Source organism: Phyllobates terribilis, unplaced genomic scaffold, assembly GCF_046119375.1.
Source record: "Phyllobates terribilis strain yellow unplaced genomic scaffold, ASM4611937v1 Scaffold_5__5_contigs__length_657084704, whole genome shotgun sequence".
In the NCBI taxonomy this organism is placed as follows: Eukaryota; Metazoa; Chordata; class Amphibia; order Anura; family Dendrobatidae; genus Phyllobates; species Phyllobates terribilis.
This window is the reverse complement of record NW_027362765.1, coordinates 367,050,732-367,339,089: the sequence shown is the minus strand read 5'-3', so window position 1 is coordinate 367,339,089 and position 288,358 is coordinate 367,050,732.

The following is a 288,358-nucleotide window of genomic DNA, read 5'->3' as shown; positions in this document are numbered from 1 at the left end:
ACTTCTACGAGGAGGTTAGCTCTCGAGTAGATCAGGGGGAACCAGTGGATGTCGTGTATCTCGACTTCTCAAAAGCGTTCGATAGCGTGCCACATAATAGGTTGGTATACAAAATGAGAATGATGGGTCTGGGGGAAAATGTTTGCAAGTGGGTAGCTAACTGGCTAAGGGATAGAAGGCAGAGGGTGGTTATAAATGGAATATACTCAGATTGGGTAAGCGTCACTAGTGGGGTACCACAGGGGTCTGTACTAGGCCCAATGTTATTTAATATCTTTATTAACGACATAGTCAACGGGATAAATAGTAAAATATCAATATTTGCAGATGACACAAAGTTATGTAAAACAATTAATACAAAAGAGGACAGTGCAGACCTACAGAGGGATTTGGATAAGCTGGGTAGGTGGAGCATTAAATGGCAAATGAGGTTTAACGAGGAGAAATGTAAGGTCATATATATGGGAAGGAAAAATGGAAGTCACCAGTACTCACTGAATGGGAAATCATTGGGGAATTCAGAGATGGAGAAGAACTTGGGCATCTTGATTGATAGCAAACTAAATTGGAGTGCCCAAAGTCAGGCCGCTGCTGTAAGGGCAAACAGGGTAATGGGATGTATCAGAAGAGGTATAGCTGCAAAGGATGAGAACATTGTTCTTCCACTGTACAAAGCACTGGTCAGACCACACTTGGAATACTGTGCTCAGTTATGGGCCCCAATATATAGAAAGGATATAAATGAGCTTGAAAAGGTACAAAGGAGGGCAACAAAATTAATAAAGGGAATGGAGGGACTGCAATACCCAGAGAGGTTGGCAAAACTAGGACTATTCAGCCTGGAAAAGAGAAGGTTGAGGGGGGACATAATAAATGTGTACAAATATGTTAGGGGACAGTATAGAGACCTTGCCCGGGATTTGTTCAAAAGGAGGAATATTACGGTAACAAGAGGGCACTCACTAAGACTGGAAGAGAAAAGGTTCCAGCATAGGAAGGGGTTCTTTACGGTAAGAGCAGTGAGAATATGGAATTCACTGAGTGAGGAGACGGTAATGTCGGATTCACTACACCAGTTCAAGCGGGGACTGGATGCATTTCAAGATACCAGGCAGATTTCAGCATATACTTAAAAATAAAATAAAATAGTAGGTTGATACAGGGATTTATTCTGACTGCTGGTTTCAGAGTCGGGAGGGAATTTTTCCTCAGGTGAAGATTGGCCAAATCATTTGGGGTTTTTGCCCTCCTCTGGATCAACTTTAGCAATTACAGAACTAACAGGTCGAACTTGATGGACGCAAGTCTTTATTCGGCTTTACAAACTATGTTACCTTTTCACACTCACACATGGGTATGCACTTCCTGATTTTGGCTATTTGCTCTTGTCCTCCTCCTTCTCCTCATCCTCCACCACCATATCACCAGGGTGACCGTGGTCCGTGATGCAACACCCACATAATTTTTTTAAAGGGTGTTTATGATGCCCGTAAAAAAAAAATTTTTTATACAGTATGTTCATGTATACCCCCCAGGGGTAAATGTTTGTCAGCCCATACACTTAGTGCATGGCATTACAAGTATAGGAGGCCCGCTCCTTTCTAATGGGAACATTTTTTTATGAGGCCCTCCTCCACATCTCTTCCAAGGGGCATTGGAGTGCCTACCAATTTTTGGCAGCCCTTGCATTCACTGCATAGGCCAACACTATGGGAGACCCACTTCCTAATAATGGGAACATTTTTTCATGATGCCCTCTGACCTCCACGTCTCTTCCAAGGGGCATTGGTGTGCCTCCAAATTTTTGGCAGCCCTTGCATTCATGCATAGGCAAACACCATGGGAGATCCACTTCCTAATAATGGGAACATTGTTTTCAGGAGGTCCTCTTCTAAGTCTCTTCAAAGGGGTATTGGGGTGCGTCCAAATTTTGGGCAGCCCTGCCACTCACTGCATATGTAATATCAGTATAGGAAACCCACTCTTTAGTAATGGGAACAACAAAACATAGCCGGCTGATGGCTCTCAAAGAATAGTGAGGGCCGACTGCTGGCCCTTTAAGAATAGTAAAGGCCGCCTGATGGCCCTATAAAAATAGGCTTTGTGACTTTCAGAGTTTCTCCTTCATAGATGAAACAGGATGTGTCTGATTATGCCTTACACACCACATTGCCAGATAAGGTTGTAAAATGTTAAAATGACATCTCCCAGTGACTGCATTTGTCACGGTTGAAAGCAATGCAAAAGTGCAAAAACGCATCAAAAACGCTACGTGTGAGCATAGCCCAAGGTGTGGAGGAATATTTTTGTTTTTGGTTATTTATTTTGCCTTATATACAAGTCATTACCCTGGAAAGGATGTTCCTTAACATATTTCACAGGAGAATACATTTTGGTTTTGTTTTTGTATGTTTTATTGTGAGTCCGTGAAAGTGGCGTAATACCTCTGACAACTTTGCTGACAGCAGTGATCTGGGAGTCAGAAATGCTTCCAGGGGTCTTCCCCATGCCGTTCCCATGCCATTTGAGCACTGTTCCCATCGATTTGGGCAATTTTTAGGCCCTCTGCAGACTGCCGGGGTAAGCACCCTGAAAAATGCTCGCGTTTCCCATAGACTTACATTGGGCTCGTTGCTCTGGTCGAGAACTCGAGCATTCCAATTTGCTCAACCCGAGCAGCGAGTACCCGAGCATTTTAGTGCTCGCCCATCACTAGTGATTACTTGCTGATTGCATTCCCTCTTTTTCTTACACTGAACTTCATACGTAGTAATAGTGTTTAATAATAATCCTTGCCTTGCTGCAGATACCACTAGAGGATGAATTAGAGATTACTGCATACTAAGTTATTATTGAGTTCAATGTACAACTTGTATGCAATAAGCTCATGAGCTGCCCCTAGTGGAGGCTGCTGGAAGCAAAAAAAAAATATTTAAATCTATGTATGTCAAAGTCATCCTGTATTACAAAGATCATAAAGCAGCTAAACAAGAAGTTCTATTGGACATTTTCTTTAATATCCACAGAAAAGCAGAATAATGATTTATGATAACAATAAAGAAAGTTTAGTCAAAATGATTCATCCTGGGTGAGGCTTAAAGTCTCAGATATTGGAAATAAATTGCAGAAATCCATTCCTGCTGGTCATCTGTATCTCTCCAGTCTCCTCTTCTCTTCATTGTTGTGTATTGTTTCGTTTTTTACCTGGACTTCACTGTCGGCTTCAGGATTTTTCATTTGACAAAGCCTTTCCCTGTCACAGCAGCATCTCCAGGTGGAAGTGACAGCTGGATGGCGAGAATATAACTGGCCTTGGGGTCTATCATGTTATTAGGTTGCTAATGATCTGTTGGACATAGCAAGAATTTCAGCAGGTTGAAAACTGAGATGTACAAAATAAAAGTTAAAAAGCAGCTACTAAATATGAAGAAAAACAAAATTAAGGAAAAAACAGTATTATACTAGTTAAATTCTTGTACATAGGGGGCAGAATTATAGTAGTTACCGTATTTTTCGGACTATAAGAAGCACCGGACGATAAGACGCACCTAGGTTTTAGAGGTGGAAAATATAAAAAAAAATGTAAGCAAAAAATTTGTTCATGATGCACTTTTAAGGGGAAGGGGGTCTTCTGCTGACACTGGTGTAGGGGTAATATCCCCCAATTCTGACAATATCCCCTATCCTGGTATATATGCCCCCCCCCTTCCTTTATACATGGTCCCTATGCCCATCCTGGTATGCCTGACAACCCTCCATCCTGGTATGCATGGAACCCCTCCATCCTGGTATGCATGGCACCCCTCATCCCTATCCTGGTATGCATGGCACCCCTCATCCCTGTCCTGGTATGCATGGCACCCCTCATCCCTATCCTGGTATGCATGGCACCCCTCATCACTGTCCTGGTATGCATGGCACCCCTCATCCTTATACTGGTATGCATGGCACCCCTTATCCCTATCCTTTTATGCATGGCAACCATCATCCCTGTCCTGGTATGCATGGCACCCCTCATCCCTATCCTGGTATGTATGGCACCCCTCATCCCTATCCTGGTATGCATGGCACAGCAATCCCCATCCTGGTATGCATGGCACCCCTCATCCCCATCCTGGTATGCATGGCACCTCTCATCCCTATCCTGATATGCATGGCACCCCTCATCCCTGTCCTGGTATGCATGGCCCCCTCATCCCTATCCTGGTATGCATGGCACCCCTCATCCCCATCCTGGTATGCATGGCACCCCTCATCTTTATCCTGGTATGTATGGCCCCCTCATCTTTATCGTGTTATATATGCCCCCTCAGAGTTATCCTGGTATGTATGGCCCCCTCATCTTTATCTTGTAATCTATGGCTCCCTCATCTTTATCCTGTTATGTATGGTGCCCTCATCCTTACCCTGGTATGTATGGCCCCCTCATCCTTACCCTGGTATGTATTGCCCCTTCATCCTTATCCTAGTATGCATAATCCCCCTAATCCCCATCAGGCTGCACATAAAAAAAAATAAACACTCATACTCACCTTTCTTCTCTCCTCCAGCGCTGCGTCCTGTCTGCCTGCACTGATCTCTCCATGTGAGTCGCGCATGGCGTCACTGCCATGTGCAGCTCACATGGAGAGATCAGCTGCCGGAAGTCACTGCTCCACACGCCGGGACTGTGTGCGAGGGGAGCAGTGACTTCATGCTGCATAATAGCCGACACACTGTGTAGCTGCGCTGCTGTTAGAACTCTCCTGTTAGGTTTTTTTTAGTTTGCTGGTCACATGACCATTTTTGCCTATTTAATACGGCTCCGCCCTCCTGGTCTTGCTGGACTTCATTGTATTTACTACTCTTGAGCTAGCTTGGTGCTCTGTTGCCGTTCTCTGTTAGTTTTGCTAGGTCTTCTGACCTCTATGCTTTTTTTTTTAAACTAGAGACGGGGGGGGGGACCAAGGAAATAGGTGGGATGTGAGGCAAGCAAGGGGGAAGGGGAGAAGTGAATATAATGAGGGTGGAGAGGGGGGTGAGGATAGTACAGTTAGATCGTTAGAGAAGAATAGGATGCTAAATAACCCCAAAGTTTTATCTTGCATGCTGACCAACGCAAGAAGCCTGACCAATAAGGCGGATGAGCTGCAGGCGCTTATATCGGAGGAGAGGTATGACATCGTAGGTATAACAGAGACTTGGCTAGACGATAGCTACGACTGGGCGGTAAATTTATTAGATTATAGTTTATTTAGAAGGGACCGGAAACAGGGGAAAGGCGGAGGAGTCTGCTTATATGTAAAGTTATGTCTAAAACCCAGACTAAGGGAAGATATAGGAGAGGGAGAAGAGGGGGTCGAGTCCATGTGGGTAGAGATAGATGGAACTAAAAATAATAATAAAATATTACTGGGGGTCTGCTATAAGCCACCCAATATAACAGAGGAGAATGAGAATCTGCTATTAGGACAAATAGACAAAGTACCAAAACATAATGAAGTGATTGTAATGGGGGATTTCAACTACCCGGATATTGACTGGGAAACAGAAACCTGTAGATCTCAGAAAGGAAAAAGGTTCTTGACAAATATTAAGGATAATTATCTCTCCCAACTAGTGCAGAAACCAACGACTTAATATTGACTAATAGGCCTGATAGAATAACTGAGGTACAGATAGGGGGGCACCTAGGTAATAACGACCATAATATTATCGACTTCAAAATGCCCTTCAGTAGGGTTATCAATAAGGGAACAACAAAAACATTAAACTTTAGGAGGGCGAAGTTTGATCAGCTGAAAGAAAGCCTTCAACTTATTGACTGGGACAAAGTTCTTAATCAAAGGAATACGAATAGTAAATGGGAAACCTTCAAAAGAATTCTGAATACTCAGTGCGAGAGGTATATACCGTATGGGAATAAAAGGACCAGAAATAAGAGGAAACCAATATGGTTGAACAAGAACGTAAAAGGGACGTTAAATAGCAAAAAAGAGGCATTCAAGAGATTAAAACAGGAAAACAGTAAGGAGGCACTAATGTGTTACAAGGAAAAAACGAGAACCTGTAAAAAACAAATAAAAATAGCGAAGGAGGAAACAGAGAGACGTATTGCTAGGGAAAGTAGATCAAATCCCAAACTGTTCTTTACATATATAAATAGTAAAAGGATTAAATTGGATAATATTGGACCGATAAAAAGTGAAGAAGGCAAAATCATAGAGAAAGATGAGGATAAAGCTAATCTATTAAATAATTTTTTTTCGACAACTTTCACAAAGGAAATAGAACTAACAGGAGAAATGAGAAGTGACAAGCTTAATCCTCCACTAAGTATGACAAATCTAACCCAAGCTGAGGTACAGAAACGCCTCAGTAACATTAAAATAAACAAATCACCAGGACCTGATGGCATACACCCACGGGTACTAAGGGAACTAAGTAATGTGATAGACAGACCGTTATATCTTATATTTAAGGACTCTGTTGAGACTGGGTCTGTACCACTTGATTGGCGACAGGCGAATGTAGTAATATTCAAAAAGGGAGCGAAAAGTGACGCCGGAAACTATCGGCCGGTGAGTCTGACGTCCGTTGTGGGCAAAATTTTTGAAAGCTTCATTAAAGAGGCAATTACGGAGCATCTTGATGCTAATAATCTTTTAATCCCGAACCAACATGGATTCATGAGGAATCGCTCCTGCCAAACAAACCTGATTGACTTCTACGAGGAGGTTAGCTCTCGAGTAGATCAGGGGGAACCAGTGGATGTCGTGTATCTCGACTTCTCAAAAGCGTTCGATAGCGTGCCACATAATAGGTTGGTATACAAAATGAGAATGATGGGGCTGGGGGAAAATGTCTGCAAGTGGGTAGCTAACTGGCTAAAGGATAGAAGGCAGAGGGTGGTTATAAATGGAATATACTCAGATTGGGTAAGCGTCACTAGTGGGGTACCACAGGGGTCTGTACTAGGCCCAATGTTATTTAATATCTTTATTAACGACATAGTCAACGGGATAAATAGTAAAATATCAATATTTGCAGATGACACAAAGTTATGTAAAACAATTAATACAAAAGAGGACAGTGCAGACCTACAGAGGGATTTGGATAATCTGGGTAGGTGGAGCATTAAATGGCAAATGAGGTTTAACGAGGAGAAATGTAAGGTCATACATATGGGAAGGAAAAATGGAAGTCACCAGTACTCACTGAATGGGAAATCATTGGGGAATTCAGAGATGGAGAAGGACTTGGGCATCTTGATTGATAGCAAACTAAATTGGAGTGCCCAAAGTCAGGCCGCTGCTGTAAGGGCAAACAGGGTAATGGGATGTATCAGAAGAGGTATAGCTGCAAAGGATGAGAACATTGTTCTTCCACTGTACAGAGCACTGGTCAGACCACACTTGGAATACTGTGCTCAGTTATGGGCCCCAATATATAGAAAGGATATAAATGAGCTTGAAAAGGTACAAAGGAGGGCAACAAAATTAATAAAGGGAATGGAGGGACTGCAATACCCAGAGAGGTTGGCAAAACTAGGGCTATTCAGCCTGGAAAAGAGAAGGTTGAGGGCGGACATAATAAATGTGTACAAATATGTTAGGGGACAGTATAGAGATCTTGCCCGGGATTTGTTCAAAAGGAGGGATATTACGGTAACAAGAGGGCACTCACTAAGACTGGAAGAGAAAAGGTTTCAGCACCAGCATAGGAAGGGATTCTTTACGGTAAGAGCAGTGAGAATATGGAATTCACTGAGTGAGGAGACGGTAATGTCAGATTCACTACACCAGTTCAAGCGGGGACTGGATGCATTTCTAGATACCAGGTAGATTTCAGCATATACTTAAAAATAAAATAAAATAGTAGGTTGATACAGGGACTTATTCTGACTGCTGGTTTCAGAGTCGGGAGGGAATTTTTCCTCAGGTGAAGATTGGCTAAATCATTTGGGGTTTTTGCCCTCCTCTGGATCAACTTTAGTAATTACAGAACTAACAGGTCGAACTTGATGGACGCAAGTCTTTATTCAGCTTTACAAACTATGTTACTATGTTACTATGTTGTGTGTTTGTCTTTGACTGCTACTATTTCTGCTAGGAGGTGTCCAACTTATCCCAGTCCCTAGTTCTTGTAGGGATCCCTCCCTCACATCTATAGGTCTTCGTTCAGACTAGCCGAGGACTTTAGCGGGTCTGATCGCAGGATCAGGTTCCCCGTTACATCGTAGGGATCTAGTTTAGTTCTATTGTAGGGACAGTTCTCCTGTCTTTCCTTAGTCCCTGTAGCAGATCATAACAGTAAGTCCAGCCCTAAAAGAAAAAAAAAATTTTTCTCTAAGGAAAGACCTCCAGTTTTCCATCATGGTCTCGGTTCAAGATTTGGCTCAACGCTTGCAGGGACTCTCTCTGGAGGTGGCCAAGCTCCAACAACACGTGAGTAGCTGTTCTGGAGCACATTTTGTGGAACCAAAGGTACGTCTGCCTGATTTATTTTTTGGCGAACAACAAGATTTTTTTTCTTTTAAAAATGCTTGTTTATTGTATTTTCGTTTGAGACCCGGATCCTCTGGTGATGAATCACAGCGCATAGGGTTCATAATGTCACTTTTGCGCAAAGATCCTCAGGGATGGGCCTTCTCTCTCCAACCTAGTGATCCGTGCTTTAGATCAGTGGATAGTTTTTTTTCTGCTTTGGGTTTGTTGTATGATGATCCTGATCGTGTCTCATCTGCTGAGTCTGAATTGAGACGTTTGAGGCAGGGATCAGGTAATGTGGAAAAATATTGTTCTCACTTCCGTCGGTGGTCTGCCCAGGTGGGGTGGAACGATTCAGCTTTGAAAAGCTTGTTTCTTGCAGGGCTAGGTGAAAGGGTTAAGGATTTACTGATTGCTTATCCCACACCTGGAAACTTGCAGGAGGCTATGCAATTAGCTATACGGATGGACAGGAGACTGCGTGCAAGGGTTAATGAGAGCAAATCCTCTGCTATGGCAGCTCCGAGTTTTGAGAGGGTCTGTGCTGACAATGGAGAGCCGATGGAGATTGGGGCGATGGCACCCCGCTCTCAGGAAAAAGATCGCAGGCTTTCTGAAGGCTTGTGCTTCTATTGCGGAAATTCTGGTCATTTTATTAAGAACTGTGTGCTTCGTTTGAAGAAAGAAAAAAAAATGGTCAGTTATGCCCGTATTGCCTGTTTAAATTCTAAGGTAGTATTCCTATCTGCCACTACTGCTGCTCAGGATGAATTAATTGAATTTCGGGTATTTGTGGATTGTGGTTCTACTCTGAATGTGATTGATGGGGGATTCTTGGAAAAACTTAGATTAGAACCTAAAACTTTGTCATCCCCTATTGCTGTGGTTTCTGTTGATGGCTCTCCCTTGAAGAGTGTTACTCATAAGGTCTGTGAATTTCCCCTCACTATTAATGGTATTCACCAAGAAAATTTGGATTTGGTGGTATTGGATAATTTGCCTTCTCCAGTAATATTGGGGTTACCCTGGTTAAAATTGCACAATCCTGTACTGGATTGGTCTACCAATGAAATTAAGTCCTGGAGCCCTAAGTGTTATGACAAGTGTTGTAACGGACGTATTGCTGCTGTGGATAAAGGGGAATTGCCTGTACCTATTCAGGATTTTTGGAGAGTTTTTTCTGAGGAGGAGTCACAAATTTTGCCTCCCCATAGAGATTATGATTGTACCATTGAAATTGTCCCTGGAGCGACTCTTCCTAAAAGTCGTTTATTTAATCTTACTATTCCTGAGAGAAAGGCTTTGGAGGAATACATACAGACAAGCTTGGCCGCCGGTCACATTAGGCCTTCCAAGTCTCCTGTGGCTGTTGGATTTTTTTTTGTAAAAAAAAAAGATGTTGGTTTACGTCCTTGTCTGGACTTTCGTGAGATTAATAAAATTACTGTACGCAATCCTTACCCACTGCCATTGATTCCTGATTTATTTAACCAGTTAGTGGGGGCCAAGTGGTTCTCTAAAATTGATCTCCGGGGGGCATACAATTTGTTGCACATGAAGGAGGGTGATGAATGGAAGACTGCTTTTAACACTCCTGTGGGTCATTTTGAGAATCTGGTTATGCCTTTTGGTCTTACTATTGCTCCAGCATTTTTTCAGAATCTTATTAACCGGTTCAGGACCGCCCACTGTACATAAACGTCGGCGCTGCCCGGGCTCTGTGCAGCGCCGACGTTTAAAAACGGTGGGTGGTCCCGCAGCGCTCAGGACCCCCAGGGTCCTGCTAGCGCTGCGGTACCGGTTCAGAGCGATAGCTCTGACATGTGGCATCATGGGGACCTGAATGGATCAGGTCCCCATGATGTTAACCTGTTCCTATCTTCTAGATGCCGCGATCCATAGCGATCGCGGCATTTAAAAGATAGTGACAGCTGGTGGTCGGCGATCGGGACCCCCCACATACCTCAGGAGCGGCGGGGATCCCAGTGCTGTGACCTCTGACATCATCGAGACCTGATTGGCTCAGGTCTCGATGATGTCAGCGTCACACCAGCCAATCAGAGAGATCACCAGGGAAGTTTGTTTTAGCAACAAACTTTCCCGGGCGATCTGCCTGATAAATACACTGTTTCTCCTCCGATCTCAGTGAGAGAGCAGAGGTGAAACAGTGTGACAAGAGCTGTGTCAGCCTTGCCACTGTGAAAGTAAAAAAAATAAATAAAAAAGAAAGTAAGAGTTAGGGTTAGTCAGTCCTGTCAGATCTATCAGTCAGTCAGTCCTGTCAGATCTATCAGTCAGTCAGTCCTGTCAGATCAGTCAGTCAGTCCTGTCAGATCAGTCAGTCAGTCAGTCCTGTCAGATCAGTCAGTCAGTCAGTCTTGTCAGATCTGTCAGTCAGTCAGTCCTGTCAGTCAGTCAGTCCTGTCAGATCTGTCAGTCAGTCAGTCCTGTCAGATCAGTCAGTCCTGTCAGATCAGTCCAGTCAGTCAGTCCTGTCAGATCTGTCAGTCAGTCAGTCCTGTCAGATCAGTCAGTCCTGTCAGATCAGTCCTGTCAGATCTGTCAGTCAGTCAGTCCTGTCAGATCAGTCAGTCAGTCCTGTCAGATCAGTCAGTCCTGTCAGGTCAGTCAGTCCTGTCAGATCTGTCAGTCAGTCAGTCCTGTCAGATCTGTCAGTCAGTCAGTCCTGTCAGTCAGTCAGTCCTGTCAGATCTGTCAGTCAGTCAGTCCTGTCAGATCAGTCAGTCCTGTCAGATCAGTCCAGTCAGTCAATCCTGTCAGATCTGTCAGTCAGTCAGTCCTGTCAGATCTGTCAGTCAGTCAGTCCTGTCAGATCAGTCCTGTCAGATCTGTCAGTCAGTCAGTCCTGTCAGATCAGTCAGTCAGTCCTGTCAGATCAGTCAGTCAGTCCTGTCAGATCAGTCAGATCAGTCAGTCCTGTCAGATCAGTCAGTCCTGTCAGATCAGTCCTGTCAGATCTGTCAGTCAGTCAGTCCTGTCAGATCAGTCAGTCAGTCCTGTCAGATCAGTCAGTCCTGTCAGGTCAGTCAGTCCTGTCAGATCTGTCAGTCAGTCAGTCCTGTCAGATCTGTCAGTCAGTCAGTCCTGTCAGTCAGTCAGTCCTGTCAGATCTGTCAGTCAGTCAGTCCTGTCAGATCAGTCAGTCCTGTCAGATCAGTCCAGTCAGTCAATCCTGTCAGATCTGTCAGTCAGTCAGTCCTGTCAGATCTGTCAGTCAGTCAGTCCTGTCAGATCAGTCCTGTCAGATCTGTCAGTCAGTCAGTCCTGTCAGATCAGTCAGTCAGTCCTGTCAGATCAGTCAGTCAGTCCTGTCAGATCAGTCAGATCAGTCAGTCCTGTCAGGTCAGTCAGTCCTGTCAGATCAGTCCGGTCAGTCCAGTCCGGTCAGTCCAGTCCGGTCAGTCCCGTCCGTTCAGTCCGGTCCGTTCAGTCCAGTCAAAAAATATAAAAATAAAATGGCCCGTCAGACTTATACCGCAGAGGAAGTGTATGCCCTGCTGTGTTCTGACACTGATGACAGCGCAATCTCAGATGGAGATGTGGATTTTGAGGGCTTTAGTAGCGGTGACACTGAGAGCTCAGAAATGAGCAGTGATTCTGTTCCATCCTCAAGCCCAAGGACCAGTACAGCAATAGGGGCAAATAGCGCTACTGGAGAAACGTCTCCAAATCAGGGAACACTGCCCAGTACAAGCGCTGTCCCTGCTACTAGTGAATTGGCGCACGCCAGTGTACAAGGGGCTTTGCCACATGATCTAGCATTTCCCAGATGGGAGGCTTCGGATTCGACTGCTCCATTCAGCCCTGATTTCAACGCCACTCCTGGTATAAATGTGGAGGTGGAAGATTTTGGACCAATTCATTTTTTTAATTTGTTTTTTACAGACAGCTTGCTAGAGCATATTGTCGTGCAAACAAATTTATATGCATCCCAATTCATAAGCCAGAATCCCTGATCTTACTATGCTAGGGCAAATTTATGGACACCAACTAATGTCCCGGAAATAAAAAAAATTTTAGGACTTACATTTGCCATGGGGCTTGTTAAAAAACCGAGCATTCGATCCTACTGGTCCAACCACCCTGTTCAAGCCACCCCTATGTTTTCAGTCATTCTGCCTAGGACCCGTTATGAAATGCTCATGCGGTTTTGGCATTTTAACGACAATAGTCAATGCCTGCCCAGAAATGCCCCAGAACATGAAAGGTTATATAAAATTAGACCCATCATTGAAAATTTGTCAGAAAAATTCTTAAGCCTCTACACCCCAACACAAAATATTTCTATAGACGAGTCCCTCGTAAAATTCAAAGGAAGACTGCACCTCAAGCAATTTATCCCATCTAAAAGGGCAAGGTTGGAATAAAGCTCTATAAAATGTGCGAAAGTTCAACCGGATACACATCCGCTTTTCGCATATATGAGGGGAAAGATAGCCAACTAAACCCACCAGGATACTTATCTGGGGACATCTGGAAAAATTGTTTGGGAGCTGATAAGTCCATTTTTTCAAAAAGGCTACAATCTATATGTGGACAATTATTACACCAGCATACCCCTATTTAAAAGTCTGGTTGAACACAACATCGGGGCTTGTGGGACCATCCGTAAAAACCGTCAGGGGTTTCCACAACCATTGGTCAACCAAAAGTTTCAAAAGGGGCAGTCAGGGGCTGTACGCAACGGAGAGCTGCTTGCCCTGAAATATAGGGATAAGAGGGATATTTTTGTCCTCAGCTCGATCCACACAGATGCCACAAGGGCCACTGTAGAACTAGGATCCACCACTCCGAAGCAAAAACCTGTGTCAGTCATTGACTACAACAAACACATGGGGGGTGTGGACCTTGCAGACCAGGTTCTACAGCCATACCAGGTATCAAGAAAGTCCTATACCTGGTATAAAAAGTTGGTTATTTATTTGTTTCAGGTGGCCACATACAATTCTTTTGTGTTGTACAAAAAAGCAGGAAATTCAGATCCTTTTCTTGATTATCAAGAAAAGGTAATTGAAAATCTTGTCTTTCAAAGTGTTAGCCCCGCTCATCCATTAGAATCTGAGGATGTGAAAAGACTCACTGAGCGACATTTTATTGCACTTATTCGAGCAACGGAAACAAGAAGGAACCCCCAGAAAAGATGTCGTGCATGTACTAAGAGAGGAATGAGGCGTGATACCCGCTACTATTGCCCACAATGCCCATCATTGCCAGCCTTATGCGTCACTGACTGCTTTAAAATCTTCCACACAGAACCACGTTTTTAAACTGTAAAAATGTATCCCAATTTGTCATTCAAACATTTGGTTCATTTAGTGAATGACATATTCGAGTAGAGCTCACTTAATTTCCAGGGGGGGTTCTCCAGAATCTAAACCTTCCATTGCATGCTTGTTTCTGGAAATCATCCATCGAGTTAAAATGGTCACTAAACCCATAGATGAATTTCCAGAGGGGTGTCATTTCCAAAATGGGGTCACTTCAGGGGGGATTCTTTAGCTCTGGTACTCTGAAAAGTGCCAGAACAGCATAATCCCCCCTGAAGTGACCCCATTATGGAAATGACACCTCTGTGGGAATTCATCTAAGGGTTTAGTGACCATTTACCTATCTACTTATTTTCCCACCACTAGATTAATTTATAAAGAGGAGTAGATTGTAAAATTCGGTCACTTGTTGGGGGTTTCCTCTGTTTAGGCACCTCAGGGGCTCTCCAAATGCAACATGGCGTCCGCTATCCATTCCAGTCAAATTTCCATTCCAAAAGTCAAATGGCGCTCCTTACCTTCCGAGCCATGCCGTGCGCCCAAACAGTGGCTTTGCACCACATATGGGGTATCAGCGTGCTCAGGAGAAATTGCACAACACATTTTGGGGTCCATTTTTTCTGGCAGCCCTTGTGAAAATTAAAAATTTGAGGCTAAAGTAGCAGTTTTGTGTTAAAAATGTGTTTTTTTATTTTCACCCTTCAACATTATAAAATTCTGTGAAGCCCCTGGGGGGTTCAAGGTGCTCACCACACATCTAGATAAGTTCCTTGAGGGGTCTAGTTTCCAAAATGGGGTGACTTGTTGGGGGTTTCCTCTGTTTAGGCACCTCAGGGGCTCTCCAAATGCAACATGGCGTCCGCTATCGATTCCAGTCAAATTTCCATTCCAAAAGTCAAATGGCGCTCCTTACCTTCCGAGCCATGCCGTGCGCCCAAACAGTGGCTTTGCACCACATATGGGGTATCAGCGTGCTCAGGAGAAATTGCACAACACATTTTGGGGTCCATTTTTTCTGGCTGCCCTTGTGAAAATTAAAAATTTGAGGCTAAAGTAGCAGTTTTGTGTTAAAAATGTGTTTTTTTATTTTCACCCTTCAACATTATAAAATTCTGTGAAGCCCCTGGGGGTTCAAGGTGCTCACCACACATCTAGATAAGTTCCTTGAGGGGTCTAGTTTCCAAAATGGGGTGACTTGTTGGGGGTTTCCTCTGTTTAGGCACCTCAGGGGCTCTCCAAATGCAACATGGCGTCCACTATCGATTCCAGTCAAATTTCCATTCCAAAAGTCAAATGGCGCTCCTTACCTTCCGAGCCATGCCGTGCGCCCAAACAGTGGCTTTGCACCACATATGGGGTATCAGCGTGCTCAGGAGAAATTGCACAACACATTTTGGGGTCCATTTTTTCTGGCTGCCCTTGTGAAAATTAAAAATTTGAGGCTAAAGTAGCAGTTTTGTGTTAAAAATGTGTTTTTTTATTTTCACCCTTCAACATTATAAAATTCTGTGAAGCCCCTGGGGGTTCAAGGTGCTCACCACACATCTAGATAAGTTCCTTGAGGGGTCTAGTTTCCAAAACGGGGTGACTTGTTGGGGGTTTCCTCTGTTTAGGCACCTCAGGGGCTCTCCAAATGCAACATGGCGTCCGCTATCCATTCCAGTCAAATTTCCATTCCAAAAGTCAAATGGCGCTCCTTACCTTCCGAGCCATGCCGTGCGCCCAAACAGTGGCTTTGCACCACATATGGGGTATCAGCATGCTCAGGAGAAATTGCACAACACATTTTGGGGTCCATTTTTTCTGGCTGCCCTTGTAAAAAATAAAAATTTGAGGCTAAAGTAGCAGTTTTGTGAAAAAAAGTTAAATGTTCATTGTTTTCTTCCACATTCCAAAAATTCCTGTGAAGCACCTGAAGGGTTAATAAACTTCTTGAATGTGGTTTTGAGCACCTTGAGGGGTGCAGTTTTTAGAATGGTATCACTTTTGGGTATTTTCTGTCATAAAGGCTCCTCAAAGTCACTTCAAATAAGATGTGGTCCCTAAAAAAATGTTTTTGTAAATTTTGTTGTAAAAATGAGAAATCGCTAATCAACTTTTAACCCTTATAGCTTCCTAACAGAAAAAAATTTTGGTTCCAAAATTGTGCTGATGTGATGTAGACATGTGGGAAATGTTATTCATTAACTATTTTGTGTGACATATCTCTCTGATTAAAGGGCATGAAAATTCAAAGTTTGAAAATTGCAAAATTTTAAAAATTTTTGCCAAATTTCCAATTTTTTCACAAATAAACGCAAGTGATATCGAAGAAATTTTACCACTATCATGAAGTACAATATGTCACAAAAAAACAATCTCAGAATCAGGGGGATCCGTTGAAGCGTTCCAGAGTAATTACCTCATAAAGTGACAGTGGTCAGAATTGAAAAAATTGGCCCGGTCACGAAGGCAAAAACAGGCTCTGGCGCGAAGTGGTTAATGACATCCTTAGACCTTTAATCGGCAAAAATGTGGTTGTGTATTTGGATGACATTCTGATTTATTCGCCTGATCTGAAGTCTCATTGGCGGAGCGTACGTGAGGTATTACAGTTATTAATGGACAATTCGCTTTTTGCTAAGCTGGAGAAATGTGAGTTCGCTGTACAGAGAATTAGTTTTTTGGGCTACATTATCTCCAGTGAAGGTTTTGAGATGGATCCGGTTAAGGTTCAGGCTGTGCAGGAATGGCCTAGGCCTATTGGTTTGAAATCGATACAGAAGTTTTTGGGTTTCGCCAATTATTACAGAAAATTCATAAAAAAATTTTCTATTATTGTCAAACCGCTGACCGATCTCACCAGGAAAGGTGCTGATGCGGTTCAGTGGACTTCTGAGGCCATTGAAGCTTTTGTGTTTCTAAAGGAGAGGTTCACCTCTGCTCCCATCCTTATGCAGCCTGATGTGACTAAGCCGTTTTTGGTTGAGGTTGATGCTTCTTCGGTGGGGGTCGGTGCGGTGTTGTCTCAGGAAAACAAGGATGGAGTACATCCCTGTGCCTTTTTTTCAAAAAAAATTTCTGAGACTGAACATAATTACGATATTGGTAATCGGGAATTGCTGGCGATTAAACTCGCATTTGAACACTGGCGTCACCTCTTGGAAGGTGCTGAATTTCCCATTCAGGTTTTCACTGATCATAAAAATCTGATCTATCTTGATGCTACCAAGCGCTTGAATGCCCGTCAGGCTAGGTGGGCACTTTTTTTCTCGCGGTTTAATTTTTCCGTTACTTACATCCCGGGTACCAAGAATGTTAAAGCGGATGCTTTGTCTCGCAGCTTTTCTCCCATGGTCGGTGTTGAGGAGGAAGAGGAGAGCATTTTACAAGAAGGTGTTGTGATTGCTGCTTTGGACTCCGTTTTGGAGGATGAGATTCTTAAAGCTCAGGAGAATGCCCCATCTAACACTCCCCATGGGAGGTTGTTTGTGCCTAGGACCTTTAGGAGAGATTTGTTTGTTGAGTGTCATGAGTCTCGGTTGGCAGGTCATCCAGGAATTTCTGAGACCAAGAGACTTGTGGGTCGCAGTTTTTGGTGGCCTGGATGGCAGAAGGAGGTCATTAAGTGGGTGCGCCAATGTACTGTGTGTGCTAGATCCAAGTCTTCGCATGCTCCTGCTGCGGGGTTGCTTTGCCCTCTGGAGGTTCCTAGTGCACCTTGGACACATCTGGCTATGGACTTTATTACTGACCTTCCCCCCTCTGAAGGTTTCACGGTCATCTGGGTGGTCGTGCACCGTTTTAGCAAGATGTGTCACTTGGTTCCCTTCATCAAACTGCCTTGGACTAAGACACTCGCTAAGGCCTTTGTCAAGGAAATTGTCAGACTACATGGTGTTCCTACTGACATTGTTTCTGATAGGGGACCTCAGTTCGTGGCTCGTTTTTGGCGTGCCTTTTGTGACAGGTTGGGAGTTCATTTGTCGTTTTCATCTGGATATCATCCTGAGTCTAATGGCCAGACAGAAAGGAAGAACCAGGATGTTGAGCAGTTCTTGCGTTGTTTTGTGGCAGACAATCAAGAGGGGTGGTCTGAGTTTCTGCCACTTGCTGAATTTGCTCTTAACAACCATACATCCTCTTCTGCTGGGTGTTCGCCTTTTTTTTGTTGTTCTGGGAGACATCCGTCTTTTGGGTCATTCTCCAAATTGGTTTCGGCTGTGCCTGAGGAGGAGAGTTTTTCCGGTGATTTGGAGAGAGTTTGGACGGATGTGCGTGGTAATCTTCAGGAGGCTAACAAAAAATCTAAGAGGTACTTTGATAGGAAACGGCAAGAGGTTTTGTTTGCTGTTGGTGACATGGTTTGGTTGTCTTCTAAGAATCTGCGATTGAGGATTCCTTCTAAAAAATTGGGTCCCAAGTTCGTAGGGCCCTTTAAGGTGCTTCAGATAGTTAACCAATCTGCTGTTAGGTTGGAGGTTCCTACGTCCTGGAAGATTAACCCGGTGTTTCATGTTTCTCTGTTGAAAAAAGCTGATGTGTCTGATGGTGACGCCTCTGCCACTGTTCCTCCGGTGGTGGAGGACGGGGAATATGAAATTTCCCGCATCCTAAATTCTAGACGGTATAGAGGGAGTTTGCAGTATCTCGTCGCTTGGAAGGGTTTCGGACCTGAGGATAACTCATGGGTGAGGGCGGATGATGTTTCTGCTTCCAGACTTGTCAGAGCGTTTCACAGGAGGTTTCCTGGTAAGCCTGGGCCTAGGGGATCCGGAGGATCCTCTAAGAAGAGGGGGTACTGTTAGAACTCTCCTATTAGGTTTTTTTTAGTTTGCTGGTCACATGACCATTTTTGCCTATTTAATCCGGCTCTGCCCTCCTGGTCTTGCTGGACTTCATTGTATTTACTACTCTTGAGCTAGCTTGGTGCTCTGTTGCCGTTCTCTGTTAGTTTTGCTAGGTCTTCTGACCTCTATGCTTTTTGTTGTGTGTTTGTCTTTGACTGCTACTATTTCTGCTAGGAGGTGTCCAACTTATCCCAGTCCCTAGTTCTTGTAGGGATCCCTCCCTCACATCTATAGGTCTTCGTTCAGACTAGCCGAGGACTTTAGCGGGTCTGATCGCAGGATCAGGTTCCCTGTTACATCGTAGGGATCTAGTTTAGTTCTATTGTAGGGACAGTTCTCCTGTCTTTCCTTAGTCCCTGTAGCAGATCATAACAGCTGCGGCTCCTGCTGCTGCCAGGCTATCGCGTGTGCCCGCTTATTAAAGGACATGAATATTCACCCCTCTCCACTCCCATGGGCGTAGAGAGAGGTTGAATATTCATGCCCTTTAACAGCGGGCACAGGCTATTCCGGTAGCAGCAGGAGCCGCGCTGCGGCTACACTGTGTGCTGCCATTTAGAAGCATGAATATTCACTGCTCCCAACGCCCATGGTGCAGTGAATATTCATTTTCTTTAGCAGCGGGGACAGTGTAGGCTGCAGCGGGTGGCTGCTGCCTCCTGTGCCCCGCTCCTCCACCGCTACCGCTCCCCCCACACCCCACATATATTATCACCCCCCAACATTTGGACTATAAGACGCACACCCCATTTTCCTCCAAAATTTTGGAGGAAAAAAGTGTGTCTTATAGTCCGAAAAATACGGCATATTCTTGTACATAGGAGCAGTTTCATAATAGTTATATTCCTGTACATAGGGGGCAGTATTATAGTAGTTATATTCTTGTACATAGGGGGCAGTATTATAGTAGTTATATTCTTGTACATAGGAGCAGTATTATAGTAATTATATTCTTGTACATAGGGGGCAGTATTATAGTAGTTATATTCTTGTACATAGGGGCAGTATTATAGTAGTTATATTCTTGAACATAGGGAGCAGTATTATAGTAGTTATATTCTTGCACATACGGGGCAGTATTATAGTAGTTATATTCTTGTACATAGGAGCAGTATTATAGTAGTTATATTCTTGTACATAGGAGCAGTATTATAGTAGTTATATTCTTGTACTTAGGAGCAGTATTATAGTAGTTATATTCTTGTACATAGGAGCAGTATTATAGTAGTTATATTCTTGTACATAGGGGCAGTATTATAGTAGTTATATTCTTGTACATAGGGGGCAGTATTATAGTAATTATATTCTTGTACATAGGGAGCAGTATTATAGTAGTTATATTCTTGTACATAGGGAGCAGTATTATAGTAGTTATATTCTTATACATAGGAGCAGTATTATAGTAGTTATATTCTTGTACATAGGGGGCAGTATTATAGTAATTATATTCTTGTACATAGGGGGCAGTATTATAGTAGTTATATTCTTGTGCATAGGGGCAGTATTATAGTAGTTATATTCTTGTACATAGGAGCAGTATTATAGTAGTTATATTCTTGTACATAGGAGCAGTATTATAGTAGTTATATTCTTGTACATAGGGGCAGTATTATAGTAGTTATATTCTTGTACATAGGGGGCAGTATTATAGTAGTTATATTCTTGTACATAGGGAGCAGTATTATAGTAGTTATATTCTTGTACATAGGAGCAGTATTATAGTGGTTATATTCTTGTACATAGGGGGCAGTATTATAGTAGTTATATTCTTGTACATAGGGGGCAGTATTATAGTAGTTATATTCTTGTACATAGGGGCAGTATTATAGTAGTTATATTCTTGTACATAGGAGCAGTATTATAGTAGTTATATTCTTGTACATAGGAGCAGTATTATAGTAGTTATATTCTTGTACATAGGAGCAGTATTATAGTAGTTATATTCTTGTACATAGGGGTCAGTATTATAGTAGTTATATTCTTGTACATAGGGGGCAGTATTATAGTAGTTATATTCTTGTACATAGGGGGCAGTATTATAGTAGTTATATTCTTGTACATAGGGGGCAGTATTATAGTAGTTATATTCTTGTACATAGGAGCAGTGCTATAGTAGTTATATTCTTGTACATAGGAGCAGTATTATAGTAGTTATATTCTTGTACATAGGAGCAGCATTATAGTAGTTATATTCTTGTACATAGGAGCAGTATTATAGTAGTTATATTCTTGTACATAGGAGCAGTATTATAGTAGTTATATTCTTGTACATAGGAGCAGTATTATAGTAGTTATATTCTTGTACATAGGAGCAGTATTATAGTAGTTATATTCTTGTACATAGGAGCAGTATTATAGTAGTTATATTCTTGTACATAGGGGCAGCATTATAGTAGTTATATTCTTGTACATAGGGGGCAGTATTATAGTAGTTATATTCTTGTACATAGGGGGCAGTATTATAGTAGTTACAGTGTATTTTTTAGATATGGTGTCACTGTTATTATCATTATGTGACACTGTTTTCTCCGAATTCCAGAAGAAACTACATTTACGTAGCAGCGAGTAACATTAAGCTTATAATAAGTTATTGTCAGGATCATGTTTTTCTTTTTCTCAAACAAGAAGACAAATTTTCAAATAATTATAACCCGTATTTAGCTAACTCTGTAACTTTTGGCAGTTACATTGTATATGACATTATTGATGTTTATATAGTATATTTGCTGAGAATGATGGAGCTTTGTAAATTTCCTTTTTACTAAACTGTGATAGAAAATCTGTGAATTGTGTATCCGGAGCACATACTAAATAATATCCTATCACTGCAGTAGAGAGTAAAAATGAGCTACAATCTTCTACTTGACAATCCGTATAGTCTCCATTTCACATTGTGTTTTATAAGAGTTCTAGAAGAATGATGGATGCTCCAAAAGAAATGAGCACAAATATAGATACAGCAATGTAGAAAATATATTTTGAGATTCAACTGCCTCAGATATCCCACATATTCTGTTGGAATTGGGGTTTTATATTTGTGTTTGGAAATTGGTTTTGTTCAGTTACTTTGTTTAGTAAAATTCTGCAGTATTTGAACACAACTTTTAAAATTGGTCATAGACTGAAATGGAAAATATTGTGACTGATCTAATGAGAATTAGAAATTATTCAAACTCAGCTTGTAACAGGGACATATTATTAATTTTCTAATTTTAGGGGAGGGGGTTATAGCATGAAAAATCTTTTTCCTTATTACGCCCATATCAATCCATGATGGATGATTACGTGAACTTGGAATTTTATTTATTTTAATGTTTAATTTGTGAACCGCTTAAGAAAAAAAAAAATGCTTTTCATTTACATTTCCATCTTATTAGTTTCAGAAAGTTTTAGCAAAGAAATTGTGAAAATATGAATAAACAATGTTTGCAATATTTTTATCCCTTTGCAGTGGAAAATAGTAAATATCAGAAAAAAAAATCAAAACAGGAGTAAATCATTTTGATCACATTTTGTTTTTTGTTTTTTTGTCATTTTCCACTTCACTAGAAACTGCTTAAGGAGAGAGGCATTTTTTCATTGTCTACATTTTCATTTTTTTTCTTCTTTCTTCGAAGAGCCTAACTTTTTATTTTCCATCGTCACAGCCATATGAGGGCTTTTTTTTTTGTCTGATAAGCTGTAGTTTTGAATGAAACTGCAGCTTATTAATGGAAAAATATTTAATTTGATGGGTAGGGACAAAATAAACTCTCTGCAAAAGTTTCCAAGAAGTATCCATGAGGGAGACCTGATTGCTTTTCCTAGATAGAGCGTCGCCACAATATTTCCACTTAGAGAAAAAGTCTTCCCACCATCTGCTTCCCTCTTTTCCAACTAATTTAACATCACTTTGGTACATGAGGAATTGACTAGTGAGTACATATAACTCTATGTATGTTTTCTTATTTTGTTAAGGTAAAGAATATTTATACCGTGTTAGCCAGTAGATAGAACAATATTGGAATCTGAGAGTCATAGAATCATAGAATCATAGAATCATAGAATCATAGAATGGTAGAGTTGGAAGGGACCTCCTGGGTCATCTGGTCCATCCCCCTGCTCAAAGCAGGATTCACTAAATCATCTCAGACAGATGTCTGTCCAGCCTCTGTTTGAAGACGTCCATTGAAGGGGAACTCACCACCTCTCGTGGCAGCCTGTTCCACTCATTAATCACCCTAACTGTCAAAAAGTTTTTTCTAATATCTAATCTGTGTCTCCTCCCATTTAGTTTCATCCCATTGCTTCTAGTCTTTCCTTGTGCAAATGAGAATAAAGATGATGCTTCTACAATGTGACAGCCCTTGACATATTTGTAGACAGCTATTAAGTCTCCTCTCAGTCTTCTTTTTTGCAAGCTAAACATTCCCAAATCCTGCAACCGTTCCTCATAGGACATGGTTTGCAGACCAGTCACCATTCTGGTCGCTCTTCTCTGAACTTGCTCCAGTTTGTCTATGTCTTTTTTAAAATTTGGTGCCCAAAACTGTACACAGTATTCCAGATGAGGTCTGACCAAAGAGGAGTAAAGACCGATAATGACTTCACGTGATCTAGACTGTATGCTTCTGTTAATACATCCCAGAATTGTATTTGCCTTTTTTGCTGCTGCATCACACTGTTGACTCATGTTCAGTCTATGATCTATTAGTATACCTAAGTCTTTTTCACATGTACTGTTGCTTAGCTCTATTCCTCCCATTCTGTATATGCTTTTTTTCATTTTTATTGCCCAGATGTAGTACTTTGCATTTTTCCCTGTTAAAAACCATTCTGTTGGTTGCTGCCCACTGCTCCAGTTTATTTAGGTCTTTTTGAATCCTCTCTCTCTCTTCTCTAGTATTAGCTATCCCTCCTAGCTTTGTGTCATCAGCAAATTTAATCAGTTTACCCTCAATTCCTTCATCTAAATCATTGATAAAGATGTTGAACAATACAGGTCCCAGGACGGAGCCCTGTGGTACCCCACTTGAGACATTCATCCAGCTGGATGTGAAGCCATTTACAATCACCCTTTGAGTCCGATCACTAAGCCAGTTATGAATCCACCTAACAGTTGCCTGGTCCATTGCATACTTGGTCATTTTTTCAATAAGGATGGTGTGAGATACTTTGTCAAATGCTTTGCTGAAGTCAAGATATACTATATCTACAGCATTTCCCTGATCCACCCAGTCAGTGATTCTGTCATAGAAGGAAATTAAGTTAGTCTGACATGACTTGTTAGTTATAAACCCATGCTGACTCTGGTTAATCACTTCATTCTTATCCAGGTACTTACATACATGTTGTTTAATAATTTGTTCAAAGATCTTTCCTGGTATAGAAGTCAGACTCACCGGCCTATAGTTCCCTGGGTCCACCTTCTTCCCCTTTTTGAAGATAGGAACAACATTTGCTCTTCTCCAGTCTTCTGGGACTTCTCCTGTTCTCCAAGAATTTTCAAAGATTATGGAGAGTGGTTCTAAAATTTCTTCTACGATCTCCTTCAGTACTCTGGGGTGTAATTCATCTGGACCTGGAGACTTGAACTCATTTATGTTAGCTAAATATTCCCTCACAATCTTTCTGTTTACAGATAACTTGGATTCTTCTATTCCTTTAAAAGGACAGTGAAGATCAGTTGATGTTACATTTTCTTTCTGAGAGAAAACAGATGCAAAATAGGAATTAAAAAGTTTGGCCTTCTCAACATCCTCTCTTACCATTTCTCCATTTTCATCCTGTAAAAATCCTATAGCATCTTTGACTTTTCTTTTACTTTTGACATACCCCCAAAATCCTTTTTTATTGCTTTTGACATCTCTTGCAAGCCTTAATTCATTGTCAGCTTTAGCTAACCTGATACATGCCCTGCAGGATCTGCAGACTGCATTATAATCTTCTTTAGATATGCCTCCCTCTTTCCATTTAATAAACATTTCTTTCTTTCTTTTTAGCATGTGTTTAAGTTCTGTGTTCATCCATCCTGGTTTCCTTAAATGCTTCCCATTCTTCCTACTTTTCGGGATTGTTAACGATTGTGCTTTGAGAATCTCATTTTTAAAAATTTCCCATCCTTCCTGGACATTTTTGTCCTTAAGGACATCCAGCCATTGGATCCCTCCTATTCTCTTTCTGAGTCTCTTAAAATCTGCCTTTCTAAAATCTAACCTTGAAGTTTGAGTCTTCACATGTCTTCCTCCTCTAGTTATCCAAAATTCTATAATAGCATGATCGCTGCCTCCTAGGGTCCCAGCCACTTTTACCTCCTCAACCATTTCCTCCTTGTTTATAAGGATTAGATCCAAAGTAGCAGATCCCCTTGTTTTCTCCCCTACCTTTTGGAAGATAAAGTTGTCAGCAAGAGAGGATAAGAATTTGCTTGACCTGTTAGTTTTACTTGAGAGAGATTCCCAACAAATGTCTGGATAGTTGAAATCTCCCATGACCACTACGTCATATTTTTTTGAGAACTTGGTCATTTGATACATAAAGAGTTCATCCATATCTTCAGCTTGCCCAGGTGGCCTGTAGTAAATGCCTACAATGGTGTCCTTTCCGTTGTTCTCTCCTTGTATTCTTACCCAAACAGTTTCCACAGAACTCTCAGTCTCTGAAGCTTCAATCTCTGTGCAGATATACGCTTTTCTAACATACAATGCGACACCTCCTCCTCGTTTATCAAGTCTGTTTCTTGCAAATAAGTTGTATCCTTTTAGCCTTTTATTCCAATCATGTGTATCGTCCCACCAAGTTTCAGTGATTCCAATGACATCATATTTCTTTTCCTGCGTTAGTAGTTCTAATTCTCCTTGTTTGTTGCCCATGCTTTGTGCATTTGTATAAAAACATTTTAGTTTGTGATTGGTTTCTCTTCCTCCCATATTTTTATTATTTAAATTGTTTTGTCTTTGTTCTTCCTTTCCACTTCCAGTAGCAGAGATCTCAATAGTATTTATCAGCTGTATGGCTTTTTCTGGCCTTTTGCTTCCCTTCCCACATTGTTCTAGTTTAAAGCTCTTCTGATGAGTGTAGCAAGGCGACTTCCAAATACATGTTTTCCAGTCTTCGTAAGGTGCACCCCATCTCTAGCAAGTAGTCCATCGTATAGGTAATTCATTCCGTGATCCAGAAATCCAAATCCTTGTTGACGGCACCATCGACGTAGCCAGTTGTTCACCTGTAGAATCTTATTCCACCTCATTGTTCCATGGCCATCCACTGGGAGGATGGATGAGAAGACCACCTGCGCTCCCAATTCTTTCACTTTCTTGCCCAAGTCTTCAAAGTCACTGCAGATGGTTTCCAGGTCCTTTCTTGCGGTGTCATTTGTCCCCACATGTATTAGCAGGAATGGGTAGTGATCTGTAGGTCTGAAGAGTCTTGATATCCTGTCAGACACATCTTTAATTTTTGCTCCTGGAAGACAGCACATTTCTCTTGAGGTTATGTCTGGTCTGCAGATAGCGGCCTCTGTTCCTCTTAACAGGGAATCCCCCATGACCACCACTCTCCGTTTTTTCTTCACAACATTCTTCTTTCTCCATCCAGGAGGATTCTGAGGGCTTACAAGGTTATTCATTGCTGGCAAAGTCTTATTTTGCTGTATTTCTTCATGGTTCTCCTGCGAGAGAGCCTGGTACTGGTTCCTGAGCAGTATGGGTGCTGACTGCCTCTCGAGCCTCCTGCTTCTCTGGGTCACATGCTTCCATTCCTCTGTTTCCTCAGGTGCAGTTCGAATTTCTTCTCTTTCTGAATCATGAAGAGATAATTCTGCTCTGTCTAAGAACTCTTCACCTTCCTTAATGATTTTCAAGGTAGTTAACCTCTCTTCTAGATTTCGCAACTTTTCCTCCAACAGGGACACAAGCTTGCATTTCTGGCATGTAAAGTTTGGCTTTTCCACTGGCAAGTCTGTGAACATGTAGCAGGATATGCAGCTCACCAAATGGCTCCTGGACTCTTCCATGTTCTTACTGTTAATGTTCTGAAAACAGTGAAAAAAGCTTCAAAAAAAAGCTTCAAAATGCCGGCGCGCGGTTTACCGATGTCCTATTTTCAGCTCCAACAGCCAAAATCCAGTGTTCTTTGAGCTCACGGAGACTCTTCACTTACCCCAAAATGCAGTGGGAATATGCAAATTATCTCCTCAGGACTCCTCCCCTGGTTTACCGATGTCCTCTTTTCAGCTCCAACAGCCAAAATCCAGTGTTCTTTGAGCTCACGGAGACTCTTCACTTACCCCAAAATGCAGTGGGAATATGCAAATTATCTCCTCAGGACTCCTCCCCTGGTTTACTGATGTCCTCTTTTCAGCTCCAACAGCCAAAATCCAGTGTTCTTTGAGCTCACGGAGACTCTTCACTTACCCCAAAATGCGCCACAAAATAAGAACAATATTGGAATCTGAGAATCCTCAGTGGTTGATACATTTTAATGGCTAACTGAAAAGATGGTAAACATAGCAAGCTTTCGAGACAACTCAGGTCTCTTCTTCATCATTATTAGCCTGAAGAAGAGACCTGAGTTGTCTCGAAAGCTTGCTATGTTTACCATCTTTTCAGTTAGCCATTAAAAGGTATCAACCACTGAGGATTCTCAGATTCCAATATTGTTCTTATTTTGTGGCGCTTACAATGGAAGGATTTGTCGGCAAGAGTTGAGTCAGTGGAAGACTTGACGTAAGTGAAGCCGATCACTTATTGGTAGATTGTATCATCATCTTGTTTCATTTCTGGTTCAGTAAGTAGGATATCCCCTCTTTTAAGGTTTCATAGTTCTATTATACCTTTTTTGTAAGCCGCAGGAAAAACCCATTGTATCCAAGCATGGGAGGAACATTGGGTTAGATAATAAAGTTAGGAGAGTGGGAGTGGGAGTGATTAAACCAAAAGAAATCTCTTCTCAATACTTGTAAAGAATGGGGGTCTACAGACATCTCTTTGTAGATTCTCTGGTAATGACCCTGTAGCCCACATGAGACTTTGATGTCATAAGGCTGAATCCTGATAATACTGAGGGAAAGGTCAGGCGAGCTAGAATTATATTTGCGCTGGAATAAATTGGAGCTTGAGTGAGTAAGACCGGCCCTAACAAAGCAAAAACATTCTGGAAGTATTGGTGAAAATATTAACAATTCTAGGATATGTGTCGTAACTCGGAGAGGAGTAGATGTTACTCAGTGTTGAACTGTTGGATTCTCCCCAAAAGTTTATTCACACCTGATGAAACTAGATTGTGCTGATAGCACTTACAAAAATATACAAATTAGCGAATAAAGTCTATTTCCTATCTTGCTTTGTTCTTCAGAACTTTTCTTACCCCTATTGCTTACTGTTAATAAAGAATAATGGCTACTAATGTAATCCAGCAATACTGGCCATTCTTGCACAATGCCACCGTTTAACAGATTCTTTCAAATCTGGACAAAATAAGTAAAATGATGCAAATCGAATGCGCAATGATTGCCGTTAAAAACGCCATCTGTTACAATTATGTTTGAGACCACAAAGTAAAATAAAGGGGTAAAAACAATAGAGTGGTCTTTCCTTGCCTGTCACTGTAGCTGTCCCCTCGTCCTTCGCTCACTCCCTAATGTGTCCACTCCAGTTTTGGCCTTCTCTTCCCTCTTTGCCAGCGCTTTCAAAGCCGACCAAAATCGTGATGCATGTTACGACGTTTTGATATACGTCACCCCACATGGTCACGTTGTCTCAAGTGACCATGCGTTTCAATTCACATTATGAGATCATGATGGCATAATGTTCGTCAAGTCTTCGTTGGGCTCTGAAGCCCTGGCAAAGAGTGAAGGCTGAAGGTGGAGCAAATGCCGGTTGCTCGTAATGGAATAAGTGGAGGATCTCTGGGGAATGGAGGCGACAGGAGCAAATGAGGGGCAAGGTGAGTATGATAATGATATTTTATTACTTTTTACCCACTTTCTGGCTTATATGAATTTAAGCAAATTGGCTGCTGCCACTTTATGGAGTTGTACAAAATGAATCCCCCAAAATTCAGATTTGCTAGATTCCGTAAACTTTGGGAAACTCTAAGCTAATTTGATTTGTTAAGCATCGATTCGCTCATCCATAGTTGCAGGGCCGCAGCAATGTTCATCATCATTGTAGATTTTTAGGTTATTGCGCTGTTTTCCGATCAGTTACACGGGGAGGAAAGGTTGATAAAATGACAGCCAATTTTTATTATCTAATCACATAATGTTAAAAAGTTTAGTCTTTTATTCTGAAGGTTAAATCTTTTTTAATTACTCAAGTGTATTGATAAAAACGGTTAAATACTTCATTAGCGACTGAAATACCGCATACATTCTGATTTCCTAATTAACCCAAGATACAATTATCTGCCTGGCATTTTCAATAATTTAATTTTTACATTCATTTTCTATGGTTTTCTTTTTTATTTTAACTGTAGAAAACTTACTTGAGAAGTTGTCCGAAAATTCTTTTGAAAAAAAAAAAAATGAAATAAAAAAAAAGTCTGGAGTTAATTACATTTCCTCCCATAATCTCTTTGATTCTGATTCTGTTTATAAATATTAATTTACTCTAAATATGGAATCTCATTACGGAGTGAGCTACCTCAGATCATTAAGTGATAGCGAGCAGTCAACAGGAGTATTGAGAGATGTTAATTAACATAATATGCGGGTCACTTAGCTTGATTCCATCAGCCATGTAATCAGATGGAAACCACCGAGGCTTCTATCAGGCCGAGAGGGTTTCCATATTTATAGTCAATTTCTAATTTGTAATTAAGTGCTTAACGGGATAAAAAGTCCAAAATATAACTGTATCTACTGCAATTAAAAATAAAGTCCAAATAGGGTCCAAAGGGAAGTTTGTCTGGTTAGACTATAAATTTGAGTCATCAAAAACTAGACGAACCGCTTATGGAATGGTGGAAAGAGTCTAAAAAAATATTCAAAATATCAATGATATCTAACCATTTCCGGGGTCAGAATTCCTCAAAGAAGATCAGGCAAGTTTACACAAGGAGACACAAGAGATGAAAGAATTGATCTGATGCCATCCAGATTTATGTGGAATTTTTAAAAATTTGCTCAATCGGGTGAATTAAAACAATTTGCTTCTCTATTTTACGCATTGTATTAGATTACATCAGCCAGGGAAGGCTCATCTGACATTGCCGCTCATGCATAATGCCTTGCAGCTAACACATCACATGGTATAAAAACTTCCAAACAGGAGGGACTATTATAGCCTGTATAAAAGCAGAGGCAGGGAATGCAGCAGTATGGTGAATTTGCAGTAGACCATTTTTTTTTTTTTAAATCTGATAATGATGGCTTGACTATTTTTCTATAAAGTCTGGAGGGAGAAATATCTGATCAGGGTTTTGCCTTGGACAATCGTGATCTCCAATCTTCACTGTTTTCGCCAAAGTTCACATAGTTCAGTAACAAAAATCTAGAATTGCCCCCCCATGATTATGATCTTTATGAAAAGTCTTTATGCAAAGAAATTGTCCAAACAAATTGTCAGTGTCATCCACAAGAGACAATCAGATTCTATTAGTTCTCACTTTTAATCCTCCACTCTTCCCTCATCCTTGGCCATAAGCCAAAGTAGCCAAGTGCTATAGTTCCTTAAACATACACTCCAGGCAGGTCTGATACAATGTATCATTCCTCGTGCTGAGGGTGGATGGAGCGGTGCATGACCCCACGAGGGCTAAAGAGAGAACCCCTTTGTCATACTCCTTCCCTGGCCCTGCAGAAGTCCTCACACTGTGTCACTTTTGCCTGGAGCCTTCCTTTAAGCTTTTTACGGATCAAACATAAATGTTTTAACAGGCCAAGCTCTGGCTCTTTAATTTCACCCGAGTCCTTGTTCACATTAAATAAAGATTTCTTAGCCTTCCCTGATGAAATAGCGGTGAAGTTTCCAGCATTGCTTACAATGCAATTTCCCCCCCCCCCCGGTTCTCGCTGAAAACCAGAGTTGTATTTACACAATTAATTTCCTCTCCATTCCTTCTCTTGCTCAATCTATTTAACTCTACTGCAACAACACATTAATAATGGGAAAACTGGATGAAGAGTTCCAGGCAAGGAAACATATTAGGAAAAAAACAGTTACATTTATCAAAACATTGGCAACCTGATCCGGTAATGAGAAAGCGGCTCCCGACTTGCATCTTAATGGAGAGTTCCCTCTAAACCCAAACTTCAAGACAATTTTTATACCCAGAGCGAAGAATAATTATTTTTACGCTGACTCCATTAAACCAGGGGGAAATATGTCATCAAAGTGTAAAAAAATCAGATTTGTCATTGTTAACTTTTGTGAAAACAACTAATTTGGTTTCACGTAGAGAAACCCAGTGATGTGGCTGAGGAGGGGACAACATGGACACGTAGTGAGATGCTAGGGTCAAGGGTACAAGCAATGCACTTCTATTTGTTAGGTTATTTAAATTGATTTTCTTCTTTTTAGATCTCTGTATAAAATCAGAGACATATGGATAAATCGTATGGATCTACAACGTATGTGCATCTGCTATATGGCAGGGTACATGAGGTCTCAGTATTTATACACTATAGTATGGAGGGCCCTATCGTTCGTCCATATCTCAAATTCTTATACAAATCCAACAGTAAAAATAAGGCCATGGTCCATTGAAAGCAGAATTATGGATTATGCAGCATTCCTCATACGCTGCAGACTAGGGACACTATATGGCGGTATGCAGCCTTCAATGTTTTACAGACCCATATGCCCATCAGAATGCCTCTGTGCACACCATTGCTGTCATCCAGTGACAGATCTTTTTTAGCTTTTTCTTTACATACATCACGACCTGCTGCTTTTCCTCCAAAGTGACAGCGCCACTCAATATATTTAGTACTACGATAGATTGCTGAAATACCATCACCTTACAGTGCTGAAAACCCCCCGCCATACCTTGCTGTAATAAGTTAACAAAAAAGTGATAAATATAATACCATCATACAGTGCTGATATAATACCACGATATAGGTGATAGGATACCACCAAACTGTTCAGATACTACCACTAGAGTTGAGAGGGTCGAACCGCTGAGGATCAACTTTGAGTCAAATTTGAACATTCTGCAATTCAATTCATGGTGATCGCAATAAAAATTGCCAACACCTTTTCACAGACTGTTGAGAACTCAGAGCGCTGGCTAATGATGTCAGGCGTGGCCATGCGAGCTTCCAGATAATGCCCTGCAGCTATCACATCACATGATCTATCGCAGCCAATAAGTTGCTAAAGCACAATGAAAATGGAAGTGGTAGTTTCAGTCTGTGAAAAATAATTCAAAGATTCAATTTATATATAGGGAGGTTCTGTATCTGTATAGTCACTCAGTGTGATATATAAGGAGGTGCTGTAGCTGTATAGTCACTCAGTGTTATACACAGGGAGGTGTTGTAGCTGTATAGTCACTCAATGTGATATATAGGGAGGTGCTGTAGCTGTATAGTCACTTATTGTGATGCATAGAGAGCTTCTGCAGCTGTATAGTAACTCAGTGCAATACATGGGGAGGTGCTGCGGCTTCATAGTTACTCAGTGTGATACACAGGGAGGTTCTGTAGCTGCATAGTCACTTAGTGTGATATATAGGGAGGTGCTATAGCTGTATACTCACTTATTGTGATAATATAGAGAGATTCTGTAGCTATATAGTAAGTCAGTGCAATACATGGGGATGTGCTGTAGCTGCATAGTCATTCAGTGTGATATATAGGGAGATGCTGTAGCTGTATAGTCACTCAGTGTGATACATAGGGAGGTGTTGTAGCTGCATAGTCACTCAGTGTGATATATAGGGAGGTGCTGTAGCTGTGTAGTCACTCAATGTGATCCATAGGGAGGTGCTGTAGCTGTATAGTCACTCAGTGTGATACATAGGGAGGTGCTGTAGATGTATAATCACTCATTGTGATATATAGGGAGGTACTGTAGCTGTATAGTCACTCAGTGTGATATCTCTATAGTCACTTAGTCTAATATATAAGGAGGTGTTGGGCTTACAAAGTTAGTGTGACTGTGAATTGATTGAGCTATAATGTATTGCAGTAACGATACCTTAATAACAGCATTTTTTTCACACACTGCAAAGAAGAACTGACATTTTATACCCCTATGATTCTTTAGAAAAATCCTGAATCAGTGGAGACCGTGAATTCCAAACGATCCACTTATATCTAATTATCACTATGCAGTGCATAAATAATAACAACGTACAGTGCTGAAATAATACTGCTACATGGTATTGATATAATAGCTCAAATAACTATAAGTATTTCATATCTATAATATAACGCTACAAGCGTCCCTGTCTGAAGCCTCAATAGCCTGCGTAAGCGTGACACGCCTGTGCACTCTGGCTCCAGAAAGAAGAACGCATGGAGCCGTTACAGGTAAGAGGAGTGTATGGCGCTGGAGATCACGGTATGCGTAGACATTTGCAGTGTGTCTTCAGCAAAATGGAGATGGACAGAGCAGTATGGGCAAGCGCGTATTCCGGTGCCCCACTCCTCCCCCGGCCTCCGGCAGAACAAGACACAGCAGCGCTGGAGCACAGGGAAGAAAGGTGAGTATAAGTGGGTTTTTTTGTATGTGTGCAGCGTGAAAAGAATGAGGGGTACCATGCATGCCAAGATTGGGAGGTGAGGGGGCCACACATAACAGGATTGGGATGAGGGCCATACATACCAGGACTGGAGAATGAGGGGGCCACACATATCAGGATTGGGGGATGAGGGGTACCATGCATACCAGGATTGAAGGGTGAGGGGTACCATGCATACCAGGATTGAGGGGTGAGGGGTACCATGCATACCAGGATTGGGGGGTAAGGGGAACCATGCATACCAGGATTGGGGGATGAGGGGACCATGCATACCAGGATTGGGGGTGAAGGGACCATGCATACCAGGATTGAGGGATGAGGGGGCCACACATACCAGGATTGGGGGATTAGGGGGCCACACATACCAGGATTGGGGGATGAGGGGTACCATACATACCAGGATTGGGGGGTGAGGGGTGCCATGCATACCAGGATTGGGGGATGAGGGGACCATGCATACCAGGATTGAGGGGGGTTACACATGCCAGGATTGGGGGTGAGGGGACCACACATACCAGGATTGGGGAATGAGGGGTACCACGCATACCAGGATTGGGGATGGGGGAGTGCCATGCATACCAGGATTGAGGGGTGAGGGGTACCATGCATACCAGGATAGGGATCTGGGGGGGCATGCATACCAGGATGAGGGATGAGGTGCCATGCATACCAGGATTGGGGGTGAAGGGACCATGCATACCAGGATTGAGGGATGAGGGGGCCACACATACCAGGATTGGGGGATTAGGGGGCCACACATACCAGGATTGGGGGATGAGGGGTACCATACATACCAGGATTGGGGGGTGAGGGGTGCCATGCATACCAGGATTGGGGGATAAGGGGACCATGCATACCAGGATTGAAGGGGGGGTCACACATACCAGAAGTGGGGGTGAGGGGACCACACATACCAGGAATTGGGGGATGAGGGGTACCATGCATTCCAGGATTGGGGGATGAGGGGTACCATGCATACCAGGATTGGGGGATGAGGAGTGCCATGCATACCAGGATAGGGATGAGGGGGCCATACATACCAGGATTGGGGGATGAGAAAGCCATGCATACCAGGATGAGGGATTGGGTACCATGCATACCAAGATTGGGGGATGGGGGGTGCCATACATACGAGGATTGCGATGAGGGGTGCCATGTATATCAAATTTGGGATGAAGGGTGCCATGCATACCAGGGTGAGAGATGGGGTGCCATGCATACCTGGATTGGGATGAGGGGTGCCATGTATACCAGATTTGAAATGAGGGGTGCCATGCGTACCAGGATTGGGGATGGGGGGGTGCCATGCATACCAGGTTTGAGGGGTACCATGCATACCAGGATAGGGATCTGGGGGGGCATGCATACCAGGAAGAGGGATGGGGTGCCATGCATACCAGGATTGAGGGGTGAGGGGTACCATGCATACCAGGATAGGGATCTGGGGGGGCTTGCATACCAGGATGAGGGATGGGGTGCCATGCATACCAGGATAGTGATGCATTCCAGGATGAGGGGTACCATACATACCAGGATAGGGATGAGGGATGGGGCACCATGCATACCAGGATTGGGTATGAGTGAGCCATGCATACCAGGATGAGGGGCACCATGCATGACAGGATTGGGATGAGGGGTGCCATGCATACCAGGATTGAGAATGAGGGATGTCATACATATCAGGATTGGGGGTGAGGGGTGCCATGCATATCAGGATTGGGGGTGAGGGGTGCCATGCCTACAGGATTGGGGGTGAGGGGTGCCATGCATACCAGGATTGGGGATGAGGGGTGTAAAGATCTGAGGTTGTGGGTTGTAAGTAATCACCTAGGCAGGTGATGCAACAATATTTTATTGATCACAGCCATGGTAATAAAGCAATTCCAGGTAAATGGCCAAAATACAGTTCTCTCAGTCCTCAAGTTCCCAATCTGGGTTCAGTAGTTCCATAGGCCATACTCACTGTCTCCCAACTTTTGGTTGGCCCACAGATTTCGTATCTCCAGCCAGTATAGTCTGTAGCCACAGTCCATGATCCTCTAGAAGGCAGATAAAACTATGAAAACACAGGTATCCAGTAGCAGCAGTCCTTTTAAGAAAGTGTAAATCCAAACGATATAATCCATAAGGGTAACATGTTTATCCATTCATCCTTCCAAGTCCACGGTCTCCATCCTCTTCATTCAATCCTTCCACACAACTCTTTCTAAAACATGTCTCTCCTTTCTACCACTGGGATCAGTCCCCTCCCAGGTCAGAAGTGATCACACCCTCCCCCTTAAAAATTCACTGTTCACTAAAACAATGAAGAATATTCTAGAAGCCTTCATCTGAGACTGCATGTAAGACCCCCTGTGGTGACGGCTCCACTGTGTCTACAATCTACACACACATAATGAGATTATTGGCTGTTGGAACAATGGACTCCAGAGATAAAGATGAGATTAGTGAAATGCTGGACATTTTACAAGTGAATCTTAAGGCCCCGTCACACTTAGCGACGCTGCAATGATCCCGACAACGATACGACCTGTCAGGGATCGTTGCTGCGTCGCTATGTGGTCGCTGGTGAGCTGTCAAACAGGCAGGCTCACCAGCGATCAGGGGAGCAGCGACATCGTGGAAAGAATCTTTCCACGATGTCCTGCTCCTGGTTACCAGCCTGCTGAAGCAGGAGCAGGCTGGTAACTATGGTAAACATCGGGTTACTAGGGGCACACGCGCACCTAGTAACCCGCTGTTTATCATGGTTACCACTCTGCTACGGTGAGCGGGAGGTTACCGCTCACTTTAGCAGGCTCGTAACCATGATAAACAACGGGTTACTAAGTGCGCGTGTGCCCCTAGTAACCCGATGTTTACCATAGTTACCAGCCTGATCGCTGCTCCCGCTGGTCACACACAGCGATGTGTGCTGACCAGCGGGAGGGCAATGACCAAAAAATGGTCCAGGACACTTTGCAGCGATCAGCGACCTCACAGCAGGGGCCTGATCGTTGCAAAGTGTCACACATAGTGTCATCGCTGGTGAGGTCGCTGTTGCGTCACCAAAACCGTGACACAGCAGCCATCTCGCTAGCGATCTCGCTATGTGAGACGGGGGCTTTACATACTGTCAAGTAAGCAGAACGATATAAAACATAACAAGTAAATCACTAATAATACACAATAATAATATTGACAAAAATGGTGGTCCGTTGCTGGAAAAGTATCATAGTCTTTAGTAAGTGGGCAGCTCCTCACAAGGGGCGCCATGCATATAAGGATAGGGATCTGGGGGGGCCATGCATGCCAGGATTCGGATGAGGGGCCATGCATACCAGTATAGGGATGAGGGGAACCATGCATACCAGGATGAGGGATGGGGTGCCATGCATACCAGGATTGGGAGGTGAGGGGGCCACACATACCAGGATTGGGGGATTAGGGGTACCATGCATACTAGGATTGGGGGGTGAGTGGTGCCATGCATACCAGGATTGGGGGATTAGGGGACCATGCATACCAGGATTGGGAAATGAGGGGTACCATGCATTCCAGGATTGGGGGATGAGGGGTACCATGCATACCAAGATTGGGGGATGAGGGGTGCCATACATACCAGAATTGGGATGAGGGTTCCATTTATATCAAATTTGGGATGAGGGGTGCCATGCATACCAGGATGAGAGATGGGGAGCCATGCATACCAGGATTGGGATGAGGGGTGCCATGTATACCAGGATTGGGAAATGAGGGGTACCATGCATTCCAGGATTGGGGGATGAGGGGTACCATGCATTCCAGGATTGGGGGATGAGGGGTACCATGCATACCAAGATTGGGGGATGAGGGGTGCCATATATACCAGGATTGGGATGAGGGGTGCCATTTATATCAAATTTGGGATGAGGGGTGCCATGCATACCAGGATGAGAGATGGGGTGCCATGCATACCAGGATTCGGATGAGGGGCCATGCATACCTGTATAGGGATGAGGGGAACCATGCATACCAGGATGAGGGATGAGGTGCCATGCATACCAGAATAGGGATGAGAGGTACCATGCATACCAGGATGAGGGGTACCATACATACCAGGATAGGGATGAGGGGTGCCACACATACCAGGAATGGGGGATGAGGGGTACCATACATACCAGGATTGGGGGATGAGGGGTGCCATATATACCAGGATTGGGATGAGGGGTGCCATTTATATCAAATTTGGGATGAGGGGTGCCATGCATATCAGGATGAGAGATGGGGTGCCATGCATACCAGGATTCGGATGAGGGGCCATGCATACCTGTATAGGGATGAGGGGAACCATGCATACCAGGATGAGGGATGAGGTGCCATGCATACCAGAATAGGGATGAGAGGTACCATGCATACCAGGATGAGGGGTACCATACATACCAGGATAGGGATGAGGGGTGCCACACATACCAGGATTGGGGGATGAGGGGTACCATACATACCAGGATTGGAGGTGAGGGGTGACATGCATACCAGGGTTGGGAGGTGAGGGGGCAACACATACCAGGATTGGGGGATTAGGGGGCCACACATGCCAGGATTGGGGGATGAGGGGTACCATACATACCAGAATTGAGGTCTGAGGGGTACCATGCATATCAGGATTGGGGGGTGAGGGGTGCCATGCATGCCAGGATTGGGGGATGAGGGAACCATGCATACCAGGATTGGGGGTGAGGAGACCATGCATACCAGGATTGGGGGTGAGGGGATCACACATACCAGAATTGGGGAATGAGGGGTACCAAGCATACCAGGATTGGGGGATGAGGGGTACCATGCATTCCAGGATTGGGAAATGAGGGGTACCATGCATTCCAGGATTGGGGGATGAGGGGTACCATGCATAGCAAGATTGGGGGATGAGGGGTGTCATACATACCAGGATTGGGATGAGGGGTGTCATACATACCAGGATTGGGATGAGGGATGCCATTTATATCAAATTTGGGATGAGGGATGCCATGCATATCAGGATGAGAGATGGGATGCCATGCATACCAGGATTGGGATGATGGGTGCATGTATACCAAATTTGAAATGAGGGGTGCCATGCATACCAGGATTGGGGATAGGGGGTGTCATGCATACCAGGGTGGGGGTTGCCATGCATACCAGGATTGAGGGGTGAGGGTACCATGCACACCAGGATAGGGATCTGGGGGGGCCATACATACCAGGATTCGGATGAGGGGCCATGCATACCAGGATTGGGGATGACGGGTACCATACATACCAGGATTGGGGGTGAGGGGTGCCATGCATACCAGGATTGGGAAGTGAGGGGTCACACATACCAGGATTGGGGGATTAGGGGGCCACACATACCAGGATTGAGGGCTGAGGGGTACCATGCATACCAGGATTGGGGGGTGAGGGGTGCCATGCATACCAGGATTGGGGGATTAGGGGACCATGCATACCAGGATTCCGGGTGAGGGGACCATGCATACCAGGATTGGGGGTGAGGGGACCATGCATACCAGGATTGGGGGTGAGGGGACCACACATACCAGGATTGGGGAATGAGGGTTTCCATGCATACCAGGATTGGGGAATGAGAGTTTCCATGCATACCAGGATTGGGAAATGAGGGGTACCATGCATTCCAGGATTGGGGGATGAGGTGTACCATGCATTCCAGGATTGGGGAATGAGGGTTACCATGCATACCAGGATTGGGAAATGAGGGGTACCATGCATTTCAGGATTGGGGGATGAGGGGTACCATGCATTCCAGGATTGGGGGATGAGGTGTACCATGCATTCCAGGATTGGGAGATGAGGGGTACCATGCATACCAGGATAGGGATGAGTGGGCCATACATACCAGGATTGGGGATAAGAAAGCCATGCATACCAGGATGAGGAATTGGGTACCATACATACCAGGATTGGGAGATGGGGGGTGCCATACATACCAGGATTGGGATGAGGGGTGCCATGTATATCAAATTTGGGATGAGGGGTGCCATGCATACCAGGATGAGAGATGGGATGCCATGCATACCATGATTGGGATAAGGGGTGCCATATATACCAGATTTGAAATGAGGGGTGCCATGCATACCAGGATTGGGGATGGGGGGTGCCATGCATACCAGGATTGAGGATGGGGGGTGCCATGTATACCAGGATTGAGAGGTGAGGGGTACCATGCATACCAGGATAGGGATCTGGGGGGGCCATGCATACCAGGATTTGGATGAGGGGCCATGCATACCAGGATAGGGATGAGGGGTACCATGTATACCAGGATAGGGATGAGGGGTACCATGCATACCAGGATGAGGGGTGCCATACATACCAGAATAGGGATGAGGGATGGGGTACCATGCATACCAGAATTGGGTATCAGGGAGCCATGTATACAAGGATGAGGGGTGCCATGCATGCCAGGATTGGGATGAGGGGTGCCATGCATACCGGGATTGAGAATGAGGGGTGCCATACATATCAGGATTGAGGGTGAGGGGTGCTATGCATATCAGGATTGGGGGTAATGGCTGCCATACACACAGGATTGGGGGTGAGAGGTGCCATGCATACCTGGATTGGGATGAGGCGTGCCATGCATACCAGGATAGGGATGAGGGATGCCATGCATACCAGGATAAGGATCTGGGGGGGTCATGGATACCTGGATTCGGATGAGGGGCCATGCATACCTAGATTCAGATGAGGGGCCATGCATACCAGGATAGGGATGAGGAGTACCATGCATACCAGGATGAGGGATGGGGTGCCATGCATACCAGAATAGGGATGAGGGGTAACATGCTTACCAGGATGAGGGGTACCATACATACCAGGATAGGGATGAGGGGTGCCATGCATACCAAGATTATTGGTGAGAGGTGCCATACATACCAGGATTAGGAATGAGGGGTGCCATGCATATCAGGATTGGGGGTGAGGGGTGCCATGCATACCACGATTGAGGGTGATGGGTGCAATGCTTACCAGGATTGGGGGTGAGGTGTGCCATGCATACCAGGATAGGGATTTGGCCAGCATAATAGGATGGGGGAACAGGATTGGGGCAGCACAAATACCTGGATGGGAGACCATATACCATTAAAAATGCTCGCCACCCGGGCGTAGAACAGGCTCAATAGCTAGTCTAATATATACAGGTTTTTCATATTTATGTTATCCTCTACCAGAATGCAGTTGTTGCACAGCGGATTACCTAGCGTTTCACAAGCATTTACGCTGCGGAAATTCCGCAGCATAGACGCTTGTAAAACGCTACGTGGGCACATACCCTAAGACTTCTGGAACAATGTCTATTGGACAGATAAGACCAAAATGGGGATGTTTGGTCATAATGGTACTGTACAATGTATATTGGTAAAAACAAACTCTGCGTATCAGCACAAAGACTCCATACCAACTGTCCAGCATGGTGGTGGAGGGGAGATGATTTTTTTCCTGTTTTGAATTGCATGACTCAGAGACCTTGCAGTCATTGAATCGACAATGATCTTCTCTGTATACCAAAGATTTCTACAGTCAAACATGAGGCCATCTATCCAAATCTAAAGGTTGTCCAAAACTGTGTCTTGCACCAGGATAATGATCCCAAGCAGAATGGCAGAAAAAGAAAAGAATTGTGGTGCTGCAATGGCCCAAAGTCCAGATTTCAGCCTGATTGAAATGCTTTGGAAGAACCTTAAGAGACTGGTTGTTAAATAATCAAATATTAATTTCTAATTTCAGTTCTGTACTGGGTACATTGCTAACCCTCATGGAAGGTTTAGCTGACATTACATGTGTTATTTCTGTACACTTAGAGCAGGGTAGATGGTAGTGTCATATATAGAAACAGGTGCTATGTGAGATATATATATAAACCACGTGACACACAGGGTGGACTCATTTTCTCTCACTTCATTCAGTAGCAGGGTCTACGTGCAACAGCGAACACGTGCTCCTTTTGGTATTGACACAGACAGACACAAGCTACCATTCAGGATCCTGGGAAGGATGGGGAACAAACTTTAATCTAATGAGCTAATTATGGACAAATAAACAATCTCTTTGTAACTACTTTTTCTATTTTATGTTTTGCTGCAATGATTCTTTTTGATGGACAATTCAATAAACCACTACATTTTTTATGAGAATTATCGTGACATTTTCTTTCGAGTATCGCATCTGGTAAGAAGTCCTGAATAAATAAATCTACAAAATAAGTATATTTAACACTGGTGCAGAAACCAAAGCCACAAACCTCAATGAACCAAGGCAATGTTGTAATAAAGCTTGGACAAAATATGAGAAGCTAATAAAGTCACACAGGAAACCATTACTTCACGATTTTGCTGCTAAAAATGGTTCTACAATTGATTCATTGGGTGTACTTCATTTTTCACGCACTGCTTCTGCATGATGGCCTAGATTTCGGTAAATAAATAATGACACGCTGTAATTTGTCATGTGTTGTTCTTCATCTGAGGCTGAAGTTATTTAAGACCTCGTATGGATTCAGTGAGGGTGTACTTAGTTTTTGTCATGACAATATAAGTTCATTGCTGGTCAGGGCATTAACTGCTAAGTGGACAAATATACACGCAGCATTAGGGCTGAAGAACAGAAAGAGCCGACGCCATATTCCTGTATGTGGAGTATCCCGCAGCTGATTCCCCGCTCCGCGCTCCTCCGTCAGCTTCACATCCCGTGACAGCAGCAGCGAGAATGGATCATTGTGCAAAGTTCCCAGCTCTCACTTTGATTTATTGCACGGCCATTTGGATACCTTCTGGTGCCAAATCATTTTTTATAAAAGTGATCTTCTCTCTGGCATGTGGATCGATAGTTTATTTTAAAAACTAAAACATTGGCTCGGGGTGAATACTTTGTAAACAGCAGCGGTGACAAAGTGGGAAACAAACTCCCAGGGTGACAATGGTGGATGTGAGATGAGGATCGGATGCCCTGTGAAGGTCACGCTGATGCTGATGTATGGCAGCTTGATCCGCACATTAGTAATGGGCTGGCACTGATACTAAATTAAACGGAGACTGGATTAAGATATATTTAGATTTTTTTTTTTCTTATAAGAAAAGCCACAAGAAAAGAAACATTCACATGACAGATAATAAATGTCAATGTAGCGTCCGGCAGAGACTGGTGACGAGACGGCGGCCGCTGACAAGCGCTCTGCATGTGAACTCATATTCTTATTGTGTCCATGGCTTTCCCCGTTACCAGAAACTCTGAGTGTGGGAAAATCTTTCTTAAATGGAATTTCTGAAAACATTTTAGCAATATTTTTTTGATATTTTTCATATCATGATCTTCATTAGAAAACAAAGTGAATGACCTTTGCACACACTCAGATACTTCATGGAAAAGGATAGGGGCAGAGTGTGTTCATTGCGGCTAATGTACTGTACATGTATTGTTTCCTTAAACAGCAGAAAGTTATAGTCTAAAATATCCCCAGTGGCCGGTGTGAGAATTACAAGATTTCTACTTTTTATTTTTAAAGGGGTTTTCCGGTCCAAATCGATAAGTCTGTGTGACCACAGTCTTACGAATCCCCCCCAGCGCAGGCAGTCTGCTCTGTGCGCTGTGAGTATTCGCCGGCTTCTGATGGTGTGTATACTTTATACATACTCCTGGTCAGAGCCCGACTAGTGGGCGCGGCCTCGCTTCATATACGTCCTATAGTCAGTCACGCCCACTGGACGGCCGTGTCACCAGTCGGGGCGCCGCCTCGCTCAGTACAATTTGGACCGGACAACCCGTTTTAATAAACATTGTAATATGGGGGGAAAATTTTTTTCAAAAATGCTTCATCTGTATGCGAGTGATACGCCATTACTTTCTGAAATGACAATGCCCCTTTAAGAAGGACCTGTCACTTCTTTCATCATGTCTACTTTAATAAACATATATATATTTCCCAGGCCTGTTCATCATAGGGCTAAAGTTACAAATTTTTGGACTGATCCGAACATGATATTTTTGTTATTTGATTCACTTTAACCATAGCGAGCATTTATAATTAGAAAAACCAGAATCAGCGCCCCCCCCCATGCACAGGTTGTGAGTGGTATTACAGCTTAGCCTGATGGACTTCAACAATGCTGTTCTGCAATCGCAGACACCAGCCTTATCCGTGGGATGCAGCAGCCATGTTTGCGTCCCCTTTAAGGCGCTGTTATGTTTTCACATTATTGCGCTCCGTCTTCGGCTTTTATTTGTCGCATTTCTTTAATCCCCCTGAAGATGATTATATATTTCTTCCTCGGTCTAGAAAGGTTGTTTTAATTTTCGATCAAAGTGCCATTACAGCCGTCTTGGAGGGTCTGGATCCTGTGAAATGATTCTGCGGCCGCTTGTTTCTCCGCCCGGACGACTTTTATTACGCGATTGATGAGAATCTTTGAGCTAAAAGGAGTCCTGTACGTCCGGACGGCGAGAACGAGGCATCTGGGCTTCATTTTCTTGCGGCTTTCTTCCTTCACAACAAAAAGAGAAAAAAAAAAATACAATTTTATAGGGAAAGCTCCGAGACGCCGGGGTAGTTATCTGTTTATCGCCCACAGTGGAAATCGCTGAGCACAACCCGCGTCTCCAGCTACAAATAAAACGTATCGCACTTTTTTGTACATACTCATGTAATGCTCACAATCTCCAAGTCCGCGGTGTGAGATGAGAATGTTTTATGGGGTATTTGCTGCCATAAATCAATCATTTATAGTCACAATCCGCAGTCCATGGAGATACGGCCCCTTAACAATCCCGAGCTGCTGCGTATGAAGACACCTTCTGTTTCGCTTCAAGGCGATGTAGCAGAGCTGAGTGTGTCTTATCACACTATAAAGACTCACACTTTTAATAATCGCACTTTAATATGTTGATTTCTTCCAGAAACAGCGCCCCCATCTGTCTACAGGTTGCGTGTGGTACTGCAGGTCAGCCTCATTAATTGGCTGTGGGATACAATGAAGACGTCAGCTCCTCCGAGACATTGAGATGGGATTATACAGAGTTCTTGAACGCTGGCAGTAAGATAACTAGTCTTCTAACGATAATCTCCTGATGATAAAACTGTGATTTTAGCAAAACTGCAGGAAGCAGGACAGTTAGTGACACATCGCTAGTATCAGCGTCTCTCCCCCTACATTATGCTGCTCTGAGATTAATGGCAAAACCCTGGCGACGGATTCCCTGAAATGTCACCTGCAGAGGAATTGGTGGGAAATTAATCACTTATTGCCAGATCTCCCCATAGATTAGAGATTTATGCTTGGATTTTTTTTGTTAGTTAATTTCTAACAAGGATAAATTGAAACACCTTTGTACAATGACTAGATTTTAATATTAGAGTTAGGACTGTCCCATAAGGGTTGCCTTGACGTGGCGGGATGGCTTTTACATTATTTTGATCAAAATTATGTTAACTAAATACCCTTTATTATTTATTATTATTTTTGCACTGTGCGATCTATCCATTTACTTCCAGTTATTTGGGTATTTTGCTTGTTTTTGGTTTTTCTCTGTCTAGTGGCCTTGTGTGAACATGCATTTACATTTTGCATGCACATCAATTTACGTTTCAGTTCAGACTTCCAGGTTTTTTCAATGAGTAGATTGAGTAGATTTTTTTTTTTTTTTTTAATCATTTGGCTTTCAAAAAAAATAATAAATGCTAAATTCTACATTTTAATGTAGAGAGAAAAATTTTGCAAAAAAAATAATAAAAAAATAAATACAACTCACTCTGATAGAAAAGATCAAAACTAGAAATTATTCTGATACAAAAAAAAAAAAAAGCAAGAGCAGAAAATAAAAAGTTATGGTTTCCGTAGTGCAAAGAGCTAAAAACGGAAAACTACTTTGCTTCCTAAAGGTTAAAGTGATCTGCGCCCTAAGGAGTTAATGTCTGTATGATTAGCTATTTCTGTAAAAGATGCCGGAAGGAGCCACTTCCAATTGTAAATGACTTTTCCATGTCGCAGGCAATGAGAAGGATAATTTTAGAGCGAGTGTCCGTCACGCGGTCACGTGATTTCTCCCGCTGATGGAGACGGCCGCTGTACTTACAGTAATGGTTAAGTGAATTATTTAGTCTCTTCCCAGCTGGATGGCTTTAGTGCTTTCAGAGCAGCGCTCGGGATGGATTCTGGTCTCGGAGGAGCAGCGTTGCGGTCGTATAGATCTTCGGAACACTGGTTTATTATTTCACAAATATCGATGATGTGTAGTCTGATGTAAAGACTTTATTATTTACAAGCTGTTTCCCAAACTTTGGACAGAACGGATCCATACAAAGCTGCTCGCACATCCATCATTCTCTACGTTCTCAGAAACATCGAAATCCCAGAGGGGTCTCCAAGACCCTTAACTACCTGTAGGAAATGTAAGAAGTCGAAGAATGTCGCTTGTGTACGACTCGCGGAGGATGTGCGGACTCGTAACTATTCCTACTAATAACCTTCTGGCGGAGTCTTTTACTATCTCTGTATCATAAAAGATACATGTGTAGCACCCCGAGGACTCGGCTGCTACAGGGGTATTACACCTCAAACCAGAGGTGTGGTATTCCACTCCCGGGTAAGGATGGAGTGTGGGACTGGGCTCAGATAGCTGCATGCACTACACTCATCCCATTTCCGGGGGACAGAACAACGGTACTCCCACCAAGTAGATGTGCAGGTACGACAGCGTCTGTCCCTGGCTGGAGTGGGAGGGGGGGAGGAACATCCCAGTAGTGTAGGGGCAGATAGGGGAGGGGCTCTGGGCATAGAGGTAGGAGCCCATTGGGTGCTAGTCACCTGGGCTCACACATAGAGGGAGTATATAAGGTGGGCACCATCTAGGAACAGGGTGAGTTCAGGGAGTGAGTTCAGAGAGGAGCTCAGCCAGGAGGGCTGACAGGGAGCTGTGGCTCCGGCTGGGCCCAGCTCCAGGGCCAGGCCTGTAGTGGAGAGGAGGAGGAAGAAAGGCCCAGAGACGCAGGACAAGAGGGAACCCTGAGATCCCACAAGTGGACGGGTGAAGGGTTGGCAGAAAAGGGTACCGGATCCCAAGCTGGCAGAGGCAAGATATCCTTAACCAGGAACCGGAGGTCGTGGTCAAGATTTGGCACGACCCTCACCACACTCACCAGGAAGGCATACCAAGAATAGGGTCAGGAAAGCCAGAGAAGGTTTTACCACCAAGAGGCCCGAGGGAGCCGGACAAAGGTGGGTCCCTGGTGGGAACGGCCGGTAGGAAGGAAGAGAGGGGAGCTCAGGACCACGCTCTGGACTTGCCTGGGGGTTGGCCGAGTCCCACACCTGGTGGACGCAGCACGACTCGGGTGGTCACTCAAGGCCGGAGTGACCGGGGCGACACCTGTGAGTAAAAACCCTGAAACTGCATCACATGTCTCTGAGCTTTCTTGCTGCACCATCGCTACCACCATCATCTACACTTGCTGCCCTGAGGCCGTACCCCTCCCGTTGGGGGTTATACCATCTACGCTGCACAACCATATCACCGGCCTCAGCGGACTGTCCTGCAGCAGCAGCCCTAAAGCTGCATTCAACGGGTGGCGTAGTCGTACAACATCCTACTATTCAAGACACTGCCGCTCAGCTTGACTCCCTGGGCACGGACCGGGTCACCGCCACGAGACTACTACCCCCATCTGATCCGGATCCGGGTAAGCTTCCCCGTGCGCGCGATGCCGCGCGATGCAGCAGGCCCAGGGGCGCGTCACATGCGTCACGTATGTCTTATATCACGTCCGTTTCCATTGGGTTGTGCAAGAATCATGAAAAGATAATAATTTTTTCCTCAGAATTGAGTGATTCCATAATTTTTTTCCCTCTGCCTGGTCTGAAAAAAATTGCCACATTTTTAATCTTGATTTCTTTTAGTGCTTCTTAAAGCCCTAAAGTTGCCATTTGAAATGACTTTAGTTTTGTGCCATGTCTGTGATCGGCTTTTTTTCAACAACATTAAACAACTGAATGAACATCCTCCGAGTCCGGTGATTCCATAATTTTTGCCAGGGGTTGTATTAGGACTAATGTACACTCTAGTATTTAAGAAATTATTCTTATTAATTTGTAAGAAAGGGCCAGAGAAGGATTATATCTTGGGTAAAAGGATCCTCCAGTATTGTGCGTCCTCCACCAACCATCCTAACTTCAAACATCATCGCTAAACTCCCTTTGATACAATTAATTTTAGTTATTAACCTTTAATGAGTGTTCAAAGTGACCAAGGGGCTGTGGGTCCACTCTGCACATGGTTTCCCTGGCATTGTCCAAATGGATAGTCCTTTAGTGATTTACCCCAGAGAGTTTATCATACTTCCCAACCTTCCTGCACAGACATTTGGGATGACATTATATTCAGAACACTGTAGCTTGTACATTACCAGCGCTGCTGCAGACCTCCGGGGGGTGATAAGATGGCAGCTGGGATGTTTCCGCTCCCCACAGGCAGAGCGAGCCCCCGGGGCAGTGTCGATAGAAGGGATGCAGGACGTTGTAGTGTAGGAGGGATGATGGCGCAGCAGCAATTACCGACAGAGACAGTGGAGTGCAGTCGTCCGATTTTACTCACAGTTCTTTTCAGATTCCTTAGGTACACTGTACAGGTTACCGCTTCCCGCATCGCGCTGCGTTCACCAAGCAGGGGTTCAGAAGTCCCTCCGGCAATTCAAGAGTACTTATTGGGACCCCCTTTCTATATGTTCCTTTCCTCAGCCGACTTTCCGCACTGGGTCTCTCCCTCCAGCCCTGCGCCTCACAAACTGAGTCCCAAGATGGCGTCCTCGGATCCTTCAGGGTCACCTGGAATTCCCTGACTACCTTTCTTGGCTAATCGAATGCAAGTATGGCAACTACACCCTAAAAGTCAGAAGCCTCCAGTTTCCTAGCCGACACTTGAAGTGACTTGACTAGCCCAGGGACCGGTTCCCTTCTTGCGGCCTGGTCCCTCTGACACTTGGCAGATTAGAGCGTACGGGTGGCTTCCTGCTCCTTACGCACCCCTGGGACCCCTTCAGTTACCGGAGCCTTCCTCCTTTGCTCCCCTCTTCTTCTCTCCTCTGTTGGGCCTCATTCACTAGGCCCACTCTGGAGCAGAGCTCCTGCAGAGCCTCTGCTACCCTCACTCGAGACACAGACACCTCTCTCAGACTCACTAACTCCCTACTGATTAAGATGGATCCCCTATTTATACTCCTAACAAATGCTCCCCTAAACTCCTTCCTCCACCCACACCCACTACTTGGTTCCCCCTCACTCTGGTTCCCCCCACTCCAGCCAGGGACAGGGCTCAGCAGAACACAGTGCATCTTGCCCTTCCAGCCGGCCTGGAACAGTGTAGTGTTGGATGCAGGTGTTGGGGTCCCGGGCTATACCCTTTCCCTACCAGAGAGTGGGGCACCACGGATGCAGTACCTCTGTGGCGACTGAACCCAAAGGGGCGCCACACTCCCCCTTGGCAAAACACAACTCGTCCGCGGGCTGGAACAGAGCAGAAACAGGGCATCTTACACATACAAAAATTTTTGAATGCATTCACATAGTAGATTATAAAACAAATTCGTCCCTTTATGGGAGGCACATTTTCTTAAACGTTACTGGTCACTTTTATCAAACATTATAAAACTAAAACATTTCTTGTATAAAACATTTTCAGCCGGCTACAGCGCGATCTGTAACCAGCTGTCCATTCTTTTTCAACAAGGTGCAATATCAGCAGCATGAGGGACCCGTCTGAAAACCCTCAACGTAGGCCCTGGGCGTGGCTGCAGGGCATAGACGATCCAGGTCCTGGACCACGTCTTCGGCCACGCCAAACGGGTTTTTGTTCTGAGGTCTCTGGTTGTATATATAAAACCGATAAAGAGCACTTTAAGAAGCGCAAACTATTTACAGGTGTAAGTCTTTGGCTGCTCACAGTCCTCAGCCTGTTAGTCTTTGTACCCTGACGGGTAACTGGGTAGCAAGCATTAAGTCAACTGCACCCTTCCGGGCAACTATATACAATTCAAGTTCTGTTCAGTTCCATCTACTGCGCTCAGTAGTGGTGCTCCCTCCGGGGAAGTTCCTGTCCACCATAGGCTGGCCCAGCCAGTCGTCAGCGCTGTAGAGTGAGGGATTGCTTTGCTTCTCCACCCTGTGGACACTTAGGGCATACCAGCCCCTCACTCATCGATGCCTGGTGTAGGATACGTAGTCACCAGGGTATAGGTCTCGATCCGGGTGTCCTTCTTTTAGGTGAGACTCCCATTCTCTCCTATTGACAAACAGGTCTGTCTCGGCCTGGGAACCCCGGATGAGCCCCCATCCTGCATCCAGGTTGAATTTTACCACGGTACCTTCAACTCTGGGACCATGGGTCTGTCTGTCCTTGCGGGCCCGGGCCTTCTCCTCCATGTTCCCCACCGAGTGTGGTCTGTCTAGACTGGTTAAGACCACACCCTGTCTCCACTGTTTATCTCCTCCTCCTCTCCCCTTTCTGGGGCGGTCCCATGTCTGCTTGCTGTCAGTCACACCTGGGGGCGTCTTCCTCAGCTTGATGGACACATCTATGTGTATGACTACAGTTGCAGGAGCGGGTTACGCTTTTAGCGCCACTCTGGGACCTGGCCCACGATGGGAGGCTCTGTATTATTGTCCTTGATCACGCCCATAATGGCGCCCGTTCTTCTGGGGCGGGCGCCGCATTCAATATTAAACACAGTTCAATTACGGCACACAGTATCCGGTGGCAACGGGCACGAAATCCTGCTCGTGGTGCCAGGAAGAGTGTGACTCGCCCAGGGGGATATATATGGGGAGACTCGGTACATGGGCCTTTACCTTCTTTGTAGCATATCACGGCAGTCGGCTCCCAGGCCCGTCCTCTGTGGTCACTCTTTAAAAGGGGTTTTGTTAACAGTTTGTCTCGTGACGCCACTTGTGGTTTTTGGTAATGGTTACCAGTGCTGCTGCAGACCTCCGGGGGGTGATGGGATGGCAGCTGGGATGTTTCCGCTCCCCACAGGCGGAGTGAGCCCCCAGGGCAGTGTCGATAGAAGGGATGCAGGGCGTTGTAGTGTAGGAGGGATGATGGCACAGCGGAAATATCCGACAGAGACAGTGGAGTGCAGTCATCCGAGTTTACTCACAGTTCTTTTTAGGTTCCTCGGGTACACTGTACAGGTTACCGCTTCCCGCGTTGCACTGCGTTCACCAAGCAGGGGTTCAGAAGTCCCTCCGGCAATTCGAGAGTACTTATCGGGACCCCCTTTCTATATGTTCCTTTCCTCAGCCGACTTTCCGCACTGGGTCTCTCCCTCCAGCCCTGCGCCTCACAAATTGAGTCCCAAGAGGGCGTCCTCGGATCCTTCAGGGTCACCTGTAATTCCCTTATCCTACACGGCTACCTTTCTTGGCTACTCGGATGCGAGTATGGCAACTGCACCATAAAAATCAGAAGCCTCCGGTTTCCTAGCCGAGACTTGAAGTGACACGACTAGCCCAGGGACTGGTTCCCTTCTTGCGGCCTGGTCCCTCTGACACTTGGCAGATTAGAGCGTACGGGTGGCTTCCTGCTCCTTACGTACCCCTGGGACCCCTTCAGTTACGGGAGCCTTCCTCCCTTGCTCCCCTCTTCTTCTCTCCTCTGTTGGGCCTCATTCACTAGGCCCACTCTGGAGCAGAGCTCCTGCAGAGCCTCTGCTCCCCTCACTCGAGACACAGACACCTCTCTCTCAGACTCACTAACTCCCTACTGATTAAGATGGATCCCCTATTTATACTCCTAACAAAAGCTCCCCTAAACTCCTTCGTCCACCCACACCCACTACTTGGTTCCCCCTCACTCTGGTTCCCCCCACTCCAGCCAGGGACAGGGCTCAGCAGAACACAGTGCATGTTGCCCTTCCAGCCGGGCTGGAGCAGTGTAGTGTTGGATGCAGGTGTTGGGGAACCGGGCTGCACCCTTTCCTTACCAAAGAGTGGGGCACAACGGATGCAGTACCTCCGTGGTGACTGAACCCGCAGGGGCGCCACATTTACCTCCATGACCAGGTCCCTTTTCTGGCTGTGCCCCTGCCCAGCTCTTCCATGCCCCCACCACAGAAGAAACCTATCATGACTAGTACCAGTAGTAAATACACCTATGTAGACCAAAGAATTATAAGCACTCCCATAATGAACGAAACCTAAACAAAATGTTGGAGCTAAAGGCCAAAGTAGTGCTAAAAATCAACTTAAATTATAAAGTAGTTAAAATGAAATAACATAAAATTTAAAAGGAGAAATTCAGACTAGGGCTAGCCACTAGTTGGTATATAGTCCATATATTTAAAGAAGAATGGCAGAGGATCCCCAAATCCAGGTGTGAAAAATTTGTTGCATAATTCCCAAGAAGACACATGGCTGTACTAGCTCAAAAGGGGGCTTCTACTCAATACTGAGCAAAGGGTCTGAATACTGATGACCATGTGATATTTCAGTTTTCCTTTAATAAATTTGCAAAAATTTCTACATTTCTGGGGTTTTTTTCAGTCAAGATGGGGTGCAGAGTGGACTTTAATGAGAAAAAAAATTAACTTTTTGGAATTTACCTAATGGTTGCAATGAAACAAAGAGTGAAAAATGTAAAGGGGTCTGAATACTTTCCGTACCCACTGTATATGACAATAAAAATAAACAACCGTGCAAGGGAAAATCCCATAATCTGTGAGTTATTTTTAGACCAAATCCAATGTACGTGTTCAACAGAGAAAAATAAATCCAATTGTGGACAAATCCTACAAAAATTGTTCCCTAAGGTCCAGTATATAAATATTCCAAAGTAATGGAAAAAGAATGAGAGCACAAAGGGATGGTCAGATACCATGAATAATCATATACCGCTATGGCAAATCACACATGTGAAAAGGTAATCAGTAGTGATGAGTGAGCATGCTCGCCACTGCTCGAGATGTTCGGCGCTCGCCGAGTATTTCCGGGTTGCTCGGGCGGGAGCGCGGGTCCTCTCTCGGCATGTTTGGCGCTCTTTACAGAGCCAATGAACATGCAGGGATTGCCTGCCACTCAATGTAATGCCGCAGCCATGTTGGTTGTGGTATTACAGTGATTGGCTGGCCGCACAGCGTCATCAGGTCTATATCTGACCTGGCGCCGCCATGCTCGTCACAGTCACTCCGGATCAGACAGTGTAGGGAGAGCTGCTGCTGCATTAGGGAGAGATTTGATCGTGCATTAGGTAGTGTAGTGAGAAAAACCGCACATTACACATATCCATCTCAACAAACAGTCCTTCTGAGGACTAATCCATCTGCAGAGATATCAGGCAGGCAGTGTATATAGGCAGGCAGTGTATATAGCAGACTGCAGTGCACATAGCACAAGAGGCTCCATTCCAATTCTGCCGTCTGCTGCTGTTAGATATTTCTATACAAAGGCCCAGGTCTCAGGGGCGAGGAATACTTTTTTTTTGGATCTTAATCCTCATTATTTGCTTATAAAGCAATCCAGAGAACACCGTTTTTCTGCGCCATTTGCTTGTTGGCACTGCAGAATACAGCGAAGTGCTTTCCATATTACAGCGCTAGAAATCCAGCAATTTAAAACTGTGTTTTCTCCGTCACACGGATCACATATACATTGTCAGAAAATACTGCCATTTCTGGCCTCCATTTTTTCAGTGTGTCAGTGAAGCAATTCACACCAGTTTGCTGTTCACGCTACTTACCTACAGGCCAGGTATTTAAAACTCTGTTTTCTCCGTCACACGGATCACATATAAGTTTGCTCCAAACGCAGTCATTTGTAGTGTGCGTGGAAGATAATGTCCTCCATTTAAAATGGGCAAGGCACGTGGCAAAGGACGGGGAACTGGACGTGATGGTGATGGTGCATGCAGAGGCCGAGGACAAGGCAGTGGGCAAGCCGAAATTGTGCCACAACAAACACCCACATCTTCTCACCTGACCTTCCTGCCCCAATTCCTAGCACACCACTATTGAACCCAGAGCAGTGTCAAAAGGTTGCTGATTGGATAGCGGATAATGCTTCCAGTCACTTAGCCACCACCACCACCCTGTCTTCCACACGGTCAAGTCTCAGTAGCCGTGAGTCTGGACCGCATATTCCTCACCCTGATCCTCCTTCCTCCCACCATGCCGAGTGCCTGGAGACAACTGATCCCACACTTGGACACTCTGAAGAGCTGTTCACTTTTCCATTTATAGATTCAGACCTCTCGCCCGGTCCACTTGAAGCAGGGCGAGAGGAGATCGCATGTAGCGATGCCCAAATATTTGAGCAGCCACGGTCACACGAAGGCGACGGTGGAAAAGTGTCACAAGAGGTGGACGATGATGAGACACAATTGCCAGAAAGTCAGGAGGAGGACCAGGGTGTGGAAGTGGAAGACGAGGTGGTGGATGATATAATAACTGACCCAACTTGGCAGGAGGACATGCAGAGCGAGGACAGCAGCACATAGGGGGAGGGAGGCAGAGCACCCCAACAGGCAGGAAGAAGCAGTGTGGTGGCCGCAGACAGAAGGCAGGCAACAGTTCCCCGTAACACCAACACGAAAGAAGTTTCCAGTACAACTGTTAGGTCTTCCCGAGTCTGGTTGTTTTTTAAAGACTCTGCCGATAACCCCAAAAAGGCCATTTGCACCACCTGCCAGGCCAGCATCAGCAGGGGTGGCAAAACAACCAGCCTGACCACCACCAGCATGATTAGGCACATGGCAGCAAAGCACCCAACTTTGTGGGCCGAACCCCAGGGTCCAGGAACAGTGTCTGCAGGTGGCACCATTGCATCTTCCACTGTTGTGCATGCAAGACAATCTCCTGTCCATGGTGCATGCGAAGATGCCTCCTGTCCTGCACCTGTCGTTGAGCATTCTCAACTAGCAGCATCAGGAAGCACGTCCATGTCCTTGTGCCAGCACAGCGTTCAGTTGTCCATACCCCAGTCCTTGGGTATATGCAGCCAACGCCCCACAGGCCACACATTTCACGACTGCTTGCGCTCGAAATGTTGCCTTTTAGGCTTGTCGAGATGGTAGCATTCCGCAACCTGATGGCGGCGGCCATCCCTCGGTACTCGGTCCCCAGCTACCACTATTTCTCCCGGTGTGTAGTTCCCGCATTACACAAGCACGTGTTCCAAAACATTAGCCATGCCCTCAACAACGCAGTTACCGGGAAAGTCCACCAAACCACAGACACATGGACAAGTGCTTGTGAGCAGGGATGGTAAATCTCGCTGAGGGCACACTAGGTTAAGCCGGGACCCAGTTGGACCTTGGGACGGAACACGTCCTCCCGACGCCAAGGATTGCGGGCCCTAGGTAAATCCGGGTTGCCCCCACGGTCTACAGCTACTGCACCTCATCCTCCTCAGCCTCCTCCTCCTCTTCAGCCTCCATCTCCGAAATGACCACATCCATCACAAGCTGGAAGCACTGCAGCACTGCCTCGGCCAAGCGGCAACAGGCTGTGCTGAAGCTAATATGCTTAAGTGACATACCTCACAATGCTGAAGCGTTGTGGATAGCTCTGAAAGAGCAGGCAGATCTGTGGCTCACACCGCTGAACCTACAGCCAGGCATGGTCGTGTGTGACAATGGCCAGAACCTGGTGGCAGCTCTGAGGCGAGGCGAGCTCACACACGTACCATGCCTGGCCCATGTGCTTAACCTCGTGGTTCAGCGGTTTCTCAAATCCTACCTGGAGCTGCCGGATCTGCTTGTTAAAGTACACCGCCTGTGAGCCCATTTTAGAAGGTCAGCTACAGCTTTCGCCGCCCTTGCCTTGTTTCAGCAGCGTTTGCAGCTTCCAGCTCACAGACTGGTATGTGATGCCCCCACGCATTGGAACTCTACACTGCAGAAGTTGGGAAGGATTTGTGAGCAGAAGAGGGCAGTTGTTGAGTACCAGCATCAACAAAGCCGTCGGTATTCAGTTCAGACTCCACACATAAGACCTCAGGAGTGGACATGGATGTCAGACACATGTACCATCCTCCAAAACTTAGAGGACTCCACCAAGATGGTGAGCGGCGATGACGCCATATTTAGTGTCACCATCCCGCTTGTCTGTCTTCTGAAATGCTCTCTACTCACAATCAAAGAAGATGCAAGCGGAGCACGATGAGATGGAGCAAGGAACCATACAGGGTGATTACACACAGCCAAGCCTTATCTCATCCCAACGTGGATTGGGGGACAATGAGGAAGAGGAGGAGGAAGGACAGGAGCTAGTTTCATGCACTATAGACGGTACTCCCTGCACAGCTGTCATACCGTCTGTTCAGCGTGGATGGCCAGAGGACAAAGAGGAGGAGGAGAGTATGGTCAGTCATCCTCTTGGTGAGGACACGGAAGTCTTGCCTGTTAGTAGTCTTGAACGCATGGCTGAGTTTATGTTTCTCTACCTTTCCCATGACCCTCGCGTTCTCAAAATTTTGGGTGACAGTCATTACTGGTTGGTGAAACTTCTAGACCCACGCTACAAGGAGAACTTTATATCTCTTATTCCTGAGGTGGACAGGTCTACAAAAATGAGGCTGTACCAGAAGGCCCTTGTTGCGGAAGTATTAAAAAATTCCCATCTGAAAACGCTGGCGGCAGAGGGCACACTTCGTTGGACAACCAAGTAGTACTCCCAAACATGGGTATACGCTTCTTGATTTTGGCTATTTGCTCTTGTCCTCCTCCTTCTTCTCATCCTCCACCACCATATCACCAGAGTGACCATGGTCCGTGATGCAACGTCCACATAATTTTTTTAAAGGGTGTTTATGATGCCCGTAAAAAAAAATTTTTATACAGTATGTTCATGTATACCCCCCAGGGGTAAATGTTTGTCAGCCCATACACTTGTGCATGGGCATTACAAGTTTAGGAGGCCCGCTCCTTTCTAATGGGAACATTTTTTTATGAGGCCCTCCTCTGCAGGGCATTGAAGTGCCTCCAAATTTTTGGCAGCCCTTGCATTCACTGCATAGGCCAACACTATCGGAGACTCTCTCCTTTCTAATGGGAATTTGTCATTACTGTGGCGCTGCTCTATGTGTCTTTAAATTCTTAGTGGGGTTTTTCCTAAAATTGGTTAGCCGTTGGACTCACTACATACCCTATAACTGTATAGCAGACTCTCTCCTTTCTAATGGGAATTTGTCATTACTGTGGCCCTGCTCTATGTCTATGTGCCTTTAAATTCTTAGTGGGGTTTTTCCTAAAATTGGTTAGCCGTTGGACTCACTACATACCCTATAACTGTATAGCAAACTCTCTCCTTTCTAATGGGAATTTGTCGTACCTTGTTACTGTGGCCCTGCTCTGTGTGTCTTTAAATTCTTAGTGGGGTTTTTCCCAAATTTTGGCAGCCCTTGCAGTCACAACATGGGCATTACCACTATAGGAGATAGCTCTCTAACAATAGTGAGGGCCGACTGCTGGCCCTTTAAGAATAGTAAAGGCTGTCTTATGGCCCTATAAAAATAGGCTTTATGACTTTCAGAGTCCCTCCATCATAAATAAAACAGGATATGTCTGATGATGTGTCACACACCACTACATTGCCAGATAAGGTTGTAAAATGTTAAAATTACATTTCCCGGTGAATGCATTTGTCTTAAAAAATTACTTAAAAAACAAAACAATAGGATCTTTCTTTAGTATAAAATATAGCGTCACCAATTTAACCTCAATGTAATCACATTGTTCAGCTCCTGCACCTCCTCCTCCATCTCCGAAATAACCACATCAGTCACAAGCTGACAGCACTGCAGCACTGCCTCGGCCAAGCGGCAACAGGCTGTGCTAAAGAAGACATGCTTAATGTTTAATTGACAAACTGCCCAGCACTGCAGAGTTGTTGAAAACAGTAACACAGCAGCCTGATCTGTGGCTGTCACCGCTGAACATACAGCCAGGCATGGTCGTGTGTGACAATGGGTGGAACCTGGTGATGGAGAAATGGCACCCAGAGTAGATACAGTTTCCCTCTATGCGAGTCCTTTCACCGAGCTAAATACAACTCTCAGCAAAAAAAGCTGTGGACTGGCTCCGTACTGTCCTTGGCCACATTCACATGTCCACGTGTTTGTGGGTAGGCGGTCCTTCCCAGTAAGTGCACTGGGGAGGGCATGGGTAATGTTGTGAGACCCGTGCTTGTGGAAAGTGGAGACGATTGCGGGAAAAATAATGGTGGCTGGGCACAGAGTATGGATACCCGGTCATTGCCACCATAAGATTGTGGACAGCTTCCGCCTCCATGAGCCTAAAAGGCCACATTTCAAGTGCAAGCAGCTGCCCAGAAATCTGTCAGTTTAGTGTTGCGGCCTCTGGGTGGGTGGCTGGCTGCATACTTGCGCTTGCATTCCAAGTAACAGAAAACTAAGCAGATGGTGGCCTCTATCATCATCATGACCTCACCTCGGCACTATGAACTCTCCTGAAGGAGAAGCCAGGGCCCGCCGGAGGAGTCTCCGGTTCTCTGGTGGGCCCGTCCAACCCTGCCGAGAAGCAGCCCTGGCTAAGAAAAGTGTGGGGGAAGGTTCCCGGACACTCTATGGCTTCTTTTTTTATGTGGATCGGCCATGCTTATTCATGTTATTTCTTAAACCGCATTGCAGATCAGGTCATTGTCCAACTCTGTATTCATGAAATTAAGTGCGCAAAGAAAGATGTGTGTGTGTCAAAGCACCACCGACAAGGGCGAGTTGATGTTGGATGGGCTGCCATTGCTTCTGCAACAAGCTCATTAGAGGACTTCCTGGGAGAAATGACATGCAGGGTAGATACGGTTTCCCTCTATGCCAGTCCTTTCACCGAGCTAAATGCAACTCTCAGCAAAAAAGTCTGTGGACTGGCTCCGTACTGTCCCTGGCCACATTCACCTGTCCACGTGTTTGTGGTTAGCCGGTCCTTCCCAGTAAGTGCACTGGGGAGGGCACGGGTAATGTTGTGGGATCCGTGCTTGTGGAAGGCGGAGACGACACCGGAAGAAACAGTGGCGGCTGGGGACCTAGTATGGACACCCGGCCGCCGCCGGCATAAGATTATGTAAAGCTTCCACCTCCACGAGCCTAAAAGGCCACATTTCAAGTGCAAGGAGCTGTCAAAAATTTGGCAGTATAGTATTGCAGCTTGTGAATGGATGGGTGGCTGCATACTTGCGCTTGCATTCCAAGGAATGGGGTAGGGACAACTGAACGCTGCAGTGGGACAAGGACGTGGACGGTAATTGTTGCAAGTCTGCAACGACAGGTGCATGGCAGGAGGCATCTTCGCATGCACCAAGGATCACTTATGATGGGCACACTTTTAGGCAGTGACCTGGAAGTCAGAGATGCTTCAAGAGGTCTTCCCCATGCTGTTCCCATGTCTTTTCTGCACTGTATGCATGAGTCTGATGATGTTTCACATACAACATGGCCAAATAAGGTTGTAAAATGTTAAAATTACATTTCCTGGTGAATGCATTTGTCTTGGTTGAAAGCAATGCAAAAGTGCAAAAACGCATCAAAAACGCTACGTGTGAACATAGCCCAAGGTGTGGAGGAGTATTTTTGGTTTTGGTTATTTATTTTGCCTTATATACAAGTCATTACCCTGGAAAGGATGTTCCTTAACATATTTCCCAGGAAAATCTATTTTGGTTTTGCTTTTGTATGTTTTATTGTGAGACCTTAAAAGTGGTGTAATACTCTGACAACGTTGTTGACAGCAGTGACTTGGGAGTCAGAGATGCTTCCAGGGGTCTTCCCCATGCTGTTCCCATGTCATTTGAGCACTGTTCCCATCGATTTGGGAAATTTTTAGGCCCTCTGCAGACCGCCGGGGGAGCCACCTGAAAAATGCTCGGGTCTCCCATAGACTTACATTGGGCTCGTTGCTCGGGTCGAGCTCCCGAGTATTCCAATGTGCCCGAACCGAGCAACGATTACCCGAGCATTTTAGTGCTCGCTCATCACTAGTAATCAGTTTAAGAAAATAGATGGAAAATAGTAGTATGTAAAGCAACTCCAGCCCATCAGGTTATGTATTTTCTTTGCATACTATCATTTTCCATCTATTTTCTTGTTTTGTTTCACTGATTACCTTTTCACGTGTGTCACTTGCCATAAGGGTATATGATTATCCATTAGGGAACAATTTTTGTAGGATTTTTCCACAATTGAATTTATTTTTCTCTGTTGATCTCAACTAGTACATTAGATTTGGTCTAAAAATAACTCACAGATTATGGGATTTTCCCTTGCATGGTTGTGTAGTTTTTTTTATTGTCATATATATGGACTATATACCAACTAGTAAATAATACTTGTGTGGCTAGTCGTAGTCTGAATTTTTCCTTTTAAATTTTATGTTATTTCATTTTAACTATTATATAAATAAAGTTGATTTTTAGCACTACTTTAGCCTTTAGCCTTTTGCTCCAATATTTTGTATAGGTCTAGTACCAGTAGTATTTGTTGTGCGCCCCAGAGATTTGTCTCCTCCAGGAGTCTCAGAGTTCACCTACTGTATTTCCAAGAGTCTTTGGGATGTGGGGTAGTGGAGGAATCGTGTTTCTCTAACAGAGTTATACATTTTTCCCCTTTTGCTGAATAATGATTTATCTCATACAGTAACACATTAGTTGTGTGCATCATCAGCCCTCAGTGGGGGTATTCGTGGGATACTAGGATATTCTGGATATTTTTGGATTTGATCCTTTGCATATTAGAGAAAAGATGAAGAAGCCATTGTATATTCTGGTCATCACAATCTAAGTTGCAAGGTTCCCCCTATAGAATTCTATGTGCGTTCCGTGTGACTTGTTTTCTTTTTTCTCTAGTCACATTGTTGCTCTTTTCCAGGCAAATTCATTACATGTACAGTACAGACCAAAAGTTTGGACACACCTTCTAATTTAAAGATTTTTCTGTATTTTCATGACTATGAAAATTGTACATTCACACTGAAGGCATCAAAACTATGAATTAACACATGTGGAATTATGTACTTAACAAAAAATTGTGAAGCAACTGAAAATATGTCTTATATTCTAGGTTCTTCAAAGTAGCCACCTTTTGCTTTGATGACTGCTTTGCACACTCTTGGCATTCTCTTGATGAGCTTCAAGAGGTAGTCACCGGAAATGGTCTTCCAACAATCTTGAAGGAGTTCCCAGAGATGCTTAGCACTTGTTGGCCCTTTTGCCTTCACTCTGCGGTCCAGCTCACCCAAAACCAACTCGATTGGGTTCAGGTCTGGTGACTGTGGAGGCCAGGTCATCTGGCGTAGCACTCCATCACTCTCCCTCTTGGTCAAATAGCCCTTACACAGCCTGGAGGTGAGTTTGGGGTCATTGACCTGTTGAAAAATAAATGATGCTGCTGCAAGATGCTGTGGTAGCCATGCTGGTTCAGTATGCCTTCAATTTTGAATAAATCCCCAACAGTGTCACCAGCAAAGCACCCCCACACCATCACACCTCCTCCTCCATGCTTCATGGTGGGAACCAGGCATGTAGAGTCCATCCGTTCACCTTTTCTGCGTCGCACAAAGACACGGTGGTTGGAACCAAAGAACTCAAATTTGGACTCATCAGACCAAAGCACAGATTTCCACTGGTCTAATGTCCATTCCTTGTGTTCTTTAGCCCAAACAAGTCTCTTCTGCTTGTTGCCTGTCCTTAGCAGTGGTTTCCTAGCAGCTATTATACCATGAGGGCCTGCTGTACAAAGTCTCCTCTTAACAGTTGTTGTAGAGATGTGTCTGCTGCTAGAACTCTGTGTGGTATTGACCTGGTCTCTAATCTGAGCTGCTGTTAACCTGCGATTTCTGAGGCTGGTGACTCGGATAAACTTATCCTCAGAAGCAGAGGTGACTCTTGGTCTTCCTTTCCTGGGACGGTCCTCATGTGAGCCAGCTTCTTTGTAGCGCTTGATGGTTTTTGCAACTACACTTGGGGACACTTTCAAAGTTTTCCCAATTTTTCAGACTGACTGACCTTCATTTCTTAAAGTAATGATGGCCACTCATTTTTCTTTACTTAGCTGTTTTTTTTCTTGCCATAATACAAATTCTAACAGTCTATTCAGTAGGACTATCAGCTGTGTATCCACCAGACTTCTGCACAACACAACTAATAGTCCCAACCCCATTTATAAGGCAAGAAATCCCACTTATTAAACCTGACAGGGCACACCTGTGAAGTGAAGACCATTTCCGGTGACTACCTCTTGAAGCTCATCAAGAGAATGCCAAGAGTGTGCAAAGCAGTCATCAAAGCAAAAGGTGGCTACTTTGAAGAACCTAGAATATAAGACATATTTTCAGTTGTTTCACACTTTTTTGTTAAGTATATAATTCTACATGTGTTAATTGGGGACATCATGTAACCACTGCAGCCAATCAGTGACATTGGTCACCATTATGGCCACAGATTGGGGACATCATGTAACCATTGCAGCCAATCAGCGACATTGGTTACCACTATGGCCACAGATTGGGGACATCATGTAACCACTGCAGCCAATCAGTGACATTGGTCACCATTATGACCACTGATTGGCTGAAGTGGTTACATTAGAAGAGACTGTCTCAGGACCCGGGGAGCAGTGCAGAGGGGAATCAGCAGGTATGTTTTTTCATTTATTTTTTTCCTCCCTGGGTAAATGTTACAAAAGCAAAGTACCAGACAACCCCTTTAACACTCACTACCTCCCCTTTAAGAATCTCTGCCCTCCTGTACCACAAGGTCTTATATTCTAAGCAGTCAGGATTAATGAGGTTGTCATGCTGCTATCAATATGAGCCGAACACGTTCATGTTGTCCAAAGTGTAATGTATATGTTATCAGATAACGTATCAATAACGTATATCGAGCGACATAATGTCATTTTACGCTATGGTTAATGACCGCTCCGCAATGTTTCCATTTATCACTGACTTGTGCAGATAATTAAGATGTAAGACTTTTCCTTGGGATGAATGCACCATAAACAAAGCTGCGGCAGGAGGAATATAGTGATGACTAGATCTATATACATATATACACGTAGCCAACACTTGACTTATACAAAATTCTCACATAAACAAAACTAAGGCTGGCCAAACAAGTCGGACAAATTTACCAATTTTTGTTTAATCTGACAAAGGAGAAAAAGTGATTGGGCAGATTGAATTCAACATGCCCGATCCCTTATTTCCACAGGTTTGGTTTATTCCATTCTACTCATTGAAATAACATGCATGACCTGAGCGTGCATGCTCCTCTGGAAAAGGGAGGAATTTCTTTTGGCTGCAAGAGCGGACATCTGATAATTATTTATAGTTCTTGTCCTGGAATAATTTTTACATAATTATTCTATCGACATCCTATCTTTAAGTTAGGACATAAATTACACAGAACAGTGGGATTTTTCCTTTTCTGATCCCCACAAAATTGGCCTAAATTGGCCCTGGTGCTGGAGCTCGTTGTAGTACCAGACTCAACCACTACTCATGGGTCGGCGCTGTGTCTGAAAAACAATGAAGGGGATGCAGCCCTCATTAAAGCAAGATTGTGTGCATGCTCCACTTCTAGTGCGGCTGAGGTCCTCCACTCGTTTCTGTACTTCTTTTTCTAGCAGAAATAGGCATGTGACCACTGCAGCCAATCACTGACTGCAATGCTGACACTGCAGTCACATGCTCTTCCCTGTTGCTCTTCATCTGTCCGGTAGACATTCAGATGGAGCCACAGCGCACATGCGCCACCACCACTTAGTTTATCAGGAGATCACAGGACCGGAAGTAACGAGCAACAATATAAATGTGGGAAAATCCCTTTATAATTTTGAATAAGAAAACTGCATTATGCCATTAACATATGTATTAACAGTGCACCGTGTGGTCAGATATGGTATTACATTAAAAAAAAAGTCTATGATTTTAATGTGTAAAATGAAGGAGAGAATATCCTGCCGAAAGTTTTGTAAACCTGGATACTCTCAAAAGACGGCAAGAAACTTCTGCAGGCAGTAACTGGCCAGAAAAGATACTCATTACACTCATATGGGCAAGTGAACGCTGCCGCCGATTAGTGGCCAAGCTTGTCAAATGCCATTCTCCACCAGCAAAGAAAGCAGAGAGACCATCAAGGGACCCGGGTGACCATCAAGGGACCCGGGCGACCATCAAGGGACCCGGGCGACCATCAAGGGACCCAGGCGACCATCAAGGGACCCGGGTGACCATCAAGGGACCTGGGCGACCATCAAGGGACCCGGGCGGCCATCAAGGGACCCGGGCGGCCATCAAGGGACCCGGGCGACCATCAAGGGACCCAGGCGACCATCAAGGGACACGGGCGACCATCAAGGGACCCGGGCGACCATCAAGGGACCCGGGCGGCCATCAAGGGACCCGGGCGACCATCAAGGGACACGGGCGACCATCAAGGGACCCGGGTGACCATCAATGGACCTGGGCGACCATCAAGGGACCCGGGCGGCCATCAAGGGACCCGGGTGACCATCAAGGGACCTGGGCGACCATCAAGTGACCCGGGCGGCCATCAAGGGACCCGGGCGGCCATCAAGGGACCCGGGCGACCATCAAGGGACCCGGGCAGCAAAACGACAGGAGTAGGGAAAAACATAACATTTGCTATTTTTAGACAATTCTGCACCTTTCTGATTATCCCAGCAGTGACCCCTGCCCTTCAAGCCGTACGATTGGTGTTCTCATCCTCTCTATCAAAAGTCACAGTTATTCTACCAAGAATAATCATTGTATTAACATTCTACTACTCTGAGCTGGTAAGGCTGATTCTGAAAAATAAGCTTATTTCTCCAGCAGAATAGTGAGTGCAGCTCTGGAGTATAATACAGGATGTAACTCAGGATCAGTAATGTAATGTATGTACACAGTGACTGCACCAGCAGAATAGTGAGTGCAGCTCTGGAGTATAATACAGGAGGTAACTCAGGATCAGTAATGTAATGTATGTACACAGTGACTGCACCAGTAGAATAGCGAGTGCAGCTCTGGAGTATAATACAGGATGTAACTCAGGATCAGTAATGTAATGTATGTACACAGTGACTGCACCAGCAGTATAGTGAGTGCAGCTCTGGAGTATAATACAGGAGGTAACTTAGGATCAGTAATGTAATGTATGTACACAGTGACTGCACCAGCAGAATAGTGAGTACAGCTCTGGAGTATAATACAGGATGTAACTCAGGATCAGTAATGTAATGTATGTACACAGTGACTGCACCAGCAGAATAGTGAGTGCAGCTCTGGAGTATAATACAGGAGGTAACTCAGGATCAGTAATGTAATGTATGTACACAGTGACTGCACCAGCAGAATAGTGAGTACAGCTCTGGAGTATAATACAGGATGTAACTCAGGATCAGTACAGGATCAGTAATGTAATGTGTGTACACAGTGACTGCACCAGCAGAATAGTGAGTGCAGCTCTGGAGTGTAATACAGGATGTAACTCAGGATCAGTAATATAATGTATGTACACAGTGACTGCGCCAGCAGAATAGTGAGTGCAGCTCTGTAGTATAATACAGGATGTTACTCAGGATCAGTAATGTAATGTATGTACACAGTGACTGCACCAGCAGAATAGTGAGTGCAGCTCTGGAGTATAATACAGGAGGTAACTCAGGATCAGTAATGTAATGTATGTACACAGTGATTGCACCAGCAGAATAGTGAGTGCAGCTCTGGGGTATAATACAGGATGTAACTCAGGGTCAGTAATGTAATATATGTACACAGTGACTGCACCAGCAGAATAGTGAGTGCAGCTCTGGAGTATAATACAGGATGTAACTCAGGATCAGTAATGTAATGTATGTACACAGTGACTGCACCAGCAGAATAGTGAGTGCAGCTCTGGAGTATAATACAGGATGTAACTCAGGATCAGTAATGTAATGTATGTACACAGTGACTGTACCAGCAGAATAGTGAGTGCAGCTCTGGAGTATAATACAGGAGGTAACTCAGGATCAGTAATGTAATGTATGTACACAGTGACTGCACCAGCAGAATAGTGAGTACAGCTCTGGAGTATAATACAGGATGTAACTCAGGATCAGTACAGGATCAGTAATGTAACGTGTGTACACAGTGACTGCACCAGCAGAATAGTGAGCGCAGCTCTGGAGTATAATACAGGATGTAACTCAGGATCAGTGATGTAATGGATGTACACAGTGACTGCACCAGTAGAATAGTGAGTGCAGCTCTGGAGTATAATACAGGATGTAACTCAGGATCAGTACAGGATCAGTAATGTAATGTATGTACACAGTGACTGCACCAGTAGAATAGTGAGTGCAGCTCTGGAGTATAATACAGGATGTGACTCAGGATCAGTACAGGATCAGTAATGTAATGGATGTACACAGTGACTGCACCAGTAGAATAGTGAGTGCAGCTCTGGAGTATAATACAGGATGTAACTCAGGATCAGTACAGGATCAGTAATGTAATGTATGTACATAGTGACTGCGCCAGCAGAATAGTGAGTGCAGCTCTGGAGTATAATACAGGATGTAACTCAGGATCAGTACAGGATCAGTAATGTAATGTATGTACATAGTGACTGCACCAGCAGAATAGTGAGTGCAGCTCTGGAGTATAATACAGGATGTAACTCAGGATCAGTAATGTAATGTATGTACACAGTGACTGCTGCACCAGCAGAATAGTGAGTGCTGCTCTGGAGTATAATACAGGAGGTAACGCAGGATCAGTAATGTAATGTAAGTACACAGTGACTGCACCAGCAGAATAGTGAGTGTAGCTCTGGAGTCTAATACAGGAGGTAACTCAGGATCAGTAATGTAATGTATGTACACAGTGACTGCACCAGCAGAATAGTGAGCGCAGCTCTGGGGTATAATACAGGATGTAACTCAGGATCAGTAATGTAATGTATGTGCACAGTGACTGCACCAGCAGAATAGTGAGTGCAGCTCTGGAGTATAATACAGGATGTAACTCAGGATCAGTAATGTAATGTATGTACACAGTGACTGCACCAGCAGAATAGTGAGTGCAGCTCTGGAGTATAATACAGGAGGTAACTCAGGATCAGTAATGTAATGTATGTACACAGTGACTGCACCAGCAGAATAGTGAGCGCAGCTCTGGGGTATAATACAGGATGTAACTCAGGATCAGTAATGTAATGTATGTGCACAGTGACTGCACCAGCAGAATAGTGAGTGCAGCTCTGGAGTATAATACAGGATGTAACTCAGGATCAGTAATGTAATGTATGTACACAGTGACTGCACCAGCAGCATACTGGGTGCAGCTCTGATCAGCTGCTAGTCAGTGTGCTGATTACGGGTGTGGTGGCTGCAGATCCTGCTGTGAGCTCCTGATCTCTGAGAAACCAACACCTCTCCACCTGGGGACCTGCTCTCTCTCTTTCCCAGGGAGGGAGCGGGTTTCTGGGATGAGTGATGGAGCCAAGTCCCAGGCTTCTGCTTCCCGAACCAGGCCGGCGGGGGGCAGAAGAAACCAGCAACCGGCCTGCACATCAGAGGACTCGGGGGTGAGACGCTGCACCAGGAGTCGCAGCAATGTGGCTCCTACTCCCCCTGGGATTGTGGAGACCCCCAGAAGCCGCAAGGCTTCCAGCATGGAGGAAAAGCCTGACAGCGGCGTGCAAGATGGCGCTCCTTCCGGAGGAAAGCTGAGTGCTCACGGAGGTGAGGTCGACCTCCCTGAGGGGGGTTGGGCGCTGCAGGGACCCCGGGAGTCTGTGTCCACCTATGCCTCCCGGGTCATGATCCACCTCCGTGAGTATGAAGATGCCAGTAAGCTCATCAGGAGGCTCTGGGAGGAGCTGCGCTGCACAAGCGCAAAAGCTGCAGGGGCCTCCAAACCAAGGAAGGCCAAGCTCCAGGCTGAAGTAAAGAGGCTGATCAGTGAGATTCACCTGCTGGAAATAAGGAAAGCCACCATCAGGGAGCAGAGTGGTCCATTCAAAGAAAAACTAATAAATGAAGACCGCTACAGAGAAATGGCTGATACCAGAGAGCAAAGGCAGATGGGGCTGCAGCCTGAGAGCCAGGTGGATGATGAGAGTGATGATGACCAGCAGGAAGCCCCACCTGGCAGCCTGCAAAGTCACCCGCAGGCCACGTGCAGCGAGCTCCCTGCAGGACAGGCGACAGTGACATCCGGTCGCAGTTCTGCCGGCTCTGGGGAGGACAGTGACAGCAGCGGCCAGGGAGGGGCGCTAATGGCGGAGATTAAGCTCCTGGAGTCCCCAGTGTGCCTCCAAAACTTCCATCTTCGTGACGATCTACCAGAAGAGGCACCTGGGGGCCACAAAAAGGCAAAGAAGACCAAGCCAAAGCTGCAGGAAGCGGTAAGCTATGTCTATGCCCCCCTCACTGTACCCCCTGAGTCGGCGGCAGGCTCAGCTCGCTGTATAAGCCCCGTTGCCCAGCCCAGCCCGGGTTCTGCTGTGGATCTGGTGCAAAGGCGCGGGGAGATTACAGAGCGCGGTAGTGAGGCGCAGAGCTCCGTCTCTGCTTGTAGTAGTGGGGACGCAGCAGGAGGTGCATCAGCCGAGAGGCTGGACAGTGAGGGCGGCCCGGCGGCGGGCGTTCCATCAGGCCACGATGCTGTGGTGCACTCCTCAGTGGGAGGGGGGAGCAGCCTGGTGTCGGGGGCAGCTCCGGTAGCCTCGGCGCCTCTGAATGCTGTTGCCGCTGATCACTTAGTTGAGAAGCGACGGCAGTGTGAGGGGGCTGTCAGGGCTGAGCGTTCCGGTCCTCCCACGAAAGTGCTATTTTGTGTTGTCGTCGCTGGTCCGGAAGATCCTGATGCTAAAGATCAGCGGCGCCTAACTGCAGCTAGAGATCAGCGGCACATTATACCAAATGCCAAACAGCGGAAATTACCGACCGATGATGTGGAGGGCACACATAAGACCGGGGGTGAGGTCGCCTCCAGTTCTATGGAGGTGACTGAGCCCCTTGTGCCTGATGCGGAGGTCAAAAGGTCATCCACCATTGTTACTGGTCCAGCAGGAATGAATGTGGTGGTGGAGGTGAATGAGGATAATTCATTGTCTAGTGGTGTGGTTGCTGGTTTGGTGGAGGGTGAGATGGAGGTGGGTAATGGTGATACTGTTGGGGCTGATGTGGTCACTGGTCCGGTTGCCCCCCCGGGGGTGGCAACACCTGTCCAGAGTTATGCCAGTGTCACCTCCGGGGCAAATAGGGCATCCTCCTCGTCTCCGGGCTTTGGGGACAGCATGTTCCAACGGCGCCTTCTGGAGGCTCTAAAGAAGGGGGAGAGATCACTAATGATAGAGGGTCCAGAGGTTGATCTATCCTTCTCGATAGAGAGGCATGGCCTCGGGGCCTTCCGAGAGCAAAAAGGGGGAGATACAGTGTGGTCCCCCCCAACAGCCGGGCCAGGCAGTGTGCGTAGGAATGTGGTCCGTCTTCGGTGGAGGGGCAGTGATGCATGTCCGCCAAGGTCTAAAGTTGTGGAGCTCCTGCTGAGGATGGGCTTCAAGGCGATTGACATCTACGCCTTGATACATCCCTATTCCACGCCTGAGTTTGATGTCAGCTTTGTTCGGCCGGAGGGGCTTGAGCTCTTCTGGGCGAATTATGAGTTGGCAAAAAATGAGCCCGGCTGGCGATACTTTGCCGTTCAGGCAGTGTCTCGCCAAAACCAGATCAAGAAAGTGACCGTGATGACTCGTAACGAGTCGCTTTCTTGCTATGACATCATGACGTGGCTTGGTCGGTATGGAGAGGTGGTGGAGATGCCAAAGAAAAACCGCGACGAGTTTGGTATCTGGTCAGGGGCCTGGACGTTTATGGTAAAACTTAAGCGTTCAGGTGGTACGGTTGCCCACATTCCATCGTCTGCCTTCCTGGGTAGGGATCGTATCCTGGTCTTCTACCAGGGGCAACCGAAGCTCTGTCACAGGTGCGGCGACCCCACACACTTCAGTGCAAACTGCACCGTGCAGAAATGCACGTTGTGTGTTGGTGTCGGCCATCTTGCCGCCTCTTGTGTGGAGATTAGGTGCCACCTGTGTGGTGAGTTAGGCCACCCATTCAGCCGTTGTCCTCGCTCCTTTGCTAATGCAGTCGAGACCCCGGTGGGAGTAAGCCGTGAGGCCGATTCTGCTGGAGAGGGGACTAGCAGGGGTGGGGGAGCTGAGGGGCCAGGGAAGAAAAGCAATAAAAAGACGCCTGCCCAGCTGAGGCGTCTAGACAAGCGCATACAGGAGAGGGAGCGAGGCGAGCCACAGGATACTGGGGTGGCCCCTGTCCTGGATGCCAGTGTTGCTGCTGAGGCACCGAGAGAAGATGAGTTGGATGAGGAGGTCAGGAGGATCCACAGGGAGGAAACTGCCTCTGCTTCAGAATCCTCCCATTATGAAAGTATGGATGAGGATAATAAGCGGTGGCTAGAGCACAAGCGTAAGCTCGGCACCAAAAAGAAGAGAAAGAAGGGAGATGAAACATCTTCTCCCGCTCTGACCAAGGTACCTAAGGAAGGTAAAACCGACTCCCCTCTAGTTGGTCTTTCTAACCGGTTCCAAGCCCTTGATAACATCCCTTCCTCTGAGGAGGAGGCTGAGGGTGAGGTTCCGGCTTCAGCGGAGCTTACAGGGGGCGCCGAGTCTCCTTCTCCTAGGGATGCAAGGTCCTTGGGGGGAGGGACTGGCCCAGAGTCCGGAGACGAGGACGAAAAAAGAAGGAAAAATGTGGGAATGGACACCTCTGTGTCATTAAAGAGGGGGAAGGATTCCTCCTCTGAGGCAGAGGATAAGGGGAGTGGGAAGAAGAAAGCCATCTAACTCAATCACCAATGATGGCGGTACCCACTCCGTTGACGCTGGCGTCCATTAATGTCGCCAGCATTAAGTCAAACATGGCTAGATTTGCGGCCTTTGATTTTCTCAGCCGGGTTGAAGCTGACATTTTCTTTTTGCAAGAGACCAGGCTGCCAAATATGGCAGAGGTGTTTATAGCTAAGAGGGAGTGGAGACTCGGGCCCTCCTATTGGTCTCTTGCGGCCGAGCCGTATAGCGGAGTGGCGGTCCTTTTTACCGCACCGGTAGAATGCCGACGGGTTATTGAGTTAGAAATGGGGAGGTGCCTGATATTAGATGTCCTCATGAAGGGACAAGAGCTTCGGCTCATTAACATCTATGGTCCCCAATCTAAATGGGACCGGAAGTGTCTCTTTATGAGGATCAAGCCCTACCTTTTTACGAGTCGGCAGGTCGTCTTTGGAGGGGACTTCAACACTGTCACGAGGCCCCGGGATAGAGGAGGTTCCAGAGACAAGCTGACTTATGATAGCGTCACCCTTAATAGTATAGCTAGTGAGGCTCGCCTGGTGGATGTCCACATCCGGCACACCGCAGGCCACGAGGGGTTCACCTATCATAGAGGTAACTGTAGGTCCAGGATAGACAGGTTTTATTTAAAGGAGGAAGCCGTCTCTTCAGCAGTATCTGTTGTTGAGGTGGAGTTCTCCGATCACTGTTTGATTTTGCTTTCCCTGAATGTTACAGAGACCCCCCGGATGGGAAGAGGCTTTTGGAGGCTCAATTCGTCTCTCTTGGAAGAAGCGGAGATAAGACAGTCCTTTGAGGATTTGAGGATTTTCTTCAGAGCCAGGTACCTTTACTGGATCTTTGTAGTAGTAAGTCAGAGTGGTGGGAGATGTTTAAGAAAAGGGTGGCGAGATTCTTCCGCCAGCTCTCGAGCCTCAGGAGCCTGGACAGGTACCGCCTGTATCAGGGCCTGAGGAGGAAACTCGAGCATCTTGTCTCAACTGGAGGTAGCCGCGAGGAGATCTCCAGAGTGAAATCTTTGCTAATGAGGTGTCAGTATGATAGACACGCATCTTTGGTTTTTGAGAGGGATTACGGGAAGTACCGCTCGCCCAACCCTTATAGAAACTGCAAGATGTCAGTGAATAGTAAAGTTGTTACAGGACTGGTTGACACTGCGGGGTCCCTGAAAAGATCCAGATCAGGGATCCTGGAGGTCGTCAGATCCTTCTACTCGCACCTCTTGGGGAAGAGGGATCTGGATTGGGATGAGATGTCGGCTTTTCTGGCTGAAGCCGTCCCCGAACCAGGGGTAGACCCCTCTCTTGGCGTTTTGACAGAGATGATCAGGGAAGAGGAAGTTAAGTTGGCGATTGAAGGGCTTGCCCTGAAGAAATCTCCTGGTCCGGATGGCTTAACATCTGAATTCTATAAGACCTTTAAGGACGCCTTGGTTCCCCTCTTGACTGAGGTATTCAATGAGTGTCTTTCCTCGGGCACTCTGCCAAAGTCAATGAGGAGGTCTGCCCTGATCATCTTGTCAAAGGGTAAGGACCCATCTTGCATTGAGAATTGGCGTCCCATAGCGCTTCTCAATGCAGACAGGAAGGTTTTGGCAAAGGTGCTGTTTAATCGGCTGGTGAAATTTGCACCCCAGCTCCTTTCGGGGGCCCAGCATTGCTCTGTTCCGGGCCGCAGTACACTTAGTGCTGTACTCTGTGTCCGAGAGGCGGTGGAGCAGGGTAGGGCTGGCCACTGGAAGGGGTACATGCTGTCATTGGACCAGGCAAAAGCGTTTGATCGGGTTAATCATGAGTACCTCTGGTCTGTCCTTCTGAGGTATGGCCTGCCGGGGGGGTTTGTTGATTGGCTTAAGACCTTGTACTCTGGGGCAGAGAGTTTCCCGCTTGTGAACGGTTGGATTGGCAGCTCTTTTGAGGTTGGGTGTGGTGTTCGCCAGGGTTGTCCCTTGAGCCCGCTACTGTACGTGTTTGCGATTGACCCACTTCTTAGGAGGGTGGAGCGTGGACCGTTGGCTGGGATTGGGATGGACCGGGCAGCACCGGAAGCCACTCTGAGAGTGGTGGCGTATGCCGATGACGTCACCGTTTTTGTTTCCTCTGATGGGCAGGCAGAATGGCTGATGTCAGAGATAAATCGTTACTCGGAGGCATCCGGGTCTAAGATCAACCGGGATAAGTGTGAGAGTCTCTGGCTGGGAGGAGGAGATCCTGGTTTTGATCTCCCTTTCAGAATCCAAAGTCTCTGCAAAAGTTCTTGGCATCGAATTTGGCCAGGGGGATTACCCCAAACAAAATTGGGACAGCAGGCTAGAGATCGCCACTCAGAAGGTGAACCAATGGAAGGGTTGGTCTTTGACCCTAAGGGAAAGGGTAAACCTGATCAAAACTTACCTGCTCCCTTTGCTGATCTATCTGGGCAGTGTGTGCATCTTGCCAGAGCCTCTCTGGACTCGGATCTACAGTTTGTTCTTTCAACTGTTATGGGGGAATAGACTGAACCTGGTCAAGAGGGAGGTTACTTACCGTACGAGGAGACTAGGAGGGTTGGGTATGGTCAACCCTGTGGTATTCCTTGTGAATACCTTCATTAAGATCAATATTGCAAACCTCTGGAAAGAGAGGGCTCCTCCGTGGGTATTCTCCTGTAAGGGATGGTTTCAGCCTTTCTTCCAGGAATGGGAGACAGGAGGGCAAGTGAAGGATCTCCGCACACCGCATGGACATCTCCCGGCTTACGCTACCGTGGTTCTGAAGGTAATTCGCCGGTGGGGTCTGGGAATGTGGAAGGTCAGGACTCTGCCAAGGAAGCTCCTTGACAAAAGGGTTCTGTTGACGCATTTTCAGAGGCCTCTGGCGCTCAGGGATTGCCCAAGTCGGGATCTTGGGGTGGGTCTGCATCTTTTGAATTCTATCAGGATCCCCTCGAAGGTTTGGGACTTGGCTTGGCGCTGCTTCCATGGGAAACTGTGTGTGAGGGACAATCTGAAGTGTAGGAGCTCTGAGGACAGGAACTGTCCTCGGGAGCATTGTGGTACCATGCTTGAAAGCATGGACCACTTCCTGCTTCGTTGTCCCTTTAACACAGAGGTGTACAACAGGGTGGGCGCCTCCATTGGCTGGCCCCGGCTGGCCGGTCTCTCTTATGCGGAATGGGCCTATGGAGCATTCGGGGACCTGGGTGGTCGGGACCGCTGCACCTTATTTCTAGTTAGCGCAGTGGTTAGGTATCACACGTGGAACGCACGGTGCTTAGTATCGACGCAGCGGAAAATCCTCCCAGTGGACGATGTGTTTAGGACCATACTCGGTGACCTGGTGAAGGTGCGTTCTCTGGAGTATGAGAGACTGGGTACACGGAGGGCCGCTCTCCTCTGGAGGGGCTTTTCTTTTAGTGTGCCTAGTCTGGTCGTCTCCTCTCCTGGTGGTGGGCTGCTGCTGACACCATAGATTTTTGTTTTATTGATCAGTAGACAGTGATGTAGAGCTGCAGGCGCAGAACTTGGGCTTTGTCAGTTGTGGTTATTGTATTGTTTGTTTCTGTATATATTGTATATATGGGTTTGGGTGGAGGTGTTAGGTTGGGTGGAGGGAAAAGGGGGGAGGTGGGTTCATCTTGTGGGACACTGGTTATTTGGGTGAAAAACTGCCACTGCCTGATCTGGCCTATGGACGTTGGACATGGACTGAGGCATGAGACGCAGGACCAGCTCTCAGGTCAGTGCCGGGGAGGGACTGGTGGGCTCGAGTGTGGGGGGTTTTGTTTTGTCTTGTATATATTTGTATAGTTAGTATTTATTTTATTTTATTTATTTAAAAAAAAAAAAAAGAATGTATATATTAGTTTGTATATAATTTGTCGGTTATTGTTTATTATATTGTTATTATTTGTTTGGTAACCGGACCAGATGTCATGGTGTGGTGTAGGTAATTATTATTGTGTATATATGTATAATATGTGTGCGAGGAGAGAAGGAGCGGCTGGACCAGTTCATTACATTGTTTATTTTCTGGTTATTATTATTGTTATGTTTTTCATTTTTATAATAAAAGATCTACAGGATGTAACTTAGGATCAGTAATGTAATGTATGTACACAGTGACTGCACCAGCAGAATAGTGAGTGCAGCTCTGGAGTATATATAATACAGAATGTAACTCAGGATCGGTAATGTATGTGCACAGTGACTGCACCAGCAGAATAGTGAGTGCAGCTCTGGAGTATAATACAGGATGTAACTCAGGATCATTAATGTAATGTACAGTACAGACCAAAAGTTTGGACACACCTTCTCATTTAAAGATTTTTCTGTATTTTCATGACTATGAAAATTGTACATTCACACTGAAGGCATCAAAACTATGAATTAACACATGTGGAATTATATACTTAACAAAAAAGTGTGAAACAACTGAAAATATGTCTTATATTCTAGGTTCTTCAAAGTAGCCACCTTTTGCTTTGATGACTGCTTTGCACACTCTTGGCATTCTCTTGATGAGCTTCAAGAGGTAGTCACCGGAAATGGTCTTCCAACAATCTTGAAGGAGTTCCCAGAGATGCTTAGCACTTGTTGGCCCTTTTGCCTTCACTCTGCGGTCCAGCTCACCCCAAACCATCTCGATTGGGTTCAGGTCTGGTGACTGTGGAGGCCAGGTCATCTGGCGTAGCACCCCATCACTCTCCTTCTTGGTCAAATAGCCCTTACACAGCCTGGAGTTGTGTTTGGGATCATTGTCCTGTTGAAAACTAAATGATGGTCCAACTAAACGCAAACCGGATGGAATAGCATGCCGCTGCAAGATGCTGTGGTAGCCATGCTGTTTCAGTATGCCTTCAATTTTGAATAAATCCCCAACAGTGTCACCAGCAAAGCACCCCCACACCATCACACCTCCTCCTCCATGCTTCACGGTGGGAACCAGGCATGTAGAATCCATCTGTTCACCTTTTCTGCGTCGCACAAAGACATGGTGGTTGGAACCAAAGATCTCAAATTTGGACTCATCAGACCAAAGCATAGATTTCCACTGGTCTAATGTCCATTCCTTGTGTTCTTTAGCCCAAACAAGTCTCTTCTGCTTGTTGCCTGTCCTTAGCAGTGGTTTCCTAGCAGCTATTTTACCATGAAGGCCTGCTGCACAAAGTCTCCTCTTAACAGTTGTTGAAGAGATGTGTCTGCTGCTAGAACTCTGTGTGGCATTGACCTGGTCTCGAATCTGAGCTGCTGTTAACCTGCGATTTCTGAGGCTGGTGACTCGGATAAACTTATCCTCAGAAGCAGAGGTGACTCTTGGTCTTCCTTTCCTGGGGCGGTCCTCATGTGAGCCAGTTTCTTTGTAGCGCTTGATGGTTTTTGCAACTGCACTTTGGGACACTTTCAAAGTTTTCCCAATTTTTCGGACTGACTAACCTTCATTTCTTAAAGTAATGATGGCCACTCGTTTTTCTTTACTTAGCTGCTTTTTTCTTGCCATAATACAAATTCTAACAGTCTATTCAGTAGGACTATCAGCTGTGTATCCACCAGACTTCTGCACAACACAACTAATGGTCCCAACTCAATTTATAAGGCAAGAAATCCCACTTATTAAACCTGACAGGGCACACCTGTGAAGTGAAAACCATTTCTGGTGACTACCTCTTGAAGCTCATCAAGAGAATGCCAAGAGTGTGGAAAGCAGTCATCAAAGCAAAAGGTGGCTACTTTGAAGAACCTAGAATATAAGACATATTTTCAGTTGTTTCACACTTTTTTGTTAAGTATATAATTCTACATGTGTTAATTGGGGACATCATGTAACCACTGCAGCCAATCAGTGACATTGGTCACCATTATGGCCACAGATTGGGGACATCATGTGTTAATTCATAGTTTTGATGCCTTCAGTGTGAATGTACAATTTTTAAAGTCATGAAAATATAGAAAAATCTTTAAATGAGAAGGTGTGTCCAAACTTTTGGTCTGTAATGTATGTACACAGTGACTGCTGCACCAGCAGAAGAGTGAGTGCTGCTCTGGAGTATAATACAGGAGGTAACGCAGGATCAGTAATGTAATGTAAGTACACAGTGACTGCACCAGCAGAATAGTGAGTGCAGCTCTGGAGTATAATACAGGAGGTAACTCAGGATCAGTAATGTAATGTAAGTACACAGTGACTGCACCATCAGAATAGTGAGTGCAGCTCTGGGGTATAATACAGGATGTAACTCAGGATCAGTAATGTAATGTATGTGCACAGTGACTGCACCAGCAGAATAGTGAGTGCAGCTCTGGAGTATAATACAGGATGTAACTCAGGATCAGTACAGGATCAGTAATGTAATGTATGTACATAGTGACTGCGCCAGCAGAATAGTGAGTGCAGCTCTGGAGTATAATACAGGAGGTAACTCAGGATCAGTAATGTAATGTATGTACACAGTGACTGCACTAGCAGAAAGGTGAGTGCAGCTCTGGAGGATAATACAGGATGTAACTCAGGATCAGTAATGTAATGTATGTACACAGTGACTGCACCAGCAGAATAGTGAGTGCAGCTCTGGAGTATAATACAGGATGTAACTCAGGATCAGTAATGTAATGTATGTACACAGTGACTGCACCAGCAGAATAGTGAGTACAGCTCTGGAGGATAATACAGGATGTAACTCAGGATCAGTAATGTATGTACACAGTGACTGCACCAGCAGAATAGTGAGTGCAGCTCTGGAGTATAATACATGATGTAACTCAGGATCAGTAATGTAATGTATGTACACAGTGACTGCACAAGCAGAAAGGTGAGTGCAGCTCTGGAGGATAATACAGGATGTAACTCAAGATCAGTAATGTAATGTATGTACACAGTGACTGCACCAGCAGAATAGTGAGTGCAGCTCTGGAGTATAATACAGGATGTAACTCAGGATCAGTAATGTAATGTATGTACACAGTGACTGCACCAGCAGAATAGTGAGTACAGCTCTGGAGTATAATACAGGATGTAACTCAGGATCAGTAATCTAATGTATGTACACAGTGACTGCACCAGCAGAATAGTGAGTGCAGCTCTGTAGAATAATAGAGTGTAACTATATCAGTACAGAACTATTAATGTAATGTATGTACATATTGACTTCACTTTATGTGATTTATAATTGTTGATTTTGCAGAAACCACTAATAAGCTATAATAGGCTGCAAATCAATTCTTGGTAACATTGTGCACATTCGGAGATTTACAGGTGCCCCTTCCCTACCCTTTCATTATACGCTGCATGTTTTTAACCATTAAACAGCATTTCTTGGATTGAATCATCCTCTTGATACAAGTAAACATTTTGTTCTCTCGCTCTTCCAAGAAGATAAGATTAGACCAATGGATGCTGAATGCCATAAAACGTACCAAGGATAATACAAGCGCGACGCAGATATCCCCAGATGATGGATCTTCCGATGATATAGACGCTGATGAGAATTATTCCTTGTTGTTTAATCTGTTTATTTGTAAACCCGGGCAATTTGCTGAATGTTACTGAGGACAGGCAATGTTGTGGATCTTGTCTCACATGTCCGAATATTATGTCGGCCATTAATGTAATTGGCTATAAACTGCACAATATTTTGTCTCTAATGAGAAGAAGGAGCAGTCGGAGTTCTGCTCCTCGTAAATAGATGTGGAAGTGAGAAGAGCCAGAGATGAGGCAATGGAAAGGAATGGAATGGCATTTAGGATGCTATGTTTGTTTGTTTGATTGTTTTATGTTTGTTTGTTTGTTTATTCACTCATTAATTTTAACTTTATGCCTTAGATTCAGTAGAGAAAAAAGGGTAAATGTAAGCAGTAAATGTCCAAAGCAAAAGTAAGCTTGTCCGATCTATCTGGGACCCTCGTTTTCATAGCCTATGGGGTATAGACTGGCTTTCCATCTGAAGGACCCAGTATATTGAAAAACTGGCCCAATAGTTTAGCATTTTGAGCAAAAGTATATCGGCATCAAAAATGTCTCTTTTCTGCTAACAATTGTTGCAATGTTTTAGAACAGAATAAAATGTATCAGTTTGAATAGCTGTTCTTTACCTTAAAGGGGTTGTCCACAACTGGACTAGCCCTTATTAGTAAATCCACTTTGCAACATTTGTAATTTTGCAACGTTCCTTCAACCTCTGCCCGGTGTGGAGATCGGAGAAGCGATCCAGGGGGGGGGGGGGGACAAGTATTCACTGTTTATATTTTGTTGCAAAGTGGATCTATTAAGAAGGAATTGTGCCGTAGTGCGCAGCCCCTTTAAATAGGTTTCCTAAAGTGGGTACAATTGTGACAAACTCTCATCTGTGAAAAGAAATAGGTTTCTAGAGGTTTTATTCTCTTATAAAAAAAAAACTTTAAAACCTCAAAAAAAATAAAACTTTATTTTGTGTTTAAATGACGTGTGCATTTTTCAGTTCACTCCAGTGCATCTAAAATAAAAAAAAATATACATAGAAAGGAACAAGAATATTTTCTTCTTGTGTATACAGCTCCAGTGCAGAGCTATGTGACTTTCAATACAGACTGCAAACAAACCCTGTGTAGTCTGATCCCTTCACTTCTGCTTCCTGAACATGTGTATATATACTACAGGACAGAAGGACATATTAATGTAATCAGACAACAGATGGTTTGTTTGTAGTCTGTAAACTTGGAGACAAATGACTACATAAGAGCTGTATACATAAAAGAGTAAAGATTGCAATGTTCATGCCTATTTAAGGTGCCCTAACACATAAAAATTGCAAGAGTGCATGCACCAAGCTTAACAAAAAGAAAAAGAAAAAAAAGAAGAAAAAAAAATGTTTGTGTTTGAAGATTTTGATGTGAAAATAAACTTAATTAGATATATTTTATTTACTTTACAAACATTTGAAACATTGCGTTTTTCTCTATTCAAATTGGTTATCTTTGGAAAACCATACTTTGTTGCAGTATGTGTACACTGTGCCATTTAGACACCGGCACGGCCACTGAGTTTTCCCAGGTGACGTTGCTGCACTTTTCAGGTTCATCCAAGAATCCTTAAGTTTCGGGGGCAGGGAAAGTTATATTGTAACAAAAAAAGGGGGATAGTGAGGAATAAATGACATCCGAGGTGCAGCGCGGCAGCAGATGCGATGGTTGATTTGGTGGTTGTGTCTCATTTGCACGGCAGCATAGAAAGTACGCGGGTCACTGTGTCTCTTCGGACAAACAGGACACTGTGGAAACCCATGTGTCTGGTTCTGGCTCAGAAATGGATATGACCAATTCTAATCACAATCTCATAACCAACCAGATGGTGACAAAGGCTGCGGTGAGCCCAACGTTCAGAGAAGGACCTCTGGAACTGATCAAGAAAAGGGCAGGACTAGAAGTAAAGAATATGTGCTGACATAATACCACCCAACTATAGACCCCAAACAATACCACTGTGACCTCAGTGCCTGCCCTTCCTGCGCCTGCTTCTGCTGCCAGGTGGCAACGCGGGGCGTCAGTTCTAGTTTTGTGCCCTCTGGGACTTGTAGTTCTTTCCAGACTGGGAAACATAGTTCACTGCTGTGTGGTTTGGATGGGTGCAAGCTATTGAAGCTCCTGAGATCCGGCTGACCACTTCCAGTTATAATCTGACTTGCTTCTGAGTAACTTGCCTTGCTGTCCTCCCAGTGGACAATCCTTACTTTTGACTATTCTCCTACTTTCCACTTTTGTCCCCACACCGACCTCCTGATTCTGACCTGGCTCCCTGACTATTCTCTCGCCTCTGGTTCGCTGGTCTGGATTGCATCTTTTCCATGGAAGCAATCCAGTGAACTCCATTTTAAGGTCATATTACTATACAAGGGTTAACGGGTGAAGGTCGGAGTTCCTCTGGAATCTGACAGATTGAGTGGATTGTGCAGAGTCTGTCGGAGGTAGCCTTTTTGAATCTGTGGCCTCGTACAGACATAACAACCACCGTATAGATCCCAAATAATACCACCATATAGATCCCAAATACTACTACTGTATCAATATATAGATAAATACAAATAATACCAAGTATGGATCCCATATTATACCACAATATAGATCCCAAATAATACCACCATATACAGTAGATCCCAAATAACATCAAAATATAGATCCCATATTATTCCACCATATAGATCCCAAATAATACTACTGTATAGATCCCAATTAACATCAATATATAGATCTCAAATACTACCAAGTATGGATCCCATATAATACCACCATATAGTTCCCCAATAATATCAATATACAGATCCCAAATAATACAGAGTATGGATCCCATATAATAACACCAAATAGATCCCAAATAACATCAATACAGAAATTATTCAGACCCCTTTAAATTTTTCACTCTTTGTTTCATTGCAGCCATTTGGTAAATTCTAAAAAGTTAATTTTTTTCTCATTAAAGTGCACCCTGCACCCCATCTTGACTGAAAAAAAAACAGAAATGTAGAAATTTTTGCAAATTTATTAACAAAGAAAAACTGAAATATCACATGGTCATAAGTATTCAGACCCTTTGCTCACACACTCATATTTAAGTCACATGCTGTCCATTTCCTTGTGATCCTCCTTGAGATGGTTCTACTCCTTCATTGGAGTCCAGCTGTGTTTAATTAAACTGATAGGACTGGATTTGGAAAGGCACACACCTGTCTATATAAGACCTCACAGCTCACAGTGCATGTCAGACCAAACGAGAATCATGAGCTCAAAGGAACTGCCCAAGGAGCTCAGAGACAGAATTGTGGCAAGGCACAGATCTGGCCAAGGTTACAAAAGAATTTCTGCATTACTGGAGGTTCCTAAGAGCACAGTGGCCTCTGTAATCCTTAAATGGAAGACGTTTGGGACCACCAGAAGTCTTCCTAGACCTGGCCGTCCAGCCAAACTGAGCAATCGTGGGAGAAGAGCCTTGGTGAGAGAGGTAAAGAAGAACCCCAAGATCACTGTGGCTGAGCTCCAGAGATGCAGTAGGGAGATGGGAGAAAGTTCCACAAAGTCAACTATCACTGCAGCCCTCCAACAGTCAGGCCTTTATGGCAGAGTAGCCCAACAGAAGCCTCTCCTCAGTGCAAGACATATGAAAGCCAGCATAGAGTTTGCTCAAAGACACACGAAGGACTCCCAGACTATGAGAAATAAGATTCTCTGGTCTGATGAGACGAAGATAGAACTTTTTGGTGATAATTCTAAGCAATATGTGAGGAGAAATCCAGGCACTGCTCATCACCTGCCTGCCCAATACATTCCCAACAGTGAAACATGGTGGTGGCAGCATCATGCTATGGGGTGTTTTTCAGCTGCAGGGACAGGATGACTGGTTGCAATTGAAGGAAACATGAATGCGGCCAAGTACAGAGATATCCTGGATGAAAACCTCTTCCAGAGTGCTCTGGACCTCAGACTTGGCCGAAGGTGTCACGGGTGTGTCGCCACGAAGATCGTCGCGATTACACAGCCTGACTTCTCGCAGCTGAGTTTTTGGTGCTTGGTGTTTTTCGGCAGGGAGGGAGTTAATTCTCTCTCTCTGTGCTAGACGAGGCCCAGCCTCGCCCAGCTGCAGTTAATTCTGCAGTATTGGGACTCCTTCAAATACCTGCCGTTCTGATAGGGTAGTTGTCGGTGAAAGCTTTTCATGCAGACTATCAGAGTGATACGTGGTATTGTGGAGTTAGGAGCGAAGTGTACTCGGTGTGTTTTTTTCCCTTCCTCGCTTTATTCTTTATCCCCTTACCCGTTGGTGTTCCCTCCGTTGTAGTGGTGTAAGTTTTTTGTATGCGAGGTGGTTTTTGGTTTGCCCCTTGTACTGTCTCGTTCGTCTTGTACTGTGTTTGGCATATACGGTCCTGTCCCCAATTGTTGTGATCGGGGTCCTTCTCAGGACTAGATTACTGAGGTTCAGGGATTCTCAGGAGGTAGGTTTACGCTGGCGGCCTGGACCTCTGTACCATCAACAGTACCTCCAGGTAGAGGGATTAGGCAGGGCCTCAGTGTAGGGTCAGCATAGGCTCCTGACCTCCTGAATGCCGAGACAGCGTGACAGAAGGTTCACCTTCCAACAAGACAATGACCCTAAGCACACAGCTAAAATAACAAAGCAGTGGCTTCAGAACAACTCTGTGACCATTCTTGACTGGCCCAGCCAGAGCCCTGACCTAAACCCAATTGAGCATCTCCGGAGAGACCTGAAAATGGCTGTCCACCAACGCTCACCATCCAACCTGACGGAACTGGAGAGGATCTGCAAGGAAGAATGGCAGAGGACCCCCAAATCCAGGTGTGAAAAACTTGTTGCATCATTCCCAAGAAGACTCATGGCTGTACTAGCTCAAAAGGGGGCTTCTACTCAATACTGAGCAAAGGGTCTGAAGACTTATGACCATGTGATATTTCAGTTTTTCTTTTTTAATAAATTTGCAAAAATTTCTACATTTCTGTTTTTTCCAGTCAAGATGGGGTGCAGAGTGTACTTTAATGAGAAAAAACTGAATACTTTCCGCACCAATTGTATATAGATCTCAAACAATACCAAGTAAGGATCCCACATTATACCATGATATAGATCCAATGTAATACCACCATATGAATCCCTGTAACTCAGTACAGATCCAAAATAATACCACATCAAACAAACCAAATAATACCCAGTTTATAATCCAAACAACCCAGTAGAGAGCCCAAATAATTCCCCAGTATAGATCCCTTCAATAACCCAGGACAGATTCCTATAATAGCACAAGTATTAACATATTAACATAGCAAACATACATAATACTACAGTATAGCATAGATCTCTATAATACCATGGTATAGATAAAATACAATGTATAGATGCATGTTATATATCCTAATTAATGCCCCAGTATAAATTCCTATAATAGCACAGTACCACAGCTCAGATAAAAAAATGTTGCCATTGTAGAGATCACTATAATACCACAGTATAGATCACTATAATACCCCAGTATAGATCACTATAATACCCCCATATAGATCACTATAATACCCCAGTATAGATCACTATAATATCCCAGTATAGATAACTATAATACCCCAGTATAGATCACTATAATACCCCCATATAGATCACTATAATACCCCAGTATAGATCACTATAATATCCCAGTATAGATAACTATAATACCCCAGTATAGATCACTATAATACCCCCATATAGATCACTATAATACCCCAGTATAGATCACTATAATACCCCAGTATATATCACTATAATACCCCAGTATAGATCACTATAATACCCCAGTATAGATGAGTATAATACCCCCATATAAATCACTATAATACTCCAGTATAGATCACTATAATACCCCCATATAAATCACTATAATACCCCAGTATAGATCACTATAATACCCCAGTATAGATCACTAAAATACCCCAGCATAGATCACTATAATACCCCACTATAGATCACTATAATACCCCAGTATAGATCACTATAATACCCCAGTATAGATCGCTATAACACTCCAGTATAGATCACTATAATACCCCAGTAGAGATCACTATAATACCCCAGTATAGATCACTATAATACCCCAGTATAGATCACTATAATACCCCAGTATAGAACACTATAATACCCCAGTATAGAACACTATAATACCCGAGTATAGATCACTATAATACCCCAGTATAGACCACTATAATACCCCACTATAGATCACTATAATACCCCAGTATAGATCACTATAATACCCCAGTATAGATAACTATAATACCCCAGTATAGATCACTATAATACCCCAGTATAGATCACTATAATACCCCAGTATAGATCACTATAATACCCCAGTATAGATAACTATAATACCACACTATAGATCACTATAATACCCCAGTATAGATGAGTATAATACCCCCATATAAATCACTATAATACCCCAGTATAGATCACTATAATACCCCAGTATAGATCACTATAATACCCCAGTATAGATCTCCATAATACCCCAGTATAGATGAGTATAATACCCCAGTATAGATAACTATAATACCCCCATATAAATCACTATAATAGCCCAGTATAGATCACTATAATACCCCAGTATAGATCACTAAAATACCCCAGCATAGATCACTATAATACCCCACTATAGATCACTATAATACCCCAGTATAGATCACTATAATACCACAGTATAGATCACTATAACACTCCAGTATAGATCACTATAATACCCCAGTATAGATCACAATAATACCCCAGTATAGATCACTATAATTCCCCAGTATACATCACTATAATACCCCAGTATAGATTACTATAATACCCCAGTATAGATCACTATAATACCCCAGTATACATCACTATAATACCCCAGTATAGATTACTATAATACCCCAGCATAGATCACTATAATACCCCAATATAGATCACTATAATACCCAGTATAGATCACTATAATACCCCAGTATAGATCAGTATAACACCCCAGTATAGATCACTAAAATACCCCAGTATATATCACTATAATACCCCAGTATAGATCACTATAGTACCCCAGTATAGATCATTATAATACCACACTATAGATCACTATAATACCCCAGTATAGATGAGTATAATACCCCCATATAGATCACTATAATACCCCAGTATAGATCACTATAATACCCCCATATAAATCACTATAATACCCCAGTATAGATCACTATAATACCCCAGTATAGATCACTAAAATACCCCAGCATAGATCACTATAATACCCCACTATAGATCACTATAATACCCCAGTATAGATCACTATAATACCCCAGTATAGATCACTATAACACTCCAGTATAGATCACAATAATACCCCAGTATAGATCACTATAATACCCCAGTATAGATCACTATAATACCCCAATATAGATCACCATAATACCCCAGTATAGATCACTATAATACCCCAGTATAGATCACTATAATACCCCAGTATAGATCACTATAATAACCCAGTACAGATCACCATAATACCCCAGTATAGATCACTATAATACCCCAGTATAGATCACTAAAATACCCCAGTATAGATCACTATAACACTCCAGTATAGATCACTATAATACCCCAGTATAGATCACCATAATACCCCAGTATAGAACACTATAATACCCCAGTATAGATCACTATAATACCCCAGTATAGATCACTATAATACCCCAATATCGAACACCATAATACCCCAGTATAGATCACCATAATACCCCAGTATAGATCACTATAATACCCCAGTATAGATCACTATAATAACCCAGCATAGATCACTATAATACCCCACTATAGATCACTATAATACCCCAGTATAGATCACTATAATACCCCAGTATAGATCACTATAACACTCCAGTATAGATCACTATAATACCCCAGTATAGATCACTATAATACCCCAGTATAGATCACTATCATACCCCAGTATAGATCACCATAATACCCCAGTATAGATCACCATAATACCCCAGTATAGATCACTATAATACCCCAGTATAGATCACTATAATAACCCAGTATAGATCACCATAATACCCCAGTATAGATCACTATAATACCCCAGTATAGATCACTATAATACCCCCATATAGATCACTATAATACCCCAGTATAGATCCCTATAATACCCCTGTATAGATCACTATAATACCCCACTATAGATCACTATAATACCCCCATATTGATCACTATAATACCCCAGTATAGATCACTATAATACCCCAGTATAGATCACCATAATACCCCAGTATAGATCACTATAATACCCCTATAGATCACTATAATACCCCCATATACATCACTATAATATCCCAGTATAGATCACTATAATACCCCAGTATAGATCATCATAATACCCCAGTATAGATTACTATAATACCCCAGTATAGATCACTATAACACTCCAGTATAGATCACTATTAGTGTTGAGCGAGCACTAAAATGCTTGGGTGCTCGAAGCTCGGGCCGAGCTCGCCGTGATACTCGGGTGCTCGACCCGAGCAACGAGCCCAATGTTAGTCTATGGGAGACTCGAGCATTTTTGCGGTGGCACCCCCGGCAGTCTTTTAAAAGCCTAACAAGTGCCCAAAACGATAGTGACAGTGCTCAAATGACATGGGGACAGCATGGGGATCGCCCCAGGAAGCATTTCTGACCCCCAGGTCACTGCTGTCAACAACGTGGTCAGAGGTATTAAGCCACTTTTACGGGCTCACAATAAAACGTTCAAAAACGAAAGTGAAACTTTTTTCCTGTGAAATATGTTAAGGAACATCCTTTCCAGGGAAAAGACTTGTGTATAAGTTAAAATAAATGACCAAAAACAAAAATACTCCTCCACACCTTGGGCTATGTTAACAAGTAGCATTTTTTATGCGTTTTTGCACTTTTGTATTGCTTTCAACTATGACAAATGCAATCACCGGGAAATGTCATTTTAACATTTTACAACCTTATCTGGCCATGTGCTGTGTGACACATGCATACAGTGCTGAAAAGACATGGGAACAGCATGGGGAAGACCCTTGGAAGCATCTCTGACTCCCAGTTCACTGTCTAAAAGTGTGCCCATCATAAGTGATCCTTGCCGCATCAGAAGATGCAGACTTGCAACTATCCCCATGCAAGTTCTAGTCCCAGGGCAGTGTTCAATTGTACCTCCCCCATTCCTTGCAATACAAGCGCAAGTATGCAGCCTGCCACCCACCCACCCCCAGGCTGCAATACCATACTGCTTGCTTGCTTGAACTTGAAATTGGGCCTTTTAGACATGTGGAGGCGGAATCTGGCCACCACGTCATGGCTGTGTTGGCGGCCTGGAATCCATACTCAGTCCCCAGCCGCCCGGCGGCCAGGTGTCCATACTCAGTCCCCAGCCGCCCCGCGGCCGGGTGTCCACACACGGTCCCCAGCCGCCTGGGGGCAGCCGGGTGTCCATAAACGGTCCCCAGCTGCCCCTATTTCTCCTTTGAACATCCCCCCACACACTTTTCTTATCCCGGCCTGCTTTAGGCAGCATTGGACGAGCCCACCAGAGAACCAGACTCCTCCGGTGGGCCCTGACTTCTCCATCGGTGGAGTTGAGAGTGCCAAGGTGAGGAGCATGATGATGATGACAGAAGTTAGCATCTGATATGTTTTCTTTTAATGCAAGTGTAAGTGTGCAGCCTGCCACCCACCCACCCCCAGACTGCAGTTCCATACTGCTAGCTTGCACTTGAAATGAGGCCTTTTAGTTTGGAGGAGGCCGAAGCTGGCCACTACCTCATGACTGCTTCGGCAGCGAGGTATCCATACTCAGTCCCCAGCCGCCCCTATTTGTCCTGGTGTGCCTTATACATAAGATTAAGCGCGTATACCAAAACATTACCTGTGCCCTCCCCAGTGCATTTAGTGGGAAGGAGAGCCTATTCCGCTGTAGTGTGTGCATGCCAAACCCCTGTTCATGGTACATGAAAGATGCCTCCCACCTTGCACCTGTCGTTGCAGACTTGCAACTATCCCCATTCAAGTCCTTGTCCCAGGGCAGTGTTCAATTGTACCTCTCCCATTCCTTGCAACACAAGCGCAAGTATGCAGCCTGCCACCCACCCACCCCCAGGCTGCAATACCATACTGCTTGCTTGCTTGCACTTTAAATTGGGCCTTTTAGGCATGTGGAGGCGGAATCTGGCCACCACGCCATGGCTGTGTCGGCGGCCTGGTATCCATACTCAGTCCCCAGCCGCCTGGTGGCCGGGTGTCCCCGCTTGCTCCCCAGCCTCCAGGGGGTGGCCGGGTGTCCATACTCGGGCCCCAGCCACCCCTATTTGTCCGGGTAACCTTTCCCACACTTTTCTTAGCCTGGCCTGCTTTAGGGCAGCATTGGCCGAGCCCACCGGACTATCAGACTCCTCCGGTGGGCCCTGGCTTCTCCATCAGGGGAGTTGAGAGTGCCAAGGTGAGGAGCATGATGAGGATGATAGAAGTTAGCATCTGCTTTGTTTTGTTGTAAAGCAAGCGCATGTCTGTAGTAGCGCCTAGGCCTGAGGAGGTCAGCGTTTTGGCGCATATCCTACCTCCTCCGAGGATTGTTGGATGTTTTCCTGCTACTATCCAAGTTCTATGACTCCCGTTAAAACAAAGCTTCAGGTGATAAATGATGGATGAGGTAGTGGCAAAGGAGAAAGAGCAGGAGGAACAGGGACCATTCACATCAATATCAGGCCAGTCAACCAGATATGTCTTGTAGGATATGTTTCTGTAACAAAAGGAGCGGTTCGGCTACACAGTTATAGGGCATACAGTGAGTGCAATGCCTACCAAAAATTTCGAGGCACTCTTGGAAATGACAAGGAGGTCACAGGGCGTTAACTAAACCTTTTTTTCCATTTATAGCAACTGGGTCTCCGGTGCACTGTTGGCCTAAGCAGTGAATGGAAGGCTTTCCAAAAATTATGAGGAACTGCAATGCCCCTTACAAGAGCCATGTGTGGCACCCCAGGGGTCTGGTCACCACAGTAATAGAGATATTACGTCAGAGAGCAAGTGGGAGGCTTCCTGGTCAGGATCCCTTAAACATGCAACATCCTCCTGCCCCAGTCCTGGGAGGGGAGAATTCTGCCCTTATAAACTGGATCTGGGGCGGGGTTGAGTGAGTCAGAGAGCAGAGAAAAGTCAGAGTCAGAGTGAGAGCAAGGGAAAGTAACAGCAAGGAGCTCTGTAGGAGCTAGGAGCTAAAGACCAGGGACTGGAAGCTGAGCAGAGCTCGCCCTGGCAGAAGACAACAGGAACCGGACACAGGAGTCCGAGGCTGTGAGGACTTATATATCCAGCAGCAGAAACCAGCCGGCAGGGGATTTCAGGTCCTCTGGCCATAGAAGCCCGGAGGCTCAGTCACAAGCAAGGGACCAGCACCGCCGTCGTGGAGCGGAGGCTAACAGAAGGCCCCAAGTCACCAGCCATACAGGTGAGCACTACACGGTACACTCAGGGACGTGGGCTACTTCTACCCGCTTACAGCAAGGTAGCCAGGAAGAGTGCAGACAGACGGGGAGGCCTACAACTCCACCTGTTCAGGGGAACTCCTGCTTGCTCACAGACTGACCAGGCCTCTTATTCTAGCCAGTACTCCCGGGAGGGTCTACCTTATAATCATCAGTAAAGACCCTGAACTGCACTGCAAAGACTCTGAGTCGTTCCTGCTGCACTCGTGCATCATCACCCCCATCATCCACACTCACTGCCCTGAGGCTATACTCCTCCCGTGGGCAGTTATCCCATTCTCTGCTGCGCACACAACACCAGCCTCAGCGGTCTGCCTCGCAGCGGTGGTACTCCCTGACCACAATCCACGGGTGGCGCAGTCGGACAATTAACCTCAAAACCTAAGAAAGACTGCCACTGGTTTGACCAGCCTGAGCCACGGGACCGGGTCACCGCCACGGAGACTACAGACCCCAGAGACCCGGCACCGGGTATCCCACACACGTGTACACACGGCCCAGGGGGCGCGTCACATGCAGAACAGCAAATTACAAACATAAGTCCCATTATTGGGGAGTGGGTGTCCCATAGTATTTGCTTATGCCTTGCAAGCAAAAGCTGCCAAAAATTAGGACGGAGCAACTTGCAATGCCCTTTACAAGAGCCATGCAGTACAGCATATTACAAACATAAGTCCCATTATTGGGGAGTAGGTCTCCCATAGTATTTGCTTATGCCTTGCAAGCAAAAGCTGCCAAAAATTAGGACGGAGCAACATGCAATGCCCCTTACAAGAGCCATGCAGTACAGCATATTACAAACATAAGTCCCATTATTGGGGAGTGGGTCTCCCATAGTATTTGCTTATGCTTTCCAAGCAAAAGCTGCCAAAAATTAGGATGGAGCAACTTGCAATGCCCCTTACAAGAGCCATGCAGTACAGCATATTACAAACATAAGTCCCATTATTGGGGAGTGGGTGTCCCATAGTATTTGCTTATGCCTTGCAAGCAAAAGCTGCCAAAAATTAGGACTGAGCAACATGCAATGCCCCTTACAAGAGCCATGCAGTACAGAATATTACAAACATAAGTCCCATTATTGGGGAGTGGGTGTCCCATAGTATTTGCTTATGCTTTCTAAGCAAAAACTGCCAAAAATTAGGACAGAGCAACTTGCAATGCCCCTTACAAGAGTCATGCAGTACAGAATATTACAAACATAAGTCCCATTATTGGGGAGTGGGTGTCCCATAGTATTTGCTTATGCTTTCTAAGCAAAAACTGCCAAAAATTAGGACGGAGCAACTTGCAATGCCCCTTACAAGAGCCATGCAGTACAGAATATTACAAACATAAGTCCCATTATTGGGGAGTGGGTCTCCCATAGTATTTGCTTATGCTTTCTAAGCAAAAGCTGCCAAAAATTAGGACGGAGCAACTTGCAATGCCCCTTACAAGAGCCATGCAGTACAGCATATTACAAACATAAGTCCCATTATTGGGGAGTGGGTCTCCCATAGTATTTGCTTATGCTTTCCAAGCAAAAGCTGCCAAAAATTAGGACGGAGCAACTTGCAATGCCCCTTACAAGAGCCATGCAGTACAGCATATTACAAATATAAGTCCCATTATTGGGGAGTGGGTGTCCCATAGTATTTGCTTATGCCTTGCAAGCAAAAGCTGCCAAAAATTAGGACTGAGCAACATGCAATGCCCCTTACAAGAGCCATGCAGTACAGCATATTACAAACATAAGTCCCATTATTGGGGAGTGGGTGTCCCATAGTATTTGCTTATGCCTTGCAAGCAAAAGCTGCCAAAAATTAGAACTGAGCAACATGCAATGCCCATTACAAGAGCCATGCAGTACAGAATATTACAAACATAAGTCCCATTATTGGGGAGTGGGTGTCCCATAGTATTTGCTTATGCTTTCTAAGCAAAAGCTGCCAAAAATTAGGACGGAGCAACTTGCAATGCCCCTTACAAGAGCCATGCAGTACAGCATATTACAAACATAAGTCCCATTATTGGGGAGTGGGTGTCCCATAGTATTTGCTTATGCCTTGCAAGCAAAAGCTGCCAAAAATTAGGACTGAGCAACATGCAATGCCCCTTACAAGAGCCATGCAGTACAGCATATTACAAACATAAGTCCCATTATTGGGGAGTGGGTGTCCCATAGTATTTTCTTATGCTTTCCAAGCAAAAGCTGCCAAAAATTAGGACGGAGCAACTTGCAATGCCCCTTACAAGAGCCATGCAGTACAGAATATTACAAACATAAGTCCCATTATTGGGGAGTGGGTCTCCCATAGTATTTGCTTATGCTTTCTAAGCAAAAACTGCCAAAAATTAGGACAGAGCAACTTGCAATGCCCCTTACAAGAGCCATGCAGTACAGCATATTACAAACATAAGTCCCATTATTGGGGAGTGGGTGTCCCATAGTATTTGCTAATGCTTTCTAAGCAAAAACTGCCAAAAATTAGGACAGAGCAACTTGCAATGCCCCTTACAAGAGTCATGCAGTACAGCATATTACAAACATAAGTCCCATTATTGGGGAGTGGGTGTCCCATAGTATTTGCTTATGCTTTCTAAGCAAAAACTGCCAAAAATTAGGACGGAGCAACTTGCAATGCCCCTTACAAGAGCCATGCAGTACAGCATATTACAAACATAAGTCCCATTATTGGGGAGTGGGTCTCCCATAGTATTTGCTTATGCTTTCCCAGCAAAAAGCTGCCAAAAATTAGGACGGAGCAACTTGCAATGCCCCTTACAAGAGCCATGCAGTACAGCATATTACAAACATAAGTACCATTATTGGGGAGTGGGTCTCCCATAGTATTTGCTTATGCTTTCCAAGCAAAAGCTGCCAAAAATTAGGATGGAGCAACTTGCAATGCCCCTTACAAGAGCCATACAGTACAGCATATTACAAATATAAGTCCCATTATTGGGGAGGGGGTGTCCCATAGTATTTGCTTATGCCTTGCAAGCAAAAGCTGCCAAAAATTAGGACTGAGCAACATGCAATGCCCCTTACAAGAGCCATGCAGTACAGCATATTACAACAATAAGTCCCATTATTGGGGAGTGGGTGTCCCATAGTATTTGCTTATGCTTTCTAAGCAAAAGCTGCCAAAAATTAGGACGGAGCAACTTGCAATGCCCCTTACAAGAGCCATGCAGTACAGCATATTACAAACATAAGTCCCATTATTGGGGAGTGGGTGTCCCATAGTATTTGCTTATGCTTTCCCAGCAAAAGCTGCCAAAAATTAGGACGGAGCAACTTGCAATGCCCCTTACAAGAGCCATGCAGTACAGCATATTACAAACATAAGTCCCATTATTGGAGAGTGGGTCTCCCATAGTATTTGCTTATGCTTTCCCAGCAAAAGCTGCCAAAAATTAGGACGGAGCAACTTGCAATGCCCCTTACAAGAGCCATGCAGTACAGCATATTACAAACATAAGTCCCATTATTGGGGAGTGGGTGTCCCATAGTATTTGCTTATGCTTTCCCAGCAAAAGCTGCCAAAAATTAGGACGGAGCAACTTGCAATGCCCCTTACAAGAGCCATGCAGTACAGCATATTACAAACATAAGTCCCATTATTGGGGAGTGGGTCTCCCATAATATTTGCTTATGCTTTCCAAGCAAAAGCTGCCAAAAATTAGGACGGAGCAACTTGCAATGCCCCTTACAAGAGCCATGCAGTACATCATATTACAAATATAAGTCCCATTATTGGGGAGTGGGTGTCCCATAGTATTTGCTTATGCCTTGCAAGCAAAAGCTGCCAAAAATTAGGACTGAGCAACATGCAATGCCCCTTACAAGAGCCATGCAGTACAGCATATTACAAACATAAGTCCCATTATTGGGGAGTGGTTCTCCCATAGTATTTGCTTATGCTTTCCAAGCAAAAGCTGCCAAAAATTAGGACGGAGCAACTTGCAATGCCCCTTACAAGAGCCATGCAGTACAGCATATTACAAACATAAGTCCCATTATTGGGGAGTGGGTGTCCCATAGTATTTGCTTATGCCTTGCAAGCAAAAGCTGCCAAAAATTAGGACTGAGCAACATGCAATGCCCCTTACAAGAGCCATGCAGTACAGCATATTACAAACATAAGTCCCATTATTGGGGAGTGGGTGTCCCATAGTATTTTCTTATGCTTTCCAAGCAAAAGCTGCCAAAAATTAGGACGGAGCAACTTGCAATGCCCCTTACAAGAGCCATGCAGTACAGAATATTACAAACATAAGTCCCATTATTGGGGAGTGGGTGTCCCATAGTATTTGCTTATGCTTTCTAAGCAAAAACTGCCAAAAATTAGGACAGAGCAACTTGCAATGCCCCTTACAAGAGCCATGCAGTACAGCATATTACAAACATAAGTCCCATTATTGGGGAGTGGGTGTCCCATAGTATTTGCTTATGCTTTCTAAGCAAAAACTGCCAAAAATTAGGACGGAGCAACTTGCAATGCCCCTTACAAGAGCCATGCAGTACAGCATATTACAAACATAAGTCCCATTATTGGGGAGTGGGTCTCCCATAGTATTTGCTTATGCTTTCCAAGCAAAAGCTGCCAAAAATTAGGACGGAGCAACTTGCAATGCCCCTTACAAGAGCCATGCAGTACAGCATATTACAAATATAAGTCCCATTATTGGGGAGTGGGTGTCCCATAGTATTTGCTTATGCCTTGCAAGCAAAAGCTGCCAAAAATTAGGACTGAGCAACATGCAATGCCCCTTACAAGAGCCATGCAGTACAGCATATTACAAACATAAGTCCCATTATTGGGGAGTGGGTGTCCCATAGTATTTGCTTATGCCTTGCAAGCAAAAGCTGCCAAAAATTAGAACTGAGCAACATGCAATGCCCATTACAAGAGCCATGCAGTACAGAATATTACAAACATAAGTCCCATTATTGGGGAGTGGGTGTCCCATAGTATTTGCTTATGCTTTCTAAGCAAAAGCTGCCAAAAATTAGGACGGAGCAACTTGCAATGCCCCTTACAAGAGCCATGCAGTACAGCATATTACAAACATAAGTCCCATTATTGGGGAGTGGGTGTCCCATAGTATTTGCTTATGCCTTGCAAGCAAAAGCTGCCAAAAATTAGGACTGAGCAACATGCAATGCCCATTACAAGAGCCATGCAGTACAGAATATTACAAACATAAGTCCCATTATTGGGGAGTGGGTGTCCCATAGTATTTGCTTATGCTTTCCCAGCAAAAGCTGCCAAAAATTAGGACGGAGCAACTTGCAATGCCCCTTACAAGAGCCATGCAGTACAGCATATTACAAACATAAGTCCCATTATTGGGGAGTGGGTGTCCCATAGTATTTGCTTATGCCTTGCAAGCAAAAGCTGCCAAAAATTAGGACTGAGCAACATGCAATGCCCCTTACAAGAGCCATGCAGTACAGCATATTACAAACATAAGTCCCATTATTGGGGAGTGGGTGTCCCATAGTATTTTCTTATGCTTTCCAAGCAAAAGCTGCCAAAAATTAGGACGGAGCAACTTGCAATGCCCCTTACAAGAGCCATGCAGTACAGAATATTACAAACATAAGTCCCATTATTGGGGAGTGGGTCTCCCATAGTATTTGCTTATGCTTTCTAAGCAAAAACTGCCAAAAATTAGGACAGAGCAACTTGCAATGCCCCTTACAAGAGCCATGCAGTACAGCATATTACAAACATAAGTCCCATTATTGGGGAGTGGGTGTCCCATAGTATTTGCTAATGCTTTCTAAGCAAAAACTGCCAAAAATTAGGACAGAGCAACTTGCAATGCCCCTTACAAGAGTCATGCAGTACAGCATATTACAAACATAAGTCCCATTATTGGGGAGTGGGTGTCCCATAGTATTTGCTTATGCTTTCTAAGCAAAAACTGCCAAAAATTAGGACGGAGCAACTTGCAATGCCCCTTACAAGAGCCATGCAGTACAGCATATTACAAACATAAGTCCCATTATTGGGGAGTGGGTCTCCCATAGTATTTGCTTATGCTTTCCCAGCAAAAAGCTGCCAAAAATTAGGACGGAGCAACTTGCAATGCCCCTTACAAGAGCCATGCAGTACAGCATATTACAAACATAAGTACCATTATTGGGGAGTGGGTCTCCCATAGTATTTGCTTATGCTTTCCAAGCAAAAGCTGCCAAAAATTAGGATGGAGCAACTTGCAATGCCCCTTACAAGAGCCATACAGTACAGCATATTACAAATATAAGTCCCATTATTGGGGAGGGGGTGTCCCATAGTATTTGCTTATGCCTTGCAAGCAAAAGCTGCCAAAAATTAGGACTGAGCAACATGCAATGCCCCTTACAAGAGCCATGCAGTACAGCATATTACAACAATAAGTCCCATTATTGGGGAGTGGGTGTCCCATAGTATTTGCTTATGCTTTCTAAGCAAAAGCTGCCAAAAATTAGGACGGAGCAACTTGCAATGCCCCTTACAAGAGCCATGCAGTACAGCATATTACAAACATAAGTCCCATTATTGGGGAGTGGGTGTCCCATAGTATTTGCTTATGCTTTCCCAGCAAAAGCTGCCAAAAATTAGGACGGAGCAACTTGCAATGCCCCTTACAAGAGCCATGCAGTACAGCATATTACAAACATAAGTCCCATTATTGGAGAGTGGGTCTCCCATAGTATTTGCTTATGCTTTCCCAGCAAAAGCTGCCAAAAATTAGGACGGAGCAACTTGCAATGCCCCTTACAAGAGCCATGCAGTACAGCATATTACAAACATAAGTCCCATTATTGGGGAGTGGGTGTCCCATAGTATTTGCTTATGCTTTCCCAGCAAAAGCTGCCAAAAATTAGGACGGAGCAACTTGCAATGCCCCTTACAAGAGCCATGCAGTACAGCATATTACAAACATAAGTCCCATTATTGGGGAGTGGGTCTCCCATAATATTTGCTTATGCTTTCCAAGCAAAAGCTGCCAAAAATTAGGACGGAGCAACTTGCAATGCCCCTTACAAGAGCCATGCAGTACATCATATTACAAATATAAGTCCCATTATTGGGGAGTGGGTGTCCCATAGTATTTGCTTATGCCTTGCAAGCAAAAGCTGCCAAAAATTAGGACTGAGCAACATGCAATGCCCCTTACAAGAGCCATGCAGTACAGCATATTACAAACATAAGTCCCATTATTGGGGAGTGGTTCTCCCATAGTATTTGCTTATGCTTTCCAAGCAAAAGCTGCCAAAAATTAGGACGGAGCAACTTGCAATGCCCCTTACAAGAGCCATGCAGTACAGCATATTACAAACATAAGTCCCATTATTGGGGAGTGGGTGTCCCATAGTATTTGCTTATGCCTTGCAAGCAAAAGCTGCCAAAAATTAGGACTGAGCAACATGCAATGCCCCTTACAAGAGCCATGCAGTACAGCATATTACAAACATAAGTCCCATTATTGGGGAGTGGGTGTCCCATAGTATTTTCTTATGCTTTCCAAGCAAAAGCTGCCAAAAATTAGGACGGAGCAACTTGCAATGCCCCTTACAAGAGCCATGCAGTACAGAATATTACAAACATAAGTCCCATTATTGGGGAGTGGGTGTCCCATAGTATTTGCTTATGCTTTCTAAGCAAAAACTGCCAAAAATTAGGACAGAGCAACTTGCAATGCCCCTTACAAGAGCCATGCAGTACAGCATATTACAAACATAAGTCCCATTATTGGGGAGTGGGTGTCCCATAGTATTTGCTTATGCTTTCTAAGCAAAAACTGCCAAAAATTAGGACGGAGCAACTTGCAATGCCCCTTACAAGAGCCATGCAGTACAGCATATTACAAACATAAGTCCCATTATTGGGGAGTGGGTGTCCCATAGTATTTGCTTATGCCTTGCAAGCAAAAGCTGCCAAAAATTAGGACGGAGCAACTTGCAATGCCCCTTACAAGAGCCATGCAGTACAGCATATTACAAACATAAGTCCCATTATTGGGGAGTGGGTCTCCCATAGTATTTGCTTATGCTTTCCCAGCAAAAAGCTGCCAAAAATTAGGACGGAGCAACTTGCAATGCCCCTTACAAGAGCCATGCAGTACAGCATATTACAAACATAAGTACCATTATTGGGGAGTGGGTCTCCCATAGTATTTGCTTATGCTTTCCAAGCAAAAGCTGCCAAAAATTAGGATGGAGCAACTTGCAATGCCCCTTACAAGAGCCATACAGTACAGCATATTACAAATATAAGTCCCATTATTGGGGAGGGGGTGTCCCATAGTATTTGCTTATGCCTTGCAAGCAAAAGCTGCCAAAAATTAGGACTGAGCAACATGCAATGCCCCTTACAAGAGCCATGCAGTACAGCATATTACAACAATAAGTCCCATTATTGGGGAGTGGGTGTCCCATAGTATTTGCTTATGCTTTCTAAGCAAAAGCTGCCAAAAATTAGGACGGAGCAACTTGCAATGCCCCTTACAAGAGCCATGCAGTACAGCATATTACAAACATAAGTCCCATTATTGGGGAGTGGGTGTCCCATAGTATTTGCTTATGCTTTCCCAGCAAAAGCTGCCAAAAATTAGGACGGAGCAACTTGCAATGCCCCTTACAAGAGCCATGCAGTACAGCATATTACAAACATAAGTCCCATTATTGGAGAGTGGGTCTCCCATAGTATTTGCTTATGCTTTCCCAGCAAAAGCTGCCAAAAATTAGGACGGAGCAACTTGCAATGCCCCTTACAAGAGCCATGCAGTACAGCATATTACAAACATAAGTCCCATTATTGGGGAGTGGGTGTCCCATAGTATTTGCTTATGCTTTCCCAGCAAAAGCTGCCAAAAATTAGGACGGAGCAACTTGCAATGCCCCTTACAAGAGCCATGCAGTACAGCATATTACAAACATAAGTCCCATTATTGGGGAGTGGGTCTCCCATAATATTTGCTTATGCTTTCCAAGCAAAAGCTGCCAAAAATTAGGACGGAGCAACTTGCAATGCCCCTTACAAGAGCCATGCAGTACATCATATTACAAATATAAGTCCCATTATTGGGGAGTGGGTGTCCCATAGTATTTGCTTATGCCTTGCAAGCAAAAGCTGCCAAAAATTAGGACTGAGCAACATGCAATGCCCCTTACAAGAGCCATGCAGTACAGCATATTACAAACATAAGTCCCATTATTGGGGAGTGGTTCTCCCATAGTATTTGCTTATGCTTTCCAAGCAAAAGCTGCCAAAAATTAGGACGGAGCAACTTGCAATGCCCCTTACAAGAGCCATGCAGTACAGCATATTACAAACATAAGTCCCATTATTGGGGAGTGGGTGTCCCATAGTATTTGCTTATGCCTTGCAAGCAAAAGCTGCCAAAAATTAGGACTGAGCAACATGCAATGCCCCTTACAAGAGCCATGCAGTACAGCATATTACAAACATAAGTCCCATTATTGGGGAGTGGGTGTCCCATAGTATTTTCTTATGCTTTCCAAGCAAAAGCTGCCAAAAATTAGGACGGAGCAACTTGCAATGCCCCTTACAAGAGCCATGCAGTACAGAATATTACAAACATAAGTCCCATTATTGGGGAGTGGGTGTCCCATAGTATTTGCTTATGCTTTCTAAGCAAAAACTGCCAAAAATTAGGACAGAGCAACTTGCAATGCCCCTTACAAGAGCCATGCAGTACAGCATATTACAAACATAAGTCCCATTATTGGGGAGTGGGTGTCCCATAGTATTTGCTTATGCTTTCTAAGCAAAAACTGCCAAAAATTAGGACGGAGCAACTTGCAATGCCCCTTACAAGAGCCATGCAGTACAGCATATTACAAACATAAGTCCCATTATTGGGGAGTGGGTGTCCCATAGTATTTGCTTATGCCTTGCAAGCAAAAGCTGCCAAAAATTAGGACTGAGCAACATGCAATGCCCCTTACAAGAGCCATGCAGTACAGCATATTACAAACATAAGTCCCATTATTGGGGAGTGGGTCTCCCATAGTATTTGCTTATGCTTTCCAAGCAAAAGCTGCCAAAAATTAGGATGGAGCAACTTGCAATGCCCCTTACAAGAGCCATACAGTACAGGATATTACAAATATAAGTCCCATTATTGGGGAGTGGGTGTCCCATAGTATTTGCTTATGCCTTGCAAGCAAAAGCTGCCAAAAATTAGGACTGAGCAACATGCAATGCCCCTTACAAGAGCCATGCAGTACAGCATATTACAAACATAAATCCCATTATTGGGGAGTGGGTGTCCCATAGTATTTGCTTATGCTTTCTAAGGAAAAGCTGCCAAAAATTAGGACGGAGCAACTTGCAATGCCCCTTACAAGAGCCATGCAGTACAGCATATTACAAACATAAGTCCCATTATTGGGGAGTGGGTGTCCCATAGTATTTGCTTATGCTTTCCCAGCAAAAAGCTGCCAAAAATTAGGACGGAGCAACATGCAATGCCCCTTACAAGAGCCATGCAGTACAGCATATTACAAACATAAGTCCCATTATTGGGGAGTGGGTCTCCCATAGGATTTGCTTATGCCTTGCAAGCAAAAGCTGCCAAAAATTAGGACTGAGCAACATGCAATGCCCCTTACAAGAGCCATGCAGTACAGCATATTACAAACATAAGTCCCATTATTGGGGAGGGGGTCTCCCATAGTATTTGCTTATGCTTTCCCAGCAAAAGCTGCCAAAAATTAGGACAGAGCAACTTGCAATGCCCCTTACAAGAGCCATGCAGTACAGCATATTACAAACATAAGTCCCATTATTGGGGAGTGGGTGTCCCATAGTATTTGCTTATGCTTTCCAAGCAAAAGCTGCCAAAAATTAGGACGGAGCACCTTGCAATGCCCCTTACAAGAGCCATGCAGTACAGCATATTACAAACATAAGTCCCATTATTGGGGAGTGGGTGTCCCATAGTATTTGCTTATGCTTTCTAAGCAAAAACTGCCAAAAATTAGGACAGAGCAACTTGCAATGCCCCTTACAAGAGCCATGCAGTACAGCATATTACAAACAAAAGTCCCATTATTGGGGAGTGGGTGTCCCATAGTATTTGCTTATGATTTCCAAGCAAAAGCTGCCAAAAATTAGGACGGAGCAACTTGCAATGCCCCTTACAAGAGCCATGCAGTACAGCATATTACAAACATAAGTCCCATTATTGGGGAGTGGTTCTCCCATAGTATTTGCTTATGCTTTCCAAGCAAAAGCTGCCAAAAATTAGGACGGACCAACTTGCAATGCCCCTTACAAGTGCCATGCAGTACAGCATATTACAAACATAAGTCCCATTATGGGGGAGTGGGTGTCCCATAGTATTTGCTTATGCCTTGCAAGCAAAAGCTGCCAAAAATTAGGACTGAGCAACATGCAATGCCCCTTACAAGAGCCATGCAGTACAGCATATTACAAACATAAGTCCCATTATTGGGGAGTGGGTGTCCCATAGTATTTTCTTATGCTTTCCAAGCAAAAGCTGCCAAAAATTAGGACGGAGCAACTTGCAATGCCCCTTACAAGAGCCATGCAGTACAGAATATTACAAACATAAGTCCCATTATTGGGGAGTGGGTGTCCCATAGTATTTGCTTATGCTTTCCAAGCAAAAACTGCCAAAAATTAGGACGGAGCAACTTGCAATGCCCCTTACAAGAGCCATGCAGTACAGCATATTACAAATATAAGTCCCATTATTGGGGAGAGGGTGTCCCATAGTATTTGCTTATGCCTTGCAAGCAAAAGCTGCCAAAAATTAGGACGGAGCAACTTGCAATGCCCCTTACAAGACCCATGCAGTACAGCATATTACAAACATAAGTCCCATTATTGGGGAGTGGGTCTCCCATAGTATTTGCTTATCCTTTCCAAGCAAAAGCTGCCAAAAATTAGGATGGAGCAACTTGCAATGCCCCTTACAAGAGCCATGCAGTACAGCATATTACAAATATAAGTCCCATTATTGGGGAGTGAGTGTCCCATAGTATTTGCTTATGCTTTCCCAGCAAAATCTGCCAAAAATTAGGACGGAGCAACATGCAATGCCCCTTACAAGAGCCATGCAGTACAGCATATTACAAACATAAGTCCCATTATTGGGGAGTGGGTGTCCCATAGTATTTGCTTATGCTTTCCCAGCAAAATCTGCCAAAAATTAGGACGGAGCAACTTGCAATGCCCCTTACAAGAGCCATGCAGTACAGCATATTACAAACATAAGTCCCATTAATGGGGAGTGGGTGTCCCATAGTATTTGCTTATGCTTTCCAAGCAAAAGCTGCCAAAAATTAGGACGGAGAAATTAGCAATGCCCCTTACAAGAGCCATGCAGTACAGCATATTACAAACATAAGTCCCATTATTGGGGAGTGGGTCTCCCATAGTATTTGCTTATGCTTTCCAAGCAAAAGCTGCCAAAAATTAGGACGGAGCACCTTGCAATGCCCCTTACAAGAGCCATGCAGTACAGCATATTACAAACATAAGTCCCATTATTGGGGAGTGGGTGTCCCATAGTATTTGCTTATGCTTTCTAAGCAAAAACTGCCAAAAATTAGGACAGAGCAACTTGCAATGCCCCTTACAAGAGCCATGCAGTACAGAATATTACAAACATAAGTCCCATTATTGGGGAGTGGGTGTCCCATAGTATTTGCTTATGCTTTCTAAGCAAAAACTGCTAAAAATTAGGACGGAGCAACTTGCAATGGCCCTTACAAGAGCCATGCAGTACAGAATATTACAAACATAAGTCCCATTATTGGGGAGTGGGTCTCCCATAGTATTTTCTTATGCTTTCCCAGCAAAAAGCTGCCAAAAATTAGGACGGAGCAACTTGCAATGCCCCTTACAAGAGCCAGGCAGTACAGCATATTACAAACATAAGTCCCATTATTGGGGAGTGGGTCTCCCATAGTATTTGCTTATGCTTTCCAAGCAAAAGCTGCCAAAAATTAGGATGGAGCAACTTGCAATGCCCCTTACAAGACCAAGCAGTACAGCATATTACAAATATAAGTCCCATTATTGGGGAGTGGGTGTCCCATAGTATTTGCTTATGCTTTCCAAGCAAAAGCTGCCAAAAATTAGGACTGAGCAACATGCAATGCCCCTTACAAGAGCCATGCAGTACAGCATATTACAAACATAAGTCCCATTATTGGGCAGTGGGTCTCCCATAGTATTTGCTTATGCTTTCCCCGCAAAAGCTGCCAAAAATTATCACGGAGCAACTTGCAATGCCCCTTACAAGAGCCATGCAGTACAGCATATTACAAACATAAGTCCCATTATTGGGGAGTGGTTCTCCCATAGTATTTGCTTATGCTTTCCAAGCAAAAGCTGCCAAAAATTAGGACGGAGCAACTTGCAATGCCCCTTACAAGAGCCATGCAGTACAGCATATTACAAACATAAGTCCCATTATTGGGGAGTGGGTGTCCCATAGTATTTTCTTATGCTTTCCAAGCAAAAGCTGCCAAAAATTAGGATGGAGCAACTTGCAATGCCCCTTACAAGAGCCATGCAGTACAGCATATTACAAGCATAAGTCCCATTATTGGGGAGTGGGTCTCCCATAGTATTTGCTTATGCTTTCCCAGCAAAAGCTGCCAAAAATTAGGATGGAGCAACTTGCAATGCCCCTTACAAGAGCCATGCAGTACAGAATATTACAAACATAAGTCCCATTATTGGGGAGTGGGTGTCCCATAGTATTTGCTTATGCTTTCTAAGCAAAAACTGCCAAAAATTAGGACAGAGCAACTTGCAATGCCCCTTACAAGAGCCATGCAGTACAGCATATTACAAACATAAGTCCCATTATTGGGGAGTGGGTGTCCCATAGTATTTGCTTATGCTTTCTAAGCAAAAACTGCCAAAAATTGGGACGGAGCAACTTGCAATGCCCCTTACAAGAGCCATGCAGTACAGCATATTACAAATATAAGTCCCATTATTGGGGAGTGGGTGTCCCATAGTATTTGCTTATGCTTTCTAAGCAAAAGCTGCCAAAAATTAGGACGGAGCAACTTGCAATGCCCCTTACAAGAGCCATGCAGTACAGCATATTACAAACGTAAGTCCCATTATTGGGGAGTGGGTGTCCCATAGTATTTGCTTATGCTTTCTAAGCAAAAGCTGCCAAAAATTAGGACGGAGCAACTTGCAATGCCCCTTACAAGAGCCATGCAGTACAGCATATTACAAACGTAAGTCCCATTATTGGGGAGTGGGTGTCCCATAGTATTTGCTTATGCTTTCCCAGCAAAAAGCTGCCAAAAATTAGGACGGAGCAACATGCAATGCCCCTTACAAGAGCCATGCAGTACAGCATATTACAAACATAAGTCCCATTATTCAGGAGTGGGTGTCCCATAGTATTTGCTTATGCCTTGCAAGCAAAAGCTGCCAAAAATTAGGACTGAGCAACATGCAATGCCCCTTACAAGAGCCATGCAGTACAGCATATTACAAACATAAGTCCCATTATTGGGGAGTGTGTGTCCCATAGTATTTGCTTATGCTTTCCAAGCAAAAGCTGCCAAAAATTAGGACAGAGCAACTTGCAATGCCCCTGACAAGAGCCATGCAGTACAGTATATTACAAACATAAGTCCCATTATTGGGGAGTGGGTGTCCCATAGTATTAGCTTATGCTTTCCAAGCAAAAGCTGCCAAAAATTAGGACGGAGCACCTTGCAATGCCCCTTACAAGAGCCATGCAGTACAGCATATTACAAACATAAGTCCCATTATTGGAGAGTGGGTCTCCCATAGTATTTGCTTATGCTTTCTATGCAAAAACTGCCAAAAATTAGGACAGAGCAACTTGCAATGCCCCTTACAAGAGCCATGCAGTACAGCATATTACAAACATAAGTCCCATTATTGGGGAGTGGGTGTCCCATAGTATTTGCTTATGCTTTCTAAGCAAAAACTGCCAAAAATTAGGACGGAGCAACTTGCAATGCCCCTTACAAGAGTCATGCAGTACAGCATATTACAAACATAAGTCCCATTATTGGGGAGTGGGTGTCCCATAGTATTTTCTTATGCTTTCTAAGCAAAAGCTGCCAAAAATTAGGACGGAGCAACTTGCAATGCCCCTTACTAGAGCCATGCAGTACAGCATATTACAAACATAAGTCCCATTATTGGGGAGTTGGTGTCCCATAGTATTTGCTTATGCTTTCCCAGCAAAAGCTGCCAAAAATTAGGACGGAGCAACTTGCAATGCCCCTTACAAGAGCCATGCAGTACAGCATATTACAAACATAAGTCCCATTATTGGGGAGTGGGTCTCCCATAGTATTTGCTTATCCTTTCCAAGCAAAAGCTGCCAAAAATTAGGACGGAGCAACTTGCAATGCCCCTTACAAGAGCCATGCAGTACAGCATATTACAAACATAAGTCCCATTATTGGGGAGTGGGTGTCCCATAGTATTTGCTTATGCTTTCCAAGCAAAAGCTGCCAAAAATTAGGACGGAGCAACTTGCAATGCCCCTTACAAGAGCCATGCAGTACAGCATATTACAAACATAAGTCCCATTATTGGGGAGTGGGTCTCCCATAGTATTTGCTTATTCTTTCCAAGCAAAAGCTGCCAAAAATTAGGACGGAGCACCTTGCAATGCCCCTTACAAGAGCCATGCAGTACAGCATATTACAAACATAAGTCCCATTATTGGGGAGTGGGTGTCCAATAGTATTTGCTTATGCTTTCCAAGCAAAAGCTGCCAAAAATTAGGACGGAGCACCTTGCAATGCCCCTTACAAGAGCCATGCAGTACAGCATATTACAAACATAAGTCCCATTATTGGGGAGTGGGTGTCCCATAGTATTTGCTTATGCTTTCCAAGCAAAAGCTGCCAAAAATTAGGACGGAGCAACTTGCAATGCCCCTTACAAGATCCATGCAGTACAGCATATTACAAACATAAGTCCCATTATTGGGGAGTGGGTGTCCCATAGTATTTGCTTATGTCTTGCAAGCAAAAGCTGCCAAAAATTAGGACGGAGCAACTTGCAATGCCCCTTACAAGAGCCATGCAGTACAGCATATTACAAACATAAGTCCCATTATTGGGGAGTGGGTCTCCCATAGTATTTGCTTATGCCGTGCAAGCAAAAGCTGCCACAAATTAGGACGGAGCAACTTGCAATGCCCCTTACAAGAGCCATGCAGTACAGCATATTACAAACATAAGTCCCATTATTGGGGAGTGGGCCTCCCATAGTATTTGCTTATGTCTTGCAAGCAAAAGCTGCCAAAAATTAGGACGGAGCAACATGCAATGCCCCTTACAAGAGCCATGCAGTACAGCATATTACAAACATAAGTCCCATTATTGGGGAGTGGGTCTCCCATAGTATTTGCTTATGCTTTCCAAGCAAAAGCTGCCAAAAATTAGGACAGAGCACCTTGCAATGCCCCTTACAAGAGCCATGCAGTACAGCATATTACAAACATAAGTCCCATTATTGGGGAGTGGGTCTCCCATAGTATTTGCTTATGCCTTGCAAGCAAAAGCTGCCAAAAATTAGGATGGAGCAACATGCAATGCCCCTTTCAGGAGCCATGCAGTTCAGAATATTACAAACATAAGTCCCATTATTGGGGAGTGGGTCTCCCATAGTATTTGCTTATGCCTTGCAAGCAAAAGCTGCCAAAAATTAGGACGGAGTAACATGCAATGCCCCTTACAAGAGCCATGCAGTACAGCATATTACAAACATAAGTCCCATTATTGGGGAGTGAGTCTCCCATAGTATTTGCTTATGCTTTCCAAGCAAAAACTGCCAAAAATTAGGACAGAGCAACTTGCAATGCCCCTTACAAGAGCCATGCAGTACAGCATATTACAAACATAAGTCCCATTATTGGGGAGTGGGTGTCCCATAGTAGTTGCTTATGCTTTCCAAGCAAAAGCTGCCAAAAATTAAGACGGAGCAACTTGCAATGCCCCTTACAAGAGCCATGCAGTACAGCATATTACAAACATAAGTCCCATTATTGGGGAGTGGGTGTCCCATAGTATTTGCTTATGCTTTCCAAGTAAAAGCTGCCAAAAATTAGGACGGAGCAACTTGCAATGCCCCTTACAAGAGCCATGCTGTACAGCATATTACAAACAAAAGTCCCATTATTGGGGAGTGGGTCTCCCATAGTATTTGCTTATGCCTTGCAAGCAAAAGCTGCCAAAAATTAGGACGGAGCAACATGCAATGTCCCTTACAAGAGCCATGCAGTACAGAATATTACAAACATAAGTCCCATTATTGGGGAGTGGGTATCCCATTGTATTTGCTTATGCCTTGCAAGCAAAAGCTGCCAAAAATTAGGACGGAGCAACATGCAATACCTCTTACAAGAGCCATGCAGTACAGCATATTACAAACATAAGTCCCATTATTGGGGAGTGGGTGTCCCATAGTATTTGCTTATGCCTTGCAAGCAAAAGCTGCCAAAAATTAGGACGGAGCAACTTGCAATGCCCCTTACAAGAGCCTTGCAGTACAGCTTATTACAAACATAAGTCCCATTATTGGGGAGTGGGTCTCCCATAGTATTTGCTTATGCTTTCCAAGCAAAAGCTGCCAAAAATTAGGATGGAGCAACTTGCAATGCCCCTTACAAGAGCCATGCAGTACAGCATATTACAAACATAAGTCCCATTATTGGAGAGTGGGTCTCCCATAGTATTTGCTTATGCCTTGCAAGGAAAAGCTGCCAAAAATTAGGACGGAGCAACATGCAATGCCCCTTACAAGAGCCATGCAGTACAGCATATTACAAACATAAGTCCCATTATTGGGGAGTGGGTGTCCCATAGTATTTGCTTATGCCTTGCAAGCAAAAGCTGCCAAAAATAAGTATGGAGGAACTTGCAATGCTGGCACCCTGGTGGTATAGTGGTGGTGGAGGCTGAGGATAAGGAGAGGAAGATAAAACAGCCGAAACGAGGAAGCTTATACCCATGTGTGGGTGTGAAGCGGTGCATGTGAATACACCTCCCGAAATAACACAGTGGATTTGACTTTATGTTACTCTGCTGTCATTTGGTGGTGATGAGAAGTCTGGCCCAATCCAGCCTTTGTTCATTTTGATAAGGGTCAGCTTGTCAGCATTGTCAGTTGACAGGCGAGTGCGCTTATCAGTTATAATTCCCCCAGAGGCACTAAAAACAAGCTCCGATAACACGCTAGCTTCAGGGCAGTCCAGGACCTCCAAGGCGTACAGAGCGAGTTCATTCCAAGTGTCCAGCTTGGATACCCAATAATTAAAAGGCACAGAGGAATCACGGAGGACGCTGGTACGGTCGGCAAGGTACTCCCTCACCATCTTTTGAAACTTTCCACTCCTTGTGAGAGTACCCCGCGCCTCAGGGCCTGTAAGCTGGGCAGGTGTCAGAAAACTGTCCCAGAACATTGACAGTGTTCCCCTGCCTCTGCTGGATTGGAGTTGCATCTCACTCGCCTGTACGCCTTGGTTGGGCAACGAACTGTGACCTCTGCCGCTAGCGTGTTCAGATGGGAATTTTTTTAAGAGTTCTGCAGCAAGGGCCTTCTGGTACTGCCCCATTTTTGTAGACCTCTCCACCTCAGGACTAAGAGAGTGAAAGTTCTCCTTGTAGGGGGGGTCTACAAGTGTCACCAACCAGTAATGACTGTCACCCAACATTTTGACAACGCGAGGGTCACGGTTAAGGCAGCGTAACATAAAGTCAGCCATGCATGCCAGACTGGTAACGGGCAAGATTTCCGTGTCCTCACCAAGATGACGACTGACCATGCTCTCCTCCTCCTCCTCCTCTTCCTCCTCCCCCCTGTCCTCAGGCCACCCACGCTGAACCGACGGTATGACACTTGTACAGGTACTACCGTCTACAACGCATGATAGCAGCTCCTGTTCTTCCTCCTCCTCCTCCTCCTCTCCCTCATTGTCCCCCAATGCACGTTGGGATGAGATGAGGCTGGGCTGTGTGTAATCGCCCGCTACGACTTCTTGATCCATCTCATCATACTCTGACTGCAATGCCTCCTCTTTAATTCTCTGCAGAGAGCGTTGCAAAAGACAGACAAGTGGGATGCTGACACTAATGATGGCGTCATCGCCACTCACCATCTTGGTGGCCTCCTCAAAGTTTGTCAGGATGGTACATATGTCAGACATCCAGGTCCACTCCTGAGGTCTTATGTGTGGAGTCTGACCTGAATATCGATGGCCTTGTTGCTGCTGGTACTCCACAACTGCTCTCTTCTGCTCACAAATCCTTTGCAACATGTGGAGGGTAGAGTTCCAACGTGTGGGGACATCACACACCAGTCGGTGTGCCGGAAGCTGCAAACGCTGCTGCAACACGGCAAGGGCGGCGGAAGCTGTAGCCGACTTGCGAAAATGAGCTGACAGGCAGCGTACTTTCACGAGCAGATCTGGCAACTCGGGGTACGATTTAAGAAACCGCTGAACCACGAGGTTAAGCACATGAGCCAGGCATGGTACGTGTGTGATCTCACCTCGCCTCAGAGCTGCCACCAGGTTACGGCCATTGTCACACACGACCATGCCGGGATGTAGGTTCAGCGGTCTCAGCCACAGATCTGCCTGCTCTTTCACAGCTGTCCACAACTCACAAGCAGTGTGAGGTTTATCATCTAAGCTTATGAGTTTCAGCACAGCCTGTTGCCGCTTGGCGGAGGCAGTACTGCAATGCTTCCAGCTTGTAACTGATGTGGTGATATCTGAGATGGAGGCTGAACATGAGGAGGAGGAGGAGGAGGATGCGCAGGAGCTGTACACTGTGGGGGCAACTCTGACTGACATAGGGCCCGCAATCCTCGGTGTGGGGAGGATGTGTTCCGTCCCAAGGTCCGACTGGGTCCCGGCTTCCACTATGTTTACCCAGTGTGCCGTCAGAGAGATGTACCGTCCCTGGCCACAAGCACTTGTCCACGTGTCCGTTGTCAGGTGGACTCTCCCAGTAACTGCGTTGTTGAGGGCACGGCAGATGCTTTGGGACACGTGCTTGTGTAGTGCGGGGATGGCACACCAGGCAAAATAGTGTCGGCTGGGGACCGAGTACCGAGGGACGGCCACCGCCATAAGATTGCGGAAGGATTCCGTCTCCACCAGCCTAAAAGGCAGCATTTCCAACGCAAGCAGTCGTGAAATGTGCGAATTTAGGACTGTGGCCTGTGGGGCGTTAGCTGCGAATTTCCGCTTTCGTTCAAAGGTCTGGGATATGGACAATTGTACGCTGCGGTGGGACGTGGACTAGGACGTTGATGCTGTTTCTTGAGAAACTGCCATAACAAGTGAAGACTGAGAGGAGGGGGCATCTTTACATGCAGTATGAACAGGGGATTGCCTTGCACACACAACAGGGGGTTCTATTGCACGCACAACAGTGGAAGAAGCAGTGGTGACACCCGCTGACACTGGTCGTGGATCCTGGGTTTCGCCCCACAAAGTCGGGTGCTTTGCTGCCATGTGCCTGATCATGCTGGTGGTGGTCAGGCTGGTAGTTTTGTCACCCCTGCTGATGCTGGCATGGCAGGTGGAACATATGGCCTTTTTGGGGTTATCAGCAGAGTCTTTAAAAAAATTCCAGACTCTGGAAGACCTACCGCTTGTACTGGCAACGTCCCTCGTGTTGGTGTTACGGGGAACGGTTGCCTTCTGTCTGCGGCCACCATACTGCTTCTTCCTGCCTGTTGGGATGCTCTGCCTCTCTCCCCCTGTGTGCTGCTGGCCTCGCTCTGCGTGTCCTCCTTCCACATTGGGTCAGTTACTAGATCATCCACCACCTCATCCTCTTCCACTTGCGCACCACGATCCTCCTCCTCACTTCCTGGCAATTGTGTCTCGTCATCGTCCACCTCTTGTGACAGATTGCTAACATCGACTTCCTGTGGCCATGGCTGTTCAAATATTTGGGCATCGCAACATGGTATCTCCTCTTCCACCACTTCAAGCGTATCAGGCGAGGGGTCCAAATATGGAAATGGACCAGTGAACAGCTCTTCAGAGTGTCCAAGTGTGGGATCACTTGCTGTCTGACGACATTCGGCATGGTGGGAGGAAGGAGCATCAGGGTGAGGAGGAGTATGCGGTCGAGACTCACGGCTACTAAGAGTTGACCGTGTGGAAGACAGACCGGAGGTGGTGGTGCCCAGGTAACTGGAAGTATTATCTGCTATCCAATTAATAACCTGTTCACACTGATCAGTTCTCAATACTGGTGTTGTTTTGTGCTTCCCTAGTAATTCGGTCAAGAAGTGGGAGCGAGAAGATGTGGCTGTTGGTTGTGGCACCTTTTCACCTTGGCCACGGCCCCGTCCTCTGCACGAACCATCACCAGAACGTCCACTTCCACGTCCCTTGCCACGCACCTTGCCCATTGTAAATGAAGTAAAATATCTTACACTTGCACTATCAATGGAAAAAGGGTAATAACGAGTAGATTAGAACCATGGAAGAGGAAAACCACAGTTATTGTTTACTGGGGTATACCACACTTTTTTAAATAGAGATATTTGCGGCTGAACAGTGAGCGACACACTCCAACTGCTTTTTTTTTAGATACCAAAGGCCCAAAACTGGATAGTACAGCGATTTGACCCGTGGAACTGTGAAACCACACTGGGATGTCGGGCCTACACAAGACTATTTTCAACAGATATATTTTTATGTCACAACAGTCAGGAGACACTACTGTTTTTCTTTACGGAAAAAACTACCAAAAGCTGAATAATAGAGATTTTTTACCGTGGGATAGCAAAACCACAGTTATTGTTTACTGGGGTATACCACACTTTTTTAAATAGAGATATTTGCGGCTGAACAGTGAGCGACACACTCAAACTGCTTTTTTTTTAGATACCAAAGGCCCAAAACTGGATAGTACAGCGATTTGACCCGTGGAACTGCGAAACCACACTGGGATGTTGGGCCTACACAAGACTATTTTCAACAGATATATTTTTGTGTCACAACAGTCAGGAGACACTACTGTTTTTCTTTACGGAAAAAACTACCAAAAGCTGAATAATAGAGATTTTTTACCGTGGGATGGCAAAACCACAGTTATTGTTTACTGGGGTATACCACACTTTTTTAAATAGAGATATTTGCGGCTGAACAGTGAGCGACACACTCAAACTGCTTTTTTTTTAGAAACCAAAGGCCCAAAACTGGATAGTACAGCGATTTGACCGTGGAACTGCGAAACCACACTGGGATGTCGGGCCTACACAAGACTATTTTCAACAGATATATTTTTGTGTCACAACAGTCAGGAGACACTACTGTTTTTCTTTACGGAAAAAACTACCAAAAGCTGAATAATAGAGATTTTTTTACCGTGGGATGGCAAAACCACAGTTATTGTTTACTGGGGTATACCACACTTTTTTAAATAGAGATATTTGCAGCTGAACAGTGAGCGACACACTCAAACTGCTTTTTTTTTTAGATACCAAAGTCCCAAAACTGGATAGTACAGCGATTTGACCCGTGGAACTGCGAAACCACACTGGGATGTCGGACCTACACAAGACTATTTTCAACAGATATATTTTTGTGTCACAACAGTCAGGAGACTCTACTGTTTTTCTTTACGGAAAAAATTACCAAAAGCTGAATAATAGAGATTTTTTACCGTGGGATGGCAAAACCACAGTTATTGTTTACTGGGGTATACCGCACTTTTTTAAATAGAGATATTTGCGGCTGAACAGTGAGCGACACACTCAAACTGCTTTTTTTTTAGATAACAAAGGCCCAAAACTGGATAGTACAGCGATTTGACCCGTGGAACTGCGAAACCACACTGGGATGTCGGGCCTACACAAGACTATTTTCAACAGATATATTTTTGTGTCACAACAGTCAGGAGACACTACTGTTTTTCTTTACGGAAAAAACTACCAAAAGCTGAATAATAGAGATTTTTTACCGTGGGATGGCAAAACCACAGTTATTGTTTACTGGGGTATACCACACTTTTTTAAATAGAGATATTTGCGGCTGAACAGTGAGCGACACACTCAAACTGCTTTTTTTTTAGATACCAAAGGCCCAAAACTGGATAGTACAGCGATTTGACCCGTGGAACTGCGAAACCACACTGGGATGTCGGGCCTACACAAGACTATTTTCAACAGATATATTTTTGTGTCACAACAGTCAGGAGACACTACTGTTTTTCTTTACGGAAAAAACTACCAAAAGCTGAATAATAGAGATTTTTTACCGTGGGATGGCAAAACCACAGTTATTGTTTACTGGGGTATACCACACTTTTTTAAATAGAGATATTTGCCGCTGAACAGTGAGCGACACACTCAAACTGCTTTTTTTTTAGATACCAAAGGCCCAAAACTGGATAGTACAGCGATTTGACCCGTGGAACTGCGAAACCACACTGGGATGTCGGGCCTACACAAGACTATTTTCAACAGATATATTTTTGTGTCACAACAGTCAGGAGACACTACTGTTTTTCTTTACAGAAAAAACTACCAAAAGCTGAATAATAGAGATTTTTTACAGTGGGATGGCAAAACCACAGTTATTGTTTACTGGGGTATACCACACTTTTTTAAATAGAGATATTTGCGGCTGAACAGTGAGCGACACACTCAAACTGCTTTTTTTTTAGATACCAAAGGCCCAAAACTGGATAGTACAGCGATTTGACCCGTGGAACTGCGAAACCACACTGGGATGTCGGGCCTACACAAGACTATTTTCAACAGATATATTTTTGTGTCACAACAGTCAGGAGACACTACTGTTTTTCTTTACGGAAAAAACTACCAAAAGCTGAAAAATAGAGATTTCTTACCGTGGGATGGCAAAACCACAGTTATTGTTTACTGGGGTATACCACACTTTTTTAAATAGAGATATTTGCGGCTGAACAGTGAGCGACACACTCAAACTGCTTTTTTTTTAGATACCAAAGGCCCAAAACTGGATAGTACAGCGATTTGACCCGTGGAACTGCGAAACCACACTGGGATGTCGGGCCTACACAAGACTATTTTCAACAGATATATTTTTGTGTCACAACAGTCAGGAGACACTACTGTTTTTCTTTACGGAAAAAACTACCAAAAGCTGAATAATAGAGATTTCTTACCGTGGGATGGCAAAACCACAGTTATTGTTTACTGGGGTATACCACACTTTTTTAAATAGAGATATTTGCGGCTGAACAGTGAGCGACACACTCAAACTGTTTTTTTTTTTAGATACAAATGGCCCAAAATGGATAATACAGAGGTTTGACCCGTGGAAATGCAAAACAACACTTCTGTTTCTCTAGCCTACACCAGACTATTTTCAACAGTTATATTTGTGTCTGAAAAATCAGAGACACGCTTTTTTTTGGGGGGGGGGGGGGGACACACCAAAAGGTTAATAAGACGGGTATTTGTACAGTGTAAAGGAGGAAAAAAAAGGAGGATTTAGATGAAAAAAAAGGATTTTTCCTGGCCCCCGGGACCTGGAGCTAAGTCCAGCAATTTCAGCAACAGGAGCAGCACACAGGACTGTAATGCAGCGTTTGCTGGTATAACCACTGTGTCTCCTATACAGCCTGCCTGCCTGGTATCTGGGATGGATATTAGTCCTGAAAGGACTGTTTGTTTGTTCTGGCAGACTTTACAGACCCTACACTAAGTATTTCGCAGTTTATATCTCTCCCTAAATCAACAGCGCTGTCCCTACACTGTCTAATCCGGAGAGACTGTGTCCAAGATGGCGGCGCCCGGTTTTAAATACTCGAGGTGACGCTGTGCGGCCAGCCAATCACTGTAATGCCCACAACCAACATGGCTGCAGCATTACAGTGACTGGCTGGCAATCCCTGCATGTTCATTGGCTCTGTAAAGAGCGCCAAACATGCAGGGCGGAGACCCGAGCTCCCGCCCGAGTAACACGGAAATGCTCGGTGCTCGCCGAACATCCCGAGTAGCGAGATGCTCGGGCGAGTACCGAGCAGTGTCGAGCATGTTCGCTCAACACTAATCACTATAATACCCCAGTATAGATCACTATAATACCCCAGTATAGATCGCTATAATAACCCAGTATAGATCACTATAATACCCCAGTATAGATCACTATAATACCCCAGTATAGATAACTATAATACCCCCATATAGATCACTATAATACCCCAGTATAGATCACTAAAATACCCCTGTATAAGTCACCATAATACACCAGTATAGATCACTATAATACCCCATATAGATCAATATAATACCCCAGTATAGATCACTATAATACCCCATATAGATCACTATAATACCCCAGTATAGATAACTATAATACCCCCATATAGATCACTATAATACCCCCATGTAGATCACTATAATACCCCAGTATATATAACTATAATACCCCCATATAGATCACTATAATACCCCAGTATAGATGACTATAATACCCCCATATAGATCACTGTAATACTCCAGCATAGATCACTATAATACCCCAGTATAGATCACTATAATACCCCCATGCAGATCACTATAATACCCCAGTATAGATAACTATAATACCCCATATAGATCACTATAATACTCCAGTATAGATCACTATAATACCCCAGTATAGATCACTATAATACCCCCATGTAGATCACTATAATACCCCAGTATAGATAAGTATAATACCCCCATATAGATCACTATAATACCCCAGTATAGATCACTGTAATACCCCAGTATAGATCACAATAATACCCCAGTGTAGATCACTATAATACCCCAGTATAGATCACTATAATACCCCAGTATAGATCACTATAATACCCCCATATAGATCACTATAATACCCCAGTATAGATCACTGTAATACCTCAGTCAAGATCACAATAATACCCCAGTATAGATCACTATCATACCCCAGTATAGATCATTATAATACCCCAGTATAGATCACTATAAAACTCCAGTATAGATCACTATAATAACCCAGTATAGATCACTATAATACCCCAGTGTAGATCACTATAACACTCCAGTATAGATCACTATAATACCCCAGTATAGATCACCATAATACCCCAGTATAGATCGCTATAACACTCCAGTATAGATCACCATATTACCCCAGTATAGATCACCATAATACCCCAGTATAGATCACTATAATACCCCCATATAGATCACTATAATACCCCAGTATAGATCACTATAATACACCAGTATAGATCCCTATAATACCCCAGTATAAATCACTATAATACCCCACTATGGATCACTATAATACCCCCATATTGATCACTATAATACCCCAGTATAGATCACTATAATACCCCAGTATAGATCACCATAATACCCCAGTGTAGATCACTATAATACCCCAGTATAGATAACTATAATACCCCAGCATAGATCACTATAATACTCCATTATAGATCACTATAATACCCCAGTATAGATCACTATAATACCCCAGTATAGATCACCATAATACCCCAGTATAGATCACCATAATACCCCAGTATAGATCACTATAATATCGTAGTATAGATCACCATAATACCCCAGTGTAGATCACTATAATACCGCAGTATAGATCACTATAATACCCCAGCATAGATCACTATAATACCCCAATATATATCACTATAATACCCCAGTATAGATCACTATAATACCCCAGTATAGATCACCATAATACTCCATTATAGATCACTATAATACCCCAGTATAGATCACTATAATACCCCAGTATAGATCACCATAATACCCCAGTATAGATCACTATAATATCGTAGTATAGATCACCATAATACCCCAGTGTAGATCACTATAATACCGCAGTATAGATCACTATAATACCCCAGAATAGATCACTATAATACCCCAATATATATCACTATAATACCCCAGTATAGATCACTATAATACCCCAGTATAGATCACCATAATACTCCAGTAGAGATCACCATAATACCCCAGTATAGATCACTATAATACCCCATTATAGATTACTATAATACCCCAGTATAGATCACCATAATACCCCAGTATAGATCACTATAATACCCCAGTATAGATTACTATAATAACCCAGTATAGATCACTATAATACCCCAGTATAGATCACTATAATACCCCAGTATAGATCACCGCAATACCCCAGTAGAGATCACTATAATACCCCAGTATAGATCACTATAATACCCCAGCATAGATCACTATAATACCCCAATATAGATCACTATAATACCCCAGTATAGATAACTATAACACCCCAGTATAGATCACTATAATACCCCAGTATAGATAACTATAATACCCCAGTATAGATCACTATAATACCCCAGTATAGATCACTATAATACCCCCATATAGATCACTATAATACACCCATATAGATCACTATAATACCCCAGTATAGATCACTATAATACCCCAGTATAGATTACTATAATACCCCAGTATAGATCACCATAATACCCCAGTATAGATCACTATAATACCACAATATAGATCACTATAATAACCCTGTATAGATCACTATAATGCCCCAGTATAGATCACCATAATACCCCAGTATAGATCACAATAATACCCCAGTATAGATCACTATAATACCCCAGTATAGATCACTATAATATCCCAATATAGATCAATATAATACCCCAGTATAGATCACTATAATACCCCAGTATAGATCACTATAATATCCCAATATAGATCACTATAATACCCCAGTATAGATCACTATAATACCCCAGTATAGATCACTATAATACCCCAGTATAGATCACTATAACACTCCAGTATAGATCACCATAATACCCCAGTATAGATCACCATAATACCCCAGTATAGATCACTATAATACCCCATATAGATCACTATAATACCCCAGTATAGATCACTATAATACCCCAGTATAGATCACTATAATAACCCACTATGGATCACTATAATACCCCAATATTGATCACTTTAATACCCCAGTATAGATCACTATAATACCCCAGTATAGATCACCATAATACCCCAGTGTAGATCACTATAATACCCCAGTATAGATAACTATAATACCCCAGCATAGATCACTATAATACTCCATTATAGATCACTATAATACCCCAGTATAGATCACTATAATACCCCAGTATAGATCACCACAATACCCCAGTATAGATCACTATAATACCCCAGCATAGATCACTATAATACCCCAATATATATCACTATAATACCCCAGTATAGATCACTATAATACCCCAGTATAGATCACCATAATACCCCAGTATAGATTACTATAATAACCCAGTATAGATCACTATAATACCCCAGTATAGATCACTATAATACCCCAATATAGATCACTATAATACCCCAGTATAGATCACTATAATACCCCAGTATAGATCACTATAATACCCCAGTATAGATCACTATAATACCCCCATATAGATCACTATAATACCCCAGTATAGATCACTATAATACCCCAGTATAGATCACTATAATACCCCAGTATAGATCACTATAATACCCCAGTATAGATCACTATAACACTCTAGTATAGATCACCATAATACCCCAGTATAGATCACCATAATACCCCAGTATAGATCACTATAATACCCCATATAGATCACTATAATACCCCAGTATAGATCACTATAATACCCCAGTATAGATCCCTATAATACCCCAGTATAGATCACTATAATAACCCACTATGGATCACTATAATACCCCAATATTGATCACTTTAATACCCCAGTATAGATCACTATAATACCCCAGTATAGAACACCATAATACCCCAGTGTAGATCACTATAATACCCCAGTATAGATAACTATAATACCCCAGCATAGATCACTATAATACTCCATTATAGATCACTATAATACCCCAGTATAGATCACTATAATACCCCAGTATAGATCACCACAATACCCCAGTATAGATCACTATAATACCCCAGCATAGATCACTATAATACCCCAATATATATCACTATAATACCCCAGTATAGATCACTATAATACCCCAGTATAGATCACCATAATACCCCAGTATAGATTACTATAATAACCCAGTATAGATCACTATAATACCCCAGTATAGATCACTATAATACCCCAATATAGATCACTATAATACCCCAGTATAGATCACTATAATACCCCAGTATAGATCACTATAATACCCCAGTATAGATCACTATAATACCCCCATATAGATCACTATAATACCCCAGTATAGATCACTATAATACCCCAGTATAGATTACTATAATACCCCAGTATAGATCACCATAATACCCCAGTATAGATCACTATAATACCCCAATATAGATCACCATAATACCCCAGTATAGATCACTATAATACCCCAGTATAGATAACTATAATACCCCAGTATAGATCACTATAATGCCCCCATATAGATCACTATAATACCCCAGTATAGATCACTATAATACCCCAGTATAGATCACTATAATATCCCAGTACAGATCACCATAATACCCCAGTATAGATCACCATAATACCCCAGTATAGATCACTATAATACCCCAGTCAAGATCACAATAATACCCCAGTATAGATCACTATAATACCCCAGTATAGATCACTGTAATACCCCAGTATAGATCACTATAATACCCCAGTGTAGATCACTATAACACTCCAGTATAGATCACTATAATACCCCAGTATAGACCACCATAATACCCCAGTATAGATCACTATAACATTCCAGTATAGATCACCATAATACCCCAGTATAGATCACCATAATACCCCAGTATAGATCACTATAACACTCCAGTATAGATAACCATAATACCCCAGTATAGATCACCATAATACCCCAGTATAGATCACTATAATACCCCAGTCAAGATCACAATAATACCCCAGTATAGATCACTATAATACCCCAGTATAGATCACTATAATACCCCCATATAGATCACTATAATACCCCAGTATAGATCACTGTAATACCTTAGTCAAGATCACAATAATACCCCAGTATAGATCACTATAATACCCCAGTATAGATCATTATAATACCCCAGTATAGATCACTATAAAACTCCAGTATAGATCACTATAATAACCCAGTATAGATCACTATAATACCCCAGTGTAGATCACTATAACACTCCAGTATAGATCACTATAATACCCCAGTATAGATCACCATAATACCCCCATATAGATCACTATAATACCCCAGTATAGATCACTATAATACCCCAGTATAGATCACTATAATATCCCAGCACAGATCACCATAATACCCCAGTATAGATCACTATAATACCCCAGTATAGATCACTATAATACCCCAGTCAAGATCACAATAATACCCCAGTATAGATCACTATAATACCCCAGTATAGATCACTATAATACCCCAGTATAGATCACTATAATACCCCAGTATAGATCACTATAATACCCCAGTGTAGATCACTATAATACCCCAGTATAGATAACTATAACACCCCAGTATAGACCACCATAATACCCCCATATAGATCACTATAATACCCCAGTATAGATCACTATAATACCCCAGTATCGATCACTATAATATCCCAGTATAGATCACCATAATACCCCAGTATAGATTATTATAATACCCCAGTATAGATCACTATAATACCCCAGCATAGATCACTATAATACCCCAGTATAGATCACTATAATACCCCAGTATAGATGACTATAATACCCCAGTATAGATCACTATAATACCCCCATATAGATCACTATAATACCCCAGTATCTATCACTATAATACCCCAGTATAGATAACTATAATACCCCAGTATAGATCACCATAATACCCCAGTATAGATCACTATAATACCCCAGTATAGATCACTGTAATACCCCAGTATAGATCACTGTAATACCCCAGTATAGATCACTATAATACCCCAGTGTAGATCACTATAATACCCCAGTATAGATCACTATAATACCCCAGTATAGATCACTATAATACCCCAGTCAAGATCACAATAATACCCCAGTATAGATCAATATAATACCCCAGTATAGATCACTATAATACCCCAGTCAAGATCACAATAATACCCCAGTATAGATCACTATAATACCCCAGTATAGATCACTGTAATACCCCAGTATAGATCACTATAATACCCCAGTGTAGATCACTATAACACTCCAGTATAGATCACTATAATACCCCAGTATAGATCACCATAATACCCCAATATAGATCACTATAACACTCCAGAATAGATCACCATAATACCCCAGTATAGATCACCATAATACCCCAGTATAGATCACTATAACACTCCTGTATAGATCACCATAATACCCCAGTATAGATCACCATAATACCCCAGTATAGATCACTATAATACCCCAGTCAAGATCACAATAATACCCCAGTACAGATCACTATAATACCCCAGTATAGATCACTATAATACCCCCATATAGATCACTATAATACCCCAGTATAGATCACTGTAATACCTCAGTCAAGATCACAATAATACCCCAGTATAGATCACTATAATACCCCAGTATAGATCATTATAATACCCCAGTATAGATCACTATAAAACTCCAGTATAGATCACTATAATAACCCAGTATAGATCACTATAATACCCCAGTGTAGATCACTATAACACTCCAGTATAGATCACTATAATACCCCAGTATAGATCACATAATACCCCAGTATAGATCACTATAACACTCCAGTATAGATCACCATATTACCCCAGTATAGATCACCATAATACCCCAGTATAGATCACTATAATATCCCAGTATAGATCACTATAATACCCCCATATAGATCACTATAATACCCCAGTATAGATCACTATAATAACCCAGTATAGATCCCTATAATACCCCAGTATAGATCACTATAATACCCCACTATGGATCACTATATACCCCCATATTGATCACTAAAATACCCCAGTATAGATCACTATAATACCCCAGTATAGGTCACCATAATACCCCAGTGTAGATCACTATAATACCCCAGTATAGATAACTATAATACCCCAGCATAGATCACTATAATACTCCATTATAGATCACTATAATACCCCAGTATAGATCACTATAATACCCCAGTATAGATCACCATAATACCCCAGTATAGATCACCATAATACCCCAGTATAGATCACTATAATATCGTAGTATAGATCACCATAATACCCCAGTGTAGATCACTATAATACCGCAGTATAGATCACTATAATACCCCAGCATAGATCACTATAATACCCCAATATATATCACTATAATACCCCAGTATAGATCACTATAATACCCCAGTATAGATCACCATAATACTCCATTATAGATCACTATAATACCCCAGTATAGATCACTATAATACCCCAGTATAGATCACCATAATACCCCAGTATAGATCACTATAATATCGTAGTATAGATCACCATAATACCCCAGTGTAGATCACTATAATACCGCAGTATAGATCACTATAATACCCCAGCATAGATCACTATAATACCCCAATATATATCACTATAATACCCCAGTATAGATCACTATAATACCCCAGTATAGATCACCATAATACTCCAGTAGAGATCACCATAATACTCCAGTATAGATCACTATAATACCCCATTATAGATTACTATAATACCCCAGTATATATCACTATAATACCCCAGTATAGATTACTATAATAACCCAGTATAGATCACTATAATACCCCAGTATAGATCACCATAATACCCCAGTATAGATCACTATAATACCCCAGTATAGATTACTATAATAACCCAGTATAGATCACTATAATACCCCAGTATAGATCACTATTATACCCCAGTATAGATCACGGCAATACCCCAGTATAGATCACTATAATACCCCAGTATAGATCACTATAATACCCCAGCATAGATCACGATAATACCCCAATATAGATCACTATAATACCCCAGTATAGATAACTATAATACCCCAGTATAGATCACTATAATACCCCATTATAGATCACCATAATACCCCAGTATAGATCACTATAATACCCCAGTATAGATTACTATAATAACCCAGTATAGATCACTATAATACCCCAGTATAGATCACTATTATACCCCAGTATAGATCACCGCAATACCCCAGTATAGATCACTATAATACCCCAGTATAGATCACTATAATACCCCAGCATAGATCACTATAATACCCCAATATAGATCACTATAATACCCCAGTATAGATAACTATAATACCCCAGTATAGATCACTATAATACCCCAGTATAGATAACTATAATACCCCATTATAGATCACCATAATACCCCAGTATAGATCACTATAATACCCCAGTATAGATTACTATAATAACCCAGTATAGATCACTATAATACCCCAGTATAGATCACTATTATACCCCAGTATAGATCACCGCAATACCCCAGTATAGATCACTATAATACCCCAGTATAGATAACTATAATACCCCAGTATAGATCACTATAATACTCCAGTATAGATCACTATAATACCCCATTATAGATCACCATAATACCCCAGTATAGATCACTATAATACCCCAGTATAGATTACTATAATAACCCAGTATAGATCACTATAATACCCCAGTATAGATCACTATTATACCCCAGTATAGATCACCGCAATACCCCAGTATAGATCACTATAATACCCCAGTATAGATCACTATAATACCCCAGCATAGATCACTATAATACCCCAATATAGATCACTATAATACCCCAGTATAGATAACTATAATACCCCAGTATAGATCACTATAATACCCCAGTATAGATAACTATAATACCCCAGTATAGATCACTATAATACCCCAGTATAGATCACTATAATACCCCCATATAGATCACTATAATACACCCATATAGATCACTATAATACCCCAGTATAGATCACTATAATACCCCAGCATAGATTACTATAATACCCCAGTATAGATCACCATAATACCCCAGAATAGATCACTATAATACCACAATATAGATCACTATAATACCCCTGTATAGATCACTATAATATCCCAGAACAGATCACCATAATACCCCAGTATAGATCACTATAATACCCCAGTATAGATCACTATAATACCCCAGTCAAGATCACAATAATACCCCAGTAAAGATCACTATAATACCCCAGTATAGATCACTATAATACCCCAGTATAGATCACTATAATACCCCAGTATAGATCACTATAATACCCCAGTGTAGATCACTATAATACCCCAGTATAGATAACTATAACACCCCAGTATAGACCACCATAATACCCCCATATAGATCACTATAATACCCCAGTATAGATCACTATAATACCCCAGTATCGATCACTATAATATCCCAGTATAGATCACCATAATACCCCAGTATAGATTATTATAATACCCCAGTATAGATCACTATAATACCACAGCATAGATCACTATAATACCCCAGTATAGATCACTATAATACCCCAGTATAGATGACTATAATACCCCAGTATAGATCACTATAATACCCCCATATAGATCACTATAATACCCCAGTATAGATAACTATAATACCCCAGTATAGATCACCATAATACCCCAGTATAGATCACTATAATACCCCAGTATAGATCACTGTAATACCCCAGTATAGATCACTGTAATACCCCAGTATAGATCACTATAATACCCCAGTGTAGATCACTATAATACCCCAGTATAGATCACTATAATACCCCAGTATAGATCACTATAATACCCCAGTCAAGATCACAATAATACCCCAGTATAGATCAATATAATACCCCAGTATAGATCACTATAATACCCCAGTCAAGATCACAATAATACCCCAGTATAGATCACTATAATACCCCAGTATAGATCACTGTAATACCCCAGTATAGATCACTATAATACCCCAGTGTAGATCACTATAACACTCCAGTATAGATCACTATAATACCCCAGTATAGATCACCATAATACCCCAATATAGATCACTATAACACTCCAGAATAGATCACCATAATACCCCAGTATAGATCACCATAATACCCCAGTATAGATCACTATAACACTCCAGTATAGATCACTATAATACCCCAGTACAGATCACTATAATACCCCAGTATAGATCACTATAATACCCCAGTGTAGATCACTATAACACTCCAGTATAGATCACTATAATACCCCAGTATAGATCACCATAATACCCCAATATAGATCACTATAACACTCCAGAATAGATCACCATAATACCCCAGTATAGATCACCATAATACCCCAGTATAGATCACCATAATACCCCAGTCAAGATCACAATAATACCCCAGTACAGATCACTATAATACCCCAGTATAGATCACTATAATACCCCCATATAGATCACTATAATACCCCAGTATAGATCACTGTAATACCTCAGTCAAGATCACAATAATACCCCAGTATAGATCACTATAATACCCCAGTATAGATCATTATAATACCCCAGTATAGATCACTATAAAACTCCAGTATAGATCACTATAATAACCCAGTATAGATCACTATAATACCCCAGTGTAGATCACTATAACACTCCAGTATAGATCACTATAATACCCCAGTATAGATCACCATAATACCCCAGTATAGATCACTATAACACTCCAGTATAGATCACCATATTACCCCAGTATAGATCACCATAATACCCCAGTATAGATCACTATAATATCCCAGTATAGATCACTATAATACCCCCATATAGATCACTATAATACCCCAGTATAGATCACTATAATACCCCAGTATAGATCCCTATAATACCCCAGTATAGATCACTATAATACCCCACTATGGATCACTATAATACCCCCATATTGATCACTAAAATATCCCAGTATAGATCACTATAATACCCCAGTATAGATCACCATAATACCCCAGTGTAGATCACTATAATACCCCAGTATAGATAACTATAATACCCCAGTATAGATCACTATAATACTCCATTATAGATCACTATAATACCCCAGTATAGATCACTATAATACCCCAGTATAGATCACCTTAATACCCCAGTATAGATCACCATAATACCCCAGTATAGATCACTATAATATCGTAGTATAGATCACCATAATACCCCAGTGTAGATCACTATAATACCACAGTATAGATCACTATAATACCCCAGCATAGATCACTATAATACCCCAATATATATCACTATAATACCCCAGTATAGATCACTATTATACCCCAGTATAGATCACCATAATACTCCATTATAGATCACTATAATACCCCAGTATAGATCACTATAATACCCCAGTATAGATCACCATAATACCCCAGTATAGATCACTATAATATCGTAGTATAGATCACCATAATACCCCAGTGTAGATCACTATAATACCCCAGTATAGATCACTATAATACCACAGTATAGATCACTATAATACCCCAGCATAGATCACTATAATACCCCAATATATATCACTATAATACCCCAGTATAGATCACTATAATACCCCAGTATAGATCACCATAATACTCCAGTAGAGATCACCATAATACTCCAGTATAGATCACTATAATACCCCATTATAGATTACTATAATACCCCAGTATAGATCACCATAATACCCCAGTATAGATCACTATAATACCCCAGTATAGATTACTATAATAACCCAGTATAGATCACTATAATACCCCAGTATAGATCACTATTATACCCCAGTATAGATCACCGCAATACCCCAGTATAGATCACTATAATACCCCAGTATAGATCACTATAATACCCCAGCATAGATCACTATAATACCCCAATATAGATCACTATAATACCCCAGTATAGATAACTATAATACCCCAGTATAGATCACTATAATACCCCAGTATAGATAACTATAATACCCCAGTATAGATCACTATAATACCCCAGTATAGATCACTATAATACCCCCATATAGATCACTATAAAACACCCATATAGATCACTATAATACCCCAGTATAGATCACTATAATACCCCCATATAGATCACTATAATACACCCATATAGATCACTATAATACCCCAGTATAGATCACCATAATACCCCAGTATAGATCACTATAATACCACAATATAGATCACTATAATACCCCTGTATAGATCACTATAATGCCCCAGTATAGATCACCATAATACCCCAGTATAGATCACAATAATACCCCAGTATAGATCACTATAATATCCCAATATAGATCACTATAATACCCCAGTATAGATCACTATAATACCCCAGTATAGATCACTATAATATCCCAATATAGATCACTATAATACCCCAGTATAGATCACTATAATACCCCAGTATAGATCACTATAATACCCCAGTATAGATCACTATAACACTCCAGTATAGATCACCATAATACCCCAGTATAGATCAACATAATACCCCAGTATAGATCACTATAATACCCCCATATAGATCACTATAATACCCCAGTATAGATCACTATAATACCCCAGTATAGATCCCTATAATACCCCAGTATAGATCACTATAATAACCCAGTATAGATCACTATAATACCCCAGTATAGATTACTATAATACCTAAGTATAGATCACTATATTACCCCAGTATAGGTCACTATAATACCCCAGTATAGATCACTATAATACCCCAGCATAGATCACTATAATACCCCAATATATATCACTATAATACCCCAGTATAGATCACTATAATACCCCAGTATAGATCACCATAATACCCCAGTATAGATTATTATAATAACCCAGTATAGATCACTATAATACCCCAGTATAGATCACTATAATACCCCAATATAGATCACTATAATACCCCAGTATAGATCACTATAATACCCCAGTATAGATCACTATAATACCCCAGTATAGATCACTATAATACCCCCATATAGATCACTATAATACCCCAGTATAGATCACTATAATACCCCAGTATAGATTACTATAATACCCCAGTATAGATCACCATAATACCCCAGTATAGATCACTATAATACCCCAATATAGATCACCATAATACCCCAGTATAGATCACTATAATACCCCAGTATAGATCACTATAATACCCCAGTATAGATAACTATAATACCCCAGTATAGATCACTATAATGCCCCCATATAGATCACTATAATCCCCCAGTATAGATCACTATAATACCCCAGTATAGATCACTATAATATCCCAGTACAGATCACCATAATACCCCAGTATAGATCACTATAATACCCCAGTATAGATCACTATAATACCCCAGTATAGATCACTATAATACCCCAGTGGAGATCACTATAATAGCCCAGTATAGAACACTATAATACCCCAGTATAGATCACTATAATACCCCAGTATAGATCACTATAATACCCCAGTAGAGATTACTATAATACCCCAATATAGATCACTATAATACTCCCATATAGATCACTATAATACCCCAGTATAGATCACTATAATACCCCAGTATAGATCACCATAATACCCCAGTATAGATTATTATAATACCCCAGTATAGATCACTATAATACCCCAGCATAGATCACTATAATACCCCAGTATAGATCACTATAATACCCCAGTATAGATGACTATAATACCCCAGTATAGATCACTATAATACCCCCATATAGATCACTATAATACCCCAGTATAGATCACTATAATACCCCAGTATAGATAACTATAATACCCCAGTATAGATCACCATAATACCCCAGTATAGATCACTATAATACCCCAGTATAGATCACTATAATACCCCAGTATAGATCACCATAATACCCCAGTATAGATCACTATAATACCCCAGTATAGATCACTATAATACCCCAGTATAGATCACCATAATACCCCAGTATAGATCACCATAATACCCCAGTATAGATCACTATAATACCCCAGTATAGATCACATAATACCCCAGTATAGATCACTATAATACCCCTGTATAGATCACCATAATACCCCAGTATAGATCACTATAATACCCCAGCATAGAACAATATAATAACCCAATATAGATCACTATAATACCCCAGTATAGATCACTATAATACCACAGTATAGATCACTATAATACCCCAGTATAGATCACTATAATATCCCACCATAGATCACTATAACACCCCAGTATAGATCACTATAATACCCCAGTATAGATCACTATAATACCCCAGCATAGATCATTATAATACCACAATATATATCACTATAATACCCCACTATAGATCACCATAATACCCCAGTATAGATCTCCATAATACCCCAGTATAGATCACTATAATACCCCAGTATAGATTACTATAATACCCCAGTATAGACCACCATAATACCCCAGTATAGATCACTAAAATACCCCAATATAGATCACTATAATACCCCAGTATAGATCACTATAATACCCCAGTATAGATTACTATAATACCTAAGTATAGATCATTATAATACCCCAGTATAGATCACTATAATGCCCCAGCATAGATCACTATAATACTCCAGTATAGATCACCATAATACCCCAGTATAGATCACTATAATACCCCAGTATAGATCACTATAATATCCCAGTATAGATCACTATAATACCCCAATACAGATCACTATAATACCCCAGTATAGATCACTATAATACCCCAGTATAGATCACCATAATACCCCAGTATAGATCACTATAATACCCCAGTATAGATCACCATAATACCCCAGTATAGATCACTATAATACCCCAATATAGATCACTATAATACCCCAGTATAGATCACTATAATACCCCAGTATAGATCACTATAATACCCTAGTATAGAACACCATAATACCCCAGTATAGATCACTATAATATCCCAAAATAGATCACTATAATACCCCAGTGTAGATCACTATAATACCCCAGTATAGATCACTATAATACCCCAGTATAGATCACCATAATACCCCAGTATAGATCACCATAATACCCCAGTATAGATCACTATAATACCCCAGTTTAGATCACTATAATACCCCAGTATAGATCACCATAATACCCCAGTATAGATCACTATAATACCCCAGTATAGATCACTATAATACCCCAGTATAGATCACTATAATACCCCCATATAGATCACTATAATACCCCAGTATAGATCACTATAATACCCCAGTATAGATCACTATAATACCCCAGTATAGCTCAGTATAATACCCCAGTATAGATCACTATAATACCCCAGTATAGATCACTATAATATCCCAATATAGATCACTATAATACCCTAGTGTAGATCACTATAATACCCCAGTATAGATCACTATAATATCCCATTATAGATCACCATAATATCCCAGTATAGATCACTATAATACCCCAGTATAGATTACTATAATACCTAAGTATAGATCACTATAATACCCCAGTATAGATCACTATAATACCCCAGTATAGATAATTATAATACCCCAGTATAGATCACTATAATACCCCCATATAGATCACTATAATACCCCAGTATAGATCACTATAATGCCTCAGTATAGATCACTATAATACCCCAGTATAGATCACTATAATACCCCAGTATAGACCACTATAATACCCCAGTATAGACCACTATAATACCCCAGTGTAGATCACCATAATACCCTAGTATAGATCACTATAATACCCCAGTATAGATCACTATAATACCCCAGTATAGCTCACTATAATACCCCAGTATAGATCACTATAATATCCCAGTATAGATCACTATAATACCCCAGTGTAGATCACTATAATACCCCAGTATAGATCACTATAATATCCCAGTATAGATCACCATAATATCCCAGTATAGATCACTATAATACCCCAGTATAGATTACTATAATACCTAAGTATAGATCACTATAATACCCCAGTATAGATCACTAAAATACCCCAGTATAGATAACTATAATACCCCAGTATAGATCACTATAATACCCCCATATAGATCACTATAATACCCCAGTATAGATCACTATAATGCCTCAGTATAGATCACTATAATACCCCAGTATAGACCACTATAATACCCCAGTATAGACCACTATAATACCCCAGTGTAGATCACCATAATACCCTAGTATAAATCACTATAATACCCCAGTATAGATCACTATAATACCCCAGCATAGATCACTATAATACCCCAATATAGATCACTATAATACCCCAGTATAGATCACTATAATACCCCAGTATAGATCACTATAATGCCCCAGTATAGATCACTATAATACCCCAGTATAGATCACTATAATACCCCAGCATAGATCACTATAATACCCCAATATAGATCACTATTATACCCCAGTATAGATCACTATAATACCCCAGTATAGATCACTATAATACCCCAGTATAGATCACTATAATACCCCCATATAGATCACTATAATACCCCCATATAGATCACTATATTACACCAGTATAGATGACTATAATACCCCAGTATAGATCACTATAATACCCCCCGTATAGATCACTATAATACCCCAGTATAGATCACTATAATACCCCAGTATAGATCACCATAATACCCCAGTATAGATCACTATAATACCCCAGTATAGATCACCATAATACCCCAGTATAGACCACTATAATACCCCAGTATAGATCACTATAATATCCCAGTATAGATCACCATAATACCCCAGTATAGATCACTATAATACCCCAGTATAGATCACCATAATACCCCAGTATAGATCACTATAATACCCCAGTATAGATCACTATAATACCCCAGCATGGATCACCATAATACCCCAGTATAGATCACTATAATACCCCAATATAGATCACTATAATACGCCAGTATAGATCACTATAATACCCCAGTATAGATAACTATAATACCCCAGTATAAATCACTATAATATTGTAGCATAGATCACTATAATACCCCAGTATAGATCACTATAATACCACAGTATAGATCACTATAATACCCCAGTATAGATCACTATAATATCCCACCATAGATCACTATAACACCCCAGTATAGATCACTATAATACCCCAGTATAGATCACTATAATACCCCAGCATAGATCATTATAATACCACAATATATATCACTATAATACCCCACTATAGATCACCATAATACCCCAGTATAGATCTCCATAATACCCCAGTATAGATCACTATAATACCCCAGTATAGATTACTATAATACCCCAGTATAGACCACCATAATACCCCAGTATAGATCACTAAAATACCCCAATATAGATCACTATAATACCCCAGTATAGATCACTATAATACCCCAGTATAGATTACTATAATACCTAAGTATAGATCATTATAATACCCCAGTATAGATCACTATAATGCCCCAGCATAGATCACTATAATACTCCAGTATAGATCACCATAATACCCCAGTATAGATCACTATAATACCCCAGTATAGATCACTATAATATCCCAGTATAGATCACTATAATACCCCAATACAGATCACTATAATACCCCAGTATAGATCACTATAATACCCCAGTATAGATCACCATAATACCCCAGTATAGATCACTATAATACCCCAGTATAGATCACCATAATACCCCAGTATAGATCACTATAATACCCCAATATAGATCACTATAATACCCCAGTATAGATCACTATAATACCCCAGTATAGATCACTATAATACCCTAGTATAGAACACCATAATACCCCAGTATAGATCACTATAATATCCCAAAATAGATCACTATAATACCCCAGTGTAGATCACTATAATACCCCAGTATAGATCACTATAATACCCCAGTATAGATCACCATAATACCCCAGTATAGATCACTATAATACCCCAGTTTAGATCACTATAATACCCCAGTATAGATCACCATAATACCCCAGTATAGATCACTATAATACCCCAGTATAGATCACTATAATACCCCAGTATAGATCACTATAATACCCCCATATAGATCACTATAATACCCCAGTATAGATCACTATAATACCCCAGTATAGATCACTATAATACCCCAGTATAGCTCAGTATAATACCCCAGTATAGATCACTATAATACCCCAGTATAGATCACTATAATATCCCAATATAGATCACTATAATACCCTAGTGTAGATCACTATAATACCCCAGTATAGATCACTATAATATCCCATTATAGATCACCATAATATCCCAGTATAGATCACTATAATACCCCAGTATAGATTACTATAATACCTAAGTATAGATCACTATAATACCCCAGTATAGATCACTATAATACCCCAGTATAGATAATTATAATACCCCAGTATAGATCACTATAATACCCCCATATAGATCACTATAATACCCCAGTATAGATCACTATAATGCCTCAGTATAGATCACTATAATACCCCAGTATAGATCACTATAATACCCCAGTATAGACCACTATAATACCCCAGTATAGACCACTATAATACCCCAGTGTAGATCACCATAATACCCTAGTATAGATCACTATAATACCCCAGTATAGATCACTATAATACCCCAGTATAGCTCACTATAATACCCCAGTATAGATCACTATAATATCCCAGTATAGATCACTATAATACCCCAGTGTAGATCACTATAATACCCCAGTATAGATCACTATAATATCCCAGTATAGATCACCATAATATCCCAGTATAGATCACTATAATACCCCAGTATAGATTACTATAATACCTAAGTATAGATCACTATAATACCCCAGTATAGATCACTAAAATACCCCAGTATAGATAACTATAATACCCCAGTATAGATCACTATAATACCCCCATATAGATCACTATAATACCCCAGTATAGATCACTATAATGCCTCAGTATAGATCACTATAATACCCCAGTATAGACCACTATAATACCCCAGTATAGACCACTATAATACCCCAGTGTAGATCACCATAATACCCTAGTATAAATCACTATAATACCCCAGTATAGATCACTATAATACCCCAGCATAGATCACTATAATACCCCAATATAGATCACTATAATACCCCAGTATAGATCACTATAATACCCCAGTATAGATCACTATAATGCCCCAGTATAGATCACTATAATACCCCAGTATAGATCACTATAATACCCCAGCATAGATCACTATAATACCCCAATATAGATCACTATTATACCCCAGTATAGATCACTATAATACCCCAGTATAGATCACTATAATACCCCAGTATAGATCACTATAATACCCCCATATAGATCACTATAATACCCCCATATAGATCACTATATTACACCAGTATAGATGACTATAATACCCCAGTATAGATCACTATAATACCCCCCGTATAGATCACTATAATACCCCAGTATAGATCACTATAATACCCCAGTATAGATCACCATAATACCCCAGTATAGATCACTATAATACCCCAGTATAGATCACCATAATACCCCAGTATAGACCACTATAATACCCCAGTATAGATCACTATAATATCCCAGTATAGATCACCATAATACCCCAGTATAGATCACTATAATACCCCAGTATAGATCACCATAATACCCCAGTATAGATCACTATAATACCCCAGTATAGATCACTATAATACCCCAGCATGGATCACCATAATACCCCAGTATAGATCACTATAATACCCCAATATAGATCACTATAATACGCCAGTATAGATCACTATAATACCCCAGTATAGATAACTATAATACCCCAGTATAAATCACTATAATATTGTAGCATAGATCACTATAATACCCCAGTATAGATCACTATAATACCCCAGTATAGATCACTATAATACCCCAGCATAGATCACTATAATACCCCAATATAGATCACTATAATACCCCAGTATAGATCACCATAATACCCCAGTATAGATCTCCATAATACCCCAGTATAGATCACTATAGTACCCCAGTATAGATTACTATAATACCCCAGTATAGATCACCATAATACCCCAGAAGAGATCAATAAATACCCCAATATAGATCACTATAATACCCCAGTATAGATCACTATAATACCCCAGTATAGATTACTATAATACCTAAGTATAGATCACTATAATACCCCAGTATAGATCACTATAATACCCCAGCATAGATCACTATAATACCCCAGTATAGATCACCATAATACCCCAGTATAGATCACTATAATACCCCAGTATAGATCACTATAATATCCCAGTATAGATCACTATAATACCCCAATACAGATCACTATAATACCCCAGTATAGATCACTATAATACCCCAGTATAGATCACCATAATACCCCAGTATAGATCACTATAATACCCCAGTATAGATCACCATAATACCCCAGTATAGATCACTATAATACCCCAATATAGATCACTATAATACCCCAGTATAGATCACTATAATACCCCAGTATAGATCACCATAATACCCCAGTATACATCACTATAATACACCAATATAGATCACTATAATACCCCAGTATAGATCACTATAATACCCCAGTATAGATCACCATAATACCCCAGTATAGATCACTATAATACCCCAGTATAGATCACTATAATACCCCAGCATAGATCACTATAATACCCCAATATAGATCACTATAATACCCCAGTATAGATCACTATAATACCCCAGTATAGACCACTATAATACCCCAGTATAGATAACTATAATACCCCAGTATAGATCACTATAATACCCCCATATAGATCACTATAATACCCCAGTATAGATCACTATAATACCCCAGTATAGATCACTATAATATCCCAGTATAGATCACCATAATACCCCAGTATAGATCACTATAATACCCCAGTATAGATCACTATAATACCCCAGTATAGATCAACATAATACCCCAGTATAGATCACTATAATACCCCAGTATAGATAACTATAATACCCCAGTATAGATCACTATAATACCCCAGTATAGATCACTATAATACCCCAGTATAGATAACTATAATACCCCAGTATAGATCACTATAATACCCCAGTATAGATCACTATAATATCCCAGTATATATAACTATAATACCCCAGTATAGATCACTATAATATCCCAGTATAGATCACTATAATACCCCAGTATAGATTACTATAATACCTAAGTATAGATCACTATATTACCCCAGTATAAATCACTATAATAACCCAGTATAGATTACTATAATACCCCAGTATAGATCACTATAATACCCCAGCATAGATCACTATAATACCCCAGTATAGATCACTATAATACCCCAGTATAGATCACTATAATTCCCCAATATAGATCACTATAATACCCCAGTATAGATCACTATAATTCCCCAATATAGATCACTATAATACCCCAGTATAGATCACTATAATGCCCCAGTATAGATCACTATAATACCCCAGTATAGATCACTATAATACCCCAGTATAGATCACTATAATACCCCAGCATAGATCACTATAATACCCCAGTATAGATCACTATAATACCCCAGTATAGATCACTATAATTCCCCAATATAGATCACTATAATACCCCAGTATAGATCACTATAATGCCCCAGTATAGATCACTATAGTACCCCAATATAGATCACTATAATACCCCAGTATAGATCACTATAATACCCCAGTATAGATTACTATAATACCCCAGTATAGATCACCATAATACCCCAGTATAGATCACTATAATATCCCAATATAGGTCACTATAATACCCCAGTATAGATCACTATAATATCCCAGTATAGATCACTATAATACCCCAGTATAGATTACTATAATACCTAAGTATAGATCACTATATTACCCCAGTATAAATCACTATAATACCCCAGTATAGATTACTATAATACCCCAGTATAGATTACCATAATACCCCAGTATAGATCACTATAATACCCCAGCATAGATCACTATAATACCCCAGTATAGATCACTATAATACCCCAGTATAGATCACTATAATACACCAATATAGATCACTATAATACCCCAGTATAGATCACTCTAATACCCCAGTATAGATCACTATAATACACCAATATAGATCACTATAATACCCCAGTATAGATCACTATAATACCCCAGTATAGATCACTATAGTACCCCAATATAGATCACTATAATACCCCAGTATACATCACTATAATACCCCAGTATAGATTACTATAATACCCCAGTATAGATCACCATAATACCCCAGTATACATCACTATAATATCCCAATATAGGTCACTATAATACCCCAGTATAGATCACTATAATACCCCAGTATAAATCACTATAATACCCCAGTATAGATCACTATAATACCCCCAGTATAGATCACTATAATACCCCAGTATAGATCACCATAATACCCTAGTATAGATCACTATAATACCCCAGTATAGATCACTATAATACCTAAGTATAGATCACTATAATACCCCAATATAGATGACTATAATACCCCAGTATAGATCACTATAATACCCCAGTATAGATCACTATAAAACTCCAGTATAGATCACTATAATACCCCCATATAGATCACTATAATACCCCAGTATAGATCACTATAATACCCCAATATAGATCACTATAATACCCCAGTATAGACCACTATAATACCCAAGTGTAGATCACTATAATACCCCAGTGTAGATCACCATAATACCCTAGTATAGATCACTATAATACCCCAGTATAGATCACTATAATACCCCAGCATAGATCACTAAAATACCCCAATATAGATCACTATAATACCCCAGTATAGATCACCATAATACCCCAGTATAGATCACTATAATACCCCAGTATTGATAACTATATTACCCCAGTATAGATCACTATAATACCCCCATATAGATCCCTATAATACCCCAGTATAGATCACTATTATGCCCCAGTATAGATCACTATAATACCCCAGTATAGATCACTATAATACCCCAGTATAGATCACTATAATACCCCAGTATAGATCACTATAATACCCCAGTGTAGATCACTATAATACCCCAGTATAGATCACTATAATACCCCCGTATAGATCACTATAATACCCCAGTATAGATCACTATAATAACCCAGTATAGATCACCATAATACCCCAGTATAGATCACTATAATACCCCAGTATAGATCACTATAATACCCCAGTATAGATCACCATAATACCCCAGTATAGATCACTATAATACCCCAGTATAGATCACTATAATATCCCAGTATAGATCACCATAATACCCCAGTATAGATCACTATAATACCCCAGTATAGATCACCATAATACCCCAGTATAGATCACTATAATACCCCAGTATAGATCACTATAATACCCCAGCATGGATCACCATAATACCCCAGTATAGATCACTATAATACCCCAATATAGATCACTATAATACCCCAGTATAGATCACTAAAATACCCCAGTATAGATAACTATAATACCCCAGTATAGATCACTATAATATTCTAGCATAGATCACTATAATACCCCAGTATAGATCACTATAATGCCCCAGTATAGATCACTATAATACACCAGCATAGATCACTATAATACCCCAATATAAATCACTATAATACCCCAGTATAGATCACCATAATACCCCAGTATAGATCTCCATAATACCCCAGTATAGATCTCTATAGTACCCCAGTATAGATTACTATAATACCCCAGTATATATCACCATAATACCCCAGTATAGATCACTATAATACCCCAGTATAGATCACTATAATACCCCAGTATAGATCAACATAATATCCCAGTATAGATCACTATAATACCCCAGTATAGATAACTATAATACCCCAGTATAGATCACTATAATACCCCAGTATAGATCACTATAATACCCCAGTATAGATAACTATAATACCCCAGTATAGATCACTATAATACCCCAGTATAGATCACTATAATATCCCAGTATAGATAACTATAATACCCCAGTATAGATCACTATAATATCCCAGTATAGATCACTATAATACCCCAGTATAGATTACTATAATACCTAAGTATAGATCACTATATTAACCCAGTATAAATCACTATAATACCCCAGTATAGATTACTATAATACCCCAGTATAGATCACCATAATACCCCAGTATAGATCACTATAATACCCCAGCATAGATCACTATAATACCCCAGTATAGATCACTATAATACCCCAGTATAGATCACTATAATTCCCCAATATAGATCACTATAATACCCCAGTATAGATCACTATAATGCCCCAGTATAGATCACTATAGTACCCCAATATAGATCACTATAATACCCCAGTATAGATCACTATAATACCCCAGTATAGATTACTATAATACCCCAGTATAGATCACCATAATACCCCAGTATAGATCACTATAATATCCCAATATAGGTCACTATAATACCCCAGTATAGATCACTATAATATCCCAGTATAGATCACTATAATACCCCAGTATAGATTACTATAATACCTAAGTATAGATCACTATATTACCCCAGTATAAATCACTATAATACCCCAGTATAGATTACTATAATACCCCAGTATAGATTACCATAATACCCCAGTATAGATCACTATAATACCCCAGCATAGATCACTATAATACCCCAGTATAGATCACTATAATACCCCAGTATAGATCACTATAATACACCAATATAGATCACTATAATACCCCAGTATAGATCACTCTAATACCCCAGTATAGATCACTATAATACACCAATATAGATCACTATAATACCCCAGTATAGATCACTATAATACCCCAGTATAGATCACTATAGTACCCCAATATAGATCACTATAATACCCCAGTATACATCACTATAATACCCCAGTATAGATTACTATAATACCCCAGTATAGATCACCATAATACCCCAGTATACATCACTATAATATCCCAATATAGGTCACTATAATACCCCAGTATAGATCACTATAATACCCCAGTATAAATCACTATAATACCCCAGTATAGATCACTATAATACCCCCAGTATAGATCACTATAATACCCCAGTATAGATCACCATAATACCCTAGTATAGATCACTATAATACCCCAGTATAGATCACTATAATACCCCAGTATAGATCACTATAATACCTAAGTATAGATCACTATAATACCCCAATATAGATGACTATAATACCCCAGTATAGATCACTATAATACCCAAGTATAGATCACTATAATACTCCAGTATAGATCACTATAATACCCCCATATAGATCACTATAATACCCCAGTATAGATCACTATAATACCCCAATATAGATCACTATAATACCCCAGTATAGACCACTATAATATCCAAGTGTAGATCACTATAATACCCTAGTATAGATCACTATAATACCCCAGTATAGATCACTATAATACCCCAGCATAGATCACTAAAATACCCCAATATAGATCACTATAATACCCCAGTATAGATCACCATAATACCCCAGTATAGATCACTATAATACCCCAGTATTGATAACTATATTACCCCAGTATAGATCACTATAATACCCCCATATAGATCCCTATAATACCCCAGTATAGATCACTATAATGCCCCAGTATAGATCACTATAATACCCCAGTATAGATCACTATAATACCCCAGTATAGATCACTATAATACCCCAGTGTAGATCACTATAATACCCCAGTATAGATCACTATAATACCCCCGTATAGATCACTATAATACCCCAGTATAGATCACTATAATAACCCAGTATAGATCACCATAATACCCCAGTATAGATCACTATAATACCCCAGTATAGATCACTATAATACCCCAGTATAGATCACCATAATACCCCAGTATAGATCACTATAATACCCCAGTATAGATCACTATAATATCCCAGTATAGATCACCATAATACCCCAGTATAGATCACTATAATACATCAGTATAGATCACCATAATACCCCAGTATAGATCACTATAATACCCCAGTATAGATCACTATAATACCCCAGCATGGATCACCATAATACCCCAGTATAGATCACTATAATACCCCAATATAGATCACTATAATACCCCAGTATAGATCACTATAATACCCCAGTATAGATAACTATAATACCCCAGTATAGATCACTATAATATTCTAGCATAGATCACTATAATACCCCAGTATAGATCACTATAATGCCCCAGTATAGATCACTATAATACACCAGCATAGATCACTATAATACCCCAATATAAATCACTATAATACCCCAGTATAGATCACCATAATACCCCAGTATAGATCTCCATAATACCCCAGTATAGATCTCTATAGTACCCCAGTATAGATTACTATAATACCCCAGTATATATCACCATAATACCCCAGTATAGATCACTAAATACGCCAATATAGATCACTATATAATATCCCAGTATAGATAACTATAATATCCCAGTATAGATCACTATAATATCCCAGTATAGATCACTATAATACCCCAGTATAGATTACTATAATACCTAAGTATAGATCACTATATTACCCCAGTATAAATCACTATAATACCCCAGTATAGATTACTATAATACCCCAGTATAGATCACCATAATACCCCAGTATAGATCACTATAATACCCCAGCATAGATCACTATAATACCCCAGTATAGATCACTATAATACCCCAGTATAGATCACTATAATACCCCAATATAGATCACTATAATACCCCAGTATAGATCACTATAATGCCCCAGTATAGATCACTATAGTACCCCAATATAGATCACTATAATACCCCAGTATAGATCACTATAATACCCCAGTATAGATTACTATAATACCCCAGTATAGATCACCATAATACCCCAGTATAGATCACTATAATATCCCAATATAGGTCACTATAATACCCCAGTATAGATCACTATAATATCCCAGTATAGATCACTATAATACCCCAGTATAGATTACTATAATACCTAAGTATAGATCACTATATTACCCCAGTATAAATCACTATAATACCCCAGTATAGATTACTATAATACCCCAGTATAGATTACCATAATACCCCAGTATAGATCACTATAATACCCCAGCATAGATCACTATAATACCCCAGTATAGATCACTATAATACCCCAGTATAGATCACTATAATACACCAATATAGATCACTATAATACCCCAGTATAGATCACTATAATACCCCAGTATAGATCACTATAATACACCAATATAGATCACTATAATACCCCAGTATAGATCACTATAATACCCCAGTATAGATCACTGTAGTACCCCAATATAGATCACTATAATACCCCAGTATACATCACTATAATACCCCAGTATAGATTACTATAATACCCCAGTATAGATCACCATAATACCCCAGTATACATCACTATAATATCCCAATATAGGTCACTATAATACCCCAGTATAGATCACTATAATACCCCAGTATAAATCACTATAATACCCCAGTATAGATCACTATAATACCCCAGTATAATTCACTATAATACCCCAGTATAGATCACTATAATACCCTAGTATAGATCACTATAATACCCCAGTATAGATCACCATAATACCCTAGTATAGATTACTATAATACCCCAGTATAGATCACCATAATACCCCAGTATACATCACTATAATATCCCAATATAGGTCACTATAATACCCCAGTATAGATCACTATAATACCCCAGTATAAATCACTATAATACCCCAGTATAGATCACTATAATACCCCAGTATAGATCACCATAATACCCTAGTATAGATCACTATAATACCCCAGTATAGATCACTATAATACATAAGTATAGATCACTATAATAACCCAATATAGATGACTATAATACCCTAGTATAGATCACTATAATACCCCAGTATAGATCACTATAATACTCCAGTATAGATCACTATAATACCCCCATATAGATCACTATAATACCCCAGTATAGATCACTATAATACCCCAATATAGATCACTATAATACCCCAGTATAGATCACTATAATACCCAAGTGTAGATCACTATAATACCCCAGTGTAGATCACCATAATACCCTAGTATAGATCACTATAATACCCCAGTATAGATCACTATAATACCCCAGTATAGATCACCATAATACCCCAGTATAGATCACTATAATACCCCAGTATTGATAACTATATTACCCCAGTATAGATCACTATAATACCCCCATATATATCCCTATAATACCCCAGTATAGATCACTAAAATGCCCCAGTATAGATCACTATAATACCCCAGTATAGATCACTATAATACCCCAGTATAGATCACTATAATACCCCAGTATAGATCACTATAATACCCCAGTGTAGATCACTATAATACCACAGTATAGATCACTATAATACCCCCGTATAGATCACTATAATACCCCAGTATAGATCACTATAATAACCCAGTATAGATCACCATAATACCCCAGTATAGATCACTATAATACCCCAGTATAGATCACTATAATACCCCAGTATAGATCACCATAATACCCCAGTATAGATCACTATAATACCCCAGTATAGATCACTATAATATCCCAGTATAGATCACCATAATACCCCAGTATAGATCACTATAATACCCCAGTATAGATCACCATAATACCCCAGTATAGATCACTATAATACCCCAGTATAGATCACTATAATACCCCAGCATGGATCACCATAATACCCCAGTATAGATCACTATAATACCCCAATATAGATCACTATAATACCCCAGTATAGATCACTATAATACCCCAGTATAGATAACTATAATACCCCAGTATAGATCACTATAATATTCTAGCATAGATCACTATAATACCCCAGTATAGATCACTATAATGCCCCAGTATAGATCACTATAATACACCAGCATAGATCACTATAATACCCCAATATAGATCACTATAATACCCCAGTATAGATCACCATAATACCCCAGTATAGATCTCCATAATACCCCAGTATAGATCTCTATAGTACCCCAGTATAGATTACTATAATACCCCAGTATATATCACCATAATACCCCAGTATAGATCACTAAATACGCCAATATAGATCACTATAATACCCCAGTATAGATCACTATAATACCCCAGTATAGATTACTATAATACCTAAGTATAGATCACTATAATACCCCAGTATAGATCACTATAATACCCCAGCATAGATCACTATAATACCCCAGTATAGATCACCATAATACCCCAGTATAGATCACTATAATACCCCAGTATAGATCACCATAATACCCCACTATAGATCACCATAATACCCCAGTATGGATCACTATAATACCCCAGTATAGATCACCATAATACCCCAGTATATATCACTATAATACCCCTGTATAGATCACCATAATACCCCAGTATAGATCACTATAATACCCCAGCATAGAACAATATAATAACCCAATATAGATCACTATAATACCCCAGTATAGATCACTATAATACCCCAGTATAGATCACTATAATACCCCAGTATAGATCACTATAATATCCCACCATAGATCACTATAACACCCCAGTATAGATCACTATAATACCCCAGTATAGATCACTATAATACCCCAGCATAGATCATTATAATACCCCAATATAGATCACTATAATACCCCACTATAGATCACCATAATACCCCAGTATAGATCTCCATAATACCCCAGTATAGATCACTATAATACCCCAGTATAGATTACTATAATACCCCAGTATAGACCACCATAATACCCCAGTATAGATCACTAAAATACCCCAATATAGATCACTATAATACCCCAGTATAGATCACTATAATACCCCAGTATAGATTACTATAATACCTAAGTATAGATCATTATAATACCCCAGTATAGATCACTATAATGCCCCAGCATAGATCACTATAATACCCCAGTATAGATCACCATAATACCCCAGTATAGATCACTATAATACCCCAGTATAGATCACTATAATATCCCAGTATAGATCACTATAATACCCCAATACAGATCACTATAATACCCCAGTATAGATCACTATAATACCCCAGTATAGATCACCATAATACCCCAGTATAGATCACTATAATACCCCAGTATAGATTACTATAATACCCCAGTATAGATCACCATAATACCCCAGTATAGATCACTATAATATCCCAATATAGGTCACTATAATACCCCAGTATAGATCACTATAATATCCCAGTATAGATCACTATAATACCCCAGTATAGATTACTATAATACCTAAGTATAGATCACTATATTACCCCAGTATAAATCACTATAATACCCCAGTATAGATTACTATAATACCCCAGTATAGATTACCATAATACCCCAGTATAGATCACTATAATACCCCAGCATAGATCACTATAATACCCCAGTATAGATCACTATAATACCCCAGTATAGATCACTATAATACACCAATATAGATCACTATAATACCCCAGTATAGATCACTATAATACCCCAGTATAGATCACTATAATACACCAATATAGATCACTATAATACCCCAGTATAGATCACTATAATACCCCAGTATAGATCACTATAGTACCCCAATATAGATCACTATAATACCCCAGTATACATCACTATAATACCCCAGTATAGATTACTATAATACCCAGTATAGATCACCATAATACCCCAGTATACATCACTATAATATCCCAATATAGGTCACTATAATACCCCAGTATAGATCACTATAATACCCCAGTATAGATCACTATAATACCCCAGTATAGATCACTATAATACCCCAGTATAGATAACTATAATACCCCAGTATAGATCACTATAATATTCTAGCATAGATCACTATAATACCCCAGTATAGATCACTATAATGCCCCAGTATAGATCACTATAATACACCAGCATAGATCACTATAATACCCCAATATAGATCACTATAATACCCCAGTATAGATCACCATAATACCCCAGTATAGATCTCCATAATACCCCAGTATAGATCTCTATAGTACCCCAGTATAGATTACTATAATACCCCAGTATATATCACCATAATACCCCAGTATAGATCACTAAATACGCCAATATAGATCACTATAATACCCCAGTATAGATCACTATAATACCCCAGTATAGATTACTATAATACCTAAGTATAGATCACTATAATACCCCAGTATAGATCACTATAATACCCCAGCATAGATCACTATAATACCCCAGTATAGATCACCATAATACCCCAGTATAGATCACTATAATACCCCAGTATAGATCACCATAATACCCCACTATAGATCACCATAATACCCCAGTATGGATCACTATAATACCCCAGTATAGATCACCATAATACCCCAGTATATATCACTATAATACCCCTGTATAGATCACCATAATACCCCAGTATAGATCACTATAATACCCCAGCATAGAACAATATAATAACCCAATATAGATCACTATAATACCCCAGTATAGATCACTATAATACCCCAGTATAGATCACTATAATACCCCAGTATAGATCACTATAATATCCCACCATAGATCACTATAACACCCCAGTATAGATCACTATAATACCCCAGTATAGATCACTATAATACCCCAGCATAGATCATTATAATACCCCAATATAGATCACTATAATACCCCACTATAGATCACCATAATACCCCAGTATAGATCTCCATAATACCCCAGTATAGATCACTATAATACCCCAGTATAGATTACTATAATACCCCAGTATAGACCACCATAATACCCCAGTATAGATCACTAAAATACCCCAATATAGATCACTATAATACCCCAGTATAGATCACTATAATACCCCAGTATAGATTACTATAATACCTAAGTATAGATCATTATAATACCCCAGTATAGATCACTATAATGCCCCAGCATAGATCACTATAATACCCCAGTATAGATCACCATAATACCCCAGTATAGATCACTATAATACCCCAGTATAGATCACTATAATATCCCAGTATAGATCACTATAATACCCCAATACAGATCACTATAATACCCCAGTATAGATCACTATAATACCCCAGTATAGATCACCATAATACCCCAGTATAGATCACTATAATACCCCAGTATAGATTACTATAATACCCCAGTATAGATCACCATAATACCCCAGTATAGATCACTATAATATCCCAATATAGGTCACTATAATACCCCAGTATAGATCACTATAATATCCCAGTATAGATCACTATAATACCCCAGTATAGATTACTATAATACCTAAGTATAGATCACTATATTACCCCAGTATAAATCACTATAATACCCCAGTATAGATTACTATAATACCCCAGTATAGATTACCATAATACCCCAGTATAGATCACTATAATACCCCAGCATAGATCACTATAATACCCCAGTATAGATCACTATAATACCCCAGTATAGATCACTATAATACACCAATATAGATCACTATAATACCCCAGTATAGATCACTATAATACCCCAGTATAGATCACTATAATACACCAATATAGATCACTATAATACCCCAGTATAGATCACTATAATACCCCAGTATAGATCACTATAGTACCCCAATATAGATCACTATAATACCCCAGTATACATCACTATAATACCCCAGTATAGATTACTATAATACCCCAGTATAGATCACCATAATACCCCAGTATACATCACTATAATATCCCAATATAGGTCACTATAATACCCCAGTATAGATCACTATAATACCCCAGTATAAATCACTATAATACCCCAGTATAGATCACTATAATACCCCAGTATAAATCACTATAATACCCCAGTATAGATCACTATAATACCCCAGTATAGATCACCATAATACCCTAGTATAGATCACTATAATACCCCAGTATAGATCACCATAATACCCTAGTATAGATTACTATAATACCCCAGTATAGATCACCATAATACCCCAGTATACATCACTATAATATCCCAATATAGGTCACTATAATACCCCAGTATAGATCACTATAATACCCCAGTATAAATCACTATAATACCCCAGTATAGATCACTATAATACCCCAGTATAGATCACCATAATACCCTAGTATAGATCACTATAATACCCCAGTATAGATCACTATAATACCTAAGTATAGATCACTATAATACCCCAATATAGATGACTATAATACCCCAGTATAGATCACTATAATACCCCAGTATAGATCACTATAATACTCCAGTATAGATCACTATAATACCCCCATATAGATCACTATAATACCCCAGTATAGATCACTATAATACCCCAATATAGATCACTATAATACCCCAGTATAGATCACTATAATACCCAAGTGTAGATCACTATAATACCCCAGTGTAGATCACCATAATACCCTAGTATAGATCACTATAATACCCCAGTATAGATCACTATAATACCCCAGTATAGATCACCATAATACCCCAGTATAGATCACTATAATACCCCAGTATTGATAACTATATTACCCCAGTATAGATCACTATAATACCCCCATATATATCCCTATAATACCCCAGTATAGATCACTAAAATGCCCCAGTATAGATCACTATAATACCCCAGTATAGATCACTATAATACCCCAGTATAGATCACTATAATACCCCAGTATAGATCACTATAATACCCCAGTGTAGATCACTATAATACCACAGTATAGATCACTATAATACCCCCGTATAGATCACTATAATACCCCAGTATAGATCACTATAATAACCCAGTATAGATCACCATAATACCCCAGTATAGATCACTATAATACCCCAGTATAGATCACTATAATACCCCAGTATAGATCACCATAATACCCCAGTATAGATCACTATAATACCCCAGTATAGATCACTATAATATCCCAGTATAGATCACCATAATACCCCAGTATAGATCACTATAATACCCCAGTATAGATCACCATAATACCCCAGTATAGATCACTATAATACCCCAGTATAGATCACTATAATACCCCAGCATGGATCACCATAATACCCCAGTATAGATCACTATAATACCCCAATATAGATCACTATAATACCCCAGTATAGATCACTATAATACCCCAGTATAGATAACTATAATTCCCCAGTATAGATCACTATAATATTCTAGCATAGATCACTACAATACCCCAGTATACATCACTATAATGCCCCAGTATAGATCACTATAATACACCAGCATAGATCACTATAATACCCCAATATAGATCACTATAATACCCCAGTATAGATCACCATAATACCCCAGTATAGATCTCCATAATACCCCAGTATAGATCTCTATAGTACCCCAGTATAGATTACTATAATACCCCAGTATATATCACCATAATACCCCAGTATAGATCACTAAATACGCCAATATAGATCACTATAATACCCCAGTATAGATCACTATAATACCCCAGTATAGATTACTATAATACCTAAGTATAGATCACTATAATACCCCAGTATAGATCACTATAATACCCCAGCATAGATCACTATAATACCCCAGTATAGATCACCATAATACCCCAGTATAGATCACTATAATACCCCAGTATAGATCACCATAATACCCCACTATAGATCACCATAATACCCCAGTATAGATCACTATAATACCCCAGTATAGATCACCATAATACCCCAGTATATATCACTATAATACCCCTGTATAGATCACCATAATACCCCAGTATAGATCACTATAATACCCCAGCATAGAACAATATAATAACCCAATATAGATCACTATAATACCCCAGTATAGATCACTATAATACCCCAGTATAGATCACTATAATACCCCAGTATAGATCACTATAATATCCCACCATAGATCACTATAACACCCCAGTATAGATCACTATAATACCCCAGTATAGATCACTATAATACCCCAGCATAGATCATTATAATACCCCAATATAGATCACTATAATACCCCACTATAGATCACCATAATACCCCAGTATAGATCTCCATAATACCCCAGTATAGATCACTATAATACCCCAGTATAGATTACTATAATACCCCAGTATAGACCACCATAATACCCCAGTATAGATCACTAAAATACCCCAATATAGATCACTATAATACCCCAGTATAGATTACTATAATACCTAAGTATAGATCATTATAATACCCCAGTATAGATCACTATAATGCCCCAGCATAGATCACTATAATACCCCAGTATAGATCACCATAATACCCCAGTATAGATCACTATAATACCCCAGTATAGATCACTATAATATCCCAGTATAGATCACTATAATACCCCAATACAGATCACTATAATACCCCAGTATAGATCACTATAATACCCCAGTATAGATCACCATAATACCCCAGTATAGATCACTATAATACCCCAGTATAGATCACCATAATACCCCAGTATAGATCACTATAATACCCCAATATAGATCACTATAATACCCCAGTATAGATCACTATAATACCCCAGTATAGATCACTATAATACCCTAGTATAGAACACCATAATACCCCAGTATAGATCACTATAATATCCCAAAATAGATCACTATAATACCCCAGTGTAGATCACTATAATACCCCAGTATAGATCACTATAATACCCCAGTATAGATCACCATAATACCCCAGTATAGATCACCATAATACCCCAGTATAGATCACTATAATACCCCAGTTTAGATCACTATAATACCCCAGTATAGATCACCATAATACCCCAGTATAGATCACTATAATACCCCAGTATAGATCACTATAATACCCCAGTATAGATCACTATAATACCCCCATATAGATCACTATAATACCCCAGTATAGATCACTATAATACCCCAGTATAGATAACTATAATTCCCCAGTATAGATCACCATAATACCCCAGTATAGATCACTATAATACCCCAGTATAGCTCAGTAAAATACCCCAGTATAGATCACTATAATACCCCAGTATAGATCACTATAATATCCCAATATAGATCACTATAATACCCTAGTGTAGATCACTATAATACCCCAGTATAGATCACTATAATATCCCATTATAGATCACCATAATATCCCAGTATAGATCACTATAATACCCCAGTATAGATTACTATAATACCTAAGTATAGATCACTATAATACCCCAGTATAGATCACTATAATACCCCAGTATAAATAATTATAATACCCCAGTATAGATCACTATAATACCCCCATATAGATCACTATAATACCCCAGTATAGATCACTATAATGCCTCAGTATAGATCACTATAATACCCCAGTATAGATCACTATAATACCCCAGTATAGACCACTATAATACCCCAGTATAGACCACTATAATACCCCAGTGTAGATCACCATAATACCCTAGTATAGATCACTATAATACCCCAGTATAGATCACTATAATACCCCAGTATAGCTCACTATAATACCCCAGTATAGATCACTATAATATCCCAGTATAGATCACTATAATACCCCAGTGTAGATCACTATAATACCCCAGTATAGATCACTATAATATCCCAGTATAGATCACCATAATATCCCAGTATAGATCACTATAATACCCCAGTATAGATCACTATAATACCCCCATATAGATCACTATAATACCCCAGTATAGATCACTATAATGCCTCAGTATAGATCACTATAATACCCCAGTATAGATCACTATAATACCCCAGTATAGACCACTATAATAACCCAGTATAGACCACTATAATACCCCAGTGTAGATCACCATAATACCCTAGTATAGATCACTATAATACCCCAGTATAGATCACTATAATACCCCAGTATAGCTCACTATAATACCCCAGTATAGATCACTATAATACCCCAGTATAGATCACTATAATATCCCAGTATAGATCACCATAATATCCCAGTATAGATAATTATAATACCCCAGTATAGATCACTATAATACCCCCATATAGATCACTATAATACCCCAGTATAGATCACTATAATGCCTCAGTATAGATCACTATAATACCCCAGTATAGATCACTATAATACCCCAGTATAGACCACTATAATACCCCAGTATAGACCACTATAATACCCCAGTGTAGATCACCATAATACCCTAGTATAGATCACTATAATACCCCAGTATAGATCACTATAATATCCCAGTATAGATCACCATAATATCCCAGTATAGATAATTATAATACCCCAGTATAGATCACTATAATACCCCCATATAGATCACTATAATACCCCAGTATAGATCACTATAATGCCTCAGTATAGATCACTATAATACCCCAGTATAGATCACTATAATACCCCAGTATAGACCACTATAATACCCCAGTATAGACCACTATAATACCCCAGTGTAGATCACCATAATACCCTAGTATAGATCACTATAATACCCCAGTATAGATCACTATAATACCCCAGTATAGCTCACTATAATACCCCAGTATAGATCACTATAATACCCCAGTATAGATCACTATAATACCCCAGTATAGATCACTATAATACCCCAGTATAGATCACTATAATATCCCAGTATAGATCACCATAATATCCCAGTATAGATCACTATAATACCCCAGTATAGATTACTATAATACCTAAGTATAGATCACTATAATACCCCAGTATAGATCACTAAAATACCCCAGTATAGATAACTATAATACCCCAGTATAGATCACTATAATACCCCCATATAGATCACTATAATACCCCAGTATAGATCACTATAATACCTCAGTATAGATCACTATAATACCCCAGTATAGACCACTATAATACCCCAGTATAGACCACTATAATACCCCAGTGTAGATCACCATAATACCCTAGTATAGATCACTATAATACCCCAGTATAGATCACTATAATACCCCAGCATAGATCACTATAATACCCCAATATAGATCACTATAATACCCCAGTATAGTTCACTATAATACCCCAGTATAGATCACTATAATGCCCCAGTATAGATCACTATAATACCCCAGTATAGATCACTATAATACCCCAGCATAGATCACTATAATACGCCAATATAGATCACTATTATACCCCAGTATAGATCACTATAATACCCCAGTATAGATCACTATAATACCCCAGTATAGATCACTATAATACCCCCATATAGATCACTATAATACCCCCATATAGATCACTATAATACACCAGTATAGATGACTATAATACCCCAGTATAGATCACTATAATACCCCCGTATAGATCACTATAATACCCCAGTATAGATCACTATAATACCCCAGTATAGATCACCATAATACCCCAGTATAGATCACTATAATACCCCAGTATAGATCACCATAATACCCCAGTATAGACCACTATAATACCCCAGTATAGATCAATATAATATCCCAGTATAGATCACCATAATACCCCAGTATAGATCACTATAATACCCCAGTATAGATCACCATAATACCCCAGTATAGATCACTATAATACCCCAGTATAGATCACTATAATACCCCAGCATGGATCACCATAATACCCCAGTATAGATCACTATAATACCCCAATATAGATCACTATAATACCCCAGTATAGATCACTATAATACCCCAGTATAGATAACTATAATACCCCAGTATAAATCACTATAATATTCTAGCATAGATCACTATAATACCCCAGTATAGACCACTATAATACCCCAGTATAGACCACTATAATACCCCAGTGTAGATCACCATAATACCCTAGTATAGATCACTATAATACCCCAGTATAGATCACTATAATATCCCAGTATAGATCACTATAATACCCCAGTGTAGATCACTATAATACCCTAGTATAGATCACTATAATACCCCAGTATAGCTCACTATAATACCCCAGTATAGATCACTGTAATATCCCAGTATAGATCACTATAATACCCCAGTGTAGATCACTATAATACCCCAGTATAGATCACTATAATATCCCAGTATAGATCACCATAATATCCCAGTATAGATCACTATAATACCCCAGTATAGATCACTATAATATCCCAGTATAGATCACCATAATATCCCAGTATAGATCACTATAATACCCCAGTATAGATTACTATAATACCTAAGTATAGATCACTATAATACCCCAGTATAGATCACTAAAATACCCCAGTATAGATAACTATAATACCCCAGTATAGATCACTATAATACCCCCATATAGATCACTATAATACCCCAGTATAGATCACTATAATGCCTCAGTATAGATCACTATAATACCCCAGTATAGACCACTATAATACCCCAGTATAGACCACTATAATACCCCAGTGTAGATCACCATAATACCCTAGTATAGATCACTATAATACCCCAGTATAGATCACTATAATACCCCAGCATAGATCACTATAATACCCCAATATAGATCACTATAATACCCCAGTATAGATCACTATAATACCCCAGTATAGATCACTATAATGCCCCAGTATAGATCACTATAATACCCCAGTATAGATCACTATAATACCCCAGCATAGATCACTATAATACCCCAATATAGATCACTATTATACCCCAGTATAGATCACTATAATACCCCAGTATAGATCACTATAATACCCCAGTATAGATCACTATAATACCCCCATATAGATCACTATAATACCCCCATATAGATCACTATAATACACCAGTATAGATGACTATAATACCCCAGTATAGATCACTATAATACCCCCGTATAGATCACTATAATACCCCAGTATAGATCACCATAATACCCCAGTATAGATCACTATAATACCCCAGTATAGATCACCATAATACCCCAGTATAGACCACTATAATACCCCAGTATAGATCACTATAATATCCCAGTATAGATCACCATAATACCCCAGTATAGATCACTATAATACCCCAGTATAGATCACCATAATACCCCAGTATAGATCACTATAATACCCCAGTATAGATCACTATAATACCCCAGCATGGATCACCATAATACCCCAGTATAGATCACTATAATACCCCAATATAGATCACTATAATACCCCAGTATAGATCACTATAATACCCCAGTATACATAACTATAATACCCCAGTATAATTCACTATAATATTCTAGCATAGATCACTATAATACCCCAGTATAGATCACTATAATACCCCAGTATAGATCACTATAATACCCCAGCATAGATCACTATAATACCCCAATATAGATCACTATAATACCCCAGTATAGATCACCATAATACCCCAGTATAGATCTCCATAATACCCCAGTATAGATCACTATAGTACCCCAGTATAGATTACTATAATACCCCAGTATAGATCACCATAATACCCCAGAAGAGATCAATAAATACCCCAATATAGATCACTATAATACCCCAGTATAGATCACTATAATACCCCAGTATAGATTACTATAATACCTAAGTATAGATCACTATAATACCCCAGTATAGATCACTATAATACCCCAGCATAGATCACTATAATACCCCAGTATAGATCACCATAATACCCCAGTATAGATCACTATAATACCCCAGTATAGATCACTATAATATCCCAGTATAGATCACTATAATACCCCAATACAGATCACTATAATACCCCAGTATAGATCACTATAATACCCCAGTATAGATCACCATAATACCCCAGTATAGATCACTATAATACCCCAGTATAGATCACCATAATACCCCAGTATAGATCACTATAATACCCCAATATAGATCACTATAATACCCCAGTATAGATCACTATAATACCCCAGTATAGATCACCATAATACCCCAGTATACATCACTATAATACACCAATATAGATCACTATAATACCCCAGTATAGATCACTATAATACCCCAGTATAGATCACCATAATACCCCAGTATAGATCACTATAATATCCCAGTATAGATCACTATAATACCCCAGCATAGATCACTATAATACCCCAATATAGATCACTATAATACCCAGTATAGATCACTATAATACCCCAGTATAGATCACTATAATACCCCAGTATAGATAACTATAATACCCCAGTATAGATCACTATAATACCCCCATATAGATCACTATAATACCCCAGTATAGATCACTATAATACCCCAGTATAGATCACTATAATATCCCAGTATAGATCACCATAATACCCCAGTATAGATCACTATAATACCCCAGTATAGATCACTATAATACCCCAGTATAGATCACCATAATACCCCAGTATAGATCACTATAATACCCCAGTATAGATAACTATAATACCCCAGTATAGATCACTATAATACCCCAGTATAGATCACTATAATACCCCAGTATAGATAACTATAATACCCCAGTATAGATCACTATAATACCCCAGTATAGATCACTATAATATCCCAGTATAGATAAATATAATACCCCAGTATAGATCACTATAATATCCCAGTATAGATCACTATAATACCCCAGTATAGATTACTATAATACCTAAGTATAGATCACTATATTACCCCAGTATAAATCACTATAATACCCCAGTATAGATTACTATAATACCCCAGTATAGATCACCATAATACCCCAGTATAGATCACTATAATACCCCAGCATAGATCACTATAATACCCCAGTATAGATCACTATAATACCCCAGTATAGATCACTATAATACCCCAATATAGATCACTATAATACCCCAGTATAGATCACTATAATGCCCCAGTATAGATCACTATAGTACCCCAATATAGATCACTATAATACCCCAGTATAGATCACTATAATACCCCAGTATAGATTACTATAATACCCCAGTATAGATCACCATAATACCCCAGTATAGATCACTATAATACCCCAGTATAGATCACTATAATACCCCAGTATAGATCACTATAGTACCCCAATATAGATCACTATAATACCCCAGTATACATCACTATAATACCCCAGTATAGATTACTATAATACCCCAGTATAGATCACCATAATACCCCAGTATACATCACTATAATATCCCAATATAGGTCACTATAATACCCCAGTATAGATCACTATAATACCCCAGTATAAATCACTATAATACCCCAGTATAGATCACTATAATACCCCCAGTATAGATCACTATAATACCCCAGTATAGATCACCATAATACCCTAGTATAGATCACTATAATACCCCAGTATAGATCACTATAATACCTTAGTATAGATCACTATAATACCCCAATATAGATGACTATAATACCCCAGTATAGATCACTATAATACCCCAGTATAGATCACTATAATACTCCAGTAATGATCACTATAATACCCCCATATAGATCACTATAATACCCCAGTATAGATCACTATAATACCCCAATATAGATCACTATAATACCCCAGTATAGACCACTATAATACCCCAGTATAGATCACTATAATGCCCCAGTGTAGATCACCATAATACCCTAGTATAGATCACTATAATACCCCAGTATAGATCACTATAATAATCCAGCATAGATCACTATAATACCCCAGCATAGATCACTAAAATACCCCAATATAGATCACTATAATACCCCAGTATAGATCACCATAATACCCCAGTATAGATCACTATAATACCCCAGTATTGATAACTATATTACCCCAGTATAGATCACTATAATACCCCCATATAGATCCCTATAATATCCCAGTATAGATCACTATAATGCCCCAGTATAGATCACTATAATACCCCAGTATAGATCACTATAATACCCCAGTATAGATCACTATAATACCCCAGTATAGATCACTATAATACCCCAGTGTAGATCACTATAATACCCCAGTATAGATCACTATAATACCCCCGTATAGATCACTATAATACCCCAGTATAGATCACTATAATAACCCAGTATAGATCACCATAATACCCCAGGATAGATCACTATAATACCCCAGTATAGATCACTATAATACCCCAGTATAGATCACCATAATACCCCAGTATAGAACACTATAATACCCCAGTATAGATCACTATAATATCCCAGTATAGATCACCATAATACCCCAGTATAGATCACTATAATACCCCAGTATAGATCACCATAATACCCCAGTATAGATCACTATAATACCCCAGTATAGATCACTATAATACCCCAGCATGGATCACCATAATACCCCAGTATAGATCACTATAATACCCCCATATAGATCACTATAATACCCCAGTATAGATCACTATAATACCCCAGTATAGATAACTATAATACCCCAGTATAGATCACTATAATATTCTAGCATAGATCACTATAATACCCCAGTATAGATCACTATAATGCCCCAGTATAGATCACTATAATACACCAGCATAGATCACTATAATACCCCAATATAGATCACTATAATACCCCAGTATAGATCACCATAATACCCCAGTATAGATCTCCATAATACCCCAGTATAGATCTCTATAGTACCCCAGTATAGATTACTATAATACCCCAGTATATATCACCATAATACCCCAGTATAGATCACTAAATACGCCAATATAGATCACTATAATACCCCAGTATAGATCACTATAATACCCCAGTATAGATTACTATAATACCTAAGTATAGATCACTATAATACCCCAGTATAGATCACTATAATACCCCAGCATAGATCACTATAATACCCCAGTATAGATCACCATAATACCCCAGTATAGATCACTATAATACCCCAGTATAGATCACTATAATATCCCAGTATAGATCACTATAATACCCCAATACAGATCACTATAATACCCCAGTATAGATCACTATAATACCCCAGTATAGATCACCATAATACCCCAGTATAGATCACTATAATACCCCAGTATAGATCACCATAATACCCCAGTATAGATCACTATAATACCCCAACATAGATCACTATAATACCCCAGCATAGATCACTATAATACCCCAGTATAGATCATTATAATACCCCAGTATAGATTACCATAATACCCCAGTATACATCACTATAATACCCCAATATAGATCACTATAATACCCCAGTATAGATCACTATAATACCCCAGTATAGATCACCATAATACCCCAGTATAGATCACTATAATACCCCAGTATAGATCACTATATTACCCCAGCATAGATCACTATAATACCCCAATATAGATCACTATAATACCCCAGTATAGATCACTATAATACCCCAGTATAGATCACTATAATACCCCAGTATAGATAACTATAATACCCCAGTATAGATCACTATAATTCCCCCATATAGATCACTATAATATCCCAGTATAGATAACCATAATACCCCAGTATAGATCACTATAATACCCCAGTATAGATCACTATAATACCCCAGTATAGATCACCATAATACCCCAGTATAGATAACTATAATACCCCAGTATAGATCACTATAATACCCCCATATAGATCACTATAATACCCCAGTATAGATCACTATAATACCCCAGTATAGATAACTATAATACCCCAGTATAGCTCAACATAATACCCCAGTATAGATCACTATAATACCCCAGTATAGATCACTATAATACCCCAGTATAGATAACTATAATACCCCAGTATAGATCACTATAATATCCCAGTATAGATCACTATAATACCCCAGTATAGATCACTATAATACCCCAGTATAGATCACTATAATATCCCAGTATAGATAACCATAATACCCCAGTATAGATCACTATAATATCCCAGTATAGATCACTATAATACCCCAGCATAGATCACTATAATACCCCAGTATAGATCACTATAATACCCCAGTATAGATCACTATAATACCCCAATATAGATCACTATAATACCCCAGTATAGATCACTATAATGCCCCAGTATAGATCACTATAGTACCCCAATATAGATCACTATAATACCCCAGTATAGATCACTATAATACCCCAGTATAGATTACTATAATACCCCAGTATAGATCACCATAATACCCCAGTATAGATCACTATAATACCCCAGTATAGATCACTATAATACCCCAGTATAGATCACTATAGTACCCCAATATAGATCACTATAATACCCCAGTATACATCACTATAATACCCCAGTATAGATTACTATAATACCCCAGTATAGATCACCATAATACCCCAGTATACATCACTATAATATCCCAATATAGGTCACTATAATACCCCAGTATAGATCACTATAATACCCCAGTATAAATCACTATAATACCCCAGTATAGATCACTATAATACCCCCAGTATAGATCACTATAATACCCCAGTATAGATCACCATAATACCCTAGTATAGATCACTATAATACCCCAGTATAGATCACTATAATACCTTAGTATAGATCACTATAATACCCCAATATAGATGACTATAATACCCCAGTATAGATCACTATAATACCCCAGTATAGATCACTATAATACTCCAGTAATGATCAATATAATACCCCCATATAGATCACTATAATACCCCAGTATAGATCACTATAATACCCCAATATAGATCACTATAATACCCCAGTATAGACCACTATAATACCCCAGTATAGATCACTATAATACCCCAGTGTAGATCACCATAATACCCTAGTATAGATCACTATAATACCCCAGTATAGATCACTATAATAATCCAGCATAGATCACTATAATACCCCAGCATAGATCACTAAAATACCCCAATATAGATCACTATAATACCCCAGTATAGATCACCATAATACCCCAGTATAGATCACTATAATACCCCAGTATTGATAACTATATTACCCCAGTATAGATCACTATAATACCCCCATATAGATCCCTATAATATCCCAGTATAGATCACTATAATGCCCCAGTATAGATCACTATAATACCCCAGTATAGATCACTATAATACCCCAGTATAGATCACTATAATACCCCAGTATAGATCACTATAATACCCCAGTGTAGATCACTATAATACCCCAGTATAGATCACTATAATACCCCAGTATAGATCACTATAATAACCCAGTATAGATCACCATAATACCCCAGGATAGATCACTATAATACCCCAGTATAGATCACTATAATACCCCAGTATAGATCACCATAATACCCCAGTATACATCACTATAATACCCCAGTATAGATCACTATAATATCCCAGTATAGATCACCATAATACCCCAGTATAGATCACTATAATACCCCAGTATAGATCACCATAATACCCCAGTATAGATCACTATAATACCCCAGTATAGATCACTATAATACCCCAGCATGGATCACCATAATACCCCAGTATAGATCACTATAATACCCCAATATAGATCACTATAATACCCCAGTATAGATCACTATAATACCCCAGTATAGATAACTATAATACCCCAGTATAGATCACTATAATATTCTAGAATAGATCACTATAATACCCCAGTATAGATCACTATAATGCCCCAGTATAGATCACTATAATACACCAGCATAGATCACTATAATACCCCAATATAGATCACTATAATACCCCAGTATAGATCACCATAATACCCCAGTATAGATCTCCATAATACCCCAGTATAGATCTCTATAGTACCCCAGTATAGATTACTATAATACCCCAGTATATATCACCATAATACCCCAGTATAGATCACTAAATACGCCAATATAGATCACTATAATACCCCAGTATAGATCACTATAATACCCCAGTATAGATTACTATAATACCTAAGTATAGATCACTATAATACCCCAGTATAGATCACTATAATACCCCAGCATAGATCACTATAATACCCCAGTATAGATCACCATAATACCCCAGTATAGATCACTATAATACCCCAGTATAGATCACTATAATATCCCAGTATAGATCACTATAATACCCCAATACAGATCACTATAATACCCCAGTATAGATCACTATAATACCCCAGTATAGATCACCATAATACCCCAGTATAGATCACTATAATACCCCAGTATAGATCACCATAATACCCCAGTATAGATCACTATAATACCCCAACATAGATCACTATAATACCCCAGCATAGATCACTATAATACCCCAGTATAGATCATTATAATACCCCAGTATAGATTACCATAATACCCCAGTATACATCACTATAATACCCCAATATAGATCACTATAATACCCCAGTATAGATCACTATAATACCCCAGTATAGATCACCATAATACCCCAGTATAGATCACTATAATACCCCAGTATAGATCACTATATTACCCCAGCATAGATCACTATAATACCCCAATATAGATCACTATAATACCCCAGTATAGATCACTATAATACCCCAGTATAGATCACTATAATACCCCAGTATAGATAACTATAATACCCCAGTATAGATCACTATAATTCCCCCATATAGATCACTATAATATCCCAGTATAGATCACCATAATACCCCAGTATAGATCACTATAATACCCCAGTATAGATCACTATAATACCCCAGTATAGATCACCATAATACCCCAGTATAGATAACTATAATACCCCAGTATAGATCACTATAATACCCCCATATAGATCACTATAATACCCCAGTATAGATCACTATAATACCCCAGTATAGATAACTATAATACCCCAGTATAGCTCAACATAATACCCCAGTATAGATCACTATAATACCCCAGTATAGATCACTATAATACCCCAGTATAGATAACTATAATACCCCAGTATAGATCACTATAATATCCCAGTATAGATCACTATAATACCCCAGTATAGATCACTATAATACCCCAGTATAGATCACTATAATATCCCAGTATAGATAACCATAATACCCCAGTACAGATCACTATAATATCCCAGTATAGATCACTATAATACCCCAGTATAGATTACTATAATACCTAAGTATAGATCACTATATTACCCCAGTATAAATCACTATAATACCCCAGTATAGATTACTATAATACCCCAGTATAGATCACCATAATACCCCAGTATAGATCACTATAATACCCCAGCATAGATCACTATAATACCCCAGTATAGATCACTATAATACCCCAGTATAGATCACTATAATACCCCAATATAGATCACTATAATACCCCAGTATAGATCACTATAATACCCCAGTATAGATCACTATAATACCCCAGTATAGATCACTATAGTACCCCAATATAGATCACTATAATACCCCAGTATAGATCACTATAATACCCCAGTATAGATTACTATAATACCCCAGTATAGATCACCATAATACCCCAGTATAGATCACTATAATATCCCAATATAGGTCACTATAATACCCCAGTATAGATCACTATAATACCCCAGTATAAATCACTATAATACCCCAGTATAGATCACCATAATACCCCAGTATAGATCACTATAATACCTAAGTATAGATCACTATAATACCCCAGCATAGATCACTATAATACCCCAATATAGATGACTATAATACCCCGGTATAGATCACTATAATACCCCAGTATAGATCACTATAATACTCCAGTATAGATCACTATAATACCCCCATATAGATCACTATAATACCCCAGTATATATCACTATAATACCCCAGTATAGATCACTATAATACCCCAGTATAGACCACTATAATACCCAAGTGTAGATCACTATAATACCCCAGTGTAGATCACCATAATACCCTAGTATAGATCACTATAATACCCCAGTATAGATCACTATAATACCCCAGCATAGATCACTATAATACCCCAGCATAGATCACTATAATACCCCAATATAGATCACTATAATACCCCAGTATAGATCACCATAATACCCCAGTATAGATCACTATAATACCCCAGTATAGATAACTATATTACCCCAGTATAGATCACTATAATACCCCCATATAGATCCCTATAATACCCCAGTATAGATCACTATAATGCCCCAGTATAGATCACTATAATACCCCAGTATAGATCACTATAATACCCCAGTATAGATCACTATAATACCCCAGTGTAGATCACTATAATACCCCAGTATAGATCACTATAATACCCCAGTGTAGATCACTATAATACACCAGTATAGATCACTATAATACCCCAATATAGGTCACTATAATACCCCAGTATAGATTACTATAATACCCCAGTATAGATTACTATAATACCCCAGTATAGATCACCATGATACCCCAGTATAGATCACTATAATACCCCAGCATAGATCACTATAATACCCCAGCATAGATCACTATAATACCCCAGTATAGATCCCTATAATACCCCAGTATAGATCACTATAATACCCCAATATAGATCACTATAATACCCCAGTATAGATCACTATAATACCCCAGTATAGATCACTATAATACCCCAATATAGATCACTATAATACCCCAGTATAGATCACTATAATACCCCAGTATAGATTACTATAATACCCCAGTATAGATCACTATAATACCCCAGTATAGATCACTATAATACCCCAATATAGATCACTATAATACCCCAGTATAGATCACTATAATACCCCAGTATAGATCACTATAATACCCCAGTATAGATCACTATAATACCCCCATATAGATCACTATAATACCCCAGTATAGATCACTATAATACCCCAGTATAGATCACTATAATAACCCAGTATAGATCACTATAATAGCCCAGTATAGATAACTATAATACCCCAGTATAGATCACAATAATACCCCAGTATAGATCACCATAATACCCTAGTAGAGATCACTATAATACCCCAGTATAGATCACTATAATACCCCAGCATAGATCACTATAATACCCCAATATAGATCACTATAATACCCCAGTATAGATCACTATAATACCCCAGTATAGATCACTATAATACCCCCATATAGATCACTATAATACCCCAGTATAGATCACTATAATGCCCCAGTATAGATCACTATAATACCCCAGTATAGATCACCATAATACCCCAGTATAGATCACTATAATACCCCAGTATAGACCACTATAATACCCCAGTATAGATCACTATAATACCCCAGTATAGACCACTATAATACCCCAGTGTAGATCACTATAATACCCCAGTATAGATCACTATAATACCCCAGTATAGATCACTATAATAACCCAGTATAGATCACCATAATACCCCAGTATAGATCACTATAATAACCCAGTATAGATCACTATAATACCCCAGTATAGATCACTATAATACCCCAGTATAGATCACTATAATACCCCCATATAGATCACTATAATACCCCAGTATAGATCACCATAATACCACAGTATAGATCACTATAATACCCCAGTATAGATCACTATAATACCCCAGTATAGATCACTATAATACCCCAATATAGATCACTATAATACCCCAGTATAGATCACTATAATACCCCAGTATAGATTACTATAATACCCCAATATAGATCACTATAATACCCCAGTATAGATCACTATAATACCCCAGTATAGATTACTATAATACCCCAGTATAGATCACTATAATACCCCAGTATAGATCACTATAATACCCCAGTATAGATCACCATAATACCCCAGTATAGATCACTATAAAACCCCAATATAGGTCACTATAATACCCCAGTATAGATTACTTTAATACCCCAGTATAGATCACTATAATACCCCAGTATAGATCACTATAATACCCCAGTATAGATCACTATAATAGCCCAGTATAGATAACTATAATACCCCAGTATAGATCACTATAATACCCCAGTATAGATCACCATAATACCCTAGTAGAGATCACTATAATACCCCAGTATAGATCACTATAATACCCCAGTATAGATCACTATAATACCCCAGCATAGATCACTATAATACCCCAATATAAATCACTATAATACCCCAGTATAGATCACTATAATACCCCAGTATAGATCACTATAATACCCCCATATAGATCACTATAATACCCCAGTATAGATCACTATAATACCCAAGTATAGATCACCATAATACCCTAGTAGAGATCACTATAATACCCCAGTATAGATCACTATAATACCCCAGTATAGATCACTATAATACCCCAGCATAGATCACTATAATACCCCAATATAGATCACTATAATACCCCAGTATAGATCACTATAATACCCCAGTATAGATCACTATAATACCCCCATATAGATCACTATAATACCCCAGTATAGATCACTATAATGCCCCAGTATAGATCACTATAATACCCCAGTATAGATCACCATAATACCCCAGTATAGATCACTATAATACCCCAGCATAGATCACTATAATACCCCAATATAGATCACTATAATACCCCAGTATAGATCACTATAATACCCCAGTATAGATCACTATAATACCCCCATATAGATCACTATAATACCCCAGTATAGATCACTATAATGCCCCAGTATAGATCACTATAATACCCCAGTATAGATCACCATAATACCCCAGTATAGATGACTATAATACCCCAGTATAGATCACTATAATACCCCAATATAGATCACTATAATACCCCAGTATAGATCACCATAATACCCCAGTATAGATGACTATAATACCCCAGTATAGACCACTATAATACCCCAGTATAGATCACTATAATACCCCAGTATAGACCACTATAATACCCCAGTGTAGATCACTATAATACCCCAGTATAGATCACTATAATACCCCAGTATAGATCACTATAATACCCCAGTATAGATCACCATAATACCCTAGTAGAGATCACTATAATACCCCAGTATAGATCACTATAATACCCCAGTATAGATCACTATAATACCCCAGCATAGATCACTATAATACCCCAATATAGATCACTATAATACCCCAGTATAGATCACTATAATACCCCAGTATAGATCACTATAATACCCCCATATAGATCACTATAATACCCCAGTATAGATCACTATAATGCCCCAGTATAGATCACTATAATACCCCAGTATAGATCACCATAATACCCCAGTATAGATCACTATAATACCCCAGCATAGATCACTATAATACCCCAATATAGATCACTATAATACCCCAGTATAGATCACTATAATACCCCAGTATAGATCACTATAATACCCCCATATAGATCACAATAATACCCCAGTATAGATCACTATAATGCCCCAGTATAGATCACTATAATACCCCAGTATAGATCACCATAATACCCCAGTATAGATGACTATAATACCCCAGTATAGATCACTATAATACCCCAATATAGATCACTATAATACCCCAGTATAAATCACCATAATACCCCAGTATAGATGACTATAATACCCCAGTATAGACCACTATAATACCCCAGTATAGATCACTATAATACCCCAGTATAGACCACTATAATACCCCAGTGTAGATCACTATAATACCCCAGTATAGATCACTATAATACCCCAGTATAGATCACTATAATACCCCAGTATAGATCACTATAATACCCCAATATAGATCACTATAATACCCCAGTATAGATTACTATAATACCCCAGTATAGATCACTATAATACCCCAGTATAGATTACTATAATACCCCAATATAGATCACTATAATACCCCAGTATAGATCACTATAATACCCCAGTATAGATTACTATAATACCCCAGTATAGATCACTATAATACCCCAGTATAGATCACTATAATACCCCAGTATAGATCACCATAATACCCCAGTATAGATCACTATAATACCCCAATATAGGTCACTATAATACCCCAGTATAGATTACTTTAATACCCCAGTATAGATCACTATAATACCCCAGTATAGATCACTATAATACCCCAGTATAGATCACTATAATGCCCCAGTATAGATCACTATAATACCCCAGTATAGATCACTATAATACCCCAGTATAGATCACCATAATACCCTAGTAGAGATCACTATAATACCCCAGTATAGATCACTATAATACCCCAGTATAGATCACTATAATACCCCAGCATAGATCACTATAATACCCCAATATAGATCACTATAATACCCCAGTATAGATCGCTATAATACCCCAGTATAGATAACTATAATACCCCAGTATAGATCACTATAATACCCCAGTATAGATCACCATAATACCCTAGTAGAGATCACTATAATACCCCAGTATAGATCACTATAATACCCCAGTATAGATCACTATAATACCCCAGCATAGATCACTATAATACCCCAATATAGATCACTATAATACCCCAGTATAGATCACTATAATACCCCAGTATAGATCACTATAATACCCCCATATAGATCACTATAATACCCCAGTATAGATCACTATAATACCCCCATATAGATCACTATAATACCCCAGTATAGATCACTATAATACCCCAGTATAGATCACCATAATACCCTAGTAGAGATCACTATAGTACCCCAGTATAGATCACTATAATACCCCAGTATAGATCTCTATAATACCCCAGCATAGATCACTATAATACCCCAATATAGATCACTATAATACCCCAGTATAGATCACTATAATACCCCAGTATAGATCACTATAATACCCCCATATAGATCACTATAATACCCCAGTATAGATCACTATAATGCCCCAGTATAGATCACTATAATACCCCAGTATAGATCACTATAATGCCCCAGTATAGATCACCATAATACCCCAGTATAGATCACTATAATACCCCAGTATAGACCACTATAATACCCCAGTATAGATCACTATAATACCCCAGTATAGACCACTATAATACCCCAGTATAGATCACTATAATACCCCAGTATAGATCACTATAATACCCCCATATAGATCACTATAATACCCCAGTATAGATCACTATAATGCCCCAGTATAGATCACCATAATACCCCAGTATAGATCACTATAATACCCCAGTATAGACCACTATAATACCCCAGTATAGATTACTTTAATACCCCAGTATAGATCACTATAATACCCCAGTATAGATCACTATAATACCCCAGTATAGATCACTATAATGCCCCAGTATAGATCACTATAATACCCCAGTATAGATCACTATAATACCCCAGTATAGATCACCATAATACCCTAGTAGAGATCACTATAATACCCCAGTATAGATCACTATAATACCCCAGTATAGATCACTATAATACCCCAGCATAGATCACTATAATACCCCAATATAGATCACTATAATACCCCAGTATAGATCACTATAATACCCCAGTATAGATAACTATAATACCCCAGTATAGATCACTATAATACCCCAGTATAGATCACCATAATACCCTAGTAGAGATCACTATAATACCCCAGTATAGATCACTATAATACCCCAGTATAGATCACTATAATACCCCAGCATAGATCACTATAATACCCCAATATAGATCACTATAATACCCCAGTATAGATCACTATAATACCCCAGTATAGATCACTATAATACCCCCATATAGATCACTATAATACCCCAGTATAGATCACTATAATACCCCAGTATAGATCACCATAATACCCTAGTAGAGATCACTATAATACCCCAGTATAGATCACTATAATACCCCAGTATAGATCACTATAATACCCCAGCATAGATCACTATAATACCCCAATATAGATCACTATAATACCCCAGTATAGATCACTATAATACCCCAGTATAGATCACTATAATACCCCCATATAGATCACTATAATACCCCAGTATAGATCACTATAATGCCCCAGTATAGATCACTATAATACCCCAGTATAGATCACTATAATACCCCAGTATAGATCACTATAATGCCCCAGTATAGATCACCATAATACCCCAGTATAGATCACTATAATACCCCAGTATAGACCACTATAATACCCCAGTATAGATCACTATAATACCCCAGTATAGACCACTATAATACCCCAGTATAGATCACTATAATACCCCAGTATAGATCACTATAATACCCCCATATAGATCACTATAATACCCCAGTATAGATCACTATAATGCCCCAGTATAGATCACCATAATACCCCAGTATAGATCACTATAATACCCCAGTATAGACCACTATAATACCCCAGTATAGATCACTATAATACCCCAGTATAGACCACTATAATACCCCAGTGTAGATCACTATAATACCCCAGTATAGATCACTATAATACCCCAGTAGAGATCACTATAATACCCCAGTATAGATCACTATAATACCCCCATATAGATCACTATAATACCCCAGTATAGATCACCATAATACCACAGTATAGATCACTATAATACCCCAGTATAGATCACTATAATATCCCAGTATAGATCACCATAATACCCCAGTATAGGTCACTATAATACCCCAGTATAGATCACTATAATACCCCAGTATAGATCACTATAATACCCCAGTATAGATCACCATAATACCCCAGTATAGATCACTATAATACCCCCATATAGATCACTATAATACCCCAGTATAGATCACTATAATACCCCCATATAGATCACTATAATACCCCAGTATAGATCACCATAATACCACAGTATAGATCACTATAATACCCCAGTATAGATCACCATAATACCCCAGTATAGGTCACTATAATACCCCAGTATAGATCACTATAATACCCCAGTATAGATCACTATAATACCCCAGTATAGATCACCATAATACCCCAGTATAGATCACTATAATACCCCCATATAGATCACCATAATACCCCAGTATAGGTCACTATAATACCCCAGTATAGATCACTATAATACCCCAGTATAGATCACTATAATACCCCAGTATAGATCACCATAATACCCCAGTATAGATCACTATAATACCCCCATATAGATCACCATAATACCCCAGTATAGATCACTATAATACCCCCATATAGATCACTATAATACCCCAGTATAGATCATCATAATACCCCAGTATAGATCACTATAATACCCCAGTATAGATCACTATAATACCCCAGTATAGATCATCATAATACCCCAGTATAGATCACCATAATACCCCAGTATAGATCACTATAATACCCCAGTATAGATCACTATAATACCCCAGTATAGATCACTATAATACCCCAGTATAGATCACTATAATACCACAATAGATGCCAATTGTACCTCCAATATAGATAAAAGCAGCCTATTAGGGATCCCTATATTATCTCAGTATAGATCCCTATAATACCACAGTATAGATCCCTATAATACCTCCGTATACAGTATATACCAAGTAATACACCAATATACAGTAGATACAAATACTATTACCATATCGATCTCAAAAGATTCCTCAGTAGAATGACCAAATCACAGAATAGTGGAGATACAAAACAACACAACATTATACAATAGATCCCAAATAATATCCTGTATAGATCCCATATGATAGTATTATACAATGGGTAAATTATACTAATATACAGTTACAAGAAAGAGCTACCAGCTAAAATAATCCAGACGCAAAGACCAAGTAATGCCACCTTATAGTCCATACATGTTGTCATACAGTGTCCATATACAGTAGTACTGCTATGTAAAAAGTAAAGACCAGATACCGTCATATAGTGGCCAAATAATACTTCCTATTGGGACATAAAGTCCCCCTGCACAGCAAACCTCAGAAACGCCACATACGTGTAGGAATGGAAGAACCCCTGCTTTATTTCTGTGACAACAAAGGATCAGGCATATTGAAAATCACCATGCCCAATCATTTTTTCTTTTGACCTCTGAAAAACAGTAAAGCCCCCCTCCCCCCTTTTACACGAGTTCTTGTATTTGGCCAATATTACAAAAAAATACAGTATTTTGACTAGTATTACAGGCACCATCACACACATTGGACATTGTAACTTTGTTTCATATTCATTATTGTTTTCAATATTGTTAAAATATTATAAGTTTTATAAACAAAACTGGGTAATTTGATCTTTTTCTAAGGTTTTAAGTTATGTTTTTTTCATTTTTTGAAGACACCTAAAACTTTCACCAACTTGGGAGAAGAACAGCTTTCTTTTTGCTGGAGCTTGATACTGACTTGGGAGAGCTTACTTTGACAGTTTGTGACATCACTTTAGCGGATGGTGAAATCTCTCATGAATTATTCAGTAATTAATGGCTGGAATCAGAAACTCGTTTAATACTGATCTGCTTCATAATAAGCCGACATTGTTACATTGTTATTCTTTAAGTAATGAACGGTTTAATTGCAGAGTATCCAGTGGAGAATTGAAAGTCTTTTACCGGCTTGAATGACAAAGTACAAAAACACAACGAGGGGAAAAAAAGAAAAAAAAATTTGATATCTTTGTGCCGCGGCAATCAAAGCTCCTTAAACAGATGCTTGGAGGATATTTGCTTTTACAAACTGATCAAACACACAGCGTTTTGTAAAGACAGAATGGGGGAGATATCATATGTAATTACACGTGCCGATCTCCGGATGTGGCGCTTTTGTCGGAGGCTGCCCAACTCCAGTCACAAGCAATACAAAGGGAAATTTCCAAGGAATTAAGGGTTGTAGGTTGTATTCACACAATTCTGGATCCTTAAAGTGAACCTGTTACCAGGGTCAAAAGTGGCCATTAATTTTCTCTTATTTTATTCCAGACTACGCTGTATTTTCATTTATTATTTTAAAATCCACCATATGGTTCCAGAAGTATGGGGGCTTTTAATTAAGAGTTATTTTATATCCGTTACCCATTGGGCTTTGCTCACAGAGTATTGTGCAGAGGAGCCTAAAGACAAGCCCCAGAGGATCCTGTAAGCCATCCCTCCTTTGTAAAGACTATAAAAATTTGCAACAAATAAAAAGGCTCCTATCTAAGGAATTATCTGGAAGATTAAATAATTTAAAAAAAAAGATAAAAAAGACAGAATACTAAGGGGAGTATACAACTGATACTTCCATCTCCTCGTGTGGTTTTACCATAACTCCGAAGCAGCATGCCCGCTGTCTTGGGGTTATATTTGACTCAGATCTTTCCTTTACTCCCTATATTCGTTCACTCACTTACTCATGTCACATGCACCTCAAAAACTTCTCCAGAATCCGACCTTTTCTCACCTTTGCAACTACACAAACTTTTACTTTTGCTCTTATTCATTCTCGCCTTAATTACTGCAACTCTCTACTAATTGGTCGCCCTCTTTCAAAACTTTCTCCTCTTCAATCCATTCTGAATGCAGCAACCAGTGTTGTATTTCTGTCCAGCTGCTTCACCGATGCCTCCACCCTGCGCCAGTCATTGCACTTGTTGCCCATCCACTACAGAGTACAATATAAACTTATCACTCTAACCCACAAAGCTCTCCATAGTAATGTACTACCCTGTACCTCCTCCCTTATCCCTATCTACCAGCCTACCCGGGCCCTCCATTCCACTAATGGCCTAAAGCTCCTCTATAATCCAAACCTCCCATTCCTTGTTCCAGGGCTTCTCTCATGCTGCCCCAGTTCCCTGGAATGCACTACTCCAAAAAATTGGTTAATTCCCAGAATCCCCGATTTTAAGTATGCTCTAAAAACACATCTCTTTAGACTGGCCTATCACCTCACCTCATTAATCTAACTATTCTCTGTTCCCACATTTTTCTCCTATCATCCGTTTCCTCGCTCTCCCCGCATTCAGTAGCACTGTCTGGACATATACCGATACTGGCCGATGATTGGTTCATGCAGCGTTATGTGAAACCTCCTATTAGGTATGACGACGGCTGGACGTTACATGGCAAGAATGTGTCACCTTTCTTGTCACCCCTATTTCTTCATAGATTGTAAGATTGTGTTTAATTGTTGATGTATGTGTTTATTCTGTTATGTCTTTATTGTCTGTACATTTCCCCCTCTGATTTGTAAATTGCTACGGAATATGTGGGTGCTATAGAAATAAAATGAATATTATTGATACTTATTTAATGATTATAATGCCCATGTAGCATTATTAAGCGCAGTGCACACATCATTTTGAGATCCACAAGGTCCCATGATGAAGCGAATATCAGTAATAGCTACAAAAATTGCAAATGTTCCTCAATTACAAAACCAGTCAAAAAAAGTCATAAGTATTTGCCACAGTGACCCCATAAAATTACTGAACACAATGCCCCATAATTATGGTTTCCACAGGGTCCCGTGAGAAAACCTGATAGAAGTGACTGCCACAGTTGCCCTGAAACACTAATCTAATAATGATCGAATGACCGCTGCAACCAATCACAGGTTTCTTTGGTCCTGTGACATCCATCACTTCTGATGCCAAATGCAGGAGCGGTCGGCACTAAACCCAGGCCGGTAACAGCATCCCTTTTGTTATTATTTAAAGAATCCATGCCTAAGAATGTATTTTATTTTATCAATGGACAACCCCTTTAACAATTACAATGTTATACAATGTATAGCAGGAGAGCTAGAGCCTACACCGCTGGAATGGTGCCGGCACCAGAGTATACAGTAGGTGTTATTTTCACAATACCAATCAATGGATATTATGTGTTTGTACATGAGAAATAACATTATTTCTGAACATAACATGATCTGTATCCTGCATTTTTCATCAGTTTTCTTCTTTGTATCTTTAATTTTCAGTTGTCTCTAAGCTATTGGGGGGAAACTAGTACAACTGACACAAGGGATTCCTGCTCACTCTTCCCCTTGTAGTACATGTTTAGAAACAATACATAATTTAGGACGTTATTCAGCAGTGTAGCTGTGAACACATCGCTGGAGTGAAATAAAAACTTACTGGAAAGTAGCAGTAGCCTGAATGAACTTATAAAATAGAACTGAGCACGGTAGCTCTAAATTTAGTACTGGGATGAGATGAAACACTTACTAGAAAACAGCAGTAGCCTGAAAGGTGGTGTTATAGAGCAGTACTGAGCAGTGTAACTGTGAGTTCAGCACACGTGGGAGCTAAGACTCTTGCTACAAAGCAACATTATACAGAACTACTGAGTAGTAATGTAGCTATCAATCTAAGCGCTCTTTCGCTCATTTGTTTTTTTTTTGGTACGTGTGCTATCTATTATTTTTATGGATAGATCTGGAACCCTCTAATTTCAATTAATTACTTTTTTTGCTGATTGTCTGCAGAAAATGAATGGAAACGTTCTACTTTGATCCGTGTTGCAGTTCGAACTCACCAATGCAAGTCATTTGCCCCATGAAAAAAATGGAGATCTCACGGACGTCACACGTGTGCTGTCCGTATTTTATCGTTAAAGAGGAAGGTGTCATCAAAAACATTTTTTTTCAACAATTGAAAAAAATGTGAAGTATTAAGGTTTTACAAATATTATCATTTGTTTTTAATAAAGTAAAATAAGAAAAATAATTTCAAAAGGTTTTGTATTTCCATTCTGTTCATTCTGCCCCTTCATCTGCCTCCTCGTCCATAGACTTCAATAGGCAGCTGTAATCTGATCCCTCAGTATGCGGGGCGTATTCTTTGCTTTCACCAAGTAGGATTTAAGTTTGTTTTTTTTTCAGAGAGGATGATGAGATCGGGAGGCAGAAGCAGGAGAAGAAATGGCTCATATGTGGAGAAAGAATATATTATAAAGTTTCTTTTTGTTTATTCTATTGACTGAACAGTTTACATTTGTTGACAAAGTGACTATTTAGTGCACAAACAAAGAGGGCATGCCGATTCCCCTCCAAATAAGAACTAGTAAACTAAAAACTATCCCATAATGGTAAGAGCAACCTTATGTACAGTGACAGAGATGGGATGTTGGCATATGCAACAGATTAGGACATATTATAAGTGAAAGGAGGACTTTATACTAACCAGACAGCAGATGGCGATAGTGTAAAATTATATGCTTGCTGTAAAATGGTGGGAGGAAAGCTCTCAATTGTTGGTTTGTTTTTTTTTACTTCCTATGTTTTCTTTTTCTTTCTTTCCTGAATGTGTTATGTCAGCAGCACACGGACTGTGTGACACTGAATTGTATCTCATGTTTAACCAGTATGAAGTAAATACTGTTTACTCAAGATATCTTGCTAATTGAAGCTCTCGTAAGTACAGTGGTGACTGTAAGAAGATGCACTCTGCGACATGGGACACCACCATGGGACACCGCCATGGGACACCGCCATGAGGCGCCTTACGTTCATACCGTCTGATGCCCAATGTAAATGTTAACTTATCTGTGATAACTGTGCTTTAGAGAACCTAATGATCTATTAATTACAGCAAGATTCCCCTGAGCTTTGAACTGCACCTCCTGCCGCATGGTCACACAGGCAAAGATTTCAGCCTCATTAGTGGCACCTCATGTCGGCAGCACACAGACCCCGCGGCACGGGATACACATTAAGGATTAATATTTATTGCTGGAGGGATCGTTATAATTACCCTCCACTGAGTTCTGCTTTCATGGTGTTATATACATTAGTAATGCTGTTTCAACAAATAATAGGACAGTGGGTTCTGGATCTCACAAGAAACAAATAGAAAAAGTAGACGATGCAGAAGACACAGCGGAGCGGAGGCTACAGATACACCTGACCTCCTGCAACTTTACCAGTGTTCCTAGCATTATTGTGGATGGATGAATAAGTTCAAGGAGAATTGAATTTGTCTTAAATTTTATAAAAAAATGAATGTGGATTCTGGTAATTCACTTCAAGCGAATTTAGCAAAAATGGAAACCAGCTATTGTGCCGATATGTACTGTAGATGTCCCCCGATGCACGGCGTGATATTGTCACATCAGAGGCGTAAAATGACGGAATAAAACACGTAGGAGAAAAAAAGAGGCCAGAGGGATCTTCACAGGGGGGCCAGTCAGGGGCCGCAGAGGCGGGATAATAAGGAACGATAACTTTTATGTGGATCGCGTTTTCTGGCCAAATTCAAGTGAATTGAGGAATTGAAATTTTGCCAGATTTGCTCAACACTTATCATTACATTTTCCATAGCTTAATACATGTGAGCACTTAAAGTTTGTAATAAATGGTATTAATTGACCTTACTGCAGTCTGTATTTTCTCATTTCGTCATCTGTAAGAGTTTCAGAACATTATAAGAAATAGTAGACTGGAAGGTGGGGAGAAGAAGGGGATGCAGCTGCAGTGTTCCATTAATATTGTATGTGAGATTGCATGCTGTGAGAGGGGAAGAGGGAGCAGAGGAGGGGAAGGGAGTAAAGATGAGCGGATCAGGAAAAAAGCAAATTCGCCTGTTCGTGGGGGCTTTTCAAAGGAAATTTGATTTGCAGAGAAGTTATTCTCCATGAGCTTAATGTCCCTTATTATGGTCTGGAATGTTTCCATAATACATTGAAAATAGAAACATTACTTATAGTCCCCTTACCACTCACCTCTCCGGCCCCTCTACTCCTCACTGTCTCCTGTCCAGTTCTCACTGTCTCGAGCACTATACTGGGACATTTGAACAAGCGTACATAAGGTCACAATGTCTTGACATCACAATGTTCGCCGTGACATTGAATGCGCATGTGCAGAAACGTTCCGGGACTCATCAGAGCTGTAAGTTCCAGCCTAGCATGACATGAGATTTAGCACTCATGATGGTGATAAATAAGGACAAGACCGGTGGTGGTAAGAAGTAGAGGGTGTATAGGTGAGCGATAAGGTGAGTATAATTATTTTTTTAACATTTTTAATCTGCATGTCTCCGCTCCTCCACCTGGCAGGGATGCCGACCTACTCACCGAACAGGCCGCCCTGCTGCGTCTCTTGCTCTGGCTCCCGTGTCCCAAGGTCTGCACATGCCACACAGGTTTACAAGAGACAACACACACACTCCTAATATGTCCACCACCAGTAGTTGGGAGGCACTTAGTATTTAAGGCACCTCCGCCTGTTGGGAGCTGCCTGAGCAACAATTGTCTTAGTCAGTCTGCAAGCTGCTAGTCTGTTATTAGGTCCCTGTACCAGTCCAGTTTAACTGTACCAATACCAGTACTATCTGAATCAGAACCTTAACCTGCACCTGCTGTACCTGAACCTGAAACCTCTCCGACAATACCTGATCCTGAAACCGCACTTGCGTTACCCGTGCCTGAAACTGCACCTGCGGTACCTGTACCTGAAACTGCACCTTGCGGTACCTGTACCTAAAACCACTCTGGCGACACCTGATCCAGGACCACGGAGCATAATAGACATCATTTCAAAGCAGTCAGGGCACTTTTAATTTGCACTGATTATATTTGGATAAAATTGAGTGAATTTGTGAATATTGAGAACTTCGCTCATCTCTGCTGCTACCCCCGCCCCTGTATGCACAGAACATGAAGTGTTAGCCTCGCGTGACAGCTCAATCGTCATTGTAAAAAATATAACATTTCTGAATTTACTAATATTTTCACAATATTGACATTAAAAGAAAAAAACAACACATGTATAAAAAGTATACTTTTGTTTATCATAAAAAAAGTTTTTATAAAAGTTATTTTCTAACGACTGATTCCCTTACGCAGAATCTTACACTGTGCCTGATCTTGTTTTCCGTTCCCAGCATCAATTTCCCCGGAGCGCTCTTGCAATTGATTTATTTCAATTAAGCCCTGTTTTCTTTTTTTTCCCCAAAGTGCAGTAATTAACCCTTGTCAACACGTCTTTCAATTACCTTATGGTTCCATGCAGACTGACGCTCACCTCGCATCGAGCAGGTAGAACATTCTACAGATGGTTCTCAGCGGGGAAGAAATTGGCTTGCATTTTTCAGGCTGTTCACTTAGAAGAGCAAAAATATAAAGTACAAGTGATTAAAAGTATATGGAGAGGAGGCGTGGAGTAAAAATAAGAAATATAAAAATTTGGGGCAGCATATGTTTCCTATACATCAAAGGAAGTAAATTAGTGGTGCAAATTTGTTGCAATTTTGCTGCAGCTTTAGTATTTTTCCTTTAAGGTTTGTGCAACATGGAGTTTTTCGGGATGAGTCCACACCAAAAATCACCAGAAAACTAGCTTAAAAAAATGCTTGAAAAACTCTTCCTATTAATTTCTTTTCTAAAAAACCGCTTTGCTGGTCACATGTTCACTAAGTTAAGCTTTTTTTCTACTTTAGGTTTTGAAAAATGCCCGGTGGGAAAAAAGTTCATGTTAATTCTTTGAAGCATCTGATGGAATCCACTGCAGACTAGTCACTGTCCAATGAGAAAGCTGCAAAGAACACTTCAGGAACAAAAAAAAAAACTTTTTAAGAACTATTCAAAAACTTTTTAGGAAAAGAAAAAAATCCTCCAAAAAAGTCCCCAATGAATTAGATAAGAAAACTCGTCGCTTTGACCACATTGCTTTAAATGTGGATGGGATTTTCTAAGTAATAATGGCTCCATCTCTACGTCATAGACAGCTGCATGTTAGATTGCACAGCAGAAAATGTCAATCAGCTGTATGTAAAGCCTGCAGGAAATTGTTGTGCGTTAAAAGCATCAATGACTCATGGGGCAAGAGCACACTGACAAAGGACCTTTAAAATCATAGATCAGCCCACAAGGAATCTTTTTTGTGATCATTTGTAATTAGATATTCCTTAACAAATTAAATGGGCATTTGTGATGTACTCCCCGGTATCTGCAGCTCTAATATTTACCGTATTTTTCGGACTAAAAGACGCACCGGACCATAAGGCGCACCTAGGTTTTAAAGGAGGAAAATAGAAAAAAAAATTTAAGCAAAAAATGTGGTCATGATGCCCTGTTATGGGGGAGGGGGTCTGCTGCTGACACTGATATTGGGGTAATGTCCCCCAATTCTGTTAATATCCTCCATCCTGGTATGTATGGCCCCTCCTTCCTGGTATAAGTGGCCCCCATTCCCATCCTGGTATGCATGGCACCCCTTTATCCCCCATCCTGGTATGCATGGTACACCTTGAGCCCCCATCATGGCATGCGTGGCACCCCTTTATCCCCCCATCCTGGTATGCATGGCACCCCTTTATCCCCCATCCAGGTATGCATGGCACCCCTTGAGCCCCCATCCTGGTATGCATGGCACCCCTTGAGCCCCCATCCTGGTATGCACGGCACCCCTTGAGCCCTCATCCTGGTATGCATGACACCCCTCTGAGCCCCCATCCTGGTATGCATGGCACCTTCTGAGCACCCATCCTGGTCTGCATTGCACCCTCTGAGCCCCCATCCTGGTATGTATGGCACCTTCTGAGCCCAAATCCTGGTATGTATGGCACCTTCTGAGCCCCCATCCTGGTATGCTTGGCACCCCTTGAGCCCCCATCCTGGTATGCATGGCACCCCTTGAGCCCCCATCCTGGTATGCATGGCACCCCTCGAGCCCTCATCCTGGTATGCATGGCACCCCTCTGAGCCCCCATCCTGGTATGCATGGCACCTTCTGAGCACCCATCCTGGCCTGCATTGCACCCTCTGAGCCCCCATCCTGGTATGTATGGCACCTTCTGAGCCCCCATCCTGGTATGTATGACACCTTCTGAGCCCCCATCCTGGTATGCATAGCACCTTCTGAGCCCCCATCCTGGTATGCATGGCACCCTCTGAGCCCCCATCCTGGTATGCATGGCACCCTCTGAGCCCCCATCCTGGTATGCATGGCACCCTCTGAGCCCCCATCCTCATATGTATGGCACCTTCTGAGCCCCCATCCTGGTATGTATGGCACCCCTCTGAGCCCCCAACCTTGTATGTATGGCACATTCTGAGCCCCCATCCTGGTATGTATAACACATTCTGAGCCCCCACCCTGGTATGTATGGCACCCCTCTGAGCCTCCATCCTGGTATGTATGGCACCTTCTGAGCCCCCATCCTGGTATGCATGGCACCCCTCTGAGCCCCCATCCTGGTATGTATGGCACCTTCTGAGGTCCCCATCCTGGTTTGCATGGAACCACTCTGAGCCCCCATCCTGGTATGTATGGCACCTTCTGAGCCCCCATCCTGGTATGCATGGTACTCCTCTGAGCCCCCTTCCTCGTATGCATGGCACACCTCTGAGCCCCCATCCTGGTATGTATGGCACCTTCTGAGCCCCCATTCTGGTATGCATGGCACCCCTATGAGTCCCCATCCTGGTATGTATGGCACCTTCTGAACCCCCATCCTGGTATGCAGGGCACCCCACTGAGCCCCCATCCTGGTATGTATGGCACCTTCTGAGCCCCCATCCTGGTATGTATGGCACCCTCTGAGCCCCCATCACGCTGCCTGCAAAAAAAAAATAAACACTCATACTTACCTCCTCTCTCCTCCAGCGCTGTCCCGCTCTGCTGCCGACACTCTCACTGTGTGAGCCACGCATGGCAGGGTGCGCATGGCGTCCCTGCCATGTGCCCTCACACAGTGTGAGATGCTGTGCTGGAATAGTCACTGCTCCCCACGCCGGGACTCTGTACGTGGGGAGCAATGACCATTCAGTCTGTTCAATAGCCGGCACACTGTACCGAAACGCGGCTCCTGCTGCCACTCTGTGTTCAGTTTGCCTCCTGTTAAAGACCATGGATATTAACTACAACCCATGGGAGTGGGTTGTAGTGAATATTCATGAGCTTTAATAGCGGGTACACTGACCACAGAGCGCAGCAGGAGCCGCACTGCGGTAAAGTGTGCCGGCTATTAAGAGAAATGAATATTCATTGCACTCCATGGGGAGCAGGGAATACTCATTTTCTTTAGCAGAGGGCACAGCGCAGGCTGCAGCTGGCAGCGGCTGCCTCCTGTGCCCAGCTGATCCCCCGCTGCCGCTCCCCCATATCCACCACCATGCGGCCATACAATAATATAGTATTCGTAATATAAGACGCACACCCCACTTTCCTCCAAAATTTTGGAGGAAAAAAGTGCGTCTTATAGTCCAAAAAATACAGAATCCGTTACAAAGTATTACTGCAGCCTCAACCACAATATGCAATGCCCATCTGAACAGCAGTTTATAGAAAACATCTTATTGAAAAGCAAAGGTATAAAAAGGAACAACAGTGAAAATAAAGGCTTAAATGATACAGGAACACATGGGGGCATTTCTTTTCTACTAAAATTAATGTATTTTGGATTAAAAATCATGTTTGCAATTGGTTTTCATTAAAAATGTTGCACCGCTTTGCTTTTGCAAGCTCTTTGTTTCCGTACATATTGCTGACTGCAGAATTTTAGGCTCCTTTTTGATGATTTATGACCACATCAAAGGTCAGTTCAACTTCAATGTGGTCTGTAATGAAAAAAATCTGCACAGCAAAGTTAATAAAAAGACAGATAAATAAGTTATAAACTCCCATCAGAAAAGCTCACTGATGGATTGTCAGTTAACTCACTGTGCAGTCAGATTTGTGCAGTGAAGAAAAGAGCCAGTAAAATACAAATAGTGCCAAAATCTTTAATAAAACCCAATTACAAAAATATTTTTTAACCTAAGATGCATGCATTTAAGTAAAAAAAAAATCATTAAATGTCCATATTTTTTTAATGATTCAGCAAAGGGGTTTTTTGGACTCTGGACGAGTTTCTGTGATCACTTCATGTGACTGCAGATTTTACTATGAAATTACAACTTCCAGCGGCTGAAGGTGGAGGACGGGTCTGGCATCAAAAGTTATCTAGACCGTCACAGGTTGGAGACCGCTAATTCTAAATCCCCTTATATGCCCCTCTTTTTCTTTTCTCCTGGTAGATAATGGTGGACGTTGTCACGGTCCAAGCTCAGCTGCATGTCCAGACAGCGGTGACTGCACTAACATTAGTTGCAGGTGAGAATGGCGGAGACAAGTTTGCATTTTAAAGGGGCTGATTCATCAAGCAGCTTTTGCCAGAATTTTTATGTAAAATTAATTTAAATGTCGCAAAATGTTTATGCAACTGAAAGTGATTAGTGAGTGGAGTTCTGGCTCAGAGGATGTGAAACAGCGGCACTCACCGATCCGTAAAAGTCATTCTTTATTTAAGTTCAAAAACACATCAAAGTGGCAAGCAGGGGCTAGCAGGGGCTAGCAGGGGGCGAGCAGGACGACGGACATTTCACGGTCGTCCAGAGCTTCTACGGCTCCTTGAGAGTGATGCTGAAACGGGATGGGGTCAATGACGTCCAACACATTCAGCATAATTTATGCCGCAAAAGGTTGTGTAAAGAAATGTACTCCTAACTCCTGACAATGACAATAAATATAAATACAGGACAAGCGTTATATGAAAATGGATATGGGTAAAGACCCAGGGTTATATGATACTGGACACAGATACAACACAAGGAATAAAGGATACAGAATACTGGATACAGGTACAGGACCAGGGTTACAGGATACTGGATAATAGATATAGATACAGGACCAGGAATACAGGATGCAGATACAGGACCAGGGATATAGGATGCAGGTACAGGACCAGGGATACAGGATATAGGTACAGGACCAGGGATACAGGATGCAGGTACAGGACCAGGGATACGGGATACTGGATACAGGTACAGGACCAGGGATACAGGATGCAGGTACAGGATGCAGGTACAGGACCATGGATGCAGGATGCAGGTACAGGACCAGGGATACAGGATGCAGGTACAGGACCAGGGATACAGAATGCAGGTAAAGAACCAGGGAAACAGGATACAGCATGCAGGTACAGGACCAGGGATACTGGATGCAGGTACAGGACCAGGGATACAGGATATTGGATGCAGGTACAGGACCAGGGATACAGAATGCAGGTACAGGACCAGGGATACAGGATGCAGGTACTGGACCAGGGATACAGAATGCAGGTAAAAGACCAGGGATACAGGATACAGGATGCAGGTAAAGGACCAGGGATACAGGATGCAGGTACAGAACCAGGGATACAGGATGCAGGTACAGAACCAGGGATACAGAATTCAGGTACAGAACCAGGGTTACAGAATTCAGTTACAGGACCAGGGATACAGGATTCAGGTACTGGACCAGGGATACAGGATACTGGATACAGGTACAGGACCAGGGATACAGGATGAAGATACAGGACCAGGGATACAGGATGCAGGTACAGGACCAGGGATACAGAATACTGGATACAGGTATAGGACCATGGATACAGGATGCAGGTACAGGATGCAGGTACAGGACCAGGGATGCAGGATGCAGGTATAGGACCAGGGAAACAGGATGCAGGTACAGGACCAGGGACACAGGATTCATGGACAGGACCAGGGATACAGGATACTGGATACAGGTACAGGACCAGAGATACAGGATGCAGGTATAGGACCAGGGATACAGGATGCAGGTACAGGACCAGGGATACAGGATGCAGGTACAGGACCAGGGATACAGGATATTGGATGCAGGTACAGGACCAGGGATGCAGAATACAGGTACAGGACCAGGGATACAGAATACAGGTACAGGACCAGGGATACAGAATGCAGGTACAGGACCAGGGATACAGGATGCAGGTACAGGACCAGGAATACAGAATGCAGATAAAAGACCAGGGATACAGGATACAGGATGTAGGTACAGGACCAGTGATACAGGATGCAGGTACAGGATCAGTGATACAGGATGCAGGTACAGAACCAGGGATGCAGGATACAGGTACAGGACCAGGGATACAGAATTCAGGTACAGGACCAGTGATACAGGATGCAGGTACAGGACCAGGGATACAGAATTCAGGTACAGGACCAGGGATACAGGATTCAGATACAGGACCAGGGATACAGGATACTGGATACAGGTACAGGACCAGGGATACAGGATGCAGGTACAGGACCAGGGATACAGGATGCGGGAAATAGCTAAAGGGACAGGAATACAGGATACTGGATACAGGTACAGACAAGGGTTACAGTATGTTAGACACAGATACAAGACCAGGGTTACAGTATTCTGGATACAGGAACAGGACCAGGCATATAGGTGTAACATACCTGGCGGCGTCCTTGCATGGTGGTCCATCTCCCACTGTGCAAGAGAGCGCACTTGATCTCCTGTCCAGAGTGTCTCTCTGGCTTCCCTCCATGCTGTCTGTTTGTGTCTGTCTCTGCTGCTTAAGGGCGGCGCCCGATCACTTCCTGCTTTTTGTACCTGCTGTGGGTCACACCCCTTGTGCGTCCTCAGCCTATTGCTGTCTGTCACTTGGTATATAGCTCAGCAGCTCCCTTCTATCCCTGCCTGAGCATAAGTGTTTCCTTCAGTGTGTGCTTGCACTCTGAAGGTGCCAGGTCCCGTCCTTTGTTTCCTTGTCTGCCTTTCCTGGAGGCTGTATTTCCAGGCCTGTCTGAACTGTGTCCTGTATGTCTCCTGCTTTGCGGTATTAGTTCCCGTGTCTGAACTGAGTCCTGTATGTCTCCTGCTTTGCGGTATTAGTTCCCGTGTCTGAACTGAGTCCTTTCTGTGTATCTTGTCTGTCCTGTCTGAACACACTCCTAGCCTGTTCCCCCCGCCTTCTAGGGGCCGATTACCTAGACCCGCTCCTGTCTCTTGTCAGTCCTGTCTGAACACGCTCCTAGCCTGTTCCTCCTGCCTTCTAGGGGCCGATTACCTAGACCTGTTCCTGTATCTTGTCTGACCTGTCTGAACTCGCTCCTAGCCTGTTCCTCTCGCCTTCTAGTGGCCGTTTTCCTAGACCCGCTCCTGTGTCTGGTCTGTCCTGTCTGAACACGCTCCTTGCCTGTTCGTTCCGCCTCTCTGGGGGCCGTATTCCCAGACCCGCTCCTGTATCCCTCTGCAGTGTCGGTCTCCTCCGTACACTCAGTTCCAGTCTGAACTCTCTCCTGTCCTTTACCTGTTTTGCCTCTATGTCCGTTCCCTTCCTTTTTCTGCAGAGTCTGAACTCGTACCTAACTCCTGCTTATTGTCTCTGCAAGTACTGTGTGAGTATCTGGCTCTGTCTTTCCCTTCCTGTCTGTTCCGTGTGAACAGAGCCCTGTCCTCCCTGCTCAGCCTTGTCGGCACTCTAGCTGTGCTTGCCTGTAACCCTCTGCCTGTATTGTTCCTGAGTCCCGGTGTGTACTGGGTCCTATCCCGCCTGTGTTCCTACCTGCTAGTGCCTCCCTGTCTGCACTCTAGCTGTGCTTGCCTTTACCCCCCTGCCTGCATACCCGCCTGCCTGCATACCAGTCGTGCCTGCCTATACCCTCCAGTCTGTGTGCCAGCCTACCAGCCTGTTCCTGTATTTCCCTGTGTGGGTCAACAGCCGTGTCCGGGGTCTGTCCTGGAGTAGCACCTGGTCCCTCTGCTCGGTTCCTCCTTGGTGCACTGGCGTCGTATGCCGTCGTGCGACCCTGGTCGGATCGGGTGAATACTTAGTCATGCCCCTCCAGGCATTCACTCTCCGGCACGGTCCAGTGGAATCACTACCAATCACACGCACACGCCGCTTGGCCCGGGCGTGTGCATAACAGCATGCTCAGGCCATGGTTCCCGTTGAGCCCCACGGCCTTCGCTCTTTGAGAAGTTTTTCCAGCGAATACATGCATTAAAATAAATAAATAAATTTTTTTCCCCCTTTAGCTGAGTTCCAGGCGAATTACGCACCGTCCAGATGGATCTATCAGCTCTCGTTCCTGCGGATCCGCCACGCTACTATGGGGATCCAAGACAGTGTCGTGCATTTGTGGAGCAATGCATGCTACACTTTAAGGCCTACCCTCTCTATTTTCCTTCCGATTGGGCTAAAGTGGCCTTTATGATGTCTTACCTGGCGGGTGATGCCTTGGAATGGATCAACCCCCTATATGAAACACAGGATCCGATCCTCCGGGACCTAATGGCCTTCCTGGTGGCCTTTCTAATGGTCTTCGATGATCCTAACCCGGAGGCTCCTGCTGAAGCTTCACCTCCCAATATCCCGGAGCAGCCCCGATGGGTAATGTGTGTGGGTAGCGCAATAGTCCTCCAGCCCAATGAGACTACTGCCCACCCAGAATCCTCACAGGGTGACTACGCTTTCCGGAATACTTCTCTCAACCTCAAGAGGCAGTCCAGACGTGCTAGACGTAGAGGCAAGCCGTCACGCCAGGGTCTGTCCTCCCTGAGACCTCCTGACCCCAACCTTGAAGTCCCTACTGAAGCTTCATCTCCCTGTATCCCGGAGAAACCCCAATGGGTAATGTGCGTGGGTAGTGCACCAGTTCTCCTGCCCGAAGAGACTTCTGCCCATCCAGACTCCACACAGGAGAACTTCCTGCACCCGGCATCAGATGCTTCTCTCTCTTTAACCGGTGTGCATGTCCAAGGATGCTCCAAAGCTGTGGTTTCCTCTGAGTCTGTGCACCTCTACTACCTGGCGGAGGATCCCCTGTTGCCTCCTGAATCCTCCGGGATACCACTCGATGACAAATGGAGAGAGACTTCTCTACACCCGGTACTCAATACTTTGTCCGCTTCGTCCTGTGAGCCTGACAATGGGTACCCCAAAGTGGTAGTTACCTCCGAGTCTCTACACCCCTCCGACCAGGCGGAGGATCTCCAGTTGTCTCCTGAACCCTTCGGGGTGCTACCTGGTAGCGAAAGGACAGAGACTCTCCTATACTCTGTACCTGATACCTCGCTCGCTTCGTCCAGTGAGTCCAACTTAGTGTACTCCGAAGCAGAGGTTACTCCTGAGTCTCTACACCCCTCTGACCAGGCGGAGGACCGCCAGCTGTCTCCAGAACCCTTCGGGGTGCCACCTGGTGGTGAATGGACAGAGACTTTCCTATACTCGGTACCCGATACCTCGCCTGCTTCCTCCAGTGAGTCCGACCTAGTGTACTCTGAAGCAGAGGTTACCCGTGAGTCTCTACACCCCTCTGACCAGGCGGAGGACCGCCAGCTGTCTCCAGAACCCTTCGGGGTGCCACCTGGTGGTGAATGGACAGAGACTTTCCTATACTCGGTACCCGATACCTCGCCTGCTTCCTCCAGTGAGTCCGACCTAGTGTACTCTGAAGCAGTTGTTTTCTCTGAGCCTCTGCACTCTTCTGACCCGGCGGAGGACCTCCAGTTGTTTCCTGAATCCTCCGGGATACCACCAGATAACAAAGAGACAGTGACTTTTCCTCATTATGTACCTGATAACCCGTCTATTTTTTCCTGTGAGCTTGACAAGATGTACCTCGAAGCAGAGATTACCCTCAAGTCTCTGTCCCCCTCCAACCCAGTGAACGACTGGTCCTCGAATTCCCTGCGGAAGATTCTGGCAGGCCTGAAGAAGAGGGGGCGTAAGGGGGGAGGTACTGTAACATACCTGGCGGCGTCCTTGCATGGTGGTCCATCTCCCACTGTGCAAGAGAGCGCACTTGATCTCCTGTCCAGAGTGTCTCTCTGGCTTCCCTCCATGCTGTCTGTTTGTGTCTGTCTCTGCTGCTTAAGGGCGGCGCCCGATCACTTCCTGCTTTTTGTACCTGCTGTGGGTCACACCCCTTGTGCGTCCTCAGCCTATTGCTGTCTGACACTTGGTATATAGCTCAGCAGCTCCCTTCTATCCCTGCCTGAGCATAAGTGTTTCCTTCAGTGTGTGCTTGCACTCTGAAGGTGCCAGGTCCCGTCCTTTGTTTCCTTGTCTGCCTTTCCTGGAGGCTGTATTTCCAGGCCTGTCTGAACTGTGTCCTGTATGTCTCCTGCTTTGCGGTATTAGTTCCCGTGTCTGAACTGAGTCCTGTATGTCTCCTGCTTTGCGGTATTAGTTCCCGTGTCTGAACTGAGTCCTTTCTGTGTATCTTGTCTGTCCTGTCTGAACACGCTCCTAGCCTGTTCCCCCCGCCTTCTAGGGGCCGATTACCTAGACCCGCTCCTGTCTCTTGTCAGTCCTGTCTGAACACGCTCCTAGCCTGTTCCTCCTGCCTTCTAGGGGCCGATTACCTAGACCCGTTCATGTATCTTGTCTGACCTGTCTGAACTCGCTCCTAGCCTGTTCCTCTCGCCTTCTAGTGGCCGTTTTCCTAGACCCGCTCCTGTGTCTGGTCTGTCCTGTCTGAACACGCTCCTTGCCTGTTCGTTCCGCCTCTCTGGGGGCCGTATTCCCAGACCCGCTCCTGTATCCCTCTGCAGTGTCGGTCTCCTCCGTACACTCAGTTCCAGTCTGAACTCTCTCCTGTCCTTTACCTGTTTTGCCTCTATGTCCGTTCCCTTCCTTTTTCTGCAGAGTCTGAACTCGTACCTAACTCCTGCTTATTGTCTCTGCAAGTACTGTGTGAGTATCTGGCTCTGTCTTTCCCTTCCTGTCTGTTCCGTGTGAACAGAGCCCTGTCCTCCCTGCTCAGCCTTGTCGGCACTCTAGCTGTGCTTGCCTTTACCCCCCTGCCTGCATACCCGCCTGCCTGCATACCAGTCGTGCCTGCCTATACCCTCCAGTCTGTGTGCCAGCCTACCAGCCTGTTCCTGTATTTCCCTGTGTGGGTCAACAGCCGTGTCCGGGGTCTGTCCTGGAGTAGCACCTGGTCCCTCTGCTCGGTTCCTCCTTGGTGCACTGGCGTCGTATGCCGTCGTGCGACCCTGGTCGGATCGGGTGAATACTTAGTCACGCCCCTCCAGGCATTCACTCTCCGGCACGGTCCAGTGGAATCACTACCAATCACACGCACACGCCGCTTAGCCCGGGCGTGTGCATAACAATAGGATTCTGGATACAGGAACAGTACCAGGGATATAGGATACTGGAGGTAACATACACAGCAGAGCAGAGTCTACCGGAAGCATCATGAACGCAGCAGGCCCTCCTCACTCTTAGACTTAGGTCCAGCAGTGCCACATTCAGAATATGGGGTACAGGGGCAGAAAGAGAATTCAGATATGTTCCCCAATGGCCCTGTTACTTTTAACCAAAGCCTAACCCATGTAGACATGGATACAAGATTCAGTACACACACATATTTCAGCTATCTGGAATCAGGATGCAGACAAGTCTATGGGTTGAGGATATTGGACATAGGGTTGACAGAAGAGCTCAGATCTCTGCAAGTATTGGGGTGGCAGTAAGCTTTTTGTCAGGATTCCATGATCCTGGGGTTCTGAATACATGAGGAAGACAATGATGAAAAGTCCCAGACTCTAGAATTACCTATAGAAAGAGGACTGGGCAATCTGTGTTCTGCAGCGGGGTCTCAGCAGCCTCGTATTGGAAGTCAAGGTAAAGCCACAGGTATTAGGAGCCCGTAAAGCCACTCTTCTTCCAGGGTATAGGAACAGGTTTAGTAACAGGGCTGAATGTTCAGGTGTAAGTTCACAGCAGGTAAATACCCCCAGGGCGCCTTAGATTTCAGGGTGCAGTATACAGGAAAGATACAAGGTGCAGGTGCCATTCGGACCCAGACTGTACCCAATGGACCCAATCTCATGCCTCAAGTCAAGTGTGTAAAATCTTCCTTACAAAACTGTTGCAGATTTGTATCTCTCTTTTGCTGCACTAAGTAACTATGTCTCATCTATTTCCCCCTTACCTTATATATGGGTATTTTATATATTTTCTACTGTATACTTCATTTGTGACATGAAGGAATTCAGCGAAGGAGCCAATTATTGTGAGTGCCGTCCTCTATGGACGGAGTCATCCTCGGTAACGATTAATCAGCAGAGACATCTTATTACGGCTCATATAAATATATAGGAACAGAGTCGGAGTCGACTCAATAAACAAATGGGAGTCATTAGCAGCAAGTAATGACCTGCGATGTGTGTGACCGTGATTTATCTGTAAGCTCGGCCGCCGCGTGGTCCCGGGACGTCGCCTCCTGGATCACCACCGCCAATGGGAAATAATCTACTGTGCGGAAATTCCATGATATGATACAGTCCCCGATCATATCTACATATGTACCGGACGCTGCAGATTCTGAGCTCACATCTGCTATCATCCCCTGCTGGATCTGTGTCTGCATAGAATGTCCAGAGAAATAATATCACATCATTGAAATTTTAATTTGGCAGAAAAAAAATAATGCACATATTTGGAATGCTCTGCTGAGAGATGTTTATGCTATACTAGAAGGTGGCCCGATTCTAACGCATCGGGTATTCTAGAATAGGTATGCGGCCAACCGGGCGCAATCAGCAGAGCGGTATTTAAATTCGGCGCCAAAATCGCTGATTGGTCGAGGCCGGCAACCGCGACCAATTAGCAAATCGGTGTTAAAATTTAGCACCTATATCGCAGATTGGTCACGGCCGGCGGTGGCGACTAATCAGCAGAGCGGGGTTTAAATTTGGCACCAATAATGCTGGTTATTCGTGACCGGTAACCGCGAACAATGAGCAGAGCGGTGTTTAAATTTGGCGCCAATATCGCTGATTGGTCGTGGCCGGCCAACACGACCAATCAGCGAAGCTGTGTTTAAATTTGGCGCCAATGTCGCTGATTGGTCACGGCCGGTGGTTGCGACTAATCAGCAGAGCGAGGTTTAAATTTGGCGCCAATACTGCTGATTGGTCGCGGCCGGTGGTTGCGACTAATCAGCAGAGCGGTGCTTAAATTTGGCACCAAAATCGCTGATAGGTCGCGGCCGGCGGTCGCGACCAATCAGCAGAGCGGGGTTTAAATTTGGCGCCAATACTGCTCATTGGTCGCGGCCGGCGACCGCAACCAATCAGCAGAGCGTTGTTTAAATTTGGCGCCAATCTCGCTGATTGGTCGCTGACGCCAGACGCGACCAATCAGCAGAGCGTTGTTTAAATTTGGCGCCAATCTCGCTGATTGGTCACGTCTGGCGTCCGCGACCAATCAGCAGAGCAGTATTTAAATTTGGCACCAATCTCGCTAATTGGTAGCGGTCGCCGGCGGCCGCGACCAATCAGCACAGCGGTGTTTAAATTTAGCGCCAATCTCGCTGATTGGTCGCGGCCGGCCACCGCGACCAATGAGCAGAGCGGCGTTTAAATTTGCCGCCCATCTCGCTGATTGGTTGCGGTGGCCGGCCGCGATTAATCAGCAGAGCAGCGTTTAAATTTGCAGCCTATATCGCTGATTGGTCGCGGCCGGCGACCGCGACCAATCAGCAGAGCGGCGTTTAAATTTTCCGCCCATCTCGCTGATTGGTCGCGGCCGGCCACCGCGACCAATCAGCATAGCGGCGTTTAAATTTGCCGCCCATCTCGCTGATTGGTCGCAGTGGCCGGCCGCGATTAATCAGCAGAGCGGCGTTTAAATTTGCCGCCCATCTCGCTGATTGGTCACGGCCGGCCACCGCGACCAATCAGCACTGCGGCGTTTAAATTTGCCGCCCATCTCGCTGATTGGTCACGGCCGGCCACCGCGACCAATCAGCACTGCGGCGTTTAAATTTGCCGCCCATCTCGCTGATTGGTCGCGGTCGGCCGGCCACCGCGACCAATCAGCACTGCGGCGTTTAAATTTGCCGCCCATCTCGCTGATTGGTCACGGCCGGCCACCGCGACCAATCAGCACAGTGGCGTTTAAATTTGCCGCCCATCTCGCTGATTGGTCACGGCCGGCCACCGCGACCAATCAGCAGAGCGGCGTTTAAATTTGCCGCCCATCTCGCTGATTGGTCACGGTCGGCCGGCCACCGCGACCAATCAGCAGAGCGGCGTTTAAATTTGCCGCCCATCTCGCTGATTGGTCGCGGTCGGCCGGCCACCGCGACCAATCAGCACTGCGGTGTTTAAATTTGCCGCCCATCTCGCTGATTGGTCGCGGCCGGCGACCGCGAGCAATCAGCGTCGCATTAGTGTGGGCCCGGAAGCGGCGCTGCTTGTGCGGCTCCGTATTAGCTAGGATCGGGGAGCAGCGCTGCCTGTGCGGCTCCTTCTGCTGCGAGAAGCCGGGAGATGAGCGGCTGCTCGCAGCAGAAGCATCCCGACCGGCGGCGCCGCTCCCCGGTTCTCCGTTCACACTTGCTGTCGGGAGATCAGCGGGCCAAGCCGCTGATCTTCCGACGTTAGCCGCATGGAGGTCAGGGGCGCCGGTCGGGGTAGTTGTGCTGCTTGCGCCGCTCATCTCCCCGCTGCATCGCCGCTGACCTCCGTCAGCCAGATGAGCCGCTAACGGCCGCCATCTTTTTTCAGAAATCCCGCGGCGCTGATTGGCCGCTGCCGGACCAATGAGCGACGCGGGATTTCCTGGACAGACAGACAGAAAGACAGACAGACAGACAGATAGACAGACAGACAGAAGGGATAAGACAATTATATATATAGATGTATCTATATGAGGCGACTTAGGGGATGTGATGTCAATTGCCCAGGTTTCTGCTAGCATGGTGCAATTATGTATTCAGTATAAATCATGAAAAATCTTCAAAAAAATTAGGAGTTGAAACATCTGGCCGGCATCCTATTACACGCCCTTCCTATTCAATTAGGCGGGATGCCCGGCACCCTCTCCATGCATCGCAGAGGTGCAATGCCCCCATTCACAGGGTCACCATTAGTGGGCCTGGATCTTTAACTTACCAAAAGTTAATGCAGTAATTGCCAAATATTTTGATTGCTAATATTCACATTGCGCTTTTCTCAATGTTCGTGGGTTCCATCAGGGCTTGCGTCCGGACCCCCTCCATAAAATGACATTTGGGCGTATGTGCCAACGGGCCATCTATATATATAATTGTCTTATCCTGTCTGTCTGTCTGTCTTTCTGTCTATCTTTCTGTCTGTCCAGGAAATCCCGCGTCGCTCATTGGTCCGGCCGCGGCCAATCAGCGACGCGGGATTTCAGAAAAAAGATGGAGGCCATTAGCGGCTCATCTGCCGGACGGAGGTCAGCATCGATTCAGCCGGGAGATGAGCGGTGCTAGCAGCAGAACTACCCCGACCGGCGGCGATGCTGACCTCCATGCGGCTAACGTCGGGAGATCAGCGGCTAGGACCGCTGATCTCCCGACGGCAAGTGTGAACGGAGGACCGGGGAGGGGCGCCGCCGGTCGGGATGCTTCTGCTGCAAGCAGCCGCTCATCTCCCAGCTGCCCGCAGCAGAAGTACCCACACAGGCAGCGCCGCTTCACGGTCCTCACTAATACGACGCTGATTGGTCGCAGCCGCCGGACGCAACCAATCAGCGGCAAATTTAAATGCCGCTTGGCTGATTGGTTGCAGCCACTGCCTGCATCCAATCAGCAATTTGGGCAACACATTTAAACTCACTCTCCAATACTCACTAACACAGTTCACCAGCCACAACCAATCAGCGAGATTGGCGCCAAATTTAAACAATGCTCTTGTTAGGCGTTGGTTTGGTGCTGGATTCAAGATGGGTCCAGGACCTTCTGTGGTCTCCCATGTCAGTCCAACCAGGGCTGATGCTGCGCAACATCGCCATCAGCCCCAACACCTAGCTGGTCCACAAGCACTGTTTGTCTCCCAGGTAGCAATGTTAAGCCTGGGTTGCAGAGGGAGACAGGGCTTGTGGAATCTAAGTCCAGGATTTGCCGCACTGAGCATGTCCGTGACCTGGCGGATCATGATTGGCGGGTTGGCACCCACCTGACCCGGTGACCTGGCACTGCCTGATTGGTTCATGGGTAACGTCACCAATGGCGCATCGGTGGGCAGGGCTTAGTCTTTAAAAGGCCCGCCCACAAAGATGGCGACGCGCTCAGATCATTTGAGCTGGTTGTTTGTGGTGTGCACACTTACTCTTGAGCTCCTCGAAGAGCCATAGCTTTTTGTAGGCAGGTTAGCTCCATAGAGGCAGGCTAGAAAAAGTAGGCAGGTAGCTTCACCTTGCAGACTGGCTCTGACCAGGGGGTTTGCCTTACACCCCGAGCCGTCTGCAGTAGCCGTTCTCCCTGTACCGCCTGTGAGCCATATAGAGCGGGTCTGCTCAGTCCGGTAGCACACCGGCTGAGTGCACGAATACCCGGCGGGAATCACACCCGCACGCTAGCGCCAACTCCTATAGCGTAGCGCCTGTATCGAAGACAGGGCTACTGCTTCTCCCACGGTCACACGTCTCCCTGCGGTTCTTGGAGATTGTGTGAACCGTTATACTAGCGCCAACTCCTATAGCGTAGCGCCTGTACCGAAGACAGGGCTACTGCTGCTCCCACGGTCGCACGTCTCCCTGCGGTTCTTGGAGATTGTGCGAACCGTCTTACCCTTCCGTGTGCATTAACACGAAGGGCTTAGATAGCTTGTAGGTGCGTCGCAGGTCGCTCTCCCTCCGTGCAGTTAACGGAGATAGAGCGTACCGCTTTACCCGGTCCTGTGTGCTGTTAACATGGACGGGTTATCAGTTTTGTTGGTTTCTTCCCTTTCCACCCGGGAAGTGTTCGGCAGCAGTCCTCCAGGCTGCATCGCGGACCCCGGGGTCGGTTGCGTTCCATTTAAATAAAGTTGTCTGCAACCGCCCTCCTAACAACTCTGCTGATTGGTCGTGGTTGCCGGCCAGCCGCGACCAATCAGAGAGATTGGCGCCAAATTTAAACAACGCTCTGCTGATCAATCGCGGCTGCCGGACGCGACCAATCAGCGAGATTGGCGCCAAATTTAAACACCGCTCTGCTGATTGGTCGCGACCGCCAGCCGCGACCAATCAGCGAGATTGGCGCCAAATTTAAACAACGCTCTGCTGATTGGTCGCCAGCCGCGACCAATCATCGAGATTGGCGCCAAATTTAAACAACGCTCTGCTGATTGGTCGTGGCCGCCGGCCGGCCGCGACCAATCAGTGAGATTGGCGCCAAATTTAAACAATGCTCTGCTGATTGGTCGCGGCCGCCGGCCGCTACCAATCAGCATTATTGGCGCCAAATTTAAACACCGCTTAGCTGATTGGTCGCAGTCGCCGGCCGCGACCAATCAGCATTATTGGCGCCAAATTTAAACACCGCTTTACTGAATGGTCGCGGTCGCCGGCCGCGACCAATCAGCATTATTGGCGCCGAATTTAAACAACGCTCTGCTGATTGGTCGCGGTCGCCGGCCGTGACCAATCAGCATTATTGGCGCCAAATTTAAACACCGCTTTGCTGATTGGTTGCAGTCGCCGGCCGAGACCAATCAGCATTATTGACGCCAAATTTAAACACCGCTCTGCTGATTGGTCGCGGTCGCAGGCCACGACCAATCAGTGATATGGGCGCCAAATTTAAACACCCCTCTGCTGATTGGTCGCGGTTGCCGGCCGCGACCAATCAGCGAGATTGGCGCCAAATTTAAACACCCCTCTGCTGATTGGTCGCGACCGCCGGCCGCTACCAATCTGCATTATTGGCGCCAAATTTAAACACCGCTCTGCTGATTCGTCGCGGCCGCCAGCCGCGACCAATCAGCGATATTGGCGCCAAATTTAAACACCGCTCTGCTGATTGGTCGCGACCGCCGGCCGAGACCAATCAGCATTATTGGCGCCAAATTTAAACACCCCTCTGCTGATTGGTCACGACCGCCGGCCGCTACCAATCTGCATTATTGGCGCCAAATTTAAACACCGCTCTGCTGATTTGTCGCGACCGCCAGCCGCGACCAATCAGCGATATTGGCGCCAAATTTAAACACCGCTCTGCTGATTGGTCGCGACCGCCGGCCGCAACCAATCAGCGGCATTGGCGCCAAATTTAAACACCACTCTGCTGATTGGTCGCGGTCGCCGGCCGCAAACAATGAGCATTATTCGCGCCAAATTTAAACCCGGCTCTGCTGATTGGTCGCGACCGCCGGCCGCGAACAATCAGCGATATTGGCGCCAAATTTAAACACCGTTTTGCTGAGCGGTCGCGACTAATCAGAGATTTTATCGCCAAATTTAAACAAGCTCTCCGGTCCTCACTAACACAGTTCGCTGACTGGTCGCAGCCGCCACCTGCGATTAATCACCGTTATTGCCACCAAATTTAAACACCGCTTTGCTGATTGGTCGCGGTTGCCGACCGCGACCAATCAGCGATTTTGGCGCCAAATTTAAACAACATTCTGCTGATTGCGCCCGGTTGGCCGCATACATATTCTAGAATACCCGATGTGTTAGAATCGGGCCACCATCTAGTAGTCTATAATGGTGTTGGCAGAGCAAATCTGTGCTCTCTGCTGTGCATCATTTTCGGGTGTGTATGCCTACTAGAGGCGGACACACAGATGTGCTCTATTTCAACCAAAACTAAAGCCACGTGAAATGGCAATCTATTAGGACAGTGGTGTAGTATGTTGGGATTGATCTCTGGTCATCAGTGGGGCAGAGAGTGATATTATTGATTTCTCTGGTGTCGGGTATGAATGGTATGGAAAGTTTGTGCCCCTTCTGGATGTCATTATGATGCGATGTAGATTAATCACATGGGTCATGTAATCCAATCAGTGCACACAACTCATTAATAAAGTAGGATGCTCTCTGTTCTCGGTCATCACCGGATCTTATTAAGTGAAATTGAGTTGCCGGATATCAATTACCAGGCTGGATTGTATTGTGCAGAAACAGCATCCGATCATCCCTGTCAGCGCATAGACTCCACATATGTACAGAATCTCACTTATCTATCTGTGAAGAGGCTAGGGACTTTGGCCCTAGTGCAGTTCTCAGCCAGGTCAATACTGCGGGCCAAGAACACCCTGTTTTGTACCTGAGCCGTAAGCTCCTGCCGAGGAAGGTTGCCTACTCCATGATGGAGAAGGAATGTCTGGCAATTGTGATGGCGTCTACAGCCATACTTGTACGGGCGCCAATTCACCGTGGAAATAGACCACAACCCCCTCATCGGGTTACAAACTGTACCCAGGACGAATGGGAGGTTGCTACGATGGAGCCTTGCGCTCCAGCTGCACCACTTAGCCATCAGCCACAAGAAGGGCTGCAACCACAGTAATGCTGACAGTTTATCCCGACGAGGGGTGGTTGTGGATAGGCGCGCTGGTAAACCCCAGAAAGTGCTGCCCCCTGGAAAATGGGGTGGTGTCAAGAATATTGGAGATATAATTTGATGTCAATCATTTGTATCCTATTTGGCCTGGGATTATAAAACCTCTCCTTCTGTCCTGCACTGACAGGAAACCGAGATCAACAGGGGGGACCCAGCCTCAAAGGCTGTGAGTGAGAGATCTCACACCCTGACTAACTCAAAGCAGGAAAAAGGCTTGCTTGCAATATAGAGTCCTGCTGTAGCTGCAGAACAAAGAACTCACTTGCCATTTGGATACCATGCAGTCAGCTATGATTTCATAAGGAGAATATGGAGTTATTGTACGCCCTAGCCATACATCGTGTATATTTCCGAGATCCCCAGACCGGACCGTACACTGTCCAGTGTCTCGACCCATTCTAGCACATAGGGATAGGGAGATACACAGAACAGCTAGTAGCAACCAGGTAGCCAAGCTATGTTTAGTTTCCACGCATAGCAAGGGCCCAGCTGGATCCGATGGCGCAAGAACCGCAGCCCTAGGACTGTCCAGAAAGTAGTTATAATCTTTCATAGGTTTTGGGAGATTTAGCTACAAACCTCCAAGGGAGGGGACTTAGGTTCCACCCAGGGGGCAGGAGGGAAATGACATCAAGGGGTTAAATGCTCCTGAAAAGCATGGCTTAGTTTTTTTTCCCACTATGTCACAAAAGCATATCCTGTGAGGAAAAGTTCTGGAACTGAGGGGTCCGCAAGCCTTCCATGTGGCAGCCATTCCCTTCACAAGCAGGCCTTCCATCTGACTGGTAACTGACTTATATCCTGCTTATATCTTTTGTCTCACCACCATTGTATTTGAATATCTGACCTTTTGACATGTATAACTCTTGTGTATATAGTGTTTTGTCTAGTGTGCCCTTAAGGCGATTAAATATATAATTTAACCTTGGGCTGCTCTTGTATCCTGATCCACAAATCCACACGTACATTTCTTGGTTTAACTTCCCTGCGGTTCTTGGAGATTGTGCGAACCGTCTTACCCTTCCGTGTGCATTAACACGAAGGGCTTAGATAGCTTGTAGGTGCGTCGCAGGTCGCTCTCCCTCCGTGCAGTTAACGGAGATAGAGCGTACCGCTTTACCCGGTCCTGTGTGCTGTTAACATGGACGGGTTATCAGTTTTGTTGGTTTCTTCCTTTTCCACCCGGGAAGTGTTCGGCAGCAGTCCTCCAGGCTGCATCGCGGACCCCGGGGTCGGTTGCGTTCCATTTAAATAAAGTTGTCTGCAACCGCCCTCCTAACAACTCTGCTGATTGGTCGTGGTTGCCGGCCAGCCGCGACCAATCAGAGAGATTGGCGCCAAATTTAAACAACGCCCTGCTGATCAATCGCGGCTGCCGGCCGCGACCAATCAGCGAGATTGGCGCCAAATTTAAACACCGCTCTGCTGATTGGTCGCGACCGCCAGCCGCGACCAATCAGCGAGATTGGCGCCAAATTTAAACAACGCTCTGCTGATTGGTCGCCAGCCGCGACCAATCATCGAGATTGGCGCCAAATTTAAACAACGCTCTGCTGATTGGTCGTGGCCGCCGGCCAATCAGCGATTTTGGCGCCAAATTTAAACAACATTCTGCTGATTGCGCCCGGTCGGCCGCATACATATTCTAGAATACCCGATGTGTTAGAATCGGGCCACCATCTAGTAGTCTATAATGGTGTTGGCAGAGCAAATCTGTGCTCTCTGCTGTGCATCATTTTCGTGTGTGTATGCCTACTAGAGGCGGACACACAGATGTGCTCTATTTCAACCAAACCTGAAGCCACGTGAAATGGCAATCTATTAGGACAGTGGTGTAGTATGTTGGGATTGATCTCTGGTCATCAGTGGGGCAGAGAGTGATATTATTGATTTCTCTGGTGTCGGGTATGAATGGTATGGAAAGTTTGTGCCCCTTCTGGATGTCATTATGATGCGATGTAGATTAATCACATGGGTCATGTAATCCAATCAGTGCACACAACTCATTAATAAAGTAGGATGCTCTCTGTTCTCGGTCATCACCGGATCTTATTAAGTGAAATTGAGTTGCCGGATATCAATTACCAGGCTGGATTGTATTGTGCAGAAACAGCATCCGATCATCCCTGTCAGCGCATAGACTCCACATATGTACAGAATCTCACTTATCTATCTGTGAAGAGGCTAGGGACTTTGGCCCTAGTGCAGTTCTCAGCCAGGTCAATACTGCGGGCCAAGAACACCCTGTTTTGTACCTGAGCCGTAAGCTCCTGCCGAGGAAGGTTGCCTACTCCATGATGGAGAAGGAATGTCTGGCAATTGTGATGGCGTCTACAGCCATACTTGTACGGGCGCCAATTCACCGTGAAAATAGACCACAACCCCCTCATCGGGTTACAAACTGTACCCAGGACGAATGGGAGGTTGCTACGATGGAGCCTTGCGCTCCAGCTGCACCACTTAGCCATCAGCCACAAGAAGGGCTGCAACCACAGTAATGCTGACAGTATATCCCGACGAGGGGTGGTTGTGGATAGGCGCACTGGTAAACCCCAGAAAGTGCTGCCCCCTGGAAAATGGGATGGTGTCAAGAATATTGGAGATATAATTTGATGTCAATCATTTGTATCCTATTTGGCCTGGGATTATAAAACCTCTCCTTCTGTCCTGCACTGACAGGAAACCGAGATCAGCAGGGGGGACCCAGCCTCAAAGGCTGTGAGTGAGAGATCTCACACCCTGACTAACTCAAAGCAGGAAAAAGGCTTGCTTGCAATATAGAGTCCTGCTGTAGCTGCAGAACAAAGAACTCACTTGCCATTTGGATACCATGCAGTCAGCTATGATTTCATAAGGAGAATATGGAGTTATTGTACGCCCTAGCCATACATCGTGTATATTTCCGAGATCCCCAGACCGGACCGTACACTGTCCAGTGTCTCGACCCATTCTAGCACATAGGGATAGGGAGATACACAGAACAGCTAGTAGCAACCAGGTAGCCAAGCTATGTTTAGTTTCCACGCGTAGCAAGGGCCCAGCTGGATCCGATGGCGCAAGAACCGCAGCCCTAGGACTGTCCAGAAAGTAGTTATAATCTTTCATAGGTTTTGGGAGATTTAGCTGCAAACCTCCAAGGGAGGGGACTTAGGTTCCACCCAGGGGGCAGGAGGGAAATGACATCAAGGGGTTAAATGCTCCTGAAAAGCATGGCTTAGTTTTTTTTCCCACTATGTCACAAAAGCATATCCTGTGAGGAAAAGTTCTGGAACTGAGGGGTCCGAAAGCCTTCCATGTGGCAGCCATTCCCTTCACAAGCAGGCCTTCCATCTGACTGGTAACTGACTTATATCCTGCTTATATCTTTTGTCTCACCACCATTGTATTTGAATATCTGACCTTTTGACATGTATAACTCTTGTGTATATAGTGTTTTGTCTAGTGTGCCCTTAAGGCGATTAAATATATAATTTAACCTTGGGCTGCTCTTGTATCCTGATCCACAAATCCACACGTACATTTCTTGGTTTAACTTCCCATGTTACTGGGCTGATTTTTGGCCTGCTATAATCGCGTTATTGGACCGGGCTTAGATAGTGAGAGGGACCTCTCAAGGGTGTGAGCGAGTGTGGTGCCACATGATTGACTGTGTGGGCCACCTCTTCTCACTCCCAGTGCCTTCCTGGGCTCTTCTGGACAGGGGGTGTCTGTATAAAACTGTGCCAAGCTGACCTTACGCGTCCCTGAGGAGACCTGAGCACGTGATTCCCACCAGGCCGGGTGGCGAGGTGCGGATTCGTCACACCATCTATCATCTGATATCAATTATTTATATTTAATGGGTAAAAGTATGTGACCCCTCCGCTTCTCCTCTGCAGATATAACGGCTCCAGTCCTCTGGCAATGATCTCTACAAGATTTTGGAGGTGCCTGTGGGCATTTCTGCCCCTTCATCCAGAAGAGCATTTGTGGGGTCAGACCCTGATGTTGGGGGTCGGCCGGGCTCACAATCTCCATTATAGGATGGGGTGGAGGTCCGGGCTCTGTGCAGCCGTTCATGTCCCGTCCCCCCCCCCAGTCTGTATGGAGCTTGTGAGCTGGGCGCAGTCACGGGGGACAGATAAGGGTCTTCCTCAAACTGTTCCCACAAAGCTGATAACAGCCCATAGTATTATCCTCCTCCACCATCTGTACATCGGCACAATGCAGTCAGGGGGTAACGTCCTCCTGGAATCATCAAACCCTGAGCCGGAGGGAGTGAGTCCATCCGCTGAGGACTGGGCGGGTAACTGCGGCAGTGGGACAGGTGAAGTCTGGAGAATCTCAATTCTCTTCAGATTATTCTTCCCATCTCTAATCTTGAATTAAGCACAATGTCCATAGTCTTTTTCTCCTTTTTATCTGTAGATTTCTCCGGTTCCCTTCCGCTTTGTATATCATCCTGTGGACTGGTATGTTGTGTATTCTATGTGTTACCAAAACCAAAAAGAAAAAAATCATCTCCCTGCGGAAAGGTTAAACTGTAGATTGCCTGTTCCATCTGTCACATGGAGGACGTGTAACATTTGTGCGGCTCGTACTCCAGGACACGATGATTACAGCAATGCTCGTCTTCTGTGAGCGGCTGATCAACCGCCATTATATTCCGCAGCTCCTCCATCTGGCTGTGCAGATGTTTTAAGGATCTGACCCCTGCGTCTGCTCGGCAAGGAGAACAGACCCCGGCTCAGGAAGATTAGATTAACAGGAGAATCTCAAGCTGCGGTGGAATATGGATTACATGTCGCTCAGTTTGAGACGGTGATTTCTGAGTCTTACCGCTGGGCTCATCCTCAGCAAAGCTCCGCCATTCACCTTGTCACTTCCCCCTTCTCCGCAGTTTCATTTCTATGGAAACTTTTCTACATGTGGAAGCTCAGGACTCTATTATCTATTTATTATCTATCTATCTATGATCTATTATCTATCTATTATCTATCTATCATCTATCTATTATCTATTATCTATCATCTATCTATTATCTATCATCTATCTATTATCTATCATCTATCTATCATCTATCTATCTATTATCTCTCTATTATCTCTCATCTATCTATTATCTATCATCTATTATCTATCTATTATCTATCTATTATCTATCTATCATCTATCTATTATTTATCTATCATCTATCATCTATTATCTATCTATTATCTATCATCTATTATCTATCTATCATCTATCTATCTTATCTATCATCTATTATCTATCTATTATCTATTATCTATTATCTCTCTATTATCTATCATCTATCTATCTATTATCTATCTATTATCTATCATCTATTATCTATCTATTATCTATCAATTATCTATCATCTACTGTATTATCTATCTATTATCTATCTATCTCTTATCTATCTATTATCTATCATCTATTATCTATCTATTATCTATCTATCATCTATCTAGTATCTATATATTATCTATCTATTATCTATCTATCTATTATCTATCTATTATCTATTATCTATCATCTATCTAGTATCTATATATTATCTATCTATTATCTATCTATCTTATCTATTATCCATCATCTATTATCTATCTATTATATATTATCTATCTATTATCTATCACCTATCTAGTATCTATATATTATCTATCTATTATCTATCTATTATCTATCATCTATCTATCTATTATCTATCTATTATATATTATCTATCTATTATCTATATATTATCTGTTACGCTCACGCCCGGACTGACTGGCGTGAGCATGGTTAGTGGTCCCACTGGGCCACGAACCGAGGACTGCCTGGAGGGGCGTGACTAGGGGACTCGCCAGATCCGACCACGAACACACGGCGGCTTAATCGACTCCGTGGTTTGAGGAGGGACGTGGGAGGTGGCCCAGGTGCTACTCCAGGTCAGACCCCGGTCACAGCTGCTGACCCACACTGGGGAATGCAGGAAAGGGCAGGCACGGCTGGTATGCAGACAGGTGGGTACTGGCAGGCACGGCTGGTATGCAGGCAGGCGGGTACTGGCAGGCATGGCTGGTATGCAGACAGGCGGGTACTGGCAGGCACGGCTGGTATGCAGACAGGCGGGTACTGGCAGGCACAGCTGGTATGCAGACAGGCGGGTACTGGCAGGCATGGCAGGTATGCAGACAGGCAGATACTGGCAGGTAGGAACGCAGGCTGGATAGGGACCAGTACAGACTGGGATACAGGAACAGAGCCGCAGGTGCGGTGGACAAGCAGAGCAGAACCGCAGGCGTGGAGGACAAGCGGAGCAGAGCAGAGCGAAACCGCAGGTGTGGAGGACAAGCAGAGCATAGCGAAACCGCAGGTGCGGTGGACAAGCAGAGCAGAGCGAAACCGCAGGTGCGGTGGACAAGCAGAGCAGAGCGAAACCGCAGGTGCGGTGGACAAGCAGAGCAGAGCAAAACCGCAGGTGCGGTGGGCAAGCAGAGCAGAGCGAAACCGCAGGTGCGGTGGACAAGCAGAGCAGAGCGAAACCGCAGGTGCGGAGGACAAGCAGAGCAGAGTGAAACCACAGGTGCGGAGGACAAGCAAGGCAGAACAGAGCAGAGCGAAACTGCAGGTGCGGAGGAACAAGCGGAGTAGAACATAGCAGAGCGAAACCGCAGAGCAGACGGTGCAGGCAGACAGGACAGGCCTCTGTTCACATGGAACAGACTGGGAAACACAGGAAGATAGTTAGAACACAGGAGGTAGATACGGAGGCAGGGAAATGGGACAAGCAGAACCAGATACACACAAGGTACTTACAATGAAGTAGCGAGTGGACACAAAACTCACAAACAGAAGTACAGAGACAACGAGTAGGAGTTAGGTGCAGGTTCAGACACTGCAGGATAAGGGAAGGTACGGACATAGCAACAAACAGGTAACGGGCTAGGACACAGTTCAGACAAGAACTGAACCTGGAACAAGATACAGGAATGAGCCTGGGAACTCAGCCCCCAAGGTGGCGGAAACAGACTAGAATTCACAGATACAGGTTACGGGCCTGGGTATACAGCCCCAGGGTGGCGGAACAGACTAGAAGTCACAGATACAGGTAACAGGCCTGGGTATACAGCCTCCAGGGTGGCGGAACAGACTAGAAGTCACAGATACAGGTAACAGGCCTGGGTATACAGCCCCCAGGGTGGCGGAAACAGACAAGATACAGGACAGGACCTGGCAACTCATTTGCACAGAACACACTGAAAGAAAGTGTTGCTCAGGCAGCTCCTACTGGGTGGAGGGGGTTTAAGTATCCAGTGACTCACAGCAATAGGCTGGGGACGCATTAAGAGTGCACACACTGTAACTTTAAGAATCAGGCAGTAACCTAAGCAATCATACAAGAGACATGCACACAGCAAGTAATGAAGCAAAGTGTGCAGCCTGGACTGATACGTAAGTTGGCGGTCTTGCATGGTGGGAGATGGTAAGCCATGACAGCACGCCACCAGGGATGTTACATTATCTATCTATTATCTATCTATGTCTCTATTATCTATCTATAATCTATTATCTATCTATTTATCATCTATTATCTATCTATCATCTATTATCTATCTATTATCTATCTATTGTCTATCATCTATTATCTATCTATTATCTAACTATCTATTATCTATCTATTATCTATCATCTATTTATTATCTATTCTATCTATTATCTATCTATTATCTAATATCTATATATTATCTATGTATTTATTATATATATACATATATATATATATATATATATATATATATATATATATATATATATACACACTGCTCAAAAAAATAAAGGGAACACTTAAACAACAGAATATAACTCCAAGTAAAACAAACTTCTGTGAAATCAAACTGTCCACTTAGGAAGCAACACTGATTGACAATCAATCTCACATGCTGTTGTGCAAATGGAATAGACAATAGATGGAAATTATTGGCAATTATCGAGACACCCTCAATAAAGGAGTGGTTCCGCAGGTGGGGACTACAGACCACATCTCCAATGCTTTCTGGCTGATGTTTTGGTCACTTTTGAATGTTGTTTGTGCTTTCACACTCGTGGTAGCATGAGACGGACTCTACAGCCCACAGAAGTTGCTCAGGTAGTGCAGCTCATCCAGGATGGCACATCAGTGCGAGCTGTGGCAAGAAGGTTTGCTGTGTCTGTCAGCGTAGTGTCCAGAGGCTGGAGGCGCTACCAGGAGACAGGCCAGTACACCAGGAGATGTGGAGGTGGCCGCAGGAGGGCAACAACACAGCAGCAGGACCGCTACCTCCGCCTTTGTGCAAGGAGTAACAGGAGGAGCACTGCCAGAGCCCTGCAAAATGACCTCCAGCAGGCCACAAATGTGCATGTGTCTGCGCAAATGGTTAGAAACAGACTCCATGAAGGTGGTATGAGGGCCCGACGTCCACAGATGGGGGTTGTGCTCATAGCCCAACACCGTGCAGGACGCTCGGCATTTGCCACAGAACACCAGGATTGGCAAAGTCACCACTGGCGCCCTATGCTCTTCACAGATGAAAGCAGGTTCACACTTAGCATCTGTGACAGACATGACAGAGTCTGCAACATCTTTCAGCATTACCAGTTTGGCAGTGGGTCAGTAATGGTGTGGGGTGGCATTTCTTTGGAGGGCCATTGGTTAATAAATTTGATTTCCATTGATGATTTTTGTGTGATTTTGTTGTCAGCACATTCAACTCTGTACAGAACAAATTATTCAATGCGAATATTTCATTCATTTAGATCTGGGATGTGGTATTTGATTGTTCCCTTTATTTTTTTGAGCAGTGTATATATAATCTATCTATGTAATCTATCTGTCTAATCTATTTATCAACACTCCCTAACACTTTCCCTGGTTTCCACCAATTTATTTAAAAAAAAAGTTCCCATGCAGGTCTGACGTAGTCCACCGAATCCTGCGTAGTCCAGTACTTCCCATGACGTTCCCTGGAGAGCAGTATGACCCTGTGACTCTGGTGAGCGGTGATGTCAGTAACACTGGTGCTCTTCACAGCCGCCGGGTTTCGTGGAGCGCAACGTGAGCCGCGTGTGGCTGATGCTAAAGCCTATGGAGCCTCAAAAGGAGGCCCCAAGGCTCCAAAGGCTTTGGATGACGGATTCGGGGAAAGTCGTAAGAAGTGCTGGAGTATGTCAGACCTGTGTGGGAACTTTTTTTTTTTTATGATAAATTGGTTTTAATGTAGAAATGTGGAGGAGAAATTTTAAAAATCAATGTAAGCCCCCTCCCAATTCCACCTAGTTTTATCTTTAAAATGTTTTTTTTCCAAGAAGACAAGTTATCCATTTTCCATAGGATAGATGAAAACTTGCTGATTGTTGGTAGTCTGAGCGCTGGGACCACAGTGTTTGCGCTCTGAGCGCTGGGACCACAGTGGTTATGAGAATAGGGGACAAGAATTCCCCATTTGAGTGGAGCGGCGATTGAGCATGTGCACTGCCGATTGAGCATGTGCACTGCGGCTCCGTGTGCCATTCAGTCAATAGTAGGCATAGCGTATTAGGCAATCTGAGCTACTCCTGTACACCAGAACCATACAATTGCACACCCCCAGATATAAAATGGCCATGCTATCTCCTTATACTCTAGGCATTTCCAAGCTAATAAAATAAAGTCTGTAAAACAAATAAGAAATTTTCTGAAGTTTCTATATTTTGATCTCTGTCGTTGGCTCTGCAGCAGAATATTATTTACAGCCGTGTCTTTAAATTTGAGCAGCGTGCCTTTCCGCTGCTCCAAATAAATCGCATAAAAAGATTATTTCAGCAAAGGACAAAGTTTGAGGGGTAAAATAAATTGCAGATGAATTTAACAGCGATTTACATAGAGAAAGAAAGATTTATAGACACCAAAGATTTCTGGAAAGTTCCGTTCCTCCCCCTGATTCATTTAGGCCACAAAACAGATGCAAAAATAAATAAGGAGTCAATTTCCTGAAAAAATCGACGAGCTCAGAGATGATTATCCCGAGCGCAAAATTCAGCAGATGAGTAATATTCGGCACCGGGCTTGTCAGTGGTGACAAACTACAAGAGGCTCAAAAACTTCAAGGAGATAAAAATCAGATGGGATGTTATAACTTACGGATCATACGAGATGACACAATCCTGTCCACGGATCAGTCAGAAATATGGAGAGATCAGATCATCAAAGACGACTCCGACAGCTCATCATTAGTGTTGAGCCACCCCCGTAGTGTTCGAGTTCGGTTCGGTTCGTCGAACACCCGTGTGTTCGCCGAACTGTTCGTCGAACTGTTCGTCGAACACCGTTAAAACCAATGGCAGGCAAACAAAAACACATAGAAACACATAGAAAACACCTTCAAAGGTGTCCAAAAGCTGACAAACTGCTCAGAAGACATAACTAACACATGGAAAAGTGACAAGTACATATAGTCATGCGAAAAGAAAAGAGGTGGAGGAGTAAAAGGAGGGGGAGACACAGATATAGGCATGTCATGCCCTTCTAAAATCCAAAAAGTGAGAAGCCGACACGGCCAGTTCGTTCCTGCCCGTGCCACCTCCGTGTCGCCGGGTTTGTGCCAGAACCGCGGTGGACCCTGACGGCCAGCCCCCCTCTCCCAATACTGGTGCCTGTCCGCTGGTGGGTCGAGCCCCCCGCAGTGGGGGGGGGTAACATCTGCAGAAGAAAGACCATCTTCCAGCCAAGCTAAGATGTCGACTTCTTTTCGTGGACAATGTGATACGATCCCTTTCTTACGGACACGCCCATCGCTACAAATTCCAGATGAGGCACAAAAACAGCAGGTGCTTCAGCGGATATCAAGTGCTCCTTCAAGTGGGCTCTCCTCCACCTCAATTTCAACATCACAAATATTCCAGTCCTCAGAGGTGTTACCCCAATCGCACTTGCTTCCTCACAGCTCCCAAGTCTCCAGCTGCCCGTCTGAGTATGGGGTAACACAGATGGTTGAGTCTGCACAGCTGTTTACTCATACTATAGCCTGGGAAACGTAAGTCTGCTCCAGAGCTTCTGTTAATCCAGACGAGGAAATGATCTGCACTGATGCCCAGAATCTTTATAAGTCGGATCCAGGACCAGATGAAGAAGGTTCTGAGCATAATGTAGACCCTCGTTCCCAAACTGTCACTCCTGTTGGTGGAGACAATGATGAAGACGATGATGAGACTCAAATACCTGATTGGAGCGACAACTTGACTTTTCGGTCAGGGCAGGAAGAGGTTGGCTTTGAGGACGACGGGTGTGATAACACACAGGGTGATGATGACGAGGTTGGAGATCCCACTTACTGTCAACCCACAGTCAGCCAGTCGATGAGGTCAACGGAGGAGGTGGAGGAGGATGTGACTAGCCCAGGGGATGGGGATGACTCGGTACCCGGGCCTTTGCCTGGCCTTGGGGATGTCGCGGTGGTCGGCTCCCTGGCCCGTACCCTGGGGTCACTCTTTAAAAGAGTGGATAATTGTTAATTTTATAAGAGTTTGTGACGCCACCTGTGGTATCTGGTGAGAAGCACCAGCGCTGCAGCAGTCCACTGAGACCCGTGATAAGGCTGCTCGATGGTATAGCTCCCCACAGGTGGAGCTAGGTCTCAAGGCAGCGTATGCAGGGGGAATGCAGGACAGGCGACACCCAGCTGGGTCAGAGCAAGAACGGGAACGGACACGGTAGTCACTTCAGTACCTTTTGCTGGAGGAAATTCAGGCACATCCCGGAGCACTGTAGGGTGAAGGGTGAATATCAGGATCCTCCCCAATGAGCGGGTGTAGGGCCTCCTGTTTCTTGCCTCTGCGTAGTAAGTTTCTGACCTGCCTGGAGCTAGGCCTAACTTTGTCTCTGTCCTGCGCTGGCTGACCTTGTGGTAGGGCCTTCTCTTGGAGTTCACGCTCCCACTATGCGGGGCCTAAGCGTCTCCTGGCTCTGTTACGTATCAGCACCTTAGCCATCCTGGGACTTGTAGTTCTCCAGGGATTCCGGTTATGCCTTACTGAATCTAGTTAGCAGGAGCCTCGTGCTCCACTGCTGAACTATTAACTGAGTTCTCTAGACTAGACTGAGCTCCACTGCAGACTGACCTCTCTTAGGCTTCTCTACTGCAGGAACTCTTCAGAGGAACTGAACTGCCTAGCTCCACCTTCCCTATTTATATCCCTAACGGGCTCCCTCTGCTGGTCTGAGGTGGAAGGTGGAGATGTGTGAATGTTTATGGGGGCCTCTTGTGGAGGATTCCATCAATACACTCTTCTAGGATATGTGATACCAAGCACAGCGGGGCGTCACAGATGCTATTGACGACGAGGTTAGGTTGCGCCTTCCTGGACACAGATGGAGTACTGGAAGCACGTCAACAACTGCATCCTCAACCACAACTCTGCCTCTGACCACAAGTCGTAGTGGCTCTTCAGGTCGCATGGGCTCTAAGCCTTGCATAGCCTGGGCATTTTTTCAGATCGATAAAGATGACCCAACTTGTGTTATCTGTAATATTTGTAACCAAAACATAAGTAGAGGCCAAAAAATCCATAGTTTGAGTACTTCATGCATGAACCGGCACATGGATATGAAGCATAAGTTGCAGTGGGAAGCTCAGTGTGCTACAATGCGGCCTAGCCGGCCGGGCCAACCACCGTCTGCCATATCTTGTGCATCCGCGGCCTCTTCATCCTCTGTGACTGGGGGGACAGCAGTCACACATGTTTTTGGACGCAGACCTGCCACCTCTTTACCTGCAACAGCCAGTGTGATTGGCAGGTCATCAGTTCATTGGGAAGTGGAAACACCTGCTGGTGTTGAGCGCTCTCTGACATCGAGAGCACCAGCTTTGGATCAAGGCAATCTAACATGTCCGCCTGCATCTTCCTCACAGACCGGCAGTTTGCCGGGGACATCCTACTCAACCCCGTCTAAGCACAACAGCCAGCCCTCGGTCCCTCAGATGTGGAAAAGTAAAAGACCATTTCCTCCTAGCCATGAGAAAGCTAAGAGGTTGAATTTCACCATCTGCAAGCTCTTGGCTACAGAAATGCTGCCTTTCCGCCTGGAGGACACAGTGGATTTTCGAGACCTTATGTCCGTCGCAGTGCCCCAGTACCAGATGCCCAGTCGGCACTACTTCTCAAAGAAAGGTGTGCCTGCGCTCCACCAGCATGTCGCACACAACATCACCGCTTCTTTGAGAATCTCTGTGTGTGACAGGGTGCATTTCACCACAGACACTTGGACGAGTAGGCATGGACAGGGGCGTTACATGTCGCTGACTGGGCACTGGGTAACTATGGTGACAGCAGGACAAGGGGCTGCTGTCCAAGTCTTACCGTCCCCACGAGTTGTGCGTCAATCCTCTATCTCGAAGTTCCTCCACTGCTTCTGCCTCCTCAACCTCCTCTCGGTCCTCCACCTGCTCCCAAAGCCTGTCTGGTAATGCCACCTGCAATCTAACTGCGCAGAAGGAATCCTGCACACCTCCTTACTATGCTGGCAGCAGGGCTCAAGGCATCAGTGTTTACTTTGAAATGTCTGGGAAATGTGAGTCACACAGCTGAGGAGTTGTGGTCAGCTCTGGAGACCCAGTTTCATGAATGGTTGTCTCCACTGGACCTGCAACCAGGGAAGGCCGTGTGCGACAATGCTGCATCGCCGGGGCAATGTCACACACGTGCCTTGTATGGCTCACGTGTTGAACCTGGTTGTCCATAAATTGTTAGCCCACTATCCCGGACTAGATGGCCTTCTGCAGGGGGCACGGTCGCTGTGTGCTCACTTCCGCCGTTCGCATCCCGCAGCTCAATGACTTACATCTCTACAGAAGTCGTTGGGCCTGCCAGTTCACCGGCTGAAATGCGATGTGCCGACACGGTGGAATTCAACTCTGACCATGTTGCAGCGACTGTGGCAGCACCGACAAGCCCTGGTGCAATATATTCTGACGTATAGCCTGGGCCAACGAGATCCAGAGGTGGGGCAAATCACGCTGCAGGAGTGGTCTCAGATCAGGGACCTATGAAGTTGACGCGCCCCCTGGGCCGTGGGGTACCCTGAGCCGGGCCGGTAGACGCTGGGGGTTGTAGTCACTGTGGCGGTGACCTGGTCCGTGATCCAGGGCGGTCAATCCAAGGGTAATTTGTATATATGGGTTTTATAATGTCCGACTACGCCACCTCTGGAGTGGGGCAAAAGGGGCCGCCGCTGCGGAACAGTCCTCTGAAGCTGGTGGTTTTGCAGCAATGGTATTATTACTCACCACAGGAAGAGTGTAGCTTGAGGGCAGTGTGGGTGGATGATGGTGGTTGTAGTGCAGGGAGTCAGTAATGAACACAGAGTCCGTGTGATGCAGTCCCAAGATCTTTACTCACAGTTGTTGCAGTCCAGATTACAGGTACCAGAGCAATCTCACCCGTCGTGCTGTGCGTACTCAGTGAGGGGCTCAGTCCACCCCCAGATAGCTCCGGAGTACTTAGCAGGACCCCCTTCTGTGTGTCCTTTCTCTGGCCTTCTCCCTGCACCTCACACCCAGTGACACTTCTATCCGGTATCCTCGGGCCTTGGCGGGCGACTTGTGTTCTGTCCCCTGGGTCCTATGTGGCTACCTTCTTAGTGAGACTGGTGTGGACTTTTACCTGCAGTACATGAAATGCTGCAGCCTCCGGTTTCTAGTTGAGCCTTGCTGTTTCTCCTCTAGTTGAGGGACCGGTTCCCCTTATCTGGCCTGACCCCTCTACCTCCTGGTAGCAGTGGGAGTACAGGTGGCCTTCTGCACGGCCCGTAGCCCTAGGGTCCCTTCGGTTCCTGGAGCCTTCCTGCTCCCACTCCTCTCTTCTCTCCTTCAGTCCTGGGCCTCCCAGGCTAGGCCCGCCTCCGGAGCAGAGCTCATGCAGAGCCTCTGCTCCTGTCACTTTTCCTCCTCTGACTGGCTTGCTCTTTCTAAGATAGCTTCCTATTTATACTCTCCCTGTCATGTGCTCCGCTAAACTGCTCCCCTAAGCACCCACTACATAGGACCCTTCCACCAGCTAGGGACCTGGGACTGTGCTCTCCCTTAGGAGCAATCTTGCCCTACCCCAACTGCGGGTATGTGTTGGATGCAGGTGTTAGGGTCCCGAGCCATATGCCTTCCTTACCTGAGGGTGAGATACCACACCTCTGGGTGAGATGCAGTAACTCTGTGGCGACTGAACCCTCAGGGGCGCCACACACCCTTCTGCACAGTTTTGAAATGGCGACGAAGATGTTTAGTGCTGACGACGATGCCATTATCAGCATGACTATTCCGGTGATTTACATGCTGGAGCACACATTAAACAGAATTCAGAGTCAGGTGGTGGGACAAGAGGAGGTGGAGGAAGTAGAGGAGGAGTCGTATGCGGAAGGGATAACATCTCCAAGGTCCAGACGGTCGGCAGCACCAAGGCGGCAGGCATGGGAGGGTGGGGGAGAGGGATTAACCAGGACGCATGGTAGCAGCCAAACTGTTGAGGAAGGTGCAGGAGCCGAGGAAGAAGTGGAGGACGAACTGGCGATGGGCATGGAAGACTCATCAGATGAGGGAGACCTTGATCACATTTCTGTTGTGCGAGGTTGGGGGGAGAGGACAGAGGAAGGAAGCATGATTGTTACCTCGCCACCAACACAACAGGGACTTGGTGCTCCTGGATGCGCAAGACTCATGAGTGCCTTCTTGCTGCACTACCTGCAACATGACCCTCAGATTGTCAGAATTCGAAGTAATCCCGACTACTGGGTTGCCACACTCTTAGATCCCCGGTACAAAAGTAAATTTGCCGAAATAATTCCTGCCATAAAAAGGGATTGACGCATGCAGGAGTATCTGCAGACGCTGTTGCAGAATCTTACATGTGCCTTTCCACAAAACACCAGTGGTGCACGTAGTGAATCTCACAGTTCTAACTTGCAAACCGTGGGACTGTCGAGTCTTCATCACTCAAACCGTAACAGTAACACAGTATCTGCTGGTAACAGCAATTTTGTGGAATCGTTTCACCACTTTTTTAGCCCATCCTTTGCAAGGCCACAGGAGACAAGAAGTCTGACACATAGTCAACGCCTAGAGAGAATGGTGCAGGAGTATCTCCAAGTGAACATTGAAGCCACGACTGTGTCACTGGACCCTTGCTCATTTTGGTATTCCAATCTGGAAAAATGGCCGGAGCTCGCCACTCACGCCTTGGAGATCTTGTCATGCCCTGCAGCCAGCGTTCTCTCTGAACGTGTGTTCAGCACTGCTGGTGGTGTGCTGACAGATAAGCGCACGCGGCTGTCCACTGAGAATGTAGACAGACTCACGTTCATAAAGATGAACAAATCATGGATTCGCAAGGACTTTTCTACCCCTGTGTTATCCTTGGGAGACTAAAACCTTGAGGATTTGGTAAAATCACCTCACCAACCGTTTTAAGCAACTGTGGGGCAATTGATGCCACTTAACCCTAGAACGCATGACCATAAAAATCTACACTTTCATATACCTGGGACCTTTTAGGCTCGTGTGCAAATAACATGGAATAACTCAAACTCAAATGACAAACAACTATATACATGAAGAATACCTAGAGTTTCAAAATTCTAACTAAAGTAATCTTGCAGAAAATAGAAAACAATTAACTGGGCGGGCCTGCAAGGCCACAGGTATGCGTTCTAGGGTTAAGTGGTGTCTGTGCCACAATTTTGGGAAAAAATGGAGACTCTTTTTGGAGTCCCCTTGCTGTGTCTTACGTGACGTTGGCATCGTCAATTCCAGGTGGGTTGGGTCGCTCCCCTCCCCTTTTTAACTGTAAGAAACTAGATACACTATGGCTTGGTGTAACACAGATGGTTGAGTCTGAAGAGCTCAGAGGTCTGCTCCAAATCTTCAGTGTCTGCTAGTCAGCGTAGAATTTTTAACTGCATCTAGCCTAGGCAATACTTTGGGCGTAGTAGCCCAGCTGCGAATCAAGCTGCACCGCCTGTGTATCTAATAAGAATTTTTAAATGCATCTAGCCTAGGCAGACTGTGGGGACCCCCAACCAAACCCAGACGCTCAGCCCCCCTACCGCCCCCCTTTCCTTGACAATACAATAATGTAACTCTTACAACTGGATGGGTGAGGATCGGTCACAGCTTTATTAACTCTTTATACTCATTCCATTAGAAAGGCATTTTATTTCTAAAATAATTCAGCTTGTTGCAGCATGCCCTGGGTCTCCACTCCGGCAAGTTGGCCAACAAGTGTAACTCTCCAACATGTCCTTTCTATTTCCAGGCCACGGAGGATCCTGCGTACTCGTATGCAGGACTCTGACCCCCACCCATCACTCTTAACGCTTCTTCCACTCCGTCCTGGAGTCCTGACAGGAATATGTCCAGTTCAATATTCATTAAGTGAACAACGTCGGGCCGTATGAGGCCTGCTTTATCTCCTTCCAGTTGTTGGTGTCGTACCACTACACCGCCTCTGTCTCTTCTAAATTTTGCCATCCGAATATTTATTACCCGCCTTGTCCGTTCGATGGCCGTGATGTCTCGCGCACCTTGCCATACCGCTATCGGCACAATCTCTGACCATACTATCGCTAGTTTTGTGAAAAATTCTCTGAAGCGCTCAGTGTCTAGTTTCATTATTGCCATTAGTTATGTTCTGTTATGATGACCTAGGTTGTTTCCCCCGGCCTGTATAACTAAGATGACCGGACATCTTGCCTCTCTCCCTACCTTGATTACCTCCATTAGTACCTGTGGCCATAGCAGGCCTCTAATACCTCTCTAGTTGAAATATGTGTTATGAAACTCTAATTTCCTCCCGCCTGGGCAGACTTTCACCCTTTTTTCTGCCCAATACATATACGAGTGGCCTATCACCCACACTGTTGGCTTAGCGTCACCTGTAAAAGAAACAAACCACGTTAGGATAACAAGTCCGGTCTTATGTATCTTGCCAAACACGTGGATCGCCATCTCCCTATCCTCTGAACTTCCGTTTCTGACAGTCCTGCTCTTGCTGCTTCCGTGGCCGCGCCTATGCGGAATGAGTGTGTCCCGTAATCTTTGGGGTGGTTCCCTGCCGATGTTATGCATTTATTAAATATAGCTTGGAACTGGTATCTTGATAATGGCGTTCCATCAATATGTGATAGGAAGAAATTACTTTGTGATCTGATGGTTAGATATGTTTTTACTATTGTTACCCAACTCAGTGTACCGTTTGTGGGTTGTAGAAGTACCCAAGTACCCCTGCCCGCTGGAACCGTTTTCCATTTGTGTATGCGTAGACGTATTGCATTATAGGCTATGACTACGTCCTGGTGTAATAAGCCTCCACTGGTGGTAATTTTGGATTGAGGGACTAATTCGCTTATGCATAGCGCCCCGAAGAAGGCGATCACAAATACAGTAGACAGTAGTGTTGCTTCAAATTGTGAGTGTCATGTTAATGGTGTTAGGGATATGATGTGAGAAATCAGTTTTAGTGACACGGGACGGGACGTCTACACTCCTGACTTGGCTGACCCCTTTTCCACCCTTTTATGGATTGTCTGATGATGAACCTTTGTCACATCTCTCCAATTCAGTAGTTGGAAGTGAAATGCTACTCCGGTCAGACACCGCTGCGCTGACGCCCCTGATATGCCCCTCATCATTAGGTGGTGGAGAAATTCTATGGTGACTTGTGATCTGGCTTGTTCACATTGGTCAACCCGTCTGCCTACTACTAGTTGTGTCCACTCTTCCCATGCCTTACCGTATGCTTGCCACGTCGACGGGGCAACTGACGCTCTGATTAATGGCATCAACTATTCGCCACTAGATCCCATAGGGAAGGTGGGCAACTGTTGCCCGATGGGTGGGCGTTGTGGAAGAGCTCTGTGAAAATCTGCCAATTGAATTGTTATAAAGCGTTAGCAGCAGCTTTAGACCCCTCATCATAGTGGCTAGCGCGGACCCATACATTGTGTTTTAGGCACAGGAATGCTAGCCTGCATAGTAGGCCTAGCACTGGGAGAGACGATGATGCCATCTTATTAATGCAGTGCGCTAGGCTGGTGTTTTTTGTTATGAAGCGTATATTTTTGTAAGCCAGGCGCGCGCCCCATATTTCTATTGCTACCACTATTGGGAAGAAAAATTATTTTCAGGGCTAGATACAGCTAAAAATTATTATTAATTTCAAAGCTGGTGGAGCTTGGTATAGATGGACTAATACAATGAGTCCCACACACTGCTAGAAGCCCAAATATTTTTTCAGAGCTAGATGCAGACAAAAAATTATATTCAATTTGCAACCTGATGGAGGTCAGTATAGATGGACTAATAGACCAAGTCCCACACACTGCTAGAAGCCCAAATATTTTTTCAGAGCTAGATGCAGACAAAAAATTATATTCAATTTGCAACCTGATGGAGGTCAGTATAGATGGACTAATAGAATGATGCTATGCCCAAAACATTTTACTTCACTAGGTGCAGCAAAAAAATTGGTATTCTATACACAGGTGGTATATCTTGCAACACAGATAGGCTACTCCACTGACCAACACACTCTGCAATAGGCCAAAAAGGATTAGCTTTGCTAGATTCAGCCAAATGCTGTGAAAAAAACTTGCACAGCACTGGCACAGACCTGCCTGGCAAAAACTGATAGGAACTGATGTAACCTAGCCCTGAAAAGGACTGCAATTACAATTAGTCTTTACTCCCACAATCTATCTATTTAAGAGCACAGACCTGCCTGATAAAAGTCGTAGGAAATGCTGTAACCTAGTCCTTAAAAGGACTGCAATCACAACTATTCCCTACTCCCAAGCTATCTGTAGATTTGTGCGAAAATTGGCTTGAAATTAACAAGGTATAGCGCACACAGCAACAGCGGTGCCGTCTAACATGCAGTTGCAGCAGTGAGAAAATGGTGGCGACGGGGAAAATGGCTTGGTCTTATAGGGCAAGGACATGTGACATACACTGCCAATGACACATGCCCTTGCTTGTGTGAAAAAATCAGTTCGCTCCGTGTGTGCGCTGCTGATAGGCTGACAGATTGCACCTCCCCACTGTAAATGCGGGAAAGAGAAAAAAAAATGGAGATCTTCATTATTCCTGCAGAGATCCATCCCCTGCCCCTCCCCCCACCCCGCTGTACACTCAAACTGCGTATTAACATTAATTTTCATCATTTCTGAGAAAAAATCCAGTTATGATTTTGGTGCACGAACAGTTATCGAACATAACCTCGAACAGCCGAATTTTTCTCAAATCGTTCGAGTTCGCCGAACGGCTCGAACACCGCCCAAAACAGCTCGAATTTGAGATTGGCGAACAGTTCGAGTAGAACAACGCTCATCTCTACTCATCATTCAGGATTTATAAAGAGGATGATTGATAGCAGAAGGCAGCGGTGTAGCCTGAGGCTCCCGGGACCCCGAGTCAAAATATGACCCCGACATAGTGTCCTATGTGCTACTTATAACACTGGTGTCTTCTTCAGGCACCATGACTCGGGTACCACGTCTGCTACCTCTGCACTGATACAGCCACACTGCAAGAACAAATCTGTATGACACCCATTATATACACAGGATACAGACAAATATATGCAACCGCACTCACACCGGTGGACATTGAATATATGGATATTACTATATAGACTATACTGGAACTTTGTGTATGGTTAGATCAAATAATATGAGCTCATCTGCAAATGACAAGATGACCCTTGTAAATTGCAACAGATTTAACTGTCCGGGGTCTTGGCATAAAGGGCAGGAAGGATCTAGCTCTAATTGAAGAAGTTTTCTATCATAATTTTTTGCAATATGCACAATGTCAGGATTCTGCTTGACCACACAAGATTTGCATTCTTGTGGTTATGTGCCGTCTAGCAACGTTTGCTGCTTCTCTCAATAGAAGCAGCAAATGAGAAGCTAGTCGTCATGTGACAGCAAGAATGCAACTTACGCGTGGTCAAGTTAGCAAAACAGTGGAATCCTGACAGTGTGCATATCTTACACGCTCAGGATTTGGTAATTTGCAGTCAATGAGAACCACTGCAGAAATTTTTCTGGAGCCCAGAAAACACCTTTAAAAACAGCTTTGAACAGATGGAAGTCAACTCTGGAGGCAGTCACTACCTCTACATGTATGCTGCAAAAAAAAAACTGCCAAAAACCTCCCAAATAGAATAAAACAATCAGAGATGTGCAGGTTGCTGTGACTGTATTATTACAGCACACACCCAGACAAATACAACCGCACAATGAACTCGATAAGGTAAATGTTAACATCGAATACTTGAATTTTCAGATGCATTACAACCATATAGACTGTATATATAGAATAAACATAAATGTTACGATACTGGCGTAGTACTGCTGTAAACCAGTGGCCGAAAGGAGCACGAGCAGGAACAGCAAGCGGTAGAAGATCTTGTAGTTAGCAAAAGGAGTTGTATGAAACAATCCGTAAATAAGTGAGAACAATCTAGGTGAGAATGTTCAGGAGCTTGGAGACTGGAAACTAGGTTAACAGCTAGACACAATACTAAAGTAATGAGTGAGAGGTTCATGCGGCTTTAAGTAGGCCTAAACAGGAAACAAGATGCATCCCACAGGTTCAGACTCTGCCATCTTAGTAAAGGGCAATTGCAGAACACAACAGCTGCCTCCAGTGGTAAGGAGTGGGATTGCAACACAATTAAGGTGAATAATAGCAGCCACTAGTGGTCAAACTGTCGAAGGATAACTGGAATCCTGACAATAAGTCTATTAGGTTCCTATCGACAGGGGTTGCCTCGTCATTGGCAGATGGGCTCATACAATTTGATCAAATTGTACCTTGCTTTATAAGTATAGTCTTATTGCCTGGAGTGTCACTTTAAGCTCTGTAACTTGTATTCTTATTCTTCCGATATTCAGATTTGGGGGCAATGCTTCCCATTCCCAGAAATCTTGGTTTTTTTATCTAAGATTATACTTCAGTTGAGTGGACTTTGATTTGGAAAAAGTTTCCTCGGTCCGTCACTTTTTCGCCTACATCCAGTCCCAATCATATGCAGCCACTACGTAGCGGTTGCTGCAGTATTTAAGTCTTTATGAAACCATCGGTAACTCATGGAAACAGCCGAGACACCGAGAATCCGGCAGAATTACTATATGGGATAAACATCAGGGCTCGCTAACTAGAAAAGGAAATCACAAATCTTATCCCAGCAAATTACGCTCTTCAATTTATGCAGGAACTGCGGGGGAAACAGAAAGTAAATTGTGTTTTCACTTTCAATTTTTTTTTTTTACGATATATTAAGAGTTGTGTGAGGACACGGCCATTATTCCAGTCCGGAGTAAGATGTAATTTCCTTGGGGTTTTTGTGTTGGCTACATCAAGAAAGAAGAGGGGTTATCGAGTGCTTCTATCCCATTAATAACTGGAGCAGGAAGCCGACACTCCAGGATTGAACTACATGGTCAATCACCCTTAAACAATCGATTTTTGCAATGACATACACACTGGAGTGGGGTACTAAAAGAAACTTTAAAATGCCCCCCCTTACTGATCACCACACTCCCAACAATGAGGCAGGAGGACAAAGCAGTCATAGAAGAAAGTCGTGATCCTCGGGGGTGTCACCTCTTCTCATTGGTTGCTCAATTCTTCCTATGATCCCTGTAGCAAGGAGATCCAAGTATTGCAAGAACTGTGTGCAGTGTGAAGCCTGTAGATGACACTGGTCACCGAGACAGATGAGGCCTGGACTAAACAGGGAAGGGAAGCAGCAATCGTTCAGGGCTGTGCTAGTGGTCGTGGTGCACCACTCGTTATCCAAGAGCCGAACTCTAGACAGAGTAAAACAGGGTCTATACCCGGCCGTCAGAGGTGTGATACAGGAATATCTAGCATGTAGAGGTGTGGAGGAACCCGGTGTGGAGGAACCCAACCACCCCTCACAATAATGACCCATAGGCCTGTAGAACCAGGATGGACACCACTACTCAAGTCTATCCCACCCTACATCAAGGTTTAGACAGCTAAGTTTTCTCTAATACCGGCCTTTGTGATGGGTAATCACTTGGGTACAACTAAGCACAAAGTGCCAGAACTCGTTGTTTTACAAAAGTTTAGAGAGGTTTGGCCACTAAATACATTTTTTTTACATAACAACAGGATACAGTGGGTACGGAAAGTATTCAGATCCCTTTACATTTTTCACTCTTTATTTCATTGCAGCCATTTGGTAAATTCTGAAAAGTTCATTTTTTTTCTCATTAAAGTCTACTCTGCACCCCATCTTGACTGAAAAAAAAACAGAAATGTAGAAATTTTTGCAAATGTATTAAAAAAGAAAAACTGAAATATCACATGGTCATAAGTATTCAGACCCTTTGCTCAGACACTCATATTTAAGTCACATGCTGTCCATTTCCTTGTGATCCTCCTTGAGATGGTTCTACTCCTTCATTGGAGTCCAGCTGTGTTTAATTAACTGATAGGACTGGATTTGGAAAGGCACACACCAGTCTATATAAGACCTCACAGCTCACAGTGCATGTCAGACCAAATGCGAATCATGAGCTCAAAGGAACTGCCCAAGGAGCTCAGAGACAGAATTGTGGCAAGGCACAGATCTGGCCAAGGTTACAAAAGAATTTCTGCATTACTCAAGGTTCCTAAGAGCACAGTGGCCTCTGTAATCCTTAAATGGAAGAAGTTTGGGACCATCAGAAGTCTTCCTAGATCTGGCCGTCCAGCCAAACTGAGCAATCGTGGAAGAAGAGCCTTGGTGAGAGAGGTAAAGAAGAGCCCCAAGATCACTGTGGCTGAGCTCCAGAGATGCAGTAGGGAGATGGGAGAAAGTTCCAACTGCAGCCCTCCACCAGTTGGGCCTTTATGGCAGAATGGCATGATGGAAGCCTCTCCTCAATGCAAGACATATGAAAGCCCGCATAGAGTTTGCTGAAAACCACATGAAGGACTCCCAGACTATGAGAAATAAGATTCTCTGGTCTGATGAGATGAAGATAGAGCTTTTTGGTGATAATTCTAAGCGGTATGTCTGAAGAAAACCAGGCACTGCTCATCACCTGCCCAATACAATCCCAACAGTGAAACATGGTGGTGGCAGCATCATGCTATGGGGGTGTTTTTCAGCTGCAGGGACAGGACGACTGATTGCATTTGAAGGAAACATGAATGCGGCCAAGTACAGAGATATCCTGGATGAAAACCTCTTCCAGAGTGCTCTGGATCTCAGACTTGGCCGAAGGTTCACCTTCCAACAAGACAATAACCCTAAGCACACAGCTAAAATAACAAAGGAGTGGCTTCAGAACAACTCTGTGACCATTCTTGACTGGCCCAGCCAGAGCCCTGACCTAAACCCAATTGAGCATCTCTGGAGAGACCTGAAAATGGCCGTCCACCAACGTTCACCATCCAACCTGACGGAACTGGAGAGGATCTGCAAGGAAGAATGGCAGAGGATACCCAAATCCAGGGGTTAAAAACTTGTTGCATCATTCCCAAGAAGACTCATGGCTGTACTAGCTCAAAAGGGGGCTTCTACTCAATACTGAGCAAAGGATCTTAATATTTATGACCGTGTGATATTTCAGTTTTTATTTCTGTTTTTTTCAGTCAAGATGGGGTGCAGAGTGGACTTTAATGAGAAAAAAATGAACTTTTTAGAAATTACCAAATGGCTGCAATGAAACAAAGAGTGAAAAATTTAAAGGTATGTATAAGTGATGAGGATCCAATAAATAGAACCACCATCAATCCCAATAATTGAGGTCCCAAATCTCCTTTGTGCATGTCTGATCATCGCTCCGTTCACTTCTTTTATGGTAGCGAATGATGCATGCGTGACCGTCACTCCCACAGAAGTGAATGAAATGGTGGTCAATGTTATGCATTCGCACCATTGCTTCAATCACAAAAGGGATTCGGGACCCCATCTCAGAATCACTGACTCCCACCAATAATATATTTATCAACAATGCTGCAAATAAATGATAAATGTATTGAGTGGGGCAATATCGCTGCCCCCCAAGGGCTGAGATCCATTGGCGAATGTAATGTCTACTACATGCTGCAATAATGTATAGCAGCACACAGAACAAGTGATTACATAATTACAGGTTTAAGTCCGTTAGGGAAGAATTTTAAAAAGGCTAAATAAATTTTTTTAAAAAAAGTTTAAATCACCGCTTTATCCAAACTGAAAATCTAAAACAAAAAAAAAAAGTAAAAAGACCAATTAAAAACTTATTGAGTAAATAACCCCCCAAAAGAAGTCACGATAGCACCCCCTAAAAATGCAATAAAAAGTTATCAAAATATCATATGCAATCCAAAATGACACCAATAAAAACTGCAGCTCACCGAGCAAAAAGCAAGAAACCAACCCCTGTACAATAACATCACCAGGAAAACAAAAAAGTTATAGGTCTCAGAGAATGGCCACACAAAGCAAATGGTGTTCAGAAAGTTCAGAATTCTTTAAAATATTATTATTATTATTTAGTTCACAAGTTTGGCATTCCTGTAATTGTACTGACCTGGAGAATCGTTTTACCGGGTCGGTTTTACTGTACACTGAACATCATATAATGAAAAGCCAAAAAACCACAAAGAATGGACTAGCAATTGTTTTTACTATTTTACCCCATTTGCAGTTTTTTGTTCTATTTTTCAGTACAATTTGTGGCATTAAAAACTGCAAGTCATCCTGCAAAAGAATACGCCTCATTTGGCCATGCAAATGTCAAAATCAAATAGTCATGGCTCTTATATTTTGATAGAGCTGACTTTTCTGAATGCAATGATACCACATATGTGTATTATATATCTATATATCTATATATATATATACAGTGCCTACAAGTAGTATTCAACCCCCTGCAGATTTAGCTGGTTTGATAAGATGCAAATAAGTTAGAGCCTTCAAACTGCATTCGAGAGTAGGTTTTATGAACAGAAGCATAAATCTTACAAACCAAAAAGTTATGTTGCTCAGTTGAATTTTATTAATTTTTAAACATAAAAGTGTGGGTCAATTATTATACAACCCCTATGTTTAATATTTTGTGGAATAACCTTTGTTTGCAATTACAGCTAATAATCGTCTTTTATAAGACCTGGTCAGGCCGGCACAGGTCTGTGGAGTTATCTTGGCCCACTCCTCCATGCAGATCTTCTCCAAGTTATCTAGGTTCTTTGGGTGTCTCATGTGGACTTTATTCTTGAGCTCCTTCCACAAGTTTTCAATTGGGTTAAGGTCAGGAGACTGACTAGGCCACTCCAACACCTTGACTTTTTCCCTCTTGAACCAGGCCTTGGTTTTCTTGGCTGTGTGCTTTGGGTCGTTGTCTTGTTGGAAGATGAAATTACGACCCATCTTAAGATCCTTGATGGAGGAGCGGAGGTTCTTGGCCAAAATCTCCAGGTAGGCTGTGCTATCCATCTTCCCATGGATGCGGACCAGATGGCCAGACCCCTTGGCAGAGAAACAGCCCCACAGCATGATGCTGCCACCACCATGCTTGACTGTAGGGATGGTATTCTTGGGGTCGTATGCAGTGCCATCCAGTCTCTAAACGTCACGTGTGTGGTTGGCACCAAAGATCTCGATCTTGGTCTCATCAGACCATAGAACCTTGAACCAGTCTGTCTCAGAGTCCTCCAAGTGATCATGAGCAAACTGTAGACGAGCCTTGACATGACGCTTTGAAAGTAAAGGTACCTTACGGGCTCGTCTGGAACGGAGACCATTGCGGTGGAGTACGTTACTTATGGTACTGACTGAAACCAATGTCCCCACTGCCATGAGATCTTCCCGGAGCTCCTTCCTTGTTGTCCTTGGGTTAGCCTTGACTCTTCGGACAAGCCTGGCCTCGGCACGGGAGGACACTTTCAAAGGCTGTCCTGGCCGTGGAAGGCTAACAGTAGTTCCATAAGCCTTCCACTTACGGATGATGCTCCCAACAGTGGAGACAGGTAGGCCCAACTCCTTGGAAAGGGTTTTGTACCCCTTGCCAGCCTTGTGACCCTCCACGATCTTGTCTCTGATGGCCTTGGAATGCTCCTTTGTCTTTCCCATGTTGACCATGTCTGAGTGCTGTTCGCAAGTTTGGGGAGGGTCTTAAATAGTCAGAAAAGGCTGGCAAAAGAGATCTTTAATCCACACATGTGAAGCTCATTATTCTTGGTGCCTGAACTACTTCTTAATACTTTAGGGGGACCAAACAGAATTCTTGTGGTTTGAGGGGTTGAATAATAAATGACACTCTGAATTAACTTTTAACGTTTTAAAAAAAAAAAAAATTGCTGCAGTGCATTTCCCACTTCCAGGCTGATCTACAGTACAAATGTCACAATGCCAAGTTAATTCCGCATGTGTCAACCAGCTAAATCTGCAGGGGGATGAATACTACTTGTAGGCACTGTATACTATATACTATATATATCTGTATTTTCAATGGGGTGACTTTTAGATTTTTTTTTTTAGCCCTTTTTTTTTTTTTTTTACTTTTCTCTGTTCTTGTTAGCCGCCTTAGAGGACTTGAAGATGTGATCGTCCGATCGCTTGTGCTATATACAGCGAAGCCACAACATCACTGCATATAGCAAAAATCACAGTCTCTTCAAAGCCCGGCCACAGGCAGAGATTCAAAGAAGCTCCGTAATGACAAGCACAGGGGTCATCGGCTGACCCCCCGGCTGTCGTGAAAACCCATCGGCAACCCGCGACCACGTCCGATGGGTGGATAGAACGACGGGCATGCATGTTAAACGCTGCTGTCAGAGATTGACAGTGGCATTTAACAGGTTAACAATCGCAGGTGTTAGCGACAGGTTCTAGCTGTAATACACAGCCGTCACCTGCCGGGTGTGGGGTATACTCGCAGCCGGAGCTCTCTCCATACACTCGCTTCGGACTTGCAAAGGAACATGCATGGCGGATGTCCTGAAGGGGTTAAAAGAAATCTGTCCGCAGGTTTTTGCTAATCTGAGAGCAGCTTAAAGTGGAGACAGAGACCCTGATTCCAGCTATGTGTAATGGGCTGCTTGCTGCGGTTTCAATAAAATCACAGTTTTATCAGCAGGAGTTTATCATTAGAAGACTAGCTGTCTCGTGCCTTCTCTTCCTCCTGCTCTGTGTAACCCCATCCCCACCACTGGTTCGCTGCTTTCTGCCTATGCACAGTGTAAACATAAAAGCACAGTGGGCAGGGTTATACCCGAGCTCAGCATTTAGAGCTCTGCTAGATCTGCAGCAAATAAAACAGTGATTTTATCAAAACTGTGGCAAATAGTAAGTGACACATTGCTGAAATCAGGGTCTCTGCCCCTACATTATGCTGCTCTCAGATTGCATGGCAAAAAAACATGGTGACAGATTCTCTTTAAGGAAGAAATTGCTTATATTTTTTTTTTTTTTCGTTTTCTGAGCTTTTTTTCCATGTTCCAAATTTTGTGAAACCATCGAGAGAAGTCCCCAGAATGGTCCAAGTAGTAAATAAAAAAAAAACAAAAAAAAACTTCCCTAAAGTCTGAGAAATAGTATATACTATGCTGTAAGGCATAAGACGTCTTCTTCTCCATGCGCTGCTCTATATGTAGTCACACGGCCACCGTCACATGGGTGAAGCCGGCCCCAGCGAGTTCATTATCAGCGGCTACAGCCATATGTGACTCCTGCAGCAGCGTTATTAAATATAATGAGGCATGAGGATGCATGGGAGAAATCGGGGGCTGAATATATTAATTTCTGACCCCGTTCTGCATAAATCACCCCTTATAACAATCTCCCAGATTTTATTATAATATGGAAACCTAATGAATTGTAGTCAGCGGTGGTGGCGGCGGCGGTGGCAGCGGGGCGAGATTAGCTGTCATCGGCGTCAGCTCCTGACTTATTACAGCTAAACACAATCTAAACAATTCCTCCAAATCCCCAAACCCCAGCGACGACTCTGCGCCCTGCCGGGAAACCTCACCCGCAACTTCATTAAAACATTTTATTGTCTATTTTAAAATAAAAAACGTTTAAAAAAATTAAACCTTAGATTTTTTTTTTTTTTTTTTATTTAACATAAATGTTACAGATAAATCTATAATAATAATAATAATAATAATAATAATTCCTGGGGAATGGAATACTCAATCTGGGATTTTATAGCTATTGATTATTTGCTGGTCATGTGAAACAATGAGTTTAGGATGGAACAATTATTTCGATGTCCCCTTTGGTAAATGAACAGCGAAGCTGCGGCCACATTCAGACCCCCCGGTCGCGTATTTACATGGAGTGAGATCATTATCTGCAATAATACAAGTAGGATATACAGAGATGATGTCCTATTAATAACTGCAGGCAGGGCAGGGCAGTAATTCAATTATTGAGACCTCCACAACCAGTAATGGACGCCTTGTGGTCTGAGACGCGGGGGGGCTTCTATACTAACAAGGTGGCTCAGGAGTGGACGGACCGTATACAGATGTTCTCTGGTGTCAATATATTTAAGTATGCAAGGTACGAGATAATATCACATTAATGCAATCATTTATAGCTAAAAATCATTTTTGCTATTGATTTTCATTAAATAATTTGATCTATTTTCCTTCTACACCCTCAGCAGTGTGCTATCTACTGCTGGTTGCACAATGAGTTAACTGAGAATCCAGCAGTGAGCTCAATGAGTTAACTGAGAATCTATCAGTGAACTCCTTCTAAAAGGTTAGTTTAAACCTTTAATTTCCATTTTCAGAGCAGCTGGGTCATAAATCAGCTGATAATAGAGATGAATCGGAGTGCACTCAGTTCTATTGAGAGCGGAGGTAGCTGGTAGATAACGGTGGAGCAAGTTCACTGCACACTCCAGAGATGAGGCAAATAAAATATATTTATTTTCACTTGACTAATAAGGACTTCGCATGATTCAAAGCAGGTAAGGAAATAGTCCAATGCTTTATGGCGACTTAACAACGTTTCGACTCTCTCTGGTTTTTGTCATGGTGTCGGAGCATGAATGTTGCAAAAGAGTTTTTGGATAATTGCTATCAACACTGTATCTTTAAAAGGGAGTGTGGCTGCGGTGGTCGTTGTAACAGCGACGACGGGTCAAAAAGGGAAGATAAGAATTTTAGACTCCCCCGTTTAGAAGGAGTTCACTACTAAATTCTCTGCAGCCAGCAATAGACAGTGCAACACGGAGGCTACAAACAGCAATTGTTATTATGAAAGCCAAATGCAAAAATAAAATAACAAAAAAATGTCCCTGAAAGTGTGCACTCTGTTGGGAGATGATTTTGTTATATGTGTCTGACGCGCCCCCTGGGCCTGTGTTGTGCAGGGAATACCCGGAGCCGGATCGCTGGGGATTGTAGTCTCCGTGGCATTGACCCGGTCCGTGCCCAGGGCGGTCAAACCAGTGGCAGTATTAGTAATGTGACAAATGTCCGACTACGCCACCCGTGGATTGCGGTCAGTGGGGACCGCCGCTGCGCTGCCGACCGCTGAGGCTGATGTTATATGCGCAGCCAAGTATGGGATGACTCCCCACAGGAGGAGTATAGCCTCAGGGCAGCTAGTGTGGATGATGGTAGTGGTGGTGTGAGAGTCCCAGTACTGATGGTGCTGGTGCGGCAATGAAACACAGAGACGTGGGGCTGCAGTTTCCAATGCTTTACTCACAGTTGTTATTCGTGTCAATCCTGCAGGCGATGACTGCCCAAGCCGTGCTGCGTCCACCAGGCAGGGGACTCGACCAACTCCCAGGCAATTCCAGAGCGTGGCACAGGACTCCCTTCCTTTCCTTTCTCTGGCCGTCCCCACCAGGGACCCACCTTTGTCCAGCTTCCTCGGGCCTTCTCTTGGCGAAACCTTTCTCCGGTTTCCCTGACCCTATGTGGTATGCTTTCCTGGTGGATGTAGTGAGGGGTCGCACCAAGATGTGGTCACAACCTCCGATCTTTGGCTGAGGAATTTGTTGCCTCCACCAATTTGGGTTCCGGTACCCTGCTCTGCCAACCCTTCACCCGCAGTCTCCTGGGCCTTTGGGGTTCCCTCTGTCCTCGTGTCTCTGGGCCTTTCTATGTGTTCCTGTTCCCTTATCTCCTTTCTGTTCCAGTTCCTACTTCTCCTTCTCCTCTCAGGCCCCGGCCTCTTCCCTAGGCCTGCCTCTGGAGCAGCACTCAGCCTGAGCTTCTGCTCCCTGTCTGCTCTCCTCACAGACTGCACTGAACTGGACCCTGTCCCTAAGATGGTGCCCGCCTTATATACCTCCCTTATGTGTGAGCCCAGGTGACCAGCAACCAATGGGCTCCTACCTATGCCCAGAGACTCACCCCTATCTGCTCCTACACCACTGGGTATTCCACCCCCTCCCCACTCCAGCCAGGGACATAGTCGGTCGTGCCTGCACTTCTGTCTAGTGGGAGCACCGTTGACCTGTCCCTCGGAAATGGGGTGTGTGTGGTGCATGCAGCCTAACGAGTCCTAGTCCACACTCCATCCTTACCCGGGAGTGGAATATCACACCTCTGGGTCGAGGGGCAATACCCCTGTAGCAACCGAGCCCTCAGGGTGCTACATGTCCCTATGTGGCCACCCAGTGGTTGGGATGTGTATTGCAATGTGTTAAGGGTTTTGCTACCATGTCTGGATATTATATTGTATATGCATTGTGAGAAATTGGAGTCCTTAATGAACTTTACAGAAAGGTAAAGATGGAAACATCTGTCACAGAAGTAAATCCAGCTCAGCACCTGCAGTTCTGCACTTCTGGAGCACGGATAGCACCTGGGCAGGGCGCAACATCCAAAAGAGAAAGCAGAAAAAAACAGCTCACAGGTAAAGTCCAAAAAAGTGCATTTTATTTTCCAAGGTACCAAGGCTTGAAACGCGTCAAAAGATGCCTGCATTCTCTTTTTTGTGAATTCACAATTTTAATCTTTTCTTCACATACCTTGGAAAATAAAATGCACTTTTTTGGACTTTACCTGTGAGCTGGATTTTGCTTTCTCTGTTGTAAACATCAGTATACAATTCAAAACAAGCTGTTAGTTTGTGGCAGGTGGGCTGACACTTGTTCAAATTTACACTGAGGCCACACGTCCAGTTATGTCGTAAGATAGTGAGTGCATTGGCCAGATTGTCACGCAGTGTGGAGCATCCATTTTTGGCATTGTCAGCTCTCTATGCAAAGTGTCAGCCTTGGATTTTGGAAGTGAAGGAACCATTTCCAATCCAAGTCTGTACTGTGCTCAAGTGCTAGCTAAGATGTCCTGGTTTAAGAACGTGACCAGAGACATTGAGGGAGCAAACCTTCTGAGCCCCGCAACTATCTGCTGGGAGATACACTGCAACATGTGCTACAGACTGTTCCTGTTGTTGCTCTCTAACTGCCAAGTTTTGTGCCCTAACCAAATTGTGTTCATCACATCTGATATGTAACTACCAAGCGCTGCGCCTCCATTCTGATGTGGACTTGCCAAGCTTTGTGTTTCTTTTCTGATGCACTGCATTGCATGTAAATTTTGATGTGTAAGAACCATGGATAAGTACCTCAACTCTGATAGGCAACCACCAAGACTATATGATGATTCAGATGTGTAACTACCAAGCGTTGTACCATAACTCTGATGTGTAACCATTAAACACTGTATTTTGACTCTGATGTGCAACCAACAAGCTTTGTACCACAACTGATGTGTAGCCATCAAGGCTCTATGACAACATTGATGTATAACTGTCATGCACTGTACCACGACTTTGATGTGTAACCACCAAGACTATACCATCTAATATGCAACAACCAAGCTCTGTATCGCAACTCTGAAGTGTGACTACTAAGCTCATTACCACAACTCTGAAGTGTGACTACTAAGCACTGTACCACAACTCTGAAGTGTGACCACTAAGCTCATTACCACAACTCTGAAGTGTGACTACTAAGCGCTGTACTACAACTCTGAAGTGTGACCACTAAGCTCATTACCACAACTCTGAAGTGTGACTACTAAGCACTGTACCACAACTCTGAAGTGTGACTACTAAGGGCCGTACTACAACTCTGAAGTGTGACTACTAAGGGCCGTACTACAACTCTGAAGTGTGACCACTAAGCTCTGTATCACAACTCTGAAGTGTGACTACTAAGCTCTGTACCACAACTCTGAAGTGTGACTACTAAGCGCTGTACCACAACTCTGAAGTGTGACTACTAAGCGCTGTACCACAACTCTGAAGTGTGACCACTAAGCGCTGTACCACAACTCTGAAGTGTGACTACTAAGCGCTGTACCACAACTCTGAAGTGTAACCACTAAGCTTTGTACCACAACTCATGTAACCACCAAGCTCTGTGCCTCTACTGTGATGTGTAACTGCCAAGCTCTGTGTCTCAAGTCATTAAATAAGATTTGCAGCATTCACTTTCACCATTAGTCATAAACAAGGCTCTAGTAGAGACTAAAACATTGAAACACGTGTGAATATTACAGTATGTTTTTTCATTGGTGATACTGATAACATGCTGCAGTTCATTTTGCCGATTCGAGGAAAAAACTATTTGGCCAAGATTCTTTTTCACTTGCACTGGAGATGAGTGAATCAATCTGTAACAAATCAAATTGGTTACAAATTTCCCCAAAGTTTAGGATTATGACAAATCTGAAGTTTTCGGGGATCTGATTTCCACTAATCCATCAAAATGGTGCCCAGAATGTCGTTATTTTGCTGTATTCTTTGGAGGACTGGGAAATGGGTTAAAAAATAATATGTCCTATTCCCTCTCCCCTGTTCTTATTGCACCACCGCTGCCGCTCGACGGTCCTCCACACATCAATGACTCAGACATTCCTCAGGCTGCGTGGTCATTAAGGGGGTGACATGGGTCATGACTTGCATCTTCCCCCACATGACAGTGGGCAATGGAAGGAATTGCCAGGTGAACCAAAGACCGACTTGGAGGCGGCCTAATGACAGGTGAGGATGGGCCAAGGGTGGGTGAGTATAATGTGTAGTATTTTTTTACCCTCTGCTTATTATGATTTGTGCATAACTTTAGTGCATAATAATGGCATTTTCGGGACACTTTTGATTTTGATTCGGACCAATTGTACTTGGACAGAATTGAATCAAGTGAATCTGTACAACATGATTTTGGGTACATTCGCTCACCTCTACTTTGCACTCTGAAGATTACTCAAAATAGTACTACTCACTATTCATCTCTGGTTACTGTGTGTAACTACTAAGCTCTGTGCCTTCACTCTGTTGGGTAACCACCAAGCGCTGTGCTTCAATAGCGTGTAACTACCAAGATTAAGTCCTCACGAAGAGACTGTATCCATTAACCTGGTTGTCTCATCATGTCTCATCATGAGTAAATGGTTACTGCAGGGTTCCCCAACTCCTGTCCTCAAGGGCCACCAACAGGTCATGTTTTCAAGATTTCCCTAGTATGGTCCAGGTAATAATTGCAGTACCTCCACAGGCAATAATTTCATCACTTTTACCATACCAAGGAAATCCTCCAAGACATGATCTGTTGGGGGCTCTTGATGACTGGAGTTGGGGAACACTGGGTTACTGTGTACATGATGTCGGTCAATGTGTTATTCTCAAGTTTGGTTCTACGTTAAGGATCATGGGCTACATGCACAGAATTGTCCCTCTTACGCTTTCTGTAGTTGGTAGGATTGACTTTTAAGAATTAAGGGTCCCTATCTACTTTGAGAAAAAACCTGGATGCCAAAACAATCATAAGCCTAACAGAGTGAGGACCTATTAGGTTCAACTATCGGGTCTTTTAGGGACTTGTTACAGTCTTGGATTCCGTAGAGTAGACTTGACAAATATTGGACCTTTTTGCATCATACACTGATGTCGTGCCAGCCGAGATATCGATCAGAATTTCCATAAACATTGACTACTTCACCAAGTCAAATACTAAAAGAGTAATGTCTGCTGCACTGAACCCTTAATGAGGCAAAGCTAGATTTCCACAAATTCATGAATCATCTAACAAAATGGAAGAGTAACAACATTGGTCCAAGTACAAAATAATTCAACATTATGAGGATCCACCAAAAAAAAGTGCAAAGTTTTGACCCAAAGTTTTGATAAAGTCTCCAACTTGGGTCAAGACTAGAGATGAGCGTTGTTCTACTCGAACTGTTCGCCAATCTCAAATTCGAGCTGTTTTGGGCGGTGTTCGAGCCGTTCGGCGAACACGAACAATTTGAGAAAAATTCGGCTGTTCGAGGTTATGTTCGATAACTGTTCGTGCACCAAAATCATAACTGGATTTTTTCTCAGTAATGATGAAAATTAATGTTAATACGCAGTTTGAGTGTACAGCGGGGCGGGGGGAGGGGCAGGGGATGGATCTCTGCAGGAACAATGAAGATCTCCATTTTTTTTTCTCTTTCCCGCATTTGCAGTGGGGAGGTGCAATCTGTCAGCCTATCAGCAGCGCACACACGGAGCGAAGTGCTTTTTTTCACACAAGCAAGGGCATGTGTGATTGGCAGTGTATGTCACATGTCCTTGCCCTATAAGACCAAGCCATTTTCCCCGTCGCCACCATTTTCTCACTGCTGCAGCTGCGTGTTAGACGGCACCGCTGTTGCTGTGTGCGCTATACCTTGTTAATTTCAAGCCAATTTTCGCACAAATCTACAGATAGCTTGGGAGTAGGGAATAGTTGTGATTGCAGTCCTTTTAAGGACTAGGTTACAGCATTTCCTACGACTTTTATCAAGCAGGTCTGTGCTCTTAAATAGATAGATTGTGGGAGTAAAGACTAATTGTAATTGGAGTCCTTTTCAGGACTAGGTTACATCAGTTCCTATCAGTTTTTGCCAGGCAGGTCTGTGCCAGTGCTGTGCAAGTTTTTTTCACAGCATTTGGCTGAATCTAGCAAAGCTAATCCTTTTTGGCCTATTGCAGAGTGTGTTAGTCAGTGGAGTAGCCTATCTGTGTTGCAAAATATACCACCTGTGTATAGAAAACCAATTTTTTTACTGCACCTAGTGAAGTAAAATCTTTTGGGCATAGCATCATTCTATTAGTCCATCTATACTGACCTCCATCAGGTTGCAAACTGAATATAATTTTTTTCTGCATCTAGCTCTGAAAAAATATTTGGGCTTCTAGCAGTGTGTGGGACTTGTTCTATTAATCCATCTATACAGACCTCCATCAGGTTGCAAATTAAAAATAATTTTTTTCTGCATCTAGCTCTGAAAAAATATTTGGCCTTCTAGCAGTGTGTGGGACTTGGTCTATTAGTCCATCTATACTGACCTCCATCAGGTTGCAAATTAAAAATAATTTTTTTCTGCATCTAGCTCTGAAAAAATATTTGGGCTTCTAGCAGTGTGTGGGACTTGGTCTATTAGTCCATCTATACTGACCTCCATCAGGTTGCAAATTAAAAATAATTTTTTTCTTCATTTATCTCTGAAAAAATATTTGGGCTTCTAGCAGCGTGTGGGACTTGTTCTATTAGTCCATCTATACTGACCTCCATCAGGTTGCAAATTAAAAATAATTTTTTTCTGCATCTAGCTCTGAAAAAATATTTGGGCTTCTAGCAGTGTGTGGGACTTGGTCTATTAGTCCATCTATACTGACCTCCATCAGGTTGCAAATTAAAAATAATTTTTTTCTGCATCTAGCTCTGAAAAAATATTTGGGCTTCTAGCAGTGTGTGGGACTTGGTCTATTAGTCCATCTATACTGACCTCCATCAGGTTGCAAATTAAAAATAATTTTTTTCTGCATCTAGCTCTGAAAAAATATTTGGGCTTCTAGCAGTGTGTGGGACTTGGTCTATTAGTCCATCTATACTGACCTCCATCAGGTTGCAAATTGAATAAAAAAAATTTCTGCATCTAGCTCTGAAAAAATATTTGGGCTTCTAGCGGTGTGTGGGACTTGGTCTATTAGTCCATCTATACTGACCTCCATCAGGTTGCAAATTAAAAATAATTTTTTTCTGCATCTAACCCAGCCAATAGTTTTGGCCTAATACCACAGTTTGGCCACTCAGCTCTGCTCGGTTACCATCCATTGTTTTTTTGTCAAACAACTCCAGAGTTGTGAATTAGTTAACCACCAAAATGAGTGGAAAAAGGCCTGCTGCTGGTGGAAAGGGGAATAGGCGTGTTGGGAAGGGGAAAAAAGGTTGTGTCCGTGGGGTAGGTGCAGAAGAAAGACCATCTTCCAGCCAAACTAAAATGTCTACTTCTTTTAGCGGACAATGTGATAAGATCCCTTTCTTACGGCCACGCCAATCGCTACAAATTCCAGATGAGGCACAAAAACAGCAGGTGCTTCAACGGATATCAAGTGCTCCTTTAAGTGGGCTCTCCTCCACCTCAACTTCAACATCACAAATACTCCAGTCCTCAAAGGTGTCACCCAAATCGCACTTGCTTCCTCACAGCTCCCAAATCTCCAGCTGCCCGTCTGAGTATGAGGTAGAACAGATGGTTGAGTCTGCAGAGCTGTTTACTCATACTATAGCCTGGGAATCAGAGGTCGACTCCAGCGCTTCTGTGAATCCAGACGAGGAAATGATCTGCACTGATGCCCAGAATCTTTATGAGTCGGATCCAGGACCAGACGCAGAAGGTTCTGACCATAATGTAGACCCTCATTCCCAAACTGTAACTCCTGTTGGTGGAGACAATGAGGAAGACGATGATAAGACTCAAATACCTGATTGGAGCGACAACTTTAGTTTTTTGTCAGGGCAGGAACAGGTTGGCTCTGAGGACGACGGGTGTGATAACGCACAGGGTGATGATGATGAGGTCGGAGATCCCACTTACTGTCAACCCACAGTCAGCCAAGAGATGAGGTCAGCAGAGGAGGTGGAGGAAGATGCTAGTGACGACGAGGTCAGGTTGCGCCTTCCTGGACAGAGACGTAGTACTGGAAGCACGTCAACAACTGCATCCTCAAACACAACTCTGCCTCTCACCACAAGTCGTGGTGGCTCTTCAGGTCGCATGGGTGCTAAGCCTTGCATAGCCTGGGCATTTTTTCAGATTGATAAAGATGACCCAACTCGTGTTATCTGTAACATTTGTCAGCAAAAGCTAAGTAGAGGCCAAAAAATACATAGTTTGAGTACTTCATGCATGAACCGGCACATGGACATGAAGCATAAGTTGCAGTGGGAAGCTCAGTGTGCTACAATGCGGCCTAGCCGGCCGGGCCAACCACCGTCTGCCATATCTTGTGCATCCGCGGCCTCTTCATCCTCTGTGACTGGGGGGACAGCAGTCACACATGTTTTGGGGCGCAGACCTGCCACCTCTTTACCCGCAACAGCCAGCGTGATTGGCAGGTCATCATTTTCTTTGGAGGTGGTAACACCAGCTGGTCTTGAGCGCTGTCCGACATCGATAGCACCACCTTTGGATCAAGGCAACCTAACATGTCCGCCTGCATCTTCCTCACAGACCGGCAGTTTGCCGGGGACACCCTTATCAACCCCGTCTAAGCACAATAGCCAGCCCTCGGTCCCTCAGATGTGGACAAGTAAAAGACCATTTCCTCCTAGCCATGAGAAAGCTAAGAGGTTGAATTTCACCATCTGCAAGCTCTTGGCTACAGAAATGCTGCCTTTCCGCCTGGTGGACACAGAGGATTTTCGAGACCTTATGTCCGTCGCAGTGCCCCAGTACCAGATGCCCAGTCGGCACTACTTCTCAAAGAAAGGTGTGCCTGCGCTCCACCAGCATGTCGCACACAACATCACCGCTTCTTTGAGAAACTCTGTGTGTGACAGGGTGCATTTCACCACAGACACTTGGATGAGTAGGCATGGACAGGGGCGTTACATGTCGCTGACTGGGCACTGGGTAACTATGGTGACAGCAGGACAAGGGGCTGCTGTCCAAGTCTTGCCGTCCCCACGAGTTGTGCGTCAATCCTCTTTATGTCAAAGTTCCTCCACTGCTTCTGCCTCCTCAACCTCCTCTCGGTCTTCCACCTGCACCCAAAGCCTGTCTGGTCATGCCACAAGCTTTCTAACTGCGCAGAAGGGATCCTGCACACCTCCTTACTATGCTGGCAGTAGGGCTCAACGTCATCAGGCGGTTTTTACATTGAAATGTCTGGGAAATGTGAGTCACACAGCTGAGGAGTTGTGGTCAGCTCTGGAGAACCAATTTCATGAATGGTTGTCTCCACTGGACCTGAAACCAGGGAAGGCCGTGTGCGACAATGCTGCAAACCTGGGTGCGGCCCTTCGCCGGGGCAATGTCACACACGTGCCTTGTATGGCTCACGTGTTGAACCTGGTTGTCCAGCAATTTTTAGCCCACTATCCCAGACTAGATGGCCTTCTGCAGAGGGCACGGTCGCTGTGTGCTCACTTCCGCCGTTCGCATCCCGCAGCTCAGCGACTTACATCTCTACAGAAGTCGTTGGGCCTGCCACTTCACCGGCTAAAATGCGATGTGCCTACCCGGTGGAATTCAACTCTGCACATGTTGCAGCGACTGTGGCAGCACCGACAAGCCCTGGTGCAATACGTTCTGACGTATAGCCTGGGCCAACGAGATTCAGAGGTGGGGCAAATCACGCTGGAGGAGTGGTCTCAGATCAGGGACCTATGCACCCTTCTGCACAGTTTTGAAATGGCGACGAAGATGTTTAGTGCTGACGATGCCATTATCAGCATGACTATTCCGGTGATTTACATGCTGGAGCACATGTTAAACAGAATTCGGAGTCAGGTGGTGGCACAAGAGGAGGTGGAGGAAGTAGAGGAGGAGGAGTTGTATGCGGAAGGGCTAACATCTGCAAGGTCCAGACGGTCGGCAGCACCAAGGCGGCAGGCATGTGAGGGAGGGGGAGATGATTTTACCAGGGCGCATGGTAGCAGCCAAACTAGTGAGGAAGGTGCAGGAGCCCAGGAAGAAGTGGAGGACGAACTGATGGAAGACTCATCAGATGAGGGAGACCTTGATCACATTTCTGTTGTGCGAGGTTGGGGGGAGAGGACAGAGGAAGGAAGCATGATTGTTACCTCGCCACCAACACAACAGGGACTTGGTGCTCCTGGATGCGCAACACACATGAGTGCCTTCTTGCTGCACTACCTGCAACATGACCCTCGAATTGTGAGAATTAGAAATAATCCTGACTACTGGGTTGCCACACTGTTAGATCCCCGGTACAAAAGTAAATTTGCAGAAATTATTCCTGCCATAGAAAGGGATGCACGCATGCAGGAGTATCAGCAGAGACTGTTGCAGAATCTTACATGTGCTTTTCCACAAAATACCAGTGGTGCACGTAGTGAATCTCACAGTTCCAACTTGCCAACCGTGGGACCGTCAAGTGTTCAGCACTCAAACCGTAACAGAACCACAGTATCTGCTGGTAACATCAATTTTGCGGAATCATTTCACCACTTTTTTAGCCCATCCTTTGCAAGGCCACAGGAGACAAGAAGTCTGACACATAGTCAACGCCTAGAGACGATGGTACAGGAGTATCTCCAAGTAAACATTGAAGCCACGACTGTGTCACTGGACCCTTGCTCTTTTTGGGCTTCCAATCTGGATAAATGGCTGGAGCTAGCCACTTACGCCTTGGAGATCTTGTCATGCCCCGCAGCCAGCGTTCTGTCTGAACGTGTGTTCAGCGCTGCTGGTGGTGTGCTGACAGATAAGCGCACGCGGCTCTCCACTGATAATGTAGACAGACTCACGTTCATAAAGATGAACAAATCATGGATCCGAAACGACTTTTCTACCCCTGTGTCATCCTGGGGAGAGTAAAAGCTTGATGATTGGTTAAAATCACCCTACCAACCGTTTTAAGCTTTCAAATTACTAATCATGTTTATCTGTATCTTGACTGGAAAATAATTTGGGCTTTGTAGCAGTGTGCAGCACTGATCCTATTAGGCCATCTATAATAAGCTTCACCAGATTTAAAATTAAAAATAATTTTTAGCTGCATCTAGCCCGGAAAATAATTTTGGGGCTCCGAGATGCGCAAGACACATAAGTGCCTTCTTGCTGCACTACCTGCAGCATGACCCTCATATTGTCAGAATTCGAAGTAATCATGACTACTGGGTTGCCACACTCTTAGATCCCCCAAACTTTTCGATCAACCTTTTCATTTTAATAAAGACCAAAAAAATGGTCATTTTTGAAATTATAAGCATTAGCAGGTTGTTAGAAACTGAAATCAAACAGTTTTCAACTCAAAACTTTATTCTAGGTGATGTTACATTTTCACATAGGACCCCTTGTTCGAAAGGAGCTTCTGAACTCTCTCGTCCATTGAATTTGTCAGGTTTTGGATGGTTTCTGCTTCAATTGTTTTGCATGAGGACAGAATACCCTCCCAGAGCTGTTGCTTAGATGTGAACTGCCTCCCGCCATCATAGACACTCCTTTTAATGATGCTCCAAAGGTTCTGAATGGGGTAGAGGTCAGGGGAGCATGGGGGTCACACCATAAGTTTGTCCCCTTTTATGCCCATATCAGCCAGAGATGCAGATGTTTTATGTGCAGCATGAGATGGTGCATTATCATGCAGAAAAATGATCTTGCTGTGAAATACACGGTTCTTCTTCTTGAACCATGGCAGGAAGTGCTGTTTGAGAAAATCCACATATATTATGGAGTTCATCTTTAGCGCCTTCAGGGATCCTAAAGGGGCCGACAATCTCTCTCCCCATGATTCCAGCCCAAAACATTACTCCACCTCCTCCTTGTTGGCGCTGTAGCCGTGTTTGCGTGGGGTGTCCATCAACCAGCCATCCTCCACTCCATTCATCTGGACCATCGAGCGCTGCACGGCACTCATCCGTGAACAAAACAGTTTTGAAATCAGTCTTCATGTAATGTTTGGCCCACTGGAGCCGTTTCTGCTTGTGTGAAGTGGATAGAGGAGGTCGACAGGATGGCGTATGCACAGCTGCAAACCTCTGAAGGACCCTGCATCTTGTTGTTCGGGGGACGTTGGAGGCACAAGCAGCTTCAAAAACTTGTCTGCTGCTATGACAAGGCTTTTTTGCCGCTGCTCTTTCAACCTGACGTAATTGCCTGTAGGAAAGAGTCCTCAATTTGCCCTTATCAGCACGCACACGTGTGTACTGTGAATCAGCTACATACTTCTTGATTGCCAAGACACTTCATCCTGATCATCGCACAATGTTGATTGTAGTCATGCCTTGACCTAAACACTCCACAATTTGTTGCTTCTCAGCAGCCGACACATCCTTTTTCTTTCCCATTTTGGCAGAAAATGTAGGCTGCTTAATAATGTGAGACAGCCTTCTTAAGTAGTCTTGCCTTTCATTGGACACACCTGCCAAACTAATTAGCACAGGTGTCTGCAATTGCTTACAGTGATATAAAGAGCCCTGACACACATCACCATCAATGAGTTTAACTGACAATCAAACAAATTCTTCCCTTATCACTCCTAAACACTTTTTGCATAATAATTTGGAACGCGGTGTACATGTGCTTTTCCACAAAACACCAGTGGTTCACGTAGTGAATCTTACAGTTCTAACTTGCCAACCGTGGTCTGTATGGAATTGTTCAATAAAGGGCCCAAAATTAAGATAACATAGATGGGAGAGGTCTCTATGAATAGGAATTCCTAAGTATTTGATACCCTGTGAGGGCCAGGCAAAGGGAAAGTTGGACTGGATGGAATCCTATATGGATTTGGGGAGGGAGACATCGAGGGCCTCAGACTTCGCTGCATTGATTTTAAAATTTTACCATGTAACAAAGTGATCTATTTCAGCCATAACAGCATGGATGGATATATGTGATTGAGTGATATATACTAGGACATCATCAGCAAATAGAGAGCACTTGTACTCGGTGCCTCCCACCTCAATCCACCTAATATTGGGGTTATGGCGAATTGATGAGAGCAGGTGCTCCGTCACTAGGATGTATAAGAGAGGGGACAGAGGACATCCCTGCCTTGTCCCATTGGTGATTGTGAAAGGTGATGAAAATGTTCTGACGCACCCCCTGGGCCTTGGGACACCCGGAGCCGGACCCTTTTTGGTGGATGCTGGTGGTTGTAGTCTTCGTGGCGGCGATCCGGTTCCGTGGCTCAGGGCGGTCAAACCAGTGGCGGAACTATTTATGTGGTTTTGATGTTTAAATGTCCGACTACGCCACCCGTGGATTGCGGTCAGAGTGAACCGCTGCTACAGGGCAGACCGCTGAGGCTGGTGTTGTGGGTGCAGCAGAGCGTAGCATAACTCCCCACGGGAGGAGTATAGCCTCAGGGCAGTGTATGCGGAGGATGGGGGTGATGGTGCAGGGCAGCAGCAGTAACGACACGGAGTCAGTGATGCAGTTCAGGGCCTTTACTCACAGTTCTTATTATCCAGACCACGTCTGCAGGTAACGGCTGCCCACGTCGTACTGTGCTCACCAGGTGAGGGGCTCAGACAACTCCCAGATAACTTTGGAGCGCTTCACAGGACCCCCTTTGTGTGTCCTTTGTCTGGCCTTTCTTACCAACACTTCTGTCCGGCTGCCTCGGGCCTCCTCTTGGTAAACTTGGCGCCAGTTTCCCTGACCCTATGTGGTGCCTTCCTAGCGGGTGGAGCAAGGGGCTGCGCCACATAAAATGTCAGAGCCTCCGGTTTCTAGCTGAGGGTCGTTTCCTGCCTCCACTAGTTCGGGGACCGGTCTCCCCCTTTGGCCTGACCCCTCCACGCAGGTGGATTCGGGCGTGCGGTGGCGACTCGCCCGTCCGCACCCCTGGGATCCCTTCATTCCTCGTTCCTGGAGCCTTCTCCGCTCCTCTTCCTTCCTTCTCCCTCTTCCAGGCCTGGGCCTCTGTTACTAGGCCCGCCTCCGGAGCAGAGCTCATGCAGAGCCCCTGCTCCCTGCCACTTCTGCTCAGACTTCTCTGCACTGAACTAAGATGGTGCCCACCTTTTATACTCCCTTCTCAATGCACCCAGGAACTGCTTCCTCCCTGCTCCTGCACTGCAGGGTTCCCCTTCCTCAGTGTTCCCTCCCCCCACTCCAGCCAGGGACAGGGACTGTCGTGCCCATCTCAGGGGCATATTGGTCGCCCTGCCCCACGGCAATGTGGTGTAATGCATGCAGGTGTCGGGTCCTGATCCACACTCCATCCTTATCTGAGAGTGAGATATCACACCTCTGGGTGAGGTGCAATACGTCTGTAGCAACCGAGCCCTCGGTGCTACAGTTCCATTTATCTTCAGCCTAGGTGACGTATTGTGATACAGGGCCGTGATTTTGGCTATAAAAGGGTCCCCTAGACCCCTACCCCAAGCTTTTAAAGAGAATCATATATGGCGTGCCAGGAGACTCTATGGAATGCTTTCTCAGCATCCAACGAGAGTATCTACTTACAAATTTTTAACTGCATCTAGCCCAGGAAATACTTTGTGCCTAGTAGCAGTGTCTGCTAGTCAGCGGATTATCCCGGCTGTTAAGCAAGCTACACCACCTGTAGTTTGGACACTTAATTTTTTCAAAGGAAATGCTTCGGGACCACGGGATACTCAGTGAAGAGCATCAGGAGGCACCCCAAGGCATAGGGGCTGGGACTGGCACTAGGATGCCTTGCGGTGGACAGCCGAGCTCGATCCTTATAAAAGCTTTTTAACTGCAGCAGCTTTAGTGGACGCTACTGGAGCTGGAATTACGCGGCTGCTGGCATGAGACTTGCCCTCCAATAGATCCTTGTAAATGGATTTAAAGTGTATTCATTCAAATTAGAGGGACAATTTAAATTAAAAAGCTTAGAGCTGCCTCCACCACAGGGGGCTCTCTCGACCCACCAGCGGACAGGCACCAGTATTGGGAGAGGGGGGCTGGCCGTCAGGGTTCACCGCGGCTCTGGCACAAACCCGGCGACACGGAGGTGGCACGGGCAGGAGCGGACTGGCCGTCTCGGCTTCTCACTTTTTGGATTTTAGAAGGGCATGACATGCCTATATCTGTGTCTCCCCCTCCTTTTACTCCTCCACCTCTTTTATTTTCGCATGACTATATGTACTTGTCACTTTTCCATGTGTTAGTTATGTCTTCTGAGCAGTTTGTCAGCTTTTGGACACCTTTGAAGGTGTTTTCTATGTGTTTCTATGTGTTTTTGTTTGCCTGCCATTGGTTTTAACGGTGTTCGAAGGTGTTCGACGAACAGTTCGACGAACAGTTCGGCGAACACACGGGTGTTCGACGAACCGAACCGAACTCGAACACTACGGGGGTGGGTCAACACTAGTCAAGACGTTAAACTTTTTTTTATTTTTTCATGTTGGAGAAATAAATCTTTTGGATTATTTTTACACCCAACCTAATGTTACCGTATCACCTTTATCCTCTCGTTACTGATCAGGCCTTTCTTCGATGATATCGTGGAGATTGCAACTTTCTCAGTCACAAGTCTCATTTCGGTGCATTAGACCGGAGGATCATTTAGATTTCAGTTATAAATAATTCCATCCTTTTGCTAAACATCAAGAAAGCCATGAATTATGAGCTTTTCATCAAAGACGCGAAGGGATCAATAGGCAAGAAGGGAAGAAGGGTATCTAGATAAGCACATTTAGTAATTACTGCTTAGAAGTCCATCAATCACTTTAAAAGCTCTTCAGAAAGTTTTTGAAATTTTTTTTTTTCTCCTTGGATTTATTAACGCGATGGTACCCGGCTGTAAAAAAAAAAAAAAAAAAAAAAACCTCCTCTCTTCTATTATAACCTTTTTAAGGAAATTTAATTTCGTCTTCAAAGGGAGTTATATAAATATCAATTTAGCATAAGCGACACTGGCACATTTATATTTCAAGAAGGTTGGAATCAATCATTTGGTTACTGTTCATTCATCTTACTCTAATTGTGTGTGAACCCATTGAAATAATCAATGTACGGTGACAGACTGTGAACAAACACCACTTTAAACATTTCTCGCGCCGACTAATTCAGTCTAATGAGTTTGAAATGAATCGTCTGAGGAGCCGAACAGGGTCTAATTTTTATATTTTCTTTTTTTTTTATTTTAATTATTTATTTTTTTCATATATGCAATTTTTTTTTTTCATTTATTATTCAAGTTAAAGAATCTTTTTTTTTGTTCTTCACTTTCCAATTATGTCCTATTTATTTTGTAACACTTCGCCGAAGAGCAAAAGGGGTGGAAAAATTGTCTACAGAAATGAGAAATATGTGTCTCTTCTGGATTGTGGGTTTAATAAGGTTTTATTGTGTGGCTGGATGCTTTCTCAAAAAAACATCTTGTTTTTTTTTTTTTTTTTTTCCCTAACTTTGATTATTGTGCTACAGTGGTAATAAATTTACAATATACTGTAGTAAAAAGGGTTATAATAAATAATGATGAAAAGAGGTTGTGGAAATGAATAAGAAACTATTATCTCGTAAGTATCATCTAGGATTGGTAGCTATCAGATAAGTCAATGTCCGACCCTCTAACGACCCGCAGCACGGCCAGGGGCAAAACCCTTCATCAACAGGCAGCTGTTTCAATAGTGCTTGACTCACGTTGAGGTTTGAAGGGTTGGACATTAACTTACAAAGTATCTAGTAAGAATAAGTGAATCAATTCTAAATTAATCAAATTTGCCTATAATTTTTCAATATTTGTGGATTGTAGCAAATCCCAATTTTATTGGATTCCAATTGTATGAATTGCATGCTCTGGGAATGAGTTAAAAAACAAAAGATGTTACACAACTTTTCCAGGTATCCTGGGCTCCACTTCCTTCCTCTAGGTCTGTGCCCTCTGTTGTGCTCCACGTCGTGTTTTGCGAGTTGGCCGGCATGGATCAATGATATCATTTCCACAGACCTATTTAAGGCACATTAAAATAACACCTGTGTCTTGAGATTGAGTCCCTAGACCTTAATGTTTGCTGTGCTCCCATCTGTCCATACTGGGCTTTACTTATTTTCATCCCTGCTGGGTTCCACTTCATCCTTCCTGCTGCTCCTAAAATTCCAGAGAGTGCCAAATCCTCACTGCCCATGTGCCCTTCAGCTTGCTGCATCAACACTCGGGGTCTGAGTGCCCAATCGGACCGGAGATTTAGAGGATCCTGCTCACCTGGTGAGCCTAACAAATAGACTATCATACTAACCTTGCCCTTTAACTTCCCATGCCTCTGCAGCGCCCTGCCAGGACTCCGCACACTCGGTAAGGCGCGTACTCTGGCTCCAGTCTTCTCTTCATTCTTTGCTGGCACTTACGGCACTGACTAGTCATCGATATGTCATTCCTTCGTAATCCCACGCTTCATGACATTTTGACATCTTAAAATGTGTCGAATCGTACTTGGCGTCAGAAGCATTGTAGAAGAATAAAGAGAAGACTAGAGCCGGAGTCAGAGCCTTAGGAGCGGAGTACCGGCATTGAATAAATTTAATGGAAATAGAATTTCCTAGCCGAATTCTAGCAAACCACCAAAGTTCAGATATGAGAAGATTTGCTCATGCTTAGCAGCTACTGCTCTTTGGTGGCACTTGCAAGTTTTTGGGGTTTTTTTGTGTCCTGTTTTCCGCATTTTTCCCATGGAGTATTGCCTATAAGACTCTATACTTAGCAGGTCTCTTGAAGGAGACGTTCTCTTTTTTTCCATGTCTGTGCTCCATGTGCTGAATCCTCCATAGTTTTCACATTCACCTGCCATTGTCACGCAAGGTGTTGGAAAGACTGAGTGCAACACGAAGGTATGAGGGGAATGGAGTCCAGAAACTAAGGAAAAAGGGGGTGGAGACCTTCTAGTCTGGTCTAGTGTCAACCTGTCTCCCCTAACTTCCCAATATTGGTTCCTCACCAATTGCCGCACAGGAACCTAAACCCTCTATTTCCCTAGAGCTTGGCCCTGGATAGGGAATGGGGGGGAGGATGAACACTAGTCAGTCCCCACTAACAACTAAAGACAACAAGGAAGACAAACACAGGGGAATGTAACTTAGCTTGAGCCGACTTCAGAGAGATTCCACACACGTACTCTTAGCACCAGAGAGGAAGTAAGCAGACTGCAATAGCTCCAAGCTTTCACAAGAAAACATGTGAATATCACCGGCACCTCCCTGTAGCAAACAGAAAGTATTTATACACCCAGTCCTGGGTGTCAATCAGCAGGAGGGAGGTAGCCACTAGGTCCTAGATAGATCTAAGAAGGTGTCTGTAATGCCAAACAAAGAGATCTTCTGCAACCAACTGCAGGGTGACTGTCTGTCACATCTGAAACACCCGTGACAGTCATATGCTAAAAGCCCCATGTGCATCAGCATCGTTATCCTGGATAGATTGCACTGTACACTGTGATGTTCTGTACTGTGGAACCAGTAGAAGAAACCTAGAGCACATGGGAGCAGATTTGCTTGTTTACACATCTAGCTGCAGCTGTAACCAATGCATCCCCCATAAATAGTGAGCCCGTGCCCACCCAGATTCCAATTGTCCTCATCATATGTGAGCAATAAGCGGATCCGCGGTTTTGCTCTGCCGCCTTGAAAATCTCAATGTGGTCTTTTAACAACCAGTCGATGTCCCTGGGAGAATGTGATTGCTTTTTTCTTGCCAAGAACATATGTTAATGGTCTCATTGCCGAGCTCCTCCACTATCAGGCAAGCTGGAACTTAAATATTCAGAAATGACCCTCTCGTCGCTGTATTTATTTTTCAGGACAATGGAGCATGATAAACGTTGAATATTTCAGGAAAATAAAGCTCAGCGGGAGAAAAGGGAATTTTATGCATTTCAGCGCTTAAACACAAAAACCCGCCGGAAAGTGTAATAGCGGAGCTACAGATGCTGGAGCGGCTGTGTAATGGGTGGTGGAGAGATGGGGTAACCCATGATCTGTGCTCTTATAGGAAAGGAAAACTAAATTCTGTGTCGATATCACAAAAAGAGATGACGGGCAAGTGCTAGACCCATTATGGGGTGCAGAAGACCGCTGCTTTCTAGTCCATTGAGGGGCCATTGTCAGCCTGCCCCCTGCTTTCTCTTTCTGTGTAGTATCAGCCTTTCCATAGTGACCACATTTGGAAATATAGAAAGCGAACGCAGTCCGAGGACATTGATAGAGACATTTAAGGATAAGCCCTCAAGCATATATTTTCTTTATCTGGGCCCAGACCTCTATGAACACTTCTCCCAGTTTATCTTTGCATATAACTCTCCAGTGCCCCTTTCAGTGCCTCCACCCAGTAATAATAATAATATTTTGGAACAGCTCTGGGTCAAAAAGTAAATGTGCTAACCTATCCCCCCTCCCCCACTCCATAAATGTCCATTTACTACTGGGGGGCAGTCCTGTGTGTGACTAAAACATCTCCAATTGCTAAGACCCTTCTTGGAAACTATGTGTATGTGTCCTTGTCTCAGGCCTCACGAGGCTTGTGGGCTCCTACAGTGGGTGGTGGAGAAGGGAGATCAACGGCGCCATATACTGCTGTAGTAAACTACCGTAATCTCAGATACAGAGGAATGTGATGGTTGCCCGGAAACCTGCAGCACTTGGCTCAAAAAAATCAGGATCTTAGACTTAAAGTGACAGTTCCCTGTATTCTCTGCCGTGACTTCCATACCGATACAACATCATAGCGATTGGGGTTAAGATTGAAGTCAAAGGTCCCAATGGAGCTTAAAATGGACCTGGCATCAGATTTCGCAACTCCAACTACATAGATTATTGCAACGATCTGTTAGACCTGATGAGGCTAGTGTACTTACTTAGAAAATCTGGCTTTGTAAGGTATTTTTAAAGCTTTTTTTTCAGCTGATCTTATATTGAGCAAATTTCCAAAAAGGTTTGGGTGGAGTTTCATCTCCATTAGCAAATCACGAAGGTATCAGTCTCCTCTGTTTACCTAAGATGCCATGATTGCTGGGGTGAAAGGCGTAGAGGAAGCTGTATACAGATGAGAGGTAACGAGGACCAAAATCCACAACGAAGGCAACGAATCCGGTACTTCGATAAAAAGTCAAAACTTTAATAATCATCTACTAAAGTCACATTATAGGATGACGTAATCCAAAGGAGAGGAAAGTCCCATTGGAGAACAAGGTGATTCAGGTTGACGCGTTTCAAAGAAAAATCTTTCTTACTTATAACTCTTAGTATTTTTCTTCGAAACGCGTCAACCTGAATTAACTTATTCTCTAATGGGACTTTTCCTGTCCTTTGGATTATTCCATTTCATTCTGTGACAGTCCCCTAAACAAGGATAGTCCTGTGATAGGACAGCATCTGAAAGTAGAAAAAAAAAGAAAAGGAAATTTGTTGCATGCGCTATCGGAGTTTGTATGCATTTCGGCACAAGAGTTCCCCAAAAGTCTCCGAAAGTGAAAATTGCAATAAATAAACGAGGCTAACAAATAAAAGTAAAAATATTCTCATAAGATGTGGAAGAAAAAAAAAATTGTTGCGTGCGCAATCGGAGTACGAATGCATATCGGAGAACTGTAATGAAGAAAGATTCTACGAAGAGTCTTTAAAAGTAAAAGTGCAATACATGAACAAAAGTAAAAATATTGTCAGAATATGTGGAAGAAAACAGTTCCTAATTTTGCACAATCAGGTAAAGGAGTTTATTATAAGGTGGAGCGTATCTTTTTTTTTTTATATCAGTTTTGTGCTTATTTTCTTTTATCTATTTTATTTTGCTACTCGGTGTCACTTGAGCTTTACCTTTCTTTATTACATTGTATCTTCCTTCCCCCCACCTTGATCCACAGAATAGAGCCATAGACAAAGCCCGGAGCCGCGTCACAATCTGATTCCAGGTTATTTCCTAGCACAGGCTCCGGGGCAGATAAATCCATTGTAGGGAGAGGAATGTCATCATATTGCCGGCTGATGGGCTGCGCATCCAGCTGAACCAGATCTTGTTTTCTAAATGTCATAAACGCTCATCCACCTTCCCTAACCTGGCAGGACATCGGAGAGGAGCACAAATTGCTTATTTCATGGTCAGCTATGGTGTAATCAACACTTTTCTTTCTGCAGAAGTGTAAATGGTTCCGGACCAGTGAAGCAGACGCCCAATATAAAAGATACAGGAGTACGCTGATGAATATCCACACCGGCCAGGCACGCGCCGCTCGATATATGGAGATGTTCAGTCTTTGGAAATCCCACTAGGGCACACGGGGAGCATGAAATATCTTTTGTTTGCTGATGCGGCGTGTCAGAATCTACTTAACTTTTAACATGAGAGTTGTGACCCTTCTTCTTCTAGAGGCAAATTATAAATCACCAAAATGAAACGCACACGAAGTATGAGGCCGGCGTCTCGGCAGCTAGCGGGACGTTACATGAGGAACGTAGAACGAGGCGCGAGGAATGCATATTGTAAAATTGGGACAAATGTTGTGTCCTTAAAGGGAATTTACCCCCAAAAAACTTTTCTATTGTCCATGTGTCCATGCAGAGGTGCACAGACCATTGGTGCAACCGGGAGCCTAAGAAGTAAGGGGAACCCTTCTACCCCTAAAGCAGGAGGAATTGGGCATTAGGATGAGTTATTGGACTGCAAAGGGCCCGTATATTGTTCTGGCACGGGGGCCTCTTCTGTCTGTGTCCGCCACTGTGTTACATATACAATTAATGGATGCTTAAAAGAAGTAATCACAACGATCACGATGATCACGACGATCATCTCATTTAGCTTTCAGTGAAGGGGAAAATGTAGTGTTACATGGTGGCCATTTAAGCTGGCCCTCCATTCTGGTCAATAGATTGGGGTCCTTGTTGGAAGAACCTCAAGAACAATAAGGCACATTTAATTTGCTGTGAATAAATGAGATGCAAATCAAATATTTCCTGGCCAAATATGACGTGGATCTGCAGAATCAAATTTTATCAGATTTAATTCTTGTCCATTCCTTCCCCGGCCACATCTCTTGTTCTTTATTCCTGTAATTAGTTGCGCTTAATCAGTATTCTTCAGTTGCAGGTCTCTTACTCCTGTGCTTCAGAATTGATTATGTAATGTAAAGTAGAAGTTGGTGAACTGCATGTTTTACCCACTAGGTGGAGCCCTAGAGTACTGCACTAAATGTGCAGTAACAAAAGGGCTTTCTGCTCTTACTGAACAGATTTCAACAGCACTCCAAGAGGCCAAATGTGGTATTACTAGTGAACACATTGTAACACTGAAACATTATTACTTACATAATACATAAAGTAGAGAAATAGTTGTTTTTTTCACCCTTTCTTAAAACCCAAATTTTGTGAAACTTGTAGTCATGTTTGGTATATTATGACAACTATGACTTGAGCCTTAACTCAAATTAGATTAAACCATAAGGTGGCATGTGCTGTGGGAACTCAGTGGTCAAGTAAGAATACGGTACTGCAACAATAACCGGACCTGAATCTGTGCACTGCCTATGGCCATGGCTTGTATGAACTGAGTCCCCAGCGTTACAATGTAACAGTCCTGCAGAGAACGGACTGTATCCTAATATTATTCCCATTTAACCTATAGAAAGTTTCTGAGCTTTTCTGTATAACAGTCTGTCCTGTGCCATATTGTTCTGTATAACACAAGGCCCATTATCTGTTACAATGACTCCGCGGTCCGTAGATTTGACAGACGAACAATCGATACGTAACACATGCTCCACCAAATTCAGACTGAACGTTGGCACAATAGACAACGAAATGCAGGCAGACAGGACAAAACCCTGCTGAAGTAGGAGACCTTCATTACTTTTTAATCCTGTATATCCCCCTCATTCACTATACTGTATCCACAGCTCCCCCTACCTGTCATCGGTGGCATTTGTAATACCTCGGGATTTTAGGTCTATGGGACTTGTGAAGACTTCTCGGGAGCAGAATTGCTTTGCTAGTACACATCATATACTAGAGATAAGAGAATCCATCTCAGAATTTCACATTTCACCATTTGGACTTTTTGCAATTCTATTTGCTCGAATCAAGCTAAATGGCAGCTCGACGGACAACATTTCACTTAATTATTTTTGGTGCCTGGAGGGGGTTAAAAAAATAAAAATATTCTCCTCTCCCCAGCCCTCACCTGTCCTCCTGCCTTCTCCATTTTCATCCATCTTCAGTCTTCGGGACTGAACATGGACATTCCCTGAAAGTTCATCGAAATGTTCGGAGTTCCGGGGAAAGTCCGAGAGAGAGAGCTGACCCACACCCAAAATTCAAGTCTTCATTGTTCTCAATGGAGTTCGAGTTCTGGTTCAACTTCGGGCACCTGAACCAAAGTTTGGAATAAAGTTTTGGTTGGGTAACAGAACCCGAACTTTCATGAGTCCACTCATCCCTACTGACAACATAATAAATGGCTTTACCCAGCACTTCGATTTTGCAACAAATGAATTGTATGTGAATTGAATTTTGGCAGATTTGCTCATCTCTAGTACTTAGACGTGATATAATACTGCATGCCCGACAGTGACAGCAATGATACATGTGATACATTTGTATCAGTTACTACATAGAAATGTAGTAGTTTCTTAACCTTCCAGACAAGGTGATAATTCTATAAACCGGAAATGAGCCTGTGTATGGGATAATAACTGTGATTATGAATTAGATTATAATTATAAATGTAGTTATCAACAAGACACAGAGCTGATATCACGGATGTGTCCATTATATAGGGGGCAGGGCTGCATTCCTAACAATGACAATTACAGGTGCTGGGTCTTTTTATCATCTCCTTCATTTTGCACGTCAGCTGGGTGAAGCTAACATCTGTCAAGTGAATGTAGCCAAGTTGTAATACTAAAGACAACCTGTGGATAGGAGTGGCGCTGTGCATGGATTCAGGTATGGATGCTGTGTATGGATTTAGTTATGGATGCTGTGTATGGATTCAGGTATGGATGTTGAGTATGGATTTAGGTATGGATGCTCTGTATGGATTCAGATATGGATGCTGAGTATGGATTCAGGTAATGTCACGCATAGTGTAGGAAAGACAACGTGCAACACGAAGGGATGAGGGTAAGGGAGCCCAGGCTCTAGGGAAAGGGGAGAGTGGAGACCTCCTAGACTGATCTGATATCACCCTGTCTTCCCTACCATCCCTATATTGGTTTCTCACCAATCGCAGATCAGGAACGTAAAACCCTGTATCTCCCTAGAGCTAGGCCCTGGCTAGGAAAAGGGGGATGAGTGCTAGTCAGTCCCCACTAACGACTAAAGACAGCAAGGGGAGACAGAGACGGGGAAGTAACTTAGCTTGAGCCGACTTCAGAGAGATTACACACACGGCCTCTTAGCACTAAAGAGGAAGTATGCAGACTGCGATAGCTCCAAACCTTCAAAAGAGGTCACGTGAATATCACCAGCACCTCCTTATAGAAACAGGAAATATTTAAACACCCAGGCCTTGGTGGCAATTAGACGCAGGAAGGTATCCGCTGGGTCCTAGAGTGAGACAGATCTAAGAAGGTATCTGTGATGCCCAAAGTAGAGATCTCCTGCAACCAACTGCAGGGCGACTGTCTGTCACATCTGACACAACCTTGACAGTTATGGATGATGTGTATGGATACAGATATGGATGCTGGGTATGGATTCAGGTATGGATGCTGTGTATGGATTCAGGCATAGATGCTGTGTATGGATACAGGTATGGATGCTGTGTATGGAATCAGGTATGGATGCTGTGTATGGATTCAGGTATGGATGCTGTGTATGGATACAGATATGGATGCTGCGTATGGATGCAGGTATGGATGCTGTGTGTGGATACAGGTATGGATGCTGTGTATGGATTCAGGTATGGATGCTGTGTGTGGATTCAGGCATAGATGCTGTGTATGGATACAGGTATGGATGCTGTGTATGGAATCAGGTATGGATGCTGTGTATGGATTCAGGTATGGATGCTGTGTATGGATACAGATATGGATGCTGCGTATGGATGCAGGTATGGATGCTGTGTGTGGATACAGGTATGGATGCTGTGTATGGATTCAGGTATGGATGCTGTGTATGGATTCAGGCATAGATGCTGTGTGTGGATACAGGTATGGATGCTGTGTATGGATACAGGTATGGATGCTGTGTATGGATTCAGGTATGGATGCTGTGTATGGATTCAGGCATAGATGCTGTGTGTGGATACAGGTATGGATGCTGTGTATGGATTCAGGTATGGATGCTGTGTATGGATACAGGTATGGATGCTGTGTATGGATACAGGTATGGATGCTGTGTATGGATTCAGGTATGGATGCTGTGTATGGATGCAGGTATGGATGCTGTGTATGGATGCAGGTATGGATGCTGTGTGTAGATTCAGGTATGGATGTTGTGTATGGATTCAGGTATAGATGCTGTGTATGGATACAGGTATGGAAGCTGTGTATGGATACAGGTATGGATGCTGTGTGTGGATTCAGGTATAGATGCTGTGTATGGATTCAGGTATGGATGCAGTGTATGAATTCAGGTATGGATGCTGTGTATGGATTCAGCTATGGATGCTGTGTGTGGATTCAGGTATAGATGCTGTGTATGGATACAGGTATGGAAGCTGTGTATGAATTCAGGTATGAATGCTGTGTATGGATTCAGGTATGGATGCTGTGTGTGGATTCAGGTATAGATGCTGTGTATGGATCCAGGTATGGATGCTGTGTATGAATTCAGGTATGGATGCTGTGTATGGTTTCAGATATGGATGCTGTGTATGGTTTCAGGTATGGATGCTGTGTATGGATTCAGGTATGGATGCTGTGTATGGATTCAGGTATGGATGTGTGGCACCCTGCTGTTCACAGGTACCACAGGACCCAAAAGGGTGCATGGATGGACTTCTCCACAAGAGGCCCTCATTACAAACAAACACCTCCACCTTTCCACCTCATACCGCCAGAAGGAGCCCGGATAGGGATATATATATGGAGGATGGAGCCAGGCAGTTAGTTAGTTGTTCAGAGAGTGTGCAGCCACTGAGAGCACGTCTGCTGCTGTATTGAGGGCCCCGAGTGTGGCCGGAGGCAAGGAGGAGAGAGGAGATGAGGGGGCAGAGGAGCATCATAGGCTCACCCCAAGACACAAACCGGACACCAGGTCCATGCCTACAGGGTCCTTTATACCCAGTTGGGATCACCGGCATACCAGGAGGACTACAAGTGCTTGGTCGACCTGAAGCTTAACCCTTGACAGGACTAGGAACCACGAAGGCCCCGGTGTCCAGGGATAGTGGTTGCCAGAAAAGGTCCTACTACCAAGCGACAGGTAAAGGAACAGCACAACACAGAAGCTAGGCCCAGTTGCAGACTGGCCATAAGCTTAGAGAGAGGGAGACACGGACCAGGAAGCCTTATACCCGCTCACTGGGGAGAAGTCCTGAAGTGCACCCTTCCTACTGAGTACCCTGGACCGTACCTGACATCCGCACCAGTAAAAGTACTGAAGTGAATCCCCTGTCTCTGTCAGTTACTCCTGCTGCGCCATCTCTCCTGCACTGCAAGCCCGAGCATCACCACCATTTGCACCTACACTGCCCCGGGGACCCGCTCCGCCTGTGGGGAGCAGAAACATCCCAGCTACCATCACATCACCCCACGGAGGTCTGCAGCAGCGCCGGTAACCATTACCGGAAACCTCAGGTGGCGTCACGAGACAAACTGTACACTAAAACCCCTTTTTAAAGAGAGACCCAGAGTACGGGCCCGGGAGCCGACTGCCATGACCTCCTAAACAACGTAAAAGGCCCGGGTACCGAGTCCCCTATATTCCCCCTGGGTGACACAGCTCTCTTTCCTGGCATCACGAACAGGATTTCATGCCCGTTGCCACCGGGTACTGTGTGCCGTAACTGAACTGTGTTTGTACTGTGGTGAACATCGCCGCCAATACCGCGTCCCCGCACAGGAAGAAGAGGGGCGTGACCGTGGGAATCAGAGAGGCGTGACCGTAGGAAGCGCGCGAAACTCAAGCCCCGCCTCGCGCTCCGCGCTCTGACGCAGCACCAGGAAACGTCAGGTCCTGGATGGAGACCGTCATCTGCGGAGCTGCGGCCTAGCCTGAAAAAGAAAGAGGAGGTAGGCTACGGTTTACTAGGGGGGCGCAGCCATGGTCGACGACCAGCAAAACGCCGGAGCACCGGTTAACGCTCCTGATGCTTAACTCGTGCCCGGCGCTGCTCAGGCCGCAGCGGCCGCCTCACCAGCAGGGGTCATGACTCCGTTAATACCCATGGCCCTGCCCTATATCCCTGGAGCAAAATGGCTTCCCCAGTATGACAGCAAACCAGACACCCTGTCTGGATTCAAAAGGAAAATAAGCGGTGTACTGGATATGTACTCAATGACTGGTAAGCAGAGAGCCGCTGTTGTGCTGGGAGAATTGACTGGTGCCGTAGAGCGGGAAGTTGAAACCTGGCCAGCCGCAGACCAGGAATCAGTATCCATTATCTTTAAGAGACAGTAATCTGTGTTTGAAAACCGCACTGAGACAGATCTCCGGATGAGGTTCTACCACTGTATCCAGAAACCTGAGGACAGTATCCGGGACTACGCCTGGCGCTTACAGGAAGGCTTGCGGTCCCTGAAACAGGTTAGTCCAGCCAGCATACATGGTGAGGACAAAATTCTGACAGAACAGTTCATCCGGGGGTTGAGGTCCCAGGAGGAGAGCAGAACCGTACGGTGGTGGGCCTTAGATCATCCAAATGCCACCTTTGACGCCCAGAAGGACATGGCTATTAAGGGTCTGCAGCCCCTGGAACCAACAGATACTGCTATCCAGCGTTACCAGGGTGGGGCTACCCCAGTGCCCGCAGCACCCACTGCTCCTTCATTAACGGCTGAAAAAACGATGCAAACAGTGCCCCCTAGCGAGCTGGACAGCCTGCGCTCTGAAGTACGTCAGCTAAGTAAAACCCTGACCACTGTCCTGAGAACCCTGCAGCTACAGACGGAGCCCGAGCCGGATGGAAGGATCCTACTCGCCGACAGTCCTGAGGATGTCCCCTGGATGAGGAGAAGTAGGAGGACAACGCCACCCCGTAGGAAGACAACGCCACCCCGTGGGAGGACCAACGACCAACATCGTCCTCCAGAAGATTTCATCTGCTACCGTTGCCACAAGGCAGGCCACACCGCGCGGGACTGTCCTTTAAACGGGCAAACCCTGGGGCCAAGGGCCGACACCCAGGAGTAAATGAACCAGGCCCATCAAGCTGGTACGACCGGTTTGTAGGAGGAAGGCCTTTCCTGTCCATCGTGCTGGGCGGCATAGCAACACCTGCATTACTAGACACCAGCTCACAGGTAACCATCATACCTGATGTCCTCTACAAAAGGTACTGGTCCACAGATGAACTCCACCCGCCAGCCCCGAACCTCTCTGAGTATGCCTCTAACGGCCTTCCTCTTAACCTAGTAGGGGTTAAGAACATGACAGTGAAGGTGGGGAGAGTGGAACTAAAGGACCAAGGACTAATTGTCATAGAATCTACACTGTGTTCCAAATTATTATGCAAATAATATTTTCTCAGATTTTCCCAAATTACCTATATGAATTGCAGTCATTGTAATTTTCCAGTCAAATAACTATTAGAGTACAATTGAAAGGTTTTTGTACAAACTGCCTATGATAACAGTATATTTTAAAAAAAATTTAAACATATATAAAAAAACAATTTAAGCAGAAACCATCCAAAACCTGACAAATTCAATGGACGAGAGAGTTCAGAAGCTCCTTTCGAACAAGGGGTCCTATGTGCAAATGTAACATCACCTAGAATAAAGTTTTGAGTTGAAAACCGTTTGATTTCAGTGTGTAATAACCTGCTAATAATTTCACAAATGACCATTTTTTTTTCTTTATTAAAATGAAAAGGTTGAAAACTCTGCTGTGCATAATAATTTGGAACATGCATTTTGAGTGCAGTCTGAGTTTTTTATTTTTTTTTAAATATACTGTTATTATAGGCAGTTTGTACAAAAACCTTTCAATTGTACTCTAATAGTTATTTGACTGGAAAATTACAATGACTGCAATTCATATAGGTAATTTGGGAAAATCTGAGAAAATATTATTTGCATAATAATTTGGAACACAGTGTAATCCTGGTGATACCAATCCGTATATGATACTTGGTACAAATATTGTTGGTAACTGTTTGGGAGAAGTGTTGTTTTCACTCCAACAGATTGCTGACACTGCCAAACCAGGGCAGAGGAAGGTGCTCCAGAAAGAAATGCGAGCCCTCCTGTACCAGCAACAGGTAAAGCTAACAGGTGATGAGATTGGTAATGTACGGGTGACAGACCAGATACCCATTGTGATTCCCCCGATGAGTGAAATGCTGATTTGGTGTAGGGCAGCAATAGGTCTCAAGGGACAGAACTACCAGGCGGTAGTGGAGCCCATTAGCTCAGAGCACAGACCTACACTCCTAACTGCTAGAGGGGTAGTTGATGTACGCAATGGAAGGGTACCTGTACGTCTCCTAAATTGTGGGGAGGAGGAAGTTAAATTGCCAAGATACGCCACTGTTGCCAGATTGTATACTGTGAATAATGATGCCATACACACAGTGGAATCCTTGACCCCACCAGATACAGAGGAGGACAATGACTCCGAAGCTCAGCTGGAGGATAGGTGTCAACAGCTCCATGTTGGGACTGACGCCACTCCTGTCCATCAGAAACACGGTGTTTACAGGGTGGTTCAGGAATATGAACAAGTGTTTAGTAAGTACCCACTTGATTTTGGAAGGGTTAAAGGGGTACAACACCACATACCCACCGGTAACCATCCACCCATTAAGGAGCGTTACAGACCCGTACCACCAGCACATTACCAAAAAGCCAAGGAAATGTTGCATGACATGAAAAAGGCAGGGGTAGTAAGGGATAGCTGTAGCCCCTGGGCAGTTCCCCTGGTCCTGGTCAGAAAGGACGGTAGCATGAGGTTGTGTGTAGATTATAGACAAATTAATCGAATAACACATAAAGATGCATAACCTTTGCCCCGTACAGAGGAATCTCTGGCTCCACTAAAATCTGCCAATTACTTCTCTACATTGGATCTCACTAGCGGGTACTGGCAAGTCTCTGTTGCTGAGGAAAACCGGGAGAAGACAGCCTTCACCACCCCGATGGGATTATGCGAGTTCAACAGTATGCCATTTGGACTCTGCAATGCACCCGGAACGTTCCAGAGGCTGATGGAGTGTTGCTTGGGACACCGGAACTTTGAGACAGTGCTGCTGTACCTGGATGACGTTATCGTGTACTTGAGGACGTATGAAGACCATCTGAAGCACCTGGCGGAGGTATTTGAAGCATTGTCCTGGTATGGGATGAAACTAAAGCCTTCTAAGTGCCACCTGCTCAAGCAGAAGGTTCAGTACCTGGGACACCTAGTCAGCTCAGAGGGAGTAGCACCAGACCCGGAGAAGGTCACTGCCATCCAAAAGTGGCCTGAACCAGAAACATCAAGGAAGTACGTCAGTTTCTGGGACTGGTCGGGTACTACAGGAGGTTCATTAAGGATTACACCAAAAAGGCAGCATCTTTACAACATCTCCTGGTAGGACAGTCCAAAGGAGGAAAAAGTCCCCCATTCCAGTGGGGCAAAGAGCAGACTGAATCCTTTGCAGAAATGAAGGAAGTCCTAACTGGTGAAGAAATCCTGGCTTACCCTAACTACAGCCAGCCTTTCCTGTTGTATACCGACGCCAGTAACGAGGGACTGGGAGCTGTGTTGTCACAGAAGCAAAATGGCAGAGAAAAGGTAATTGCGTATGCCAGCAGGAAGCTTCGCCCTACTGAGAGGAACCTGGAGAATTACAGTTCCTTCAAGCTGGAGTTCCTGGCCTTGGTCTGGGCTATCACTGAAAGATTCAAGCATTACCTAGCCTCAACTAAGTTCACAGCCTTTACCGACAATAATCCCTTGACACACCTGGAGACAGCCAGGTTGGGAGCTATGGAACAGCGTTGGGTGGCCAGACTGTCGAATTATCAGTTCACAATCAAGTACCGGGCAGGTCACAAGAACACCAACGCTGATGCCTTGTCAAGGATGCCCCACCAGTCAGACACCGAGGATGAAGTGGATGATCTCGAAGAAATTGAACTACCTGCTTTCCGCAGAACTGGAATGGTCCACGAGCAACACTCCTCGAGAAGATGTCATGGTAGGATGCCAAACCCTATATCTCATCACAGCTGGAAGGAGACCCAGGACAGTGACCCGGTTGTCAGTCTCATCAAAAGACTGATAACCCAAGAAGGTTCTCACCTGGAGAAGAATGCTCCCCCACAAGCCAAACACCTGTGGAATGAGAGAAGCCGGCTGTTCATCTACAGAGAGAAGCTGTGCAGAAGGTATGTCAACCCCAAGACCCATGAAATGGTGTGGCAGATTGTTGTACCCAGAACGGATATCCAGATGGTGCTGGAGGCTGGAAGAAGCTGGAAACCCTGCTGAAGGACCGGTTCTATTGGGTTGGAATGCGGAGTTCCATAGAAAGGTGGTGTCGGAATTGTGGACCCTGTAGCCTCAGAAGGAAATACTACGGCAGCCAGAAAGCACCCTTGCAGTCCATCAAAACAACCCAACCCCTGGAGATTGTCGCTCTGCATCATGTCAAAATGTCACCCAGCAGATCAGGCTACTCCTATGCCCTGACCATGGTGGATCACTATTCCCGATTCCTGGTGGTAGCCTCTGTCAAGGACCTGACAGCAGAAACTGCAGCAAGAACGTTCCAAGCCTACTTCTGCAGACCCCATGGATATCTGGAAAAGGTGCTCACAGATCAAGGACCTGCTTTTGAAGCTGAGCTATTTCAGGAATTCTGTCACCTGTATAGATGCTGTAACGGGTCTGGGAGGCGGAACTTCTGAGCAACTTATACAAGGGGGCAGTCCTTGTAAGGAAGCGGGTGGCGACCAGGGAAGACAGGCAGGCGGTCACAGCAGGTGACCGGGACAGTCTCTGGGTAAACGGGCAGGAGGTCACAGCAAGTGACCGGGACAGTCTCTGGGTAAACGGGCAGGAGGTCACAGCAAGTGACCGGGACAGTCTCTGGGTAAACGGGCAGGAGGTCACGGCAAGTGACCGGGGCAGTCTCTGGGTAAACGGGCAGGTACGACCTGTGACGGCTGAGCCTCCAGGTAGGCTAGCAGGCAGATGGCAGATGAGTGCTCCCAGGTGAGCAGGCGAGAGTCTCAGGATAAGCAGGAGGTCACAACATGTGACGGAGGAGCCTCCAGGTAGGCTAACAGGCAGGTAGCAGATGAGCGCTCCCAGGTGAGCGGGCAAGAGTCTCTGGACTGGCAGGTGGTCACAGCACGTGACGGCGGAGCCTCTAGGTAGGCTAACAGGCAGGTAGCAGATGAGCGCTCCCAGGTGAGCGGGCAAGAGTCTCTGGACTGGCAGGTGGTCACAGCACGTGACGGCGGAGCCTCTAGGTAGGCTAACAGGCAGGTAGCAGATGAGCGCTCCCAGGTGAGCGGGCAAGAGTCTCTGGACTGGCAGGTGGTCACAGCACGTGACGGCGGAGCCTCTAGGTAGGCTAACAGGCAGGTAGCAGATGAGCGCTCCCAGGTGAGCGGGCAAGAGTCTCTGGACTGGCAGGTGGTCACAGCATGTGACGGCGGAGCCTCCAGGTAGGCTATCAGGCAGGTAGCAGGTGAGCGCTCCCAGGTGAGCAGGCAAGAGTCTCTGGACTGGCAGGTGGTCACAGCACGTGACGGCGGAGCCTCCAGGTAGGCTATCAGGCAGGTAGCAGGTGAGCGCTCCCAGGTGAGCGGGCAAGCTGGTCCATAGACAGACTGACAGGTGTTGGAAGGCAGACCGTCGGACCTCAGGCTAGCAAGCGGGAAAGCGGATGACAGGCAGGAATCAGGCAGCAAACTGGCAGGAGACTGGCAGGTAACTGGCAGGAAACTGGCAGGAAACTGGCAACGGGACCTGAGGGCTGAAGCAGAGTAGTGAACAGTGCAACAACATTGCTCGGGCACCTCCATTTTGGAGGAGGTGCCTTATATATGGAGGGATCCTCCGGCCATTGGCCGGGGACTCCTTAGGGCGACGCGCGCGGCCCCTTTAAGAGAGGGGGAGCGCGCGCGCGTGCGCCCTAAGCACAGTGACCTGGGGAGAGCGGGCGCTGCAAGCAGATCGGGAGGAAGCCGCCGGGCAAGGAGCAGAGAGGTGAGGGGAACAGCGTCCCTGCCTAGCAGGAGGCAGGGACGCCGACGCTACAGTACCCCCCCCTTTAGGCCCCCCCTTTTTTAGGCCAGACAAAAATTTAGCAAGGATGAGAGGGGCATGGATGTTCTCCCGGGACTCCCATGTTCTCTCCTCAGGACCAAACCCCTTCCAATCCACTAGAAAAAAGGTCTTTCCTCTTACCCTTTTGGTGGCCAGAATGTTCTCTACCTCAAACTCGTCTTCAGCAGACACCGGAGCAGGAGGCGTACCTGTAGACTTGGAAAAGGAGTTAAGTACCACGGGTTTTAGAAGAGATACATGGAAGGAGTTAGGGATCCGTAAGTTGGCCGGGAGTTTCAATTTATAGGCCACCGGGTTGATCTGTTTGATAACCTCCAGTGGGCCGATGAACAGAGGCCCTAACTTATAGGAAGGAATCTTGAGCCGGACATATTTGGATGAGAGCCAGACTTTATCTCCGGGACGAAATTGAGGGGAATCCAGGCGTTTTTTGTCGGCGTGTCTCTTCATCCGCTTGGACGACTGAAGGAGTGCGGATCGGGTACTCTCCCAAATGGAGGAAAATTTGCTAACGAGAGATTCCGCAGCCGGGTTGTCCACAGAGGTGGAGACAGGAAAAGGGATCCGAGGATGCTGACCGAAGACTACAAAAAAAGGGGGATTTAGAAGAAGATTCGCTCTCGTGATTGTTGTAAGAGAACTCGGCCCATGGTAGCAGATCCACCCAGTCTGAATGGTGGGCATTAACGAAGTGCCGGAGGTAACTGGTCAAATTCTGATTGATCCGCTCCACTTGACCATTGGACTGTGGGTGGTAAGCGGAGGAGAAGTCCAGGGTGACGTCGAGCAGTTTACATGTGGCTCTCCAGAAGCGTGAGGTGAACTGAACCCCACGATCCGACACGATGTGGAGAGGCAGACCATGGAGACGGAAGATGTGGCGGATAAAGTCTTTAGCTAGCTCGGGAGCAGACGGGAGGCCTGGCAGGGGAATAAAATGAGCCATTTTGGAAAAGCGGTCAGCGACCACCCAAATGACCGTACAACCGGCAGAGACGGGGAGATCTGTTATGAAGTCCACAGCTATATGTTGCCACGGGGCAGCAGGCACAGGCAGAGGAAGAAGGCGGCCGGTAGGCAGGTGTCTCGGAACTTTGTTGCGGGCGCAGGACACACAGGCAGAAACAAAGTCAATTACATCCTTGTGCAGGGTAGGCCACCAGTAGTGTCGGGTAATAAGCTGGAGGGTCTTTTTCTGACCGGCGTGCCCAGCTAGCTTAGACGAGTGACCCCAGTGTAGAATCTTCTCCCGATCGGACTCCGTTACGAACGTCTTACCGGGAGGGAGACGATTTAGGCCAACAGGGGCTACCTGCATTACTCTGGCGGGATCGATGATGTGTTTAGGCTCCTCCTCAAGATCAGACACCAGAAAGGATCGGGACAGGGCGTCAGCTTTGATGTTCTTGTCAGCCGGATGAAAATGAAGAATGAAATCAAAGCGGGCAAAAAACAAAGACCACCGGGCTTGGCGCGGGTTAAGTCTCTGGGCGCTCTGGAGATATGCCAAGTTCTTGTGGTCAGTGTAAATTATTACCGGGTGGAGAGCCCCCTCGAGCAGGTAACGCCACTCCTCCAGTGCCATCTTAATGGCCAACAATTCTCGGTCTCCTATAGAATAATTGCGCTCAGAAGAGGAGAAAAGTTTGGAGAAAAAGCCGCAGGTTACCTTTCTTCCGGAAGAAGATTTTTGGGTAAGTACCGCCCCAGCTCCGGAGGAGGAAGCGTCAACTTCTAGGAAGAATTGTTTGTTGCCGTCCGGACGATGCAGCACCGAGGCGGAGAGGAAGGCCTGTTTTAAGGAAAGAAATGCCTCCTCTGCTTCGGGCGGCCATTCTCTGGGGTTCGTACCTTTACGGGTGAGAGCAGAGATAGGGGCGGTCCGGGAAGAGAAGTGCAGTATGAACAGGCGGTAATAGTTGGCGAAGCCCAGGAACCGCTGAATAGCCTTCAACCCCTCTGGTCGGGGCCACTTCTGGATGGCAGACAGTTTCTCAGGATCCATTTGTAGACCTGTCTGAGAGATTATGTAGCCCAGAAATGGAAGAGAGGTCTGCTCAAAGATGCACTTCTCATATTTAGCGTAGAGGTGGTTCTGCCTGAGCCTGAGCAGGACCTGACGAACGTCCCTCCGGTGAGTAGGAAGATCCGGAGAGAAGACCAAGATATCGTCCAGGTACACCACCACGCAGGAGTAGAGAAGATCACGGAAAATATCATTGACCAACTCTTGAAAGACGGCAGGAGCGTTACAGAGACCGAAGGGCATCACAAGGTACTCATAGTGGCCGTCCCGGGTATTGAATGCCGTCTTCCACTCATCCCCCTGACAGATACGGACCAGGTTATACGCCCCACGGAGATCCAGTTTGGTGAAGATTCTAGCCCCCCTCAGACGGTCAAATAATTCAGGAATAAGCGGAAGGGAGTATTTATTCTTCACAGTAATCTGGTTTAGGCCTCTATAGTCTATACATGGACGGAGTGAGCCGTCCTTCTTTTTGACAAAGAAGAAGCCTGCTCCCGACGGGGAGGTAGATTTCCGGATAAATCCCCGGGCCAGGTTCTCCTCAATATATTCAGACATGGACCGGGTTTCAGCAGCGGACAAAGGGTAGATTCGCCCACGGGGAGGAGTAGAGCCGGGCATCAGGTCGATTGGGCAGTCGTATGGTCTATGAGGAGGTAAAGTCTCTGCCTCTTTTTTATTGAAGACATCCGCATAAGACCAATAGGGAAACGGAAGACCGGGCAGATTGGCTGGGGTAGGAGAAGGACGGGCAGGACGAACGGGAACTAGACAAGTCTTATGGCAGTCCTGTCCCCAGCGAAGGACCTCTCCGGTCTGCCAATCAAGCACGGGTGCATGTTTCTGGAGCCAAGGCAGGCCAAGCAACAGTGCGTGAGAGAGTCCAGGCAGAACATGAAAGGAGATGCTCTCAGAATGCAGCATTCCCACCTGTAGAGTCAGAGATTCGGTGATGAGTTGGATGGGATGTGGTAAGAGGCCCCCATCCACGGCGGCGACAGATAAAGGTACGGCCAGAGGTTTGGTGGGAATGTGGTATTTTTCTACCAGGGATAGAGAGATGAGATTTCCAGCAGCTCCAGAGTCAAGTTGAGCCAGTTCAAAATAGCGGTTCTCTCCGCAGAAGATAGAAACAGACAGCATCAGGGATGGAGAGGGTTTACTTTTGTCTAGGGCGACCTCTCCGAGCGATCCTAGACACAGGCGTTTCCCGGCCTCTCAGGGCAGGAACGGATCCGGTGCTCCTTACTGCCACAGTAGAAACAGCTCCCCTCGGCACGACGTAAGTCTTGACGGGTCTTGACCATCTTGGTCTGGTCGACCTGTATAGGCTCAGGTGAGTGTGCTTGGAGAGTGACGGGTCTCTGAGAGGTAGGGACTAGACGTGGAATCCTCCTCTCACGGGTGACCTCCCTAGCGCGCTCCTGGAACCGGATGTCAATCCGGGTGGCAAGTGTAATCAAGTCGTCGAGAGTGGTAGGAATGTCCCGACCGGCGAGTTCATCTTTAATACGGCCGGACAGACCCTCCCAGAAGACGGACACCAGGGCGTCGTTATCCCAGGCCAGCTCCGAAGCAAGGGTACGGAACCGTATGGCATATTGGCCCACGGTGAGACTCCCTTGACGGAGGCGTAGCAGAGATGAGGCGGATGAGGTCCTCCGTCCGGGTTCGTCGAAGACCTTCCGGAAAGCCGTGAGAAAGGCTGGCAGGTCGGACACCAGAGGGTCTCCTCTCTCCCACAGAGGATTTAGCCAAGCCAGTGCCTCTCCCGTGAGATGGGACATGATGAAGGCTACTTTGGCCCGGTCGGAATTAAACTGGTGGGACTGGTGTTCAAAGTGCAGAGTGCACTGGTTAATGAAGCCCCGAGCTTGAGCGGAGTCGCCTCCGAAGCGAGGAGGTGCAGAAACCCGGATTCCAGAGCAGGATACTATGGTATTGGTGGTTGCTGGTGGGGCAGTCAAAGTGTCCAGGCGAGTATTGACATTCCGCAGGTGACCCAGGATGGACTCCTGTTGGGACCTCTGTCGGGACAGTTCATGACAAAGGTCCGAGAGCGAGGGAGCTTGGGTGCCACCGGGTTCCATGGCCCGAGCAAACTGTAACGGGTCTGGGAGGCGGAACCTCTGAGCAACTTATACAAGGGGGCAGTCCTTGTAAGGAAGCGGGTGGCGACCAGGGAAGACAGGCAGGCGGTCACAGCAGGTGACCGGGACAGTCTCTGGGTAAACGGGCAGGAGGTCACAGCAAGTGACCGGGGCAGTCTCTGGGTAAACGGGCAGGAGGTCGCGGCAAGCGACCGGGGCAGTCTCTGGGTAAACGGGCAGGAGGTCGCGGCAAGCGACCGGGGCAGTCTCTGGGTAAACGGGCAGGAGGTCACGGCAAGTGACCGGGGCAGTCTCTGGGTAAACGGGCAGGAGGTCACGGCAAGTGACCGGGGCAGTCTCTGGGTAAACGGGCAGGTACGACCTGTGACGGCTGAGCCTCCAGGTAGGCTAGCAGGCAGATGGCAGATGAGTGCTCCCAGGTGAGCAGGCGAGAGTCTCAGGATAAGCAGGTGGTCACAGCATGTGACGGCGGAGCCTCCAGGTAGGCTAACAGGCAGGTAGCAGATGAGCACTCCCAGGTGAGCGGGCAAGAGTCTCTGGACTGGCAGGTGGTCACAGCACGTGACGGCGGAGCCTCTAGGTAGGCTAACAGGCAGGTAGCAGATGAGCGCTCCCAGGTGAGCGGGCAAGAGTCTCTGGACTGGCAGGTGGTCACAGCACGTGACGGCGGAGCCTCTAGGTAGGCTAACAGGCAGGTAGCAGATGAGCGCTCCCAGGTGAGCGGGCAAGAGTCTCTGGACTGGCAGGTGGTCACAGCACGTGACGGCGGAGCCTCTAGGTAGGCTAACAGGCAGGTAGCAGATGAGCGCTCCCAGGTGAGCGGGCAAGAGTCTCTGGACTGGCAAGTGGTCACAGCACGTGACGGCGGAGCCTCCAGGTAGGCTATCAGGCAGGTAGCAGGTGAGCGCTCCCAGGTGAGCGGGCAAGAGTCTCTGGACTGGCAGGTGGTCACAGCACGTGACGGCGGAGCCTCCAGGTAGGCTATCAGGCAGGTAGCAGGAGAGCGCTCCCAGGTGAGCGGGCAAGCTGGTCCATAGACAGACTGACAGGTGTCGGAAGGCAGACCATCGGACCTCAGGCTAGCAAGCGGGAAAGCGGATGACAGGCAGGAATCAGGCAGCAAACTGGCAGGAGACTGGCAGGTAACTGGCAGGAAACTGGCAGGAAACTGGCAGGAAACTGGCAACGGGACCTGAGGGCTGAAGCAGAGTAGTGAACAGTGCAACAACATTGCTCGGGCACCTCCATTTTGGAGGAGGTGCCTTATATATGGAGGGATCCTCCGGCCATTGGCCGGGGACTCCTTAGGGCGACGCGCGCGGCCCCTTTAAGAGAGGGGGAGCGCGTGCGCACGCGCCCTAAGCACAGTGACCGGGGGAGAGCGGGCGCTGCAAGCAGATCGGGAGGAAGCCGCCGGGCACGGAGCAGAGAGGTGAGGGGAACAGCGTCCCTGCCTAGCAGGAGGCAGGGACGCCGACGCTACAGATGCAAGAAGATCCGGACTACGCCATATCATCCGCAGACCAACGGTATGTGCGAGAAAATGAACAACATCATTGTAGACCTGTTGAAAACCCTACCTTTGGAAGAAAGGAACCAGTGGCCGGAAAAACTACCTGACCTAGTGGACCGTTATAACCACATACCTGTGAGTTCTACAAATTGTACCCCAGTGAGAGCAAGACCTGGAATATTGCCCATGGACCTGGAGCTCGGAGTGGTAGAACCTGCTGCAGATACGTCCACTGAAGACTGGGACACAAGTCGGCAAGAGCAGTACAGGAAGGTACAGGCCTGTGTCGAAGACAGTCTAAACAAGGTGAGGGAAAGACAGGAAGAGCAGTACAATAAACATGCACCAGCAGAACCCTTGACACCTGGAGAGATAGTGCTGAAGCGGAAAAGAAGAGGTCACAAGCTCGATGACCAGTGGGAAAGAGAGCCCTACACTGTGCTAAACTCCAGATTTGATATCAGTAAAACCTGCCTGATTAGTAAGGATGGAGGAAAGACAACCGCAACAGTCTCAAGAGACCACTTGAAAGTGTGCCCAGGTCTACTGAAGACAACGGAGGAAGAAGTACCTCCTATAGCACCGGAAGAACCCAAGGAAGATGTGCTTCACACAGTTCTAGGAGATTTCCCTGCGGACTGGCCTCAACTTGATGGAGCAGTTATTATACCAGTAATACACTTCTATCAACCACAAGAACAACCTGTGAGCGCCCTAGAGGAACCTGCTCAGGAACAGGAAGAGTCTCCAGTCAGAGGAGGATCACCCGTTGAAGCAGAGCCTGAAGGCCCAGTAATCAGTGCACTTGCCAGTCCCATAGAGAGATTGAGGCAGTTTTATAATCTACCAGCACGTACACCTGATAGGTTAGCAGAGAGTGCATGCACAGACACCAGTATCACCCCAGTGCTAAGAAGGTCCACACGCAGCACACAAGGACAAATCCCTGCCAGGTTTAGGGATTAAAATACAAAATGCCCGAAGTATAAATAGTTACCCAGTTGGGTATTGCGCATTGTTTATTGTGTAAACTGAAATTAATGTGTGCCAGTAGTTACCCGTCAGGGTACAGAGACTTGTAGGCTGAGGACTGTGAGCAGCCACAAACTGTCCTTGTAAATAGTTGCACTCATCAAAAGTTCCCCCTTATTTGACCACTGAACAAAAACCCGTTTGGCGTGGCCGAAGACATGGTCCAACACCTGGATCACCTATGCCCTGTAGCCATGCCCAGGGCCTACGTTGAGGGTTTTCAGGCGGGTCCCTCATATTACTCATTTTGCACTTTCATCGGTGAAATGGACACCTGGTTACGGGACTTCCTGTAACTTAATTATTGTTATTATAATTATTGTTATTGTTGTAGCCTGTTACAAAAAGCTTTAGTCCAGGAGTACTGAATTGTACTAGGGGGGAATGTGGCACCCTTCTGTTCACAGGTACCACAGGACCCAAAATGGTGCATGGATGGACTTTTCCACAAGAGGCCCTCATTACAAACAAACACCTCCACTCTTCCACCTCATACCACCAGAGGGAGCCCGGATAGGGATATATATATATATGGAGGGTGGAGCCCTCCATATATATATATATAGTTAGTTGTTCAGAGAGTGTGCAGCCACTGAGAGCAGTGAAGACGCAGCACGTCTACTGCTGTATTGAGGGCCCCGAGTGTGGCCGGAGGCAAGGAGGAGAGGAGAGAGGAGTTGAGGGGGCAGAGGAGCATCATAGGCTCACCCCAAGACACAAACCGGACACCGGGTCTGCGCCTACAGGGTCCTTTATACCCAGTGGGGATCACCGGCATACCAGGAGGACTACAAGTCCCTGGTCGACCTGAAGCTAAACCCTTGACAGGACTAGGAACCACAAAGGCCCCGGTGTCCAGGGATAGTGGTTGCCAGAAAAAGGTCCTACTACCAAGCGACAGGTGAAGGAACAGCATGACACAGAAGCTAGGCCCAGTTGCAGGCTGGCCAGGAGCTTAGAGAGGGAGACACGGACCAGGAGGCCTTATACCCGCTCACTGGGGAGAAGTCCTGAAGTGCACCCTTCCTACCGAGTACCCTGGACCGTACCTGACATCCGCACCAGTAAAGGTACTGAAGTGAATCCCCTGTCTCTGTCAGTTACTCCTGCTGCGCCATCTCTCCTGCACTGCAAGCCCCAGCATCACCACCATCTGCACCTACACTGCCCCGGGGCCCGCTCCGCCTGTGGGGAGCAGAAACATCACAGCTGCCATTCCATCACCCCCCGGAGGTCGGCAGCAGCGCTGGTAACGATTACCGGAAACCACAGGTGGCGTCACGAGACAAACTTTACATTAAAACCCCTTTTTAAAGACAGACCCCAGGGTACGGGCCCGGGAGCCGACTGCCGTGACCTCCTTAACAATGTAAAAGGCCCGGGTACCGAGTCCCCTATATTCCCCCTGGGTGACACAGATGCTGTGTATGGATTCAGGTATGGATGCTGTGTATGGATTCAGGTATGGATGCTGTGTATGGATTCAGGTATGGAAGCTGTGTATGGATTCAGGTATGGATGCTCTATATGGATTCAGGTATGGATGTTGTGTATGGATTCAGGTATGGATGCTGTGTATGGATTCAGGTATGGATGCTGTGTATGGATTCAGGTATGGATGCTGTGCATGGTTTCAGGTATGGATGCTGTGTATGGTTTCAGGTATGGATGCTGTGTATGGATTCAGGTATGGCTGCTGTGTATGGATTCAGGTATGGATGCTGTATATGGATTCAGGTATGGATGCGGTGTATGGATTCAGGTATGGATGCTGTGTATGGATTCAGGTATGGATGCTGTATATGGATTCAGGTATGGATGCTGTGTATGGATTCAGGTATGGATGCTGTGTATGGATTCAGGTATGGATGCGGTGTATGGATTCAGGTATGGATGCTGTGTATGGATTCAGGTATGGATGCGGTGTATGGATTCAGGTATGGATGCTGTGTATGGATTCAGGTATGGATGCTGTGTATGGATTCAGGTATGGATGCGGTGTATGGATTCAGGTATGGATGCTGTGTATGGATTCAGGTATGGATGCGGTGTATGGATTCAGGTATGGATGCTGTATATGGATTCAGGTATGGATGCGGTGTATGGATTCAGGTATGGATGCTGTGTATGGATTCAGGTATGGATGCGGTGTATGGATTCAGGTATGGATGCTGTGTATGGATTCAGGTATGGATGCGGTGTATGGATTCAGGTATGGATGCTGTGTATGGATTCAGGTATGGATGCGGTGTATGGATTCAGGTATGGATGCTGTGTATGGATTCAGGTATGGATGTTGCGTATGGATTCAGGTATGGATGCTGTGTATGGATTCAGGTATGGATGCTGTGTATGGATTCAGGTATGGCTGCTGTGTATGGATACAGGTATGGATGCTGTGTATGGATTCAGGTATGGATGCGGTGTATGGATTCAGGTATGGCTGCTGTGTATGGATTCAGGTATGGATGCTGTGTATGGATTCAGGTATTGATGCGGTGTATGGATTCAGGTATGGATGCGGTGTATGGATAGAGGTATGGCTGCTGTGTATGGATTCAGGTATGGATGATGTGTATGGATTCAGGTATGGATGCTGTGTATGGATTCAGGTATGGCTGCTGTGTATGGATTCAGGTATGGCTGCTGTGTATGGATTCAGGTATGGATGCTGTGTATGGATTCAGGTATGGATGCTGTGTATGGATTCAGGTATGTATGCTGTGTATGGATAGAGGTATGGCTGCTGTGTATGGATACAGGTATGGATGCTGTATATGGTTACAGGTATGGATACTGAGTATGTATGCAGGTATGAATGCTGTGTATGGATACAGGTATGGATGCTGTGTATGGATACAGGTATGGATGCTGTGTATGGATTCAGGTATGGATGCTGTGTATGGATTCAGGTATGGATGCTGTGTATGGATTCAGGTATGTATGCTGTGTATGGATAGAGGTATGGCTGCTGTGTATGGATACAGGTATGGATGCTGTATATGGTTACAGGTATGGATACTGAGTATGTATGCAGGTATGAATGCTGTGTATGGATACAGGTATGGATGCTGTGTATGGATACAGGTATGGATGCTGTGTATGGATTCAGGTATGGATGCTGTGTATGGATTCAGGTATGGATGCTGTGTATGGATAGAGGTATGGCTGCTGTGTATGGATTCAGGTATGGATGCTGTGTATGGATTCAGGTATGGATGCTGTGTATGTATGCAGGTATGAATGCTGTGTATGGATACAGGTATGGATGCTGTGTATGGATTCAGGTATGGATGCTGTGTATGGATTCAGGTATGGATGCTGTGTATGGATAGAGGTATGGCTGCTGTGTATGGATAGAGGTATGGCTGCTGTGTATGGATTCAGGTATGGATACTGTGTATGGATTCAGGTATGGATGCGGTGTATGGATAGAGGTATGGCTGCTGTGTATGGATTCAGGTATGGATGCCGTGTATGGATTCAGGTATGGATGCTGTGTATAGATTCAGGTATGGCTGCTGTGTATGGATTCAGGTATGGATGCTGTGTATGGATTCAGGTATGGATGCTGTGTATGGATTCAGGTATGGCTGCTGTGTATGGATACAGGTATGGATGCTGTGTATGGATTCAGGTATAGATGCGGTGTATGGATTCAGGTATGGATGCTGTGTATGGATACAGGTATGGATGCTGTGTATGGTTTCAGGTATGGATGCTGTGTATGTATGCAAGTATGAATGCTGTGTATGGATACAGGTATGGATGCTGTGTATGGATTCAGGTATGGATGCGGTGTATGGATAGAGGTATGGCTGCTGTGTATGGATTCAGGTATGGATGATGTGTATGGATTCAGGTATGGATGCTGTGTATGGATTCAGGTATGGCTGCTGTGTATGGATTCAGGTATGGCTGCTGTGTATGGATTCAGGTATGGATGCTGTGTATGGATTCAGGTATGTATGCTGTGTATGGATTCAGGTATGTATGCTGTGTATGGATAGAGGTATGGCTGCTGTGTATGGATACAGGTATGGATGCTGTATATGGTTACAGGTATGGATACTGTGTATGTATGCAGGTATGAATGCTGTGTATGGATACAGGTATGGATGCTGTGTATGGATACAGGTATGGATGTTGTGTATGGATTCAGGTATGGATGCTGTGTATGGATTCAGGTATGGATGCTGTGTATGGATTCAGGTATGGCTGCTGTGTATGGATTCAGGTATGGCTGCTGTGTATGGATTCAGGTATGGATGCTGTGTATGGATTCAGGTATGTATGCTGTGTATGGATTCAGGTATGTATGCTGTGTATGGATAGAGGTATGGCTGCTGTGTATGGATACAGGTATGGATGCTGTATATGGTTACAGGTATGGATACTGTGTATGTATGCAGGTATGAATGCTGTGTATGGATACAGGTATGGATGCTGTGTATGGATACAGGTATGGATGCTGTGTATGGATTCAGGTATGGATGCTGTGTATGGATTCAGGTATGGATGCTGTGTATGGATAGAGGTATGGCTGCTGTGTATGGATACAGGTATGGATGCTGTGTATGGATTCAGGTATAGATGCTGTGTATGTATGCAGGTATGAATGCTGTGTATGGATACAGGTATGGATGCTGTGTATGGATTCAGGTATGGATGCGGTGTATGGATAGAGGTATGGCTGCTGTGTATGGATTCAGGTATGGATGCCGTGTATGGATTCAGGTATGGATGCCGTGTATGGATTCAGGTATGGATGCCGTGTATGGATTCAGGTATGGCTGCTGTGTATGGATTCAGGTATGGATGCTGTGTATGGATTCATGTATGGATGCTGTGTATGGATTCAGGTATGGCTGCTGTGTATGGATTCAGGTATGGATGCAGTGTATGGATAGAGGTATGGATGCTGTGTATGGTTTCAGGTATGGATGCTGTGTATGGATTCAGGTATGGCTGCTGTGTATGGATTCAGGTATGGATGCTGTGTATGGATTCAGGTATTGATGCGGTGTATGGATTCAGGTATGGATGCGGTGTATGGATAGAGGTATGGCTGCTGTGTATGGATACAGGTATGGATGCTGTGTATGGTTTCAGGTATGGATGCTGTGTATGTATGCAAGTATGAATGCTGTGTATGGATACAGGTATGGATGCTGTGTATGGATTCAGGTATGGATGCGGTGTATGGATAGAGGTATGGCTGCTGTATATGGATACAGGTATGGATGATGTGTATGGATTCAGGTATGGATGCTGTGTATGGATACAGGTATGGATGCTGTGTATGGATTCAGGTATGGCTGCTGTGTATGGATTCAGGTATGGCTGCTGTGTATGGATTCAGGTATGGATGCTGTGTATGGATTCAGGTATGGAGGCTGTGTATGGATACAGGTATGGATGCTGTGTATGGATTCAGGTATGTATGCTGTGTATGGATAGAGGTATGGCTGCTGTGTATGGATACAGGTATGGATGCTGTATATGGTTACAGGTATGGATACTGTGTATGGATACAGGTATGGATGCTGTGTATGGATACAGGTATGGATGCTGTGTATGGATTCAGGTATGGATGCTGTGTATGGATACAGGTATGGATGCTGTGTATGGATTCAGGTATGGATGCTGTGTATGGATTCAGGTATGGATGCTGTGTATGGATAGAGGTATGGCTGCTGTGTATGGATACAGGTATGGATGCTGTGTATGGATTCAGGTATGGATGCGGTGTATGGATAGAGGTATGGCTGCTGTGTATGGATTCAGGTATGGATGCCGTGTATGGATTCAGGTATGGATGCTGTGTATGGATTCAGGTATGGCTGCTGTGTATGGATTCAGGTATGGATGCTGTGTATGGATTCAGGTATGGATGCTGTGTATGGATTCAGGTATGGCTGCTGTGTATGGATTCAGGTATGAATGCAGTGTATGGATAGAGGTATGGATGCTGTGTATGGTTTCAGGTATGGATGCTGTGTATGGATTCAGGTATGGCTGCTGTGTATGGATTCAGGTATGGATGCTGTGTATGGATTCAGGTATTGATGCGGTGTATGGATTCAGGTATGGATGCGGTGTATGGATAGAGGTATGGCTGCTGTGTATGGATACAGGTATGGATGCTATGTATGGTTTCAGGTATGGATGCTGTGTATGTATGCAGGTATGAATGCTGTGTATGGATACAGGTATGGATGCTGTGTATGGATTCAGGTATGGATGCTGTGTATGGATTCAGGTATGGATGATGTGTATGGATTCAGGTATGGCTGCTGTGTATGGATTCAGGTATGGCTGCTGTGTATGGATTCAGGTATGGATGCTGTGTATGGATTCAGGTATGTATGCTGTGTATGGATACAGGTATGGATGCTGTGTATGGATAGAGGTATGGCTGCTGTGTATGGATACAGGTATGGATGCTGTGTATGGATTCAGGTATGGATGCTGTGTATGTATGCAGGTATGAATGCTGTGTATGGATACAGGTATGGATGCTGTGTATGGATTCAGGTATGGATGCCGTGTATGGATTCAGGTATGGATGCTGTGTATGGATTCAGGTATGTATGCTGTGTATGGATACAGGTATGGATGCGGCGTATGGATTCAGGTATGGATGCGGTGTATGGATAGAGGTATGGCTGCTGTGTATGGATACAGGTATGGATGCTGTGTATGGTTTCAGGTATGTATGCTGTGTATGGATAGAGGTATGGCTGCTGTGTATGGATACAGGTATGGATGCTGTATATGGTTACAGGTATGGATACTGTGTATGTATGCAGGTATGAATGCTGTGTATGGATACAGGTATGGATGCTGTGTATGGATACAGGTATGGATGCTGTGTATGGATTCAGGTATGGATGCTGTGTATGGATTCAGGTATGGATGCTGTGTATGGATAGAGGTATGGCTGCTGTGTATGGATACAGGTATGGATGCTGTGTATGGATTCAGGTATGGATGCTGTGTATGTATGCAGGTATGAATGCTGTGTATGGATTCAGGTATGGCTGCTGTGTATGGATTCAGGTATGGATGCGGTGTATGGATAGAGGTATGGCTGCTGTGTATGCATTCAGGTAGGGATGCCGTGTATGGATTCAGGTATGGATGCTGTGTTTGGATTCAGGTATGGCTGCTGTGTATGGATTCAGGTATGGATGCTGTGTATGGATTCAGGTATGGATGCTGTGTATGGATTCAGGTATGGATGCTGTGTATGGATTCAGGTATGGATGCTGTGTATGGATTCAGGTATGGATGCTGTGTATGGATAGAGGTATGGCTGCTGTGTATGGATACAGGTATGGATGCTGTGTATGGTTTCAGGTATGGATGCTGTGTATGTATGCAGGTATGAATGCTATGTATGGATACAGGTATGGATGCTGTGTATGTATGCAGGTATGAATGCTGTGTATGGATTCAGGTATGGATGCTGTGTATGGATAGAGGTATGGCTGCTGTGTATGGATACAGGTATGGATGCTGTGTATGGATACAGGTATGGATGCGGTGTATGGATTCAGGTATGGATGCTGTGTATGGATAGAGGTATGGCTGCTGTGTATGGATACAGGTATGGATGCTGTGTATGGTTTCAGGTATGGATGCTGTGTATGTATGCAGGTATGAATGCTATGTATGGATACAGGTATGGATGCTGTGTATGTATGCAGGTATGAATGCTGTGTATGGATACAGGTATGGATGCTGTGTATGGATTCAGGTATGGATGCTCTGTATGGATTCAGGTATGGATGCTGTGTATGGATTCAGGTATGGATGCTCTGTATGGATACAGGTATGGATGCTGTGTATGGATTCAGGTATGGATGCTGTGTATGGATTCAGGTATGGCTGCTGTGTATGGATTCAGGTATGTATGCTGTATATGGATTCAGATATGGATGCTGTGTATGGTTTCAGGTATGGATGCTGTGTGTGGATTCAGGTATGGATGCGGTGTATGGATTCAGGTATGGATGAGGTGTATGGATTCAGGTATGGATGCGGTGTATGGATAGAGGTATGGCTGCTGTGTATGGATACAGGTATGGATGCTGTATATGGTTTCAGGTATGGATGCTGTGTATCTATGCAGGTATGAATGCTGTGTATGGATACAGGTATGGCTGCTGTGTATGGATACAGGTATGGATGCTGTGTATGGATACAGGTATGGATGCTGTGTATGAATACAGGTATGGATGCTGTGTATGGATTCAGGTATGGATGTTGTGTATGGATTCAGGTATGGATGCTGTGTATGGATACAGGTATGGATGCTGTGTATGGATACAGGTATGGCTGCTGTGTATGGATAGAGGTATGGCTGCTGTGTATGGATACAGGTATGGATGCTGTGTATGGTTTCAGGTATGGATGCTGTGTATGTATGCAGGTATGAATGCTATGTATGGATACAGGTATGGATGCTGTGTATGTATGCAGGTATGAATGCTGTGTATGGATTCAGGTATGGATGCTGTGTATGGATAGAGGTATGGCTGCTGTGTATGGATACAGGTATGGATGCTGTGTATGGTTTCAGGTATGGATGCTGTGTATGTATGCAGGTATGAATGCTGTGTATGGATACAGGTATGGATGCTGTGTATGGATTCAGGTATGGATGCTGTATATGGTTTCAGGTATGGATGCTATGTATGAATTCAGGTATTGATGTTGTGTATGGATTCAGGTATGGCTGCTGTGTATGGTTACAGGTATGGATGCTGTATATGGTTTCAGGTATGGATGCTGTGTATCTATGCAGGTATGAATGCTGTGTATGGATACAGGTATGGATGCTGTGTATGGATACAGGTATGGATGCTGTGTATGGATACAGGTATGGCTGCTGTGTATGGATACAGGTATGGATGCTGTGTATGGATACAGGTATGGATGCTGTGTATGAATACAGGTATGGATGCCGTGTATGGATTCAGGTATGGATGTTGTGTATGGATTCAGGTATGGATGCTGTGTATGGATACAGGTATGGATGCTGTGTACGGATACAGGTATGGATGCTGTGTACGGATACAGGTATGTATGCTGTGTATGGATACAGGTATGGATGCTGTGTATGGTTTCAGGTATGGATGCTGTGTATGGATTCAGGTATGGATGCTGTGTATGAATTCTGGTATTGATGTTGTGTATGGATTCAGGTATGGAGGCTGTGTTTGTATGCAGGTATGAAAGCTGTGTATGAATTCAGGTATTGATGTTGTGTATGGATACAGGTATGGATGCTGTGTATGGATACAGGTATGGATGCTGTGTATGGATTCAGGTATGGATGCTGTGTATGGATTCAGGTATGGATGCTGTGTATGGATTCAGGTATGGCTGCTGTGTATGGATTCAGGTATGGATGCTGTGTATGGATTCAGGTATGGATGCGGTGTATGGATTCAGGTATGGATGCTGTGTATGGATTCAGGTATGGATGCGGTGTATGGATACAGGTATGTATGCTGTGTATGGTTTCAGGTATGGATGCTGTGTATGGTTTCAGGTATGGCTGCTGTGTATGGATACAGGTATGGATGCTGTGTATGGATTCAGGTATGGATGCAGTGTATGGTTTCAGGTATGGATGCTGTGTATGGCTACAGGTATGTATGCTGTGTATGGATTCAGGTATCGATACTGTGTATGGATTCAGGTATGGATGCTGTGTATGGTTTCAGGTATGGATGCTGTGTATGGTTTCAGGTATGGATGCTGTGCATGGATACAGGTATAGATGCTGTGTGTGGATTCAGGTATGGATGCTGTGTATGGATACAGGTATGGATGCTGTGTATGGATACAGGTATGGATGCTGTGTATGGATACAGGTATGGATGCTGTGTATGGATACAGGTATAGATGCTGCGTATGGATACAGGTATGGATGCTGTGTATGGATACAGGTATGGAGGCTGTGTATGGATTCAGGTATGTATGCTGTGTATGGATACAGGTATGGATTCTGTGTGTGGATTCAGGTATGGATGCTGTGTATGGATTCAGGTATGTATGCTGTGTATGGATTCAGGTATAGATGCTGTGTGTGGATACAGGTATGGATGCTGTGTGTGGATTCAGGTATGGATGCTGTGTATGGATTCAGGTATGTATGCTGTGTATGGATGCAGGTATGGATTCTGTGTGTGGATTCAGGTATGGATGCTGTGTATGGATTCAGGTATGTATGCTGTGTATGGATGCAGGTATGGATGCTGTGTATGGCTACAGGTATGTATGCTGTGTATGGATTCAGGTATCGATACTGTGTATGGATTCAGGTATGGATGCTGTGTATGGTTTCAGGTATGGATGCTGTGTATGGTTTCAGGTATGGATGCTGTGCATGGATACAGGTATAGATGCTGTGTGTGGATTCAGGTATGGATGCTGTGTATGGATACAGGTATGGATGCTGTGTATGGATACAGGTATGGATGCTGTGTATGGATACAGGTATGGATGCTGTGTATGGATACAGGTATAGATGCTGCGTATGGATACAGGTATGGATGCTGTGTATGGATACAGGTATGGAGGCTGTGTATGGATTCAGGTATGTATGCTGTGTATGGATACAGGTATGGATTCTGTGTGTGGATTCAGGTATGGATGCTGTGTATGGATTCAGGTATGTATGCTGTGTATGGATGCAGGTATGGATTCTGTGTGTGGATTCAGGTATGGATGCTGTGTATGGATTCAGGTATGTATGCTGTGTATGGATGCAGGTATGTATGCTGTGTATGGATACAGGTATGGATTCTGTGTGTGGATTCAGGTATGGATGCTGTGTATGGATTCAGGTATGTATGCTGTGTATGGATGCAGGTATGGATGCTGTGTATGGATACAGGTATGGATGTTGTGTATGGATACAGGTATGGATGCTGTGTATGGATTCAGGTATAGATGCTGTGTGTGGATTCAGGTATGGATGCTGTCTATGGATTCAGGTATGGATGCTGTGTATGGATTCAGGTATGGATGCTGTGTATGGATTCAGGTATAGATGCTGTGTGTGGATACAGGTATGGATGCTGTGTATGGTTTCAGGTATGGATGCTGTGTATGGATTCAGGTATGGATGCTGTGTATGGTTTCAGGTATGGCTGCTGTGTATGGATTCAGGTATGGATGCTGTGTATGGATTCAGGTATGGATGCGGTGTATGGATACAGGTATGTATGCTGTGTATGGTTTCAGGTATGGATGCTGTGTATGAATTCTGGTATTGATGTTGTGTATGGATTCAGGTATGGAGGCTGTGTTTGTATGCAGGTATGAATGCTGTGTATGAATTCAGGTATTGATGTTGTGTATGGATACAGGTATGGATGCTGTGTATGGATACAGGTATGGATGCTGTGTATGGATTCAGGTATGGATGCTGTGTATGGATTCAGGTATGGATGCTGTGTATGGATTCAGGTATGGCTGCTGTGTATGGATTCAGGTATGGATGCTGTGTATGGATTCAGGTATGGATGCGGTGTATGGATACAGGTATGTATGCTGTGTATGGTTTCAGGTATGGATGCTGTGTATGGTTTCAGGTATGGCTGCTGTGTATGGATACAGGTATGGATGCTGTGTATGGATTCAGGTATGGATGCTGTGTATGGATTCAGGTATGGATGCTGTGTATGGATTCAGGTATGGATGCAGTGTATGGTTTCAGGTATGGATGCTGTGTATGGATTCAGGTATGGATGCTGTGTATGGATTCAGGTATGGATGCTGTGTATGGATTCAGGTATGGATGCAGTGTATGGTTTCAGGTATGGATGCGGTGTATGGATTCAGGTATGTATGCTGTGTATGGATTCAGGTATCGATACTGTGTATGGATTCAGGTATGGATGCTGTGTATGGTTTCAAGTATGGATGCTGTGTATGGTTTCAGGTATGGATGCTGTGTATGGATACAGGTATGGATGCTGTGTATGGTTTCAGGTATGGATGCTGTGTATGGATACAGGTATGGATGCTGTGTATGGTTTCAGGTATGGATGCTGTGTATGGATACAGGTATGGATGCTGTGTATGGATACAGGTATGGATGCTGTGTATGGATACAGGTATAGATGCTGCGTATGGATACAGGTATGGATGCTGTGTATGGATTCAGGTATGGATGCTGTGTATGGATTCAGGTATGTATGCTGTGTATGGATTCAGGTATGGATGCTGTGTATGGATTCAGGTATGTATGCTGTGTATGGATTCAGGTATGTATGCTGTGTATGGATTCAGGTATGGATGCTGTGTATGGATTCAGGTATGGATGCTGTGTATGGATACAGTTATAGATGCTGTGTATGGATACAGGTATGGATGCTGTGTATGGATACAGGTATGGAGGCTGAGTATGGATTCAGGTATGTATGCTGTGTATGGATTCAGGTATGGATGCTGTGTATGGATACAGGTATGGATGCTGTGTGTGGATTCAGGTATGGATGCTGTGTATGGATACAGGTATAGATGCTGTGTATGGATACAGGTATGGATGCTGTGTATGGATACAGGTATGAGGCTGTGTATGGATTCAGGTATGTATGCTGTGTATGGATTCAGGTATGGATGCTGTGTGTGGATTCAGGTATGGATGCTGTGTATGGATTCAGGTATGTATGCTGTGTATGGATTCAGGTATGTATGCTGTGTATGGATGCAGGTATAGATGCTGTGTGTGGATTCAGGAATAGATGCTGTCTATGGATTCAGGTATAGATGCTGTGTGTGGATTCAGGTATGGATGCTGTGTATGGATTCAGGTATGGATGCTGTCTACGGATTCAGGTATGGATGCTGTGTATGGATTCAGGTATGGATGCTGTGTATGGATTCAGGTATAGATGCTGTGTGTGGATTCAGGTATGGATGCTGTCTACGGATTCAGGTATAGATGCTGTGTATGGATACAGGTATAGATGCTGTGTGTGGATTCAGGTATGGATGCTGTGTGTGGATTCAGGTATAGATGCTGTGTGTGGATTCAGGTATGGATGCTGTGTGTGGATTCAGGTATAGATGCTGTGTGTGGATTCAGGTATGGATGCTGTGTGTGGATTCAGGTATAGATGCTGTGTGTGGATTCAGGTATAGATGCTGTGTGTGGATTCAGGTATGGATGATGTCTATGGATTCAGGTATAGATGCTGTGTATGGATACAGGTATGGATGCTGTGTATGGATTCAGGTATAGATGCTGTGTGTGGATTCAGGTATAGATGCTGTGTGTGGATTCAGGTATGGATGCTGTGTATGGATTCAGGTATGGATGCTGTGTATGGATTCAGGTATGGATAATGTGTGTGGATTCAGGTATGGATAATGTGTGTGGATTCAGGTATGGATGCTGTGTATGGATACAGGTATAGATGCTGCGTATGGATACAGGTATGGATGCTGTGTATGGATACAGGTATGGAGGCTGTGTATGGATTCAGGTATGTATGCTGTGTATGGATTCAGTTATGGATGCTGTGTGTGGATTCAGGTATGGATGCTGTGTATGGATTCAGGTATGTATGCTGTGTATGGATTCAGGTATGGATGCTGTGTATGGATACAGGTATGGAAGCTCTGTATGGATTCAGGTATAGATGCTGTGTGTGGATTCAGGTATAGATGCTGTGTATGGATACAGGTATAGATGCTGTGTATGGATACAGGTATAGATGCTGTGTATGGATACAGGTATGGATGCTGTCTATGGATTCAGGTATAGATGCTGTCTACGGATTCAGGTATAGATGCTGTGTGTGGATTCAGGTATAGATGCTGTGTGTGGATTCAGGTATGGATGCTGTGTATGGATACAGGTATAGATGCTGTGTATGGATACAGGTATGGATGCTGTGTATGGATACAGGTATGGAGGCTGTGTATGGATTCAGGTATGTATGCTGTGTATGGATTCAGGTATGGATGCTGTGTGTGGATTCAGGTATGGATGCTGTGTATGGATTCAGGTATGTATGCTGTGTATGGATTCAGGTATGTATGCTGTGTATGGATGCAGGTATGGATGCTGTGTATGGATACAGGTATGGATGCTGTGTGTGGATTCAGGTATGTATGCTGTGTATGGATTCAGGTATGGATGCTGTGTGTGGATTCAGGTATAGATGCTGTGTGTGGATTCAGGTATGGATGCTGTGTATGGATTTAGGTATGGATGCTGTGTGTGGATTCAGGTATGGATGCTGTCTACGGATTCAGGTATAGATGCTGTGTGTGGATTCAGGTATAGATGCTGTGTGTGGATTCAGGTATGGATGCTGTGTATGGATTCAGGTATGGATCCTGTGTATGGATTCAGGTATGGATCCTGTGTATGGATTCAGGTATAGATGCTGTGTATGGATACAGGTATGGATGCTGTGTATGGATTCATTTATGGATGCTGTGTATGGATTCAGGTATGGTTGTTGTGTATGGATACAGGTATGGATGCTCTGTATGGATACAGGTATGGATGCTGTGTATGGATTTAGGTATGGATGCTGTGTATGGATTCAGGTATGGATGCTGTGTATGGATACAGGTATGGATGCTGTGTATGGATTCATTTATGGATGCTGTGTATGGATTCAGGTATGGTTGTTGTGTATGGATACAGGTATGGATGCTCTGTATGGATACAGGTATGGATGCTGTGTATGGATTCAGGTATGGATGCTGTGTATGGATTCAGGTATGAATGCTGTGTATGGATTCAGGTATGAATGCTGTGTATCGATTCAGGTATGGATGCTGTGTATGGATACAGGTATGGATGCTGTGTATGGATTCAGGTATGTATGCTGTGTATGGATTCAGGTATGGATGCTGTGTATGGATTCAGGTATGGATGCTGTGTATGGATTCAGGTATGAATGCTGTGTATGGATTCAGGTATGAATGCTGTGTATGGATTCAGGTATGGATGCTGTGTATGGATTCAGGTATAGATGCTGTGTGTGGATTCAGGTATGGATGCTGTGTATGGATTCAGGTATAGATGCTGTGTGTGGATTCAGGTATGGATGCTGTGTATGGATTCAGGTATGGATGCTGTGTATGGATTCAGGTATGTATGCTGTGTATGGATTCAGGTATGGATGCTGTGTATGGATTCAGGTATAGATGCTGTGTGTGGATTCAGGTATGGATGCTGTGTATGGATTCAGGTATGGATGCTGTGTATGGATACAGGTATGGATGCTGTGTATGGATTCATTTATGGATGCTGTGTATGGATTCAGGTATGGTTGTTGTGTATGGATACAGGTATGGATGCTCTGTATGGATACAGGTATGGATGCTGTGTATGGATTTAGGTATGGATGCTGTGTATGGATTCAGGTATGAATGCTCTGTATGGATACAGGTATCGATGCTGTGTATGGATTCAGGTATGGTTGTTGTGTATGGATACAGGTATGGATGCTCTGTATGGATACAGGTATGAATGCTGTGTATGGATTCAGGTATGAATGCTGTGTATGGATTCAGGTATGAATGCTGTGTATGGATTCAGGTATGAATGCTGTGTATGGATTCAGGTATGAATGCTGTGTATGGATTCAGGTATGAATGCTGTGTATGGATTCAGGTATGAATGCTGTGTTTGGATTCAGGTACGGTTGTTGTGTATGGATTCAGGTATGTATGCTGTGTATGGATTCAGGAATGGATGCTGTGTATGGATACAGGTATGGATGCTGTGTATGGATTCAGGTATGGATGCTGTGTATGGATTCAGGTATGGATGCTGTGTATGGATACAGGTATGGATGCTGTGTATGGATACAAGTATGGATGTTGTGTATGGATTCAGGTATGGATGCTGTGTATGGATACAGGTATGGATGCTGTGTATGGATTCAGGTATGGATGCTGTGTATGGATTCAGGTATGGTTGTTGTGTATGGATACAGGTATGGATGCTGTGTATGGATTCAGGTATGGATGCTGTGTATGGATTCAGGTATGTATGCTGTGTATGGATTCAGGTATGGATGCTGTGTATGGATACAGGTATGGATGCTGTGTATGGATTCAGGTATGTATGCTGTGTATGGATTCAGGTATGAATGCTGTGTATGGATTCAGGTATGGATGCTGTGTATGGATACAGGTATGGATGCTGTGTATGGATACAGGTATGGATGCTGTGTATGGATTCAGGTATGGATGCTGTGTATGGATACAGGTATGGTTGTTGTGTATGGATACAGGTATGGATGCTGTGTATGGATTCAGGTATGGATGCTGTGTATGGATTCAGGTATGGATGCTGTGTATGGATTCAGGTATGGTGGTTGTGTATGGAAACAGGTATGGATGCTGTGTATGGATTCAGGTATGGATGCTGTGTATGGATTCAGGTATGTATGCTGTGTATGGATTCAGGTATGTATGCTGTGTATGGATACAGGTATGGTTGTTGTGTATGGATACAGGTATGGATGCTGTGTATGGATACAGGTATGGATGCTGTGTATGGATACAGGTATGGATGCTGTGTATGGATTCAGGTATGTATGCTGTGTATGGATTCAGGTATGTATGCTGTGTATGGATTCAGGTATGGATGCTGTGTATGGATTCAGGTATGGATGCTGTGTATGGATTCAGGTATAGATGCTGTGTGTGGATTCAGGTATGGATGCTGTGTATGGATACAGGTATAGATGCTGTGTATGGATACAGGTATGGATGCTGTGTATGGATACAGGTTTGGAGGCTGAGTATGGATTCAGGTATGTATGCTGTGTATGGATTCAGGTATGGATGCTGTGTATGGATACAGGTATGGATGCTGTGTGTGGATTCAGGTATGGATGCTGTGTATGGATACAGGTATAGATGCTGTGTATGGATACAGGTATGGATGCTGTGTATGGATACAGGTATGGAGGCTGTGTATGGATTCAGGTATGTATGCTGTGTATGGATTCAGGTATGGATGCTGTGTGTGGATTCAGGTATGGATGCTGTGTATGGATTCAGGTATGTATGCTGTGTATGGATTCAGGTATGTATGCTGTGGATGGATTCAGGTATGTATGCTGTGTATGGATGCAGGTATAGATGCTGTGTGTGGATTCAGGTATAGATGCTGTGTGTGGATTCAGGTATGGATGCTGTGTATGGATACAGGTATGGATGTTGTGTATGGATACAGGTATGGATGCTGTGTATGGATTCAGGTATAGATGCTGTGTGTGGATTCAGGTATGGATGCTGTCTATGGATTCAGGTATGGATGCTGTGTATGGATTCAGGTATGGATGCTGTGTATGGATTCAGGTATAGATGCTGTGTGTGGATTCAGGTATGGATGCTGTCTACGGATTCAGGTATAGATGCTGTGTGTGGATTCAGGTATGGATGCTGTCTATGGATTCAGGTATAGATGCTGTGTATGGATACAGGTATGGATGCTGTGTATGGATTCAGGTATAGATGCTGTGTGTGGATTCAGGTATAGATGCTGTGTGTGGATTCAGGTATGGATGCTGTGTATGGATTCAGGTATGGATGCTGTGTATGGATTCAGGTATGGATGCTGTGTATGGATTCAGGTATGGATGCTGTGTATGGATACAGGTATGGAGGCTGTGTATGGATTCAGGTATAGATGCTGTGTGTGGATTCAGGTATAGATGCTGTGTGTGGATTCAGGTATGGATGCTGTGTATGGATTCAGGTATGGATGCTGTGTATGGATTCAGGTATGGATGCTGTGTATGGATTCAGGTATGGATGCTGTGTATGGATTCAGGTATGGATGCTGTGTATGGATTCAGGTATGGATGCTGTGTATGGATACAGGTATGGATGCTGTGTATGGATACAGGTATAGATGCTGCGTATGGATACAGGTATGGATGCTGTGTATGGATACAGGTATGGAGGCTGTGTATGGATTCAGGTATGTATGCTGTGTATGGATTCAGTTATGGATGCTGCGTGTGGATTCAGGTATGGATGCTGTGTATGGATTCAGGTATGTATGCTGTGTATGGATTCAGGTATGTATGCTGTGTATGGATTCAGGTATGGATGCTGTGTATGGATTCAGGTATAGATGCTGTGTGTGGATTCAGGTATAGATGCTGTGTATGGATACAGGTATAGATGCTGTGTATGGATACAGGTATGGATGCTGTGTATGGATACAGGTATGGATGCTGTCTATGGATTCAGGTATAGATGCTGTCTACGGATTCAGGTATAGATGCTGTGTGTGGATTCAGGTATAGATGCTGTGTGTGGATTCAGGTATGGATGCTGTGTATGGATACAGGTATAGATGCTCTGTATGGATACAGGTATGGATGCTGTGTATGGATACAGGTATGGAGGCTGTGTATGGATTCAGGTATGTATGCTGTGTATGGATTCAGGTATGGATGCTGTGTGTGGATTCAGGTATGGATGCTGTGTATGGATTCAGGTATGTATGCTGTGTATGGATTCAGGTATGTATGCTGTGTATGGATGCAGGTATGGATGCTGTGTATGGATACAGGTATGGATGCTGTGTGTGGATTCAGGTATGGATGCTGTGTATGGATTCAGGTATGTATGCTGTGTATGGATTCAGGTATGTATGCTGTGTATGGATGCAGGTATGGATGCTGTGTATGGATACAGGTATGGATGCTGTGTATGGATTCAGGTATGGATGCTGTGTATGGATTCAGGTATAGATGCTGTGTGTGGATTCAGGTATGGATGCTGTCTATGGATTCAGGTATAGATGCTGTGTGTGGATTCATGTATGGATGCTGTCTACGGATTCAGGTATAGATGCTGTGTGTGGATTCAGGTATAGATGCTGTGTGTGGATTCAGGTATGGATGCTGTGTATGGATTCAGGTATGGATGCTGTGTATGGATACAGGTATGGATGCTGTGTATGGATTCATTTATGGATGCTGTGTATGGATTCAGGTATGGTTGTTGTGTATGGATTCAGGTATGGATGCTGTGTATGGATTCAGGTATGGATGCTGTGTATGGATTCAGGTATGGATGCTGTGTATGGATACAGGTATGGATGCTGTGTATGGATTCATTTATGGATGCTGTGTATGGATTCAGGTATGGTTGTTGTGTATGGATACAGGTATGGATGCTCTGTATGGATACAGGTATGGATGCTGTGTATGGATTTAGGTATGGATGCTGTGTATGGATTCAGGTATGGATGCTGTGTATGGATACAGGTATGGATGCTGTGTATGGATTCAGGTATGGTTGTTGTGTATGGATACAGGTATGGATGCTCTGTATGGATACAGGTATGGATGCTGTGTATGGATTCAGGTATGGATGCTGTGTATGGATACAGGTATGGATGCTGTGTATGGATTCAGGTATGGTTGTTGTGTATGGATACAGGTATGGATGCTCTGTATGGATACAGGTATGGATGCTGTGTATGGATTCAGGTATGAATGCTGTGTATGGATTCAGGTATGAATGCTGTGTATGGATTCAGGTATGGATGCTGTGTATGGATACAGGTATGAATGCTGTGTATGGATTCAGGTATGAATGCTGTGTATGGATTCAGGTATGGATGCTGTGTATGGATTCAGGTATGAATGCTGTGTATGGATTCTGGTATGAATGCTGTGTATGGATTCAGGTATGGATGCTGTGTATGGATTCAGGTATAGATGCTGTGTGTGGATTCAGGTATGGATGCTGTGTATGGATTCAGGTATGGATGCTGTGTATGGATTCAGGTATGGATGCTGTGTATGGATTCAGGTATGGATGCTGTGTATGGATACAGGTATGGATGCTGTGTATGGATTCAGGTATGAATGCTGTGTATGGATTCAGGTATGAATGCTGTGTATGGATTCAGGTATGGATGCTGTGTATGGATTCAGGTATAGATGCTGTGTGTGGATTCAGGTATGGATGCTGTGTATGGATTCAGGTATGGCTGCTGTGTATGGATTCAGGTATGGATGCTGTGTATGGATTCAGGTATGTATGCTGTGTATGGATTCAGGTATGGATGCTGTGTATGGATTCAGGTATAGATGCTGTGTGTGGATTCAGGTATGGATGCTGTGCATGGATTCAGGTATGGATGCTGTGTATGGATTCAGGTATAGATGCTGTGTGTGGATTCAGGTATGGATGCTGTGTATGGATTCAGGTATGGATGCTGTGTATGGATTCAGGTATGTATGCTGTGTATGGATTCAGGTATAGAAGCTGTGTGTGGATTCAGGTATGGATGCTGTGTATGGATACAGGTATGGATGCTGTGTATGGATTCATTTATGGATGCTGTGTATGGATTCAGGTATGGTTGTTGTGTATGGATACAGGTATGAATGCTGTGTATGGATTTAGGTATGGATGCTGTGTATGGATTCAGGTATGAATGCTGTGTATGGATACAGGTATCGATGCTGTGTATGGATTCAGGTATGGTTGTTGTGTATGGATACAGGTATGGATGCTCTGTATGGATACAGGTATGGATGCTGTGTATGGATTTAGGTATGGATGCTGTGTATGGATTCAGGTATGAATGCTGTGTATGGATACAGGTATCGATGCTGTGTATGGATTCAGGTATGGTTGTTGTGTATGGATACAGGTATGAATGCTGTGTATGGATTCAGGTATGAATGCTGTGTATGGATTCAGGTATGGATGCTGTGTATGGATTCAGGTATGAATGCTGTGTATGGATTCAGGTATGAATGCTGTGTATGGATTCAGGTATGAATGCTGTGTATGGATTCAGGTATGAATGCTGTGTATGGATTCAGGTACGGTTGTTGTGTATGGATTCAGGTATGTATGCTGTGTATGGATTCAGGTATGTATGCTGTGTATGGATTCAGGAATGGATGCTGTGTATGGATACAGGTATGGATGCTGTGTATGGATTCAGGTATGGATGCTGTGTATGGATTCAGGTATGGATGCTGTGTATGGATACAGGTATGGATGCTGTGTATGGATACAAGTATGGATGTTGTGTATGGATTCAGGTATGGATGCTGTGTATGGATACAGGTATGGATGCTGTGTATGGATTCAGGTATGGATGCTGTGTGTGGATTCAGGTATGGTTGTTGTGTATGGATACAGGTATGGATGCTGTGTATGGATTCAGGTATGGATGCTGTGTATGGATTCAGGTATGTACGCTGTGTATGGATTCAGGTATGGATGCTGTGTATGGATACAGGTATGGATGCTGTGTATGGATTCAGGTATGT